Raw genomic sequence first — 288358 nt, 5'->3', positions numbered from 1 at the left:
AGAAAAGGAAAGAAAATGCCTTCTGAGCTTAAATTACAGCCACATCTAATGAACCGAGAGGTGCTTTCATTTTACTTGGACCTTTCTTTTCAGCTCCTGCAGTTTTAAATGGGCTTCATGATCATATTAGTAAATATAAGCTGGAAAGGTATCCCAGGAGGTATCATTAGTTACATATTACATCCTTTCCTAATTTGTACACTTACTCTGTTGTAAGATTTCACAAGACTGCTGAAACCGCCAGAATTTCATATTTCCCTCAGCAATCTGCAACAACCCCATGGTCTGAACGACATGTATTATTTCCTTAGTGAACATATGATGTAGAAAGGTTACTAAAAGATTTATGGTAAGGAAGCCTGGAAGTTTTATTCCCAAACTAATTGAATACATCATTGCTTTGTGTTTTTAAAAGAGTGTATTGATGTATTACATCCACTCCAGGCTTAGACTCTGGCTGTCTGCAGAAAGAAAGCTTACTACATTATAGGACATAATGCAGATTTTTTTTATAGGTATGGATGCTAAAAAGTGTGTGATAGAAGCAGTATGTTAATGTATGAATCCCAATGCAGCAAGGATCTACAGTAACAGGCAGATATTAAATCCCATTGCTATTAAAAACAAGAAGCATACAAAGGAATTGTAGATTCAAGATAGGCAGCATAGTATCAGACCGATCATGACAAGGTTCAAAATATGGCAGTCTAGTTTTAACAGCAAAGGGGCATAGTAATTTCCATTTTGTGTGGCTTATGTCATTGCAACCCTATGCTCAAACTCAGGAGTGAGTAACTAGCTCTCCAGATATTTTTGGAATTCTCCTATCCTTTTACTACTATCTATCTATACCAGGAGCCCCTGGTGGTGCAGTGGGTTAAATCCCTGTGCCAGCAGGACTGAAGACCAACAGGTTGGAGGTTCTGATCCAGGGAGAGCACGGATGAGCTCCCTCTGTCAGCTCCAGCTCCCCATGCAGAGACATGAGAGAAGCCTCCCACGAGGATGGTAAAATGTAAAAAAAAAAAACATCTGGGTGCCCTCTGGACAACTTCCCAACTTCCTTGCAGAGGGACAATTCTCTCACACCAGAAGCAACTTGTAGTTTCGCAAGTCGCTCCTAGCACACACAAAAAACCTACTATCTATGTTCAGTAGGGATGATAGGCATTGTAGGATAGAAATATCAAGAGGTGGGCAAAGTTTCCCTCATCTACTCTTCTTTATTTCTGAACTGGCTTGGAGTATTCAGTTCCCAGGAGTAACAAAGTCAGGACAGCAGCCGCAAATACCCAATAAGTCATTCTTAATCTGTCTAGTGCCTTAAACTGCTCCTCTTTCATTCAGTCTCTTCCCATTGAAATAGGCCAGTTTGAGAACCTGCCTACCAGCCTTTAGAAATAACTAGATGCTGCTAAATAGTTCCTTTGTTCTATGCTTGCATTACGTTTTTGAACCTTCAAGTCATTTCCAAGTTATGGTAATCCTATCACAAGGGTTGTTTTTTGCTAGATTTGGTCAGAAGAGTTTGTTATTGTTTTCCCCTGCAGCTGAGATTGTGTGACTTGCTGAAGGTAACTCAATGCATTTCAATCCAAAGAACCAAAGTCAAGGAGAATCTGTGGACTTTGCTCCAGTTCTATAATTTTTTATTATTATTATTACTGGTTCTAATGAGGAAAAATTACTTTTGCTTTCCTGCATTCTGTTGTTGTTGTTGTTGTTGTTGTTGTATTATTGTCGAAGGCTTACATGCCCAGACTCACTGGATTGTTGTGAATTTTCCAGGCCGTATGGCCATGTCCCAGAAGCATTCTCTCCTGACATTTTGCCTGCATCTGTGGCAGGCATCCTCAGAGGTTGTGGGGTCTATTGGAAACTAGACAAGTGAGGTTTATACATGGCAGGTTGTCACAACCTCTGAGGATGTCTGCCATAGGTGTAGGTGAAATGTCAGGAGAGAATGCTTCTGGAACATGGCCATAAAGTCCAGAAAACTCAAAACTACCTGTTGTTGTTGTTGTTTTAACTTAAGCCTTTTTGTATATGTTATGTATTAGATCATTTTTTAAGCAGGCAAAAGGGTCTCTATGAAAAATGTAGCTATTCAACATTTATATAGCCCAAATGTGTGTGTGTGTGATAGAGAGCATTCCCATTAAATGTTAATGGAGTCTCATATTACATTACAAAAGTGTTGGGAAAAGCTAGAGCACTCTTCCCCAAGCTAGTCCATATAGACGTTTTGGACTCCAGTTGCCATCATCCCCAGGCATGCTGGCTGGGCACATTGGGAGTTTTTGACTAACCCATTCAATAGATATCAGTTGGAAAAGAGTGTGGGAGAGATCCTATTACACACCCAGCGTTGTTTGGATTACATTTCAGCACAGGGAGAAGGGGGGGGCAGGGGAGAGCCTCTTTTGCAAAGACTGATCTTTTTTCCAGATGGCTGTTTTGAAACAGATATTTGGATTAACACAGAGTTTGAACTAGAGTGAAGGTTGGACAAAAAGTGAAGCCTGGGGTGGGGAGGCTTGAGGGACAGCAAAAAAAGAAGTAGGAGGAAGTCTATGGGGATGGCTAAGTCAATCTGCATACCAAGGAAAGAAAATGAACGTCTTTTTGCTGAATTAGAAATTAACATGCCTTGACAAGGAATGACTTTAAATGTACACAAGTGGATAGATATTCCCATTTCCCCTTGGAACCCAGACTGCCTTTTAAATTCTTCTCAGTCAGGTTGGTGTGACAAACTTGTTTGATAGGCATCAGGGACCTGGAGCCAGCTTCCCGGGGTAGGATGGGGGAGTGACCATCACTCATGCTTCATTGGATTTCTATGACAGGATGATCAAATTCTGCAGAACCTGGCATAAGCACATCATTATCAAGCTCCTGCTTGAGCATCTCTTAACCGATCACGGAGCCCGAGGTCCTTGGTGACTCTGGTTTTCTGGCACCGTTTGTAGTTATTTGACCTTTTCTCGGCGGATAATCCACACAAAAAGCCCTAATTACTTCCCCAGCTTTGAGCGGTCCAGCAGTGTGAATAATCAATGATGCTGATTTAGGAATTGCACAATCAGATGCTCTGGTGTTTCAAGCACTTTTCCCCCCATTGACCTGCCACAAACATAGGACAATAATAAGCCTGAAAGCTGCTGCTGTAATCACAACTTGCCCAGGTGACCTTGGGGATGGGATACTGATTATTGGACCCTTGTTTCAGGCCATGTCATTATCTAGAATAGACATTTCCTTTAAAATGGCTCATCAGATGTCATCAGATCAAATTGTTTGCTATGAAAAATAACAATAATAATACGTTCCAAAATTCACACAAAAGCTATATGGCATTTTTAAAGACAATGACAACGTTAAAGCCACAGACATATAATTAGTCTTCTAAGTTAAAATGGGTTTCTTAAACTTTTCCCTTTGGGACCCCTTTCAGCTCAAAACATTTTTATATGTCCCCCAGGTGTATATGTATGTAAAAAGGTATAAAAAATCAATTATTTACTATAACAAATCAGCATTTGCAAGACTTGTCAAACTGGCTGATTTTCCTTTTTATGAAGTACAACTGAAGCACCTTCTGCAGAGTACACTGCAAACCAGTGTTTCTCAACCTGAGGGTCGGGACTCCTGGGAAGGTCGTGAGGCGGTGTCAGAGGGGTCGCCAAAGACAATCAGAACACTCAATATTTTCTGTTGGTCATGGGGGTTCTGTGTGGTAAGTTTGCCCAATTCTGTCATTGGTGGGGTTCAGAATGCTCTTTGATTGTAGGTGAACTATAAATCCCAGCAACTACAACTCCCAAATGTCAAGGTCTATTTTCCCCAAACTCCACCAGTGTCACGTTTGATCCAGATCTATCACTGTTTGAGTCTACAGTGCTCTCTGGATGCAGGTAAACTATAATTCCAAAACCCAAGGTCAATGTCCACCAAACCCTTCCAGGCTTTTCTGTTGGTCATGGGGGTTCTGTGTGCCAAGTTTGGTTCAATTCCTTCTTTGGTGGAGTTCAGAATGCTCTTTGATTGTAGGTTAACTATAACTCCCAGCAACTACAACTCCCAAATGACAAAATCAGGCCTGCAACCTGTGGTCCGCAGGGGAAAGGGAAGAATCTCCATGTGATAGCCTAATCTTGAAAATTATATGTCTGTCTGTCAGTGTCTACAATCTGTCTGTTAACCTATCTCACATAGATAGATAAATAAATATGACCTATTATCTATCTTACTGTGTGTTATGGGACTCCTGTGGCTTCATGCTCTTTTGGAGCAACCACTATAGGCTGCCTTCTGTTCAAAGCAGAGCTTGGGAAATTTTTCCCATGGTTGAATGTGTTCTTTGGTTGGATGTCGTATGTGTCTTTAAAAGCAATGCTTGCAAAAGTCTTCAAAACAGCTGGGATTGTATTTTCAATGCAGAAGTTGAAAAACATAATTTTCAACCAGAGAACTGTGTGCATTTTTGTCCGACTTCATATTTGCTATTTGAATGACATGCTGAGTAGCTTAATGTATCATACTTGACATTAACAGGTGATGGCTTTGCGTCTCATATTTTGGACCCAGGATGCTCCTGACCTGACAGCCCTACATGTAGTTTAGTGGTTTGTGGACAAAGCTGTAAGGAATATAGAAGATTGGCATGATGCTTCCACTGTCCTGCAGGATCTACTGACTGATTCTGTTACCTCACCCTACCTAACAGAAGGGCTGATCTTATATATTGGTGGCATTTTATACTCTTTGCTAATCCTAAATGGAGATTTGATTCCCCTTCTTACTGTCATTTCTTTCAGTAACTATAGAGACCCAAGTTCTTATGTCAGGAAGTCTGTAGTTGAATTTTTAGACTGATATGCACTTGAATTTCATACCATGAGAATGAAGTGTGGCAGGAGCGACTTGAGAAACTGCAAGTCACTACTGTTGTGAGATAATTGGCCATCTGCAAGGACATTGACCAGGAGACGCCCAGATGTTTGATGTTTTATCATCCTTGTAGGAGACTTCTCTCATGTCCCCGCATGAGGAGCTGGTGCTGACAAAGGGAGTTCAACCCGCTCTCCCCAGATTTGAACCGCTGATCTGTCTATCAGAAGTCCTGCCTGTACAAGGGTTTAACCCATTGCACCACCGGGGGCTCCGTTCCCAGAGGGTTAGATTAGGTAGTCATCATACCTCTTCAGCTCTCACTCGCAACACTGAGATGCAAATGTATAATAATAATAATAATAATAATAATAATAATACTTTATTTATATACCACTCTATCTCCCTGGGGGGACTCAGGACGGTTTCCAAAAAACAACATTAAAACATACAGAGTCACAACGTTATCAAAAAAAAAATAACAGTAACAGCAACATAAGCATGGAATTACGCAACAACACATAAATCTTAAAAGAAAAAAAATCCTGCCTGCTCTCCAGATCTATTTGTTAGGGCATGGAAAAGCAATGGGTCAGAACCATTAAAAGGCTGGGTCAAGACTGATACAAATTGAAATAAGATGGGACTAGCATTTGGATACAGTACGGTAATAGGTAAAACGACAAAAGCGGGGACAAAACCTATTTCCAAGGTCTGTTAGGAGAATGACCAGGGTAATATATAAGGGGAAAGGTCATGTCTGGACAGTGTTTGGGCTGAGCTAGCACTAGTCACTCTCGAAGATTTGCTGAAACCACCAAGTCTTCAAACTCTTATGAAAAGAGGGGAGGGATGGAGCTTGTCTTATATATGTATTCAAGATTTAGGTCCCTGCTCCAAGCAGGGAGGGAAGAGCAGGCATGCTCAGCACATGTTAGCATGATGTGCATGTGTGGGCGAGGAAGAGCGTGTGAGGCTGGGGAGAGGCTCACACCAGTGAGTTGCTTAAAGGCATGGGGGTTCTGTGTGGGAAGTTCGGCCCAATTCTATCGCTGGTGGGGCTCAGAATGCTCTTTGATTGTAGGTGAACCATAAATCCCAGCAACTACAACACCCAAATGTCAAGGTCTCTTTTCCCCAAACTCCACCAGTGTTCACATTTGGGCATATTGAGTATTCATATCAAGTTTGGTCCAGATCTATCTTTGTTTGAGTCCACAGTGCTCTCTGGATGTAGGTTAACCACAACTCCAAAACTCAAGGTCAATGCCCCCCAAACCCTTCCAGTATTTTCTGTTGGTCATGAGAGTTCTGTATGCCAAGTTTGGTTCAATTCCATCATTGGTGGAGTTCAGAATGCTCTTTGATTTTAGATAAACTATAAATCCGAGCAACTACAACTCTCAAATGACAAAATCACACACACACCCCAACCCTACCAGTATTCAAATGTGGGTGTATTGGGTATTTGGTCCAAATTTGGTCTAATTAATGAAAATACATCCTGCATATCAGATATTTACATTACAATTCATAACAGAAGCAAAATTACAATAGCAACAGAAATAATTTTATTGTTGGGAGTCAACACAACATGAGGTCATGGCATTAGGAAGGTTGAGAAACACTGCAATAAAGGAACGGTTCACTTTACATTCACACTGTCTTCTTAAGGATTTTCTTTTCTCTTTCTCTCTCGTTCTCTCCCTCCCTCTTTCTCATTTAATCTCAAATTCTGTCTCCTTCTCACACACACATACATACAGGGTAGTTACAAAATGAAGATGCCATGAAGAATGAGAAAAATGACACCAATGAACACAATTCAAGCAAAAAGAGCCCTGTGAGGGAACACTAAATATTTGGGGTGTGGGAGTAAATTTGGTGTGCAAGATTTAAAGGTCTCTAACCAGCTATAGTTTCATATCCCTCTCTGGAGGCAAATAATCTAAGTTTCCACTTATCTTGGCAGTGCCATATAAGCAATATTTCTTAGATAAGAAAATGCTATTTCCCAAAGTATTCTTTCTTTTTATATGATATTTTTCTCTATTTTTGGACAAAGCCTTTTGATTATCAAGAATGTTTAGAGAATAATATTTTGTGCTAAATTTGATAGCTTCTCCATCTACGTCCTCTACAGGGTTTCAAGCAAGTGACACTCCTTTCCATATTTTATCTTCTAGGATCCCCTTGAGGATTCTGTGCCATTCTAAAACTGGTGATGGATCTTCTGCAATTGTAATTGAAAATGAAGTTAACTTTAGCCACCTTATTCAGATAAATTTAAAAGTTATACTTTGTTAAGTTAGTTGAAAGTCTTCTTCTCCAATCCCATCAGTAAAGTCACTGGGAAAATGTCCTAGGTCTAAACCTAATTGGCAATCCAACTAAGAGAACCAGCATAGTATAGCTGTTTGAACATTGAACTACAACTCTGGGGGCCAGTCAGTCTGAATCCACTCAGTCACGGAAACCCACCTTGGGTACGTCATACTCTTTCAGTCTCAGATTAAGGTAAAACCTCTTCTCAACAAACATTGCCAAGAAAACCTCGTGATACCTTAGGGTTATCTTAGGGTTACCATAAATTCATCTTGAAGGCAATAGATGCAACAGCAACAGCAGCAGCAGCAACAGTCCCAAACAGGGTAGGGCTGCTGAGTGAATGGGATTTACAGAACTTTCCATTCAGCCCTTAATTGAATGGGTCTAATCTAGTTGGGACTAGCACTTCAGTTTAGGCCATAAACACTACTAAAGTAGAAGTTGTTGGGAAAGCACATGAAACAATGCACATCCTGCAGCTGCTAAAATCAGTGCCAAAGTGTTGAGGAAACACATTGCCCAGTGTCTGATAGCCAACCTCATCATTTCTGGATGCTGAAAGCCCACTACCATAATGACAATATTGAGGCTAAGGCTCTTTCAACACTGCCATATAATCCAGATTATCAAAACAGATAATACATATTATCTGCTTAGAACTTGATTATATGCATCTACATTGCCATATAATCCAGTTCAAAGCAGATAATTTGGATTTTATATGGTAGTGTAGAAGGGGCCTAAGATAACTATAAGAGCAAAGAAGTCTCTAGATCTTTGCCATATACTTTTAAGTAATTGGTTCTGAACTTCTGATCCATGATAAGAATGATCTGCCTCATCTCACTGGAAAAAGAGAACTTGGACAAAATTGTCTTTTAAAACTACCATTCTATGATAACTGAGGAATTCTAGAAGTTATTGTCCAAAATATATATTTCCCAAGATCTGTGCAGGTAAAAGAAGATCCAGCTGTATAAGAGGGGATGGAGTAGGGAGAGTAGAAAGAGAGAAGGAGGATTAAAAAACCAATGTATCTAAAGATAATTTGACTTTAGCCCCATGTACCGAATGCATGAGATTTTAATTAGTTAGTCTTTAGTGTATTATTTAATTTGCATTTATGGTTTTAGTAGTAGTTGGTAATCTTTGTTTAGTGTTTTAGTATTGTGTTTTATGACTTCATCAGACAGGCAAAATTGCCCATCATACGATGCTCCCCCTTCACTTGCAGCACGGAACCTGCCGGCTCACATCACATGACATAGATCTACTTCTAGCGGGGTTCTGTGCTGCAAGTGAAGTAAAAACATGGTAAGCTGCAGTAGCAGCAACATGGGAGGCTTCCTGTGTTTCATGGGCAACAAAAGAGGCAAACCGAGTGGCGGATGCTTCCCCCCCCCCCCCCCGGATCCCACCGGACTGGATCCCCCACTGGATCCCACCAGGGTGAGGGAGAAGCCGGGTGATGTGGGGTACGGGGCAACGGGTTCCCTATGCCCCCCCACTGGATCCTACCGGACTCGCCATGATGCGTGGCAAATCCTGGTCTTAATGTGATGAGGTCCCTAGTATTGTGTTTATTTGAGTTATATATATTGTATATAATACTCAGAAACTGTCCCCCCATATTTGCAGTTTTGATTTTGTCACATTTGTTTATTTATAGACTAAAGTAAAAATGTTCTTTTTAGAGTACTTGAGTGTCTCCAATGTGACCCTATGGTCAACTTCCTCCATTCATGCTAGAGGATCTAAAGATTTCTGGAGAGAAATCAAAGTAGGGTAATACAGCCTGCAATCCCATTTGGCAACCATGATGTCTCTATTTTAGTGAATGTTTTGACCATTAAACAAAAATTTAATTTCTAAAACTGAAAAATATATATCTATATCTTGTGAAGTTGGCAAGCTTTGCTTCCTTACAGCAGTAATGTAAAAGAAAAAAATTGATAATTCTGCCTATGTATATCTCTGTTTGGAAATTGTCTCTAAACACTTCACTCTCACATACAGTATTGTTATTTCTACTTAAATGATAAGATACAGCTGAAGGGTGTTTACACTGCGGTGTAGATTATGATAAGACTGTTGATTCTGGTATCAACAGCCATGTAAAGTGGTGCATCAAATGAGCAGTATGTGCCAGATCAAACAAGAAGCTAACAGTTTGTAATGTAAATATGTAATATACATATTATTTCAACCAGTTTAGTCTTCCAGCCAAAACTCCGGATGTCCCCATTCAGCTATTTTTGCTGAACACTGACAAGGTGACTTGACTCAGACTGTATAAAGCATGTACACTTTGCTGCCTCTTTATGGACTTAAAAAGGAAAAATCACTGCTAACTTGCCAAAGGTAAAGACAGACTAAACAACATTGTATTTTTTCAAAGAGATCAGACATAATCCTGTTTCATTTTGTTTCTAAATCTCAATAATCATTCTACCTCTGCTCTCAAGAGCAAGCAAAGTGTAGTATGTTGATAGATGGATCAGTAAAGGAATGACTTTAACGGTTGCCTTACATCTAACACATTCATACTCTGGGTTTGTTCAACAAGGTTCCACAGAATGATTGTGGACAATTTATTTATAAATGGAATGCTCTCTACTAATTTTTACAAGCCATAAATTCAAAGCATCGGCACAACTGTCTGAAATGTATGAAAGTGTTCTGTGAAAGGATATAGGAACTTTGCATCCATGCATTTATGTTTGCAGCATATTGTGAACATAACATTGTATGCTTTCATACCGGCATGTAGTTATATTGTAGGCCTCTTCAAAGTCACTTTTTGCAGTTTGTAGTCTTGAAATCACCTATTTCCTGGATGATAACTTCCAGATGTAATGGACTACAACTCCCATCAGTCCCAAAAAGCCAATCCACTGAGGCAGCCTGACAACTATGAAAGGTGTCATCTTAAAGAAAGGTACATGTTTGTGTGTGTGTCCATATGTATGTATATCTGTATGAGAGTGTGTGTATAGAAACAAATTAAATAACTAATAATAATAATAATAATAATAATAATAATAATAACATTTTTTGTGTCAGGAGAAACCGCAAGTTTATTTATTATTTATTTACTTTATTTGTATACCGCTCTTCTCAGCCCTTAAGCAACTCAGAGCGGTTTAAGTTGCTTCTGGTGTGAGAGAATTGGCTGTCTGCAAGGATGTTGCCTAGGGATCCCCAGATGTTTGATACTTTACCATCGTTGTGGGAGGCTTCTCTCATGTCTCTGCATGGGGAGCTGGAGCTTACAGAGGGAGCTCAACATGCTCTTCCTGGATTCAAACCACTGACCTGTTGGTCTTCAGTCCTGCCAGCACAAGGGTTTAACCCATTGCACCACTGGGGGCTCAATAATAATAATAATAATAATCATCATCATCATCATCTATATAAATAAAAATGTAATGTTCGTTTGTGAGATTAACATAACTCCAAAACCACTGTACGAATTGCCGCCAATTTGGCCACAAGACACCTACTAAGCCAAAGAGTGACCATCACTCAAAACCAATTGATTTTGTCATTTGGGAGTTGTAGTTGCTGGGATTTATAGTTTTCTTGAATCAAAGAACATTTTGAACTCCACCAACGATGGAATTGAACCAAACATGGCACACAGGACTTCCATCAGAAAACACTAGAAGGATTTGGTGGGCATTGACCTTGAGTTTGGGAATTGTACTTCACCTACATCCAGACAGCACTGTGGACTCAAACAATGATGGATCCGGACCAAACTTGGCACGAATATTCCATATGCCCAAATATGAACATGGGTGGAGTTTGGGGAAAATAGACCTTGACATTTGGGAGTTGTAGTTACTGAGATTTATAGTTCACCTACAATCAAAGGGCACTCTGAACCCCAGCAGCAACAGAATTGTGGCAAACTTCCCACACAGAACTCCCATGACCAACAAAAAATACTTAAGACCATCCAGTCCAACTCCCTTCACCAGGGCAAGAAAACGTAATCAAAGCCCTCCTGACAAAGAGCCATCCAGCCATAGATATAGATAGATATATATGATTCACAGAGAGAGAGATATATAGTATCATAGATTTGAAAGGGACCCCTAAAAGAGGACAATTATATGTTGCATGTTTCAGAGTAGGCAAACCAGACAATCTCCACATCAACACTGACAAAGAAACAGCAAGAAATACTGTTTACCCAACAAGCATAAAGAAATTACATATATTAGAAATCAACACTTTCTCATTACTTTATTTTCCAGATCACCAGACTGGGCCACAGCAACGTGTGGCAGGGGATGGCTAATTATTATTATTATTATTATTATTATTATTTATTTATTTATTATTATTATTTCCTAACTCACCCTATCTCCTCAAGGGGACTTATGCTACCAGAAAGAGCTGTTTGTGAGATTTTATCTCTTATATTTTATTGTTTTTAGTATCATATTGTTTTTAGTATTGCTTGGTGCTTTGAGTCTCATTTTAGAGAGAAAAAGCAGGATATAAATAATTACCATTTTTATCATTATCTTAAGTGTTAAAATAACTTTGGAGGAATGCACCTTGACTCTATGATATAGACAGGGTGACATTTTCTGTTTTGAAGACTGCAAAATCTCTGAAGTTCACCCCAAGCCTCTGTTAAACACCAGAGGCCTCATCTCATCACATATGTTCTCAAAATCCAGTCGACAACACTGGCTCTCTTTGCCACAAATTCCTACTGCCACAGATGGTGGGGATTGTTCTCCTCCTTGTCAGCTGACACAGGAAAAAGATGAATGTTTATTTCCCATTGTGATGTTTGATGTATATGGTAAGCCTCAAAGAATATTTGACAATTACCCTGACACTGTAAATAACACTTGTATAAGATACAGCTGTCATTGGTTTATTCTTACTGTAAAAACATGTCGCTGTGCACACATTGGCTTATGTCCTGCACCTTGTTACTTATGCATAAGCCCTGGAGAAGTCAACATAACTAACCCACCCAGAACTGATGATAATGTCTGCTGGTCCTGTTCCAGCAGACACATTTAGTTGGCTATGGGAGCTGGTGGAGAAGATGCAGCTTTTAAATTCTCCTTTTAGTACAGCAGTTACATGGCTACATGGAATAAGGAGTTTCTGGGAGCTTTGGAAGTTTTCTAAACAGACTAAAAAAGACATATTGACTTTGCAAGAACTGTGATCCTACCAACCGACATCCATGGCAATCTGTGTGCAATGCGTATCTTTGGCATTTAATCCATTTTTAACAACTTGCAGTTTACAGAAAGGTTTTACAGAAAAAACATGTTTAGGTGTGTGGTCAGCCTTCCAGGTGACATCGATTTAATAATGAGTTTTGGGGAAGAGTTACTGGCTTTTCCTTGGATCCAGTTTTAATTTTTTTTAACAAGGTATGTGTGCGCGGAAAATCGCATATTGGTTTATCAGTATTACTACACCTGTACCTAACAGAACATATGTTCATTTAAGTTTATGATTGGGGTGGGGGTGGGGATGGAGCAGGCCTGTAGCTGGGGGGGGGGTAGAGGTTCAACCCCCCCCCCCCTGAAAATTTTCAGGTTAAAAAAAACCTGGTTTACTCATGAATTTTAACTGGTTAACCAAATCTCCATACTAAGTCTATGAGACGCAAAAAATTAAGAGTCCCTTCAGAACTGCAAGCACTATCTCAAGCAAATAATGACAATTTATTCACACTGTCATTACTTTCAGCAATAGCCAATGTAGCGAAGCAACCAAGTTGGGGGTGGGATGGGTGTTGAATGCTCTCATTAAGGAGGCCAGACTTGGTGGAGGTGGTTGACAGGGGCGGAGCTGCAGGCTATTGAAGGTTGCTCTGCCCCCTGTTGTGCTCACGGCTTCAGCGTGAGCTAGGAGGCAGGTTTCAATGCCCCCCCCCAAATTTTCAACCCCCCCCCAAAAAAAAGATTTCTGGCTATGGCCCTGGAATGGAGCATCCACCATCGTGTGAGTGAAAATGATCAAGTGATTGAAAATCTGAGCCACCCACTAAGATAGAACTAATGTTTGAATGACAGGCATAGAATGCATATGACTGTTTATTCTTACTTTCTCTTTCTTGATCTGGAGCAGTGGCTACCAACCTGTGGTCTGCGGATCACTAGTGGTCTACAAGAACGAAATATGGTTCGTGATCTCACCATTACTACACTGTTGCCTCAAAACCTGCAGCAAGTTAAGTGACTGGTCTCGCTAAATCCTCTTATAGTGCCAAGGCAACAGGGATGTCGGAAGGTGACTACTACCACATCAGCGTTAGATTATTAAATGAGGTTTTTTGTGAGCGAGCAAATTTATTTATTTATTTATTTATTTATTTATTTATTTATGACATTTATGACATTTATATGCCACCCTTCTCAACCCGAATGGGACTCAGAGCGGCTTACAAGTAATATACAATACAATAAATAAAAAAATACAATATCTTCCTGGACCCCCCTCTTTACTCTGGTCCCAGAGCAGCAGTTGGTGCTGGGGGGAGGGGCTCCCAACTGATGGCATGGAAGATAAGATGGCACTGTCTTCTTGTCCTCTCACTTTACTCTCTGGTGACTACTGGATGACATATGTTCTATATCAGAAACTAGAGCTGATTTGGTCTATCCAGTGTAGCTTTTTTCTGAATCAGCACCCCAAATAACCAAACCGAATCTAAAGTTGACCAAAAACTGATTTGGAACCCTTTTGGTACTAATGTTGGAGAGAGGGTCCCTGGTCAAAGTGGTCCCTGTTCAAGTGGTTCCTGATCAAAATGGTCCCTGATCAAAGTGGTCCCTGGTTAAGTGGTCCCTGGTCGAAACAAGATTGGGTTCCACTGGTCTGGAGAATGAGAACCTACATAATGGGAGAGTGAGAAACTGTCTAAGAAGAGTGTAGAATCTCATTTCCCACCCGTTTTCCAGTAATTTTAGCAACAGATGAAGCATCACTGCTACGTGCTCAGCAAGCAGACTGGTATGTTTAGGTTTCCATGGTAATATTTGTCTGAAATAATTGGACTTGGCAAGCTTTTCATGGTACGGAGAAAGAACAGTGACAAAGCACAAGATGAAAAGTTGCCTTCATAAGCCATTATTTCAGCCTCTGCTTTAGATCCTCTTTGTTGTGGTTGCATACTCATGATTATTTTGGTTCTAGTCCTTGGTGCAAAAAGAGTCTATAGTCTGCATGGCTACCAGACTGACCGTAGACTACAGTGTGCAGATTAGTCATGCTAAGCAAGGAAATCTAGGATCAGAAATCCCAAGAAATAACTTTTCTGAGTTCTAATTCTTAAGTAGTACAGATTGGTACAAGTGGGGTTAAAACTAAGCGGAAGTGCTAACAAATTATAGCTGTATCAATGGCAAGAGACAATTTCTCAATCGCTTACCACCTAAAGCTCCATGCTGATGAGTCAGATGGTAGAAGACAGCTTGACAAGCATGAGAACAAAGTATTTATTTCAGTTCTAGCCACACTGCCCTGTTTTAATGCTTCACATCAGTGTTTGGAAATTGTAAATTAATGTCCAACTGGATAATTTCCAAGCTTTTATCTGCAAGTGAAAAATGTGTGTGTATCCGCACATACCTTTCACTGTGTAAAAGTAATTAGGTTCAACAGAAATAAGGGCAGCAATAAAATTCAGAGTGAATTTGCAAATTCCAAATCGCTCTTGGCAGAATTAAGGACATATGCAATGGGGTGCTATTAAACCCATGTATTGTTCTGGCCTTCTGATCTGGCTGGCTGCTGTAGGAACAGAACGCTGAACTTGATTGTATTTGTCTTTATAGTCTCTAGCACATAATCAGCACATCACTTCACCTCTTGCTTATTGGGATCCATCAGACATATTCTCTTTTGGCACTTTTTTGCTTATGACATAGGATGCATTTATTCTGTAGAAGTAATGCAGTACTATGCTTTTAAACACCACTTTAACTCCTATACCCCAATGCTATGGAATCATGGGATTTGTAGTTTGGTGAGGCATTAACATTCTCTGGCAGAGAAATCTAAAGACTTTTACTTTCTAAAATCTGCTAAGTCTCGGTATGATGCAGCTGTGCATGCCTCTTCTTCTCTCCTTCCAATGCCAGGTCATTGGCAGTTGGGATGGAGGGAAGTCCTTCCATCTGCTTCTGGACCTAGACATGATAAGATGTTTTCAGATGTTATGGGGAGACAAAAATTAAACTCAGCTCACTTTCTCTGAAGAGCTCATTGCACTTGAATTGTTATAATGGCAATTCATTTAACCATATCAATTTTCCATCAATAATTAACATAAAAGATGTACTGTGTACAGATCCAGCTATTATTTATTTATTTACTATACCACCTTTCTCACCCCGGGTTGGGGGGGGGGGCGCCATGTTGGTTTACAACATACTAATGGCAAAAATTCAATGCCAACATACATGTAGGCAGAAAAAACCATAATAACAAAACACTAACATATAATTATACATTAAAATCATTAAAACCATTAAACACAAGACATAGCCAACATTTACGCATTAAGACAAAACATTAAAAACATCCTGGTATAAATATTAAAATCACATGATCCAAAAATCATACACCATGACCATTCTGAATTGTCATTGCACATATTTCCTAATTATTCTTTGCACTGCATTATTTTACTGGCCAAAGGCTTGGTCCCGCAACAACATTTTTGTTTAATTTCTAAATGCCAGGAGGGAGGGCCCTGATCTAATCTCACTGGGGAGAGAATTCCAGAGTAGAGGTGCCACCACTGAGAAGGTCCTGTCTCTCATTCCCACCAACCGCATTTCCGATGGAGGCAGGACTGAGAGCAGGGTCTCCCCAGAAGATCTTAACCTCTGTGATGGTTCATAGAGGGAGACATATTTGGATACTTTTGATAACTATAGCAAACACAATTACATAATTTTAAACAATTTGTGAACTTTTTATTTAAATTATATAACCAAAATAATAGTGCATATTGTATATTGAATCCTGCATATGCGTAGTCTACCAAAGATCCATGCATCCCCCAAAAGACACCACCCCTTGAGTTACTTGTTTGCAAGACATCTTGATGTTGAGCAGTTATGGTACGCAAAGATTTAATTGAGTTCCCTTACCCTTGACAAACATACTCCCTCCCCTTCAGTCCTCTCTCCAAACTGAACTGATAAATTCCTTTCTTGGGATTTATAGAATTATCAAATCATAGAATCATAGAGTTGAAAGAGACCTTGTGGGCCATCCAGTCCAACTCCCTGCCAAGAAGGTGGAAAATTTTATTCCACTAGGCTAAACGAATAATTCATAGGGTTAACAAGTGTACTTTCTAAGCAGCAGGTTCTGTTTTAGAAGACAGTGGCTAAACTGTCAGAGCCTTGCTATCTCTTCTGATGAAAGATGGTAGGGCTACAGATAAGCCTGTCTCTTACATGATAGCAAGCAGTATCACAGACTTTTGTAGCTCAGAGGCCCCATTTGATAAACAAAATGTAGCCCTTTCAGAACTTCTTGATGTTCAAGTCTGGTTCATCTCAGTGTTTCCTTGATCTCTCTTCTTGAAAGCGTAGTTTGGTTTTCAAACAAAGAAAAGAAAGAAACAACAGACACTTTCAAAGACATGAAGAAATATGCATATTTACTCAGAAGTACGTTCCTTCTGATTTTGGAAGCTAAGCATCTTGGATGGAAGATCACCAAGGGATAGCAGGTCCTGTCAGCTACATTGCAGAAGAAGGAACTTCCAAAACCTCTGAGAATTTGTTACCTACAGGGTTGCCATAAGTCAACAAACAACTTTAAGGCAAATATACACACACAAGTCCCTTGAGACTAATAGAACTCCCTCTCCAGTAAGTATGGGTAATATTTCAGTGTGCTCAACAGCAGATCTAGAATATCTAAGAACTTCCAAGATTCTCAAGACTGTTGATGAAAGGAAATGCACTTCATTTTAACTAACAATTCCATTAATACCCTTCTCCATTGTTAAGTGTACTGCTATAGTCAATAATATTTTAAAGTTACTTCTCTTTCTTTATATTTTTAATGTTTTGTAAAGATAGCTGGTTTTTCTTGCATACAACCATTCCACTGGAAGTGATAATTGGCAGCACTGTAATGGAAGCACTCTCCAACTCCTTAATTTTGCAGTAGCTTTCATTCATTTAGGTCAGAAATATCCTGAATACCATCTGATCTTGGGAGCTAAGCAGAGTCATCCCTAGTAAGTATTGAGGTGAGTCAATGGACACCAGGTGCTAGGGCCTATATTTTAAAACTCCCAGAAATCTCAGCCAGTTTACCAGCTGTTAGGATTTCTGGAAGTTGAAGGCCAAAATATCTGGGGAGCTGAAGAGTTGAGAACCACTGTTTTAGATGAAGGAACTGGCAAAACCAAATCTGAGAGTTCCTTGCCAAAGAAAATACTATGTCATCCATTGGGTTGTCATAAGCTGACAAGTGACTTAAAGGTGCACACGCAGAGTTCTCAATTACATTAGTTTCTCTCACAGTTTTCCTTCTTGTTGAATCATAGCCAATCTGTTCAATAGTTATGAAATTTGCAAGTTGTTCTACAATGTTGTTGGACTTCTTTTCTGTCCTTAGTGAGTTACTTTCAGGTGAAACCAGAGATGTGCCCAAGCATGTTGGCATTGTTGCCAAGATGAAGGAAAAGATCAAATTGGATAATAAGTCTAAAAGGGTATCTTAACTGAGTAGAATGTCAAGTAGACTTCATGTTTTGCCAAGGACTCTTTGTTGTCTGTCATCATCCAATCAATGACACTTGAACCCAGGTTAACCAGGTCATCACTCTACCGCTGCTTAGAGTACAGAGAAATTCACAGGGCACCTTTTAGAATGACAATTAGTACATGGAAGATATGGTAATCCTGCAGTCACAAGGTGGTTTTGTTTTTTCAAACAGATCTTTTCATGTACTATGCACAAAGCTCCTGTCCTCTCTGCTCTTTACATAAGCAACAACAAAAGATCTTTAGGAACCTAACTCCCTGGTGTCTTTTCTTTGAATAGAACATCCTTGGAGAAATGGCAAGATGAATTCCCCTATGCTGTGTTGTTTTCTCTTTAAGATATCAAAATTAGAAGGATATGCTAAACCAAGATTTAGGATATTGAAGAAAAGAGTAGAGAATATCTGCATATGAAGGACCATATAGAATCAATTGGAATTTATCATTTTATTCTTTGGTCAATTTCAGGTGCCTCAAAATAGTTTCAAACTAAGGCCTGAATCCCTTTGCATTAACAAAACAGTTTTGGTTTAATTGCTGCGGTTATATTTAACAGTGTCCCCATACGCCATTAGGTTTTGTGTGTAATCCTTCAGTTTGCACAAGAGGTTTCAACCCGTCTCCCAACAGATCAAAAGCTTTAGAGGTTTTGCTTACATTTGCATGTAAGTCTTCCTACTTCTTCTCTGCAAGAATGGCCTAGAGAGCATTCCTGGAGTCATGTAAAAATGCCAGCTGGCAGAGCCTGCAGGGAGACCCTTTGAGGAAGGTGTGATCAAACAGACGTAAATCTCAACCTTTTGTTCAGCCAAGTCAGTAAGGGGGTGGGGGCAGATGCAGGATGCAACTTTCTTTCAAAGCTTCTTACTTCTGTCTCCTACTATATATAAATTTTCAGTGGATATATTCCTTTTAATGGTTTCAAGCTAAGTTTCCACAATTATAAAGAAGTTATAATGATGTTTTAGAAGTTCGGTGTGACACATACCAGGGAAAGGGTGCCTACAAAACCACAACCGCCCCCCTTTTAGAAGAGGTTTATATCAAACCTTCTGTCTGTTCTTAACACAGACACAGAAACACAGTTACAGCTGCTCCACTACTTTGATCACCTTTCAAACCCTGACATGACTCCAATGGCAATCTCACAGGGTTCAGCAAAATCCCATTGGGTAGATCAGGGATTTTGCTTAAGTAAAGGACACAACAGCATGATGTAAAAACCACACTGCAGGTACACATGATGTCTTTATTCATAGTTTGCAGCATTTGAATCTGTTGAATTGAAATTGTTGTGGCTGTGTATCCTCGAGCCATTTACAACGTATGCTGACCCCAAGGTGAGTCCATATTATTATTATTATTATTATTATGTTTATTATGTTTATTTATTTCCCCCACTTTTCTCTCCACAAGCAGACTCAAAGCAGCTTACATTAAAAACATTTCAATACAATTTAAAATCTAAAAAATATACAAACATTAAAACAGAATTAAATATAAATGGTTTTTTTTCAATCACAGTTAAATTCTATACAAACATAAGCAGAGCTAAAAACTACAGCACTTGATCTTAAAACCCTTCCTCTCTTAAAAAAAACCTGCCTGAATAAAAAGGTTTTAGCCTGCTGCCGAAAGGATAGCAGTGAGGAGGCCATTCTGGCTTCCCTGGGCAGGAAGTTTCGGAGTTGAGAGGCAGCCACTGAGAAGGCCCAATCTCTTGTTCCCATCAACTGAGCTTGTGATGGAGGTGGGACCAAGAGAAAGCCCTCTCCTGAAGATCTCAGGGCACCGGCAGGTTCATACAAGGAAATATGGTCAGCCAAATAGCCTGGACCTGAGCCATAAATCTCCTGGAACAGACCATCTTAATCGGTCCCACATTCTGTGGAAGTTTGAAGACCCAATGAGTCTAAACCTGACCAGATAATGATCAGTCCATGACAACAGAACTGTGACAAGTTCCTCTACACCACTTCTTCAAAGGGAGTTTACCTTTGCCTTCCTTTGAGACCAATGACTTGCCCAAGGTCATACTGTTGTGTATATTGTATGTTACTCAGGCTGGAAGAAGACAGCTTGTGGACTGTTTCAACCCAAGCTACCCAATAGTTCCTACCTGGGACACATTTTTAAGTAACAATGTTCTCCATAAGGCACCAAGCTGTTATCTACTTATCAGTAACTTGAGAGATAATGTTGTAAGTGGAGGTTATACAGGATTTGCCAGCAAAAACAAATGTTGCAGGCCAAATGGAACACATTTAGCATAAATCAGGTGATGTGTTGTGAATATGAGGCAGAACAAATGAGAAGGAACCATGAGCTGATGATCTGGGAGTAGGAAAATGTACAGGCAAACATTACAAGAGCCATACTGTATTCAACCAAAAGTCCACTTGAGAGTACGAGGCCTTCCACACTGCTGAATTATAGCACTTTGACACCACCTTAATTGCCATAGTGCCATCCTATGGAATTCCAGGATTTGTAATTTGTTGTGGCACCAGAGCTTCATGGCAGAGGAAGGTAAATACATCACAAAACTACTATAATTCTGCGCTGTGAGTATAGTCTATTTCAGGAAGATGCCAGAACAGTGTTCCCCTACTGAAGAACAGCTTTAACTATGGGACAAGAATGTAGATAAAAGCTCCAAGTGCTACCTACAAACACTGTAATTAAGTTCTATATTACGTCTTCTCCCCTCGGCCATTGTTAACTCTTACATAATCATGCTTCTGGTTCTTTTCAATAGTGGTAAAAGATTTGAGGATTGAGTCATGCTTCTTTCCTCATAGATGAGAGAAGTAACCTGAAGTTCTCCAGGATCCTTGTGCATTTTTGTAGTTATGTGAAAACAAGCAAATAAATCCTTCTAGTCATGACATTTTGTGTATCAACTGAAGCTGAAGCTAAGCTTTTTGGGGTTGAAAACTGTGCCATGACAAGCAGTTCTTTGAAAGTATGAGGCTAAAACTCCAACATCATGTTAGACTATTTCAGAGCGAAAACAAATGAGTCCATCTCTACAGAAGAATAGATTTAATCAAGGAACAGTCTAAACAAAAGGGAAGTACAATATGACCCCTATATGAGCAGAGAATATGTTCCAAGACCTCCTGTGGGGACTGCAAACCACGAATACAGTGAACTGTGTATTTTTATTATACTTTGGTCCAGGCATGTAAGGGGGGGGGGGCTTGAGGGGCTTCAGCCCCCCCCCCCAAATTCTCAGGGTGGTCTGCGAGAAGGTACATTATTTAAACTCTTACATTTATTCATATCATGATCTGATCACCATGCTCAATATATCCCATATGTATTGGGATAACGATGCAAAAGGTTTGCTAGGGTAGATCCTCAGCCGTCGCCCCCCCTCCCCCGAATCAAATTCAGCACCCCCCAAATAAAAATCCTGGCTACGGGCCTGTTTGGGTCAGAAGTAAACAAAGAATTTCTGTATTTATAATTGTCACAATAGTAATAAGACTTATTAGTAACAAGTAATCCAGTGAGTTACTTCCTGGGCTACAACAAATAAATGACTTATTAGATAAGGCGATCAGAGTAATGTGTCATAATCATTTCCTTTTCCAGTAGCATTCAAGGCTCAGGGAAATAGAACTAGGGGAGGTTTTCTTTGCTATTACAGTATGTATGTGTGTGTGTGTATACAGATACAATCCCAAAAAATAGTGATGACATTTTTAATGAGAGTTCAAGGATCCCCACTTTAAGTATCAGCATGCTTTTTTCTTGTGTAACTTCTTCTGTGTTGCTGACCTTCCTTGATGTGACAGCCGGCTAGTTTCACTTCAACAGCCTCCTGGAGACATGCGGAGTATCTGATATGTATTGTCATCTTGTGTAGGTGATGGCCCACCTAAGTCTTCAAGTAGCCATGCAAGTTAAGCAGTTTTAGAAATCTTCAAAAATAGATTAATGTTTTAAAATGCCAAGGGATTAGATTTTTATATGCACATTTAAGTAACATTCTTTTGAAAAGACTTCTGCACTTTGTTGTGGTATATAAGAGCTATTGCAGTACTTCTGCACTGAATTCCTTAACTGAGTTAGATTTTCAGCATAAATAGACATCTCCTTTGAGGCTAACTGGGGCAAGAATGACTTACTAACTCAAAATTTCATGGACTTATATTACATGGACTACAGTCCATAGAAGTTTTTGAGAGAAATGTCTTTTTCTCAGCCTGAAAGGTGCCATGGGATTCTTTCATATCTTTTTATTTAATGTAGTAGGAGCTCCCAGTGATGCAATGGGTTAAAGGTTCGAAGTTCGAATCCAGGGAGAGTGTGGATGAGCTCCCTCTGTCAGCTCCAGCTGCCCATGTGGGGACATGAGAGAAGCCTCCCACAAGGATGGTGATCTGGGCATCCCCTGGGCAACATCCTTGCAGACAGCCAATTTTCTCAGACCAAAAGGGACTTGCAGTTTCTCAAGTCGCTCCTGACACAAAAAAACAGACAAAAAATCCCATAAAAACAAGCCTATCTTTTTCGTATTTTGGAGACTGCCTATATACACAAATGTTGCTACAAGGAGGGGAATATGAGAATGTTTTCCCCTTGAAAATGAAACCCTTGCAGTCTGCAAATTTCTAGAATTGCAGTAATGTACAGTTTCAGGTGAACATTTGGTAAAAACATCCAAACTTACAGGCATCCCCGGGCAACATCCTTGCAGAGGGCCAATTCTCTCACACCAGAAGCAATTTGCAGTTTCTCACATCGCTCCTGACAGGAAAAAACAATTAATGTAGTTTGACCAGTCTTATGGTTTTCCTTTTAATATATTCTATCATTTTCTTCAAAATAATTACTCCAGACTTAGCCTTGATAAAACAATATAAAAGGATCTCTACTCAAAATACCCTTCTCCAAAAAGTTTCTGTAAAATTTCATTAAAGTGTTGTTTTTACTGGTGATTACTTTTGTATCTGATTTTAATTAGCAAGTGTTTAGTCATTTCACTATGTTCCTTGCTTAAATGAATAGCAAGCTTTCTTTCCTATTGATTAAACTAGTTGCAGATTCAGGGTGTACAGTAATGCCCTACAGAGAAGCTCGAAAGTATTGGGATTATATTATGCAAATGGTTTAAAAATATTTTGAAACCGGCACCGTTTCAGCATGCAGATATTGGCTAAATAAACTTTAATATGCAAGGCAGGTTGTGGGACACTTAGCTGATCCAAATGCCAGTCTATAGATCTGAAAGACTAAAGATCACATCACAAGGATGTTGACAGAAGTGACACTTTGCAAAGTGCCAATGATTTATGCCAATGTCTCGCTTGATGATACTGTTATAGACAGCACTGTCATTACAAAGTCCCTAACGACTTCAGTCTACATTTATGGTGCACAAATTATAGGTGAGCCCAAAGATCGAAACCTTCCTGACTTTTAGATTTCTGTGACCATAGAATTCTCACTAGGGCTGGTTCCCGGGGACATTAGCATCTCCCTCTTTTCACCTAAGACTAAATACCACCCAGGATGACAATAAACCATAGCACATAGGGGTGGCCAACAGCATCCTTTATAGACTGCAATGGTGGATCTGCTTTGGGTTTTAATCCAAATTGTAAAGGAGTTGGGGATATTTGGGAGATAATGTTTAGCTCCTTTAAAGCCTGTAATAAAATACAGAGTGGTTTCACTCTGACAGGACAATCCCTTCCAGGTCAACCTAAATTGATAGAGACAGAACTTGTGCCTGAATGGTGAATGTATTTGCAGTTCTCGCCACTTTTCCAACTTGGTCCTATTTTTATTAATCATCTTACAAACTGAATAAATTCTGCAGTGCAGCATGAGTCTCTGACAAGGATGAGCTCTTCATCAAATCAATGCTCAGCATCATTTTGGATCAGGCAACTGATTTCTAAAGAGCATCTTTTGATGCCCTGGAATAAGCTGTCAGCGCTGTTACGGATTGACCTTCTGCAAAGTGTATTATATTCCGATGTTGTCCAACATATTTTTAGACTTCTCAGATGATCACCAGCACAAAATAAATAGTGCTTCTTCTCTTTACTAGTGAAGTTATTACACAAATGAAGGGAAAGCCACAAATACGAAACCAAGAAATTCTAGATTTGTGGATCAACTTAAAAAGACAACCACCAGATAAATGAGAAAGCATACTCTTTTAAGGCCTATTTTAAAACAGATCTTAACATTATTTCTCTCAGTGGGATATCAGATTATTTATTTATTTATTTATTTGTCGTATCAGAAGCAAACCAAGGGTACAGGGTAATATATTTTTAAAAACACACAAAATTAAAAACTTGGCATTATATTAAATGTCCCTTGACTAGTGGCTGGCCACTTGGAGCGCCTCTGGTGTTGCCATAAGGATGTCCTCCATTGTGTAAGTGGCAGGGCTCAGACTGCATTGTAATAGGTGGGCTGTGGCTTGTTCTTCTCCACACTAGCATACCGTGGACTCCACTTTGTAGCCCCATTTCTTAAGGTTGGCTCTCTATTTCATGGTGCCAGAGTGCAGTCTGTTCAGCGCCTTCCAAGTCGTCCAGTTTTCTGTGTGCCCAGGAGGAAGTCTGTCATTTGGGTTCATCCATGGCTTAAGGTTCCGGGTTTTTGCCTGCCACTTTTGGACTCTCACTTGCTGAGGTGTTCCTACGAATATCTCTGTAGATCTTAGAAAACTATTTCTTGATTTAAGGCATTGGCGTGCTGGCTGATATCTCAACAGAGGATGTCAATGCCTTGCTCCTTTCATTATTGGCTGCTACTTCCCGGCAGATGTCAGGTGGTGCAATACCGACTAAACAGTATAATTCTCCAGTGGTGTAGGGTGTAGACATCCTGTGATAATGCGGCATGTCTCATTAAGAGCCACATCCACTGTTTTAGCATAGTGAGATGTATTCCACACTGGGCATGCGTACTCAGCAGTAGAGTAACAAAGCACAAGGACAGGTGTCTTCACCGTGTCTGGTTGTGATCCCCAGGTTGTGCCAATCAGCTTTCTTATGATATTGTTTCTAGCACCCACTTTGTGCTTGATATTCAAGCAGTGCTTCTTGTAGGTCAGAGCATGGCCCAGGGTAACTCTCAGGTATTTGAGTGTGCTGCAATGCTTAGTGGGATTCCTTCCCAAGTAATCCTCAGAGCTCGAGTTGCTTCTGGTTGCTTCAGCCATCTACAAAGACGTTGCCCATTGGATGCCCAGATGTATTGCAATCCTGCAGGGAGGCATGATTGCAACACATCAAAAGAAAACATGGCAGAATTGCTCCTAAGTGGTATAGCAGCTGTGATGGAAACTTTCCACGATGCCCCATGTGTACCTGAAATTGTGGATAATAGTAAATCCTATATCTATTTTGTCTATACATACCTGGGCTAGAATCATGCCATAGGATAGCACTGGAAAACTTTGAGAGACTCTCAAATACATCCCATTTGTGGACCTCTATAAAGTCTTCCAGTGCTATTCTATGACATGCTTGGACTGGCAGAACAGCTCACAAAACATTTGAGGTACGGATATTTTTTGGAGCATGGAAAAGTGAAAGTGGGGGTGACAGGTCTGTGGATAAAGACATTATATTGCACTGACATTTTGATTTGCTTTCATGAATTCTTTCCTTCAGGAGAAAAAGCTTCAGAAAAGATAAATATGATAAGCACTAAGAACAAGATATTGCAGGAATCACAAACATGACGCCAGTGCCCAAAAGAAGTAGTTAAACAATTCAGAATGGGCCATGAGATTTAATTCATTGTTTTATTTCACTTATTACATTAAATTTAAAATCAAACTTAAAATGCACACATATTTTTTTAAAAATCAAGGTATATAAATAAACAACACTAAATCAGAAGTTGGGGGTAGGAAACATACTGGTCCACCCTATGTCTGTATTTGCCCACTAAAGAAAAATGATCTTAATTTCAATCATGTTGAACTTCTGAACTTCCCAAAAGCCTAAAAGTATTATAGATCTTTCATGGTTGACATTTAGCACTTGATAAAAAACTGTAAGGCTTTCCATTATAATCAGTAACTTGAAAAATAAAATATAACACATCTAAATAATTTTATTAAAGCTTTCTGTGTTCCCCATCGGAAACATTTCCTTTCATGTAATCTTCTGAAACACAAGCTTAAACGGAAACCCGAAGATTATCAACTGCAAAGGTATGGGGGTTTTAGGCATATTTGAACATACCGCATTAGCAAAATCATTCACTGCCAGATTAGCTTTGGATGGCATTATAATCAAGAATGTGACAAAATAGTATATCTCCAAGGTTGACATGTGAAAAGCCCTAGTGATTGTTACTTTCTCAGAATAATGAAAGAGAGGACTTGATTTGCATTCCCATTTAACCCAGAGCAAAGAATATTCTATGTGTCCTCCTGCTGGGCATATCCACTTTCTGACAGGGTGAACCTATAGCTGTCCCTTAAAAAAATATCTAGTTAATGTTCACTATCCTAAAGTATAGATAATTGATAAACCTTGGATTTTTTTTGTCCCAGTGTTCCCTCAAATGGGTTAGAGAAACCAAGGGTCCTTCCACACAGCCATATAACTCAGCATATCAAGGCAGAATAACCCACAATATCTGCTTTGAACTGGAATGTCTGAGTCCACACTGCCATATATCCCAGTTCAAAACAGATAATGTGGGATTTTATTCAGCTGTGTGGAAGGAGCCTTAAAGAATACTGTCATATTAGAGAGAGACTTGTTCACTAGATTTGTTCCATGATGAATGAGTAAGCTCAAGTCCTGGGGTTGAATTCTGGTGCCAAGGACATCAAGGCAAACAAAGAAAATTTAAACAGACCAAAACACAGGAAATAATCTAGCTAGGTTTAAAAGTGTTAAAACACTTTCAAACCATGCTGACAGGTCTCAGTTTCTGGCTCTGAGTTTCAGGACCTAGGCTCTTTCCTCTGGTTTCTAGGGCAGGAGACAAATCTCAGCACAAAATCATTGCATTAAAAAGGGGGTTTTTGTCATTTGTTAGGCAGGGATTTTTTATTTGCATGGTATACTTTGTGCAAGAAGAGCCATCATGGTACAGCAGTTTGAGCATTGGACTATGGTTCTGGAGTTCTGGTGTTGAATCCCTGCTCAGCCATGGAAGCTCTACTGGGTGATTTTGACCTAGTCGCAGTGGAAAAGAAAAGCAAATTATGAACAAGTCTTGCCAAGAAAACCCTCAAATGGACAATGAGTTGAAGGGACACTGAAGCAGCAATGACAACAACAACTTTGTGGAGCTGTGGTTGATGATGAAGGTCTCATACTTAATGACATGCTCAGAGGTTGCCCCTTGTGACATCACGTCCAGGCTTCCATGATATCAAAAGGGACCATCCCTAGTTCACAGATTTTGGTTCCCAAATCTCAGGATGTAGAATAGTTCTGACCTGGCAACTCTCTGTAGATGTGCTTTCACATTTTATGTTGGCACTGGCCAATCAAGTCTCCAAGGGGAGAGTATTCCATAGTTGGGGTTTTATGTCCACAGTGTATTGCTCTCAGGGGTGGGACATAAAGGTGGTCCTCTTCAGTAGACCTCAGTCCTTGGACATGGATACAAGCAAGAACAGTGTCCCTTCAGGTATCAAGGAGCAAGGCATTCAGGACTTTGAATATCACTGCAAATACCTTAATTTCAGAAATGTGCAATTTTTTGGTGGGTGTTACATGGTTTCTGCAGCTTCTGTGTCACCTTTAAGGGCAACTCCATAAAGAGTAACTTGCAATAGTCGAATCAGTAGGTTAAGACTGTGTTCAAGGTATTTTTTCCTAGGAAAGGCCATTGATTGTGGATGAGTTGACTCCGTGCAATCCAAGCTGTACCGTGACAATTTATGTACACTATGGGACTTAAATTATAACTAGCTCTGCATTTTAAGGAGCAATGGAAAGAGAAGGGATCCACTTCCACAGGTACAAATGATAGGACTAGTTAACACTCAAGTTGGGTGAGACAGCTGTCTCCTTTCAGAAGCTTCAAAGTAAAATTCTTCAGATTTATATTATCACTATATAAACATATACATAAGTCATCACTGGCTCATATTACCTCATCAGATGATGCATGATTCTCATGAAGCCACTCTGTGTGGTGACAACTGCTATTTTCCACCACAGTGTGCATGATAGTACCCAAGCATTCCTTCTGAAGCGATGAAGACCAGCTGTCAGCACAGTGATATCTTCATAAGAAATATTGACCATGCAAAATTGGCAAAGTAAAATAATCTCATCATTGACCTTCATGCAGCAGAATATGGACTCTCAGCAAATAGCAACATCACAAGCAAGAGCATCGGATCACAGTAGATTTCGTCAATTGCAAGACCTGTTAATCTAAAGAGGAAAAACTTTAGGTACATTTTGGGGCCTGCTCAAACATTTGAGAAAGGAGAAGCAATGAAAAATTCCCAAGACTGAGGAAGATGACGCACATGACTAACTCCTTAAATTACTCCATATCAGCATAGTTAAGCTGGCATCTAATAAATAGCTGCTTTAATTCACCTTATCCCATGTCAGAAAGCACTATATGAACTGTCTCTAAAAAGTATAAAAGTTCAGTACTGACCCAAGACATTTTGAAATCTGAGTGAAGATTGCATGTGGATTGAGGATGTGTGATTGTTGTTGTTTAATAGCATGTGATCACATTACTTTTTGCGCAATGGCAGTGCATACCAGTTGCTTTTCAAGTTTCCTGAAACAGAATAACAAACTTACTAATTCTGCACAAGACCATTTAGTTCAGCATTTCTCAACCAGGGGGAGTCACAGGGGGTGTCAGAGGGCTTGCCAAAGACCATCAGTAAACACAATATTTTATGTTGGTCATGGGGGTTCTGTGTAGGATGTTTGGCCCAATTCTATTTTTGATGGGTTTCAGGGGGCTCTTTGATTATAGATGAACTCTAGATTCCAGTAACTACAACTCCCAAATGTCAAGGACTATTTCCCCCAAAGTCTACCAGTGTTCACATTTCGGCATATTGAGTATTTGTGCCAAGTTTGGTCCAGATCCATCATTGTTTGAGTCCACAGTGCTCTCTGGATGTAGGTGAACTACAACTCCGAAACTCAAGGTCAGCGCCCACCAAACCCTTCCAGAATTTTCTATTGGCCATGGGAGTTCTGTGTGCCAAGTTTAGTTCAATTCCATTGTCGGTAGAGTTTAGAATGCTCTGATTGCAGGTGAACTATTTGTTGTTTATTCGTTCAGTCAATTCTGACTCTTCGTGACCTCATGGGTCAGCCCACACCAGAGCTCCCTGTTGGCCGTCACCACTCCCAATTCCTTCAGAGTCAAGCCAGTAACTTCAAGGATACCATCCATCCATCTTGCCCTTAGTCAGCCCCTCTTCCTTTTTCCTTCCATTTTACCAAGCATCATCGTCTTCTCTAAGCTTTCCTGTCTTCTCATGATGTGGCCAAAGTACTTTATCTTTGTCTCTAATGTCCTTCCCTCCAATGAGCAGTATGGACTGGTTGGATCTTCTTGCGGTCCAGGGTACTCTCAGAATTTTCCTCCAACACCACAGTTCAAAAGCATCTATCTTCCTTCACTCAACCTTCCTTATGGTCCAGCTCTCACATCTGTATGTTACTATGGGAAATACCATTGTTTTAACTATGCGGATCTTCATTGCCAGTGTAATGACTGGTCATTTCTCTACTCCCAAGAAGTAAACGTCTATAAATCCCACCAACTACAACTCCCAAATGACAAAATCAAACCACCACCACAACCACCACAACCTCACCATTATTCAAATTTGGGCCTATTGGGTATTTGTGCCAAATTTGGTCCAGTGGATGAAAATACATCCTGAATATCAGATATTTTAATTATGATTCATAACTGTAGTAAAATTGCAGTTATGAAGAAGCAATAAAATAATTTTATGGTTGGGGGTCACCACAACATTAGGAACTGTATTAAGGGGTCGTAGCATTAGGAAGGTTGAGAACCACCGATTTAGCTTCTTTTTGTTCTTGAGACAGAAAATACCACAGACAACTCTCATCCTCCCTCACAGGTAAAATATAGTAATAAAAACCTAGTAATAATTTGCTGTCTTTTAAATCAACTTCCTGGGGGATCTGTCTTACTATGCCTAATAGCAGAGCCAGATCTCTTCTAAAAAGCTGACTAATCCACAGTAAGCAGACCTCCTGAATCTGAGACTTTTAAATGCACATGCTTAAGCTTTAAAAAATCAAGTATCATTGTGACAAACTGCTTCTTAGAAAAGAAGTCTGATATAAGTAGACTTTTCCAATTTGTTTTTATAATTCTTTTCACTGCCTGCAGCCTGAAAGAGCCACAGGAGAACCATAAGGAAATTTTACCCTCGAGGTGAAAGCCTAGGTATCATTTTTTTAAAAGTTGGCTCTATTTCTGTCAGTTTCTTTCTCCTTGTCCTTACTGCTTATGCATCTGAGTGCCTGAAACATGAACAAGAATCCAGATGTTGCCTTCTACAAGACATTCAATCTAAACAACCTTCTGATAGCTCGTTTGATTCACTCCTGTGGTTTACAACATCACCAAGACTGTTAAAGAAAAATACAACCTTGAAGTATACGTTGGGGTATACTTTATTCCAGATATATGATACCTCTGCACTCCTCTTTTGAGCTATTGACAATTCCCTGCTGAAGCTATAGCTATTAACACAACACACAAAACCACCCAAGCAAACACACTGATTCTGTTAAGAAGATGGATGTCGGGGGCGGAAATGCTTTCCTTCCTTGAGCATTACAGTACATCAGATGGCCATGTTTTCTGAAATAGCTTCCTTGAATATTATGTTAAGGATGAATCAGTATGTAGAGTATACAAATGCAAATGTTTCTAAGGTAGATACTTAACATGAATGGGAGAAGATGCAAGCAATCACTCCGTGGTGTCCTTAGGAACGCAAACCACACCAGGTGACACCATCAGAGGAGGTGACACCCAAATGAATGTCTATAAAAATTTATGTAGTTTATAACTATGAAAAACGATTTTGTAGTTGTAATTAAGAAGCAATAAATTTCTGCTAAAACAACTTACATGTATTGTATCAATATAATACAAGGCTAAAACTTTATGCTAATTTACTTATTAACTATTCCAGTATGCATTTTTATCCAATTACAATGGTACTTCGAATTAGGTGATTTCATCTACACACACCATAAGTATACTCTTTTTTTGTTGCTGTTGTTTTTTATTGTCACTGGTTTTGTCACATTTTCTAGTGTTTTAACTAATGTGTTTGATCTGATATAGTCCAAAGGGTGTCACGAACACTAATGATTCCATAGTAAGCTGCCCCAAGTCCTTTTGCAGAGGGGGCGGGATATAAACGAAGCTTATTTATGTATTATTAACATTAATAATCATCATAATCAATAACAGATACTTCAAAGAGCTTATTTCACCTGATGCTAAATTGTCTTGGCCAACTTTAACCAAACATGTAAATTATGAAAGATGGATTAAATGAAATATAAGCTCCAAATATTCAGAAAGCAAATAGCTACCGATATTTTTTTTCATTCCCTGATACTCAGACAATAAGATAAGAATATCAGTAATTCTCAACTAAAGGTAATCTGAAGTATACTGTAGTTTATCCCAGATCGTAATCTTACAGATGAGTCATTGAGAACTGGAAATTTTTATTAGTGATTTTTTTATGTATCTGAATAACAAGATGTAGTACCAATTCTGTTGTATTCAACTGTTCTGCAAAAAAAAGAACAAGAGAGGGTGGATCCAGACAGCCCTTTATCCCAGGATCATTCACGTTTTTAAAACATGGGAGTTCCTGGGAGGCTGTTTATGCCCATCCCAGAAAGTGCACACCCTAACCCTAACCCCAAGCCCCCAGACCCATTTGAAAAGTAATGAAAACTTACCAGCCTCTATTACAGACTTGGAGCACCTCTCCTGGCACGGAGAAATGATGCGCCAGGAGAGCTGGGGGGGGGGGCGATTTTCCTCCAAATCCCCCCCCCCCCCCCCCGGGCTCTCCTGGTGCATCATTTCTCCGTGCCAGGAGAGGTGCTCCAATCTGTAATAGAGGCTGGGAAAGTTTTCATTACTTTTCAAAGGGGTTTGGGCGCTTCAGGGAGGGGGGTGGGTATTCCCACAGTGACTTATTTAGCCCGGTAAACTATGGGAATTGTGTCTGGACTGTAGTCCAGACACCGGGAGTAGTGGGTTTATCCCACGCCTTCCAAGAAGGCGCGGAATAAATCCACTATCTAATTAATTCGCTACAAACCAGGATTTTCCTGGTTTGTGGTAAATTAATTCGGTACTGTCTAAAACGTTGTCTGGACAGCCCCTCCTTTATTGTGGTAGATATCGCAATTAAGGTACTGTCTGGACGGGCCCAGAGTTAATCTTTAAAACAATTAGGGAAAGATATAAGTAGATGTTTCCAGAACATTAGGAAATATGTAATGAATTTTCAAATAGCATTTAAAGGCAGGTGAATATGTGTCACTGTAACAGTAGCGTCTTCGGAAAGGGAATATTCAAGCAACTAAGTTCATCTTTGCAAGTCTAAAGGCTGAAAAGGAAGCTGAAAAGACCACTGAAGGTCAAAATTTACATATTGATCAAAGTATAAGTTTATACTCTTGGAAACCTTAATTAACTTTGAGACTATTGAATTTTGGTTCATGACTAATATTTTTTTAGTCATAGTTTCACCAATAATTCTACTGCACTGAAGCATGAGTGACAGGCACTTCAAACATAACAAAGGACTTCTTTTCAGCACATAGTGTAAATTGGAGATTTCAGTCTTCTCACATTTGCTGAGGTTTGAAGCTCTGCCTTTTACATTTACCACACCACCATACAGTTGTTACTTGTAGCTATTTTTTTTCACTTTCAGGTTTATTGCGGTGGAAAACTTATAGCCAACTGGAACTTGTTACACTAGGTTCCATTATCTGTAACAATTGCCTTGTGGCTGGTAGTGATTGTCACTATATTCCAAAAATAATATTCCATCTGAGTTACTCACCATTTCATGAAAGTTTCCACTCATGCTCACTGAATAAAATAGAGAAGGAAATTCAGAATTTCCACAGAATGAAAGGTGTGGAGAACTACTATAGCTCATGGGGTTTTTGTGTGTGTGTGTGTGTCAGGAGTGACTTGAGAAACTGCAAGTTGCTTCCGGTGTGAGAGAATTAGCCGTCTGCAAGGACATTGCCCAGGGGATGCCAGGATGTTTTACCATCCTATGAGAGGCTTCTGTCATGTCCCTGCATGAGAAGCTTGAGCTGACAGATGGGAGCTCACCCCATTCCCCAGATTTGAACCACCAACCTTTCAGTTTGACCTTTAGCACACCTTATCAGCCTTATTGTTCATCTTTTTGTCCGAGGAGTTTTTTACCCGCTTCAGGCAGTATAATGTCTTGGGTGGACACAGTTCTTAAACACTAGGAGGAATAGCAGCATATATTTGTGCCATGGAAAAGCAGTTGCCACACTGGCCAAATAGACCGGAGACCAGCATTTTATCATATATTCTAATATTTTGATTTCAGTAAGCACAAAAGAGAGCCAGCATGGTGGAAGTGGTTTGAACATTGGTCTACAACTCTGGAGACCAAGGCTCAATTCCCTGCTTTAGTATGGAAACCCACTGGGTGGTCTTGGGCAAGTCACATACTCTCAGCCCCAGAAAACCTTGTGACAGGGTAGGCAATGAAGTCTGTTTTCTGACCCAAGACTGAACTTTTTCCAGCTTACATTACCATCTGCTCAAGGGTTGTATTGCGAGAAATGACAATGAAACCTCAAGGATGGTTATCATCACTTCAGCAGACTGTCTTGTCATCAGCTCTCATTGCCCTCAGCCATCATCTCCAGATCAATATGGCCAGCGGTGACATAGGCTCCCTTTTCACACAGGTCATTCTTAGGTCATTTTGTGGAACCTGGACTCTGAAGAAAGATGCCATTCAACTATCTCTCTCTCCCAATCTTTCCCTCTCTCATATCAGCATCACTGAAACCAGAAGTGGCGTCACAGCTTTCTAACCAGACATTGCTTCATTTGCATGTATTTGAAAAGTATGGTTTAAGGCTACAAATTAATGCACACTTACCTGGGAGTAAGTCCAACTAGTGTTTATGCCTGAGTAGGCATGGATAAGATTGCTCTTTAAGAGCTGTTGATTCTCTGTTCATTGCAGTGATGTTTACATTGGCAGAATGACCTTTGTTGAAAAAGTAAAGGCTTTGTGAAGCCAAGACATTAAGAACAAAAACTATTTGTCAGAAACATCATCAGTTGGCAAAGACAGAAACACTATAAGGCTACAAGATGTACATCTGCTAAAATGGTCTGTATTGGTAGAAAAAGAAATGATGTAGTAATATATTTGATTTTAATGGGAGCTGGGCAATTTGACATCTGTTTTGTCATAAGTAAACAGATTTTCTGTTTACTTGTCACAAACATTTTGAAAAGATGTGATTGAAATGGAAATAAATTCCAATGGGTAACTTGGAGTCTCTTCCCCATCCTTTCCACAGACATCTGGCAAAATAAATCAGATATTCTTGAGTTGCTTGGGTCAACACTGATATCAATGGTACTTGATAATAGCATCAAGCTTCAATCCCATTGACTCACTTTTTGGTGTTCTATTAGTATGTCTAAGTCCACCAATCACCTCTCTGGCTCCATCTACACTGCCATATAGTGCAGATTTGAATTGCATTAAATGGCAGTGCAGATGGGACCTCAGCTTGGTCTTCATGGTTCCATTAGGTAGGGAGGAGACTCCAAGACTGTTTCTCAACCTGGGGGTCAGGACCCCTGGGGGGGGTCATGAGGGGATGTCAGAGGGATCGCCAAAGACCATTAGAAAACACAGTATTTTTTGTTGGTCATGGGGGTTCCGTGTGCCAAGCAGAGGCAGCCCTAGGTAATTTTCAACGGTAACCAAACAGTATTTTGGCACGCCCCCGCCTCCCACCAATCACTGATATATATTTTCTGTTCGTCGTGTGAGTTCTGTGTGCCATATTTGGTTCAATTCCATTATTGGTGGAGTTCAGAATGCTCTTTGATTGTAGGTGAACTATACATCCCAGTAACTACAACTCGCATGTCAAAGTCTGTTTTCCCCCAAGAGCACCTCAAGAGCGCCCCTGGACAAAATCAACTATACTGCAAATGCTTACTTTGCGTAATGGGTTGAGTCACCCCTGGTGCCAAGTTTGACCCAATTTTACCATTGGTGGGGTTCAGAATGCTCTTTGATTGGAGGTGAACTATAAATCCCAGGAACTACAACTCCCAAATGTCATGGTCTCTTTCCCCCAAACTCCACCAGTGTTCACATTATTGAGTATCATGCCAAGTTTGATCCAGATCCATCATTGTTTCAGTCCACAGTGTTCTTTGGATATAGGTGAACTGCAACTCCAAAACTCAAGGTCAATGCCCACCAAACCCTTCCAGTATTTTCTCTAGGTCATAGGAGCTCTGTGTGCCAAGTTTGGTTCAACTCTATCGTTTGTGGAGTTCAGAATACTCTTTGATTTTAGATGAACTATAAATCCCAGCAACTACAACCCCCCCCCCCCCATATTCAAATTTGGGAATATCAGGTATTTGTGCCAAATTTGATCCAGGGAATGAAAATACATCCTGCATATCAGATATAAACATTACGATTCATAACAGTAGCAAAATTACAGTTATGAAGTAGCATCAAAAATAATTTTATGGTTGGGGGTCACCATAACATGAGGAATTGTATTCAGGGGTGGTAGCATTAGTAAGGTTGAGAACCACTGCTCCAAGACTTCCTGCATCTAGTTCTGATTTTATGATGTAGACCGCAATACAGAACCCTGATTGTTACTAGAGATATTTACCTACACAGAATCAGTGTATACACTTTTTCCATTTTATGAAAGAGATGTTGTCTGCACAGATTCATACCTTATTGAATGATTTAATCTTCAAAATGTCATAGGACAGTGTAATTTTACCATTATATCTCAACCCATAGAGAGCCTGTTTTTCTTCTTCAAATCCGGCACTTTTGGAAGGAAGCACAGTATGATGTTTCATAATTCACAACCATTAATGTTTTGCCTGAATTGAAGAAACTTGTAATGCAGCTAGACAATCATTTCGGGCTATCCATTTCCAAGACCAGATGTTTTTCACCTCAGTTCTGTTGCTACGAAGTGTTTATTGATCTAAATACAAATAATTGCCCTCACTATAGCTTCTCTTTTTTATAGGTCTCTCAAAATGCTGGTTTCATCACGTAGGAGTATTGCCCATATGTTGTTTCAGCTCAGGCTTAGGATTTGGTGGGGCTCTTGCAGCTTTAAAATGGCCCAATATAACCAGTTTCAGTGTGTATTTCCCATGACAAAGCAGCAGACCTCTTCTAGGCTGCTAGTTACAGTTTGCTACCTCTTGGAAGGCTTATTTGTCTTTATAATTCCCCAAATCATCAAGCCAGCCAAAGATAACCCAAAATTAACCTTCCAGGCATCTGAGAAATGGTCTTTAATCTACATAATCATATGGTATGGTAAGTTTTGTTTTGGGTTTTGTGTGTGTGTGTGTCAGGAGTGACTTGAGAAATTGCAAGTTGCTTCTGGTGTGAGAGAATTGGCTGTCTGCAAAGACATTGTCCAGGGGATGCCCTGATGTTTTTTTTTTTAAAAAAAAAATTGCCATCCATCTGGGAGGCTTCTCTCATGTCCCCGCATGGGGAGCTGGAGCTGACGGAGGTAGCTCATTCATACTCTCCCCGGATTCGAACCTGCAACACGTATATACTGTTATAAATGTGATTTAAAGGACAAAAATACATTTTGTAGTTTTCCTGGTAGGAGAGATACTTTGAAGACCTGTCTAAGGCCCCATCTACACTGCCATGTAATGCAGTTTCATAATGCTGTTTAATGGCATTGAACTACATTATAGGCATCTAGACTGTCACATAATGCCGTGCGATGCAGTTCAACTGCATTATGAAATGGCATTATATGGCAGTGTAGATGGAACCTTAGTGTGCTGACCTGGGAGATTCAGGTTCTAGTCTACTGAACCATGACATCCAGTGGTCCCATCTGTGATCCAGTCTCTCTCTGGTTGGATCTATACTGCCATATAATCCAGTTTCTGGATCCAGATTATCTGCTTTGAAATTGATTATATGAGTCGACATTCCCATATAATCCAGTTCAAACCAGATAACCTGGATTCAGAAACTGGATTATATGGCAGTGTAGATGGGACATCGCTCATCCTTACCTAACTTGCAAAGTTGGAGGTAAGAAATCTAGAATAGAAATATAAACAATCGAATGAGTAGGTGAATGAAGGAGTGGCAAAAAGGCCTTTTAGGAGAAAAGATCTTGCTATGCATATTAAATATGGGTGTACTGTTATTGAATGCGGGAAGAGCAAAAGGAATGTTGGGATGTCTTTTGAAGGAAAGCCTGCTGTCCTCGTGACTCTCTTTCTCTTCTGTCCTGACTGACTTGCTCTTCTGTTATAAGACAAAAAGTGATATGGAGGCACCATGTTGTAAACTGCAACTATTCCTTGGTTAGTTTTAAGCAAGTCAAAGGGTATAATTGGAAACAATGTATCCTTTAATCATTAAAATATTATTTAAAGGAACATGAATAGGAACAAAAGCATCAAGAGACCCAACTTCCATATCAATGTTCCAGATGCTTTGCATTCTTATAGAGGAGAGTTCACGAACTCTTCCAAACCATGTTAACAATCCACTGGGTTTCTAAAGGAGCAGCAGGGGTTGGCATTACAAGTCTTCCCCAATGGCATCAATAACTCAACTCTTGACACGCTGATGGAACTTGCAGTTTATTCCTTGCTGGGATTTCCTCAGCTCCAGAAGACAACTCTCAGCGGTTGCATCTATTTTTGCTTTGCAGGAAGAAGAAGATCTAATTCTCAAGTCATAGCTGTAAATATGAGTGACTGCATATATACTCGCATTTTAAAATAATTTTGGAAATGTTTACTGCTGATTTGATCATACCAAACAAGAGCCAAAGAAGCTGATTATTGGAGCAATTTATGGTGATTGATGAAGATACCAGCATTTAAGTTAGATATAAATATCCAAGTTACACAAAAGTTACAGTCAATCCTTCAGAGCCACAGATGTTGCATTCATGGATTAAATCATCTACAACTTGAATTTAAAAAACAATTCCAAAAACCAAACCCTGGTTTTCTAAGTTTATATAAGAGACACTATTTTACTATATTACTATATATAATGGGACCTGAGCATCCATGATTTGTGGTATCCATGGGGGTCTTGTAACCAAACCCCAGTAAATATGAAGGTCCCACTATATAACTTCTTATTTGATGGCTTTTTAAAAAATAATGTTAGAAGCGACTTGAGAAACTGCAAGTTGCTTCTGGTGTGAGAGAACTGGCTGTCTGCAGAGACATTGCCCAGGGGACACCCAGAAGGGTTACCATCCTGTGAGAGGTTTCTCTCATGTCCCTGCATAGGAAGCTGGAGCTAACAGATGGGAGTTCACCCCATCTTGCAGATTCGAACTGCTAACCTTCAGGTCAGCAGTTCAGCTGGCAAAGGGTTCAACCCATTGCTCCAACACAGCTCAATGGAAATAAGGTACTTGTCCACTCTGGCTCATGAGGGCAAAACACTCCAAAATGTGCATTATCTTTGCAATTTTCCTGAGGACAATTAAAAAGTGGTACGTGCCATCTTTTAAGCTCCCCAGATCTATTCATTAGGAAATATACTACCAAAGAAAAAAGAGGCCAGGCCAGGATCAGAAAGAAGAAGGAAGGAGAAACCTAGCTTAATATTGTAGATTTCAATACCATCAACCCAATTTCCCACTCTCTTCCCCAACCCTATTTGTTACATTATATCTGATGAAGAAATCTTGAGATACTAAGACCTTACATGTTATTCTGTGATCTTTCAATGGTTCTCATCTTTGAATCTGGTCTGAATATTGACATCCCCCCCCCCCCTTTGCATTTTATTTATCATGAGATTGCCGTGTATAATTGATAAGCAGTTCTTCTGGAACTTCAGGAATGCTGGATTAAACAAGATTCTGTGTTGTCAGCCTAAACACTTCACAACATAATACATATTTCAGTATAAAAGCATCCTTCAATTGTCTCCTCAGTTTCCCAAATGTAATATTAAGTCTTTATTGAAGACCTTGTGTTTGCAAGTAAAGGTATGCAATGGTGGCTGGTAGCTTTTTGAGGAGCTAACCCTATTTTGCAGATCAGGTTCAGCATCTTGCTTAATTCCTTTAAAGCTTAGACAAAACCCTAGGGAGATTCTCGCAGGAACACCTCAACAAACGAGAGTCCAAAAGTGGCAGGTTAAAACCCGGAATCTCAATCAGTGGCTGAGACCAGATGAGAAACTCCCCCCTGGGCACACAGAAGACTGGGAGACTTGGAAGGAGCTGAACAGACTGCGCTCTAGCATCACGAGATGCAGAGCCAACCTTAAGAAATGGGGCTGCAAAGTGGAGTCCATGACATCTGAGTGTGGAGAAGAGCAAACCACAGACCGCTTACTACAATGCAGTCTGAGCCCTGCTACATGCAGAATGAAGGACCTTCTCACAGAGACACCAGAGGCACTCCAAGTGGCCAACTTCTGGTCAAAGGACATTTAGTACAATGCCAAGTTTTTTACTTTGTTTGTGGGAGGGTTTTTTTATAACTGTATTCTCAATTCACTTCTGACACAGTAAATAGCATAACTAGATGAAACCCCAGAGATGATTCCCTGCTTTACTATGGAACTTTTGTTGTTGATGTTGTTGTTGCCTTCCATCAATTCATTTCACATTTAAGGCAACCCTAAGTTGTTTGCCATGCCTTCCAGATGCTTTTAACTAATGGTAACCATATAATGATCATGCAATTTTCATGGCAAGATTTGTTTGCTTTCCTTCCTCTGAAGCTGAGTGTGACATGCCCAAGGTCACATAGCAGGTTTGCTTGGCTGAGTGAGGATTCAAAACCTGGTCTCGAGAGTTGTAGTCCAATGCCCAAACCACTATACCATGCTGGCTTTCTACAGCAACTCTAAGGCAAACCTATTATGGGTTTTTTCTTGGCAAGATTTTTTCAGAAGCCATTGCCTGAATCTTTAAAAAGTATGACTTTTTCAAGATCATTGAATGGGAGTCCTCATGGACAACAAGTTAAACATGAGCCAACAATGTGATGCAGTGGCAAAAAAAGCCAATGGGATTTTGGCCTGCATCAATAGGAGTGTAGTGGCTATATCCAGGGAAGTCATGCTACCCCTCTATTCTGCCTTGGTTAGACCACATCTGGAATACTGTGTCCAATTCTGGGCACCACAATTGAAGGGAGATGTTGACAAGCTGGGATGTGTCCAGAGGAGGGTGACTAAAATGATCAAGGGTCTGGAGAACAAGCCCTATGAGGAGCAGCTTAAAGAGCTGGGCATGTTTAGCCTTCAGAAGAGAAGGCTGAGATTCCGTGGGGATTTGAACCTGGTCAATCACAGTCTTTGTCCAAAAGTCACACCACTGTGCCATAATGGCTCTCTCCATGGAAGCTATTAGCGGCCAGAGGTTTCAGGTAGCTCTTGTGTTTGGATATTTCCCTTAAGGCAAGAACACACTAATGAACACATTACTTTGAAACACAGAATTTCCTACTCCACTGAGGAGAGTTTTGTGGACAAGAGATCCTCGTGGACATTGAGGCCAATTCAGAAGCAGTCGCTAGATTGCTGAGCATACGCCTGCAATCAAAATGGCTGTGGTTGCTGAGATTTTTTTAATAAGGGCTCTCCGTGACATTAAAACAATTTAAACAAGGCAAGACATGGAAAGTACAACAGTAAGCCTTTCTAAACCTGCAGAATGGACAAAAAGTGTCATGGTTTTAGAAAGAAGAGACCCACGGCAATTTTTTGACAGGGAGCCTTGCTACGGCATGTATTACTGACAAGCCAGATATGATGAGGTGCTTCTCAGCCAAGACTAGGAAGTGAATGAGATGCAGTTGAAGATAAGAATTAATCAGCTTTTCTTCAACATTGTGTGTGCAGCACCTCCAATGTTCAATCTTATAGCTAACTTTTAGTAATGTTATCTGAATGACATGCTGAATACTGTTCCAAGCAATAGCACAAAACATCTAGTGGTGCTCCTTTGGCAATGTTCTTGTCTTTATTACAGAAATTGCATTTCTGCTGTTGAACACTCTTTTACTTGTTTCTAATATTTTCTGCTAAATCTTGAGGGCATTGTCCTTATACTGGCCCCACTAACTGAGACAGGCAGCAAATGAAGATCATGAGCACCATCTGCTATGAGCTTGATTTGAACATGGCTCACAGGAAGCTACTTGCCTTGTGGCACATCAGATCATTTTTCCAATTGTTGTACTTAACAGAAAGCAAACCACCTTCCAGTTATAGTGACTTTATGAATGAGTGATGTCTAATCCATCCCATCATCCACATCCCATTCAGATTTTGTAGACGTGTTTGACTTGACTGTGTCTATCAATCTGTGATGCAATCTTACTGTTTTCCTGCTGCCTTCTACTTCACCAAGCATTATTATCTTTTCTAGCAAGTTATGTCTTCTAATTATATGTCCCCCAGCTCCTTCAGGGTCAAGCCAGTCACTTCAAAGATACCATCCATCCATTTTGCCCTTGGTCGGCTCCTCTTCCTTTTTCCTTCCTTTTCCCCCAGCAGTATTGTCTTCTAGTGTTCTCATTATGTGGCCAAAGACTTATGGGTTTTTGCTTCTAGGGAGGGTTCAGATTTGGTTTGCTCAAGGACCCATTCATTTGTCTTTTTAGCAATCCACAATATCCATAGAACTTTAATCTGCCTTGGTCAGATCACACCTGGAATACTGTCTAATTCTGGGCACCGCAACTGAAGGGAGATGTTGACAAGCTGGAATGTGTCTAGAGGAAGGTGACTAAAAATGATCAAGGGTCTGGAGAACAAGCCATATGAGGAGTATCTTAAAGAGCTGGGAATGTTTAGCCTTCAGAAGAGAAGGCTGAGAGGGGACACGATGACCATGTATAAATATGTGAGGAAAAGTCATAGGGTGGAGGGAGCAAGCTTGTTTTCTGCTGCCCTGGAGACTTGGATGTGGAACAGTGCCTTCAAACTACAAGAAAGGAGATTCCACCTGAACATTAGGAAGAACTTCCTGACTGTGAAAGCAGTTCAGGAGTGGAACTCTTTGCCCTGGAGTGTGGCGGAGGCTCCATCTTTGGAAGCTTTTAAGCAGATGCTGGGTGGCCATCTGTCGGGAGTGCTTTGAATGTGATTTTCCTGCTTCTTGGCAGAGGGTTGGACTGGATGACCCTCAAGATCTCTTCCAACACTATGATTCTTCTCCAACACCACATTTTAAGAGTTGATTTCCTTCTTATCGGCTTCCTTTACTGTTCACCTTTTACAACCATATATAGCCATTTGATTATTCAATTTATGTCCATCTGTGTTGACTTCCAGCATGCCTCTAAGATAGGGTTGGGAAACACAAGGGCTGCAGCCAGGCATGTAGCCGGGGGGGGGGGGGGCCTCGGGGGGCTTCAGCCCCCCCCCCCCCCCAAATTCTCATGGTGGTTCGCGAAAAGGCCTTACTGGTGCATTACTTAAACTGTTATGTTTATTCATATCATGATCTGATCACCATACTCAATATATCCCATATGCATGGGGGTATTGGGGTAATGATACAAAAGGTTTGCTAGGCTAGACCCTCTTTCACTCAGACTCAGCCCCCCCCCCCCGAAACTCAGCCCCTCCGAGCCCCCTGAAAAAAATTCAGCCCCCCCCCCCCCCCGAAATGAAATCCTGGCTACGGGCCTGGCTGCAGCCACATCTGCCCATCACCAAAATCTGTTTTTTTTTCCTACTTCCAGGTCTTTCCCCAAAAATAAGCTGCCAAATTTCAGTGGCAAATTAGTAAAAGCCATTAAAACAAGAATGAAAAGCTTGCTTTAAGTGGGTTTTTGCAGTTTGATGGCAAACTGGGGAAAACTAATTAAACCAAGCGTTTTACCTTGTATATAAATAATACATTTTTGTATCATGGCAGCTTTATTGTGTTATTCCAACTTGTAAGACACATGTGAATTTATTCAACTATGAGCTAACAATTACTTAAACAAAAATAACAGATGTCGGTAGGTCACATTTATCTTTCAGACAATTTTTTTAAATGGCAGGTGTCTTCATTTAAGATATTTATGAAGGGTTGGTTTTTTTAATCTGCTCTGTAGTAGTTGCTGTTGTTGTTTATTCGTTCAGTCGCTTCTGATTCTTTATGACTTTATGGACCAGCCCCACGCCAGAGCTCCCTGTCGGCCGTCACCACCCCCAGCTCCTTCAGAGTCAAGCCAGTCACTTCAAGGATAACATTCATCCATTTTGCCCTTGGTCGGCCCCTCTTCCTTTTTCCTTCCTTTCCCCCCAGCATCATTATCTTCTCCAAGCTTTTCTGTCTTCTCATTATGTGGCCAAAGTACTTCATTTTTGCCTCTAATACCCATCCCTCCAATAAACAGTTGGGCTTTATTTCCTGGAGTGTGGACTGGTTGGATCTTCTTGTGATCCAAGGCGCGCTCAGAATTTTCCTCCAGCACCACAGTTCAAAAGCATCTATCTTCCTTGGCTCAGCCTTCTGTCTGTGGATATATCATTACACAGATAGCATTTATTTTTATAAGCCCAATAGATTCAACCACAATCAAATCAAATGTTTAAAATCACAATAAATGCAGTTGTAACAAATGTATTCATGAAGTTGAGAAGAAAGTCCCCTAGTTGTCGTGAGCAAAAGTTAATTACTCTAATGAGTGATTTTTTTTATTCTCCAGGTGTCTGCAATAGATCAAGACATCTGTGAGACCTCTTTACATCATGTGAAATTCCAAACTTCATTCCTCATCTTATTATTCAACAATCAACCTGCTCTCTTGTGAAGTTTGTTCATTATTGGCGTCTTTTTAAAAAAAAAAAAGAGGAAGGAAGCTACATATTACCAAACTTATCAGGTATGCTTTTTTTTTTCTTCTGAGGCTGTAATCTTTCACCCAAGTTTCTGATTTGACATTTACTCAAACTACAAAGTCTAGTCTTTTCTTTTTCTCCTTTTTGATAAAAGGTTTAGAAAGCAAAACATCTCAGCTGAACCCTTTCCCCCCATTGCTTCAGAAAAACATATGGGAGGGAACAGCAGTATGTTGAAATATCTTTACCTTGGGATAATACCCTTCTCCTTATCTCACATCTATCTGTCATACTGTCTAACTTCTGTACTAACAGAGTCTACCTTTGGGCAGCTCATACAGTACCGTAACTGTCAATCTGTCCTCACTCTTGAGTATTTACTGTAAACCAAACTGTGGAATGTTATTAGTGTAGCAAAAAAAGAGCAAGCCAAGCCATTTGCTTTTTCTTTCCAGCTTGATCAGGACAGAGTGGCCTAAAGAGCGATTCCCCCAGCATGCCAGATGTTGATAATTTAGACTATGGTGTGCATGCCTGTTTGTATGTCTTCAAGCTGCCGGCAAATTTATGGTGACCCCTTCCTCTGAAATATCATCTACAACACCTGGCATTCCATCACTGCCCCCACCAAACAAAAACTAACCAGGCCTGATCGTGCTTAGCTTCCGAGATCACACAGTCACTATTGCCTTCAGGATATTTAAGCAGCCTTGCCTCTGCACCTTGAATGGGAATCATAAAGTTTTCCAGATGCTGTTGGACTACAGTTCCCAGCATTCCTCATGAGTGGCTATGCTGGCTAAGACTGCTGGGACTTGCAGTTCCACACTATTTGGAGAGCTGCATAATTTTAATCCTTGCACCAGCATCTATTTAGAGCAGGAATAGCTAAACTGTACCCCCTCCAGTTGTCGCTGAACTTCTCTTGTCTCTGGACACGGGACATAGTGACTGGAGCTAATGAGAGCTATAGTCCAATAACATTTGGAGGTTTGGGTTGTTGTAGATTTTTCGGGCTGTATGGCCATGTTCTAGAAGCATTCTCTCCTGATGTTTCGCTTGCATCTATGGCAGGCATCCTCAGAGGTTGTGAGGTTAGTTGGAAACCTCTCACAACCTCTAAGGATGCCTGCCATAGACGCAGGCGAAACGTCGGGAGAGAATGCTTCTAGAACATGGCCATACAGCTCAAAAAATCTACAACAACCCAGTGATTCCAGCCATGAAAGCCTTCAACGGTACATTTGGAGGCTTGCTCATCCATGATTTAAAGGTGGGTAAAGACCCAGGCTGCTGAAGGAATCTCCCAGGGACACTGTTCTGTTTCTCAAGACCTCATATTATTTATTTATTTATTTATTTATTTATTTATTTATTTAAACATTTCTATTCCACCTTTCTCACCCCGAAGGGGACTCAGGGTGGAGCACAACATACAACGTGGCAAACATTCAATGCCAGGACATAAATAGATTGTACATATACATGAGCATTAAAATCATTTATCTCGATATTAAAATTCACTGTCTAAAACCAATTGGAATGAGCATGCAGGACAAACCCTTGGAGATTTTCAGCTTATGCAGTCTGTTTGTTCTTGAATTGACAGGCACTAATAATAAAAGGCAGGCTTGAACACAAAACAGTAGCAGGAGTGTGAGAAAAGGTGAGAGAGCAGAAAATAGAGGCAAATAGCTAGAGGGGTTTAGGTATGCTTTTTTAAAAAATTAAAAGACCCATTACAGAAAAAGAACAGAAAGAGAAAGAGGAAATGAGAGAGAATCCCAATTCCATTATCACCAGGACTGGACGTCAAAAGGACTTATTTCTCAATAAATATACATAGTTTTGCATTCTTAAGAGTGTTGACCATGGATGAAATGCTTATATGATTACAGTAGTCGCTGGTGACTTCAATGTTAGCAGGAAGGTGAATCCACATTGTGTTGTCATCTGAAATTTGGAAGAGCTATTCAAGGTACTGTCTCCTATTTGTCAAATAGGTTAAGCATCATAAATAGCTCTTTTGAAATTCAGACTAAAAGTCAATGTCACTGCTCTGTTAATACGTTAATACCAGTCATCACTAAATTGTTGTAGGATTTCATTATCAAAAATGTACTTACATTAACAATGCATTCACAAAGCACTTATAAGACACTTGGATGACAGGGACACTAAAATACTTCTGAGTGAATTAAATAGGATTGGTGCTATAGGGCCTAATGCTCTACAGTATACACTATTATAATGGGTGAAAGGGAATTGGATGTGATGGGAATCCTAAATAAACAGACTGAATTTATCTGAGAATGTTTTTCTCAGCTTTTAGTATATTCATTGTCATCATAACACACTGTAGCACTGGCTTGAGGTGGGGGCTAAGAATGCTTGAGTTTGCAAAAAAAAAAAACCCAAAAGAGGGGTATGAATGACACTGCAAACAGCCTGACGGCATTTGCTGCACCATCCTGCCCTTGCTGGGAGGGTCTCCTTAAGACATTGCAAAATGTTCCATTAACATTCCAGGCCTTTTGTGTTTACTTGGTCTTGAGGGAACTGACCCCAGAGGATATCATAAATTATCTGCCTTCAGCAAAATGAACAGCTGAAACGCATAGGATACCTGAGTGTGCCTGTAAGGTTATTCACTCCTTGAAGCACACAAGATAGCAGCAATCCCCTGCCATTCACTTATCTCCAGAAGCTTCAGCATGTCACAAAAACAATGAGACATGACAAGACATGCTATTGGGGAATGGCCATCTGGTGACACCCCATCACACAAAGTGCCTTATTACACCGTCCAGTGATTTATCACATACAATATTGACAGACTCTATCTATCTATCTCTATCTTTCCCCCATACTATTGATGATTACAACCAGAACTGAAATAAGCAATGTAGAATTATAGAACCATATGGTTGAAGGGACCATAGAAGATATCTAGTCCAACCCCTGCCATGCAGGAATGCCCAGCTAAAGCTTTCCTGAAAGATATTCATCCAATCTCTGTTTGAAGGCCTCCAACTATGGAAAGCCCACCAAGCTCCAAAGCAATCTATTACACTGTCATAGACTTATAGTAAAAGAAAAAGGTTCTTCATAATGTAGGTAAAATCTCTTTTCTTCTAATTTGAATCCATTAACTTGTGTAATAGTTCCTAGAGGTGTAGAAAATAAATTGGTTCCATTTTCTGAGCACCTTCCATCCACATACTTGAAGATAGCTACCACGTCACCTCTCAGTCTTCTCTTTTCCATGCTCAGCTTCATTGTGAATGCATAAGGTAACAGTATTAATGCCTTGAGACATGCTTGCTTGTTTATAGGAAATAACAGTTTCACCCTGCATCTTGTTACCAAACATAAAGAAGTAGCCTCCCAACAATAACTAGGAACACTAAGAAAGATAACAACACACACATGCATAAGTTGATATGGCCACAAAGCAGGCTCCAGTTGAGCAATGGCTTGCCCAAATGATAGAGGCAGGTCTAACTTTAGGTAAGTATTCCCTTGCTGCTCCTTCTGATCCCATCCATTTCCAGCCATTCCTCTTCAGTAGAAGACAGAAACATATGTTTCCCACCCAAATGTATGTCAATTGATTTTCTGTTCTCAGCTGTAGTTGGGAAATTTAGTTGGGATAGTATTCAACTATCTATCTAGTCAGCTTCTGGGTATGACTGGGGGAGGGGGAAGGTGCATATTGTGCTTTATTTGAGGCAGAAAAGTGCTTGGGATTGACCTTGCCAACTGAGCACCCTACAGCAGTGAGAGCTGCCAGTTTCCACATCTGTGAGGGCAATGAATCTGCTCTGAGTTTTACTCTGCAGTTTAAAGGAGCTATCCAACATGCTGAAACTATCTTGAAAATGGTCCAATAACTTGGATAGTTTCTTTAGTGCTCAGTGTTGATGTTACCCACACCCAACCCCACTGATGTGGAACCCACCAATTGCCTTCATCACAGAGTAAGTGTAACCTTATTTGCTTTAGTTGAGAAATGCTTCTTTGAATGCTAAAGCCTGTATTGGGGCAGAATCAGAGAATCCTAAAGTTGGAAGACACCTCAAAGTCTATCCAGTCTAACTCCTTGCCACTCAAAATACACAATCAAAACACTCATCTAGCCTGTGCTTAAAAACCTCCAGAGAACTTTAATGTTTAAGTGGAATCCCTTTTCCTGTAGTTTGAATCCATTACTCTATGTCCTTGTCTCTGGAGCATCAGAAGACATGCTGACTCTATCTTTATTCTTTAAACATGGCTATCATGTTTCAAGAGCCCCCAGCGGTGCAGTGGGTTAAACTGCTGAGCTGCTGAACTTGTGGACTGAAAGGTCAGTGGTTTGAATCTGAGGAGCAGGGTAAGCTCCCAGCTTCTGCCAACCTAGCAGTTTAAAAACATGCAAATGTGAGTAGATCAATAGGTACCACTCTGGCGGGAAGGTAACATGCAGCCACATGACCTTGGAGGTGTCTACAGAAAACACTGGTTTTTGACTTAGAAATGAAGATGAGCATCACTCCCCAGAGTAGCACACGGCTAGACTTATATCAAGGAGAAACCTTTACTTTTACCTTTCATCATGTTTCAAATATTTAAACATGGCTATCATGTCACCCCTTAACCTTCTCTTCTCTAGGCTTGTGTGTGTGTGTGTGTGTGCGTGCGTGCTTGTGTGTGTCAGGAGTGACTTGAGAAATTGCAGGCTAAACATTCACAGTTCCCTAAGTCACTTCCAATAGGGCATAGTTCCAGAAACATCTAAAAAAAGAGTTTCTGGAACTATGCCCTGAAGAGAGACTTAGCTGTTGTTTTTATTATTTCTTGTCTTCCTCTTATGGTGACCCTATAAATGAGAGGCTTCCAAGAAAATCATCAACTGGCCTACTCAGGCGTGCTTATTTTCTGTTCAACTTCATAGCAGAAGAAGTCATCAGGTTCATTTCATGTTGTAGTTACAGTTCTATGATACCAGATTCCATCCTATGGTTTTTCAAACATTCAAAGGGTATGAGGGGATCTCAAAAAGCAGCATTCACATAAAATAAACATTTAAAATAAGGTAACATGGACAAACAGCAATGTTAATTTCCTTGGATTAGGCCGAATCCACCATACCAGTTCAGAATGTTTTGCTGCCTGAGAGAAAGGACAAAATGATGCCTTCCTCCATCTAGCAATAGAAATCAGCCAATCATGTTGACTGTAGGATCTTATTTCACCACCAACAAGAGGGTAACAGCCCCTACTGCAGTGTGGCTAGTACACTTCTTTTAGGTAGTGCATGATAGGACAACTGGTGAACACAACTTCGATCTCTTAGACAGGGGTTGAGGGGAGATGCCATTTAAGGGGCTGCTCCTGTACAGCATTTTATGCCCTGGATAAATAGGTTCACTATGTATAATGGTAGGGCTGACCTTGCAGGCACAAGGGAAAAAACACTGTCTTCTCATTTTTCATTTTTTCAAAACATAGATACCACTTGTTCTCTTTTCCTTTCAGCTTATTTGAAGAGGCATCATATCATATCCTCTTAATGGAGCCCCAGTTAGGTCCCGTGTTTAAAATTACATAGCTGAACACTATCCAAGCACCAGGATTATTTGATTATCACTAACTATTAAATCATCTTTTACCCCTATTAGGCTTCCTGTTCCCCAGAGCTTACTACAATCCTCACACTAGTTGGAATGAATTTTCCAAGCAACTCTTTACTTTTGTGAGCTATCCCTATTTTAATGCCAAACTTTCTGAAATTATCTGGTCATCATAAATGATCTGCTGAGTTTGAATAGCTTTACAAAAGTTCTCTTATTGGTCTAGTCTAGAATACTGATTTCCAAACTCTAGGCCTCCAAGCGGTTTAACTTCAAATCCCAGAGGCCTCAACCACTTTGGCCAATAGTCAGAAATTCTGGAAACTGGAGTCCAGAACACCTGGAAGATCAGAGTCTGTGAATCACTTGTCTAGTGGAAAACCTAAATCTTGTTATTAGTCCCAACTAAAGCAGATCCATTGGATCGATAGAATTCACTTACTGTTAACTATCTATTCAGTAGATTATTCAATTGATCTATTCTAGTTGTGACGAATCAAGAGTTTAGATGATAAACTGTCAAAACATAGCTATTCTTGCCAAGGGAATGGCTAAGGAATGTCTCATGATGGGCACCTCTATTTCAAAATATGCTACCACCTTACTGCATACAATACCTGGCAACAGAAATCCCCATTTCTTTTAAGCAGAGGTTAATGGAGTATATTGTTCTCTTCGTTTCTGGAGATAGCACCTGACTCAGAGGTGTCGTGATTGCAGATGATATTTTTAAAGGGCTGCGTGACTGCATTTTTTCGGTCAAAAAGATCATTCAGTTTTATAGTCTCATAGCCTCAGGATGCAACAGAAAAGAGACGTGCAAAAGGACGGTTTGCATTCTCTCGGCATACGCCTTTCTTTCACAACATGTGTTCTGCGTTCATATTATGGTTCATCATTTTGAGAAATTATGACATGATGACAATGTGCCTCATTACTGAGGAACAGCTTGTCTATTTTGTCTATTGTACTATGATGAAAACTATTTAAATAAAAACCTGATTAAGATGTGGAGCTGTAGGCTTGATATGTGGCAGGGGAAGCTGAAATTCTCCTTGCTGCATGCTGGTAAATTGCATATTGACACTGTTTTATTTTTAAAAGGTACATTGGTTTCATTGAGCCAGGAACGCTGTGATGTGTGCATCATTTCATTATAAAATGTTCACCAGATCATTTCCCAATAATTTGATGTAATCTAATCCAGAAAAAAAACATACAATGGAATTCCATTCCTAATTTTTAAATATAATAGGAGCCTTTGGGGACATAAACAAACAGTTACGAACAAACTGTGAGACTGTCTATAACAACTAAAATAAAACAAAAGTATACTGAGCTTTCAAACAAAAACAAATAATAGAAACAGAGGCTTTTTGTTCATGCAGTTCTGTTATATGAAAGGAGAAAAGGAAATAGAAAAAGGAAAAAAACTAAAATGGATACATTGTTACCTTGATATAATCTAATGTTGGACTAATGAGGAAAATATATGTTTGTAAATATTTACTCCATTGTAATAATAGTTCTAACTAATTTGGCTTCTCAGGAATTTGTAAAGCAACTGACTAGATTATGTGAATATAGATTTTTAAAAAATGATTTACACATTATAACATGATGTGGTTTTGATATTTCCCTCATTTACAGTGGCTTTTAGCAGAATTTTCAAGTAAGCATGGTTAGGCTCTAATCTAAGAGTTAGCCTCTATTGAACTCAGTATGATTTAATTTGGAGTGGGATTTAGTTTGGAGTAAACGTATGGCCAACAGGCGAATTGAAGGCACATACACACACAAATATATTTCAGCTAAAGATTTCAGGTGAAAGTATTCAGATTTCTCAAATATTGGATATTTTCCCAATATTTGACAGTAAGTGGGACAGCACTCTTTAGTCGGAGTTAATAATTGATATATAAATCCACCAAAGCTTTAGTTGATTAATTGTTGGGATCAGTTGTAACTAGCGAGGGCAAATTTAAATCAGCATGAGTCTGTTCTCACACTATTATTTTGCTGAACAGATGTTGTTACCACCAGGAGATTCTTTGTGATGATTAGGTGAAATCTGCTTGCTTGTGTCATAGAATCATATAGCTGGAAGAGACCTTGTGGGCCATCCAATCCAACTCCTTGCCAAGAAGCAGGAAAATCACATTCAAAGCACCCCTGACAGATGACCATCCATCCTCTGTTTAAAAGCCTCCAAAGAAGGAGCCTCTACCACACTCCAGGGCAGAGAGTTCCACTGCTGAACAGCTCTCACAATTAGGAAGTTCTTCTTCATGTTTAGGTGGAATCTCCTTTCCTGTAGTTTGAAGCCATTGTTCCTTGTCCTAGTCTCCAGGCAGCAGGAAAAAAGCTTGCTCCCTCCTCCCTATGACTTCCCCTCACATATTTATACATGGCCATCATGTCTCCTCTCAGCCTTCTCTTCTGCATCATAGTCCCTGAAGTAGCATCTCCAGGTTTGTCGTAGGCTGCTTTCAAGCCAGGTGCTCTCACGAATATTCATAAGCCCAAATAATGTTTTGGGCAGCGGATTCATGAGAAAAGTTACACTATAATAAAACTGCCAGATGTTTGATGGCCTATACAGAACTCTGTGCTCATTTGGATTTCATTTCTGGCTATCTGTGGCCAAAATCCAGTTATCTGTCCAAACTAAAGTAGAAACTTTAGTCATGAGTAACATCACCAATTAAATGCGTCTATTCTAAAAAGTGGATTTAGGCCTATAACTTCAATAAATTGTCATGATTCTCATTGGAGCTTATGTTAATTTTTACCACTCAGTTTTAACCCATCTGCTCTAAGTATAACTGACCTTGACTAATAGATTTAGTTTCCAAATTGATTACTTTCTACTTGCATAAAAGTGTGTCAGGTTCCAAACAGAAAAACTAAGCATTGTATTGAAATATAGAAAAGGATCCCACTGTTATGTAGTGCCATTCATGCTCACAAAAATCATTGCACTTTTTCCATTGTTAGCACATGGTAAGTAGCTACGATTAACCTTACTATCACTGCTTCATGTGTAATTTCTATTTTCACAATTTTATTTTCACTTCTGTGTGCCTGGTACACCCATGGAAGACTGACTAGGAAAATGCAGTTGCATATAATGCTCAGTTACTTCACTTCACTTCCTTCACTTGGGCGATCCCTCATTGTTTGAGTATGATGGCCTTCCAAGTGTAATGTCTTGGCAACTGATATGTAGGTGACTGTAGAGTCCTATTCTTGACCCACATGATCTTCCACAGTGAGAGCATTGGTTTCCAGGTGGAAGGCAGTCCCGGTCAGGGTTGGCTTGATGCACCTTCCTCTTGGCACATTTCTCCCTTTCATCCTCTATTTGTACCTCTTCAAATTCCACAGTACAGCTGACCTCCAGCTAGAGTGCTCAAGAGCCAGGGATTCCCAGTTCTTGGTGTCTATGCCACAGTTTTTAAGGTTAGCTTTAAGCCCATCTTTAAATCTCTTTTCCTGTCCATCAACATTGTGTTTTCTATTCTTGAGTTGTGAGTATAGTAACTGCTTTGGGAGATGGTGATTGGGTATTTGGACAACATGGTCAGTCCAGCGGAGTTGATGGTGTAGGAGCAAAACTCATTCACTATACCAGAATTTGTTTTACATATTTTCTTACAATATGTGAGAGATTTATTGTCCCTAAGACATAGTTAAGAAGTTAGTCGGTTTAACAAATGTGGTTAGTAAAAAGATACTTGTCTGACATCTATAATGAAGTTCTGGATTTGCAAGATCACAGTTTGATCAACAGATCTAATATTGTCTTATTAGAAACTTAATTCATTTAAAAGCAAACAGCAACAGCTTTTAGTGTAGGCTTCTTACATAGATGCGTACTGCTACAACGGAGCAGGAAACAGTACATGTGCTGACCTTGCTAACTCGTTGTTTGTGTGTGGTGTCTCTAAAAACAAGTTGAACTGCAACTTTAGAAGGGTTCTGGCATGTTCATTAATATAAGTGATAAATTCCTACATGGGTTCTGCGTTTTATGAGTACATGGCAGTAATGGCGTAATAAAGATTAATTACAGTAAGTTATGGTGCCTAAAATGTGTACCTTCAAGCTGTTAAATGTGTGAATGGAGATCTATTATGACAACAATGAGCATATTACTCTCAATAGGGGTTTATCTTTATTTGCCAGTTAGAAATGTGTGCCCATATTATTACGATAAAGGCACTAAAATAAAATCCATTTTAAGCACTCACTGAAATGAAATCTTTGCTTAAAAGGGCAACCTGTGCTTTGATGCTACAGAAACTAATTCATTCCAAAGGGCTTTATTAAAGAAACTTTGCCATATTTTATCCAGGAACAGATCTTATCTGAGTTTTTACATTAATAGAAGAATGCCGACAGCAGCTTCATCTGTGTAGTTTACCTCTGGAAATGCAGAAGAGATATACAGAAAGCATAAAGCAAAATGATCTCTGAATGACATGACTTCAACCTCAATCACTTATATTTAAGGTGCAATAAAAATAAACACCTAAATTAGCAAAACCATTTTTTAAAATGATGATGCAGTTGTAACAAACTATTCTTTTCAGATTTATAACCAATTGACATGGCAAACTACGCTAATTTGTATTGTTGAAGGCTTTCATGGCTGGAATCACTGGGTTTTTGTAGGTTTTTTGGGCTCTATGGCCATGTTCTAGAAGCATTCTCTCCTGACATTTCACCTGCGCCTGTGGCAAGCATCTTCAGAGGTTGTAACCTAATTTTAACTGTTGGGTGCTATGTCAACTACAACATGCATTATGTAACTTGGTTGGGATATATGTATGCAATATAAAAACCACACAATGTAATATGCAGAATAATTCTGTACAGATTTTTTGGAAGTAGATCTGCCCCTCATCATTGACTATAATCCCTGGGTCTAATGGGAATTGAAGTCTAACAACATTCAGAGAATCAACATTTTTTCAGTCACTCTGTAATAGTATGACATGATACAACTGTCTATGGTGGATTATTTGTGGCATGGATGTGTTTTTGGCAATCTATGAGACCACCATGAAAATAAAAACTAAGTACTCCAGAGCTGGAGGTTCCATTAACATCCCCATAATCTTTCACTGCTTGACATGAATATCTTGTTGAAATCTCTTCAGCGTGTTGATGGCACACACTGCTGTGCTTCATCTGATGTGGGCAGTTATGCGGTAAATATCTCTTATGCATTATTGTCCTTATGTAGATTAGATTTCACGGCAAAGCATTATGTAAAAATAGACCATGGATAGTAATGCATTGACTGATATATATCTCGGTGACACAGAGCCCATATAAAGGACAAGACAGGGACAGCTTGGATCTCAAGGGAAGTTACTTTTCTGTTGCTAATGGAGTTGACATTTTATTACCTGCCTGTTATTGCCAATTGTCCCTGGTTACTGGTTATTGTTTGGTCAATATCCTTCTTTTGTGAATTTTGGATTTTGCTGGATGACCAACACAACTAACCCTGAATTTTCCTGGATTTGGAGATGTAGTACCCACATAAGGTTTGAAGCACACCCAGTGCCTCCCAATACCTCCTTTTTCCTGTCTCACCACACATTTTATCTTTATTTGGAGCACACAGCATAGCCACATCAAAATGCACAACAGCTAATTTCCCATCTGGAACTCTTTCAAATCTCTCTGTTTGGAAAGCATCCTGCATGCCATAAAATAGGAAACTGTTCTGCAAAAACTAAATGAACCATAACTGTGAGCTGACAAAAAAAAATGATGATGACCTCTTACCTAATGGAAGGATCTTGATTTGTTGCCTAATGGCTGGACATGCACAAAGCTTGGAAAAGTTACTTTTGGAAGCAATTACTCCCCAAACCCATATCTGAGATCCTGGAAGCTATAATTCAAAAACAAGATTTTCCCTCTCTTTCAACGCCTATATCAAATTTGAAAATGTTCCATCTATCTGTTATTGCATTCAAAACAACCTGCTTGGTCACAGTGACTCCAATGTGTTATCTGAAAGGATCAAAATAAAGACTATAGCAAGATTTGGGACCTGATCCATCAATTCTATTGAGTACATCTTGAGCAAATACTTCCTATTCTATCCAATTTGTTACTTGTCTTTAGACTGAGCTCCCAAACATTTTCACTGAAATCCAAGACCATTTGGTAAGCTTCAACTTGTGAGGAAAATGTTGTGTTTGGTCCATTTTTATGCCTCCCATAATAAATAAATAAAGGGGTGTGTTTTTTATTTTTTCAATCCTATATGTTAATGAATTAAAACATTAAAGAAACAAGCTAGAATGAAGTGAAGATTTAACACTGTATATTTTTCTTGGATATTACAATTTTTTTCCATCCATTCATCCATGGCCATAAGCACTCCACTGACATGTGACTTTATATCCAAAATGTACAAGATCACATTGCAGAAATAACAAACACCAGAGCTTGGAGAATTCACTTTTCATATTAACAGTACCTAGAATGCTCCCGACTGAGGGATTTGGAGACCTGTAACTCCACCAGTTTTTTTCAAGCTCTGTTAAATATCATAACTAGCTGTGAGTATTCATATTTCTGATAGCTTGAGAAGAATTGATACTTTCTGTTTGTACCTCCATGTGTAAGTGATTGTTTCCTGGTTTCCTTCACTGAGATCATTGGTTAATGGATCGGGCAATGTGTATGAGTGATGTCATCACTACAAAGCCATAGGCTATAGATCAGGCATGGGCAAACTTTGGCTCCCTGAGTGTTTTAGACTTCAACTCTCACAATTCCTAAGAGCCTCATGCGCTTCCCTTTCCCCCCTCATCCGCATAAGCAAAAAGGAAAGAAAAAAGCAAGGGGCCTGAGGCTGTTAGGAATTGTAGGTGCTGAAGTCCAAAACACCTGGAGGGCCAATGTTTGCCCATGTCTGATATAGATGCTTTCAGAAACAGTATTGTTGCAATGGGTAGTGTGGAGTCCTCTGTACAAGCACCAGTGTAAGACATTTGACAAAATAGATCCCACCTTCCACATGTTGACATAAAACTAGGCTTGTAGCTGCATTTTACTTCAATGCTGAAAATGGGACATTTTTCCACCACTTCTGAAACCAAGCAGATTTGTTATAGAGGTGTAGAGCATACAATGTGGTTCACACAGCTCTGTCTCCCTACAAGGGGGAATGGCCGTGGCACTAAGGAATAGTTATGGGGCTGCCATTGGTGCCTCCTTAAATTTGCTATGTGAAGCCGTTGCCTCACTGTCATAGGATCGCACCATCCAACATCTGTTATGTAGGAATACATAAGTACTGGCCAACATATATTTTGATGCCTCAACATTTTTGACCTGTTTTTGGTATATTTCACCTGCTGATTCCAAAAATGGAAGTAGTTTTCCCTTATCAGCTCTCGTTTTTGAGATATAGACCATGTGCCATACACCACTTTCATCTGCTTGCCAATAGAAGATCATGATAACCATGTCTAAGAAACAAGATCTGATGCAGTCTATCCAATGCAATGTTCTGAATCAGCACTCCAAACAACCCCAGGAACATGCCTACAAAGTCAAGAAATATTTTTGTTGTTGAACTGTGAAATCAAAACACTCTTTAATGATAAGTTAGCCATGTTCTGGATCACTCACATTCTGAATTTTAACCCATTCTTGCTCATCATAAGATTAAACAGAAGATTATGAATGTGTTCACATTTCAGTCTCCTAACCTCCCTTGTGATGAGTGCCTCGCCATGTATATAAATCAATCCAAGCTTAAATCTGGCTTTGAACAACACTGCCACTACTGCATATTGGTATCTCTTTTTATAAATCACTGTGTTCAGCTTGGTTGGAATGCCTCCAAGGAAGAAATGCCAAGATGTGAATCAGTGTGACCTTATTAACTGAGCTCACACTGTTAAATGAATGTGTGGAATTAGAGCAGTTCAGCAGAAGTAAGACCTCTGTTTTATAATCTGTCACTAGCTCCATAATCTTGCCACAGCCTGCTTCAAAGAATTGTCCACTCTGCATACGGTAACTACTTTCTGTTTCTCTTACAAATATTGACATGTTCTAAAAAGACAATAGTTCTTACAGTAAGAGAACTTTACCTTCTGCTGAGCCAATATATCTTTTTTGTTGTTATTTTCATGTGTCTCTTTAAGCAAACACAACATTTACAACCATATTGAAGAGTTTGTCTAAGTTTTTTTTCCAGATGAGGTTTAACGTTGGTCTCCTTTGAAGTTGAGAGAATGGAATTGCCCAAGGCCACACCAGGATTTGAATCCTGGTTTCCCAAAGTCCTCTTCCAACTCTCAAACCATTGTCCTCCCTGCAAACTCTCTCTTTACCAGATCCAATTGACATATGAGCTCAATGAAGCAAAACTTTGTGTAACAGCATCCGAAATCCTTGGAATTTCCTTGCACAAAAATATTTATTTATTAGGAGTGATATTAACTTGGAGCAGCAGATTAAATATTAACATCTGCATAAATATGCATCAGATCAGCTATGTAACTAAAAATAATGCTCAATTAATGTGGTAAACCTCCTTCCAAGGCCAAATCATGCAGTTTGAACTGCATTGAACTGCATTATATGGGTCTACACTGACTATATAATGCAGTTCAAACATAGGCCTACAAGATATTATTACTAATAACCCATCTTTCTTTCTTTCTTTCTTTCTTTCTTTCTTTCTTTCTTTTTTTCAAAAGCCATATGTCTTTCCAGGCCATTCACAAAGCTAAATAGTAGTCCAAGTTTTGCTAAAATAATTCTCTTCTAGGTAGACTACTTTTGCCATTGAATATGATGAAAATTACATATGCTATTTTGACCACAACTGCAAAGGGTGTTACCTTTAATAGACACAGATAACTAGCCAAAGCCACATGAGGAGAGGGAAAGATGTATGTCCGTTTTCATTTATCATTAAGCATTAACTTGCTTATATATGGCCTCGGACTAAGACCATTTGTTATTGCTGATGTAGAGCGATGAGAATTTAACAAATATTGATTTTTTTGTACATTTGGAACAGAGAATCCTCCTCCTTTCCAAAAAAATAATCTAAAATTTGTGAACTCTTTGCTTGACCAATAAGGGGAGAGTCTGTCTCTTGGTGTTGCTCAGCTGTGATCCTATAATGTCTTCTCTGCCTCCTGTCAGACATACGATACTTTGCCCCATAATAGACCAAACTATCTCACAACCAGCTGAGCTCAGGGTCATTCCCGGGTCAGGGTGGTTAAAGATGGCTGTCAACTCGTTGCCAGAGTCACAAATGCACTTTAAATCACTTTTATCTCACTTAAAACATTGATGTTTTCCAGTGATGACTGCAGACATATCCATAACATCGGAGCACAAATTAGGGGACCCGTTTTTTTGCAGAACTGCTAAAACCCCATCTCAATGTATGTTTATGCATAGTCCAATATAGGTAATGTTAGGATAAAACTCTGATAATATAAGCTCCTATATCACTTAAAAAAACAACGACAGTATTTCCAGGGCACCAAAAACAATCCATTATGGTTCCTAGGTACTTTATAAATGGTAAAGATGATTTTAAGAGCAAACAGTGAGTGGGATCCATCTTTGTAAAGTGGAAAGCTAATTATTATTCAGACAAATGTATGTGGGTAAAACAGAAATTGCTGGAAAAGACATTATAATTATGGAAGTGTGTCACCTACTGCTTTTATTGTGATAAATACTGTTTAGATCAATATGCCTCTCCAACTTCTCAATGTTTTTCACAAGTCTCTATAGTGTACTAGAAGGCAGACCTTAAACATATGTTTGTATCTGCTTTATTTGTGGGAAAATGTTCCTCTGGTACATTGTTCTTCCTAATAATGTTTATTCTGATATACTAGTTTCAAAAGAGTGTCTGTGGATGGGTGTACACATGTATAACATACATATACACAAAAATCAGCAAAAATATTATTGTAGGTGAATTAACCAGCTAATTCTCTGATTCTAGGTTTCTTGTTTATTTAATAAGGAAATAAATGTGGTTGGGTGTTTGTAATTCCATTTACAAATACACAAGAAAAGTGTACATCCAAAGAACTGACGGCTGAATTCAAAATCAGTAAATGAAACACAGCTTTTGTTCCCCATATCACGTGGAATTCTGGGATCACAGGATTCCTGTGATGATATAAATGTTATCCACATGAAATAATTCTTCTGCCAGAGTTTAGGCCAAGGGTGCATCTACAAAGCAGAATTAATGCAGTTTGTCATGGCTCAATGCTGTGGAATTATGGGAGTTTTAGTTTTATAAGCTCTTTAGCTTTTTCAGCCAAAGAATGCTGGTACCTCACCAAACTGCAAATCCCAGGATTCTATAGCATTGAGTCATGACAGTTCAGCTGGTGTCAAACCACATTACTTCTACGGTGTGGATGCACTACAAGGGTGGCCAGCTGTGCAAACCAAGAGTCAATTTCCTGCCCTTGCAACTCTTCTGGGATCACATAGATGGTCAAAATTCCTGTCAGAATCTTGCCAGAAAAACAATGTTGGCTGCATTCAAAAAGTGCATTATCAAACCAGTTGAAGCAGTTAATCAATGAGGAAGGAAGTCTAGGAAGGCTGGCGAGACCGTGATCTGCAGAAAATGGCCTTGGAAGACTGCATGTGGCCCCAAGGTTGCACCTTGCCCCGATCCAGACTGTAAAGCTAACAATCCATGTCACTTTTGCTTGCTGACCTAGTTCTTTTTTATCTACTCAATTTCAGCATATCAACATTATGCAATGCTGATCTCTTTTCTGTCCAAGAGCTGCTGAAGTAGTGGCTAAAGTTCCCTGAATTCATGTCCCTGCTTATCAATTAGTAAGTTTGGTCAGGCACTACCATTTAACGTTGCCCCGACTTGCAGACATCTCTTTGTTTCTGTTACCACATTCATTTTTGTCTCCATTTTAATTCTTGGACAACATTGTCTTCTTCAACCCAGTGCCTACCATACAATTCAAGTTGAACCCTCTAATATATGGGGGAAATACTACGTTAGGGAAGATGGGGGTGACATATGCAATGATAAAAAAATCTCCCAGTTCTCATGGGTTGCCACTTAATTCATTCCAATTTCTGCCAAAATGACTCTCAGAGGACATAGAGTTTGTAATGGTTGCTACTATTATCCTTCTATTTCTTTCTACTAGTGTAGGTTCTAAGACCTGAGATATTTTAAGAATTATAGCCTAAAACAACTTTTCAACACTCTCTTTCATCACTGCATCCCTTGTGCTCTTCACTGATAACACCTATCCATGATTCCACTGCTTCTTTGCCCAAATCTCATTTTTGATTCTTCTTCCTGGGTATGTGTTTCTTCAGAAGAATTTTTTGTCTCTGACCATCTTCACTGGCCAGAATCCCACTGGCTGACTAGGCTTGTGGTTACATTTTTCCTGCTTTGTGTAGTGGCAGTGAGGGAAGATGAACATCCTATTTCCCCAGCATCTTATTTCCTGCATGACTTCTATACCTGCCACTTTTCTCCTCACTCTACCACTGCTTATGGCAGTGTTGCTATACTATTACATCTGAGATCTCAAGCTGTGCTTATGTAAGGTTTCCCTTTTTAATAACACTTGATCTGCCTAAATTTGTATGTTTTTCTTCAAAAGCTGTGTATTCCATTCTACCACATTTCCCCAGAAATTCAGTGCCAGAACCTTCAAAACCACAAGCACCACTGGCTTTTCATGCTCCTGGACATTGGCTAGTGATAAATGGCTTCTTTCTTTTTTTTTTTTTTGCCTCCCTTCTCTGCTGCAACCTCCTATGCAGCCTGAAAACCTGCTCCAAGAGTTCCTCAGCCCTTCAGAACAGAATAAGAAAGCACCACAAGAAAAGGTAATCCTTCTCATTTCTACTGTCAGAAGCAGTTCCATCAACTAAACAACCTTTTGCATTCCAGAACTATTTAGCAGAGGAGGCGAAAGACCTTATAAAACTATAGCTCCCATGATTCCATATCCCCAAGCCATGGCAGTTAAAATAGTATCGAACTGCATTAATTATACAGGACAGATCTAAACCTAACACATAAGCCACTATGGGCAGTTCCAGGTTTGTGGCAAATTAATTTGGGATTGTCCAGGACTTCATCTGGACATCCCCTTCTTTATTGAGGGAGGTATCAGAATAAAGGGGCTGTCTGGATGGGCCCTATAGCATACTGACTCCCCAAGACTACATTAACCTTTTATTATTTTTATCAATCAAACACCATCAAATGAATATAACATGACTACTTGCATTCCTTTATGTGACTTTGGGATAGAAGAGCAAACACCATTTCCAAATATAGGGTAGGATAGAGTACTACCTCTCATCTCATTATGATGGTCCTCAGGACAAATAAAATCAGTATTACAGAGAATATAATGTGTGGGATAACCCTAACATGTATGGTCTGACTTGATAAATGACCACCTATTTCTCATTATGCTTTGTAGTCATGTACATGCAATGGAACAAATGAGGGCCATACAGAAGTGCCGAAGCTATGAGTTCTTTTCAGGAAGGTTTTCCTGCTAGGCTGATACTACAAGTACAATTGCAAGTTAGCCCAACATCTAGCCCTTAGCAGAGACATTAAATCAAGAACATTATCACACAACAAAGAATTCCCCAGGCAGTAATAAGCCAAACCTTGAAACTTTTAGGCCAATCAAGATGGCCTACTGAAATATTCAACTAGCTCAAACAGACAAGAGTTCTTTGTCCCGCCCTGAATATTCCACAGATATATAAATCCCATTTTCCTAGTTTCCAACAAACCTCACAATCTCCGAGGATGCCTGCCATAGATGCAGGTGAAACATCAGGAGATAATGCTTCTGGAACAAAGCCATACAGCCCGGAAAACTCACAACAACCAAGTGATTCCAGCCATGGAAGCCTTTGACAATACATATCACATCTTAAACAAGGGGGTATTTGGGAAGGGAAATGAAGTATTCGGAAGCACACCTGAGACTTAGCTTTATTGAAGGCAACAAATAAAATGCTTCAATGTATATGTCAAGAAATCTAAGAAATGAAATAGGAAAGCTCCTCTAGTTTTACTATACTGGCTTGGGAGTCCATCTTTCTGATCTTTTTGTACAAGCCTGTCAGCTTTCATTCCAGCATCAGCCTCGGTGTGTCTGTATCTTGACCTCGGCCAGCATGAGCATGTCTCTAGGGTTTGAGCCCCAAGCAGAAATCAAGCCTTGTAATCTGTTAACATGCCCAGGAAGTGTTTCTTTTTTATGCTGAAATCCCTACAGATACTGAGTATGTAGTCTCCTTGGAGACAAATCAAGGTGTCGTGCCCTGGAGTGGGACTGATGTGGCAAAGAATGGTAGATCCATGTCCAAATCTATTAATTGCTTATTAGCTGGCTTTCCCTGAGGTACACATACATTTACACAAAGAGACTTCCTAGTCACAGCTGGTTACAGCTAGATTCATAGTGAGGATGGTGTACACATACCTCCCAAGACAACATCTAATTCCTCCTTAAATTAGGTAAAAGGCTAGGGCATCAGTGAGAATGATTCAAAGCTTCTGCAGACACTGGGCTATGGACCACTCCATAGGTCTTTGTTTGTTTGTTTGTTTGTTCGTTTTAGTACTGAGAAGACCCATGCCTTGGTGATGTGTGATGGTTTTTTGCATTGTTGAAAGAGATGAGACACTGGATTCCTATTTTACCATTTGGGAAACTTCCTTTAAAGCAAATATTACTGATGCTAAGGAAACATACTTAGGAGTAATGAGTTTGCTATGTACATACTGGTGTGTGTTGGTGTGAGCCTTCAAGTCATCTGTCCACTTATGATGACTCCCATGGATTTCTAAGGGTTTTCCTAGACAAACTACAGATGTTTATTTTTGAATACATATATTCAAAATCTGTCATTGAAGACAAGAGGCTATATCAAGTCTATAAAATATGTACTGTACGATTATTATATAGTACTATGTTTATACTTTTTATAATGACTTTTTGTATATTTTATGTCAGTAATTTCAATGTTTTACCATGCTGGAAACTGCCCTGAGTCTCCTTGGGGAGACAGAGCAATATACAAATAAAGGTATTATTATTATTATTATTATTATTATTAAATGAGAGCTGCAAGATGTCAAAATCCAATAAGCAGGATTTCTCCATCTAAGTTCAGCAATGAACTTACTTCTATTTCTCTGCACAATAGAAGCAAGTTCATTACCGAACTAAGATGGAGAAATCCTGCCTATTGGATTGTTGCTTTTAACACAAGATATGAGCTTTAATTACTATAATATGCTTCAGTCTGTGAGATCGGTGATATTTTCTTAGCCACATCAATAATAATAACAATAACAACAACAACAACAACAGCACTATATTTATATTCTGCCCTTCTCCCCAAGGGTACTCAGAGTGCATTACAGCATATAAACAGACACAGACAAACATTGAATGCCTTGTTACAATGACACAAACAAAAGCAAAGGCTTCTCCTTTCATTTCCGGCTCTGGAGGCAGTGCTCATCTCTGGCTCTCAGGGAGGTGCTCATCTTCATTTCCAAGCCGAGGAGCCTGCTTTGTCAGTAGACACCTCCTGGACATGTGGCCGGCATAACTACATGAAGCATTTTTTTGCCTAATTTCTTTCGTGTCAGAAGCAACTTCAGAAACTGCAAGTCACTTCTGGTATGAGAAAATTGGCCATCTGCAAGAACGTTGCCCGGGGAATGCCCAGATGTTTTACCATCCTGTGGGAGGCTTTTCTCATGTCCCAGCATGCAAAGCTGGAGCTGACGGACAGGAGCTCACCCTACTCCCTGGATTCGAACCGCCGATCTTTCAGTCAGCAGTTCTGCCTACACAAGAGATATGTTTAATTTTTATTATATGTTAAGTTTTTAATTGTATTTATGATATTGTAAGCATTGAATATTACCCTGTTAACCGCCTTGAGTCACCTACAGGCTGAGAAAGTCGATATACAAATTCAGTAAATAAAGAAATAAATAAAGGTTTGACCCATTGCATCACTGGGTCATAAAGGTTAATGCAAGATCTTGTTTAACCTGTAGCAAGAGCACTAACAGCACAAAATTTCTGACTACAGTAACCCTTGATAAAATTTCTGACTTGCTTTGAGGACATAAGATTGCACTCCAAGAAAACCTCGGTGAATATAAGCAGTAGGGGCTAGTAGCTTCCATGTACCAGAGCAATATTCTGCTCTGGGTGTTGTTCCAAACCTTATCCAAGGTGGTGGACCAATTGTGACAGTTAAGCACCTTAACTACTTATTTGAAAGTTCAGGTTAAAAATGAAAGTGAAATAATCACTCCAACAGGAGAGCTATTGAACTCCTATATATGTATCAGTGCACAATTTACATTTAGTATGAATTCCTAATTATGTATTTTGCATGCACAATCTATACAGAGGAACAGGTTTCAAAATCTGATTGTTACTCCAGAGTAGAGTAAAGCCATTGAATTCACTGGATTTGCCTACATATCGATTCACCATATAGTCTTTCGTTGGATGACTATTGTAGTTGGGAGTAGCCAAGAGGATACCAGCCAATTTCTGCTTTTAATGGCTTACTCTTCATCTCATTCATAATCAAGGGGTTCTTCTGTGTTCTGTATCTAGAAGTATGGTTCAGAGCCAAAGATTCTTTACGCTTTGCACTAGACTATGAGCACTGGCCATAAATATATTGGCTTCATATGCTTTTTGCTCTTGCCCCAACAGAATGGGTTAAGAACTTGGAATCTTGACTAGATTGAAATCTTATTTGATCTGTCACCAAACCATGAGGGCCAGTTGGAAACATCTCTGCAGTTCAAATATAGTGTCCTCTTCCTGAACCCACAACTTAAGTAACCGGAAGCAAAGGGCAATGACAGTGTCGAGTAATGGCTTAACAATCAGGACTTCTCCCCTGTTTATTGTTGACCTCCTCCCCCCTACCCCAGAAATATGTTCAAGTGAACTTGCTGCATTTCTTCACCTGGCAGGCAAACAGCTGGGGGGGGGGGGAGTAATCTCCCGTGTTTTCTTTGCTCTTAAATTTGTGTCACCACCAGAGCTGGAAGACAGCTGAAGATGCGGGAAGATGAACAGGATGATTGAGGAGAGATACACCTTCCTTTGGTCTTAGCTTGATGGGAAATGATGGAAAACATATGTGGCTATGAAAATGTCCAGTTCAAGTCTCTGTTTACTGAACTCTCCACAAATGCCAGCATCTGTCAGCAAAGGATCCCTGAAGGGGTTACCCAGTCAGGAGAGTCTGATGGCACATCCAATACCATTTCCCTGGGGTGCATTGTTGGCTGAAGCAGTGGTGAAAGAGACAAAGGTGAGCATATCCAGTTTGGTGATGAGTTTATTAACAGAATGAAGAGAAGAGATCAAGAGTGGTTAAGCTTTATTATTGGGTCAGAAGTCTGAAAAAAAAACAAAATTTAGGGACAGGGGAATTACTGAATAATAATGTCAGCAATAGTGCCTTATTTCATTCTCATACTTATTGATTTTTCAGTGTGGGGAAAACTCTTTTATCTACTAGCCTGTGAAGAAATGTGATGGTCCTCCATGATTCTCTTGTGTGGAATAAAGGAGAACAGATGTAGATCATTCTAGAAAGGAAGCCCTGCAAAAAAAAATTTCCTCAGGAAGGAAGATGAAATTACTGCGTACCTGGACTGTTCATGTAGTTCTGAAGGAGCCCTAGGCAAACAATATTTTGGAACAAGACATTATATATGAGCTATACAAACATAAATCCAGATATAGCACACATGCAAACTGTTAAATGTTCTTACCTTTCCCTCTATGTTTCTCCATCACTCCCATGTTGGATTTATCCATCCCTCCATCCATTCCCCTTAGCTCAATATGTATTACATTCATCTTTTTCAATCAAGTTGAAAAATATAGCACTCCAGATGTTGATGGACTCCAATTCCAACCAATTCCAGTTGGTATGCCCAGTTTTTTCACTTCATGTCAGGAGCGAGTTGAAAAAACTGAAAGTTGCTTCTGGTGTGAGAGAATTGGCCATCTGCAAGGATGTTGCCCAAGGGATGCCCGGATGTTTGATGTTTTACCATCTTTGTGGGAGGCTTCTCCCCACATGGGGAGCTAGAGCTGACCAAGGGAGCACAACCTGCTCTCCCTGGATTCGAACTGCTGGCTGTCGGTCAGCAATCCTGCCCACATAAGGATTTAACCCACTGTACCACTGGACCGAGGGTTCAGGTATGTCCAGTGATCTGCAAGATTGCAACCTATGATCTAGTTTAATTTGGTGGGTCATATCTTCTCCACTTCTACCACTATTATCTTTTTATTTGGTCTTTAAACAATTTGGCGCTCATATTTAGCATCTGAACCCTGTCATCTCAATGAATTTTAGCAGGGAAAAGATGATGTTCCTACATCTCTTCTTTGTATTTCTTATAAAATGATTTTTTTAACCAGTGTCATTTCATTGCAGCTTTGAAAATAAGTGCACTTGAATGGAAGCTGTCTGAATTAATTGGTTTGCCAAGAGAAACCATCGTTTTGCTCAGTATTGAACTAGGAGAGACAGAGTGAATCCCTATTGGGATCTACACAACCTTTCTTTACTCCCCACTATTTGCAGAACCAATGACAATCGGTGGATGTAAATCAGTGTCTGGGTTGAGGGATTGGGGTGAACTCATTCTGTGGCCTTAAGCAAAAGAGATCTCTCAGTTCTGTACTTGTAGAATAAGATTCACGGGGCTGAAGGTTAAGCATGGAGAACTCTTCCAACTCTTCGTGTTACTCAAGTTAAAAACACACAAAAACCCTTGTATCTTCTGCCAGAGAAAATGATAAAGAAACAGCTAAATATAGAATAAAGTAATGCAGTAGTGGAGTCACTGCTTTTGAAATCCTGCCATAGACTTTGATCAGATATCAACTCTCAAAACTGAAGCACATATGCAAAATAAAACAGGCATCCTTTTGATCTAGGGATTCGAAAGTGAATAAGCCTGGTAGATGTTTGTGGAAGTTGCTGCACTGGAGGGCTGTTTTTACATTCTGCTGTTTTATGTTCTCTCAAATCAAAGCAACGGTTTTGTTTTATCTTTATTTTATTGGATAACACCCATTCCTTCCAGTATTAAAATTCAAGGATGCTCTTGGTGTGTTGAAAAAAAGATACTATTCCTAAATTAAAATAAGGAAACACAATGCACATGTCATTGTGTTAAAACAATCCCAGCATTAGATCTAGGTTCAAAACCATATTTTTGGGGAGGGCAGCATTGATTCATGCATTGGAAACTCCTTTCTCAGCAGTCGGTCAGTGGTACCATAAGCTGCTTCATTATAAAGGTTTCTGGTGGGATTGGAGTCTCCTGTACTTTCCTTATTGATAAGTTAGAGACCTTACAAAGAGATTGTAGTTGGGATCATTATCTTAAGATGTGATAATGGGGTGTGGGAAAAACTTAGGTGAACACTGCAGTGGACTACGGATTGCATCATTAACTCCACTGAAAGCCACTTTATTCCACTCATGACTGGTTATCTGGAAGATGGGGTTGACCGGGATGGCGTGCTCACTGGTGTAACCTGTGAATATGAGTTACTGGTGTGTTGCATGGTGACATGGTGCTCTAAGACTCCCAAAAGACTGTATCTGACATAACTCTTGGGAATCTTTTGCTTATCCTCAGCTTTAGCCCCAGTGGCTTCTGCTAAAAAAAAAAAAAACCAGCAGTGCCATATTCTTAAAAAAAGCAACTCTGCTTTATGGTGCAATTGTCCTTTTGAAAGGGCAGAGGCCTTGGAATTTCTTAATTTTTGGCAAAGAAGGCTATAGACCAGGCATGGGCAAACTTGGACCCCCCAGGTGTTTTGGACTTCAACTCCCACAATTCCTAACACTCCCAGGACCCTTTCTTTTTCCCCTCAGCCACTTAAGCGGCTGAGGGGGAAAGGAAAGGGCCTGAGGCTGTTAGGAATTGTGGAAGTTGAAGTCCAAAACACCTGGAGGGAGGGACAAAGTTTGACCAGGCCTGATATAATAATTATTTATTTATTTATTTATTTATTTATTATATTCCACTCTATCTCCCCAAAGGGACTCAGGGCAGATTCCAAACATAAAAGGCAAACATTCAATACCCAAATACAACCACAATACATCCATACTAACAAAATTTATACAACCCAACATATAAATACGAATTATAACTTAACAAACTAAAATTAAATAGAAAGCACTGCCTGTTATAACAGACATAAAACAAAACATCAAACGGAAACAATAATTTACCATTTCTTTGGGGCAAATAGATTAATCATTGCTCAAGATATCTATTGAGCTAGTGGGGTGAGCAGGGCATGGATTCGGATGGCAACTATTACCAACTATTATTCCTCCTCCTCATAAGCCTGTGAGCAAAGGTATGTCTTCAGCTGTTTCTTGAAAGCAGAGAGGGAGGGGGCCATCTTTATCTCCTTAGAAAGGGAGTTCCAGAGGTGGGGAGCAGCCACGGAGAAGGCCTTGTAGGCTTGTAAAATCACAACTTGAGAATGCTATAGCATTGAGCCATTGAAATTAAAGTACTGTCAAATTTCATTAATTCTACAATCAAAATGCATCCAAGGTTTGATCCAAGAAATGCACACTTGCTGGCATGAATGGATCTGAATGGAATCCATTGAATCCATCCTAGAATTAATGCAGTTTGACACTAGTTTGTGTTATGACTCAATTCTATAGAATCATGGAAATTGTAGCTTTCTAAGGCATCTAGCCTTACCTGTCAAAGAAAGCTGCTGCCTTCCCAAACTAAAACTCCTATAATTCCACAGCATTGAGCCATAGCAGTTAAAGCAGTGTCAAACTGCATCAATTGAACAGTGTAAATGCACTCTCTCTTAGAGGTCTAACAGAGATCTCAGAAGAAACATGAGAGGCTTGGACAAACTTCATCCTTATTCCTTAAGCCATGGGGGTTGCTTTAGCAGCTTGTTGAATGAATATCCTCAGCTGGCAAAACCAGCAAGGCAAGACTATGAGGACCCTCTTTCAAGAGCTGTGTCCTTCCCTCAACCTTAAATGATTCCAGTTGCAGGCATGACTTGCATAAGACTTGCTGCAATATGAATCTTACCAGGCAAATTGATATTTCAATTTCCTCCTCCCACGCTCCCCGTAAAATTAGTTTATTACAGGAAGGTGAATCACTTACAAAGAGGTTGTTATTGTTAAGCAGTGGTGGATTTGATATAGGAACCTAGGGAATGTGGAAACAGAGACATAAATCAGATACTGCTGTAGGTTGTATATGTGTCTTAAAGTTGTCCGTGGATTTCTAATAACCCCATAGAGTATTTAGAGTTATTTGGGCAATTAATACTCAGAGGTGGTTTTGCCAGTTTCTACCTCTGAAATATAGCCTACAGCAATCATTGGTGCTATTTCATCTGGACCAACCCTGTTTAGCTTCCAAGATCAGACAGGATCTAGTGCCTTTGTGGTATTTAGGCTATAGGTACCATATCTAACTTCGTTATTCTCTAGGTTCCTCTATCAAACCCACCACTCTGTCTAACAGTTTCTGCAGGTATCTATTACCCTGGCATTTAAATCCCTGCTCAGCCCTTGAAAACTTCTGGATGACCTTGGGCAAGCCACACTCTTTCAGCTTCAGAGAAAGGCAAAGACAACATCCAGAACAAACCTTGTCAACCCTTGTCTCCTATGGCAACAGTTGGGACCCCACCCCCCACCCCCCACCAGCACCAACTGCTTCTCTGAGCCAGAGTGAAGGGGGGGGGCAGAAGAGTTCCACCTTGTCTCCTGTGCTATGTCATCAATTGGGCGCCCCTCCCCCCCCCCCCCCCCCCCCCCCAGCACCAACTGCTGCTCTGGGCCAGAGTGAAGAGAGAGGGGGCCAGAAGACAGTTCCACCTTGTCTCCTGTGCTATGTCATCAGTTGGGAGCCCCTCCTCCCCCCCAACACCAACTGTTGCTCTGGGCCAGAGTGAAGAGAGAGGTGTCCAGAAGACAGTTCCACCTTGTCTCCTGTGCTATGTCATCAGTTGGGAGCCCCTCCCCCCCAACACCAACTGCTTCTCTGGGCCAGAGTGAAGAGAAAGGAGTCCAGAAGACAATTCCACCATGTCTCCTGTGCTATGTCATCAGTTGGGAGCCCCCCCCCCCCAAAACCAGCTGCTTCTCTGGGCCAGAGTGAAAAGAGAGGGGTCCAGAAAACAGTTCCACCTTGCCTCCTGTGATACGCTAACAATATAATATAATGTAATATAATATATTGTATATACATATAATGTTTATAATATTATAATGTAATACAATATAATACTAATTATAATAATACGATATTATAATTATAGATTTTATATTACATGTAATATTACTAATAATATTATAATATAATTGGTATAGTTCAATATAGTAATATATAATACTGATATTGTACTATGCTAATAATATAATATAATGTAAGCATGTATCTTGTATGTACATATCTGAGTCCCCTTCGGGGTGAGAAAGGCGGCATATAAATGTCACAAATAAATAAATAAATAAATAAATAAATAACCCCCACCCCCTCCCACCCCCACGCATAGGTTTCCCTTGAGTTTAGCATAAGTGCGTCACCAAACTACAACTCCTAAGGTTCCCTGGCATTGAACCATGGTAGTGAAAGTGGTGTCAAACTGCATTAATTCTACAGTATGGGTGCACCTCAAGTCTCTGCGTTATGTTATCCTGCTTTTGGATGCAGCACAAGCAAAAAACAGCATAGGCTACACCGTGTTTCTTCCTCTCAATCTCTTTTGATTGTTAGGTAGGCATTTCTATTGATTTCCTATCTTCTACCGGATGTTTTCCCGAACTGGATTTGTGATGGGATCTGATTCTACTGATTTGTCTGCGCCTTTATGAGCAAACATTGTCGTCAGGGTTTCCAAACTGATTTCTACATTCCGTCTTCCCATTCCTGATCTAAACGCCATCAAGGCACCAGATCCAAGCTTATTTTGGAAGCTAAGTAGGATCAGCCCTGGTTAGTACTTGGATGGGAGGCCGACAGTGAATATCACGTGCTGTGTAGTCTATATTTGAGAGTAAAGAACTGGGGGGGGGGGGGGTCAAGTTTTATCACATTCTGTTCTAGGAGGTGGAACGAAGTAGAAGTAAAAGTTTTTCCTGTCATTAAGTCCAGTCCTCTAGAACTCTGGGGGGGGGGGGGTGCTCATCTCCATTTCTAAGCAGAAGCTGTGCCTATTGATTTACTCACATTTGCATGTTTTCGAACTGCTAGGTTGGCAGAAGCTGGGGCTAACAGTGGGAGCTCACTTTCATTCATGTGGATCAAAATAAGAGCAGAAACCCTGCTAAATCCCAACTGTACTCCCTTTCAATAGCAGCGGTAGACTGGGCGCGTTAAAGCGAATCGGCCGAGCAACGGAAATGTGTGTCCCCACCCCCAAACCTCCTAATCCTGAGCTTGAGACAAGGAGAAAGGGGATCTGGTGAGAATTTATGATGCACACGCCATAAATAGGAGGTGGGTGAGAAACTTCAATCGGGAAAGACAGCCAAGGAAGGAGACCACAAGTGCGTTTAAGCTATGGACTTAAAGACAGTTTGACACCACTTTTAACCACCAGGGATCAATGCTATGAATCCGTATGAGTTCTAGTTTTACAGGGTCTTTAGTCTTCTTGCCAAAGAGTGCTGCTGCTTCACCAAACTACAATTCGCAGAATTGATTTAGGAGCACCTTAAATTTAATCAGGCGATTTATTCCAATCCCAACGTCTCCCTCTATCACTTGATCTTTCACTCACGATAGGTAGATAGATAGATAGATAGATAGATGGCTTGTCATACCCAGCTCTGCTTTTAATGTGTATTTATTATTTTATGGTGGTGTAAAGGCAGAAACACTCACCTCGTCCTTGACATTCCGCAGATATATAAACCTCACTTGCCTAGTTTTCAACAAACCACACAGCCTCTGAGGATGCCTGCCATAGATGTGGGAGAAACGTCAGGAGAGAATGCTTCTGGAACATGTCATAGAATCATAGAATAATAGAATCAAAGAGTTGGAAAAGACCTCATGGACCATCCAGTCCAACCCCTTGCCAAGAAACAGGAATATTGCATTTAAATTACCCCTGACAGATGGCCATCCCGCCTCTGTTTAAAAGCTTCCAAAGAAAGAGCCTCCACCACACTCCGGGGCAGAGAGTTCCACTGCTGAACGGCTCTCACAGTCAGGAAGTGAGAGCCATTCAGCAGTCCTCATGTTCAGAAGACCTCATGTTCAGATGGAATCTCCTTTCTTGTAGTTTGAAGCCATTGTATCGTGTCCTAGTCTCCAAGGAAGCAGAAAACAAGCTTGCTCCCTCCTCCCTGTGGCTTTCTCTCACATATTTATATATGACTATCATATCTCCTCTCAGCCTTCTCTTCTTCAGGCTAAACATGCCCAGCTCCTTAAGCCGCTCCTCATAGGGCTTGTTCTCCAGACCCTTTATCGTTTTAGTCACCTTCCTCATTGCAGTTCAAACTGCATCATACGGATCTACTCTGCCCACATAGAACTGCATTGAACAGTGGAAATCCAGCCTAAGAATCCACAGATAAGGATATCTTCTGGGACTATCTCCCTTTCTCCCCGTTTCTCTTTGAAATGGGGTACCTTTGTTGGACCCCCTCCGTCCTAGAACTTCGTTAGAACTAAATACACCCCACAACCAGCAGAAAATGCAACACAACTCCGTGGATGGGTGCTTGCAAGCTTTATTCGCCAGTCCGGAAAGGGAAATGAGCTTCTTCTCTCTCAAACGTGATCGGCGACGAGAAAAGGGCTAAAACATTCCAATTAAGAATGCATTTATGCGGTGAACTTTGACCTTTGAGGAGTCAGGGCGATTAGCCACAACGTGCGGACCCTTCCAATGTGAGGTTTTTCGGGACATTTCCACAGACTTTAGGGGAGGAAAAAACCAAAACAAGGGATACAAAACGCACTCCGAAAGATCCGTGTTTACATTTCCCAGTAAACATTTGCAGTGTTTCTCAACCTTCCTAATGCTGCGACCCCTTAATACAGTTCCTCATGTGGTGGTGACCCCCAACCATCAAATTATTTTCGTTGCTACGTCATAACTGTAATTTTGCAACTCTTAAATGTGCATCTGATGTGAAGGATGTATTTTCATTCACTGGACCAAATTTGGTGCAAGTACCCGATACCGAAATTTGAATACGGATGGATTTGGAGAGAAACAGACCTTGACATTTGGAAGTTGTAGTTGCTGGGATTTATAGTTCACCTTCAATCAAAGAGCATTCTGAACCTCAGCAACGGTGAAATTGAACTAAGTTTGGCACAAAGAACTCCCATGATCAAGATAAAATACTGGGTTTTGTGAGTATTGACCTTAGGTTTTGGAGTTGTAGTTCACTACCTCCAGAGAGCACTGGACTCAAACGATGATGGATCTGGACTAAACTTGGCACAAATACTCAAATATGCCCAAATATGTCCAAATTTTCTTTAACCTCTTTGTTGTGGGAGGGGATGAAAGCCATGTGATCAGATCTGGACAGACTCCATTGTAGAGCAGTGTTTGTTTTGGACTTCAGTAGGAACAGTGTACAGTTTAGTCTTCAGTAGAAATATGTTTTATAGACTTCAGTAAGAACAGTATGCTATACGGAAGCCATTAGACTCCATTGGACTTTGAGACTAGACAGAAACTCTTTTAGACTCTAAAAACAGAGAGATACTTTAGATCAGTGGTTCACAACCTATGGATCCCCAGGTGTTTTGGCCTACAATTCCCAGAAATCCCAGCCAGTTTAGCAGCGGTTAGGATTTCTGGGAGTTGAAGGCCAAAACACCTGGGGATCCATAGGATGAGAACCACTGCTTTAGATTATGAACTGTTGATTATGAGAAAGATGCCCTGTATTACCTACACAGAGAGACTACTTCTACTTGTAACTGGATTGATATGCAAAGTACCTGTATGCTGAATACATGAAGTTTGTGAGTAAACCAACTATGTTCTTTAAAAGTAACATAGTTGGTTTACTCACAAACTTCATGTATGAAGTCAACAAGCAATTGCTTCCCAGAGACTCCTGCTCTTTGCAGTCTATAAAGAATTTATATATAATCTATCTATCTATCTATCTATCCCTAATCTATAATCTATAATCTATAATCTATATCTATCTATAGAGAGAGAGAGAGAGAGAGAGAGCAGAGTTTCAGAAGTGTGTATATATGTGTGTGTATATATATCAGAAGTATATATATAATTTTGCCTTGTTAACAGCCTTGAGTCGCCTAGGGGCTAAGAAAGATGGTATACAAATACAGTAAATAAATAAATACTTCTGAAACTCTGCTCTCTCTAGATATATATATATATATATAGAGAGAGAGAGAGAGAGAGCAGAGTTTCAGAAGTATTTATTTATTTACTGTATTTGTATACCATCTTTCTACTCAAGGCTGTTAACAGGGCAAAATTATGTATATACTTCTGATATAAATATATGTGTGTGTGTGTGTGTACACACATACATAAACACTTCTGAAACTCTGCTCTCTCTCTTTTTAAATATCTATATATATATACACAGAGAACACACACACACACACACACACACACACACATATATATATATATATATATATATATTCTCTCTCTCTCTCTCTCTCTCTCTCTCTCTCTCATAGTTGCCCCAAATATGCTGGTGAATGCCATTATCCCAAAAGGTTATAACTCTTACACAGGTCATGCTTTTACCAAGAGGTTAGCCATGATTTTTCCAATTCTTGTGAGGTTGTGACTTCTAACACGGCCATGCCTTTCCAAAGATCATAAAATCTCCAAAAAGTTTTGGAGATTTCCATTTTCCAAAAAGCAACACATTCAAAGCCTTCTAATATAGAAGTTCTCTTCATGTCTTGAGGGGCTGAGTTTAAGGAAAATCTGAAGAAGAGGAAACACAAACTTCCTTTTAACTATGCAACCAGTTCCTAATGCAGTTAAACTAGACCAACAGGATCTTAGAAAGTCTTGAAAGTCTTCTTAATTCATTGATTAGGCTAAAATAATTGATTGAGAGGCAGCTATCTCCTTGGAAGGAATGCTCTGTTGAAGTCAACAAGGAATTGCTTCCCAGGGACTCCTGCTCTTTGCTCTATTTACATGAAGGAGGCTTCTGTCCTGAATAATTTATGTGTTTTTCTCTTAGTCTGCATTATGATCTGAAAGTCCATACTGTTTTAACTAACCTGGATTAAAGGAAAACATTGAGGTTAGGAGGAAGAGGAAAAGAATAGAAAGGAAGGCACTAGCCGCTAAAGAGAATTGCTTTTTAAGCTTCTAAGGAAGGGAACACATTTAGCATTAGAATAATAGGCTTCACTGGGAGAAGTGTGTGTGTGTGTGAGTGTGTAAATAATTGTTGCCTTTAGCGGAGAGCCGAGATAAACCACTGGGACTCATTCTAAAGTGACCCATCGCTGAATTCATTTCGGCGTGAACTTTCGGTGAACCTGAGATTAAACAGGGGTGAGCAGCTAAGCAGTTTGTTGTTCGCTTGCCTTTTCAACAACCCTTTTCAGACTGAGTCAATATTGATCGCTTTCAATCTGATTGCCCCAGAGGAAAACACCCAGCATCTCAATGCAGCCTCAAAAAGTAAACTTTAAAAGGGGAAGCTTTTTTAAAAAGGGAGGCTTGAAAGAAGACAGTAAACTTCGGATGTTGTCTTGAAAGGGATCAATGCATAGCGGTAGGTAAGGGATAGAATAAAAATTCAGACAACCTACCCAATCGCCTGTTATTCTTTTGGATTTGAGTAGATTTTAGAGCGAGAGAGGGAGTTGTTTTAAGCAGTCTTGATATATTTATTTCATCCCTCAGCACACTTGGAGAAGAAGAAGGGGAGGTTTGTCACCAGTCCCCTTGTCTTGGAGGACAGGACTGCAAAGCTTTAATTGATTGATGGCTATGATTAATCCATTCATGGTTGTGATTAATCGATTAATTCGTTAGGTGGTGGATATTCAGTGAATTTTTGGAAGCGACAATAGGCGGAAAAGCAATAATCAAATACATTACTGCAGATTCTATCTCGTTATTAAACTGCATGTTGTAATTGAACCAAAAGGATTTTCACATTCTTAACTTATCCTCAAAACGATTTTTTAAGTCAATGGATAACCCCCGATTTCGAAGATGTAATTTTTTTTATTTCATTTTTAAATTTAACCTATACACGTTAGGATTTACCCACTGAATTGATAAGATTTATGAAAATAATTTTTGGAAAAGCAAAATCAAGCTGATTTGTGTCACTTGCGACTTGAGAAACTGCAAGTCGCTTCTGGAGTGAGAGAATTGGACGTCTGCAAGGAAGTTGCCCAGGAGACTCCCGGATGTTTTATCATCCTTTGGGAGGCTTCTCTCATGTTCCCATATGGGAAGCTGGAGCTGACAGACGGGGGCTCACCCTGCTCTCCGGGAACCTCCAACCTTTTGGTCAGCAATCCTGCCCGCATTGCACCACCGGGAACTTAATTAATCAATTTATTTAGATTTTTATATACCAGGAAGACCACCGAGAGCAGGGTCACTTGTTTCCGAGGAGACGTGGAAGGTTTCCTATTCACGTGGACCTTAAAATGACCCCTTCATAGAGTTTTCTTGGCAAGAATTGGGCAGAAAAGGGTTGCCATTGCCTTCCTCTGAGAAATAGTGACAAGGCTCAGCCATCACTGAGTGAGGATTCGAACCCTGGTCTCCAGAATCACAGTCCAGCACTCAAACCACTATGCCATATTGAGTCCTCAATGACCCCTCCAGAAATGTGATCTGGAAGCAGGTTGACGCTAGGAAGAAAAGAAAAAAAACAGGGATGCCAATCGGTAACACACACAGACCCACACCCAAATGGTGGTCTGCAAACGCGTGCAATCTTTTGAAATATAAAAAGTTCACATTAGAACAGCATCTTTACCACCTCGAAATTTACCCCCCCTTTTTTTTCAAAAGTTCTTAGTAGTCCTATTTATTTATTTATTTATTTTGCGTGTTTACTTTGCTACCATTGAACCAAATAGCTATATAAGAATAATTTATTGACTACCCTATCTCTCCAAGGGACTCAGGGGGGTTTTCCAACCGTTTTCATGTGCATAATATTTGTGTGTTTGCCTGACTTCAAAGGAAACAGACGAGTTAATTCTGGAGATATATATATTTTATACCACTTTAGAGACTAAGAATGAATGCAGTTTGACACCACTTTCACTGTCATGACTCAATCCTATGGAATGCTGCGATTTGTAGTTTGGTGAGACACCAGCCCTCTTTGGCAGAAAAGGCTCAGGAGTTGGAAAAACTACCCTCTAAAAACTAGACCTCACTACCTCTGAGGATGCTTGCCATATATGAAGGCGAAACGTCAGGAGAGAATGCCTATAGAACATGGCCATATAGCCCAAAAAAACCTACAAAAACCCAAACAACCTTCTTATTGCTCCTTAGCATTGAGTCATTGCAGTTAAAGTGGTGTCAAATGTCATTAATTCTACAATTCTCTTGTAGATAAAAAGAAATTCCGTAGTAAAAGCTTTGATAGACTTGAGTCTTCTTCCTCATGACTGAAGAAGTCTGCGAAAGCTGATGCCAGGGATTTCTTTCTCTCAGGCCCCTTCCACACAGCTGTATAATATCCCACATTATCTGCTCTGAACTGGGTTATATGGCAGTGTGAACTCAGAGTCTTTCCACACAGCCCTATATCCCAGAATATCAAGGCAGAAAATCCCACATTATCTGAATGTGGACTCAGATAACCCAGTTCAAAGCAGATATTGTGGGATTTTCTGCCTTGATATTCTGGGATATAGGGCTGTGTGGAAGGGCCCCCAGAATATCAAGGCAGAAAATCCCACAATATCTGCTTTGAACTGGGGGCCCTTCCACACAACCCTATATCCCAGAATATCAAGACAGAAAATCCCACATTAACCGAGTGTGGACTCAGATAACCCAGCTCAAAGTAGATATTGTGGGATTTTCTGCCTTGATATTCTGGGATATTACTTAGGCGATCCCTCGCCTTGTTGTCCGAGTAGGATAGTCTTCCAGGAGGATAAGTGTACTGGCGATGGGCAGATAACTGTGGAGCCCTATTCTTGACCTGCATTTTCTCCCGCAGTGAGAGCATTGGTTTCCACGTGGAAGGCCTCCCTGTTGAAGTTGGCTTGACTCGCCTTCCTCTTGGCACTTTCTTTCACCCTCCATTCCTGCCTCTTCAAATTCTACAGCACTGCTGGTCACAGCTGACCTCCAGCGGGAGTGCTCAAGGGTCAGGGCTTCCCAGTTCTGGGATATAGGGCTGTGTGGAAGGGCCCTCAGATAACCGAGGGCCCTTTCACACAGCCATATAACCCATAATATCAAGGCAGAAAATCCCACAATATCTGCTTTGAACTGGGTTATCTGAATCCACACTGCCATATATTCTAGTTTAAAGCAGAAAATGTGGGATTTTATTCAGCTTTGAACTGTGAGTCCACACTCAGATAATGTCGGATTTCCTGCCTTGGTATTCTGGGATATAGGGCTGTGTGGAAGGGCGCTTAGTTCAAAGCAGATATTGTGGATTATCTGCCTCGATATTCTGGGTTATATAGCTGTGTGGAAGGGCGCTTTGTAAGTCTCAAAAGTGCTGCAGAGGCGCATGTTTTGCCTCTTTGCCCAGCCCAAGCTCTCCTTCCCTCTCGGCCCCATTGGCATGCAGATGCCCACTGAGTTCCCACGAAACAGCCTCTCCTTGGCCGAGGGCCATCTGTTCGCCTTTGAGGTCTTGCCCGGAGCAACAAAAGGTAAAAAGGGGGGTCTAAGGCAAGCGGAGGGCAGTGAAAGGAGAGCTGGCTCCCTTGCTTTGAAGTGGTAAGGAGAGTCGTCGGGGGAGCCCGCTTTGGGATGGCCTCGCCCCCTTGATATGCCCGATGCGCCTCCGGATCAAGGCTGGGCTGCTTTGACACTTCGCAGAGAAAACCCAGCCCGGCCTCCTTCCCTCCCTCCCTCTCTCCCTGCCAAGTTTCTTTGCAGCTTCCACTGCAAAGGCAGAGGTTGTAAATGTCCCTTGCAGATGTTCCAGAGAAACTATGCAGGCACAAATATATCTATCTATCTATCTATCCATGGGGAAGGTGGAAGTGTAAGCCTCACTGCTTGGATTGCAGCTCGTGCCAAGATAGGTAGAGGCTATAAATGTCACTTGAAGATGTTACAGGGAAAATACAAAGCCACGCATTTATCTCTCTCTCTCAATCTGCCTATCCGTTCATCTATCTATCCACGTGGGAGGTGAGGATCGGCCCCAATGCTTGGATTGCAGGTAGAAGTTGTAAACGTCGCTTGCAGAGCTGCCAGGGAAAATACACAGGCAAACACATATCTTGATCTCTTTATCTATCTACCTACCTATGGAGGAGGTGAAATGCAGAGGATCTGCCTCAATGCTTGAATCGTAATTCATACCAAAAGCGGAGGAAGCCACTTGCAAATGTTTCAGGAAAATACACAAGAAAACACCTATATATCTATCCGTGTATCTATCCATAGGGGGAAGCCTCAATGCCTGAATTGTATCTCATTCCAAGAGTGTGTCTATATACCAATAGGGTTGCTGTGAATTTTCCAGGCTGTATGGTCATTTTCCAGAAGCATTCTCTCCTGACATTTCGCCTGCATCTATGGTAGGCATCCTCAGAGGTTGTGACGTCTGTTGGAAACTAGACAAGTGGGGTTTATATATCTGTGGAATGTCCAGGGTGGGAGAATGAACTCTTGTCTGTTTGAGGCAAGTGTTATAATGTTGCAATTGGCCATCTTGATTGGCATTGAATGGCCTCGTAGCTTCAAAGCCTGGCTGGTTGCTACCGGGGTCCTTTGTTAGAAGGTGTTAGCTGGCCCTGATTGTTTCCAATCTGAAATTCCCCTGTTTTTTTAGTGTTGCTCTTTATTTACGGTCCTGATTTTTGAAGGTTTTTTTTTAAAAAAAATGGTAGCCAGATTTTGTTCATTTTCATGGTTTCCTCCTTTCTGTTGAAATTGTCCTCTTGCTTGTGGATTTCAATGGCTTCTCTGTATAGTGTGATATGGTGGTTGTTAGAGTGGTCCAGCATTTTTGTGTTCTCAAATAATATGCTTTGTTCAGGTGGGTTCATCAGGTCATCTGCTATGGCTTGTGTGTGTGTGTCAGGCTCAGCTTCTGGTGTGAGAGAGTTGGCTGTCCTTGTTGCCCAGGAGACTTCCGGATGTTTTGATGTTTTACTATCCTTGTGGGAGGCTTCTCTGCATGGAGAGCTGGAGCTGACAGGAGAAGCTCAGCCAGCTCTCCTGGATTCTAACCGCTGACCCATTGCAGCACTGGGACCACAGCTATGACTGACTTCTCGGGTTGAATTAGTTTGCTAAGCCTTTCATGTTCCTTGATTCCTGTTTGGGCAATGCTGAGTTTGGTGGTCCCTATGTAGACATGTCCATAGCTGCATGGTATATGGTAGACTCCTGCAAAGGTGAGAGGATCCCTCTTGTCCTTTGCTGAAGGTAGCATTTGTTGGATTTTCTTAGTGGGTTAGTAGAGTTCGTCACTTTCAGATGTTTCAGGGAAAATACACAAAGATGCACATATCTGTCTATCTACCTATCTATCTAACTTTCTATCTATCCTCTCTGCCTGCCTGTAAAGGACTGACCTCAATGCTTGGATTGCAGCTCATGCTGATAGCGTGTCTATACACAAACTTACCACTTCAGATGAAAACCAACAAGTTTTTTTTCCTAAAAGGAAAAGGTGTGGGAGAGTAAGTTGTTTTGGCCAGGTTTCTTGTTTTAATTCCAAGTGCGAACTGGTATGCAAGGCTCCTTTGGCAGGAAGGACCTACCTAACAAACAGCCTACCTGCCTAAACTTGTTGTTTTCCAAAGCTGTGTTGCGGTTTGCAGGAACACGTTGAGTTGCACACCTGGGATAGGAACTCTTCTTTAGTTGGGACCCCTTCTTCTCTCTCTCGCTCGCTCCCCCCCCCCCCCAACTTTTCTGGTGCTTTGTATCTTGAAGATGTCACAGGCGATTTAAGGGAGAGGGAGGAAACCGAGTGACTTGGACAGCTTTGTACGGAGGATAATGAAATGTGACTCTCTTAACTGGTGGCTGGTGAAGTGAGGAAAGACCGGCTGAAGACCTCTTCTGCTTTTGAAGAGGCTTCTGTTTACAGGCAGGTCAATATGCAGGACAGGGTGAAAAGGTTAGCCCTTGACCCAGGAAGTTCCCGCAAAGGTGGGTTCAAAAATAGATCTGATTCCGCCTTCTCTAACCCCGAAAGATAAACACAAAAATCTCTTCTGCTTGTGGGGGAAGGGGGGTCTTTCAGAAGACACAAAGGAAAAACCCATCTCTAGGAAGAGAAGTCTTTAGGGAGTCATTCCTGGAGGGAAATCAAACAAGGTTGTGCCTTTTCAATGTATTGTCGAAGGTTTTCATGGCTGGAATCACTATTTTGTTTTGAGTTTACCGGGTTGTATGGCCATATTGCAGAAGCATTCTCTCCTGACGTTTCGCCTACATCTATGGCAGAGGTTGCGAGGATCCCTGCCATAGATCCAGGAGAAACGTCAGGAGAGAATGCTTCCAGAACATGGCCATACAGCCCGGAATACTCACAACAACCCACAACCTCTGGGGATGCCTGCCATAAATGCAGGCGAAACGTCAGAAGAGAATGCTTCTAGAATTTGGCCATACAGCCCAGAAAGCTCACAACAACCCACAACCTCTGAGGATGCCTGCGATAAATGCAGGCTAAACGTCAGGAGAGAATGCTTATAGTCATGCAGCCTGAAATACAACAACCCACAACCTTTGAGGATGTCTGACATAAATGCAGGCGAAACGTCAGGAGAGAATGCTTCTGGAACATGGTCATACATGTTCTGCCTTTTCCTTTCCGAAATGCATTCAAGTCAAAGAATCACCTCAGATATGAGTATTTTTTTTATTACAGAGATTTATAGGACCCGTAAAATTCTGCTCTGGATTCCATCCTTTCCCACCCCGAATCCCACAGGAATCCCAGAACCTCGAATGATTGTACAGAAAACATCAGAAAGTACTAGATCACAAATGACAACTGATAGAACTCAGTGTTAGCTCAGCTTAGTACATGAAAGCTTTGTGCACCATGCAAAGTTCCAGACACATAAAATCACAGAAAATATACATTCATTTGGCCATCCATCACATTCCGGAATTCGGCTAAAAACACTTCAAGTCTAAGGCCGGGTACAAGTCGAAAAAAGGGAAGAAGGGGACTTGGTTTATCTTTTTTTCTTAATGATAATCTTAAATCGGGAATGAAAGGGTTTAGAGGGGGAAACAGATACCCATAAGCCAGGTTTATTATAAAACAAAACCTAGTGCAATTTCGGCTTGTGTTTTTTTTTCCTAACTCACTTAAAGACATATTACGAGTACATTATAATTTTTTGAGGTATCTGATTGAGTTGAACACGTTTTGCATTCGGGACATCCTCACCTTTCGTTATAAAAACCTAAAAACCGAAGCAAGTTCTGAGAATGTGACCACCCTGTTTCATCTCCTTATCTAAACATCTCTAGAAAAAATCCGTAAAAAGATAAAATCTCTTGGACAAAATATTTACAACCCACAAACTCGTACACACACGTACACAAATAAAACAACAGAGACATTAAATTAAAAGACCGAAAGTCTTAGAACTCCTGTAAACGCTTCCCAATATAGTGCATCTATCGCTTCGCAAGATTTTTTTGGTATCTTCTGTGTCTTCTGCAGTAATGAATGTCCTTAGAAATTTCTTTCTAGTCTAATAATTCTTATGATTGCTCCCACACAGTATCTAGAGTAATTTTTTTTCTTGTCTGGAGCGACTTGAGAAACTGCAAGTCGCTTCTGGTGTGAGAGAATTGGCCGTCTGCAAGGATGTTGCCCAGGGGACGCCCTGATGTTTTACCATCCTGTGAGAGGCTTCTCTCGTGTCCCCGCATGGGGAGCTGGAGCTGACAGAGGGAGCTCATCCACGTTCTCCCCAGATTCGAAACTCATACCTGTCACCCATTGCGCCAGGGGGAGATGAAACCGAATTTAAAAATTGAGGAAGGAAATTTAGTCTAATAATAATAATAATAAAGGGGATTGTGGATACCCATTACCGAACTTATTCAAAGGTAGTAAACCAATCCTAACGAAATCCTACTGAAATCAATGAGGTTCCAGTTAGTCTCTAACTAAGCCTCACCACATTACTTTCCTTGGCTGTTGCAGTTGTTAGTTGTCCTTGTTATGTGCCTTTTTTTCTAGGGCTGAGAGAGTGTGACTCGCCCAAGGTCACCCTGTGGGTTTCCTTGATCCAGCCTTGGTCTCTAAAATCGTGGTGAAAGGCTCACTGCACAACTCTGGCTCTCTTCCTTGGTTTTGGGAAGAGATTAAACGTTGTACCGATTTGTAGGGGGAGGGGGAAGAAAGTCCTCTGAAATCAAGGGGATTGGCTTCCAGAGTGAAGAAGTTCAGGATCTCGCGGGGTTGGTTCCCCCCTCTGACATCTTAGTGCCAGTGGAGACATAAAACTACCCGGAGGGAGGAAATGTATAGTTTTTTTGTTTAAAGCCTTTCTGAACCCAATCTAGAAAAAAAACGACGCAAGGATTGTGCCTTCGAGGATTGGGGAGTGGGTCCCGTTTAGTTCAATGGGAGGTAGCCAGAGTGTCTGAGGTAGAGGAGGCCGGGGAGGGGGTGCACGGGGATGGGCTGGACTTCTCCGAAGACTCCTCCGCTTTGTCCTCACTTCCGGTCGGGGTGGCCGGCGAAATGGGCAGCAAGCCCTCTTTCTCCCGCTTCTTCTGCTTCATCCTGCGGTTCTGGAACCAGATCTTGACCTGGGTCTCGTTGAGTTGCAAAGAGGCCGCGATCTCCACCCTCCGGGCCCGGGTCAGGTATTTGTTGAAGTGGAACTCTTTCTCCAGTTCCGTCAACTGCTTGGTGGTGAAGTTGGTTCGGACCGTGTTGGGCTGACCCACGTAGCCGTACTCGCCCGCTTTCCCTGGAGAAAAAGAAAAAAAGACAACAAGAACAATAAGGCAACCGCAATCCGCAAAGGGGAGGGTGAACACCACAAGGCGCAAGGTTTCTTTTTCTTTTCTGTGTCAGGGGCGACTTGAGAAACTGCAAGTCGCTACTGGTGTGAGAGAACTGGCCGTCTGCGAGGACGTTGCCCAGGGGATGCCCGGATGTTTTGATGTTTTACCATCCTTCTGGGAGGCTTCTCTTTTGTCCTCACATGGGGAGCTGGAGCTGACAGAGGGAGCTCATCCGCGCTTTCCCCAGATTCGAATTTGAGACCTGTCAGTCTTCAGTCCTGCCAGCAAAGGGGAGGGTGGACACCACAAGATGCAAGGTTTCTTTTTCTTTTTTGTGTCAGGAGCGACTTGAGAAACTGCAAGTCGCTTCTGGTGTGAGAGAATTGGCTGTCTACAAGGACGTTGCCTAGGGGACACCAGGATGTTTGATGTTTTACCATCCTCATGGGAGGCTTCTCTCATGTCCCCGCATGAAGAGCTGGAGCTGACAGAGGGAGCTCAGCCCTCTCCCCAGATTCGAACCCATTGTGCCACCCATTGCACTACCCCGGGCTCCTCAAAGCTCTAGGTGACAGGTATTAAGAGACAAGGCCTTTATACCTGTCACCTTGAAAGAAACTTTCTGGGCCAGTTCTGACTTTGTTTGCTCAAAGACTCCCCACTTATACTGAGACTAACTTCTTGAGATGATAGGACACCAGAGAATTGGTTGCTGTTAGGACCCCAAAGGGAATGACTTGAGAAACAGCACGTTGCTTCTGGTGTGAAAAAAAATTGGCCGTCTGCAAGGACGTTAGCCAGGAAACTCCCGGATGTTTAATGTTTTACCACCCTCGTGGAAGGAATAAATAAACACCTATGGACCTCAAAGTTGAGTATTTCAATTCGAAGCCCCAAGAGCAGTTGATGGGAGGATAAATCCCCTTTCCAAAATAGTTGTCTTTCAATTAGAACCCCAAATCAGAACATGTCCCCCTTGCAAGCTAATCGCCCAGCTTCAGGAACCCAACTCTAATTCTTCTTCAGTCTATTTGGGTCTGGTCTGGTGGCTAGTGGTCTATTTCGAAATAATGAAAGAAAGAGCAGAAGAAAGTTTGGCACTTCCAACTTTTCCAGCCCGACTTTTTAAATCGTGTGAGAGAATGGGCCGTCTGCAGAGGATATTTTACCATCCTATGGGATCCTTCTCTCATGTCTTTCCAGCCCGACTAATGGGGACGGTGACTCACCTGTTTTGGGTGGGTTCCTCTTCACTTTCATCCAGTCGAAAGTCTGGGCCGGAGGAGAGGTCTCGGAAGCTGAGGGGGAGCCGCAGGGTTCCTGGTGGCTGGACTGGAGAGGGGACAAGGGGTGTCCATAGCTGGTCAAGGGCAGTCCCTGCTGCTCTTCTCCATAGGGGGGCTGGAGGTAGGGGGCCGAGCCCACCGCGGCCCCCGCGTAGCCCTGCGCCGGGTGGGGCACCACCGAGGGCGAGGAGGAGACGTTCCCGGAGTAGAGGCCGGGCGCGCACTGGGGGTACCCGGCGTTCACCTCTGCCTCGGGGCTCAGCGGGTAGTGGGGCCCGTAGCCCCCGGCGCCGAAGCCCTGTGCCCCGTAGCCCGGGTGCGGGTAGGACATGCCCAGGCCGGGGTGAGGCTGGTAGGCGGGGCCCGGCTGGTGGTGGGCATGGGGGCTGAGCGGCACCCCTCGGGACACCAGGAAGCGCTCGTCCCCGTTGCAGCCGTTGGCACTGACCGCGCAGGACGGGAAGGTGGTGCTAGCGGTGGCCCCATGCTCGGGGTGGTGGTGGCGGTGGTGGTGGTGGGGATGATGGTGGTGGTGGTAGGCGCGGGGGGAGCAAGTGGCGGGCTCTCCTCCGTTGAGGATGGGCGGGTAATCGAGGAAGGAACTCATCCTCGCCGCGTCCATCTAGTCCATCTATCACCGGCTGCTGGGAGTCCCGGGTGCCCGTGCCAACTTCCCCACTTCCTCCATGGGGGCCCCGGAGAAAAATGATATGAATGTACAGTCGGGAGGCGGCCACGTGAGGGCGGCAGCCAATAGCGGCGCCTCCTGCCAGCGTGGCCCGGTCCCTTCCTGTTTGATGGATCGCCCTGGCGGTGGCATTTAAATTCCGAGCGCTGCTCCGTCAAGGTGACGCGCAGCCAACACCTCCCTCGCTCCCCCCTCCTCCTCTTCCTCCTCCTCCTCCTCCTCCTCGCCCATCCTCAGTCAATGCCTTGGGCTGCTTGGAGAGCCAGCCCAGGCGCCCTGCCTGAGAGACCATCCTCGCCCGCCCGCCGCGGGAGGGACAGAGCGGGGAGAGCCCGGCCAAGCAGGTAAGCCCAGGAAGCCAGGCGTGGGGGCGGTAGAGGGCCAGCCTCGCCTCCTTCTCTCTCTTCCCAGACAGCACCAGATCTGGTTCTAGCACCAAGACCTAAGGAAGGAGATGGAGGAGAAGGACCCAGCAGTGGGTGCGTGAATGGGTCAATAGGAGAAAGAAAGGGGTCCGTGGGGGATGGATGTGATCTCCGGCGGGGCACCAACCAAACCCCGGGCGCCTCCGCAGAGCAAGAGTTAAAACGGGGCTGGTAGGTCCAGCCTCCTCGAGGGAAGGATGATTTGCATGGGAATGAAGCAAGCAACGCCATTGTGCCTTTGCGGGCGGAGGGCTGGATGTTTGGGGGGGGGGGCTCTGCGAGACAGTGGGGTGGGTTTGGAGTCAAGGTTTCTCCATTCCCCCCATCTCTCCGCCTTTGAAGCGATCCGTCTCCGCTTGGCTGCTGGAGGAAGTGCTTACAAAGGGTTGCCAAGGCAGCTGGTTCCCCGGCCCGCGTTTGCAGAGCCCTCAGTGCGCCTGTGCAAACTCTGCCTTTCTCTGCTCCTCCCTGCCTTTTTCTCCTTCTCTCTTCCTTCCTCTCCTCCCTCTTCCCTCCTTCCTTCTGCCTCTCTCAGGAACTGCCTCTGCCTGGCTCTACGTCCTTTCCTGCCCTCTCATATGCACTGTTTGGAAACTAAAAGGGTATTGTATTGTCTAAGGCTTTCATGGCCAGAATCACTGGGTTGTTGTGTGTTTCCCGGGCTGTGTAGCCACGTTCCAGAAGCATTCTCTCCTGACGTTTCGCCTGCATCTGTGGCAGGCATCCTAAAAGGTTGTGAGGACTGTTTAAAGCACATGTATTTTCCTCTCGTTGGGATAGGGGACATAGCAAATTGCAGCCTTGCAGTCTACCCATTGCAAACCAATGGCTAATGATACAGAGAACGAGAAGCTGTGTTGTTGTGTGTTTTCAGGGCTGTATGGCCGCGTTCCGGAAGCATTCTCTCCTGACGTTTTGCCTGCATCTATAGCAGGCATCCTCAGGCCTCACAACCTCTGAGGATGCCTGCCATAGATGGAGGCAAAACGTCAGAAGAGAATGCTTCTAGAACGTGGCTATGCAGTCCGGAAAACACACAACAACCCATTAAAAGGGTATTTGTGACTGAAAACACCAACACTGGATGACAGACTTAGAAATTAGGGGGAGGAGACTTAACAATGGAAGGGGGGGGGGCTTCCTTTGGTCACTTGAGAACTGTTTCCCTTCGGTGGGGCTTCGTGGACGCCAGGCACTGAAATCAAAGGTTCCCTAGATTTGGGGATTGTGTTATTCAATGCTGGGACGTTGGAAGCAGCCTCAGTAGTTCCCCTGGTAATTGTTTCCCAGCTCTGTCTTTTCCCAGTGTGAAAGTCCCCCATTTCACTCACTGAAATCAAAGGAGGAAGCATGTAAGGGGGGAGGGGGCTTTAGGGGCTTCAGCCCCCCCCCCCCCCCGAAATTCTCAGGGTGGTCTGCGAGAAGGCCTTACTGGTACATTATTTAAACTGTTATGTTTATTCATATCTGATCACCATGCTCAATATATCCCATATGCATGGGGGTATTGGGATAATGATACAAAAGGTTTGCTAGGGTAGATCCTCAACTCCCCCAGCCCCCATCAAACTCAGCCCCCCCCCCCAATCAAACTGAGCCCCACTCCACCCACCCCCGCATCAAAATCCTGGCTACGGACCTGAAAGGAGTCTAAAGAAAGGTGGCTTTCTATGGGTTAGGAACTTGCTGAAAGGGAAAACAGGGTCCTATTGGGTTGCTGTGAGTTTCCCCGGCTCATTGACATGTTCCAGAAACATGAGAGATAGCCATACAGCCCGGAAAACTCACAGCAACCCAGAGATTCTGGCAACAAAAGCCTTCAACAACACAGGGACCTACTGTTTACACATAAAAAGATGGAAAAAAGATATGGCCTATCGAAGCATGCGGAGGGGGAGCTTAGCATTCAAGTTAAATCTGAAATCTGAAAAGCAAGGTGAGCCTAAAGGACATAACATGGGGGCGAGGGATAAGGTTCCTGGTGGTTTGACTGGAGAGGAGACAAGGGATACAGTGAGGAGTAAGCTCTGCTTCTTGGAGAACTTTGCCTGGAGAGAGAGGCGAAAATTGCAAGGTTTAGTTTAGCAAAGGCTCTTATTTTGCATAGTGTATTCCTAGGGCAAAGTTGAAATGAACCCGAAGAGCAAGTTGACATTGTTGTATGGAGGGTTGTTTGCTGGGATGTTCCATCCATTGGAGCATGCGTGTACGTGCCGGTCTGCGCGTAAAGGCATCTGCGCATGCGCATTCGGCCACTCAGTAGTTCTCCAAGCTACCAATCCAGATTGGGGCTGTTTCCTGAAGTGGTTTCAGGTTTGGATCCCTATCAATCAAAATCAAGATTCAGTCAAGTATATATAATTCAGACCAGGGCCAACTTGGGCCCTCCAGGTGTTTTGGACTTCAACTCCCACCATTCCTAACAGCCTCAGGCCCCTTCCTTTCCCCCCTCAGCCGCTTAAGCGAAGGGGCCTGAGGCTATTAGGAATGGTTAGGAATGGTGGGAATGGTGGGAGTTGAAGTCCAAAACACCTGGAGGGCCCAAGTTGGTCTAGGCCTGATATATAGGATCTGGGCACAAGCATTCTCCTGGATGTTTACAGGAAGTAAGTCTCCCTTATTTATTTGGTAGAGCTAAACTCCAGTTTGTAGCAGATGGGATTTTAAGGGGGAAAATACTCAATTTTGGCTGAAAGCCCCTGCCTGCACCCAGTGCTCAGATTTTGCTCTCAGACAGAAAAAAAACAGCAAGAAAGCACGGATTCTCCATGGCTCTGTTGACTGAAGGAGGAGCTTGACAGAGTGCCCCATTTCTCAATGGTCTCCTTGGTTCCCCTGGTCCCTGCCTCCTCGCCATGTCATTGGTAGAAACATCCAGAGCACTGGGAAAGAATAAGCACAACTTTTCATGCAGTTCAGAAGCTGGATTTGGAGTGAAATGTTGTTTCATGCTAGGCCAGGAAGAGAAAATTAACACATGGGCTAAAATCAATCGCGTTTGATGTTTTGTTTGGAGATTTTGGGCCAAAGGGGACGTTAAGAAAAAAAGGGGAAAGGCTAGACATCGCATTTCACCCACCTTAACACTCTGGAATCTGAATTTTTGTTATTAGTTCTGGCTAAAGCAATAGAAAATGAGCTCCCACTGTCAGCCCCAGCTTCTGCCAACCTAGCAGTTCGAAAACATGCAAATGTGAGTAGATCAATAGGTACAGCTCTGGCAGGAAGGTAAGGGCGCTCCATGCAGTCATGCAGGCCACATGACCTTGGAGGTGTCTACGGACAACGCCGGCTCTTCGGCTTAGAAATGGAGATGAGCACCAACCCCCAGAGTCGGACACGACTGGACTTAATGTCAGGGGAAAACCTTTACCTTTCTCTTAAAGCAGATTTACCAGTGTGTTGCCTCACATTCATGAATGGGCCTGCTCTTACTGCAGCTTCTTTCCATCTTCCTCTATAATTATATATCATCTCCTTCTTTGCCTCCCGACCTAGTTTCTTTCGTTATCTATCTATTCAGGCCATCTTTTCCCCTCCAAACCTTCTCTTCCCCCCTCTCCAGGCCTGCCATCGCCAGCCCCTCCACCACTTTCCCTCGTTTCTCCGCCATTGTTCCGAAGACATCTTTCCCTTTTGTTAGACTGTCTGTGGCCCAGCGCTTTGCATTCCGAGGCCTACACAATCCTCTCCGCTCACCACAATGCAAGGAGGGGGGACACATCGAGATGTAGAGGCGGGGGGGGGGGGGTAGATAGAGCAGGAGAGAAGAGAAAGGGTTGGGGGGGGGAGCTGAGGCTGGTGCCTCTGGAGATGGCGGAGCAAGCAAAGTTTTGCTCCCAACTGGAAGCTCCAGATAGACCTGCAACACGTCCCCACATCCTCCTTTGTTGCCTTGTTGTTCTGGACGCATTTTCATGCACCTAACAATAGACTTTGCCTTCCTATCTCCGAATTGAGGAGGGGGTGTATTGGGATTTTTTTTAATTGGGAGGGGGGAGAGATCAATATAAGTTGAGGTACTTGGAATAGCGAGAGGAAATCTATTTCAAGCATAAGCCATGTCTCGAGTAATTCTTTTGTTCTTTCAACCCTCCCAAACGAAGAGAAAGACTGCCTTGTCTGTGTAAAATAAAACACACAGCCCCCATCTGTGCTGCGAAGGGAATCCCATAAAGCTGTGTCTATACTGTCAAATAATGCAGTTTGAGCTGCATTATATGCTCAGTGTAGACTCCAATAATGTAATTTGAATTGCATTATATGGGTCTATACTAAACTGGCCATATAATGCAGTTTGAACTGTGTTATATGTTCAGTGTATAATGTAGTTTGAGCTGCATTATATTTGTCTACACTATACTGGCCATAAAATGCAGTTTGAACCGCATTATATGGTCAGTGTACACTCGAATAATATAGTTTGAACCGCATTATATGGTCAGTGTACACTCGAATAATATAGTTTGAACTGCATTATATGGGTCTATACAATACTGGCCATATCATGCCGTTTGAGCTGTATTATATGGTCAGTGTAGACTCGTATAATGTAGTTTGAGCTGCATTATATGGGTCTATACTATATTTTCCATATAATGCAGTTTTAACTACATGATACGAGTCTACACTGACCATATAATGCGGTTTGAACGTTGTATGGTCAGTGTACACTCGAAAAATAGCTTCAGCTGCATCATATGGATCTAAACATTACTGATCATATAATGCAGTTTGAACTGTATTATATGGTCAGTGTAGACTCGGATAATGTAGTTTGAGCTGCATCATATGGATCTATAGTATACTGGCCATATAATGCTTAGGAGAGCGCGGATGAGTTCCCTCTGTCAGCTGCAGCTCCCCATGTGGGGACATAAGACAAGCCTCCCAAAAGGATGGTAAGTCATCAAAACATCCGGGCATCCCCTGGGCAACATCCTTGCAGACGGCCAATTTTGCATTTTATGGTCAGTGTAGATTCGCATAATGTAGTTGGGACTGCATTATATGGGTCTATACTATACTGGCCATAAAATGCAGCTTCAACAGCATTATATGGTCAGTGTAGACTCGTATAATGTAGTTTGAACTACATTATATGGGTCTACACTATACTGGTCATATAATGCGGTTTGAACTGCATTATATGGTCAGTGTGGACTCGTATAACGTAATTGGAACTACATCATATAGGTCTATACTATATTGGCTATATAATGCAATTTGAACTGCATTATATGGTCAGTGTAGACTTGTATAATGTAGTTTGATCTACATTATAGGGGTCTACACTATACTGGACAAATAATGCAGTTTGAACTGCATTATATGGTCAGTGGGGACTCGTATAATGTAGTTTGAAGTGCATTGTATGGGTCTGTACTACACTGGCCATATAACGCGGTTCCAGTGGCATTGTTTGGCAGTGTAGATCCAGCGTAAGCCAAGTGGGCTCCGGTTTAGAAAAGGGAAAGCAAAAGAGAGAGGGAGTGGAGAGGGAGAAAGCGAGGGCTTCCCTGCCTGCCGCACCTGAAGCCTAGCCAAGCTGTTGTTTTAACAGCGCAATAAAAATGAATTATGACTAACCGCCTCCTCGCTTAATGGTTTTAGACGGGGATCCCCAGGCCGAGCAAATACGTAAGGAGATTTTTATTTGTGCGTGTGTTCCTGCCATTGATTTCTTCGATGACATTCTCATTCACAGAAAGCGCGTGATTTATGGGTTTAGGAAGAATTGCCTCCAACCCTTCCAGTTATTACCCAGGGAGCTCTGCAACACCCTCTTTTATGGGGATTGCGAAAGAGAGAGAGAGAGAGGAGCCAACATCGCACCGAAATCGTAAACAGACTGGGTTTGGAAATCTGGTGCCTAAATCTGCAAAGACCGCGGGGAAAACCTGAAATGCCAGGCGGTTTGGAGAGCTCTGTGGATACATTTCTAGGCACATCCAGGCAGAGAAGCCCACAAGCATAGATTCACCCCGAAACAGACCTACCTACAACCACATCTCTGCTATCATCTACTGACAGGCTGCAGGCCATGACAACAAGGCTGCTAACAATCTGGGTTTCAAAGAGAATGAATCCACTTTAAATCCGGTTTCTGCCTCCTGCAGACTTCTGGAGTTTGTAGTTTAGTGAGGCTGTTAAAGGTTCCTCCCTAAACTACAAACCCTAGAATTCTGCAGGAGGCAGAAACCGGATTTAAAGTGGATTCATTCTCTAGTGTGATGAAACCGTATTAATATGGTGATTTTAAAACCCAATTTCGACTGTGTTAGAATTTGGTTGCTGTGAGTTTTCCCCCAGCTGTATGTTCCAGAAGCATTCTCTCCTGATGTTTCGCCCACATCTATACCTCTAAGGATGCCTGCCATAGATGTTGTTGAAACGTCAGGAGGGACTGCTTCTGGAACATACAGCCCAGAAAACTCATAGCAATCAGGCCATGAAAGCCTTCGACAACACACTGAATTAGAATTGTTTGCCTTGGCGCTACCACTGCTTTTGTTCCCTAAACCCCTCCGAAATTTCAGAATTTAAGCCCACGTTTCATACAAATTCCACAAATTTAAATGAAAGCCTTGTCTTTTTAAAAAGTTTGCCTGATTTTCTCTTTCTTTTTTCTTTTTTTCTAGGTGTCTTTTCTTGGGATCTTTGGACTTGCTGGAAAAGGCATCCAAGGAAAGAAAAGCTTTGCTGGCATTCAAGGAATGGTTTCCCCGCAGCAGGAACAACTAAACGCTTTCAGTAACAGGAAAAAAATGTCCCTCTTTCCACTTGGACTTTGGTATATTCTACAGTTAGACAAACTGTACCCAAAAATCCTAATTATATATGCACACACCCTATGGAAACGTCTGAACGTGCCCCCACCTTCTTGAATCTAATGTATTATATGCATTAATGGGGGAAATATTTTTATATATGGTTCAGAGGTATTTTAATTCCCCCCTACTATTTTTTTCCTTTGGAAACTTTGGAAATAAATTATTTTAAAGATGTCGTCCCTCCAATAAATATTCCTAACGAAAAAGGCAGAGGATTGTGACCAAATGGCTTGGTTTTATTTCAGACTAAAGGGGGAGGGGGGGAATTCCTGCCTGTGTTATGCATGTTGGAGGGGAATTGGGGGGAGGGGGGGAGGGCAAAGAGAAAGCGAAAAGAAAGGTGCTTGTAGCAAACAAGAAATTTATTCTACCAAAAATACTTATGACAACGCATCCTAATGCAATACAAAAATAAAAAGAAAGTGACGATACAATTCGATATGATCACTTTCTCACAGGCCTCATAGATTGCTTTCAGAGCAAGGACCTCCTAGGATGTGGCTAGGTTCAACCGAAGACAACTAAGGGTGGCATAGGAGGGGAAGGGAAATGGTGACACACCAAGAGAGGGAGAAGAAGCAAGAAAATAGCGGCCAGGAAAGGAAAGAACTCAAATAATCAAGATCTGCTAATGTGGGGGAGGGTGGAGATGGCTGTTTGTGTTTTGGGGTGGCTAGAGATCCATTGAGATTGAAAGAAGGAGAGAAAGAAAGAAAGAGAGAGGGGTTGTGAATTTTCCGGGCTGTATGGAGATGCTCTAGAAGCATTCTCTCCTGACGTTTCGCCTGCATCTATGGCAGGAGAGAATGCTTCTTGAACATCGCCCGAAAAACTCACAACAACCCAATTATTCCGGCCATGAAAGCCTTCGACAATGGACTACAGAGAGAAAGGTGGGGGGGAAAGCTGGAGAAGGGCAGAGACCTGAAAGCATAACCCTAGTTGGCGCATATGAAGGTCTGTGATTGTTTTCAATAATTCAGATGCTGCAAGTCAATGGTGGTGAGTGTGTCCGTAAAAAAGTCAAAGCTGTCGGCGGAGAGATCGACGGGGCTGTCGAGGGAGCCTGGCAAACTGGGGGAGACGGCATCGGAGAGCTGGAGGCAGGAGTCTGCGGAGAAAACGCTGAAGTCCTGCAAGGAAGGCACCTCCAGGGCCTCCGGGCTGTCATTGTTGAGGCCAGCGGCACAGTTCTGGGCCATTGTTGACAGGCAGTTGGGAACAGTGGGCGACTGGTGCTGGAAATGTTTCGGATTTTTCTCATTGCTGGCCAAAGGCGAGATGGGGAAGCGGGGCGACTCCCCGTTGTGGTGGGGCTGGGGCGGCTGGGGCTGCGGGAAAGGGAAGCCCTCCCTCTCCAAAAGCGGGCCGGGGAGGCTGTGGAGGGCTTGCTCGAAGAGGGACTTCTCTTCCTCCTCGTCGTCCTCCTCGTCATCCTCCTCGTCCTCTTCCTCTGCTTTCTCGGGGTCCTCCAAGCCTTTGAATTTCCCCTCGCTGTTCTGGTTCTCCTTGCACTGGGTCTGCCTCTTGTGCTTCATCCGCCGGTTCTGAAACCAGACTTTGACTTGCCTCTCCGTCAGGTCCAACAGAGCCGCGATCTCCACCCGCCGGGGTCTGCAGAGGTACTTGTTGAAATGGAACTCCTTCTCCAGCTCCAAAAGCTGCGTGTTGGTATAAGCCGTCCTCAGCCTCCTCGACCCCCCGGTCCCATTTTCCGAGATCTCCAGAGATTCTGTTGGCAGAGAAAAGAGCGAGAAGAATGGGATCATAGAGGTCACCAAAGAGAGAGGAGGAGGAGGAAGAGAGAGAATGCCTCTATACTATCTTGGATTTTGAACATCCAAAAGCCTGGGTGAGAAAGCAGTGGTGATTGGGATTCCTGGTGGGAAATCTCTTTCCTTTTCTGTAAAAAAATATATCACAATAACACCCCACAACCGCAACAAAATGGCCGCCCCTTGAATGCAGTAAATCCATTGTGTCGTACACTCCTGGTCCTCCTTCCTCCTCGATCTCTCTCCCCCCCCCCCCCTCACGTTTTCCCCCCAATTCTTCTCCCCTGTGAGCTCCAGGCACTGATTCGCTTCCATCTCCCCCCAGAACTCTGCCCATCTCCGGCACAAAACTTTGATATTAGCCATACCGCAATTTATAATTAATGCATCAGCTGCTTAGCTGAGCAAGAGCAATCTATCACTCTTCATTACTGTCAAAGAGCCCCCAACTCTAGGACAGCCAGACAAGAGGAGGTCACCTCCAACTCAAATAAATCATCCCACGCTAAACAAGTTAGGAAAACGGGGGGGGGGGGGGGGGGGTGAGAGAGAAGGAAGGAAGGAGAGAAAGAAAGAAGGAAAGAAGGGAGGGAAGAAGGAAGGAGAGAAAGATAGAAGGAAAGAAGGGAGGGAAGGAGGAGGGAGGGAAGAAAGGCAGGAAGGAGAGAAAGAAAGAAGGGAAAAGGAAAGAAGGAGGGAAGGAAGGAGAGAAGGAAAGAAGGGAGGGAAGAAGGAAGGAAGAAGAGAAAGAAAGAAGGAAAGAAGGGAGGGAAGAAGAAGGAAGGAAGGAATGAAGGAGAGAAATAAAGAAGGAAAGAGGGAAGGAAGGAAGGAAGGAAGGAAGGAAGGAAGGAAGGAAGGAAGGAAGGAGAGATATAAAGGAAAGAAGGGAAGAAGGATGGAAGGAGGAAAACTTTGCTTGGGGTGATAGTGAGAAGGGGGTCCAAGAATGGTAGTTGTGGTTTGCTTTTTGAAGAATGGTGGTGGCTTGGCTTCTGAAGAATCTGCCTGTGGCTCCCACCAGCGTTCTTCTTCCCCACTCTTTAGTTCCTCCAACAAACATCAAGTCAGCGAGGACCCAAGTGTGGTGGATGTAGGAGAAGGAGGGCATGATCTATCTCTCTCTATCTATCCATCTCTCCTCTCTGCTCCCTTTCCTGGCCACCGCCCGCTCCCCGAAGGCTGAAGGGCGCAGCCAAGTCTTTCAACTGACCTTTGTGGCTCAGGCAAGCTGGTCCCGGGGCCGAGGCCGAGGCGGCGGGCGGCAGGGCGCCTTTCTTGGAGGCTTTTTTCTCCTTCATCCAGGGGTACTCCGCGGGCTGGAGGGCTCCGGCTGGCAGGGGGCTGCCTCCGTGGCCATTGGGGCTGAGCTTGGGCCGGCTGCCGGTGCCGTGGTTGCCTCCGTGGTGGCGAGGAGGGTGGCTGCCTGGGTTGAGGCTGGGGATGGTCTGCTCAAAAGGAGGAGGAATCAGTGTCGAGTGTGAAAGCGTCGAGTTCTTGATTGATGAACTTTGAAATGTATCACCGACAGGGGGAAAAGATGTCAGGCACTCAGCGAGCGATGGCTGACTATTGATAAAACCAATCTCTCGCTCAAATTCGAAATTCATGGCCTTCAACTCGCAGCCCCCTTGGAGAAAAAGTTCCCTCTTATTTAGCGCTTCGGGGAGGGGGGGAGGGGGAAGCAAGGCCCAGGGAAAAAAGGGGGGAGGGCGAAAAGCGAGAGGGAGAGAGAGAGAGAAAGAGAGAGAGGGAGGAAGAGGGAGAGAGAGAGAGAGGAAGAAAAAGGAAGGGGGAAAATATCATAGGAGATCGCTGGTGGGGTGTTTTTTTTCTAATTCACTGATTACAGCCGTATGGGGACCGTGCTACTATTAAACTATTGAATTCATGGAGACAAGGTTGAAATTGGACCGAATTGGCTGTCACATGATTGCCTCTGCCCAATGACAATTTGGGCTTTAATCAAAAGAAGCCACTGTCTGTTTGATTGATCCAAAAAAGTCGGGAAGGAACGCCTCATTGGGGGCCAGAAAGGCAGTATTTACACTTTTTTAAAAGGGGGGGATGGCTATCTCTGCCCACCCGCCCTGGCTGGGTCCCCTTTCGCCTCCTAATCTGTACTGATATGAGAAGGGAGAGAGAGAAAGAGAGAGAGAGAGATGTTTGTGTATGTTGTAGTTTTGTGCCTGCCTGCTTCTTGGCGGAAGATAGGGAGCTGCTCCCGCGAAGCTGGCTCGCTTCCTCCCTCCAGCTGGTCCTGAGGGCTTCCTTCTGCCCCGGGTTGGCTTCCTTCTCCCGGATTTATCTTCCCGAAGGGTCAGGAGCTGCTCCTCTGCACCTCACAAATCACAGCCGAGCCTTGAGTCCTTCACAAAGTCAACCGCAAAGTTTTGACACCCACCTCAAGAAGTTTGGAGGTGCCCAACAAGGAGGAGGGGAGAGAGACAGACAGACACACTAACATCTCATGCGATTTTTAAAAACATTTATTAAAAATTAAAATGTTTCTTCCCCTTTCCCAGCACTCCTGTGCATTCACCAGCCTGTAAAATAAAAACAATACATAAAACACTTTCCCAAAATGAAAACCATCCCAGCAAAGCAGGGCTCCCTTCTCTCCTTCTTTCCCTCTCCTCTGGAACCCCGTTCTTTTCCCCACTTGGCAACTTCCAGCGTTTGTTTCTTTCCAACAGAATCCCTCTCCCTCCTCCCTCCCATCCCCGCCTTTCGCCTTTCGGTGGAGGGTACAGTAGGGGAGGACAATTGGCCCTCGGTCCCTCCATTGTGTGGAAGGAATTCCTCCAGCCGAGGCCAAGAGGAGAAAGAAGAGGCAAGGGCTCCTGCCATTGAGTCGCCTTGGCAGGAAGAAGCGCGCCCTTCCAACAGGGAAAGGGAATGTTGGGGTTTGGGTGAATCCTTTGGCCAAACTTATGATTTATGTGTTGTCCAAGGCTTTCATTGCCGGAATCACTGGGTTGCTGTGACTTTTCTGGGCTGTATTATTATTATTATTATTATTATTATTATTATTGGTCTGATTGCCGTCCTGCTCAATTTCAGGGCTCCTCCCAACCCCCGTTGTCCCACCTGGGGGAGACAGGAGGGCTGATATTTCAGTCCTATCCAACACACAATCTATGTTTACAGCCCCCACGTCTAAGGGGGAAATAAAGGGAAATAGGGAAATAATGGGAAATAGATGCGTATCTATTTCCCTTTATTTCCCTTAGACATTGGGGCTGTAAACAAAAACCCTTTCAATAAGGAGAAGGAGAGACACAAATTCAAAGCATTCACATCAATTTGTTGACATAATTAGATTCCTAATTTCATCCCCCTCATTTTAAAATAAAATATATTTCCTCTCCATCCAAAATTCCAATTGAATGTTCGCAGAAATAAATCCAAACCAATGAATATGAGCAAAACTTATCAATTGTACTGTTTGAGATAAAGGAATGTCTTTCTCTCCTCCCTTTTTTTCCAACAATGGCAATATTTTGGGGGCGTCCAGGTCTGGTCTCAAACGGAAAGGTAACGGGGAGGGGGGGAAGATGGAGGCGGAAGAGGCTGAGGAAACCAGACAAAGATTTCTTCTCCCCAAGGCAGAGCAAGGGAGAGGGTTTGGACACGAAGGAAGGGGGGCATCAGAAGAAGAAGGGCTTCTATTTTTATATTTATCTATTCTAGTGATGGCGCAGTATGTGCATCCGCTACTGAGAGGCTTTTCAAAAATCTCATAGGCTGAGTCACTAGAAAAACTGGCCAGCCGTTAAAATAATAAACTGGCCATTACATCTTCAGATTGAGCGAATCTGACCACACAAAAAAAGCAAATCCATATATATATATATATATATATATATATTCCGAGGTATACAACTCCTCCACAGTATGGATGGATCAAGGGTTAGGGGAGGGTGGGTGGTGGGTGGCGTACCATAAAATGCTGATGGGGATGGTTATTTAATCCAACTCGGGAGAGGAAAGAAGGAGGGCAGGGGGGAAAGAAGAAGGAGAAGGAGAAGCAGAAGAAAGAAAAAGAAGGGAGTGGATGCCTTACAAATATACATGCTGTTGGAGATGGAGAGGGGTTTTAATTTTCTTGCTTTTACTTCAAACAAAGCTCGCCTAAAGCCTGCGCCCGATCAATCTTCCCAGCCAAACGCTTTGACAGCCTCTGGCCCTTAAGAACACATTTAAAGCTTCTTCCTCTTCCCAGTATCAAATGTGGCGGGGAGAGAGAGAAAAAAGAAGGGGGGTTGGAAAGAAAGAGAGAGAAAGAAAGAAAAAAACCGCAAGTAAACATAGAAAGAGGATGGGAGTGCCTTTCTTTCCAAAAAGGATTTGATTTCATTATTATTAGTATTATTAATATTATTATTAATATTATTAGTATTATTAGTATTAATATTATTAAATTCTTCTCGTGGTGAGCATTTTTGGTTCCTTAGGATTCCTAGAGGTCTTCCCTTCCTGTTTCCCTCTAATATTGGGGGGGGGGGGTAGTCAAAGGGGAGGGGGAAAGGGCAACGAAGGAGGAGGTGAGGGATTTGGCTAGAGCAGGCTTTGTGAGGGAAATCGGCGTAGGAGGGTTATTGAGGAGCTTTTCTTGCTGGACAGGCTAATGGAAAACCCACCTGGAACAAAGGAGGCCTCCCCACTCACTCTCGCCTTTGGAGAAAAATGCCTGCCTTTCCCACCTTCCCACTCATCCCAATTCTGTCCTTTTAAAAAAAAAACTACCCCATTTCCCTCCTTCTCTAAATGAGATCTAAACTATGATATCGTTGGGGTGAGAAGGAGGGATTCAGATGGGGAGAATACATATAAACGGCAATATTAGAGGAAAAGGGTCAATGTATGCCTTGGAAATCAGAGGGAAACTCTTTTCTTTTCCATGCCAGTTAAAGTGGGTTTCTTAGACCCAAAAACCAGACCGTTATCCGCCCCAGACGGACAGGAGGCGTCTTTCTACAAATTCATTCTCAATGGGGAAATATCCGCCATTTGATCCATTCTCCTTCCCTCTTTTTCGGAGCTGAGGCTTTTTAGAAATAATTCCTCACATTATAAGCGTCTTTTTTTCCTCCCCTAATCGATATGATGGGGTTTCCAAAAGCTTTGTCCATTTCCTCTTCACGTTGGAGAGCCCAGCTGTAAGTATAAAAGGAACGGCTTAAAGCGAAGCTGGAATAAGGTATGTATAGATTGTAACATGATGATGCGGGAATAATGCATTTTTACGCAGTGGCTGGCTGTAGGGAGCTCACCAAAGGCTCCAAAAGAGGGGGACAAAGGGGGATTATTAGAACATAAAACCGGAAATATTTATAAATGGGGAGGGCAGAGAAAAGAGGGAGTATTTCTAGCAGAGAAACCTACATGGCGATAAAAAAACAATAGAAACAAAAATATGTGGAATATTCTGCAAGATAGAATTTTGCCCATCCATACGACTTATAATTGCAAAACCCAATGGAGAGAAACCCTGCATCTTGAAATTATAAAGGCAAACGAGTCTCTTTTCTGCTTTCTTTAAAAAAAATGCAAGGATTTTGGGTTGTTGTGAGTTTTCCGGGCTGTATGGCTGTGTTCCTGAAGCATTCCCTCCTGACGTTTCGCCTGCATCTATGGCAGGCATCCTCAGAGTTGTGAGACCTCAAAATCTCTAAGGATGCCTGCCATAGATGCAGGCGAAAGGTCAGGAGAGAATGCTGGCAATACAGCCAAGAAAACTTACAGCAAGCCAGGGATTCCGGCCATGAAAACCTTTGACAATACATTGCAAGGATTTTGTTTTCGTGGGGAAGCTCAGTCCATGCCTGGGGATGGGAGCATATTTTCCTAGAGATAGATCAGAAGCTAATAAGAAAGAAGCTATTTAGAGAGAGAGAGAGAGAGAGAGAGAGAGAATATATATATATATATATATATACACACACACACACACACACACACACACACACAATATATATATATATACTATATATATATATATATATATATATATAGAAACTATTTAGAGAGGGAGAAAATATATATATGCAGACATACAGACATAAATGCACACACTATATATATCTAGCTAATAAGAAAGAAACTATTTAAAGAGAGAGAAATATATATATCCACACACACACACACACTATATATATATATATATATCCACACACAAACTATTTAGAGAGAGAATATATATACACACATACATACATACACTATATATATTGTGTGTGTGTATGCATGTCTGTGTATATATATATATCCACACACATATATAAACTATTTAGAGAGAGAATATATACACACATACATACATACATACATACATACATACACACTATATATCTCTCTCAATAGTTTCTTTCTTATTAGCTTCTGATCTATCCCTAGGAAAATATACTCACATCCCCAGGCATAGAAATATCCCTAGGGCGGAAATAGTTCTCTCATTTCCCAACCCCCACCAGCATCTAGAAAAAAAGGGGATGAGATAGATGGGAAAGGAAGTTGGATTAACAAGACTTTCAAAAATCATAACACAAGATACTCCTGAGTTTCAGAACCTGCAGATGAGAGGAAGGAGAAGGAGAAAAAAACCTCGCTTGATGGAGAAGACTCCAAAGGAATCAACTCTCCTTCTCTTTCTTTCAGATGATCGTCTGGCACTCGGGGCCTGATTTATGATCGCCGCGTCTGGCTCCTTCATTATGGAGATGATGAATTGTATTTTGCCTGTAAACAAATGTGTTTTGAATCCGTGCCATATCAAATACGAGCCTTACACTGCGCGCCTGCTCATCTTTTGCCTGACTTCTGCTGGGTTCGCTTGCCATTGCCTCGTGGTTTCTCCCTCTTCCTTCCCTTTTTTCTTTCCTTTCTAGCCCTGCTGAAACCCTGCTTCAACCCTTTCCCATCACTCAACGTAAACAGGGGCTGAATTGTCCATTTGGTTCCCGGGAGGAAAAGGGTGGGAGGCAAGCCGTGCTCGATCTTTGCCCCCCTTCCTGGCAGCAGAGCCTTCGCCATAGGAACGGCTGGCCTCTTCCAGGGGAAAGAGCCCAACATGGCGAAGGAAGGACAAGAGGGGTGGGATGCGGGGAAAGAACAGCCTGCAAGCGAGAACCAGCCTCCGATTGAGGCCTCCAGAGGAGAAGGGAGCAGCCACAGCACCTGAGCTTTGGGACAGAATGGAGCTACAGAGGACAAGAAACACAATTTCCTTCCCAATCCGATACAAGCAAGAAGGAGAAGAAGAAGAAGCAGCACAAGCAACGCCAAAAGCACTGACTTCTTATAGTATTGAATCAAAACCTTTGGACATCTGGATTCCTGAATTACTACTATTCTTTTCCATCATCATTTTGGCCCACAAGACAATGGAGTTGCCTCATGGATATTTATTTTCCAATGTTTCCCAACCTCCCGCTTGTTATTTGAGGTGGAATCTGCTTCAGCTTTGTTGGCTGTGAGAAACCAACAGAGAACAACCTCAAGATTGGAGATTGGAGATTTATTGTATTTAATCCTCAAGGTTCAGGGGCCCTTTCTTCTTCTTTTTCTTCTTCTTCTGGTTTATTAAATTATTATTTATCAAATAACCGTGCTTTAAATCTCTATTATTCAGAATAAAAACTTTATTTGTAATTTTTTTTCAGAATGTGAGCAGCAAGGAATGTATAACTTCCAAAACAAATCGAGTCTCTTTGTCTTGTCCTTATTCAGGTTCTCGCGTTGTAATGTGTCCTGTTTGATTCCATGTTGACAAGACATCCAATTCTAGAGTGGCCTATTGTTTTGATTTCCAGATTTTATTGCATTTTTCTTTCTTTCTTTTTAAATAAAAGAGTTCTAGTTTCCCTTTTTCAAACGATATTCCCTACGTATGCCATTTCACATACAGCCAGGTAAATATCTCCTGAATTTTCAGGGTACAGAAGGGGTATTTTTTTAATATCTTTATATATATATATATGTATATAAATATGAACAGGTGGGGATAAATAAAAAAAATTAAACATTTAGATTATTCAAAGTTTGCAAAAAAATATAAATAAATCTGAAAGGTCACCAGCATACACACGTTGACGTACACGTTTTTATAATTTCCTTCAGGGAAGCCCTCGGCAAGCGCCTTTTGTTTATTTCTTTCTCGCTATTTAAAAGAAGTGCAATTAAAATAATACCAAAAAAAGCCTCCCGGGTTGGGATCAATCCGTAGGAACAAATTCACATTTGAGAACCGCCTGTATAGAAAATTTGTTCATAATACCCTGTTTTGATAAAAGAGTCGACATTAAGAATGTAGAAAGCCTTTGCGTTCCTCTCAAAGCGAGAACACAAGGCAAAGAGTTCGAGGAGATCAATATCCACTATGGAAACTAGAGGGCAATTCAAGCAACAAATATTGCTACGTCACATAAACTAGAAAATGCTTTCCTTTTTTGGAACCAAAAGAAAAATAGTAGAACAGAAGGAGAGGGGGAGGGGACTCCAAAAGTTTCCTTTTTTCTTTCCTTTTCTTAAAAAAAGGGCAGGGGGTTATTTATTTTTTAAGGATTCACTAAGCAACTGATGATATAATTACAGATGGGTCAATTTGGGGGCTTCCTGAATTCTTCCCTGAGAAGCATGGTGAGAAGTAAGGTCTGTGTAGGTTGGGTGTGGGTCACAAGGTCCATGGTGGTGATTGTTGCCCATTGGCCCACTGTAGTCCATGTTGGCAGCGGAAGGGTGCGGGAGGTGAGTCAGACCAAAGATGGAGGGCCCAGAATTCGTCATGGCGTCCACATAATTGCTCCCAACGTAGACGGGGCTTCCCTGTATATGTGGATTACCATAACCATTGCCTTGCAGAGAATGAGGGTCATATTCAGGAGTCACTGCGGCAGTTCCGGTGTATCTCTTTTGGGGAGGTGGGCAGTTAGTGAGAGGAGCCGGATATGACGTGGGGATGCCATAGGCGTTCTGGTGAGGCTTGTTGAAGGATGGAGGGGACTGGGGCTCGTAGGGCACGCTGTTGACTAGGGAGTGCATAGAGTTCAGGTAGCCTCCCGGAGCTGAGGGGACAGGACTTCTGCTGGGGGACTGTCCTCCTGAAGAGGTCATCATGCCTTTCCCTTTCTGATCCTTTTTGTATTTCATCCTGCGGTTTTGGAACCATATTTTGATCTGTCTTTCTGTGAGATTGAGCAAGTTAGCCATCTCTACCCTTCTTGGCCTGCAAAGGTATCTGTTGAAGTGGAACTCCTTCTCCAGTTCTACCAGCTGGGCACTGGTGTAAGCTGTGCGGGCTCTTTTAGAGGAGGGCTGCCCAGGGGGGCTTTTGTCACCAGCACAACTCTCACCTAGGCAAGCATACAAAAGGACAAGAGTGAATATGAGGCCATCTGACAACACAATCACCAGAAACAGTCACACAAACACCCTTAGCAATTCTGTGCTAAGATTGCCTCCTTCAGGCTAGTGACCTCCAGATGTTGTGGAGCCTAGTTTCCATCAAACCCAGCCATTATGAGAAGTGGTCAGGAGTGATGGGAGTTTTTCTTCCCTGAGATCTCCAGCCTGGAAGGGATTCCAATTCTACAATAAGTACAGCTGATTTTTCTAATCCGCAGTATCCACTGTGATTGCAGGCAGTTGCAATTCACCCAACAAATACAACAGTGGTTCTCAACCTGTGGGTCCTCAGATGTTTTGGCCTACAACTCTCAGAAATCCCAGCCAGTTTACCAGCCGTTAGGATTTCTAGGAGTTGAAGGCCAAAACATCTGGGGACCCACAGGTTGAGAACCACTGAAATACAAGGACACTGAACTAGTTATCCCTGTAGAACAGTATTTCTCAACCTATGGCAGTGGTTCTCAACCTGTGGGTCCCCAGGTATTTTGGCCTACCATTCCCAGAACTCCCTGCCAGTTTACCAGCTGTTGAAGGCCAAAATATCTGGGGACCTACAGGTTGAGAACCACTGATCTATGGGTTCCCAGATATTTTGGCCTTCAACTCTCAGAAGTCCTAACATCTGACAAACTGGCTGGGGTTTCTGGGAGTTGTAGGCCAAAACATCTGGGGACCCACAGGTTGAACCTAAGGTGCAGCCTTTGAAAACCACTGGAAATACAGCTGACCAAAACCAACAAAAAGTGCTTAAGCAAGGAAGATAAACACAATGGCAGATGAGGGCAGAGAGATAGAACTGAATAAAAGTTACATGATGTCAGCCCCCAAACCATCAAACCAAAGTTTCTTGTTACTTGAATTGGATTATTACCAAGTAATTGAAAGAAAGTCTGATAGGAATTGTGGGCTGAATGTTGCTTCACTATGAGCTTAAGGGTAAGGAGAAGCTGATTCCTTTAGAATGAACTGCAAAAGTCTCATTATCTTTGATGGGCCCAGGATGATAGCACTGACATTCAAAGTAGTCCTGAGGACTTCAAAATATATGTTTCATTAAATATAGCAGCTATTAGGAACACAAGACAATGAAAATCAGAACACAACCACCACCACCATGCAACCACAGTCTCTCCACTTCCTTCTCCAAATAGATACCATCTTGCCTGCCAACACAAACTGGTGAAGACTTACTTGGCTTAAAGCCATTTGGGGCCATGGATGAAGGAAATAAGCAGGCACACATGACCTCTTCTTGCATAAGGCAATGTCCTGTCTCAATTGGTGCTTTTGGGTACAAATGGCCATTTATTCAATTTATTATAATTGCGCCCACAACATGGGCTTGGATAATTACCAGATATTACTCTGACCTTTTGGTACGGGTTTATAGTTCTTAAACATTGCTGCAGAGACACAAAAGTCAGTAATATATAGCCAAAGGCCGTCAAAATTATATGTACATTCTTTTGAGATCTTGGAATGTGCTTCCAGGTTTAACATCAAGCTATGCACTCCAATTCTGTTCAGTTCTGTGGGGCTCGACTTCCAACCAGATAAGATTGAAGCACTAAGCATATTTACCTTCACACTAAGAAAGGTTTACTTACAGGTAGACCTGTTTCTGATTAGGTTGCCATCTTATTTGAATTGCTCTAAACACATATAATATACACCTAGATAAGCACACAGGCCAAATTCATTTTATCCAATTGGAACAGATCCATCAAATTTCTCAGTGGGAGTTTATGTAAATGTTCACCTGCCAAGTTCCCATTGATTCAGTGGGTCTACTCTAGCTGGCAGTAACAACTGGATGTAGGCCACAGTTTTAGGTGTCTCCCTCCCTGTGTATAACAAAGCCTGTCAGTGTTGGTTTTCTACTGTAACAGTTTTATAAAATGCATTGAAGAAAACATTTGCAAAAATTTTAGAATCCATTTTCAGAGCACAAGATAAATTGAAGAAGCAAGTGGGACATTAGATGCCAAATGCCTGGGGAGAGTGGAGCTAATACTTTTCTCATTGATTTGGGTTTACTTATATAATAGCACTGTTGATAAACACGATAATCCACCCATAATGTATTTATAGACCTGCCTGCACAGTGCTACAAGAAACCTAAGCTTTGTTTACCATACCACTCTGGTAAGGCTGCCAGTCTTGTGCGCTAAAATCAAAAGAGGTTATGAATATCAAGCAAAGCATTGATCCTGACTGCAGGTGATGATGAGCTATTTTATTCTCGTTACACTTTCGGCAGAGATAGGTCACTGCCTTATGACTAGAATAGTAGTAAGGGGGAAGGGAAGATCACAGGCCTAGCCAGGGGTTGAAACCAAGGCCTAGGGGCCCTTGTAACTGGGCCTGGTTTAACAGAAGTGGTACTGGGTGGGAGAGCCTGTAGGTTGCCTATGTTATGTCAAAGATGATTGAAACAGGCATCTCTGAGTCTGCAAAGGAAGGGTCTGGAAACTGGACAATTTCACATTCTTGTATAGGAGGCCTCAAAAGAGGCCACCTAAAGCAAACTGGGGCTTGTCTCATCATTCCACTCCATGCAGGAGGGGGTGTAAGGGTGTGGGAAGGTAGCCCTTAGGATCTCAAGAGATGGTGTCTGGATTCAATTTAGAACTGGAATAGATGGGGTGGGATGTTCCACCTCTTCCTCCAGACTCAATCAAAGTGAGTTAGAAGTCTCCAGAACTTCCCAACGACCAAGGATGGCGAAGGGAGGTAAGTACAGTGCCTGTTAACCTTCTCTCCACACGTGTTCCATACCTGAGCTGGACCCGCTGTGTTTCTGCTTGGTGTTTTGCCGAGACTCTTTCATCCAGGGGAATATCTGTTTGGACATGGTGGGCGAGTTCAAGATGGCGCCCTTGGTGGCGTTGGCCGGGGCGGAGGTGGCGTTGGGGGCGTTGGGAGGTGGCGACACCGAGGAGGGCGGTGGAGGGGGTGCTGGTTGTTGGGGGCCTTGTTGGCTTGGAGGCGGGGGCTGCTGCTGCTGCGGTTGCTCTGGAAGGACCTGGGGCGGGAGGGTCTGGCTGGTGAGGGTCCTCATGCAACTCTCATTGATGTCAGTGGCCTTGTGGTGGGGCAGGGCGCCCCCGCCGACCCCCCCTCCGCCGCTGCCGCCGGGGGACTGCAAAGAGCAGGCCGGTCGATGGTATTCCGTTTCCACCAGCGAGGAAGAAGGAGGCAGCGGAGGATATTGCTGCTGACTCGCATTGTAAGCGAAACCATTTGTTCCTTGGTAGGGATAGCCGCCATAGATCGCAGAACTGTCGTAATAGGTCGCTTTTTGCATTTCTGTTGTTTCCCAATATTTATTTCACAAACTGACAGGGTCTTGACACCCTTAAAGAATAACATTGGCACCCCTCTGTCACGTGACGTTCCTTCGCCAATGGCCCCTCCTGGTAGACCTAGGGTGCAGGGAAAGCAGGGGAGAGTGAAGAAATGGTACAAATCCATCTTACTTCCAATAGCTAAGTGACATGAAAGCCATAACAGAAAAAGTGGTCAGCAATATTTAGCAGCATGACTTGGCCCGGAGGCGAAGAGCATTTCGATTGGGGAGCCAAGGGGAAATCTGCTCGGAATTACTGGCAGCCAGAATCGTGGAGATTTCTGCTGGGGGAGAATGTGGGTTTCTGGGATTGAGACAGAGATTTAGGAGTGAGGAAAGGGGTTCAGAGTTTCGAACAAAGGGGACCTCTGTGGGTGAATTACACGGAGGGCCACGAGATAAGAGCAATTCAACAATCCTTGTGTATGTGTGTGTCTGTATGTGTGTGTGTATATATGTGTGTGTGTGTGTGTGTGTGTGTATATATATATAGTATTTATATACCGCCTTTCTCACCCCTAGGAGGACTCAAAGTGTGTGCATATATATGTGTGTGTGTGTGTGTATGTGTGTGTGTGTATCCTCCAGCAGAAAAGGGTTGTTTTTTTCTCCCCAGACTCCCAAGCCTCAAAGAAATTTCTGGGTTGCTGTGAGTTTTCTGGGCTGTTTTTTCCCCCATGTCAGGAGGGACTTGAGAAACTGCAAGTCGCATCTGGTGTGACCTCACAACCTCTGAGGATACCTGCCATAGATGCAGACGAAACGTCAGGAGAAAATGCTTCTGGAACATGGTCATACAGCCCCGAAAACTCACAGCAACCCAGTGATACCGGCCGTGAAAGTCTTCAACAATACACTGAACTTTCCCCTTGCATTTTAGAATTCATTTTATTCATTTACTTAAAAAAATACGGGCATCATGCCAAAGCTGAATAATATATTACTATTTTTCAAGATAGTATATACATTCAAACACCTCTATAATATTAACTGAAGGACTCCAGCTTTCTTACAATGCAAGAATTCGAACTCACGAAAAGTTTTGAGAAATGCCTAGACTGGGGATAGCCGGATCCTTTGGTGTTTAATAGCCTGCCAAGTTCCTGTGCATAAATTAGATTTAACTACTGTGACTTTAGACCGAGACACAAATCTGGCCTCTGGGTTCAAGCAAGATCTCCATGTAGCCAAACATAACAATCTGAAGCGGATCTCCCAACTAATCCTCCTTTGGAGAAAGTTTCTTTTCGCCTGATTGTCATCTGTGGGAAATCTTCATAACTAATCCAAAGTATCAAACATGGATGAGTTTTTTTTAAAAATAGAGGACTTTCCAAAGTTCTGCTCTTCCCACCCCTCCCCCGCTCTGCCTCCTGCTTCATGTAATATACCCAAATTCTACCTGTTCAAACATGATGGATTGGGGGAAAGATACACACACCAGGAACCTGAGGGGGAAAAGTCAGCGTTCATCTCCATGACCACGGCTTGAACTTTCCTACCAACTTAAGGATAATAGGTTCTGTCTTTGGAACTGCTATGTAATTTGATGTATGGGGGTCATTTGGCTGCAGAGAGGGGAATGGACACACAAAACCGCAGAGAGCTCCAGCAACCCAGGCGACTCTTTCCCTGCTCCCTCGGCAGTGTGTTTACCTGTCTGACCAGAGACGAGGCTTCCATTCACAATCACTGCCATCTTATCTCCAATCTAAGAACTTTTTACAAGGCCCGCAAAACCACCCAAATTAAAACCTCTCTCTTTCCACACCTTCACTTCCAGAGCCCCATCTTTCCCACAATTCAGGGCCAAAACAGTTGTCTGTCAGTGTTCATTGCTGGAGGGGAGCATTGCACAGTATCATAGGCACTCTCAAATTAATTGCATGTGTTTGCATTTCAATTCACACCGCTTTCCTGGAAAACAAGGCGCGTTATAGAGACACATTAATTTCATAACTTGCTTACAGATGGCAGCTGCCTTTTGATTTTTTTTCAAGATTTTTTTTCATGGCAATCAAGCCTTTGGTATTTATTACGTCAAGGTTGGAAAAGAAAGGCGATCTTGCGAGTTAGAGGAAGCCTAGATTGAAGGCCGCTTGGTTTGGGAGCAAATCGACTTCAACACAGATCCTTTACTTTGCACTGGATTGTGTCCCTCACTTTTGGAATCCGTTTCCTGGCTGATCTATTATTATTTTTTTGGCTTCTTTGGAGATGGGTGGGAGGGAAATTGTTAGGATTCCTCAAGTAGAAAGCAGGAAGTATAAAAAGGAAAGAATAGAGTTTTATAAGAGGCTTGGGAAGAGTCTAGTAACACCTTCCAGACTAAAATAGCATGTTAAAATCAGAAAACATTTATAAGCTGCAATAAATCAATTGGGTTGTTGTGTGTTTTCCAGGCTGTATGACCATGTTCCAGAAGCATTCTCTCCTGACATTTCGCCTGCATCTATGGCAGACAGCCTTAGAGTTTGTGAGGTCCGTTGGAAACTAGGAAAATTAGGTTTATATATGTGGAATGTCCACCCCATTTCCCTAGTTTCCAACAGACCTCCAACCTCTGAGGATGCTTGCCATAGATGCAGGCGAAACGTCAGGAGAGAATGCTTCTGGAACATGGCCATACAGCCCGGAAAACACACAACCACCAGTGATTCTGGCCTTTATTGTACTTCAACAGTACAATAAATCAATTGCTTCCAAAGGTTTTCTTCTATTCTGCCTCTACCTCCCTTTTCTTTTGTTTACCTTTCCTTTTAGGATAAAACAGACCAATATAACTATATCTCCAAAAATCAACAACTACAAATCCTCAACTATTAACACAGGGGTTTTTGCGGGGAGGGGGGGACTATACATACAAAAACACAAAGACCAGTATGTACCCCCTGCTGTTATAGATTTTCCTCCCTTTTGCTTGGAAGAAAGGAGAACTCATTCAAATAGAGGAAGAATGCCAAAGAGAGTTTGGGATGAGGGGAAGTAACTCAGTTTCCACTCCTAACAACAGGGAAGTCAAAGCAAGAGTAAAGCCATTAGCAAACAATACATGTAAGTATGCACAGCAGCTCCTATGGAAGCCAGGGGCAAAACCCGAATTGGAACAAACGTTTTAAGGAACTACAAATCCAGAGGTTAAAATCCTTGCTGCTAGCAGTTTGCCCATTAGAGGTAAAACAACTGATAAGATAACAAAAAGCAAGTGTAAGGAGGCAAAAACATAATTAGGCCCCAGCACACCATTATGTCTGGACGCTGTATTTGTTTCAAGAAGGTGACATCAACAAAAGCTCGAGCTACAAAAGGTTTCACAAGACACCCCCCCCCCCCCTTTAAACTGAAACTGACTAATGGGTTGATCCCTTCAGAAACTACCCCAGCAAAGTTCGTCTGCCAACCTGATCTCTTGGTAACTGTGGATCTTTATTATGGGATAGGTGAGCTTTAATCCTAGGCTCGATCATGTCCATGTTTATGCCCAAATCAGTCCCACTGAGTGTGGGGCCACTTGCTGTTCAGGAAGACTGTAGCCTCCTTCCAGCACAACCCTATGCCTCTTGAATTGGGAAGCAGGCTACAATATCTTGGGGAATGGGGTGAAGGGGAAAACATGCACAAGGAGCCCTTAACCTGAGTTCGGGAAAGTCTGATGTGAACAACACTAGACTGGCCTTTGTAAACAAAAATGTTGGGGCTTCAATAATACCCAAGTACTTGAGTATCTTACCTCTAAGATAACTTTCCTAAGTTATAAGCAGTACTGGGAAGTTTTCCCTTGGCTAGAGAATGATCCCAATTTTTCTTTCAAGCTTCACCCCAAAATAAACAAAGCCCGCTTCCCTTCCACTGGTGGACCCGTCATCCTCAGAAGGCAGCATATTTGGAGGTGAACCACTTTATCCTCATGAATAGGCCTAAAAGTGCCCCCAAACTGAAAATTTGGACCCTTAAGGTTCTTTCTCTCTTTCTTGGCTTTTGATTAACCCCACCCTTTGCTTGATGGGTCCCCCACACTCCCTGCATCCCTCCCGCCTTCTCGATCAGCTCTAGAATTGCCCCCCCCCCCCAAATGTCCTTCTGCCAGTTTTCAAAATAAGTTGAAGGGGGAGAGAGAGGGGCCATCGGCCTGAACTCCAAAGTGCGCCAGGGTCTATCCGTCACTGCCTGGAAGGAAGCTCCAAGCCTGGTGAACTCTTCCTGAACCGAGAGCGAAGTCTCTGGTCATAAATCACCAGGACATAAACTCCGCCATTCACCCCTGATAGCAGCGTTTTTGTGGCCTGCTTACCTTTAACTTCTGACGACTTCGGGCGGAAGCCGGCCCTGGTCCTCTCTTTGGAGGCTCGGCGACAGCCCTGGGAGCAGCAGAGCTCTTCCTCTCCCCACCCAGGACCGAATCCACTCCCCCCCCCCCGCTTCCCCACTCCACAGCCGCCCGCCCCGGCAACCAAGCGCCTCAAACTCCTCCGGGACAGGGGTAGGGGTCCCCCTAACTCATCTCCCCCGGAAGGGAGTCCACGAGCCGAGACGGGAGGAGCCCTAGTTTGGAGAGGACGAGAGGAGGACACGCGCGCGAAGGGCGGGGGGGGGGTTGCTCCAGCTCCGGCAAAAACCCTGCCCCCCTCCCCTTGCCTTTACCTCGCTCAGGCCCCTACTTCCACCTCCCCACTGCCTCAGGCGGCAAAAGAAGAACAGGGTGCACTTCCAGGACTTTCTTCGACCTCCCTCACCCTTTATGGAGCAAGCGTCTCCTCACATCCCTAGCCTAGCCTCCCTCCTAACATCCCATCCAGCAAGGACTGAACAAACAAAAAAAAACAACCCGGAATTTCCACGCGCGCACCAACTCACTGGGCCGTTTGGACGACTGGCTCTCCCAACCTTGGGGGCCTTGGTTGGGGCAGAGGCGCTCGCCTGGAGAAGTCCGGGGCGAGGCAGTGGGCGAGCAGGGCCGGGCAGGAGGCGAGCAAAGCAGGCAGCGGAGTGGGGTGGGGGAGGGGAGGGGGCGAGGGAATGGAGGGAGGGAGAAGAAAGAGGGAGTGAAAGAGGGAAGCGCCGGGGCGGCACTAAAGGCCAGGAAAATTATGTTAATGAAGACAAAAGATGCTCACAAAAGGGGTCACTCGCCCCACACCATCCTATATTTCTCCATCTATAGGGGCAGAGATAGATACACACACACACGTGTGTGCATATATATGTATACGCATATATGTATATGTATATACATACCTAAGTCGAACAAAATCATAATCTAGTCTGTCTATCTATCTATCTATTTTGTGTTTTGTGTGTGAGAGAGAAAGATTATGGCTTTGGTGTGCTGAATGCATAGCATTCTTTCTGAGGAGGGGTTGTTGTTGTGTGCCGTCAAGTCCTTTCCGCCTTATCGGGATCCTAACCTGGGGTTATCTTGGCAAGATTGGTTCAAAGGGGTTTGGCTTCCCTCTGAAGCCGAGAGAGTGTGGTCTACCAAACCTTCACCCAGTAGGTTTCCATGTTACAGAGGGAATTTGAACCCTGGTCTCCAGAGTTGTGGTTGTCACGACTTGGGGGTTTCCCTTGTTTAATAAATGAGAAGACATCCTCTGATCCGTCTACCACCCAGGCCAGCCTTGAGAGCGATTGCAAAGGAACGATGAAAACAATGACATTTGGAGATAGTGAACAGCCAGCTCTGGGTGCCCATGTCAAGATGGGACTATATCCGTAACCCTAACCCTTCCTTCCCCCAAGCCAGACACACATATACCCAGACCTGTTCCTGTGCAAGTCAACTTCTAAGAATTGAGGACCAAGGGAGGATTGATGAGAGTTCTGTGAAAACTGAATGTCCTTCCTAGAAAGACCCATCTGGTTCCAAACCTCAGACTGAGTGGCTTGCCTTTTGTCTTTGTTTAAATCAGTGGGGATTAAGTGGGCCGTTCTAATAGTCGTTTAGCCCTTCGTAAATCCAACAGAAACAAACGGGATTTGCTTGTGAGTAAACATGATGGGGGTGAAGCGAAGACAAGTCCAAGTTACATAAATGGGATTTAATTTCCTGGTCATTCTGAAGTGTGGTTAGACTTTCCTAAGCATACCTGGGTCAGACTGGGGGCCCGTCTTGTCTTCACAGCCCTATATCCCAGAATACCAAGGCAGAAAATATGTGTGTTATGGGTTATAGGGCTTTCTAGGAGTGTACTTGCAGGTCCCTGAGATCCCAAGCCCCCTACACACAGCTGAATAAGGTCCCCTATTATCTGCTTTGAACTGAGTCTACACTGCCATATATTCCAGTTCAAAGCAGATAATAGGGATTTTTATTTATTCAGCTGTGTGGAGGGGGCCTGGGATCTCAGAGACCTGCAAGTACACCCCTAGACAGCCCAATAACCCATTTTATACACACACACACACATATATATCCATATATATATCCATATATATATACACACACATGCATATACACACACATTTCGATGTGCATGATTCAAAATATAATACTGTATATAGATAGATAGATAGATATACATATACATATATGTATATGTGGATGGGCGAATATATTTTCCCTTCTATGAACTTTTTTTCCTGCTTCTTCCTTCCTCTCTTTTTCCCCCCTTTCTTTCTCTCTCTTTCTTCCTCTCCCCCTCCTTCTATTTTTCGTCCTTCTCCTCTCCCCTCTTCTTTTCTCCTCCTTCCCTTTCTCTTTCCATCCATTCTCCAGCCACCCTAACCCTAGTCAGATTAATACCGGTATTTTTCCAAGGAAGGAGGGAAGGATGCGCAGTGCACTCTTGTGTGTATTTGCATGAAAAGAAAACTGAAGGAAATGAACCAGGCAAAGGGAGGTGAGGTTTGCGAGGAACACAAAGAAGTCCGACATTCAAAGGGACCTTCCAATGCTGCCTAGGTGCGATTTTGACAAGCCCGCGTTAGGCAAGGTGCGAAAAATACAAAGAGACCTCTTCAAACCGCAATGTCACCTTACAGCCAAAACAAAGCCAAAGGGGTGAAAAGGGGGGATTTAACACACATGCAAACACACACACATAAGGAGTCCTAGGCCAGGGTGGCCTCTCACGCATACCAATGGTTTGTGTCATTTATGGCGAGGCAAGATTTATGACTTCATGCGCCCCAGCTGTAAACAGAGCTCCACAACAGAACAACACTTGCTCCGCGTCGCATCTTGCGGTGGCTCCACATGAAAGGAGAAACTGAACCGGCGTAGGAGGGGGGCACGGGGCGAAAGACCCCGAAAATGGCAGGGTAGGCATTTTTGGCCCCTGGAAGGCGGGGGAAAGAGGCCGCCTCATTGGTCAATAATCAACCCCACACTTTCTTCTCAAAACTGCTGACCTGACTTTCTCCCTTTTGGTCACTGAGGAAAAAATAAACCCGAAAGAAAGAAGGGAGAAAGAGAGAGGGGGCGATTCAGAACTTGTGGTTTCTGAGGGGAAGGAAAGAATAAATAAGGCTTTGTCTTAGAGAAAATTTCGAAATGAAACAGGGCAAAGCCACCGGATTGGGGCATCTCAGCCTGCCAAGGTTGTAAAGGACTTTCAAGATGGGTTGCTGTGAGTTTTCCGGGCTGTATGGCCATGTTCCAGAAGCATTCTCTCCTGACTTTCAAGATACTTCCTTTAGGACTCTGGCTAAAGTTCTAATGCATTTGATATGTGGTCTTTTTTTATTCCCACCCCTCTTCCATGAAGATAGTTCGGCTTTAGGATCTTGACAGTTCAAGACCTGAATATTAGAATATAAGCGATTATTTATGGGGTGAGATTCCACCGCACTCGGTGCTTCATCCAAGTGTATGCTTTCTAGACCCCCCCCCCCCCCAGCTTCCCTTTCTTTGTCTTTACTTCTCCTTTGAAATATATAATAATGGATTGCTTTTGTTTGACTACAACCAGCTTGTTTTCTCGATTTTGGGTTTACGCTAATCCAAGGGGTTCCAGTTAACTAGGTTTTAGTAGACATGACTTATAGGTGACAAAAATCCTCTCTTTTAGGTGGAGAAAAAAGTACAACATCTAGGGAGGCAAATAAGCAACAAACCAAGGAAACGTCTCTGTATACTTTGGAAACTAACACTTCCTTGAAGCTGCAAGGCCATTCAATGCTAATCAAGGTGGCCAATTGCTACAGTAACACTTGCCTCAAACAGACAAGAGTTCTTTCTCCCATCCTGGACTTTCCAGGGATATAGAAATCCCGCTTGCCTAGTTTTCAACAGACCTCACAACCACTGAGGATGTCTGCCATAGATGCAGGCGAAATGTCAGGAGAGAATGCTTCTGGAACATGGCCACGCAGCCCGGAAAACTCACAGAAACCCAGTGATTCCCCGCCATCAAAGCTTTCTTTTCTGGGAGGGAAAAACCCTCGACAGTAATGCGGTCAAACAGTAAATGGATATAGGATGCATTGTGATAAATAAGTCTAGCTATATCTGCTCATTTTCTCGCTGGCTGGCTCTGTATATATATGAGAAAATTAGAATAACTATGGGACAAGAGACAAGAAAGGAGCGGAGAGACGTTTCCGCTGAATTCATTACAGGGAGAGCTTGGGATAGACTCTTGATAAAAATCCAATTTCAAGACGCCTAATATCTCCAGCTCGGGTTTGGTTACCTGGAAGCGAGGGCTGGGCTGGCTTTGGTGGCACTTGCCTCCCCTTTAAGAGCCCTTAAAGCCGCCGTCCCACAACTGGACACTCTCTCCTAGGCTTCGCAAGTCTCTCTTATCGCTGTTTATTTTCCCCAGCTTAACCCCCCACCCCACCCGCTCCTTATAACTGCTATTGACACTTCATTTTGTATTTACTCAGCATTTATTGCGGGTTTGCCCTAATCTCCCCACCCACAAGAAACACACCCCTCTCCCAGCTCCGACCCACAAAGCCTCTTGACTCTCGCGATGGGGGCTGTGTTATTTATGGCTGTTTTAACTGGGTCAACACGCGCCAGAACGGGATCATAAATCATAGGAGTCCGTGGCAAAGCAACCCAGCCGCTATTAAGGCTTACGCTGTGTTTTTATTTTGATTGGCCTATTTGGAACCGACTCTTCTCTGTCCTCCTCTCCTGCCTTTCCGAAATCAAAGCTGCTTTCAAACCAGGAGGAACAAAACAGGCTCGGTTATAATATTTTGTCTATAGCTAGACCCTGATAGGTTGCTTTGCATGCATTTCTTGGGCACCAGGTCGGTTGTCAGACCAGGAAGGAGAGGGGAAAGGAAGTGTAGGGTCAGAAAGAAACCTTACGCCACGCTATTGAGGGGATTCTTCATCTTTCCAGTCTTTTCCCCTGTCCTTAAAGATTGCAACCCCAAATTGAATAATACCAACCGGCCAGTATGGGAAAAAGGGGGAGAAAGGGAGGGAGGGAAGGAAGGAGGCACAACTCGGTGTAGGCGAGCGCATTGCCCCGGCCCACTGGCAACATAAATCAAAAGTCAGCACTCTGACCTTTCGCAATGCTGGGACTCAGTGGTGGATGTAATTTTATATAACATTTGTCCCCTTGTATAACACAAGCAGGGCTTTCATTTCCCGCCGTTATTGAGGGTGCATTTCCGTCCATAAAACGGAATGAATCGCTTGTTTTAAGACTTGGTGAGAAGTCTCGGAAAACTGAGAATATAAACCTGGGATTGGGGGAGAAAGGACAAGAGATGGGGGGTGGGGAGTTAATATCTATCTCTTTTCCTTTCTCCATCTCCCTCCGTTTAGGGAGAATCTAATTATGGTAGGGCATGGAGGGATGTTTTTATTCCTTTCTTCCATTGAAGGTGGAAGAAGATGGAAACCTCTCGACCTGAGGGTTTCATCACAGGTTCACAAAACCGGCCCAGCAGTCTTAGCAAGCCCCACGAATATCAACAAAAGGTATCAAAAACGGTGCTTCCAAGGGTCCAGAATCAGACAGAGGCAACCAATCTGACTTCTATATTCCTTTCTCCTAAACACAACAAAACAGGGCTTCCAAGGATCCAGAATCAGACAAAGGCAACCAATCTGCCTCCTATATTCCTTTCTCCTAAATACAACAAAACAGGGCTTCCAAGGTCCAGAATCAGACAGAAGTAACCAATCTGCCTCCTATGTCCCTTTCTCCTAAACACAACAAATCTGGCTCCTATATCCCTTTCTCCTATACACAACAAAATAGTGCTTCCAAGGGTCCAGAATCAGACAGAAGTAACCATTCTGCCTCCTATGTCCCTTTCTTCTAAACACAACAAATCTGACTCCTATATCCCTTTCTCCTGAACACTCCCGGACGCCAGTATATTAGGATAGCAAAGCAAAAACACCCCAGCTTTTTGTGAGTTTGCTCAACAACAAAGATCACACAACATGGAGACGACTCAAGGCATAAAGAAATAATAATAAGCATAAAGGCTAGAATAGAAGAGGAGACAGAAGGAAAGAGATTCTCCCTTCTATTTGTGGCAAGGCTCCTTCTCTCTTCCCAACACCCACCACCACAAATCCAGGGAAACAAAGGGGGAAACCAGGCTTGACTGGTGTCCATCTCCACCCCGAAGCCTTTTTCTCCTGACCTTTAACTCGCCCAGCGATAAGTCGCGCCCGCAAAATCGAAACAATCGGCGGAAATACCTTAAAATAAAATCCATCCTTTCTTTCTTTCTTTTTTTCCTGCCTTCCTCTTTAACGCCGCATTCTGTCCTTAAGAGCCGGGCAAGAACCCCTTTTCCATCAGGAGCCGAGGGTCGCCAAGCCAAAGGGGAAGCTCTCGCCGAGGAAGAAGAGGAGGAGGAGGATTAGGAGGAGGGCTGCCTGCCTCGCTCGGTGGAAAAGTGGGGAGGGGGGTCGGCGGCGGCGGCGAGGATGGCCAGCCAGTGGATAATAGAAAGCAGTTCTGGCTCTGCACCGAAACGGAGAAAGCGTAATCGCAGGCGAAGCCAGTCCGGGTCTCCACTCCAAATGCCACAATAATGCGCTGTATTATGTGCTCACGTGGTCATACGTCAACTTAAATCCTTTTATTTGAAATAGGGAATCGCTGAAGGAACAAGGCTTGGAAGCAGCGCCAGCCTGGCGTGTGTGTGTGTGTGTGTGTGTGTGAGTGTGTGAGTGTGTCCCTTTACCCTTAAGCTTTAACCAAGTCCATTAAAGAAGAGAAAAGGAGAAAGAGAGGAGGGAGACGGAAGAAGATGGTGTGCGTTTGTTTTGGGGGGAGTGTGTAAAACTAAGTTGGTTTTTTTATGCCTCCCACCCCTCACATTAATATTTCTGCATATAATCTCCAGACAGGAAAGAAAGCGGCATTGTTTCCCTCTGATGTCACTACCCAGAACTTTTGAGGCCAACCAAGCTGCCTCTGGAAAAGTTGGGTTAAGGAAGGAGGGAGGGATAGATGTGTCCGGTGACCCTTCCAAGGGTCGCAGTCGAGGTGAACTCCTGCCTACCATTTCCTCAGGGAAGCCCCCTTCCCAGCCGCCATCCCACGGGCTCCTCTCTTGAATGGGACTTTGCTGAACACCCACACGGTACAGCAAAGCCCTTGTAGGGACCCCAAAGACCAGACATTACCTGACAAAGGCGAAAGGGTCCTTTGGAAGAGGGTCAGGGGCTTACGTCCTTGTTAACACCCCACGAAGAGGAACAAGAAGAGAAGTAGGAAGGCGCCCGACTGGCCTGTGGTGGATCTGGATTTGGCCAACTCTTTGGGGACCTTCTTATTCAACCTGCACTTACGCATTTCCTATCCAAGGACTTGAGTGATGTTAAAATTATAGGGTTCTCAAACGATGAGATATTTAGGGGGGGAATAATTATCTCACTGGCCAGAGTGGGAGGAATTTTTTTAAGATTGGAGGGGGAAAAAACCTCAAGAGGTTCAGGCAAGTCAATGGAAGAAAGAAATTATGTTGTCTGTGTCTAGACCTTGGAAAAGAATCCTCTTCCCTCTCCTTGTAGTTGATTTTGTACTATGTTTCCTAAACAGAGGGGATGCTCTGTCTCAAAAAAAGATTTTAAAATTTTTCACCACTTCATTGCAGGCCCACTTGGATAAGATGGGTCCCCAATTCTTTATCTGGTTTCCTCTTTCCGCACAATGACCTCCCCATTGGCTAGTCCTTAACCTACTCTGCCATTCTGCTTCTTTCAACACTGCCCATAGATAGGGAGATAAATCTATTTTTAATGTGTGAGAAGATATGAAATGCATCCTTCACCAGCTGTCCCTTCGAGTTTTATGTAAAAGGGCTGCTGGAATATTGTAACACTCCTAACAATCACTCCTGTCCTCCAGGCTTCTTAGTTGGAAGTGCATGGATGGAAGTCTAACTTGATCCCAGCTTTAGTGGGACTCCCTTCCCTAATCCTGGAGGACTTCAGCTTCTCTGAGAGACAAGACAGGGGGGCAATAGTAGACACTTAATTAAGCCCCCGCCCCCTGTCCCTTGTTACCTAATAAAATATTAATAAAAAAAGATAAGCTGGGATGACTTAAAAAGACCACTTCCTCTTCATTTGAGGTATGGTTGCATTCCCTTTCACACTCAACTGGCAGTCTCCCAGAACAAAGTGGATCAGCCTTTTAGAACCAGCAGGCCTAGGATTGCCTTGGAGGAGTTTGTAGTTCCAACCCCAATAAACACCCAAAGGATATTGCAAGTAACTTTCCCTAGGTCTCCTCACAAGTAAGTGCACACATGAATACCAAAATACTGTGGAAACAATTTATCTTAGGCTGCTTCCCAAGAAAATATACAAAGATTTTTCAAAAGACACTGGAAGTAACTTGTGTTAAGCTTTCTTTCGAAATAACTGCACATAAACTCAAACAGAGAAGAGTTCTTTCTCCCACCCTGGACATTCCACATATATATAAACCCCACTTGCTTAGTTTCCAACAGACCTTATAACTTTATGTACACAGGGTTGCTGTGAGTTTTCCAGGCTGTATGGCCATGTTCCAGAAGCATTCTCTCCTGACGTTTCGCCTGCATCTATGGCAGGCATCCTCAGAGTCTGTGAGGTCTGTTGGAAACTAGGAAAATGGGGTTTATATATGTGGAATGTCCACCTCATTTTCCTCTTCTGATGTTTTGCCTACATCTAAGGCAGGCATTCTCATAGCCATGCAGGCGAAAGGCCAGGAGAGCATGCTTCTGGAACATGGCCATACAGTCTGGAAAACTCAGCAACCCTGTGCACATAAAGCTGATCACTCAAAATACATTGGAAATAACTTGCATTACTTCCTACATGAAATTGAACACCCAAAGGACATGGGAAGTAACTTATCTTAGACTTTCTTCCCAAATAATAAGAAGTTGAACTCTCCCCCTCGGTAGTAAGAGAACACAAAGATGTTGGCTTCCTATCAAGCAAATACCCAAAAGAAAAGGGGGTTTCCTTAGAAGCTAGTATGATAATCAAACCTAGGGCCATCCTTATTCCCCATGAGCAGCTCCTCTGACAAATGCCAAACTTCAGCCGGCAGCCTCTTTATACAAGGGGTGGATTCATGGGTATTTAAACCAAAGTGTCTCCAGGCCAGTCAAAAGAGGCGCTCAGAAGTTTCTGCAAACAACAATGCCGCTGAAATTAATGGATAATGGAAGCGATGCAGGGGGAAAGGCGCAGCAAATCTCCCTGAGTCTCCAGGAAGACGCCATCGACTGCCCGAGTCAAAAGCAGAAAGATGGCTCGAGCGAACACAAACTACAAACGTGATACATCATAATCATAACTCTGGGGTGTAACTTCAACTTCTGCGCTCTGCAGGGCGGTTGGGGTTTGTCCTTTCTTCAAGGAAAGCTCCCCTTTCTGTGAAGATCTTCTCGATTAGTTTGAAGTTAATGTGAAAACTGGCGTTGAACTATTAACTCCGAGTGTGTAGTGGGGAGTGGAGTGAATCTCTGCGGGTGTTTTGCAGAAGAGAAAAGTAACTTCTTAGCAGTCAAGAGGGAGGTGTTTTCTTCAGGTTCTGTTTTGGAAGACGGGGAAAAGTCCATCTCGCATCTCTAGACGTTCTGGACTATATTTCTTTCTTCAAAGGGGAAAAATCGGTTCTGGAATTGATTTGGAAGTAGTTGAATTTCAAGGATTCTGGACTTTGGAAAAACAAATACCAGCGGACATGACAGCATCTGCCCTTTGATTTGTCTCGCCCACCTTGCCTCCTTCATTGAGACTCACCAGTTACTTTTTGGTTACCTTCAAGAACCTGGAGATCTGGACCTTTTCGGAGAAATCAAAACCTGAACGTTTTATTTAGAGATTAAGGCCACGTGGGCCACCTCTTTGTGAAACGTCTACTGAAGAAACCCAAGGCAAATCTGCTACTAAGAGTCAGACTGCCATCCTGAAGGAAGAAGGAGCTGAAACCAACCTTTCCCATATTTTTGGGCCTGTTGGGTTTTAGAATCCAGATGTCACTAAGTTGAAACGGGTCCAATTTCCAAGCTCGAAGTTGCCATCTTAGCCATATTTACTCACAGGTAAGTCCTATTGCTTTCAGTGGGACTTTCTGCCAAGTAAATAAACAGCACACCGAAGGCTGGAAGACCAGACAGAAAGGACTCCACTCTTGCCAACTTTAGAGTGCAAGTTGTATTGAAATCAGAACATTCCCATTTTGAAAGTTGTTGTGAGTTGTCCGGGCTGTACGGCCCTGTTCCAGAAGCATTCTCTCCTGAAGTTTCGCCTGCATCTGTGGCAAGCATCCTCAGAGGTTGTGAGGTTTGTTGGAAACTAGGAAAATTGGGTTTATATATCTGTGGAATGTCCAGGATGGGAAAAAGAACTCTTGTCTGTTCAAAGTAGGTATGAATGTTTTCGAGGTAGGTGTGAATGTTTTAGATGCAGGCGAAACGTCAGGAGAGGATGCTTCTGGAAAATGGCCATACAGCTGGGAAAACTCAGAATAACCCAGTGATCCCGGCCATGAAATCCTTCGACAATTCCTGTTCTGAGTTTGAGCTATTACAATGTTGAGACTAAAGCCTCCTTCTACCAGATGCCTGTATAAAATGAATGCCAGCCCTTAGAATATGACATATTGAGATACATTTGATATCAAAGCGCTTTCTCTAGATACTTAATTTTTTTACTTTGGGTCTGAAATCCAAGTCAAAGGTAATCAGGAACAGGAAATGACATCACTATAAATATTTTATGTGTTATATTCAGGATTGGCGTGCATGTATTATTAAGAAAAATAAAATACAATATAATAAATATAATGTAATATAATTAAAATTATAATATATAATATAATATAATATAATATACAGGATTGGCATTTCTATTCCTCTGTAAAAGTTGGATCCTTCTCATTTAAGGAGCTACTAAACAGAACAACAAGCTGACAACAGTGTTGTCTTGACACCCGTTATTCATTAATTTGGATCACATAGAACACATTCCTATTCGAGAACTAAAAACAGGGGCTCCATCCTGTACAAAACAACACTTCAACATTCAATATTATCCTTAAGTGTTACGCTAGAGAAAACAAACTATGCCGGGGATGAGATGGTGTGGCCAAAGTTCAGACACTTAGGGGAATATAAATTCTCTTCCCTGCTCCTTCGGCCCCCAAATGCTTGAAGATGGAAATCGCCCTCTTCTCTTCTCTTCTCTTCTCTCCCTCTCCAAATGGCCAAGGAAACTTGTTCCTAGGCGCCTTTTCAACCGGGAGGATTTCAGCAAGCTACTAAATCAACACTTCCCAGCCCTTATAGCCTTGTAATTTATGCCTGCCTTTTAAAAGGTAGTAAACTAAACTAATTGTCCTCCGGCCTCATAAAAGCAGGAAATTCTAGCAGGAAATTCAAATAACCCTTTCGTATCTCTCGTAGCCCTGCTTAAAATAAAATCAAATCTCCCCACGTTGGAAAAGGAAAGCTTTTCATTGATTTTAACGACTGTACAGAGAGAGGGCGAAAGAGGAGCTCCTCTCTGGGCAGATCTGAATGAGATTTCTATGGTCGAGAAGCTACCCAAACACATAGTTAAGAGAATAGTCGATGTTATTTCCAGAAGCCATTTGATTAATACTCAAATGGTCTGAATTCTGAAGACGTTTTTTGTCCTCTCGAAAATGAAAACAGGAGCAATGTTAGGAAGGGCTTTGGAAAGCTGCCGAAGAAAACATACCACCCAGAGAAGGGAAAGCTCCTTGACCCCAAAGCCTTTTAAATCACGAACTTAGCCTGATATCTTGATTTAACAGACCAGGAAAAATGCTTTTCAGTAACTTCCTTGCTTTCCCAGCTCTTTCCACTCCCTGCACCACCCTGACCATTTGCAATGGCTCTCCAAGACGAGGCTCGCATTTCTGTGCATTTCTTTGTTTCACAAGACGTGCATTCATGGACCCAGAAAGATGAATCGACGCCAAGCAGAAAATCCCAACCGGTTGAGCTATTTATCAAACCCGAAATTCCGAGCAACTTGTATAATAAACACCACAATTCCGAGTCCCAGCTATCCTGCAACATAGAACTATTTAAAACTATTGGGCAACGGATTTCGTTTCGCCCACCAAGACTCTTACCTTCTTGCGTTTCCAACCACAGGCAGAATTATTTCCAAACTGAGCGATTCTTTAAACCTTATTTTCCAATGGAGAGGAGAGCTGTAAACAAAGAGCAGGCAATGACTAAATAAGAAGAGGAGAAGGGAATAAAGGTTCATTTTGATTCAAGACTAGTGTCAGAATAGAATTGGCCTATTTTAACAGAAGCTAGATGAGAATATAATAAATAGAAAGAAACTCTTGATTCAGATAATAATAATAATAATAATAATAATAATAATAATCCAATCCAAAAGCCAGCATAGTGATCTTGTTTGCTGTGTACTAAATAATAATAATAATAATATTCCAATCCAAAAGCCAGCATAGTGATCTTGTTTGCTGTGTACTAATTTTGTTGTGTATCAAATACTACTACTACTAATAATAATAATAATAATAATAATAATAATCTAATACAAAAGCCATCATAGAGATCTTATTTGCTGTGTACTATTTTTGTTGTGTATCAAATAATAATAATAATAACAATAATCCAAAAGCCAGCATAGTGATCCTGTTTGCTGTGTACTAATTTTGTTATGTATATAATAATAATAATAATAATAATAATAATAATAATAATGTAATCAAATACAAAAGTCAGCACAATGATCTTGTCTGCTGTGTACTAATTTTGTTGTGTATCTAATAATTAATAATAATAATAATAATAATAATGCAATACAAAAGCCATCATCGTGCTCTTGTTTGCTGCATACTAATTTTGTTGTGTTTCTAATAATAATAATAATAATAATAATAATAATAATGTAATCAAATACAAAAGCCAGCATAGTGATCTTGTTTGCTGCATACTAATTTTGTTGTGTTTCTAATAATAATACTCATCATCATTATCATCATCTAATACAAAAGCCAGCATCATGATCTTGTTTGCTATGTACTAATTTTGCTGTGTAAATAATAATAATAATAATAATAATAATAATAATAATCCTAGGGAGGGTGAAAGATCAGTATCCCAAGCAATTCCACTTCTCCATACAAGGTAATTATTCAAGAATGTAGGCTTAGTGTCTCACCGGAAGAGCTTTGTTTAGCACCCCTGAATCAAGTAAAGAAGTTAAACAGACCTCGCCATACTAATTTCTCTTTAACACTGTAAGAATGAGATTTCCTTATTTGAAATACAGGGCTCAGAATCACAAGCATGGGAATCTGTCCTGATCTATCCACCATTGACAAAAAATCAGGGAATTCCTTGTAAATGCACAATGGGAGGCAAAGGGAAAAACTGGGATTATCATTGTTTTTTTCCCTGAGTGAAAAAGGAGTCAGAAGATTCAGTTAGTGACATTCACAAAGCAATAATTTTTAAAGCATATCTATAATGTATAATAACAAGGTTCTGCTTTGCCTTCCTCTCTTTTCCTCACCCCATGTATTCTCTCCAGATGTTTTACATTTTATGTTAAGTTTTATTTTGAAACCTCACCCCATTCTCCTTTATGGGCTTGTAAAAGTGTCTGCTAATAATAGCTAAACAATGGGAACAACGTCAAAGCCTGGGCTGAAGGGTTTAAATTCTACGTTGAGAAAGGTTGGTGGGACAGAGTGTGGTTCTGATAAATGTAAATCACAATAATATGTTTTCAAGGTAGTGTTAAACAGTCATTAACAGGGGGGGAAACCCCATAAACAACAGTTTATAAGAATGTTCAATGTTTCCTCAAATTATAAGAAAAACTTTTGTTTCTGGGGCTTCTTGGCAGGCTCCGCTTCAGGCAATAAATAAAAACTTATTTCATATTTCTGCCATTTTTTTAAATCCAGATTTGCGGTTTTACATTGAGAAATCTTTCACAACCAATCTGTAAGGCAACCGATTACAAATGTCTGAATTTAGGTTGCCACCCCAACGCCACTATTTATTATATTATTAAAATATTATGCATAATTTTTCACTTTGTGTTTCAGAGCGTTTAAACTACACACCCTAATATTTTATATTGCCAGAAATGGGGGTTGGGGAAAACAAAGGAGAGACTTTCCTCCATCTCCAATGATCCTAAATAGTCTTGGAATGATTAACAAACTGACACTCCCTTCCATATATATATATATATATATATATATTATTTAATTTTGTTCAAAACTGCTCAGCCTAATGAGGAGTCAGAGAGAAATTCGTCCATGACAGTTTGGGCTTTCTTTGGATCCTCCAACCTCTCCTTTCCCACAACGCTGCCTCTCCATTTTCTTTCTTGCTTTGGCCCTTTTTTCCTAGAAGCTGGTGATTTATGAACGCCTGGCAAAGCGGAAGGGAGAAAACAATCCAAACATCCAAGGCTTCACTGTGGTGGTCAACCTCTCCGCCTTGTGAATGGTTGACTCTGAGAAGAGTTACCGAACAGCCTCGCCTGGATTTAAGGCATCCTTTCAACAAAGAGGAGACCTTTCCTAAATCTTCAACTCCACTAAATCACCCCCCCCCCCCATAAAACAAGTGAAAACAATGCAAGGCAATCAAGGCACACGACTGGACTTTGCATACTTACCGACCTCATTCCCCCAATTGCTTGCTTTTAGATGGTTAAGGACCCTTGCAAAGATAAATCAGGTAGGTTGGATTGGGAAAGGGAAAGGGGGAAAAGGGGGGAGGCTGGAAGGAAAGGAAGCGAGGGTGGGGTGTTTTTTTTGGAAAGTCAAAGAGGAAGTTCCCTTTCACTTCGGAAAGAATCACTCCTCCTAGTGAGAAGTGACGGCCGGAGATCCATTCCTGGAGATCGACATTAATTATTTAATGAGACACGTGACACTTATCCTCAATAACCCCCCGCCACCCCACCCCAACACAACGGATTAAAATTTCAATAACCCAGAACAGACGCCAACACCTTTATCTCCCCTGGCAGCTCTTCTCTCTAGCTTGTTTAGGCCTCATAACCTCTCCGGGTTTTGACAGCTTTTCAGTTTCTGGGGAGATTGTTGGGGCATTAATAAGGAGGTCCTGTCAGGGCCTCCTAGAATAAAAGAGCTCTCTGGTTCAGTCATTTGAATTCGGATTTTTATTGTCAGTGGCTGCAGCAGGTAGGGTGTCTGTGTGCACGAACTGCCTTTTATCACAACCAACACCTGCATCTGGTGATAGGAATATCGAAGTGGGATGCTGTTCAAGAATGGCCAGGAAGGGTTGTCTAATTCCTCTGTATCCCTTTATCTCGGAAGGTGGTGAAAGAGGGATTCTCTTGCCCTGTTGGGAACATAGGAAATAGCATTATATTGATCCATCTAGTACTGTCAGACCTGACTGGCAGTAATTTCCAAGAATCCAGGCTTAATTCTCCTCTAACATTAGATGGCGATTTCTTGGTGGTCTACCATCCAAGGACTATTCAGTACAGACCCTAATTAACTTCAGAGGTGACATGAGATCTGGTGCTTTCAGGGTGGTGGATTCTGTTGTGGTCTCCCGTCCAAGGACTATTTTATCCAGACCCTACTTAACTTCAGAGGTGACATGAGATCTGCTGCCTTCAGAGTTGTGTGATGGATTCTGTGATGGTCCACCATCCTAGGACTATTCAGTACAGACCCCACTTCAGAGGTTACATGAAATCTGGTGCTTTCAGGGTTGTGTGGTGGATTCTGCTGTGGTCTCCCATCCAAGGACTATTTTGTCCAGACCCTACTTAACTTCAGAGGTGGCATGAGATCTGCTGCCTTCAGAGTTGTGTGATGGATTCTGTGGTGGTCCACCATCCAAGGACTATTCAGTACAGACCCTACTTCAGAGTTTACATTAAATCTGGTGCCTTCGGGGGTGGTGTGGTGGATTCTGTGGTGGTCCACCATCCAAGGACTATTCAGTTCAAACCCTACTTAACTTCAGAGGTTACATGGAATCTGGCGCCTTCAGGGTGGTATGGTGGATCATGTGGTCAAGGGAGATGTGATCAGAGAGGCACAAGGAGGCTGCATTGAGCATATTATTATTATTTGCACCCTAAGTTTGATGGGTTTTTTTTTTTTTTACCAAACTTAGGGTGCAAATTAATGCAGTTTGACACAACTTTAACTGTCATGGCTCAATGCTATGGAATGATGGGACTTGTAGTTTAGTGAGGCACCACCATTCTTTTCAAAGAAGGTTTAAGACCTTGTAAAATGACAACTGCCCTGATTCGACAGCATTGAACCATGGTAGTTAAAGTAGTGCCAGACTTCATTAATTCTTACAGTGCAGATGCACCCTAAGAGTGGGCCAGATCCTTCTGATAGTCCCCAGCTAAAATACATGCACTGAATTCATTGATCTTACCTAAGACCCCTTGTACACTGACATATAAAATCCATATTATCTGCTTTGAACTGATTATATGGCAATAATCCAGTTCAAATCAGGTACTGTGATTTGATAATCTGGATTATATGGATTGATTTACCTATCTTCCCATTGATTCACTGAGGCCCCTTCTACACTGTCATATAATGCAGATTATCAAGGCAAATCATCCACATTATCTGCTTTGAACTGGATTATATCAGTCTACACTGCCATATAATCCAGGTGTGCTCTAAATCTGGACAACGAGTACTATGTTAACACCTTCTCCTATTATTAAAGGAGCTGAGTCTCTCCTTCAAAATTGTGTCTCCAGAAGGATTTGAATTTTCCCATATCCCTTTCCCTTCCTCCCTTGCAACGGAAATATAGGGGAATGAAGGTTTCGAGTACTCATTTTGACAATTCCAAAACATTATTTTTTAAAACACACACACACCAAAATAGATAGCTCTTCTCTGTAGGTCATAAATCACAAGGGAAACCTCACTATTCTTGTTTATTGGTCTTCAAGTCGGTTCACGCTAAGGTTGCCCCATGGAATGGTGTCAGTGAGATATCGATCTCTTTTGTATATTTCTGCAGTGAACAAACCAAGCAAATGGAGAGGGCCCTGCTTTAAAGGAAAGGGGGCACCAGAGCATGGGCTGGGGCCAGTTCTCTAGTCTCTATTGAGCCAAGCAAAAGGAGACAAGGAGCAGAAACCTGGACTGAAGTTTGGGGTACTCTCAACCTTTTTGCAGTGGTGCTTGTTTGTAGACTTTGTTTTATGTCCATTTTTTCAATAAAAGTTTTTTTAAAGACTGGGAAAATGTAGGCCTCATAAGCCAAATCCACACAGCATGAAATAATGGGTTGTGGGGAGTGGGGGAGGGAAGACAGTACATTTTGAGCCTCTTTCCCCTCATTCTTTTTTTAATGCTGGAGTGCAAATGGGTGAGCTCAGGGCCCTTCCACACAACCACATAACCCAGAATATCAAGGCAGAAAATCTCACAGTATCTGCTTTGAACTGGGTTATCTGATACCACGCTGCCATATATTCTAGTTCAAAGCAGATAATGTGAGGTTTTATTCAACTGTGCGGAAGGGGACTCAGTTCTCTTGTTCAGCAATTCAAAGGCAACCAAACAAACCTAGGCATGTGTATGACAGATTGGAGCAGAAAGAATAAAAATTTACAATCTCCTTCCAACCCTTGCTTGCTGCAGATGGGACCTCCAGGAATGACATGGAGCTCTGCCTCTCTGAAAGGTTTAATCTCTACAGAAGTCTCCCCTGCAATGGGGAAGGAGAGCAGTGTTTTGGGAGAAGAGGAAAAGAGAAAAGTGTGTGAGGGAGGAAGGAGGGATCTCCTCCTTCTCTCCCTCTTTCCCTATCTTTCTTTCAGCCTTCTGTCTTTGACACACATAAATAACTGTGATGCACAGAAGACAGAAAGCTGAAAGAAAGGTAGAGAAAGGGGGAAGAGAAGGGAGAGATCATGTGTGAGAGAGAAAGGAAGGGAGGGAAAGTATTAGATGTGTGCATCACAGGATATTCATGTGTGTCCAAAAGAGAATGCTGAGAGAGAAGTAGGACCTCCAGGAATGACATGGAGCTTCTGCATCTCTGAAAGGTTTATAGAAGTCTCCTCTGCAATGGGGAAGAAAAGCAGTGTTTTGGGTGAGGAAGAAAAGAGAGGAGAAGTGCACGAGGGAGGAACGAAGGACCTCTCCCTTCTCTTCCCCACCCTTTCCTTTGCTACAGATGGTCCTCCAGAAATGACATGGATCTTCTCTCTGAAAGGTTTAATCTCTACAGAAGCCTCATCTGCAATGGGGAAGGAAAGCAGTGATTTGAGTGAGGAAGAAAAGAGAGAAGTGTGTGAGGCAGGAAAGATATCTCCCTTCTCTTCCCCACCATTTCCTTTGCTGCAGATGGGATCTCCAGGAATGACATGGAGCTTCTGCCTCTCTGAAAGGTTGAATCTCTACAGAAACCTCCTCTGCAATGGGGAAGGAAAGCAGTGATTTGAGTGAGGAAGAAAAGAGAGAAGTGTGTGAGGGAAGAAGGAAGAATCTCTCCCTTCTCCCTCTCTCTCTCCCCCCTCCCTTTCTCTATCTTTCTTTCAGCCTTCTGTCTTTGACACACATAAATAACTGTGATGCACACAAGACAGAAGGCTGAAAGAAAGGTAGAGAAGGGGGGGGGAGAAGGGAGAGATCATGTGTGCGTGTGGGAGAAGAGGAAGGAAGGTAAAGTGCAGTATGTGTGCATCACAGGATATTCATGTATGTCCAAGACAGAAGGTTGAGAAAGAAGTAGGAAAATAAGGGGGGGGGGAGGGAGATTGTGTGAGCGGGAGGGAGGCTGAGAGAAAGGTAGGGAGGAAGGGGGGAAATGGGAGAGATTCTATGTGTGAGAGAAGGGGGTTAGATAAGAGAAAGAGAGCAGGGTTAAGTGCTGTATGTATCATAGATATTCATGTGTGTACAAGACAGAAGGCTGAGAGATAAGTAGGGAAATAAAGGGGGGGGGACAAAGGAGGGATTGTATGTGAGAGAGGGAGGAAGGCTGAAAGAAATATAGGAAGGAAAGAAGGGAATGGGAGAGATCCTGTGTGTGAGAGAGGGGGGTTAGATGAGAGAAAGGGAGGGAGGTAGATAAAGTACTATATGTGTGCATCAGTGATATTCATGTGTGTCCAAGACAGAAGGCTGAGAGAGAAATAGGGAAATAAAGGTGAGACAAAGGAGAGATTGTCTGTGGAAGAGGGAGGGAGGTGGAAAGAAAGGTAGGGAGGAAAGGAGGGAATGGGAAAGATCCTATATGTGAGAGAGGGGGTTAGATGCGAGAAAGAGAGGGAGGGAGATAAAGTACTGTATGTGTGCACCAGTGATATTCATGTGTGTCCAAGACAGAAGGCTGAGAGAGAAGTGGGAAAATAAAGGTGAGCCAAAGGAGAGATTGTCTGTGAGAGAGAGAGGGAGACTGAAAGAAAGGTAGGGAGGAAAGGAAGGAATGGGAGAGATTCTATATGTGAGAAAGGGGGTTAGATGAGAGAAAGAGAGGGAGGTAAAGCTCGTGTACAACACAAATATGTATGTGTGTCAAAGACAGAAGGTTGAGGAAAGAGGGGAGAGAAGGGAGAGTGTGTGTGTGTGGTTGTGTGTGAAAGAGGGGAGGGGGTTTGTAAGTGGGAAGGGGGGAACTGTGTGGGTGTAAGGAGGATGTAAGTCAGAGAGAGGGGAACATGTTTGGGTCCAAGTGGCAGATTAGAAAGAACACTGTCTTTAAAGGTCAAGGGTTTGATGGGTCAGTCTGCTCCTCTTAAAAAAACAATTAATGGGATAGAAAATGTGTCCTTTCGGTGAACTCTCCCCATTGCCCGGGCCCAGCCAGGACAATGGTGGGGTTTAAGCTCCACTCCAGTTTTCGAGCTTGCTGTACCATTGATTGTGTCAACCAAGTCAAGATGCCCGAAACCCTAGCCAACACATCAAAGCAAATCCATATTGCACTGGAAAGAGGGGGAAAGGGTGGGGAATCGAAATCAAATAAAAGCATTACCTTGGATGATGACAGCCTGCCATATGTATTTTTTCCCTCCGTGCTGGATTCTCCTCCCAGAAAGTATACATTTTCATCAGGGCACAGCCAAGCGACTGTGTCTTTATACATGAACACATTTTCCTCAGGAAAATCCTTCGTGTCTTCTCAGACCTTTTCCAAGAGAATGCCTTTCAGAACTGCTGTTGAATTACAAAGAAGTATTTATTGTAGGAGGTGATTAATGATTCCCAGTAAAATTGCTATTTTCAGCCTGATTTCATTTCGAGGGTTTAAAAAAAAACAATGGGAAAAGAAAGGGGAGGGGAGGGAGGGCTTCCAGCCTCAAAACTACGGAAGTTAGAGCAGATCTGCATTCTGCTGGTGAATAGTTGATTAAACATCTTGACCATTCCTCTTAATTTTAGAGTTTCAGCAACTGAACACAGAAACATTATCCATGCCAACTCAAACAAAGGCTTTTAGACAAAGAGATCTGCTCTGGAGGAGGAAGAAAAACAGCCCCGAGTTTGCCAGCCTCTTCTCTTCTATTTCTAAGTAAAGAATCCAGAGGGGATGGGCATTTCAGAGATTTAGTAAATAAGATAGAAGCACCACCACCACCACCTTTGGGCTTTCACTTTGGTAGCTCTTTCAGATGGTTCCTAGCAATGTTTTGCTCTCCTTTGGACCTTCTTTGATATGTCAGCCCAACAGCACCGTGATATATGAACTCAATTTTCCTGGTTTCCAACAGACCTCACAACCTCTGAGAATGCAGGTGAAACGTCAGGAGAGAATGCTTCTGGAACATGGCCATACATCCCGGAAAACTCGCAACAACCCAGTACCATGATATATTGGAACCATCTGCCTGTGCTTCCTTGAGCACCCCCATATGGCTTTATTGCTTGGCTAAAAACTCAACAAAAAAACTGATTAAAGTTTCCAGGACAAGAGGAGATAGAGGAGCGGGATAAAAATAAATATAATAATATAGTAAATAAATAACTAAAATACTGCTCTAGGTATCTATAAGGAACAAGATTGTTTTCCTTAATAGTAGTAATATATTACTACCACCTGATTGCAAGTTTATGCATTCTGACATGCAACTCAAGCCCCAAATTCAATGCAAAGGTAGGACTGCATTATTCACCTAGCTAGGGGGTTTTAATGTGTGTTCATTGCAGGGGGTGGTTGAATTATTCAGAAGACAGCAAATGAAGCCACATGTTCAGAAATTGCTTGTTTTGCCTTCAAGGCTTCGGGTTGAATCCCACCCCAAAGTTGGTGTGTGTGCCCTTCCAAGTCATCACAATGAATAAAGGAAAAGATACCCATACAATATTTCTTTATAATTCTATTTGATTAAACTGCAGTTAGTCGTGGTGGCAGAATAACAATAGCAACGATCGCCATTATTAAGTTCTGGGCATTGAATCCATTGGAAGGTCTCTAGTCATGTTCACACAGGCCAGAGAAATAGCAGTACATTAGGAAAGGTGTTGACAGAGTGCAGAATTCATGTAGGTGAATGCAGAAAGATGCCTTGCGGGGGCTGCAACCAGAGGACAACAGTACAGATAAGCCTGGTGGTTGAAAAACCCTGGAAGGCCAGACAGGCCAGTCCACAAGCCATGGAAAATTAGTACTCCACTCATTTCAATTCTGGTTTGTTCGGGTGTTGAAATACAATCCTCTATGTAAATCATTGTTATGGAATGTATTACGGGTTTTTTCCCCAAAATCTTAATGTGGTTAGTCTTGGGGTAGAATCGCTAATAAGACCTCTGGACCCAACCTTTACTGAGGAATAGGTACCTGTGTGACTGTACATGACACAATACGCATTTAGGCAGCAATCCGGTACCAACAAAGCCAAGAGGGTTCTGGCTTTTCCTGGTGTGTCTAGTGCTTTTAATCTGACTTGTTTTTGGTACAGGATATTATTTTATTAACAGCACTGGACATTATAGATATATATAAATATATACACACACATCACACGTACACAGATGTATACACATAATTTGCACATTGTACACGGGACTTCGACTGTGGCGTGACATGAAGACAGAAACAGCCTTTATAGCAGTGTTGGTGTATTTTCAATGGGTTAAAAAACGTTTTCAGAAACCACCCAACATTGGGGAGATTAACATATCAGGACTAAAGCAAGAACTATACTTTTTCAGAGCTTGAATGATGCATGGTACACAGAAGACATCTTTTCGTAGTCAGAGCGGACTGTGTGATCCATCCTTGGGCCGCCCTTTCCATGATGCCCCAACAAGACCTCAATGAAAGGAGATGGGTTGACTTCTGCCTCTGCAACGGAGAGTCCACACACATACCACGAAACAGCACGAGCCTAGGTTTTAACCCACGCCTCACAAAGTCACTCAGAAACACTTTGAAAACATTATCTACAAATGGTCCTTTCCTTAAGGTACAGGAATCATCCTCAACGCTTTAATGCTGCAGGTAGATGGTATTTCCATAAATAATAATAATAATAATAATAATAATAATACTCAATTAGAAACCATGGCAATGAAGAGACATTTACAGAAGGGAAACATTGGATCCAGTTTTGGTTTGGTTCGGTTTTGGTTTCAACACAGGCGCCCTATGCTGGGCATTTCTGCTTGTCCTGGTGTCCTTTCCCCCTTGCTTGAGGAGTATAGTTCTTTGGTCCTCGGGACAAACGCGAAGCAAGCGAGGCAGGGAGTCCCCCTGAGTCTATGTGGCCATCATAGGGCTGCTGCGCTTGGGGTCGCCCTGCCCCTCGGTTGGGGCACCGGGGATTGGTGGTGGTGCGGTGCTTTGGCTTGCTGGTTGAGACTGGGAGGGTTGGAGGAGCGCATCTTGGTGTTGGGCAGCTTGTGGTCCTTCTTCCACTTCATCCTCCGGTTCTGGAACCAGATCTTCACCTGGCGCTCGGAGAGGCAAAGGCTGTGGGCGATCTCGATGCGGCGCCTCCGGGTCAAGTAGCGGTTGAAGTGGAACTCCTTCTCCAGCTCCAGCACTTGCTGCCTGGTGTAGGCGGTTCGGGACCTTTTGGGCTCCCCTCCGTTGTAATTGGGGTTGACTGAGCCCAAAAGGGGAGGAAGGGGGGAGAAGGAAGAGGAAGAAGAAAGCAACGGAAGGTTATCACTCTGATAGAAGACCCTGGGTTCACTGGGGGCTAAGGGAGGAGATGGATCAAGGCAAGAAGAAGAGGGGAAGAACATGGTTCAAAGGCTTTGGACAATGGGAGCCAACTGAAAGGAGAGGGTGCCATAAAAAATGGTGACGGGCATTTGGGTCCCAGAAAAAGCTTCAAAGCCTCCTGGCCCAGGGCTATTAAATTTATGGGGGCTATAATGGCTGCCCTAACAGTTTGGAGTCTCGTAAATCTCCTGATAAAGGGCCCCTGCGTACACCAAAGGTTTTCTCAGGACTTTCATTTACATTGGGGCTCTCGCTCCCTCTCACACACATACACAGACCCTTTCTCGCAGTCTAAGAGGGTGGGCCGGCCTCTTGCCCCTGGCCCACTTCGCCCACCCCCCTACCCCCCACTCAGGCGCTCTCCCAGGGCTCCACTCACCCGTGCTCACGTGGATCTTCTTCATCCAAGGGTAGACCACAGGCTCTTTCCCTCCTCCTTTGAGGCCCGGCTGGAGGCTCTTCTCGGGAGCCAAGAGCGGGCAGGACGCGGGGCTGGCTCCGGGGGCGGCCTCGCAATGGCGCTGGGGAGGAAGCGGAGGCGGAGGAGGGGGGACGTGGCCTTGGAGTAAGGTCTGGCCCGGGACCGGGTGGCCCTTCCGCGGAGGAGGGGCGGAAGAAGGAGGCGGCGGAGGGGAGACTCCTGGAGCCGGCGGGTCCTGTCCTGGGGTAGCAGAGCCCAGGCCGGTGTAGCTGTAAGGAGACTCGGGGTAGTGGCTCGGCGGAGCAGGGTAGAGCGACTCCGGAGGAGGAGGCTGCGGAGGAGGAGGAGCAGGAGGAGGCTGGTACCCCGGCCCTCTGCTGGGACGCTGGTAGTAATCGGGCACAGGGTGGTGAGCCTGGCGCAGGTGCTGCTGCTGCTGGGGATGATGGTGGTGCTGGTGGTGGTGCTGCTGCTGGTGGTAGTTGCTCCCGCCTCCGCCGCTCCCTCCGCTGCCGAGCTGCGCATATTCTTCGCAAGGAGGGAATTTGGGCTCGATGTAGTTGGAGTTTATCAAAAACGAACTCATGGTCATTAATTTGTGAAGTGCAAAAATACTAATTTTTCTCGCGTTGTCGTTTTTCTGGGCTCGGCGAGGCCCCTCCCCTCCTCCTCCTCCTCCTCTCCCCCCTTCCTTTTTCCTCCCCTCCCTCCCTCCCTCCTTCCTTCCTTCCTGAACCCTGCCTCTCCTCACATCTCCCCCCCCCCCTTTTTCCTCTTTTTTTGCTGTTTGTCAAAGCGGCCGCTGCCAAAGTTTGGGCCTACACTCCCCCTCAAGACCCCCCCCCTTCCCTTCAGCTGGAACCATACAGATCCACATACTCACCCATGCCACCCCCACCACCTGACCGGCAGGGCCAATTGCTAAGCGGTTGGCAGAGCCCGGATCAGGAAATGGAACAAGAAGAAAGGAGAGGGAGGGGGGAAGCCTGGAGGACAAGCCCAGGACGGTTCCTGGCCACCCGCTTTCCCCTAGTGGGCGAGGAGATGGTGATGATCATGATGATGATGAGGTTGATGATCATGATGATGGTGTCGGCCAGAGGCAACGAAGGACTAGGGAGGGAGAAAGGGACAGAAAGGGCGGCAATGCTTTCCCGCGGATTCCAAACCGAACTTGGAAGGGACGGCGGAAGAGATAGACGAAGCCAAGGACGAGTGAGTGGGGGGGTGAGAAGGGCAGCGTGGACCCCCACCGGGGCTCCTCCCGTTTATGGGGCGCCAACTCGGTTTTTCCTCCTCTCGCCCTCCCCAGTTTCAGGGGAAGCAGCGGGGGAGGCATATTCGACTGTTAAGAGTGTATAAACAGGGATGTCCACCTCTGAGTACACGCATCTGGGTTAGTGACTGCCTTCTGTTCTTATTCTGATCAGAACTGGTTGAAAACCTTCAGGGAATGAGGTGTGAAACACATCTCCTTCAGAGCAGCAATGATTGGTTTGGGTGGTTGATTCTACAGAAGGAAAATCAGTTTAGACGCTAGTCCTTATCCCGGATTAGAATATCCTGACCTTATAGGGGGCTGGGATGTCTCGAGGTGCCCGGTTTTGAACCTTAAGCCCCTGACCACTTCGTCAAGAAGCACACCAAGGAGAGTATTTGGAGGGTGAAGCAGACTGGCCTGAAATGAAACCAAGAGACTGTTTTATTTACTGGGTTGTTGTGAGTTTTCCGGGCTGTATGGCCATGTTCCAGAAGCAATCTCTTCTGAAATTTCACCTGCATCTCTGTCAGGCACCCTCAGAGGTTGTGAGATCTGTTGGAAACTAGGAAATCGGAGTTTCCACTGATATATAAACCCCATTTTCCTAGTTCCCAACAGACCTCACAATCTCTGAGGATGGCTGCCATAGATGCAGGCGAAACGTCAGGAGAGGATGCTTCTGGAACATCGCCATAGGGCCCGGAAAACTCACAGCACCTTGTGATTCTGGTCATGAAAGCCTTCGACAATACATTGTTTTTATTTATTTTTAAAGCCTTCCAGCCCCCTTCCATAGGACCCTAAGAGGGATTCAAATGTATTTCTGAAATGTATTTCAGACTCCCCTGATTTTCAGGGCATTAATGAATGAAAGGACAGTCGCAATGCCATCAAGAGAGCAATCGGTCCCACGAAGGCCACCTTAATGGCAACACGCGATTTGCTTCTCTGATACACCCCTGGGATTTGAAATGGGGCTGACTGGTTGGCTTGCTTCCCCCCCCCTCTTTTTTTTTAAAGCATCATTTAATTATTTTTAAATGTCCTCATCCCTTGGCAGCTCTAGAGAGGCGGGTGCCATCCTCTGAGCCGAGAATGCTGATGAGAAAAGGGAAATAATAATAATAATAATAATAATAATAATAATAATAATGGAACAGGCAACAGAACACACTAGGAAACTAAGAGTGAGGTCATCCGCATGCCTGGCTGAACAAATACACAAATAAATAAAGTCCTCTGTTTCCCAGGATGCTTATTTTCCGTTCAAGGAAAGATAATTTTCCTTACTTTGAAAGTTAGTTATTTTAAAGACCATCGGAACACAAGGGCCTCTTTCACCAGTACTGTAAATATGACGTGAGTAATCTGACTGAAAATTGATCGTTAACAGGGAGGGAAGGAAAAAGGAGGCGATTGTGTGACCTGGGGTAATTGAAATCTGGAGCAGCTTCCCTTACAATATCTTAATTTTATCGTTTGATGTACTCAGGGCATTTTGGTCTCTCTGGGTTGTAATATTTCAGGCTTTAAGGCTCCAACATTACATATACGGTACTTACTTACCTGGGAAGCAATCCCATGGAAGGCAAATGGGTTAGCATTGTGTTGTCAAAGGGTTTGGAAGGGATTCAGAATGGTGACCTCAAAGCTAATGTTCAAATATAATAAAGCAGCTGTCTCCTCAACATCTACGTGAGTGTGTATGCTTTAATTCACATAATCCGAATTAATTGTATTGTCGAAGGTTTTCATGGCTGGAATCACTGGGTTGTTGTGTGTATGGACATGTTCCAGAAGCATTCTCTCCTGACGTTTCGCCTGCATCTATGGCAGGACCTCACAACCTCTGAGGATGCCTGCTATAGATGCAGGCGAAACGTCAGGAGAGAATGCTTCTGGAACATGGTCATACAGCCTGGAAAACACACAACAACCCAATCCGAATGAACATTCTCACCATGGCCTTTTCATCCAAGTGTGGTTTGTTGACTTTTATGATCATAATAGTTTATTATTTATCTGGTGGATTGTTCCTGTACTTAAATAAAATACCACTGAACTGACTGCTTTAGAGTGTGTGTGAGTCCTTGCTTCTCTCTATATTTATATTTTAATAAAAATATTTCTCTGGTTCCCCTTCCATGCTTTGTATTTCTCTCACAACTTTGATTCTGGCCTGAAAATTCAAACAAGGGTTACTTTGCAGCTAATATCAGAAATATGCCTCAAAATGACACACAAATATATATAGCATGAACATCTGCGAAAATTACAACTGATTTCGGCTTCAATTGGTAGTGGAAGGAAATGTGAACTGGCATATTTTCCATCCATTTTGGCCAGCTTTGTGACTGCAAATAATAACCATAGCCCAGGATGGGTTTTAACGGTGTAAGAAAGGCATATAGATGTGGACGGCTATGGAGAATACATACTACTAGCACAGGGACAGGCGGCCAAATATAATTTACGCATAAATGCCATCAATTTGAGTGTCAAGAGCACAACCCTTGGATTAGGAGGCGGCCATAGAAAGAAATAAAGCCGCAAAACCACAACAACAACACCCTCTTTGCAATAGATATATAGATATACATAGAAACAAAGACAGTACCTTCTTTTTGTCTGCTTCGGAGAACCGAGGAGCTATCCTGGTTCAGCCTTAGAGCCCTGCCTGTTTGTTTCCCTGCACTGACTCTCTTTCCACTGGATGCCTCCTTCGCTTGGTTGAACGGGGATGAATGGGATCCTAGTGTTGTAAATCTTCAAGGTGACCTGAGCTTCAGCCTTGTTTTTCAAGGGATTCTTGCTTAAACCAGGCTGCAGAGATGGGCCTGTGCCACATCTTGGCCGTTTGCATACCCTAAACAGGAGTCCAGCCCAGACCACCAGGTCTTATCGCTCCAGTTGGCCTTTTCCACTCTCCCTCTCTCTCTCTCTGTCCACCCCCTCTCCTTTCCACCAGAGATTTATGGCCCCATGGAGCAACCTCAGATACCGGACATTGGAGCCTGGCCTTGTGTTCCTTTAAAGTTTGGGATAGCAACCTTTGTGAAGCCAGCAAACACACCAACACGGCCTTAATGCACACTGTGGCGAAGGAGGAGGAGGAGGAGGAGGAGGGCGAATGGTTATAGCAATAAGACACTCAACCGGATGAGCAAAGACTTAGGAAAATATCCAACCGGATCCGGTCCCCCTAGGAGCCATGAGACAATATTATGATCCTCCTCCTTCGCTGATCACTTCCTCGTGAGCAAATATATTTTCTATGTGAAGGTTATAAAATCTGGGCAAATGTTAAACATATTTATGTGTAAACACATATGTATATGTATACTGCACTGAGACCCTTTGGGGAGGTAGGACGGTATACTATTATTATTATTAATAAATATTATTATATTATATTATAAAATTATTATTATTATTATTATTATTATTATTATTAGCACCGTGTGTATATGTGTGCGTATTTCAATATCCTAAGTAAGTAAATCTATACATTGTCGAAGGCTTTCATGGCTGGAATCACTGGGTTGTTGTGAGTTTTCCGAGCTGTATGGCCATATTCCGGAAGCATTCTCTCTTGACGTTTCGCCTGAAGAACTCACAACCTCAGAGGATGTCTGCCATAGATGCAGACGAAATGTCAGGAGAGAATGCTTCTGGAAAATGCCCATGCAGCCTGGAAAGCTCACACCAACCCAGTAAATCTATACATATCTGTTCAGATGCAGAAATAGCTATGGGGAAGGGGACAAAATGAAGTCATTACTCCTCCCCATGAGAATCCTATCTCTCTCCAAATAAAATTATTCTTCAGTCCCCAAATGTCTAAGATTCTATGAAAATAGCTCTTGGGTGCCTAGAAATACAGTGTAGACATTCAAAGAAAAGGAGTAGGCAAAGTTATTAAGGGAATGCAAGCACAGAAAAAATAAAAGAGTTCTAGGTGGGAACGATTTTCAATGGCTCTATGGCTCTCTCTGCATTTTTTTTAAAATTGGGGTTGTAGGGAAATTTGATGAGAGGAGAACACAGAATTCTTCTTTTGAGGGGACATTGCCATCGTTTGGCCCTCCCCCCGTGATATCTATGCCTGTATCTCACCGTCTTGGGCTGGGAATTGATATGCAGTCGATGTCATTAAACTTTTCAACTTGCCCACGCGCCCGGGAGACAGAGAAGGAGAGAGAGAGAGAGAAGGGAAGAAAGATGCGGGAGGAAGGAGACACCCGGCAACTCGGGCTGAATGCGATGCGAAGCATTTTGAATATATTTAACCCAGCTTTTCCCCTCTTGAATGCAACCCTGCCCCGAGTTTCAAAGTGACCGAAAAGTGACACCGGCCGCATTTTGTTTCTTATTAATCTTACACATTGACAGTCTTTGTTAAATAACAAGGCGTGCCCTTCACCGAGCGACATTTTCATATTTGTTAGACGCGTTGACCTGAAGTTCACCTCGCCCTTGGACTTAGTTTTTTCGAGGTCTTTAGCCGTGTCTTTAAAATGTACGTGTGTATATATATATATATATATATATGCAAAGAGACAACATGGAGCTCGAAGTGCGGGGAGAAGAAGGGTTTGGTCATGTTATTTAATAGTAAGCAAGGGAAAAATCTGTAAAAGAGTTGCAGAAGAGAGAGGGAAATGTAAAGGTTATGAAATCCGCAGTAAGAAGGAACTAAAGAAAATTCCTAAGGAGGCCAGGACTACATAGTTGATTCTTGCCACAAAGAGGGTTGGTTTTTGGCATACTCTGTGTGTGTGTGTGTAGTCAATTTACACCATAAGGCTCCTGCTTTAGATTTTATTTTCTGATCTTTGGGAATAGGAATAAACAACCTTCTAAAGAATGGGGAAAGAAGGGGAAAATAAAGGGGTTTTTTTCCCTGAGAAGAATCTGAGTTAAAGGATGAGATAAATAATATAAACTGGTGTTGTCAAAGGCTTTCATGGCCGGAATCACTGGGTTGTTGTGAGTTTTCCGGGCTGTGTGGCCATGTTCCAGAAGCATTCCCTCCTGACGTTTCGCCCACATAGCAGGCATTCTCCGAGGTTGTGAGGTCATCACAACCTCTGAGGACCTCACAACCTCTGAGGATGCCTGCCATAGATCTGGGCGAACCGTCAGGAGAGAATGCTTCTGGAATATGGCCATACAGCTCGGAAAACTCACAGCAATATGAACTGGGTTACCTTCCTCCAAGCAAGAGTATGTACTGGATTTAGATACAGAGGTAGAAATACCTATCTAATTTTTGCACAAACGCATTCATATAACCAGAGGGAGGAATGTCTAGGCTACAGATAGCAAAAGCCCACTGTATTTAAATCCACTCCCCTTGAAAATTTCCCTTCTGAAAGAAGATAAGTGGACTATTGGACTAAGAGGCAACAAACCTCATTTTTTTAAAAAAATCAAAATTTATGTTAGGTGCCTTTAATAGAGACCCAATTCCTTAAAATATCAAAGAAAAATAAAATCATCCCAAAAAATCAAATGTTAAGGCAAAGAGGAATTAAACATGGCAATACAGCTTGTAAAACTCATAGCAACCCAGGAATTAAAATTACTTTAAAAAAAACAACAGTTTTCTTGCTTTCCTGCATACAAAACAATGTTTTCATCTCAAATATCTTGCTCTACGGATACTTCCTATAATTTCGGCTGCAATCCCTTACACTCTCACATGGAAACAACTCACGTTGAATTCTATAGGTTTTATATCAGGGCAGACTAGTAAAGGATTGCACTATACCTTTCTAGAAAAGAGATGCAAAATTTGAAGGGATGCACCGTGGATTTTATAGTGGTATAGGTGACATGTGCTGTCTATCTTATATATTGTTTTTCTTCTAACCCCCGCCGCCGCCCCAATTTGTGGGAGGATGTTTCCAAAGAGCAAAAAATGCACATTTGGAAGAGATTTATGATTTCAAAATTAAACTGGTTTGAAATCAAAAGAGACTATTTTGTTGTCAGCAACACAGTTAATGGGGGTATCTTATCCTATGGCTAAAACATTTCTATATAAATAGGATGTAATTTTTGACTTATTTGTGTATTTATAGGCACTAATAAAGTTGTTTTAAAACACTACCTTTTCCTTGTCCCAGCATTTTATTTACTCTCTTCTCAGTCGAACTATCTCTTTTGGGTATTTTTAGGGGTCTGTCGCTCATGTGATCGAGGAATGACTATATATCTCCTCAAGAGTAAGCCTCACTGAGTTCCATCATTCTTACTCCCGGTCATAGTGTACAGCAATGCACATTATGACAAAGGGCCCTTCCACACAGCGCTATATCCTATAATATCAAGGCAGAAAATCCCACAATATTTGCTTTGAACTGGGTTATCTGAGTCCAGATGCCATATATCCCAGTTCATAGCAGATAATGTGGGGTCTTATTCAACTGTGTGAAAGGGGTCATATACTGCATTTCCTGGGACTAAAACAGGCACCTGCAATTCTGTGTCTATTTTAGTGGCAACAAAGTCAATATGGAAGCCCATCTCTAGAATTTGGAATTGACAAGATAAGGGGAGTAACTCCAATCAAAATAACCATGCTGGTCCGTGTTTATTCATAAATACATCTCTAATTCCTAGAAAGATTTTTTTGTGTGTTTTCCAGGCAGTGTGGCCATGTTCCAGAAGCATTCTCTCCTGACCTTTCGCCTGCATCCTCAGAGGTTGCCTGCCATAGATGCAGGTAAAACACCAGGAGAGAATGCTTCTGAAACATGGCCATACAGCCCGGAAAACACACAACAACCCAGTGGTTCAGGCCATGAAAGCCTTCGAAAACTACCATGAGTAACGAAGCAAGCAAAGAAGGAAGCCAACTACCTTGATGATAAGATATCGAAAACGTGGGAAATATCATTCTCCTCCTTAAATCTACAAGGTTATATTATTGTCACTAGGATAATGTACACAGAGCACTGATTTCCGCAGATCCACGCCTGTCTAAACCAAATATATTCCAAAAGTGAACCGGGGATGACAGTTTAAAGACAAACAATTCTTTTAAATATATATTATTTTCACAAATAAGTGGATATCCTTCTGTTAACCAATGGAGTGGATTAAAAGTATTGGACAGGACAGCCACTGAGGTTTTCAAGAATAGTAGAAGGACGAAATGACTTCAGTCCAGTTGGAGAATGAAAGAGTGTTCTGAAAGCCCTCCAAGAACCTTAAAGACGGGTCACACTTGTATATTTATTTATTTACTGACAGCCATGGCTTTCTGGACTACAGTCTACTTTACTAGGCTGAGATCCAGAATAATAACAATCAAGGGAACATTTGAGAATGACCATTGTAGGATTCCCGCTTTAAATCTGTGTTTGGCTACCTGTGTGCCAGTTTTTGTACAGGGAGGCTCAACAACATCCTCCCAATTCACCTGATCCATCTGCCAGCCAACGATATTCAGGGGAGTAAATGTGGTTGATAATTCATGATGAAATACAACATGTATTACTCCTTGAAAAGAGGAATTTTCTCTCCTTCCCTGGGTAATTGAGGTCATTCAACCAGTAGGGTTCACCTGGAGTCCATACTGTGATACACGCCTCGCTCCAAGCTATTTTATCTTTTGTGCTGATAGTCTAGATCTTGGCTATAACATTGACATCAAACTCTGTCTGGCCGCATGACTAAGAGTGGTGCGAAACGTAAACTTTTGACCCTCAACTTTTTGACCTGGAGTTGTTACGCCCTAACCACAAAGATACACAAAAGCGAGGCAGCCCTCTCTATCTCTTTCCAGGACGCTGCCTCTCTCGTTTGTTTCCATAGCTTTTTTTTCACCCCTCCCTGAGCTTTGAAAGGAGTGTGGATTTTTGAAGGGGGGAAGAAAGAATCGAGCCACTCAACCCAAACAACAACAACAACAAAAGATCAGAGAAACCTAAAAATCAGTTTGCAAACAAATCCAAAATAAGCGTTGGAGAAATTGGATTAAACTGATGGGAGTCCATTTGGTGTCCATGGCAGGTGGGTAAGTTCTGAGTATGGAGTGGGCGCAGAGGCTGAGCTATATATATCCATCTTAAGATACTGCTAAGAATAATGGGTCGTTTTAACGTTGTTGTTATTATTATTATTATCATTATTTTCACAAAGCCACAGCTTCCAAGGGGCTTCTAAACCTTGCTCAGGGAAAAGCGAGCTGGCTGTGAACTTGGTCTAAAGCGAGCTCTGCTGGCGAGTTCTGGGGTCTGCAGATTTATCTTAGTTTCTGCATTTACTTAACCTGGCAATGAACTGCACGGGCTCCCATTTATTATCCCGAGACAGACTTCACCTCCAGCAAGGACTGTTTCACAAAACTGCAATAATTACCGAATAACCTTCATAACAAATATTATTATTGAAAAACCATTTCGGATTAGTTGGGTGGGGGTAGAGGAGGAGAAGGGACAGATTCCATATGCTCTTCCTGGGAAAGGAACCCCTTTCTTAAAATATTGTGGCCTTTCTCTGTATTGTTTGCATCTCCTTAAGGGACAAAGCCATAACCCTGTGGTCGTAGAGAGGGTCTGTATAGGGAGGGGGAGAAATCCCAGACAAGTGAGTTTTTGTGTATAAAAATGGGTGTTTGGTGATCAGAGTTACTAGAAATGCAAAACCTGGATTATATAGATTGGGGGAGAAAGCAAGGGCCCTTCCACACAGATTTATATCCCAGAAAATCCCACATTATCTGTATGTGGACTCAGATCATCCAGTTCAAAGCAGATATTGTGGAATTTTCTACCTTGCTATTCTGGGATATAGCACTATGTGGAAGGACCCTCAGATATCCCAATATAAAGCAGATATTGTGGGATTTTCTGCCTTGATATTCTGGGATATTGGGCTGTGTGGAAGGGCCCCAGGTCTATTCTTTCTTTCAACCCTCTTAAAGAAAGACAGAAAAAGCTCTAATCCAGAAACTCAATTCAGGCATCTCCATGTAAATATTGTGATGCTTAATATTCTATAGATAAGGGTTGAAATTACAGCAATGTCACACTTGTGGAGGAAAAATACTTATTTTGTACAATGAGATTAATAATTTTCCCATCATGCTTTGTGATGAAGGCACCCGCAAACCTACCTATCATGTGACTCTTTCAAAGCCATTTTAGGCTTTAAAGAAAGTGAAGAGCTTCCTTGCTATATACACAAACACTTCCCTGTGTTATAAGCTTCCTTCTGCTTACAAGATGGGCCAGTGAAGAATTCTTAGTCCTCAAAAGATCACTGGTGATTACTTAAGGAAAGTAAAGCACAGGCCCCTCCAGGAAAGTAAATACAGCCCTAAGGACAGCCATTCCAACCATCTTGTCTTAAAATAATCATGACGTCATTTTTATTTACTGTATGAAACAATCTGTGGTTTCTCTATTGCTATTTGCCTGGGTGTGTTCGGAAGTGAGGAATATTTAAAATAGCAAGAGTTTGGTGTTGGGAGGAGGACTTTATCCTGACATCTCATAAATTTCCCTTTGGGCTTGAGTGGATTTGTTTTTGGTATGTGAAAAACTGAAACAGAGTTTGCAAGAATATATATATGTGTGTGTGTGTGTGTGTACATACACACACACACACATACATATATATAAAATCTTAATACATACATATATCTATATATATATATAAACAGAGTTTGCAAGAATATTTTATATTTAATATATTATATTCAATATATATATACTATATTAATACAGATATATCTATATCTATATATATAAAAACAGAGTTTGCAAGAATATTTTATATTATCTATATCTATATCTATATCTATCTATCTATCTATCTATATATATATGGTTCCTTAGAAGTTTTGTGGAACGTCTTGGGTTTTCTTCTGAGTAGACCTGGCTAGGCTAGAGCAGAGGTATTGGTGACGATATTCTTTATGTACTTCTCTATCCCTTCTCTTAACAGCTCTGCTGTCCAGTCAGTAATTTAGTCATTAAACGGCTGGTTAATTAGTTGGAGGGATAGGTAGATAGCCAGGGCGAGATCAATTTAAAACTGAGGTTAAGGCACTATTAGAAAATGGAGCCAGGATCACCATTATTTTGCTCCTTGGAAATATTTTATTTAGAACTTGATCCAACTGCTTCGGTAGAATATCCTTCAATAGGCGCCTTTCCGCACTCAAGACAAGGACATTTTAACATCTTTAGTCCAACCCCAATAAAATGCACACTTCGAAGTCCATTCCATTTAAGAGGAAACAGTTTTACACCTCAACATTTATGAAATTTTCTTTGGAAAAATTCCCCTTGGATTTACTTGCGTTGGAACTCAACAGAGTTCATCTGGTACATACAACTGGGATGTGCCTTTGACAGACTTCACCTTTAACTAAACTCTGAATTACTTTTTCAATCAGTTATTTTGTTGTCATAAGCCTACAGAATATTAACACTTTCCTTTAGTATGAGAAACTAGGGCCACAGTTGAATAAAATCCCACCTTATCTGCTTTGAACTGGAATATATGACAGTGTGGACTCAGATAACACAGTTCAAAGCAGATTTGTGGGATTTTCTGCCTGGATATTCTGGGTTATATGACTGTATGGAAGGGCCCTAAAGGGACAAACATGGACAAAGAGTCTGCGAGTTTTTGTTCCTATTGTGGTTTTCCTTCTATAAATATAATCCTTACCCTTAGTTTCAAACACAAATAGTACATAAATGTATATTAACAACGGAAATGTAGCCATTGTGAAAATGACCCATCCCCTCAGTTTCCATAGGGTTCATTGTAATGCGTTTAGAACTTGTTTACTAATACATACATGCAGCTACAATGAGCCACTCCAGAAATCCTTTAAGTTACTACATCCTCGAAAGACTTCTACATGTAAGAAAACATTTCTTTTATCATCTAATCTCTTTCTATCTACAAGGAGAATAAACACAAGCTCCCAATATATAACTTCAACTTAATTCAATAGGACTTATTATTACAGAACTGGATATACTATTGCACCTTAAGCGAGAAAAATGTAAGAAGACAATAAAATTCAACATCCAACTCTTTTCAAGTGAAAGAAAACTTTTTTTTCTTTTGGAAACCAAAGCTCTAATATGAAGGCCAGAAGGAATCTTATAGAATCTGCAAACCAACAGCTGAACTCTTATTTTTAAAATAGAGCCTCTTCTAAACCTGGTGCATTTTATTGGACCATTCCAATCTATTTGAAGAAAAAAAAAACACAACTCACTAGACAGGCATCCTCTCTTTAAAAAGAGTTGGATTTGATCACACCAACTTTCATTCACTCCATGGATTCTCTTATGGTTACTATAGGCTCCAAAACACATTACTGTCCCGAGTAAAGCTGGTGTGAGTAAATATTTCCAAGATCAGACACTACAAAGAAAGAAAGGAAGAAAGAAAGAGGAAAGAAGCCCAGCAGAAAAAAGAGATGCTCTTTCATGCTTTCTTTCAACCCTGGAAATTCAAAGACTTAAAGTTAAATCCGGCCATAAACTTTATTGCTGAGTAATCACACTCTAGTGAGAAGAGTCTACTTAAATAAAAAGGAATGCTGGAAATAAACAGGCAGCTGGGGCCTACCCTGCAATTCCAAGACAGTAAAAAGGGGGGAAAAAAGAAAGAAAAGATATCTGTATAAGGAGGGCTATTTACTATGGCCTATAAACCTCAACTGCCTTTCCTACTTTCAAGCAATGAGTAAGATCGCCTGATAAAAGTTTGCACCCAATTACTTTGAGAGAAGGTGGTGGGAGAGAAGAAACAATGAGAGGAAATACAGGTTTGAGATAGTGGGGAATCCACAGGAACATCCTTGTGTGTGTTGCACATATTATAAACTACATACACGCCCAAAGATAGACATATGGCTACTTTTTTTCTGGATAGAGAAATTTGAAGAACCCTGAAATGTACACATGGAGTAAACTCCTTCTTATCAACTTATCTTAGGAAATTATTGCTAAATCCAATGCCCCCAAAAAGATCAAGTTGTCCACTCTTGAAATAACATATAGCTGGACTTATAGTTTGTTGTTACTGTTAATATATATTTCACTTCGAGAAACACAAGGAGGAAAGGAAGTCATTATCATTTTTGCTGTAGTCAACCTAATTAAAGTTAGGCCTCAAAATCCATCTCTGCCAAAGCCGCTTATTGTGCCTAGCTTGTATATCTCTACATTTATTTACATACCACTTTAAATGCTGGACGTTTAGAAGTTAAAAAGTGGGAGGAAACACTTCCCTCCTTTCTAAATCTAGTCTCTGAGAAAGGCTCAGATTCTGGTGGTTCAATCAACCTGGACCAAGCCATTCACAGCCGCCTTTTCCATCGTACAAAGAAACTGTAAACAACTTGTGCACAAAAAGAAACTTACCTTAACTTGCTCACGCCATATTTTTCACAAAGCATTTGTGAGAATTGGGGGGAAACAGAGAACTTCTGTACCTAAACCTGATAATTTGAATGACCAGGAGGCACACGTAGCCTGCAAAAGAGTCAAATGAAGTCCAGCGTCAGTGCGATTATATGTTATGTGGTATATAATGTTGGATGACAACTCCCCAAAACCATAAAACTTACTTTAATGGCATCACGTGACATTTTATAGCCAGTGAGCCTATCTGTCTGAGCTATGGATGATTTTACGATCTAATTCATAGACAAAACCCTATTCATTTGGCACCCAAATGTCATATAGCCGGAACTGAGGCTTATAAAGTTTACTGTTTTATAACTTTTAAAGGAAGACATCAGTGTTACTGGTCTCTAAATGTGCAGATCTTTAGTTGCTCTTAGAAGCTCAGCAGCCTTAGCCATTCAAGCCCAAGGGAGGTAAGTAACAGCTACGTTTCTAGCAAGACTTGCTGCGGCAAAAATACACAAGTCCTTGTTTTGATTTTTATGTCTAAAAGGAAAGCTTCCTCAATAGTTTTTTAAAGAGTGTATGAGGAGAAAGTAGGTGTTTGCTCTCACGTTGGATGTTGTCTACAGACTTCAGAGTCTCTCCAGACCTTGTCCCAGCACCGCTATGCTAAGTTAGTGAGAAGGATCAACCTAGAGAAAGTTAAAGCAGGTTCTAGAGGTGTTGTTGTTGTTGTTGTTGTTGAAGGAAAGTTTTCCACGTGGGAGAGAGATGTTTCCCCAAGAAAGGGAACTGGACACGGGTCTTAGCAACCTTCTGCATTAAGAGGAACCAACGAATCTTAACAAGCTTCTATATTAAGGAAAAACTCAGCAATCCGAGGAATGCAGGGCAATTCCCACCCTGGGTTGTTGTGTGTTTTCCGGGCTGAATGGCCATGTTCCAGAAGCATTATCTCCTGAGTTTCGCCTGCATCTATGGCAGGCATCCTCAGAGGTTATGAGGTCTGTTGGAAACTAGGAAAGTTTCCAACAGACCTCACAACCTACCATAGATGCAGGTGAAACGTCAGGAGAGAATGCTTCTGGAACGTGGCCATACAGCCCGGAAAACTCACAACAATCCAGTGATTCCGACCATGAAAGCCTTCGAGAATAAATTCCCATCCTATTAGTTGGGTAAAGCTTAGTTTCTTTTCAACTTTGATCTAATGAGAAAACTAAAGGAGGCAATCTTGAGGCACCTTAGAGTGCCAACCAGGAAAAGGGGGTGAGGGCACAAAGAAATGGGGGAAACCCTTACAATAGAAAGTTTATTTTTCCAGTCAGTTCTTTTTTTAAAAAAAACAAAACATTTTTGAAAAGGCCATCACATTATTTTTTTTGCTCAGACAGCCAGCCAGACTTTGACTCAATGTGTAACTTTATCCACGAGAAAGAGAGAGTGAGAAAGAAAGAAAGAAAGAAAGCACCCTATACATTACTGAAGCTGCGCTTAAGAAAAGCCACTTTTCCAAGAGTTCGTGCAAAAGAGTCATCATATACAAAGGCACAGCAAGGACATACTGTCTGGAATCACAGTTTTCGTCACAGATTCACTATATTCACTACAAGTTAGGACACGTTCCGGGTTTTTTTTTGTTTTTCATCATTTCACCTCTACAACAGCCATTAATGACAACAGGAATTAAAATAGGTAGTTTTGGATTGGAAATCTTGGCCACAGCTTGGAGCTATACAGACACCGACACTTTATTATTATTATTATTTTGAACACACATGCACAGTTAAGCACAGCGAGTGCAACACACAGAAAAACATGGGGGTGGAAACAGGGGTGGGGGAGAAAGAGAGGGAGGGAGGGAAGGAGGGAAGGGAGGAAGGAGGGAAGGAAGAAGGGAGTAGATGGCTCTCCCTTGCTAGGGTTTTTTGTGAGTGTGTACTCTCCCCCCTCCCTCCTTTTTACAGTTACTTCAAGTAACACCACTCGCTTTATATAAATAAGTTAAAACATCTACATATTATTATTTTTTCTTCTTCTTCTTCAAGACAAAGCCATTCAAGACAAAGAAGCAGATCTACTGGTAACCCGCGCTGGGAAAGCTCAATTAAAACAGGCTCATGATTAAAAGATGGACTAGGGAGTGTTTTCCCCACTCCCAGGGAAGTTGGAGCAAGTCAACGCGAGAGAAAGGCAGAAAGAGAGAGAGAGGCAGAGAGAGACAGACAGACAGACAGACAACTGACATTCCACGCAGAGTCAGCTCATATAATACTGCTCAGTACTTGGGTTTGTTTTTTTGGGTTTAGTTGGGGTTTCCGGGGAGGCAGGAACAAATCCGGGGTCCCTCTTTTAGGGGCGAAAGGCTCCTCCAGCCGCTGCCATGCTCATGCTCTTCAACTTGTTATCCTTTTTCCATTTCATGCGCCGGTTTTGGAACCAGATCTTGATCTGTCTCTCTGAGAGGCAAAGAGCGTGTGCGATTTCAATTCTCCTCCTGCGGGTCAGGTATCTATTGAAGTGAAACTCTTTCTCCAGCTCCAGCGTCTGGTAGCGGGTGTAAGCAGTCCGAGCCCGTTTCCCTTCGGGCCCCCCTATGTTGTCTGCAACCAGAGGTTGATAAAAGAAGAAGGGGAAGCGGGTTAGGAAGGTGGCAAACCGGGGGCAACATGACCCACCACTATCCTTCTCCCTCTCCCTCCCTCTCTATCCTGTTTCCTGTTCCTCCAAGCCCAGTTAAGTTGGGAAAGAGACTCAACAAGTACCTCCTCACTTACTTCCCTTCCATAGCCCTTCTTCCTTTTCCTTAAATAATTTTGAGCACTTTGGATTTTCCAATAGCCTTCCTCCAGTCCTCCCCTTGCTCTTTTTTTTTTTTTACTGTTAGCCAAGTGCTGGTGAATTTCAATGGAAGCATTTCTTCTACGCCCCCACACTTCATTTACTATCTTCTTTTAGGTCGAGAACAACCTAAACTTCCCCTTTTAGGCTTTCAGACTCCTTTAATAAAGTTTTGGAGTCCAGAAGCTCAGGGGAGGGCAATCTACAGCCTCGGTACATTATTTAGGACTTGGTTTGCAATGGGAATAGTTTCCAGGACCGCCAGACTGACTATTATGTGTATCCTCTCCCCCCCCCCCCCGCCAGTCCCTCTCTCTCCCCCGCAAGATTTTCCCCTCGACTTCCTTCCCTCCAAGATAATTTCTTCTCCCCCCACTTCACACACACACACAGATTGCTCAACTCCTTTTTTGATATAATTAGTAACGGTGTTTTTCACTGGACGGTCCTCGTCATAAATTACAGAGGCTGACACTCACTATTCAAGACCTTTCCCTCTGTGTATGCTGCCTCGCCTCTCTCTCCCCTTCGTACCCAGTTCTGGAGACTTGGGGAAGAGTTCCTCGAAGCAGCTCCCTCACTCTCTGGCCTGACTTCTTCTAGTTCTCTGCACTGAATCCTCACTCTCTTTTCCTCAAGATAGACCCCATGTACAAACAACAACACACACACATTCCAATTCAGAGAGAAGGCTTTCTGGAGAAGAGTTTGAAGAGCAGCCTTCTCTCTGCATGCCAAATGTGTGCGTCTAGACAACCCTGTGCTTCACCCTCCCATCCCACCCTCCATAATCTATTTTGCGAGCAAAGTGTGTGCCTCTAGGCAATCCCCACACCCTTCCCTCTCCTCTCTTTTCCCATTCTCTCTCTCCTGTCTGCCTCCAAGATTTCTATAATCAAGACAGGCGGCTTTCTCGAGTATCTCTGAGCATGCTTTATTATTATTATTATCAGTAGTAGTATTAGTAGTAGTATTATTATTACCATGGCTTATGTGGAGCTTTCTCATCCAGGGGTAGATCTGGGGTTGTGGCGGCTGTGGGGCCGGGCTTTGGTCGCTCTGTTGGGAGTTGGCTTGCTCGCTGCCGGCTGGAGGTGCCTCTTCTGTGCCCGGCGAGGCGCTGAGCCCTTCTCTGCCTAGGTGGCTGCTTCCTCCGCTGCCAAGGCTGTTGTTGGCGCTGGTGCTGCTGCTGGTGCTGCTGCTGGAAGTGGAGGAAGCGCCGGTCGAGTTGGCGGTGGAGTTTTTCACGCTGCTGCTGTTGACTGGCGAGGAGGCTGCAGCGGCAGCAGCGCAGGGCAGCGGGTCAGGCGAGTGTGGCGAGTGGGTGCCCGCTGCTGCTGCCGCCGCCCGGTTGGCATACCTGGCCTCGGGGGTGTTGGCCGCGGAGGAGGAGGAGGAGGCGGTGGCGTTGGCGGGGTAGCTGCCCCTCGTCCTCTCCGAGGGCCCCGCTGCTCCAAAGTGGCTGGAAGCCGAGCGGCCGACGCTGAGGTCCATGCCATTGTAGCCGTAGCCTCCGCCGCCGCTGCTGCCATACCTGCCGGAATGCATGGCAGCGGATTCCCTGAATTGCTCGCTCACGGCACTAGGATCTCCATAATTATGTAACGGGTAGTCCGGGCCATTGGGGTAGCGACCGCAAAAGGAGTTTACAAAATAAGAGCTCATTTGTTGTCGTTGTTGTTGGGTTGGTTGGTTGGTTGGTTAGGGTGATGGTGGTGGAATAATATAATTTTTTTTTTGAGATCAGAAATTGGGGGGCTTGATTTGTGGCTCTTTGCTTCGTTTTTTGGTGCGTCTATAGCACCCTTGCACAATTTATGATGAATTATGGAAATGACTGGGACATGTACTCGGTTCCCTCCTACGTAGGCACCCAAATATGGGGTACGGCTCCACATCACGTGCTTTTGTTGTCCAGTCGTAAATCCTGCCTGATGACCTCTAGAGGTAAACTCGTGCACTAAAGGGAAAAGGGGGGCGAGGAAGGAGGGGGAATGCGCGTGCACGGCGCTCGCGCCCGCCTCCGGCTCCCCAGCGTCAGTCGGCCTCGCGCGCCACCTGCTGGAGGACAGGCCCAACTGCAGGCTTCCCGATAGAACGAACTGGGGCTGCTGTGGCTGCTGCTGCTGCTGCTGTTGCCGCAAGAGCCGGCGGGGTCGAATCGAGGTTACAGCCCATTATAGCAAAATTATGGCATCGCCCTCGCAGTGCCATTACTGTGTACCAATTGTGAAGGGCTATCGGCTCCCGATCGGAAAACCAGCAAGGAGGCAGAAGCCCAGGAAAAGAAAATAGACTCAACCTTTTTTTTTTAAACCCTAAATATATATATTAAAAATGTTTGAGGGTCTTCCTAAAATATATATATTTAAAAGCAATATAAAAACATAAAATATATAACAAAAGCAATGTTTTCACCGTCTCCTCCAGGCCAAAGACATATATAAGGGTTGGAGGAGACAGCCAATGATTTAAATCAAGGGAGAGAATGAAACCCTTCCCGCCTAGCAACAATTGCTGTGCTATTGAGAAACTGGAAACACCCGCCATCTGTGTCCTAAAACCAGTACCAATTTTAAATTCCCCTTCCATTGAGCTCTCCTGTGGTAGAATTTGAAATATACCTATATATATATATATATATAAATCCAGTTATTTTATGCACGAGCACCAGTATGTCTTTCTTCGCATAAATATAAGTTGAGGATGGTCTTTTGAAGAGAAGAGAAGTCATTCTGTCGCTTTTATTTATCTCCAGAGCCGTGGCCCCAGCGGTCAAGATTTCATAGCATCAATAAAGATTTTTCAGGTTTCCATATATACATAGACATAGACATAATGGACGCCAAAACACTCATACGAACAGACATTTGCACTGTACTGGGGATGGGTTAAACCACGCCGTGTGCTGCCTTCCACCCTTGTTTCTATATCGTGACTGTATTTCTGAGATTTTGAGAAACATTGAGACTGGAATTTAACAGTGTCCAAAGGGGGAGGGGATGTATAAACCTTTATGATTCATAATTATTTTATTCACTGCTGACCTGCAGAGACTAGAATTTAACAGAGTCCAAACCTCTATGATTCATAATTATTTTATTCACTGCTGGCCTGCAGATTGAAATTTAGCAATGTCCAAAGGCAGGTGGGGGTGGGGGAATAAAACTTTATTATTCATAATTATTTTACTCACTGCTGGCCTGCAGATAGATATACTCCCTCCAATTTTAAAATATTTTTTCCACCCTGTAGTTTGACTCTAGGGAAGAAAGGCAAGACTTTTGAGTATTTTTAAAATTTTGAATTTCTATTTTGCATTGATTTTTAGCAACATCTCCATCCAACAAAAAGGTTGCTGAAACGTCCCCTTCCTTTTGTATTGAGAGAGAGGGGAGAGTTGTCTCTAATTCTATATTTACATTATACCTGCGAGGAAATACATCTTCCCCGCTTCCCAATCCATAACCTAATTCCTCAAAGTTGCCATGGCGGCAACTTATTTAAATAAGTCCCCTTGAAATCAGCTGAAATTTCGGGAATAAATGGGTTTTGGTCTGAGATGAAAAGGGGGAGAACAATAAGCAACAATAAGTCTAGTTAGCAGCAGAGTCATAAATAAGAGACTGGCGAACTCTAGAAATTGGAGCTTTCCCTTTGAACCTACTGGCCTTTTATGTGTTTCTAGAAGCCAAGCCGGCTTTCAAAGAGACATAGATGTGGAACACTGAACGCATTTTGTACAAAAAACTAGACTCCAAACACCCTATACGTTGTAGACCCGACTATGTACATCACGCACTTTTACAGTCAATAATGCTATAGACAGAAGATTTCACAGTTAATTGCAAATATAGAGAGAGCTATAAATAGGCATATATTTTAATCAAGCCTTTGAGAGAGTCCTCAGGCTAATAATAATAATAATAATAATAATAATAATAATTGCAGAGGATTGTACTGGAAGGAGGAACACAACCGAGAGGCATGGGGACTCCTAAGGAAAGAGGTGGTAACTTTTCTGAAAAGCATCATTTTTACTCCCCTGGCTTCTCCTCTGATTCTTCGCCGGGCTGCGTGGAATTGATCAATTTGCTTTCTTTTTTCCACTTCATCCTCCTGTTTTGGAACCAGATTTTAATCTGTCGTTCAGTCAGGCAGAGGGCGTTTGCAATCTCAATCCGTCGCCTTCTGGTTAAATAGCGGTTATAATGGAATTCCTTCTCTAATTCTAAGGTTTGGTACCGGGTGTAGGTCTGTCTGCCCCGTCTCCCGTGCGTCCCATACACTGTACCTAGGGAAGCAAAGACAACATGATCTCAATAGGAGAAAGGCCTTCGAGCTCGGTCAAGAAACAAGAGAGCAGTTTGGAGACCCGTTTGCTTTGTTCAGTCGCCTCCTTGCATAGGGCACATAGAGCCTCATCCCTGAGTCTAATCCCCAGAATTAAATATTCCCCAATCATTATAATCTAGTAGCAGAATCTTGAGGACCAAATATTGAGAAATACAAGATCTTCTGTCTTGTGCAACTCTTGAATTCCTTCCCAAACGACACAAGCAAGGCACATGTATGCATGGAGTACAACCATATGGGTACTTTCTACCTCTCTTTGTGTGGCAACCACAAACACACCTATTCGGGCATGATCCAGCCAAAGCTAAACACTGAAGCTCCATTGCTCTTCAAAAGAAAACTCAGGCAGGCACATTGCTTAGCTCTCCTCTAAAATAAGTGTGGGTTGAAAGGGCTTAGCTTTGACTGGGATCCAAGTCCTGATATAGTGAGGCATCTAACTTGGGAAATTTGATATTAGATTAAAATGCATATTTATATGGTGGTAGCATGGGTTTTAGTAAAATCTGCTTCCATGCAAGTGGATTTTTGCTGCAAGCTTTTCCCTTCTTTCCTGTTTTACGATTGCAATCTAGAAATTAAGGTATATTCAGTTATTATTATTATTATTATTATTATTGTATTGTCGAAGGCTTTCATGGCCGGAATCAATGGGTTGTTGTGAGTTTTTCGGGCTGTATGGCCATGTTCCAGAAACATTCTCTTCTGACATTTAGCCTGCATCTATGGCAGGCATCCTCGGAAGTTGTGAGTCGTTGTGAGTTTTCTGGGCTGTATGGCCATGTTCCAGAAGTATTCTCTCCTGACATTTAGTCTGCATCTATGGCAGGCATCCTCGGAGGTTGTGAGTTGTTGTGAGTTTTCAGGGCTGTATGGCCATGTTCCAGAAGCATTCTCTCCTGACGTTACCGCTTACATCTATGGCAGGCATCCTCAGATTGTGGGCTGTTTTGAGTTTTTCGGGCTGTATAGCCATGTTCCAGAAACATTCTCTCCTGACGTTTAGCCTGCATCTGTGGTAGGCATCCTCAGAGGTTGTGAGGTGCTATAGATGCAGGCTACCATCAGGAGAGAATGCTTCTGGAACATAGTTGTTATTATTATTATTATTATTATTATTATTATTATTATTATTGCAATGAACCCTTAAAACATGGTAGTTCATTCCAAAAGCTTGCAATGACTACAAAGTGGCTCCCCCTTCTTTTTTTCTTTCAAAAACAAATAAGATGTATTTTTAATGATGTGTGTGAATGTTGCTGGGGTTTAAAACTGGACCTTTGTATTTTACTTTTCTGCTGTAAACTTCTACTTTAAGAAAGACAAAGGGTAACATTTTGGCGCAATGAAATCAATGGGAGTTTGGCCATTGATCAAGTCTTCTCTTTTCCCGTCCCCTCTGTCCCTGGGAGATGATTTGTGTCTGCGCACATATTACTGGAAAACGTGCATTCAATAGCTAATACTTATACACTAATGAGTGAGTGAAGGGAGGGGGGGAGAGAGAATGTCTCACAAACATATTGAGCAGTCGATACAGAGGACATATTCCTGCACATCAGTCTTTGAGACCCACTGAAGGAGCCACGTCTTTGATTATTATTATTATTATTATTATTATTTTAAATCGACTGCTTTTGAAATAACCCTTATTTTAAAATGTCCCTGGAACTTGCTTCCAAGTTAGACTGGATCTACACTGCCACTGAACTTCATTATATAGTCAGTGTAGATAGACCCATATAATGCAGCTTGGGCTACATTAAACTGCTCTAAATGTGCCTATACTGACCATATCATGCAATTTAAGCTGCATTATATGACAGTATAAATCCAGCCTATGCTTCCTAGCGATTGTAACCTTTATGTGTATTATTATTACTATTATTACTTCTATTATTATTATTATTATTATTATTAATCATCCACAGTTTTAAAAATAAATTAATTTCCTAGAACTTGCTTCCAAGCAGATCTCTTAGTAATTGCAACCTTGATTGGTTTGTAAAGACTTGAGGCAATTCTTATAAAGTCATTTTTCTTGGCCACTGAAGTGTCAGGTTGAGGCAGAACGTGAGAGACTAGCTCAGGTTACCCCTTGCTTGCAGGTGCCATTGCTTACCACTGACCAAAATAACCTCATCTTTACACCCCCAGAACACCACAACCCCCTACCCCACCCATACCCTACCCCACCCCCTCACTACACTCCATCCCCCATTGGGAGCGTCCCATTGACTGACTTACCCGCGCAGGAGTTCATCCTTTGCATCCAGGGATAAACAGGGTTGGAGTACTTCCGGTCGCTGCTTTCCTCGTTGAGGGTTTTGTGGGGGCCACCCTCGGGCTTGTAGGGCTGCTCGGGGTTGGCGAAGCAGGGCAGGTAGTCCCCTGGGTGGTGGGCCCGTGGCTTGGCCCCTCCGGGGGGCGAGGAGGAGGAGGCACCCCCGCCCAGCTCCTTCTCCGAGTAGAAGCACGAGGCGCCATAGTCGTAGGACGCCCGGTTGCAGGAGATGACCGTGGTGTTGCTGGACTGCTGGTAGAAGCAAGGGGAGGGGTAGGTCTTGTCCGGCAAGCTGCCGGCCCCATAGGAAGTGGGGAAGTGCCTCAGCGCCTCGTAGCCAGCCGGGTAGAGGGGCAGCTGCCCCAGGAAGGAAGACTCTGGCCCATTGGGCAAGCTCCCCGGGAAAGGGGGATTCACGAAATAGGAACTCATGGAAGCTCCCCAGGTCCCCGGAATATACCCGTGATTTGTTGTGTATTAGTACATCTGGCTATAACTATTAGTAGTCATGCGAGGGGTTTGTTTCTGGATGGCCGAGCGCCAAAAGCGACAGCAGCAAATAGCACCAGCTGACGGCCGGGCGTCCAATGAGAGAGCGGCGGAGGGCCTTCTCCCCTGGGATCCGCCGCCACCGAGGCAGCAAAGTTACAAACAACACCCCCCCCCACGCCTTCCGCGCCCTCCCCACCTCCGGAGCCCGGCAGATGGATGGGGCACCGCGGTGCCAATGGTCGCCCAAAGGAGGAGTTTAGAGAGCGATGGGGCGGCGAAGATGCCCAAGGAATAAGGAGGGGAGAGGGAGAGGAGCAGGGTCGCTCCTGGAGAAGAACTGGGGAGGGGGGGGCACATGTCTGTGTGTGTCTGGGAAGGAGACGAGGCTGGAAATAAGTCAACAAACCCAGGCCTGCCCAACCAAAGGCACCTGGAGAGCAGGGCGCACCTCGTATCCGGAAGGAAATCCTTTGCACAGTGAGGCACGATCCACAGTCCCTATGGAAATCTCCCCCCTTTCCCCAGCCCTTCAGCAATTAAAATCCCCACACAGGAAAAGCACGAGAGCCCGCCAATGTCCTTGTTTGGCCCCTTAAATTATGGAGCTTTCTGTTCTTTCATTTCCAGCTGGTAGAATCTGGGTATGGGATTTTGAAAAAACCAAACACATCCAGTGCCTCCCTTCCTTAACCAGGCCTCATTCGAGTGGGTGGGGAGAATCCAGAGCCCTTCAAATAATCTGAAATCATTTCCCACCGGAATATAAGGGGTTTCCTTATAGTTTCCTGGATCAACAAGGAAGGGGAACCGAACTCTCGACATTCTTGTTTCCTCGAAGGCTTTCATGGCCGGAATCACTAGGTTGCTGTGAGTTTTCCGGGCTGTATGGCCATGCTCCAGAAGCATTCTATCCTGAGGTTTCGCCCGCATCTATGGCAGGCATCCTCAGAGGTTGTGAGGTTTCCAATATACCTCTCAACTTCTGAGGATGCCAGCCATAGATGCAGGCGAAACGTCAGGAACAAGGCCATACAGCCTGAAAAACTCACAGCAACCCATTCTTGTTTCCTTTTGCAACCCTTCCCAGGCTAAGCTTATCTCTTAGGGCTGAACTAGATCGTTTGATCAGTAGATCACGAACCAGACAGGAAGTGGTGTCCCTCCACACTGTTGTTGCCTCTGTTCATTTGTTGGCGAAGCTTGTGCTTCAAAGGAATCTGAATAAGATCAAGGCGCTTATCAGCTGCTTCGAAGAGCCCAGATTGCCTCCGGTTTTTTTTTAAAAAAACCTCCATGTTTCTGTTAATGGGTATTTTTATCTCAATAGTAAGATAGGCACATTTCTGGGCCCATTTGTATCTGGATTTGGTTGCAAGATAAAAAGCAACAGTGCCAAGCATCTCAAAGCAATTTTTACCAACAATTACTTATTTAATCGACAACTTCCCATGGTTATTGTTACCTTCATGGTTACAGAAAGTTAATTTCATATTTAGACAGGCAAAAGGTCTTTATTTGTTTTCTAACCCTGGTAATAATTTCACAATATAATACTAGATCTAGAGTTGAGGCGAGGAAAGTACTACAGGCCAAGTCAGAAAAATCCCATGTACTTCAGCAATACAAGGCTGTGTTTCGTATGTATACATCCAGAGTTAATTGGGCCTTGCTTAGAAATAAATGTGCACAGGGGGTTGAATCTCACTTTTCTTTTTGGCCAATTGTTCAGGGACTTTTCACACTGGCCTCTTCTTCGAAGCCTGAGCTTTTCATGTGTTCCAAAGGACTGTTTCTTTCCAGGCCTGAAAAGCCATCGGTTTTGTGCCTCTTGTAAACGAGTATGTTTCATTTCCGGAGTGTGATTGCGGTATCCATAAAACAGCAGTAAGTTAAAACATCCCTGCTCTTTCTTCTCCCCTAACCCTCCCTAAATTTCTAATTGTGGGCATTGTTTGTGTCCCTTAACTGGAGCTTCACACCAGCTCTCGATTGCCTCCAACAATTATCTTGTTCCTCATTCTAAAGAAATTCGCCAACCTCCCCTCAAAGGGTCACCTATAAATGCAATTGAGAGTATGGGGCGGGGGGGGGGGGGGATATAGAAGCAAAAAACACACAGGAACCATTCCTGAGAACCCATATAAAGAACTTTCACTAAAAGAAAACGGAGGAGACCCAAGTGGAAGGGAAAGTTTCACAAACTAGCTTAAATAAGCAGTAACCTATATTTAATCCTTCAAGGTGGGGAATAGTCCTTGGGTTTGACGTTATAGGTAACTTTTTTCCCCTACCTCATGGCCAGTACTTTCATGGCCTGGCTAGCTTCCAGTTCATTTTAATCAGCCAAATGCCACGTCCAAATCATTATTATAAATAGGAGCAGCTAGTAAACTCTGACGCGGGAGGAAAGCTCTTGCAAATACAAACCAAGTAGGAAACAATTTTTAATTTTGTTGTTACTCAGAAATAGAAAAGTATATCAGAATGCATAGTAGGAAAAAACTGAAGCTTTCGACTTCTCCAGAACCTCAGTTGCTATCCAATAAATGAATAATATTTATCAAGGTCTGTTAACAGTTATATAAATTTGCTAGTGTTGGCCAGCACTTTCTCCCAAGACTTCAGATATATCCAGACTGCTCAGAAACACACATATGTCTTACCCTGAAGGGGGAAGAGCCAGAAAAGTCCTGTTCAAACAAAACCAGGCACAGCTCCCGAATTCTTTCCCAATATTAGCCCGCCTGGTTTCCAAATGTAGGGCTACTACCACTTTAACAGGCGGAGGGCTCTCCCTCCCTCTCGCACCCTCCCTCCCCCTAAAAACCCCGGTTTCAATTCATCCGACCCCACAAGTCAAACAAAGTTAGAATACAGGTGCGGAGGGCAGCTCCCCTCTTAAGCTGCAAAGCTCCCTTCCCCGAAGGTATAAATCCACTTGCAAATCCCACTCTTGTGGAGAGAGCGAACAGAGAACAACCTTTCGCGTGCCGAGGATAATCCAAACAGAGCTTCGCAATCCTAGCCCTTGTTTAGAGGGAACGTCTATTAGCAACCAGCGTCGCTGCGGCTCTTCCAGCTGCCCGGGTCCAAACATCCCCACATCCCATTCCATATAAAATATTGGTTCGAAGGAAAATAGCTTCCCACCTCCCCCAACGTCTCCCCCACACATCGTTTCAATCTTGACATAACCAGACAGGGTGTAATTTCCGGAAGGCCAATTAAAACCGGTTTTGTTTTGTTCTGCTGTTAGTAATTTTAAATAGAGGCTTCTTTAAAGGGATAAATCCCCCCGCAGGGTTTGGTATTTATTTATCCCTCTCTGCGCCCAGTTCCACCGTCGGCCACACTGTGGCAGCACTGAGCCGGCTCCTCTTCCCGGCCATAAATAATCCGACATTCTCTGCAGTTGCAGTCGAGCACATACTGCAATGCAAGGCACCGCGATTCTTTATCCGCTCGCTCGGAGGAAACCCCAACCTCGTTTCTGGACAACCAAAGCAACTCCATCTCATCTTAACAAACAGAATGAGTCATGTAAACATGGGAACGGGATAAGGTTTTGCCATGTTTTTGTCCTGGGAAACCATTTGCTTAAAAAGCAACACAAAATGGATGGTTCACATGCAAAAAAACGACCCGCTTTCACGTCATCTATATACATATACATATATATAGCACGCCCTCTCTCTCTATATATATATTCATTAATTAGATATTCAGTAATCTATTTCTTCCCTTTCGAAAAGGAAAAAAAGCCATATTTTGTAATGCAGTTAAGCCTTTTCACATCATGAATGAATAAGGCGCCTTTCCAGACTGCTAAAAGACCATAATATTATTGCCCAGTCGCTAGGCAGCATAAATGACACCAGTATACCTCTGACGATTGAGCCACCGAACTCACAAACTGCGATTAGAATAATCAATCACCGCCTGAAAACTCAAAACAAGGTGAGGCGCCGTCTAGTTCTTTGCAACCATCCCTTCAGTGGAAATCTCTTAGCAATAAAAATCCATGGGAAATGAATACCGAAAAAGCAAATCAATAATGCACACCAATATATAAACATTTCAATTTAGTGATTCTTAAAAAAAGTAACATTAAATGTGATAGTTTCTTTAAAAAATAATAAACAACCCAGTAATAAATATGCATCCTACTGTCGAACAAATGCAGTTAAAATGGAATAACTATAGGTTATTTTTTTTCCAAAGTCAGGCAAATTAAAGGAGCATAGAAAATGGGGGTGGATCGATATATTCTAAGTCCAATCTACACATATAAAGACACACATCTGTAGGTATGTGTGTTAGGTATAAAGAAGGAAGGCTGTTGTGCTCCAGGGTCCCATCCCTGCCTGATAATCTCCCAAGGTTCGCCTGTGTTCATTCATGCTGGTGTTGTCTGCCTTTCTCACCTTCAGGGTCTGCTTTGGAGGGGATCCCTTCGCTCCCTTTGACAGCTGTCGCTTCCGCCGCCTCCAGACGGATCGCCCTCCTTTTTGGTGCCAGAAAGAAGCAGGAAATTCGCCAGGAAAACGTGCCCACTCCAAGGCTTTGAATCCAAGATGCCACACCTTCCCACGGAGGGGCTGGAAAAGGCCATCCAAGACCTGGCGAGGCTGGAGACTGGACCTCCATCCCGTCTGCGGCTCCCTATTGACTTACAAAGGACGAATGAAAACCGGGGAGGGGAGGGGGGCTGTATGGAGGGGCGCAGAGGAAAAAAAAGGGGGGGGGGGTTGGAAGGAGAGGACTGAAAAGGCAGAGAGATCCGAAGCAGGACCGAGCCGAGCAAAAGAATGCCGCTCTATTCTCGCCAGGGAAATTATAAAAAAGTTCATGTTCACGGTTCCCATCCACATGACCACCGGCAACCAATGGAGAACAGGAAGCCCTCGTAAAGTTGTATTGCAAAGTTGTAAATTTTCATAAACAACAACGGATTTATGACCCTTTCCTCATCACTAAGAAAGAGGCAGGACTTCCAGAGGCGCCATTTTACCAGCCCTGGGTTGTGTGTGTGTGTTTTAAAAAGAGACACACTTTGGACTGGGCTTTCTCTGTCTCCTTTCTCTTTCCTTTCTCCTTTCAATGGTCTTAGCCCTCGTTTTCCCTTTTAGACAGGTTATTACCCTTTCATTCCGAAACCAGCCCAGTGTTGGTGCGTTTCCCCCTCCTCCCTTCTTCCTGTCTTTTTGGAAAAATAAGAAAGTGTTTCACGGGAGAACATTTGGGAAGTATTCCAGTGTAACATCTTTAAAATCACATTCCTGAAGGCTCCAAAACGCCCAGTATAGTGTCTAAAACCTCCCCTATGCATGGATTTTAATGCGGGGATTTTCGTATTGGCCCTCTCTCGCTTTTCTCCCTCCCTAAATGCGGAATTTCCTCCAAAGCCTCGGAAAAGGCAACTCAAACCAATATATATCAGTTTGTCCCTTTGGAAGACCAGTCTGTGGCCGCATCCTATTCTCGCTTAAGTGAATCCCTTAGAACAAATCCCTTTACTATTCAGGTCTCCTTTCCAGCCAAGTAAGCGGGAAAACCTTATATCCTTAGCTATCTGTCTAGGGATTTCTTGTCCACACAGAAAATGGCGTATTTCATAGATTTCTCGAGCTGGTTCTACATTGTGTTGCCGAAGGCGTCCATGGTTGGAATCACTGGGTTGCTGTGAGTTTTCTGGGCTGTATGGCCATGTTCAAGAAGCATCATCTCTTTGGCCCCTTCCACACAGCTAAATAAAACTCCATATTATCTGCTTTGAACTGGGATATATGGCAGTGTGGATTCAGATATTCCAGTTCAAAGCGGATATTGTGAGTTATTCTGCCTCGATATTCTGGGTTATATGGTTGTGTGAAAGGGGCCTTGAACTGCATTATATATGGTTCTTTACTGGCATTATATGGCAGCGTGAAACCAGACTCAAAGCCTCACACTGAGGTTTAACTCCTAGGCGAATTATCCTAGAAAACAGCATTGTGTTGGCTTTTTTGCCAATTATCAGCAAAAACCATGAATATCTTTGGTAGCTAGCTGTGGATTCTCATTTTGTGTAGTCCATTCCAATTTGGGATTTTCTGATTTGCTGGGAACTTATTATTTGGGTTGCTGTGAGTTTTCTGGGCTGTATGGCCACGCTCCAGAAACATTCTCTCCTGACGTTTCACCCACATCTGTGGCAGGCATCGTCAGAGTTTGTGTAGCATTTGGTTGTTTATGTATATTTGTTGAGTCCAAAAACACACACAAGAGGATCCATTGTCAACAAGTATTTTTTTTATTTCTGTATAACATAGAACACATTGAACGCGCCCTCCCCCCCCCCCTCATTTTCACACAAAACACCCCAATGTTCACAGTGAACACAACGGAAAATCAGAACCCATGTTGTGAATTACAATTCATGAATAAAGTGTAGCTCAAACGGTCGAGGTGGGAGTTGATTTCTACAGAAGGGTATCTTTACTTTTGTAAAAACAAAAACAAAAAACAGACCTCCTCCCTAAAAAATATTGCCTCATGCTGCAACTTGAAGCACAAACAGCAAGAGAGTCTTGTGGCCCCTTGAAAGCCTAACATTTGTTTATTTAGAGCGTGAACTTTCCTGGTAGACTATTTCTTCTATGAGGAATATTATAGTGTGTTATAGAATGCGTTGCAAGACAACAAGAGGCAAAAGTTTCATTCTGGGTAGCAAGATGTAGTAATTCACCTTAACAGTAACGGGTAACGGCGTTTTCCTATCTAATGTATTCTGAGAACAGTAGGAGCAAGGAAAGGAGGAGGGTACACAGAAATTCTCCCTTTTCTTGTTCCTCCTGATACTAGTTACATGGAATTAAAGATTTAAGAATGAAATATCCATCTGGCCATCAAGGACGTAAATACAAAAGGAAAAGATGGGGCCGCTTTGTACAATCACTGAGGTGCGGAAAATGAAAATGCGGACTTGCGAAAATGCGGACTAGCGAAGATTTGTGAGGACCGCTTCTATTGCAGCATACGGTTTTCGCTTAGCCTGGAATAAATATATTATTTTCCTTTATTTTATTTTATTAAAAAAAAGAAACCTTTAAATTAGACCTAGCAATAATACACGAGAAATACTATATCCGAACTAGGGAGGCCTGGCCACTTCCTTGGGTGCCTCCTTCTCTAAGCTTCAGTTCTACAAACAAGTCACTTCCCTCTGATTTTCCCTTCCCAACCCCCCCCCTTAACCCCCCCCCCCCCCGCATTAATAAAATACAGTATCGTATGGGAGATAGGTAGGCGGAGCTCGAGAATAGGTAGTCTTCAACATAGGTAGTAGGAAACATTGTAGTCTAGTGGTTTATTCACTTTGCTTTATCTTAAGTATTTCTCTCGCTTCCCTTTTCCAGGTTATTTGAGGAAACATACACAGAGGGGGGGAAACATCATAGGAGCTGGAAATGCAGCCTCAAATTAGGTAGTTTTGAGTATGAACCTAATGCACTTCTCCCTTCGGGATTGATTGGGACCAATATATAGTCAGGTAGTTTCTATCTGGAAGGATACATTACAAGGGACTTCTCTCCCCCCACCCCTTTCTGTGCAATTTATATATATACATATATTTATATATATATTTCCTGTCACAAATATCAGTAAAAATCTTATCTAGCGATCCAGTCACAAGACGAAGAAGAAGAAAAAAACAATGACAAGAGGCTTGGGGCAGCATAGTAGTCCATGGAGAACCTACTTCAGCCTAGGATGGTGTCTTTCGGGGGGGGGGGGAAGAGAAAGGGGGATTAAAGGGGCTCTCCAGCCACCCCCCACTCCCGCCTCCTTATATGGCCATTAGAAGGGTCTCTTGTATTTTTCATGGTTCATTTCAGGGGGATTTTACAAGTCACGTGCATACAGGAGAGAGGAGAACCGACTGCTCCTGGGAGAAGGAGACCCCAAAGGGTTATGCCTCCTCCTCTTCCTCCTCCTCCTCTTCTTCCTCTTCCTCCTCCTCTACTTTCTCCACGGAGGCTGCGGCGGGTGTGCTGTCTTTGGGGGCAGCCGGGGCCCCTCCACCTTCTCCTCCCTCTCCGGGGGCTTCCTCTTTATGCTCCTTCTTCCACTTCATGCGCCGGTTTTGGAACCAGATCTTGATCTGCCTCTCCGTCAAGCAAAGAGCGTGGGCGATCTCTATCCGGCGCCGGCGGGTCAGGTAGCGGTTGAAGTGGAACTCCTTCTCCAGCTCCAGGGTTTGGTAGCGGGTGTAAGTCTGGCGGCCTCGCTTCCGATCCGGACCTACATGGAGAGGGCAGGAAGAAGAGAGAAAAGGAGAAAGAGGGCCCACGCCAGTTAAAGGAGCCGGAAATAAGGCGATCTGGCTGAAGCTATGCTTGGAATTTGCAAACCAAGTCCTGACAATGTGTTGTGGAAAGCTTTCATGGCCGGAATCACTGCATTGCTGTGAGTTTTCCAGGCTGTATGGCCATGTTCCAGAAGCATTCTCTCCTGACGTTCATCCACATCTATGGCAGGCATCCTCACAACCTCTGTGGATGCCTATCGTAGATGTGGGTGAAACGTTAGGAGAGAATGCTTCTGGAATATGGCCATACAGCCTGGAAAACTACAGCAACCCATGCCCTGACAATCCCTCCTTGGGCACCACTTCCTTGCCCCTTCCAAGGACAAAGACATTTGTAGAGAAACAGCACCCAGATCTCCTCCCAGAGCTATAGGTCTACAGGAGAGTAGGTTCTCCTCAGTTAAATGACAACTAGGATATCAGGAGATCTATTTCAACTCCCATTTCCTCCAATGCAATGTACTGCTTCTCGACTCCCAAACTGGTAGTATTGGGATTCAATGGGATTTAGTCCCAGGTTGAAGTCACCTCGAAATCCCTCAGTGCGTTTACCTTCACAGTCTTAACTTGTCTGAAGCTCTCCAGAAGAAGATTTGGGGTAGATCTTCGAGTTTCAAGGCATGATTTTCACACTAATACTACTTATTTATCGTGTAATAAATACTAATACTAGGGAAATGACTGGGAAGACTTATAGGGTCATACTTCACATTCCAGACTTCCATTGAAGATGAAAGTTGGACACTACCCAGAACTCAGAATTGTGTCTGATAGCAGCTAAAATACCATGTTTACTCCTCCTTTTGACAACATTGGCATGAATATAATTCGAGCTGCATTATGTGGCTCTACATTGACCATATAATGCAGTATTTGGCAGTGCAGATCCAGTGACAGAGGGTGCAATCGGATTTCCCTTGCCCAAAGAAACCCTTTCTTTTCCTACCGCACTCCATCCTTTTGGACAAAGAGAAAGAGATATTTTCAATGGCATAAAAAGACAAGGTCACACATATTTTTGCTCCAGGAATGCATGAGTCATGAGTCCAGGAATAGAAGGAGCTGGGGGTCGACTCAAATATGCCTAACCTTCAGAAACAAAACAACCCTCTTGGGCTCCTCCCAGTGCCTCTCTTTACTAACCCTTCTGTGCCAGGAGGGCACCTTCACCCACCTTACTTTGAGAAGGGAGTGTGTTTTTAAAAAATCAGGGGCAGAAAGGAGGATTTGAAAAAACTCCAACCTCAGGGCTCCTATTCCATAACAAAGTGAGTGAACCCACCTTTTGGGGCACCTTTGAGAAGGGAGTGGATTCAAAAATAAAATCAGGGAGAGGAAGGAGGATTGAATAAAACCTCCAACCTCAGGGCTCTCATTCCATAACAAAGTGAGTAAAATAAATTTACGAGGCTAGAACCCATTAATTGGGCCATAAAAAGTTTTATGGGGCTCATTTACATACAATGCCACGGGCTTTGGAGGCAATGGCGCCTCGGTTCTAATTAAAAGAGAGGAGGCGGGCGCGCCCTCTCTCTCTCTTTCTCTCTCTCTTTCTCTGTGTCTCCTTCTTTCCTTCCCTCCTTTCCTTCCTTGGGAGAACTTGGCTCCCCCCCCCCGCCCCTCCTTCCCTCCCTCCTTCCTTCCTTCCCTGGGCAGGTTTCCTCCTACCTGAAGACCTCATCCAGGGGTAGATGCGGAAATTGCTCTCGGCCTGGCTGTGCAGGTGGCTCCCCTCGGCTTTCTCGCAGCCCTTGGGGGCGAGGTCGCCGCAGAGGACGGGGATGTTCTGGTCGAAGGCGGCGGCGGCGGCGGCGCAGCTGGGCAGGTTGTAGGCGTCCGAGCCCAGGCTGTACCCGGCGGAGGAGGCGGAGGCGGAGGAGAAGGGGTTGGCGTAGAGGCTGCTGTTGACGTTGTACAAGGCCGGCATGGAGGAGGCGAAGGCGCCCGGCCCGGCCCCATAGCCGCTGCGGGGCGAGCCGGTGGCGAAGGAGCAAGCCGTGGGCTCCGCCGCATTGGGGAACAGCGAAGCCGCCCCCGCCGCCGTGTATTTGCTAAAAAGCGCGTTCACATAATACGAAGAGCTCATAATTTTCGGCCGGTGGTGATTTGTGGTCCGGTAGGCTTCGGTGTCGGTTTTACGAGGTAGCGTGATATATGATAACATTACACCCCCAGATTTACACCAAACCCCATTTTCTTCTGGGGGAGGGTTGGGGGTGGAAGGAGCCGCCGCCACCACGTGACGCGTCATATGACCCCGTCCTCCAATCCCCGCCCGCATCACAGGTGGGAGAGAGGGAGAGGGAGAAGGACGCGCAGCAATGGTCCCGGCGTGGACCTCGAAGGGGAGTCGCAAATTCAAAGGCAAGGAAGGGGTCTCAAGCCGCTTCAAGCGCCCACCCGCGCGGAGGAGGGAAGGAGGAAGGAAGGCTCTCCGGGAAAAATGCTTGGCCTCCCCTAGGAAACTGAAACCAAGGGCTTAGAAACTTGGATTGCTGTCCTTTCACCCTTCATTTTTATTTTTACCATTGCTTTTCTCGATTTCCCTTCCCCAGTTCTACTTCCAAGTTGCTTGGGTTCCCCTAAGAAACTTAAAAACCCAGGACTTGGAAACTGAAACCTTGATTTTTGTCCTCTTCTTTAACCTCTCCTTTTGATACTATTTAATGTTTTCTATTTTCTTAGTGGGTACTAGGGGATTTCTCCCCACTCAGAACTGTACAGAAAGTAGAATTGGGTATTTTCTGTATAGTTCTGGGCAGAGAGAAGTCCCTTACCCAGTCTACTCTGACTTTCCATGCCTTGAGACCTTGCTCGTTATTATTATTATTATTATTATTATTATTATTATTATTATTATTATTATTATTAGGTTGCTGTGCCTTTTCCGGACAGTATGGTCATGTTCCATGCATCTAGAACATGGCCAAATAGCTGGAAAACTCACAGCAACCTAGTGACTCAGGCCATGAAAGCCTTCGACAACATATTACTACTACTACTACTACTACTGGGTTGCTGTGAGTTTTCCGGCTGTTTGGCCATGTTCCATGGTCATGTTCCGGCCATACAGCTCGGAAAACTCACAGCAACCCAGTGATTCCGGCCATGAAAGCCTTCAACAACACATTATTATTATTATTATTATTATTATTATTATTATTATTGGGTTGCTGTGAGTTTTCCGGGCTATATGGCCATGTTCCCTGCATCTGGAACATGGCCATACTACCAGGAAAACTCACAGCAACCCAGTGATTCTGGCCATGAAAGCCTTCGACAACACATTATTATTATTATTATTATTATTATCATCATCATCATCATCATTATTACTATTATCTCTTCTATAATCTGGGGATGGGAATGGGAGGGGGAGGGAATGGCCAGGCTAAGCTACAACAGACATTGAGCCATAAAACCCTTCCATAAAAATAACCCAGCAATAAACACATAATTTTAACAACAGCAGCAGCAACAATAAGACCAGTAATGTTGGCACTTCACATTCCAGACCCCTATGATAAGGCCCCTTCCACACAGCTGGATATAATCCCACATTTTCTGCTTTGAACTGGGATATATGCAGTGTAGACTCAGATAACCCAGCTCAAAGCAGATATTGTGGGATTTTCTGCCTTGATATTCTGGGTTTTATGGCAGTGTGGAAAAGCCCGAAGATGAGGGCTGCAGTTCCGCTTTATTGTGTCTCCTCCCTTGATGCATGTGTGAGTGTAAACACACGCGTCCACACAAGCACCCATACCACCAGAACACACTTGCCTTTTCTCTCTCTCGAAATATTGGTGTCGGTCAACTTCTAGGCTGCGATAAAGTGGGATCGACTCTGCAAATCCTGCGTGGGTTGGCTTTTCCTGGAGAAAGCGCTCCAACAACATACATGCCTATTAAAAAGTCGTTCCATGTAGATCTCTGCATATATATGGATGGAGGGACTGCTTATATAAGCGGCTGGCAAATTTGCTCTTAGATTTATTGGGAGATTGGCATGCCAGGCGGGATGAGTGAAAGCTTATGAAAGAAATGCTCTTTCATCAGTCTCCTTGTGTTGATAATTGCTTTGCTGTTTTTATTAAACAAGAAATAAGAAAGGAAAGAAAGAGGCAACCCGGGAAGATTACAAGTTTTCAAGAGGAGTGTTAAGACAGACATCTTTCAGCGCCTCTCCTCACAAAAGGGCGAGGACGCGCGTCTCCTTCTGCCAGATCCTCTCCTTCCAAGAAGGATTAGATCAAGAGATCCAATGGTTGTTATCATGCCTCTTATTCTGCAGCTGGTTTGCCTTGACTTGCAAGATCTTTCCACATGGTTTGACCACTCAGAACACGACCCTTGATGTCAAGCAGATGTACAGAGACACACACGCACATACACATGTACAGTGGGGGAGGGATTACACAGCACAACAAAAATGTTCAAGGTTAGGTTTGAATTTTTTCCCCTATTTCTGGGGTTATTTGAGGCACTGATTCAGAAAATCGCACCAGATAGACAGCATCAGTCTAGTTTCTTTGATATAGTTTTCATGATTGGTGAGCAAATTAAGACTAGTATGTGACATATGTTCTGTATCTCAAAAACTAAAGCTGATGGGGGAAACCAGTGCCATTTTTGGAATGAGCAGGTCAAATCTACCTAGAAACAGGGCTAACATTTGAGACACCAAAATGTGTGTGGGCCAGTGTTATTATCCCTTTAGTTTCTCAACTGGTTTTCCTTGAGCACGATTTTTTCATCCCTCAGAACATGAGCCTGGATTTCATTTCTCATCCCTCAGAACATACACACCCAAACACACACACACAGTGGGAGATTATTATTCCTCTTATTTGGCAAGTGGTTTGCTTTGTACATTAATTTTCCATCACTCGGAATACTACCCTTGATTTCATGTGAATGTACATAGACGTGGAGAGGCATACATATACACACCATATACACACCCAAACACACACACAATGGGGATTATTATTCCTGCTATTTGGCAACTGGTTTGCTTGGTACATGAATTTCCATCCCTCAGAGCACTAACCTTGATTTCATGTAAATGCCCATAGGTATGGGGAGGCATATATATATATATATATATACACACCCAAACACAAACACACAATGGGAGATTATTATTCCTTTATTTGGCAACTGGTTTGCTTTGTACATTAATTTTCCAACCCTCAAAATACTACCCTTGATTTCATGTGAATGTACATAGACATGGAGAGGCACACACACACAATGGGAGATTATTATTCCTCTTATTTGGCAACTGGTTTGCTTGGTACATGGATTTTCCGTCCCTCAGAGCGCTACCCTGGATTTCATGTGAATGTACATAAACATGGAGAAGCATACATATACATACCATATGCACACCCAAACACACACACACACAATGGGAGATTATTATTCCTCCTATTTGACAACTGGCTTACTTGATACATGGATTTTCCATCCCTCAGAGCACTACCCTTGATTTCATGTGAATGCACATAAACATGGAGAAGCATACATATACACACCATATGCACACCCAACACACACACAATGTGAGATTATTATTCCTCCTATTTGGCAATTGGTTTGCTTTGTACAGGAATTTTCCATCCCTTAGAACACTACCCTTGATTTCATGTACATAGCCGCATACATATACATAGCCATGGAGGAACACATATATAATATATTATTATTTTATTTTTATTATTCCTCTTATTTTGCAACTGCATGTGCATTGTGCATCATTTTTTCTCTCATCAGAACATTACCCTTGATTTAATGTACATAGACACACGGGTATTAATAGATAATGAGGTATACACATACAATGAGGTGGAAAGTAACAATAAAACCAAGGGACTTTCAGCACCTGTTTTCATAAAAACTGGAATTCTTTCAGTGGGGAAGAAAAGGGCCTTGGGATACATTTTGGACCCGTTTCTCTCCCTCCATTTCTTTTTCTAATACCGGCATTCAACACCTTTTGGGGGATTGTTTTGGCCAGGATATGGGGTGCCCCCCCCCCCACATCCCGGCTCCTGCCTTTGTAAAGACTCTCAGCCCCGCAATAAGGAGTCCAGCTCCCATTGAGGATGTTACGGCCGGATCCTGCCTTGAAACGGATCGTAAAACGAGTTTCCGTCCTTCAGACGAGGAGGGAGTTTTCGGGAAAAGACAGCTTTTACTGCCCTGCTTATATTGCACATCATAAACGGGAAGAGGGACAATGGAATTGCCCCCGGAAATTCTCCCTTTAAATGATAGAGTTTGGTATCCTGTGTGTACAAAGAGGTTCTTCTCACCCGTTCAAAGTTGTGCCTTGGAGATATTTCGCACCGACCCTTGGCGAGGGTGCAGATCTGGGAAAGGCATGAGAAAGAGGTTCAGAGGGGAGGCTGGAGGCAGAAGGAAGGGGGAGAGCATAAAATGGGTCCCTTCATGAGACTTCCCCTCAGATCCCAAATGTCTATCATTGCAAGACACTAAAAAAAAAGCCAGTCAGGCATTTAGAAATAGACTTTGAGCATCCCCAGAAAAGGGGAAAGCAAGATTAACAAGGGAATGGGAACACAATAAATGTCCAGGTGTGGACTATTTTCATCCACCCTTTGCAATAGCAGAAATTGGAGACCTTGATTCTTATTTGGAGGACAAGATCTGAATTTTGCCCTCTACCCAATAACTATACTTGGGGAAAGACCAAGAGAAGGCCTTAATGGAGCTGTCCAAAGGCATATTATAACAACAACAAGATTTTATAACCCATCCTCTCTACCCAGAAGGACAATAACAATAACAACAATAATAGTTTTCTTGGCTAGAGGCGGAAGTGTTTTCATCTCTGGGCGTCAACAGAAGCATCTCTCCTTTGTTGCTTTTCCTTTGTTTATAAGGCCAATAGACACTCTTATCCAAGGGGACAAAAAAAAAATAGAGAAATCAGGATATCAATCCCACATATCACATTTTTTCCCTTTGAGAGAGTCCTAAGAAGTTAAGCGAAATGGAGATGCGATGGCAGAAGCTGACTTCATCCCCATTGAAACAATAAAATTGCTTCACTGGTGGCGCCACAGTAAAGATGCAAGAAGAAAGTAGCAGTAAACACAACCAACTGTCTAGACTTGGGTCCTGATTAGGAGTTTTAAGTCTTTCAGAGGCAACTGTATTTTAGGCTGAGATCTAAACTCTCTTCTTTTAAAAATCAAGTAAACTACGAGTATTTATATGTGTTTGCCCCTCGGTTCTGTTTGGATCACGCTTTGAAGCATAAAAACTCACTTTTCACCAACATTATCTCTCGCAAGCACTAGTGATATACAATACAGGATTTTATAATTAAAACTGCAACGCTGTATCGCTCAATCGCTTCCCAGTAAGATCCTATTCATAAAATAAAGATTCTCAGTTCCAGGAAAATCATAGTAGGGGCCCTTCCACACAGCCCTATATCCCAGAATATCAAGGCAGAAAATCCCACATTATCTGAGTGTGGATTCAACCCAGTTCAAAGCAGATATTGTGAGATTTTCTGCCTGTATATTCTGGGATATAGGGTTGTGAGGAAGGACTCTGTTTTGACCATCTCAACGTCAATGGTATAGGAATAATGATGAATCTCCCATACTCCTTGGTTTTAATGGAAAATTAATGTTCTCTCTCCACCTTCCACTCATATTTATTTCAAATTATTGTGTTGTTTATGCGTCATTTCTTGGTGTGGTTATTTTAAAAAACAAAAACAAAGGTTCTATAACCGCTAGGTTAGCTTTCCCACTAATATTGTGCTCTCAATTCCTTCAGTAATGCTCTTTGTCTTTAAATAAAAGGTTTTCGGGGAGTTTTTGGTTCTATGCTTTCTAGTGTTTCTCAATAAAAAATATTATGGTATTTGATCAGTTTGTTGTCTGACTCAAACCTTCGACTCAAACAGCGATATGAATGACTTAACTGGGGTTAAATGGCTAAAATGGCTGAGGGTGATATCAGTGAGTGGTATTAAAAGCTCAAGCACAAAGACCTAAAATAACATCACTCTTCCACACAGCTGAATAAAATCCCACATTTTCTGCTTCAAACGGGAATATATGGCAGTGTGGACTCAGAGCCCATCCATAGAGCCTTATATCCCAGAATATCAAGGCAGAAAATCTCAGAATATCTGCTTTGAACTGGGTTATCTGAATCCACACTCAGATAATGTTGGATTTTCTGCCTTGATATTCTGGAATATAGGGCTGTGTGGAAGGGCCCTTAGATAACCCAGTTCAAAGCAGATAATTTGGGATTTTCCACCTTGATATTCTGGATTATATGGCTGTGTGGAAGGGCCCTGGGTAACATTAAAAGTACAAGCACACCCTCAAAGCAAGAATTATATTAAAAGCCTATTATAGAGCCTAATTCGTTCATATAAATTCCGTGGCCCAATAGGGTTATATATTGAATACTTGTCCGTTCCATCCTATAAGTACTTTTCAACCATTTTTATTTTTAAATTGGATGTGATTGGTATCCTCCCCTCTCTCCCACTCTCCTTAGTTAACAAAACCAAATTCCTTGTCCAATTCAATGCCAGTAGGTCGGCTGGATCCCTATGTCTCCTTTCTTTGCCAAAGGAGATGCAGTCTGTCGGTGCGTCTCCAGTAATAATATTATTTCCTTGACTTTAATGTTGATGCATCACATTCACTCCTGCAGTCGTTTAGAAGGCCAATTACTGAAAAAAATAAAAATATTAAATAAATAAATAAACCATCTCATTCCATTCATCTGCCTTCGGGATGAATGTTTGTGTATCTTGGGTCACGTGAGGATGGATGGAGCCAGCCAAAGAGATATTAATTTTTGATCAGAGAAACCGTAAATAAAGATCAGGGAAGAGTTCCAGAATGGTATTTGCAGAGGCATTTCAGTCCCGCGGTGCATCAGACTCCGAAGCATCTGCACAATATAATTAAACCGAGTCCCACAGAGCCAAAACGGCTCAGGAAGCGAGCGGAGCCTTTTATTGCCGCGCCAACATCTGCTGGAGAATCTCGGCCGCCGGTAAATAAAGCTCAGATTAAAAAATCGCAGCCTTTGCCGCTTCGTCGGGAAGCCTCCCTTTGGGCTGAGTGGAAATAGAGTCACTTGAGAATGGTCTAACTCAAGAGCAGGAGGAAATCGCATGTGGACGGTCAGTCATCAAAAAAGGATAATATAATATTTAAGCTGGACTAGGCAATGTCCCCCTTAAAAGGACAAAGCTGGCCTGCTGCATTGTAAAGGCGGAAGGTGTTGTTATTATATGTCTTCAAGTCCTTTCTGACTTATATTATTATATTTTTTTAATGCTGTAACTGAGCCCAAAGGAGAGGCGGGTAAAACATTAAATAATAATAATAATAATAATAATAATAATAATAATATATTATTATTATTATTTAATATATTATTATTATTATTATTATTATTATTATTATTATTTAGTGGATTGTTGTAGGTATTTCGGGCTATATAAATGCATTCTCTCCTGACGTTTTGCCTGCAGCTATCTTTCTTTAACAAACAGACCTCACAACCTCTGAGGACAGACCTGACAGACCTCACAACCTCTGAAGATGCTTGCCATAGATGCAGGTGAAACGTCAGGAGAGAATGCTTCTAGAACATGGCCATATAGCCCGAAAAACCTACAACAACCCAGTGATTCCAGCCATGAAAGCTTCGACAATACAATAATTATTTAATTAATAATTACTATTTAATAATTAAATAATTTATTATTAATTATATTATTATTGTTGGGGTTGCATCTACCTTATAGATTAAATGTGTTTGACATCACCAACGCCCATAACTCAATGCTGGGATTTGTAGTTGAGTGAAACACCAGCATTCTTTGGCAAAAAAGGCGGAAATAACTTGTTAAACCACAAATCCCATATAATCCAGCCAGGACAGTTAGAGGGGTGTCAAATTGTATCGATTCTACAGTGTAGAGAGGAACCTGGGGTTTTGTTCAGAGGGGGTTTGCCCTTGTTTTCCTCTGAAGCCGAGAGAGTGTGACTTGCCTAAAGCCACCCAATGGGTTTCCATGGCCGACCTCTAACACTCAAACCACTGCACCACACTGGCTTTGAAGGGAGATATCTGTTTCTAATCAAGGAATCAACTTTACTGGGTTTTATTACAATGGAGAACACTTGCATGTAAAATTATCAGTCTTCAGTAATAATATCAGGGGCCTCAGCAGTAAAATCGCTCATATGTCTTCAGTAAGGTTTAGAGTGCTTGTTTTATTCTCTGCACACAGTTCTTGGGAAGTAAGTAAACATATTAGGTTTGCACGTTCCTAATACAATGTTGTGCGCTATGCTTGGAATTCCAATGTGTTCAATGCCAGACATCTGTGACTCACACTGCAGGCTCAGCCATCATATCCTTTGTAAATATAAGTGTCTGTTTTTATATACTCACATGGGGATATAGATTAGCCATACCAATTAGCAAATGAACCACAGGTTACTTAATCTGATATTAATGTTTCATTTTGGCTTAAATTGTTAAAATATAACTTTAGTGGATATGTCATAGGCAGCCAGCATGTTGGAAAAGGACTCTAGGAGTTATGATCCACACTCAGCTATGGTGACCTTGGGCAAGTCACACTTTCTCAGCCTCAGTGGAAGGCAAAAGCAAGCAACCCTCTCTCAAAAAACTCCTGTGATAGTATTGCCTTAAGGCAGACATGGACAAACTTGGTCCCTCCAGGTGTTTTGGCCTTCAGCTCCCACAATTCCTAACAGCCTTGGGCCTTAAGCAGCTGAGGGGAAAAAGGAAAGGGGCCAAGGCTGTTAGGAATTGTGGGAGTTGAAGTCCAAAACACCTGGAGGGCCCAAGTTTGCCCAGGCTTGCCTTAGGGTCACCATGAATTGGAAACACGTTAAAGGCACACAACAGCAAGGTATGTTTGCTGATACATACACACACATACGGCTTGAGCCATTACTATGCCAATAATATATTTTATACATTGTTTACATAATATAAAGATTGCGTTTCTGTCAAGGTATCATCACATATGCCCCTATGCACACAAGCTTGAATTTCCTGGCTGAGGGTAGGGTTAATTAGTTTTCACCTAAATAAAGGCAAATAATCGAGAAATGTATTCCTGTAACCACTGAGATTTCATAAATCAGCATGCTCAATATGCAAAATTGAACACAATGGGTTACAACTTAAGCTCCATTAGTTTCAAGGGAAAACTTGGGACAACCACAGATAAATTGAACCCTATATAATTAAGTATGAACGGCGCCATTTAGGTACCAGAGCACATATTTACAGGCATTCCTTTGAGTTGCTCTGAGTTTTCCAGGCTGTATTGCCATGTAACATGTCATACAGCCCGGAAAATTAACAGCAACCTAGTCATTCCGGCCATGAAAGCCTTCAACAACACATAACCATTCCTTTCCTCCTTTGTTAAAATCGAGCCACTGGTTTCTAAACCGCATGTACTGGCCTTTGAAAGTCGACATTTTAGAATCCTTCCCTTTGGTTTCATGGCGGAATCCGCCTTGTTTCCATGGACCAACAGTGCCATCTGCTGTCGCATTGTGGTCATTACAAGCCATGAAACCGAGCCAAGGAGCCCATACTTCTAATACCAACCACGCTGCAAATGCTTGGCATAATCTGCCTTGCCTTGCAGTAGCCATTATTATTATTATTTTGCTAAAGGTTCCAGAGGCAATTTCATTAAAGATAAACGTCCTACATTTCAGAGGAAAGAGAGCGGGGATAATAAAAGCGAGCTATTTCCGCAGACCTGCTTTATCTGAAGCAGCCAGACAAAACAAATGAAAGGGGGCTTTTGTCGAAAAATCTTAATTGTGGCTGGACAGTTGTAAACTCATTAAGGGCCGAATTCCAGACAGTTTGCAGACCCGGCATTTATTACACGCTTCTGAGGTCGGTTCTTTGAAGTCTCCACCGTCTGCAACAACAGAGGGCGTCCCAACACCCCAAACAGTGGGGGCAGGCATAAATTAGGGGTCCCTGCTCCCCCTTAACAACCAGCCCCTTCCTCTTTCTTCCTCTGAAAAAAAAATTAGCTAGACGAAAACGGTTCCTTTTTGAACTAATTGAACACCTCTGACCAGATTCCTTTAAGAAAAAGAAGGGGAGAAACAACAACCCCTCCCCTTTAAGAAAACCCACCACACTCCTTCCTGGATATTCCAACCAGAGTCCTTGTCTTTAAACCCTCCAGTATTTTACACCCCATAAACGGTTACAGCCGTCATTTTCTTTTATGGCACTCTATGGCTCTGAATTTTTCCTAATAGCATCTTCAGCCAAGGCTTGTTAGCTGGAAGTGGGTTGGCTTGTGGTGTGATATTTTTCTCTCTCTCTCTCCACGCTTTTAAAATAAACCAAGGCTTTCATTCTGCGGAAGCTGCAGAAGAAACACACTGTTGTGCAGAAATAGCCAGCTAACCCCTTTATCCTCCCTCAGCCCACCCCAAAAGACACCCAAACCCGACTCAAAGATGTTTTTCCCGACGCCAGACTCTTCTATGGCTGAGCCGGTGAGACCCACCGACTTCCATTCCTTTTGTTCTTCACCAACCCTTTCACTCCAAAAACATTTCCTTATATTTGCTGGATAAATGGGCGATTTATTCCCAGTCCTTATGCAAACAACCCCGTTTCAGAAACAGGACTGAAAGCAACCACAGAAACAAAACAAAATGATTATATTATAAAAATCAAAACACTAAAACAAATATGGCGACTGTTATTGTCAGATATGTGCCTGGACTTTGCCTTCCTCGACAACACACACATACAACCCCAATAACCATGGCAGCTGGTTTATTAGTTAGTCTAGAAACAACTGAGCTTTCTTTCACAATGAGGATACTTTCTATATAAAGCTAAAGACTGGCATCTCATATCTCTAAGGTTGATACCTCTCTGGAAGGCAAAAGAATTAAATAAATAAATCAGATCTGGACTAGGGAAGCTAACTGGATGACATTGCTTTCCTCGAGAAAGGTAATCAATATTTTTGCCCCGGTGTTTGTTTTTGATAGGCTTCTTTTACTTCCAGAATTGAATAAATCATTTGCAATGTTTTATTCTAAGTATCTACTACAGTTTTCTTTCATCATCTGATTCTATACTGTGAGTGAATGGGCTTCATGGGTTGGGAAAATTCTTCATGGGAATATACTTCATAGCAAGCCAGCCTCACAATCTCCTTGCTCAATAACCCACTCCAATACACATCTGGACAATGAGTCTCCAAAGCATAATGGCTTTGAAGGAACTAAACTCATATGGGCCACGAGATGTCTTCACTGCTTCATCACACTAGAGAATGAATCCACTTTAAATCCGGTTTTTGCCTCCTGCAGAATTCTGGGGTTTGTAGTTAAGTGAGGCTGTTAAAGGCTCCTCCCTAAACTACAAACCCCATAACTCTGCAGGAGGCAGAAACCGGATTTAAGGTGGATTCATTCTCTAGTGTGGTGAGGTTTCAACTCTATGATTCTATTATTCCTTTGCTTTGAAATCAAGGTGAGGTTTCTGATTGTTCTCCAAGAGGGACGCCATATCTCAGGGTGGGTTTGGTGGCGCAGTGTCCCCTTATAATAATCTTCAACAGCACAAATATGTATACAAAAGAATCAATATATCTTTTATTAAGCAAAAAAAAAAGTTAAATATCATTCGGACACAACTATTTGGTCAGTAGGCCATGAGGTAACTATTGCAATGATACAGTGTAGCTTCAGCATCAACATAAACTTCCAGGATATATATATTTTGGGCTATTCTTTATTTTTATTTTAATCATTGATACAAATCTACAATAACCAAAGGTAGTTTTTTTAGAGCGTATAATTTATTATCAATAAAATTAAAACTTTCATTACAATAAGAATCAAATGACTTGATTAAACTTAAAACGTAAACCATAGGTAGTTGCCTTTCTTTCTTTCTTTTCTTTCTTTCCCTCCCACATAACAGGCATAGCTCCGGTCTCTGAAAACTGCTCACGGGTGCAAAACAAGATTCAAGCTAGTCCGATAATTAAGGGTTTCTTTCTTTAATATATAGATTATATTTATGTATATATAGATATATACACAACTGACGAAGACTGTACTATATATATAGATCAAGTGATTGGTTCGAAAGCAAATGGGTCAAAGCATCCATGAGCCCTTTCCTAATTCCATATATATTCATATATACATATGTATATGGATATATTTATATATACACATATATTTTTCTCTCGTTGAGATAGGGGACAGCAAATTGCAGCCCTGCAGCCTACCCATTGCAATTCAAGATTAACTGGCTAACGATGCAGAGAAGGAGAAGCTGAGTTGTTGTGAGTTTTCTGGGCTGTATGGCCATGTTCCAGAAGCATTCTCTCCTGACGTTTCGCCTGCATCTATGATAGGAATTTTCAGAGGTTGTGAGTTCATCAACCTCTGAAGATGCCTGCCATAGATGCAGGTGAGATGTCAGGAGAGAGTGCTTCTGGAGCATGGCCATATAGCCTGAAAAACTCACCACAACCCAGTGATTCCGGCCATGAAAGCCTTCGACAATACAGGGAAAGAGAAGGTTTGTACACTACAGAGCTATCCTTTATGCATCCTTTATCATTAAACAACCTGAGTTCAAATTGAATTCTAGCTTACAGGACCACAATCGGATACAGCACCCAAGCACAAAAAACCGAGTCACAAACATAATTAATTACCACAATAAAAACACAGTGTTCAAGTATTAAAAGCAGAGCTCTCTCTGCTGCGCAAAAAGCAAATAAAATTAACTATTTCGACTAACCTATACAGTCCGTAAAGAATTGTGCATTTTAAAAAGGTAGTTTTCTTTCATTCTCTTTCTTTCAAGAAGGACAGGTAGATTTAGACAAGCCAACAACACCAGCCTCCCCTGTTTGCCTTGCCTATGATTAGGGAGCAGATCTCTTTCTTTCCCTGTCTGTAGGTAATAGATTGAAAGTCGTGGTACCTCTTCAATAGCACCAGGTCCCAGCCATTTATCTCCCTGCACGCTGGCGAGGTACATTCAAGAGCCGATTGGGCCAAAGACGAGAACAAACCATCAAAGGATTTTGTTGTAGTCGTGTTTTTTTTTCAAAAAATGAAAAATTAAATAAAAAATAAACAATAAAGGCGAGTCACGCGAGGCCTACACACAGTCTCATTGGAAGATGAAGGGATTCGGTTGTGTCGCCTTGGGAGGTGAAAAAATGGGAGAGAAGGGGTGTTTTTCTCCGCTGTTTCTGAGCCACGAGGAACCTGCCACGCGAGACCCACTCAGTCCTCTTTCACTCGGTCCTTGTTGATTTTCTTCATTTTCATCCTCCGGTTCTGGAACCAGATTTTGACCTGTCTCTCGGTTAAATTCAGCAGCCGGGCCACCTCATACCGTCGGTCCCTGGTCAGATACATATTGAACAAAAACTCCTTCTCCAACTCCAGCGTTTGGTGCTTTGTGTAAGGGCAGCGCTTTTTCCGCGTGGAGCGCGCGTGGAGCCAGTTGGCTGCCGGGTTGTCTGCAAGGCAAGGAAGCCAGAGGTTGGAGCAGTGGGGAGAGATAACAACCACGACAACAACAACAAGACAGTGTTACTCTGGCATCCCCAACCCTCCTGGGACAAGATGCTTCCCCTTCTACTGATACACCCAGAGGTGCCCTGATGTGGGTGTTTTACGACATGCCTTTCATTGGGACAGACAGACAGGATGGGCAGCCAACAATGGGCCGGGACAAGGACGTTTGAAGAGGTCACGCAGAATGACTTGCCGTAAAAAAAAAACCCATGGGGGTTGACTACTACCTCCCCACTTCCCTTTCTCTTTCTCTTTTCTCTTGCATACTATTTACATGCAACATGTCCACCTCTCGCTGCCTCCCTCTCCCTCTCCTTCGTGTAATTTTGGAGCTAGCATCTTCTCTCAACCCACAAGGACCCTGTGGGCTTGCCTCCTTCCCTACTCCTCACTTTACACTCCTAGTTTTTTAAAAAGGTAGGTGGGAAACCCTCGAGTGTTCGTGTCCCCCCTTTTTTCCAGTCTGTGATGTCACCAGCTTTCTCAACAAGACAGGCGACAAAGGGGGCACATACTCCAGCCCACCCATTCACACTCAGCCTGGCCTGGCTGAGGAACCTGCTGAGCCTGACTTTGGTTGCCTGCCTCACTGTTAAATCCAGCTATTCATCCATCAATGCTGGTGAGGAGAGATTATTTATATATGTAACATTGAGGGGGGAAATCCCAACCAACCAAGAAGGGAGTAAATGAAAGGACGGATGTCCCTCCTACTCTCCCCCCCCCCCCCCACCCGCAATTATGTCTCTTGGCTTTCCTAACTTCGTCACAAAGGAATCAGATTCACCTCCAATGTTTTGTTCCTCCTGCTCTCTGTTTCTGGGCTCTTCAGGACCGCCATCATCTCCTCCCTCCCCTCCTCTTCCTTCTCTCTCTCTCTCTCCCTCCACCAACTAACCCTACCTCCCACTAACTCTTTTCCCATTTCACTGGAGTACTGAAGGCTGTCGCCATGAATGTACACTGTACTGCCCACTGTCACCACCGAGGGCGAGCTGGAGAGGAGAACTACACATCCCATCACGCTCCATTGTGCCTGACCCAGTCTTGGGAGGTTCAGGCCTCTAAACATGAGGAGGGAGAGTACACAGAGAAATGTCCTGTTCGCCCTTCACCACAGCTGCTGCATTTTGTGGACAGCATGCCTACCGCCTCCTTCTGAAATACCCTGATTGGGGTGTGTGTGTGTGGCGAAATGCCTTTTCTTTCAGTGGTCTTATGCCTTTTCTGTGTGTGTATTTAACTATGTTGAATCACTCCTCGAACCATGAGAGGAGGCAAAAACAAATGATATTATTATTATTATTATTATTATTATTATTATTATTATTAGGGCAGGAGGGAAGCCAGCCAATGCCGCATAGCTCAAGATGGATCCCACTTACTTAAGCCAAGGGGTGTGTGTGTGTGGCAGCCCCTTTCCCTGCACCAGCCCCCTGCCAGCCCAAACATTCTGTACTTATTTATGTTTATAGCGCCTTTCTCCTGGCATAGAGACTCAATAAGGGACTTATTGATTCTACAGTACTCTATAATGCAGTTTGAAGTGCATTAGATGTTCAGTCTAGACCTATATAATGCAGTTTGAAGTGCATTATATGCTCAGTGCAGAAAGTATACAAAGCAGGTTAAACTGCATTATATGGTCAATGTGGAAACTATACAGTGAAGCTTGAACTGCATTATATGGTTAGTGTAGAAACTATATAAAGCAGCTTAAACTGCATTATATGGTCAGTGCAGAACTGTACAATACAGCTTGAACTGCATTATATGATCAGTGTGGAAACTATACAAAGCAGTTTGAACTGCATTACATGATCAGTGTAGAACTATACTATGCAGCTTGGATTGAATTATATGGTCAGTGCAGAAACTGTACAATGCAACTTGAGTCGTGTAGAAACTATACTATACAGTTTGAACTGCATTATAAGCTCAATGTTAAACTATGCAATGCAGCTTGATCTGATCATTATATGATCAGTGTAGAACTATACTATGCAGCTTGAACTGAATTATATGGTCAGTGCAAAAACTATACATTGCAACTTGAACTGCATTATATTCTTAGTGTAGAAACTATACTATGCAGCTTTAATTGCATTACATAGTCAGTACAGAAAGTAAACAATGCAGCTTGAACTGCATTATAAGCTCAATGTAGAACTATACAATGCAACTTTAATTGCATTAAATGCTCAGTGTTGAGACTATACAATGCAGTTTGAACTGCATTATATAGTCAGTGTAGAAAGTATATAATGCAGCTTGAACTGCATTATATAGTCAGTGCAGAAAGTAAATGCAGCTTCAACTGCATTATATAGTCAGTGTAGAAAGTATACAATGCAGCTTGAGCTGCATGGCTCTACACTGATTGTCGGGCAGTGTAGCACCAGCCAAACATGACACAACTAAAAACAGAGCAAATGCATTGATATGAATATATAAAAATACAAAACCAAGTGCAAATGGTATGAAAATGCACTTCAAACTACCTTGAACACCCTTCTTTCTCTCCCTGCCTGCCAGCCATCCAGCCCAAGAGGGATCTTCCCTGCCTCCGTGCCCTCTCCCTTCCCAGTGGGTCCCACTTACTGGGGTCGATCTGGTTCTTGTCCCCTCCTGCTCCTCCTGCTCCGGCCTCGCTCTCGGCGTGGCTCTCGGCGAAGGGCGGCCCGTCTCCGGGGGTCTTCTCCCGTTCAGCTGAGGGGGAACCACAGGCATAGTCAGTGAGGGGGAGGGCGTTGCTGTGCGGCTCGAAGGCAGTGCGGCAGTCCCCCCGCCGGGCCGGGAGCGGCTCGGGCTTGATGCCGTAGGGCCGGCCGGGCGGCGGCAAGGCGGGGAAGGCCAAGGAGCCGCCGGGCAGAGGCTCCAGCCAGGAGCGCAGGTACCTGCTGCCGTCGGGGGCGGCGGGCAGCGGGGGCGGATGGTGCACGTAGGGGTGGTAGACGTGGCCGGAGCCCGGGGGCGGCGGAGGAGGCGGAGGCGGGTGCGGAGGCGGCGGGGCGGCGCTCCAGGAGGCCGAGAAGACCGAGGAGGCCTTGGCCTGGAAGCTGCAGGCCGAGAAGTCGGCGTGCTCGGGGGCCGCCCCTCGGGAGCCCACTTGGCCCAGGGGCAGCGAGCCGTAGCGCGCCGCGGAGGGGCCCAGCTCCTCGCCGCCTTCGTGGAGCAGGAAGGAGTCCACGTAGTAGTTGCTCAGCGTCCCCGAGGAAGTCATGGCCCGGGCGGAGGAGGGAAGGGAAGGGAGGAAAAAGAAGAGAAGGGGGAGAGAGAGAGAGAGAAAGGAAGGAAGGAGGAGAGAGAGGCAAGACCCGGCGAAATTATGAAACGGCAGATTTCATGTCACAACTTGGTCCTGGCGAAGAAGTACAGTCACCTAATAAGTTGAAGGCGGCCGGGGCCTCTGATTGGCTGCCGCGCCTCACGTGGCCGGGCGGCAGAACAATAAAGTATAAATCAGTCCGCAGGCTATTAATGGGTCAGTGTTTTCGAGTCATCATTTTTTATAGCTCAGCCTTAGGAATTTTTTTAATGTAAAGGGGGCGAGTTGGACGAGCAAACTTTGGGTTTTTGTGGCATGCAAATAAGATTAAAAGATTAGGGATTTTTTTTCAGGAGGGGGAGGGGGAAAGGGGAGGGTGGGTCTTGCCCTCCTTTAAAAGAGGGGACTATTTTATATCATAATTAATCATCCCATCAAAGGTTGGCGTTTGGAGAATCCAAGAAAGGAGAGGAGAAAAAAAAAACTAAGACAGGCTTCCCTTATTTTATTTTTATTATTATTATTAAGTGATGGGAGACCTTCACATAAAATTATACAATAATGGAAGCCATAAAAATAAAGAAAAGGAAAATAACATTGGGCGGGCGCACTGTATTTAAATCTATATTTATTCTATTTCATACATAAGGAGTTATTGTCTCGGGAGCCACCAGGTTGTTATTAAGTCAGTAACGACGAGCATATTCATTTGCATCGCTGTGTTTCGCGGCAGTAAAAATTTACGAGTGCACTGGAAAGGTTAAATTATACTATTGTGTTGTACTTTGGGAAGCTGTACTGTAAATAATACTGTGCGGCTGAGTTCAGAGCGAACGGGAGGCTGGCAAGGCGAAAAGTCAAATCCAAGAGAAGAAGCCTGTCTCCCTCGGATCTGCCTCTTTTCCTCTCACGCGCCCGAACAGACGAGGAGAGAGGAAAGCGGGGGGGGGGGCACAAGAGGGGGGTTTGGGGCTCTTTATGGGGCACCTTGAGAGCCAAGGGTCGTCGGAGACACAACGGGGAGCCCTTCCCACGAACCCACATTTCCAGATCCACTCCAACGCCGTGTTTCTTGCCCCCCTCCTTCAGGGAAACTCCAGCAGCGGGTTGCACGCTGATCCATTGACATTCTGACACAAACACTCAGCTTTGGAAGCCAGATATACACATATATATGTGTGTAGTATTTCCAAATGCTATAATATATATATTTGGGGGAAGTAGGCTTCTTCATGCACGTGGACAAAGAAAAAAAAAGACTGGAAAGGGGGAAAGCAGAGCAACATGGACGTTTGGAGGGCAAACCAAAGAGACCCACCCACCCGCCTCGATCAAGTTGACTGCAGAGGGGCTTCTTGGTATGTGAGCCCTCCTGCCTCTTTCCTCTTCTGTCTGGAGAGGAGGAACCAGAGCCATGCTACCGCTGGGGAAGACTATATATGTATGGATTGGGTCGGGGAGGGGGTTAGTAATGCTTCCCCATCCCGTCCTCTCCTGGAGAACCTTCCTGAACCATGTCTGGATTGGAGAGCCCCCCCCCCTTGGCATCCGCCCCCCTTTCTCTGGCATTGCTTTCTCCAAGCAAACAGATCTTAGAAGGTCTGAATACTTATTGTTTCCCTGGCACTTTCTATGGGGCTTCTGGGAGCAATATGGGGACGAGGCGGAGGGTTATAGTCTCTCTACCCCCAGAATCACAACAACAACAACAATAAAAGGATATGGCCCTCCGATCAAGGCCAGTGTTGTGAATTAAAGTAATGGGGGAAATACTCAGTGGCTGTGACATTTGAAGGCTTTGTCTTCTCGGTGGATTCCTGTGGTTTTATTTTTGTCCTTTCTATTATTATTATTTTCTCTTTTCTTCTTTAGCTGTTGCTTTTGGGAATCACAAACGGAGCTCAAGAGTGGGGTGAGGAAGAAAAGGGTTCTTTTGTTTTTAGTCTCAAACAGCGGCGTTATTCAGTCTAGAGGCTGTCTAATAGTAAGAGAATCGTGTGTTAATTAGATTCGTGTGTGAATATTCCTGGTGCAAAGCGCATGTTTTTCATTAGTCTACATTAATGTCTTTCCTCCTTGTGCTCCAAGAGGCCAATCTCGAATGAGAGAAACGGAATAGACACTTCTCCATTCTTAAAAATACCAGAATATTGAAGATTACACAAAGTAATTATCTGATCAGAAATAAAAGGGCTCAGGAGTTGCTGATAATAATCTCCCCTACCTACACACGCAAAATAACGTTTCCCAGAAGACTTGAGTAGCTACTATAGTTACTTTCGTGAGATAATTGGAACTATTTGTGTCTGCATAGAGATAGCGGCAACAAAAATACAACAAGCACATGTATCGTGTTATGGGTTTGTGTCTTTCCTGGAAAGAGGGGAAGCCTTGCGTCATTTTTTGTTTAAAATCGAGAGTCAGCTGTTGTGAAATATGTTCACAGAACTTCCTTCCTCCTTGAAGGAGAGAAAATAATCTTAACAGCAGGATTCCTCCCATGTTTTCTTTATTGCATTTCGTGTTTCGGAAATGGCAGCAGATTTTCATTTCTGATTAGGGAGAATCAGGCTCGATTGACTACATCAGAATAACACAATAATCTCTCTGTACTCCTGAACAAAGACAGTTCAAGTATCTAGAGGGGAGAAAAGTTGGGTTGGAATTATAGAGATAATAAATAATCTGCGTGTTTCTTTCTCCTATGCAGAAATGTTATTTCCAAAGGGACTTGTATATTTCCAACTTGATTAATTTTCATGTAAGGACAGACACAGCATGGAAACAGAAGAAACGCGGGTCTACAGTTAAGCTTCATTTTCACTTAAATAAATATATTTTCACCTCAAGTGAATACATTTCTGGTCTTATCTTAAGGCAGCGGCTACCAGATATCGCCCCTTGCCCATAAATACAAATATTAGGGACTCCCAAGTAATAAGTAAGCGTATTTCCGGTTGTTGGTGACTTTTAAACAGCCTTATTTCCTTCCGGTTTGTATAATATTATATCAATTTCAACAGACTCCAATAGTCCTTCACAGCTCTCATATGTGTGTGTGTGTGTAAAAATATACTATTGAGTAAGTGTGCATGAAGGACAATACATATACACATATAAACATACATATACACATCTACATATACACACACTCAATACTATGTGTGTATATATGTATATATGTATATATATGTACACTATTGAGTGTGTGTATTATATATATATATATATATATATATATATATATATATGTTGAGAGATAGAGAGAAAGTGTGTGTGTGTGTGTATATATATATATATTTATATATCAGACCCACCAACTTTAGTGGGCCTTCTTGCTAAGTATGCAAAATTAGCAGCCTTACGGGTTTTATACTGTCACACCCAAGAGTTTTACATTTCTTAGCCTTAACTATTTTCTTTGAATTTTCTGCTAGAGCTATCACTGGAAAATTTTCATTCACGTTTAAATTACAGTAATAATTTTCGAGCTATATTCTTCTCTGAATTCGGCCTCACCGGTAAGCCAATGCCTATGAAATGTTTCCTTAACACACATAGATACAGGCGTTCTTGTTATTATATATATATATATATATATAGCCACTGAAATGTGTGTGTGTGTGTTTATATATATAGAGAGAGAGCCACTGAAATTTATTTATATATATATATATATAATTCACACACACACACACATATAGCCACTGAAATCTGGAGAAACCCTGAGCCAAAGGATATGCTATGCAAATTATGAAGGACTTCAATGGTATTTTTCCAAACAAAGAAATACATATTTGTTTCAGCTCCACAATGGAGTAAACACCCAATACTAGGAGCCTGTATACCTAAACTTGAGTTTTATTGGCGAGCCTATATATTTATGTATTTAAGAAAGCCCTTTACATTTAAAATCGAGCTTTTGACGCCTGAGTTTACAAACACTGGCTGGGGTTATATTAGAAGTGCATACTTATGGGCAGTGTAGACGCACATAACGTAGTTCAATGCATATTTTTGTGTTTTCCGGGCTGTATGGCAATGTTGCAGAAGCATTCTCTCCTGACGTTTCACCTGCATCTATGGCAGGCACCCTCAGAGGTTGTGAGATTGTGGGCCATACAGCCCAGAAAACACACAACAATCCAGTGATTCCGGCCATGAAAACCCTCGACAATACATTAGTTCAATGCACTTCAGACTGCCTGATGAGGGTCTACATTGGCCATATAACGCCACTCAAACTGCTTTGTCTGGAAAGTGTAGTTCCAGCCACAGGCATCCGCATTCCAACCGAAAAGCTCGACATTTCTGGGTGTCCCGGGCTTGGTTCCCAGTATACAACTGCACATATACACAACCCACTCGTTGCATTTACAATCCTAACAAAGCCTCCAAGTTTCCAAACAGACTGGCGAAAAGGCGTGCGAATCTGCTGCTCCCTCCTTTCCCCTCTTCCCAGAAAAGGCCGAAAGCAGACCCCACGGCGGATATCCCCACATCCTCCCCGCCCTAGATCCCCGGAGAGGTCTTGTTCATTTGCACGAACGGTAAACAACGCACGTCTCCGGCGTAAACAAGGCTCTGCAGCGCCTTCGCTTCTCTCTCTCTCTCCCTCTCCGCCTCGCAGCTGCGGTTCCTGCCTTTGCTGCCGCCGTGGACAATAATGATCGTAACCGAGGCCTTGTGGGCGAGCGACGGGGAAATCCTGGCCTTGTTTTCCCGCCTTCTTTTCCCCTCCTTTCTCGCAAGGGCCCCGTCTTAATCCCTTCCTACAGAGGCCTCGGAGTTGCGTTGGAGGATATGTGTGCCTTGGAGAGGTAGAGGAGGGAAGAAGCAAGAAAAAGGGCTGCCTTGCCACCGCTGGAAACCAGGCGACCGAGGCGGGTGGGTGTGTTTGGCTGGCTTACCCTCCTCTCCCCTCCCTCCCTCCTTCTCCTCAGACACAATATAGCCCAATAAAATATAATGAGAACGAAGCAGCGGCTCGCAATCCGAGCTGGAGATGGCTCCCAGATTCCTTTGCTTTCTCTCCCGGCTGAGGGTTAGAAAGCAGGAAGGAAAGGAAGGAAAATGGCAGGGCAAGACAAAGGTAAAGATTGCTATGACAATCCAGACAAGCAGCAGGAAAGAAAAAGACCCTGCAAGAAGAAAAGGAGATGGGTTGTTGTGATTTTTCTGGACTGTATGACCATGCTCCAGAAGCATTCTCTCCTGACGTTTCGCCTACATCTATGGCAGGCATCCTCAGAGGCTGTGAGGCCTGTTGGAAACTAGGCAAATTGGGTTTATATATCTGTGGAATGTCCAGGGTAGGAGAAAGAGCTCTTGTCTGTTTGAGGTAGGTGTGAATATTTCAGTTGGCCACCCTGATTAGCATTTAATGGTTTATCAGTTTCAAGGTTTGGCTTCTTCCTGCCTGGGGGAATCCTTTGTTTCCATACAGGCCGGAAAACTCACAACATCCCTGTGATTCCTGCGTCCATGAAAGTCATCGACTAAACAAGGAAAGGAAAGATCATTCCCCTGCTACTGAAAAGCGCTCCTGACCTTGAAGGAAATCTGTATAAAAACTGTCTAAACCTAGAAGTCTCTTCCATTTTTTTTTCTTGAAAACTCTCCACTTTTGTCTCTTATTCAAAGCTGGAAAATATGAAATGTGGCGACTCTAACAAAGCCAGTCTAGAAAGGAGGGAATTTGAAACCCAGTGCCTACAGAAGTCAAAACAATGGCTTTGGAACTTGACGCCCCTCCAGAGGAGCAATTGTGGGGTTCCCTTATCCCACCCCCCTCCCGCCCCCATTTCTTCAGTGTTGCCAGGCGGGGTTATGGTCCTGATTTAGACCCGATGATTAGAAACTGAAGTAATGAAGGCAGTTTCGTGCTGTCGAGAAAGAGAGAGCCATAGCCCCAACAACATGAAACTACCTAAATCACCGACCAGTTCTTAGACTCCTCATTAAAACGACTCCCCATAGTCGCTTTCCTTAAGCCAAAGGGGTCCCACTAAGAGGGGGGGGGAGAAAGGGGGGAAGGAGGAAAGGGGAGAGGGGAACAAACCCAACCCAAAAGGAGAGAATTAGAAATAAAAAAAACACAACACCGTGATCATAATTCTCCTTGTTCTCCCTCCTCCTCGCCCATTGCAAGTCGCCATCTCTCTCCATTCCTTTGTTTCTAAACGCGCCTTTATATAAAAAAGGAGAAATTTCTAAACAGATCAGAAGGGGAGAGGAAAAAAAGAAACGTCTTGGAAGGGTTGAAAGCAAAAGGACAGAAAGAGTGAGGCAAATAGGCCTTTTGAAGGGCAAAGTGGTAAAATAACAGAAAGACTATCAAGGAGCTGGGGTTCAAAGTCTATTTCTGGTCTGAGGGGGAGAAAGAAGATGAAAAGAAAACAGGAGTGGCCATTTGGGCCCTCGAGACTGTTCCCTACCCCCCATCTCCTCCCTAACCCACTTGCCTTTGTCTGGATTCCCCCCTCCCCTTGATAAACACATTTCTGCTTGCCACCAAATAGAAGAGAAATACATAAACATGGCGGAGAGGGAGCTTCAGATTCAAGTCTGCTCACCTTTTCAGATTGCTTTTGAGCCATCGTGGTCTCCTTTTGTCTTGGAGGGGGGAAATTGCTCACCACTTCAGACCAGGATATTGTATACTGATCTTCTGAATTCAAGCAGCAGGTTAGAAGAAGTTATATTTTGTTACAAACTCAACATACACAAGCAGATCTTCTGTTACATTGGGGAAAAAATAGCTCCAGGCTTGCTCTGCCCAGGGAGTTCCTCACTGAGCTGAACCCCCTCGTCTAAGGCAGCAACAATCCAGATATACTAGCAAGTCATAAAACGGAACAAAAGCCGACAAACCTTAGAGCACCATTGCTAGAGGACCCAGACACATTACGACCGTCTAGGTAATATTTAAATAGATTCCTCAAGTAATTGCAGGGGGGCGTCGGGCAAACTATGCCCCTGTTGTAAAAGTTCTTGGAGATCTAAAAGTAGGACCCTGAGAAATAAACAAGCCACAAAACGAGGTTTGGGGATTTTTTTCCCCTCCAAGATGGTGGTGAAAATTCATTCAATTTTTTTTTAAAAAATCTCCTTCCAAGAAAACATAAGAAGCGCCTCTGTTGTGTTTTCTTTTCCACTCCATGACCATTTCAATTTATTCGTTTAGAAAATAAGGACAAGAACTTAACATTTTGGATCATGACAAGAAGACTTTGTTTCCATCCGTGTTGGCATTTTAATAATATTATTATTAATAATATTAATAGAAATTTATACACATCTGTATTCATAGATTATTATTATTATTATTATTATTATTATTATTATTTCTTCCTTTTGCACTATACGCTTGACCTTCGCAATGCATGTAACTTCACAGTATCAAAGAAATACGACATCACCTTCTCTCTTTCATACAATCAGGAAACCATTCCAAGGAGTACTATACATAGAAGGATAGGCTTTATCCTTTGGATGAACTGAGCAACGGAACTATTATTTTTCCTCCAAAAGTGGGGAGGGTTATTTTGTTGTTCCTTTCTTTCTTTTGCTAATAATGTGCTTGGGTTGCTGTAAGTTTGCTAATAATGTGCTTGGGTTGCTGCAAGTTTTTTGGGCTGGAACATGGCCATACAGCCCGAAAAACTTACAGCAACCCAGTGATTCCAGCCATGAAAGCCTTCGACAACACAATAATATGCTTTTCAATGATACCTAGAGAATACCCAAGGTATCCAAAACAAAATGAACCATCAAGTCATTCCTTACAGCCAGGTTCTGTAGTGATTTATCCAGCAGTGGACACAAAACCTTTCCTATCTTTCAAACAGGGTGAGGAAAACAGAAATCTTAATCCTACACTGCCTCCCCCTCCTCTACTCTGAAAACTGGATTGTTGTGTGTTTTCCGGGCTGTATGGCCATGTTCCAGAAGCATTATCTCCTGACGTTTCGCCTGCATCTATAGATCTATAGATGCAGGCGAAAAGTCAGGAGAGAATGCTTCTGGAACATGGCCTCCATACAGCCCTGCATCTATAGACACACAACAACCCAGTGATTCCGGCCATAAAAGCCTTCGACAACACTCTGAAAACTGTTATATTCATTTTAAGAGAGGTGAGACAAACACATAGACAAAGGACACACACAGTCTTGACCCCAAGTGACAACCAGGCTGTTTGTTTGTTTGCTTTGCGCGGCTTCTGGATATTTTTGCACCAAAGAGGAGACGAAGGGAAGCAAAAACTCAAACCAGAAGCATCCCTATTAGGCATGGACTGTGGCCACATCGAAATGGCGGAAGAAAAGACGCAGTCTGTTGTGATACCGCCCCGACCAGTATGTATGTGAGACACAACACAGAAGGCGGTGGACTATGCCACCATATAAGCTTGGCTCACTTTTCTGAACGACCAATGGACATCTGAAAAAAATCCGAGCGAAGGAGGAGGGCAGGAGGCGCGGGGAAATGGCCTGGTGGGTGTGTGCGCGCACCGTTTTATGGCTTTATCCCGACCAAATAAGAATGATCATCATAATCTGTCACGAGCAGGCAATGGAGAGGCTGGGAATGTGATCGCGACGTTCAAATCCATGGGGTGCTAGCAGCTTTCGAGCCTGCCCGGGGAAGGTTTGGGGCGGGACATGGTCCTGGGGCTCAGGCCATCCAGGCGCGCCTGCCTGCCTGCCTCGGAAGGTCCATCAGGAGAAATTGAAGTTGGCTGTGAGCTCCCGAATCCGGTTCTCTCGGTTCATTTTCTTGAGTTTCATCCGGCGATTCTGAAACCAGATTTTGACCTGTCTGTCCGTGAGGTGGACGGAGCGGCTGATCTCTAGGCGACGCTCGCGAGTCAGGTACATGTTGAAGAGGAACTCCTTCTCCAGCTCCAGCGTCTGGTGCTTGGTATAAGGGCAGCGCTTCTTGCGGCCACTCTTCGCCGTCAGCCAGTTGGCTGCCTGCTCCCCTTTGGAGCTGCCTAGTTTTGAGAAAGGAAGGAAAGGGTCGTTACCAGCGGAACAGAAGGGCACGCAGGACCCCCGAATGGGCGACTATTGTGAGGAGTATCCGATAAGGGCGTCTCTGGGCGCCAGAAATCCTCCTGTGAAGATTGCTCTCTTCAGCTGTGCCCTCCAAAGGCAAGGAAAGGTTATGAACATACTACTGACTTTGGTTTCCTCCTGCTCGTCTGAAAAGGCGGCCTGCTTTTGCAGTTGACACCAATACACATCCGTGCCTTTGACAGTGGCGGCCCCAAATGCTTCCAACCTGGCCTTGTGGTCTCGAAACGCTTGTTTCAAGTCAAAAAGCTGGGTGGCTTGTGAATAATAAATAATAATAATAAATAATAATAAATAATAAACAAACACGGTGTTATTAATACTAAATTATTAATAATAAATAATAAAAATAAAAAATAAAAAATTGCATTAATACTAAATAAATAATTATTAATAAAAATAATAGTAATAAATAATAAACAAACAGTTTATTATTAACTAGCCGTCCCCTGCCACACGTTGTGGCCCAGTTTGTGTATATGTGTTTTTGTGTGTATATGTGTGCATATATATTTGTGTATATGTGTATAAATGTTGTTTTGCACATGTGTTGTAATGAATTTTTTGGGTTTTGGCTTTTTAAATCCCCTCTCCTGTGTTTTTCAGTGTTTTTATGAGTGATAGTCTGATAGGTATATTGTGTCCAAATTTGGTGTCAATTAGTCCAGTGGTTTCTGAGTTATGTTAATCCCACAAACGAAAAATTTATTTTTATTTATATAGAAGATACCAAATAAATTATTAATACTAAATAAATTAATAATAATAAATTATTATTATTATTATTATTATTATTATTATTGGTAATAATAAGTGAAATACCATATCTAGACTTGGTCTCTCCCTTTAGTAAGTGTTTCTGCCCAGATGTTATCTACAGCTGGGACTGCAGTTCCGTAAACACGACTTAACTTGGAAGGCAAACCCCTTTCAAGCAAAGGGTCAAATTAACATCTATAGAATTAAGCTCAGTTTGTCTGTTTTTCCCCTCTGCATATTGGTAACATTAAGGAATGTGGCAATTTATTGAGGCACACACAGAGGCAAAGGAAAAATAAAGCCATACAGAGACCTATTTTTAAAAGCCCAAATTGAAATGTATATCTACAGTTTTTGTCGTGTACTATACATAGGCAAGGCAGGCAGAGGGATAGCTATGGTATGAGCCATAGCTGCAGATGAAGAATTAATAATGGAAGTAAGATTAGAGAAAGGAGAAATAAAAGAGACTTTGTTCGAGGTTATAGGGAAACCCTTTATCAGCTATATGTGCGAAAGTAAACAAATAAAAACCACCCTCAGATCGACTGAGATTTTAAATAAATTACTATATTACTATTATTAATTAAATTAAGACAATAGGTGATGATTTATTAGTAAGAGGGTGTCAATTAAGTAGTTTGTAAAGTCTATGACTGGTGAGGGGAGGGAGGAAGATGGGATAAGGCAAGATTTGCTGCACTATAAAATAAAAATATTGTGTAAGGCAGGAAAAATTTCCTTATGTGCGTGAACACACACAATCTTCCACTAGATCCCTCTTGGAACTGCGAGGAGGCAATAGCTCTTGGGCGGCTCATGGAAAGAATGGGTTCCTGAACGGGGACCCTGTCGTTCCTTTAGCACCTGGTTCTTTCCTTCCTTCCCATGGCCCTTAAGTTACACCCGCCTGGTTAAGCTGCGAGGAACGTCAATTTGATCAGTCATTCACAGAAGGAGAATTTCAACCCAGCTCCCTCCCTCCTCTGCCTTTTTAAGCCATCCAGGATCGTAAACTAGAACTTAGCCTGTTAATGGGTTTATTTATTGGCGCTGGCCTCATGCTTACTTTGGACGCTCTACAAACATCTCTGTTATCTCTTCGGGCACTTCTCCATCACTGTCCTCTCACCCTCTTTCCTTCTCCATCTTTTTACAACTCTGCCTTTGTGCTTCCAGCCTTTGACTGGGTTAGAAACTCCAGAGCGTGCCCTTCAAGATCAACCACAGCAACTGAAAAATAATACCTTTTCCGGGCCATACAGCCCAGAAAACTCACAGCAACCCAGTGATTCCGGCCATGAAAGCCTTCGACAACTCAATTTCTTTTACATCTTAGTGCCCAAATATAAATAGGGGCTTGAGTGGGTCAACTGAAACCATCTACTCTGCAAACTGGATGCTTTAGTTGTGGGGTCTCTGCTATCTTCACTTTCCTATCTCTTGGGAGGGGTGGCGTTTCGGGCATTGGTTCTCTCTCGCTCACCTAAGACCCCTTTCTCTGGGGAGGGCTTGTTGCTCTCGGAGGGCGCCGGGGAGAGTTCTTCTGCAGCCGAGGAGCCTTCTTCCTCCCCACTTTGGGAAACGCAAGCCAAAGTGCTGGGCGGGGAGGGCTCTTCGCCTTCTTTTCTGCCTTGATCCGGGACTGACAGCGAAGGAGGCAATACCGGAGGGCTCTCAAAGCGCCCTGGGGGCTGCGAGGCGAACGGGGACTCGGCAACCATTTGGCGATGGTGCTGGTGTGGGTGGTGGTGGTGGTTGCTGTTGTAGCCGCTGCTGCAGGTGGATGAGGAAGAGGAGGAGGAGGAAGTGCTGTTGGTGCTCTTGGCGGCGCCATAGGCTTGGGACAGGCGGAAGTAGCCTGGCACGGGCACCCCAGCGGCGCCCACGTTGTTCATGGCGCAGACCTCGGAGTTGAGCCTCGGGAAGGTGGTCAGGTCGGTGGCCGCCGCCTCCTTGGGGCCCTTGTCCGAGTCGTAGAGGCAGTAGGAGCTCTCCTCCTTGATGCTGGGTGCGAAGGCGCAAGAGGTGGCCTGCGGACTTTGGGGCTCTTCCAGGCGGCAGGACCTGGGGCCATCATGCCAGGCGTCCATGCCCGGCATATATTGGTGGGATGCTGGGGCCATGCTGGGGGGAGGGCCTTCTTGGCGCTTGTTCAGGATCGGGAAAAGACCGTAGCTCTGCAAGCCGTAGGGCAGCTCGGAGCCCTGAGGCAGGTAGACGCCGCTGTTGTTGGGATAGTAGCCGCCGTTGCCCCCGCCGCCGCCTCCGCCTCCTCCATCACCGCCTCCTCCTCCTCCTTCTTCTCCACCTCCTCCTCCTCCTCCGCCGTCCCTTCTGCCCGAAGCCGAGCTGATCAAGGAGTCCACCAGGAAGGAGCTGGCAACGGGGCTCTCCGAGGAGCACGCCATGGCCGCGGGATAATTGGGCGAGGAGAGCAGATAGCCCTTTCTGGCTGACATTTCTTGTGCAAAACATGCTGGATAGGATTCGAGATACCCCCGCGCCTCGGCAAGGGCCCGCAGCCAATGGAAACCCGGCCCTGGCTCACAACCCCTCCCCGTTTGGTTTCGTAGGCACTCAGCGGCTCCTCCGGTCCACTTCTGAATTTCCTTGAGAGATATATATAGATAGATAGGTAGATTTATATATTTATATGCGTGAGAGAGAGTAAAATCAATGTTGCAAACGAGGGTGGGGGGTTATGCATATGGGGTGGGGAGCCTGGGAGGGAGAAAAACAATAGAAAACCATTTGCCTGGTTGTAGAAGACTTCTATGGCCGGAATCACTGGGTTGCTGTGAGTTTTCCGGGCTGTCTGGCCATGTTCCAGAAGCATTGTCTCCTGACGTTTCGCCTACATCTATGGCAGACATCCTCAGATGTTGGGACCTCACAAGCCATACAACTCGGAAAATTCATAGCAACCCACTTGCCTGGTTTCCCCCCCCCCCTTAATATTAAATATAATGTAGCATATATGCTAATATGATAATAATAGCCATCCCTGCCACGCGTTGCTTTGGCCCAGTCTGTGTATATGTGTTTTGTGTGTGTATAAATGTGTATATATATGTGTGTATATATGTGGTTTTGCACATGCATTGTAATTTATTATTTATTTTTTTGGCTTTTAAGTCTCTTCCACTGTGTTTTTCAGTGTTTTTAGGAGTGATGGTCATTTGTTGGCCTGAGAGGTGTATTGTGTCCAAATTTGGTGTCAATTCATCCAGTGGTTTTTGAGTTATATCAATCCCACAAACGAACATTACATTTTTATTTATATAGATGTCCTAATAGAAAAACGGTAAAGGAACAGTAGGGTTATTATGATGTGTTGGGACTTATCAAGGGATCTGTAAGCGACCCTTTTAACATCTCCGTTCCTCCTTCGGCCCCTCCCAGCCGCAACATATCCCAGAAGCCCCAACAGCAGCTCTTTCGCCATCTCTTTGCAGAGAGATGAGATTAATAATGCAACCAAGCCCCAGTATTGACGGGCGAGGCGGCAGGAGATTTCCATGCCTCCCTGCTTTCCTGTTAGAAGGATGATGGAGTGGTGATTATGCCTGATGGGGTACTGGGAAGTTCCAAACCAAACCTGACCTTCTCCCCAGCAGCCAAGGTTTACGGACATCATAAAGTCCACCACAGGCTCCTCAAGATGTCAGCTACTGTAATGAAGATCATCCTCAATCCTGGGGCTGGTTTAGCATACCAGTTCCATCAGAGTAGGGCCAAGGCTTCCCCTGCAAGGCGGGAAAGGGGATTTCTTCCAGGGAAATCGCTGGGATTCCAGTTTTAGGAGGGACGGCTGCCCTCATAACCCCCCCCCCCCCCAGATAAACCGTCTATGTGCTCCCGAATCAATCAGGAAGTGAGCTAAATCTGCAATATCTATTTAGCTCAAAGCAAGAATTGGAATCTATTACACAATAATAGACATACGAGTGTGGAGAAGAGCAAACCACAGACGAGCTATTGCAATGCAGTCTGAACCTTGCCACATGCACAATGGAGGACCTTCTTATAGCAACACCAGAGTCAGTCTAAGTGGCCAAAAGTCAAAGGACTTTTGGTCTAAAAACTTTGTGTTTTTGAAATACATTACAGTGGTACCCTTGGTTCGCTTCTGATACGACCAATAAAATAAATATAAATAAATAACATAATAATGGAGGATAGAAAAAGGAGAATCTAACTAGGGTGACCTTGTTTTCTCTCCCCAGCTATTGGATTGGAAGGGATGTGGGAATCTGCAGATTTTAAAATATTTTTATTTGACCCCTTCCAATTTATTGGCAAGCTCTTCCCATCTATTAAATATTTTTAATTTTAAAAAAACTGCTAGACGATATGCAATTTCGGCAGAAGTGATAGCAATGAAACAAAGAGGAGAGATGCAGAGAGATCGAAGGAATCAAAGCTCCCGTTTCCCTCCCTTTTTGAACTGCATAGTTTGATTGCATGGGTCTACACTAGGAATGGGCAAACTTGGGCCTTCCAGGAGCTTTGGACTTCAACTCCCACCATTCCCACCAACTCCAACCATTGGACCTCCCACCCCCTCGCTTAAGCGGCTGAGGGGGAAAAGGAAGGGGCCTGAGGCTGTTAGGAATGGTGGGAGTTGAAGTCCAAAGCTCCTGGAAGGCCCAAGCTTGCCCATTCCTGGTGTAGCTCCTTGTTTTTTTTATTTTTGCTTTTGTTTGCTTTTGAAGAGAAAATTCCCCTCCTGCTTTAAATACACCCTGGTCTTTTGAGGTGTGCAGAAGACATCAAGGAGGAAAATTTGGGGGGTTTTCCCAACAGACACACACCTCCATCCCAGGGATATTAAAACAGAGCAGCTCTCCGGCTGTCGGAAGTTGAGAAGACTGGCAGGAGTTGCTGCAACTTGGCATGGCCTCCATAAAATCTTTACGGAAAGGCCCACCCCACCCTAGACATAAACAGGCCCACAAACTCCCCGCCTATTGCCTCCTCACTCCCTCCACTGCCAGCCAAGATTCCTATCCCAAGATTGGTTCAACCTTTGGGCGTCTAACTGAATTTAACATTAGATCCAACCAGATGGAAATCAAGTTTCAGCAGCCTGTGGAAATCTTTCTCTTTTCCTCTCTCCCCACTCTGGTAACACTGTGTGTACTTCCTCAGCTCGACTTACCTTACAATGTGTTAATGTGTGGAGAACAAGCTCTTATCAGATTCCTTCGAGGCCCATATCGCTTCCACGAAAATGAATACCATATAAGGAGCCCTTCTATGGGCGAGGACATAGAAAACCCTATTATCAGTAGGCTTAGCGTGATAAATACAGATTTAAATATAAGGAAATTGGGGTTACCGCCCACAAAAGGGGCCCCTCGCCCCAGCGGCCTGCCTGAACAAGAATCAGATAGAGCCCAAAGTCTCTTCGGTGGGATATTTTTATATTTAGCAAGTCAACTCGAAATGAGAGACATTTTTTTTAAAAACATGATTGAAAAGCATTAGCAGCAGTTACAAGAACAACCGTCTGGACGATATTCTTGGGGGAAGCCGATACTAATTGAAGAGCCTATGATGCCTTTGTATCTACTATTCAAATTGAAGACTGTGATATTATCTGGGAAATTATTAAGGAAAAGGAATAGCTGGAAAATATTGCACTGTATGCAACAAACACTTACAAATGTATGTCCGTTTAAATAAATAAATATTCTTGGGCTGAGGCGAAAAAACGGAGGCAAGAAGGTCGCTCTAAAAGTCTACGAAATCGCCCCCAGGCTAAATAAAATGCGAATTTATAGATCCTTCTGGAAAGGCCTTTAAAACAAAGCAGAGGGAGAACTGGAAAGCGAGGCATACAGAGGCTAGAATGAATGCAATAAATGAGATATATAGATAACCTAGAAATATATATACACGAATGCACATGCACAGAGGTCTGCCATCCCTTGCTATGGCCCTATATTCCCCATATTAACATGCACACAAACATGAATTGATATTGTGGACCGTCACTCAATGCTTAAATATCCTAAAGGCGTCAGATGTTGTGTGATTTTGGACGCTAAGAATGGCCAGTTGTGGTTACTACTTGAAACGGAGGCTGTCAGTTAAGAACAAAGGCTGTATTGCAGAGGAAAGAACTAGCAAAACCACCTCAGAGGCCCTTTCCACACAGCTGAATAAAACCCCACATTATCTGCTTTGAACTGGAATATATGGCAGTGTGGACTTGGATAACCCAATTCAAAGCAGATATTGTGCCTTGATATTCTGGGTTATGTGGCTGTGTGAAAGGGCCCTGATTCTTTCTTGCCCTTTAAAAAATCTTAGAAATTAATGTGACCAACCATAAAAGCCACATAAGCATATAGAGTCGACCCCTACTTGTCCACTTTCTAACCACATTGTGCTGAGATGCAGGAAAATTGCTCAGTTGGACCTTTGCTCCGACCCAAGAGTCTTAAGGTTCAGGAGAAAACTTGAGGAGAGAAAGAGGTGGATCCAGGGAGCTGGGCTCAAAAAACAGGTTTAAAACCCTTCTTTCCTCGGAGTCGTTTGCGACTCAAAATAAATACCTCTGCTGTGGGGGGGGGGGGTGGTTTTTATGAGCCCCCTCGGTGCCTTGGAGCCAATGCGCAAGGCAAGCAGAGAGCGGCCATTCCTCCCTGAATGAGGCTCCCTTTTATTGTTGCGTTTATAGAGGCAACGCGCCTGGCTTTGATGGTCAAGGCACTCCGGGTCTGATCCAAAGCCTGGTGAGGTCAATGGTAAGAAGATGAAGAAGGAGGAGAGGGAGAGGGAGAAGCCTGGAGTTGGCTTGGGATCGGTTTAGGAGGAGCTCCGAGGCTCTTGCTTGAATCGCTAACGAGGCCAAGCCCAGCCAACTTCAACTCGCCTCGTCAAAGCCACTGAAGTAAAACTAATAATGTGCACTTGATTCTTAACTATAAAAGATAATGGTCAATTCTGGAGCAACTAAACTACTTTGGCGTGCATTGTGTGCAGCGGCCACATTTTAAACACTTAACAATGTGTCTCGGACATTAACCAGGGCTTTATAGCGTTGCTTAAGACTATTAATGCAGGGGCACAGGATGAGAAATCACTGCTCTTTCATTCGGCCCCTGCCAACACAACAAGCCCTGCTTGGAGAGGGAAGAAGGGGGGGGGGGGAGGGGGGTGTATGCTCAATAAGGGCAAAGGACCAGCCCAAACCACAACTGTGCCAAAGATTTGGACCCGATGGAAATCTTTCCCCCTTAACTGGGCCTAGAGTTTAAAACTTCCCAGTAAGTTGCCTTAGTGGAAAATGTTGATTTAAAAAAAATCCCTTTATTGGTCCAAGACAAATATCATAACTACATTAATAGAGTCGTTTGCGCTGTTTTATGAACCTGGACTTTTTAAAAAAGTTAAAATTATAAATAAAAACTGGACGGGGATAAATAAACCATAAGAGTATTGTAGAAAGCTTGGAATCACTGGGTTGTTGTGAGTTTTCCGAGCTGTATGGCCATGTTCCGGAAGCATTCTCTCCTGATGTTTCGCCTGCATCTATGGCAGGCCTCCTCAGAGGTTGAGAGGTCTCAGACTTCACAATCTCTGAGGATGCCTGCCATAGATGCAGGCGAAACTTCAGGAGAGAATGCTTCTGGAACATGGTCATACAGCCCGGAAAACTCACAACAACCCAAATCACAAGACCTCAGCAGCCTGCATCTAGATAGAAGGATGGATTCTTTCTTTCTTTCTTTCTCCTCCAGCTGAAGAAGCATGATTTATTCCCTATTTCCAGGAAGAACCCAAAGGTATCGCATTGTTAATCAAGGGGATGTTACTTTGTATGCTAATTAAACCAGCCTTTATATGTCTGACATGGGCAAATTGAGGGGAAACAGAGAGAGAGAGAAAGAGAGGTGGAGGAATTGTTTGGAGGGGAGGTGAAGTGGAGGCAGGAAGGAAAAAATATATAAAAGCTGTGATGGGACTCCAAAAGCAGGCTGAGTGTAAAGATGCTACCACCGTAGACCTCGGTTTGAACATCTTCAACCACATTAATTTAATGCAGCCTTATTTAATGTTCAAGAGGTCAGTTGACAAGAATGTGACTGCGTGCCGTGCCAAGCCCGTTTCCCCGCTAGATAAATTATTAAATTCCCAAAGAAGCGGCTTTCCATGAAGCATTTTCTGAGAAAGCCTCTCTTTGCCAAGAGAGGTGACAAATGGCTACCAAAGTCATTTTTATCTCCCCTTCCAGATTCTTTCTTGCCAAGAGAGAGAGGGAGCATCGGGTTTGGGATATTTGCTCCCATTAAAATTCGAATTGCCTTTACATCTGAAACCCAGTTCCCCTGGCAGCTTGAATTCTGGTCTGGCTGAACCCATCCTAGGAGTATCTGGCGACTGATTTCCTTCCAGTGGCTGGAGACGGGGTTTATGTGTGGGGAAACGAGGATAGGATCGCAGCCTAAGGTTGAAACGCTTCAGACTGAAAGAAAGTCTGGCTTTCAAGGGGTCGCAGAGGTATTGGCTACAAAGGGGCACATTTACTGGGGGGTAAAGTCAAGGGCATCTCATTAAGTCAATGCATTTTGCAAAAGAGAGCAAACCAAATTTGAGTAAAAGCTTTCCACAAGTGTAATAGTCAATGAAGACATATAATCCAAATATTCAGGGCTGCAATTATGTGCATATGTTGCAGAGAAAGAAATGTGGTTCAATTCAACAGCATTGCCTAACACGCTTGCAAAAATCGGAGTATTAGAAACCAGCATTTACATTTCTACATTTATCTGACTCTTTCTGCAGTGGGAATAAATCCATTTGCTTCCACACTGGGAAATAAAAAATGTAGGCTGCATTGATATGTATATATTAATTCAACACATGTAGGTTTATGCCTTGAAAGATACTTTGATAGGTAATACAAGGTTGGAAGAAAAGTTGAAAGGCCTAGTTATTGTTTTTTAAAATTATTTATATGAGATTTATAAGATGCTCTCCTTTATTTCAGGTGTGGAGGCAACATTTGTTTATGAAAGAAAGATATATGTATTTACAAACTCGGTTGGATCTCACTAGTGATTCCATCTCTGGGTAAAATAAAATAGTAACTGTGTTGGAAGAAAGGCAGGAAGAGACCTGGACATTATATACAGTACAGAAATGTGTATGATGTTTTAAGCAAAAGAGCATATTCAACATTGGGTTATATCACGAATTAGGCATGGTTGTGTAAAATCAATAGGCCTCAAGGAAGGATTAAATTAAGCCCTATGGATTTCAGCGCTGTAAAGATCACAAAATCTCAACCCAATCCGCTATTAACTTTAAAACAATATTTTCTCCCTCCTAACACAACTTCACAACTCTCGAGAACATTTAGACAAAGAAAATATGGTAAGACATAAGCAATTTATATATTAGAAACACCCATGCTGAACCAGGACTGCAGGAAACCTCAGTTTAGAATTAGAAGGCAGTTCAACACCCATCAAGCCTTTTGTTGGTTTAGAATAAAATGAAAGCAAGAAACAACCAAATAGTGTGCTGGATGTATATTTTGGAGCAGGGACAGACTTTGGTTGGTTGGTTCAAGTGCTGTAGGTGATAACTAATTTAAGATATGTCTATATGTATGAAAATATAGGCCCTTGGTTTAGAGAGAGAGAGAGAGAGAACAGACACAGACACACAAAGCACAAAGATAGGCCTATATATATTATAGAGAAAGAGCGGGAGGATACACACACATATAAAGATAGGCCTTTGGTTTAAATAGCTCCTTTAAATATATATATATATAAGGAGCAAAGGCCTATCTTTATATATATATAAAAGAGAGAGAGAACACATGCACACATATATCAATATAGGCCTTTAGTTTAAATAGCTCCTTTATATATATATATATATATATATATATATATATGAGAGAGAGAGAGAGAGAAAAAACACACACACACACATATATATATGAATGAAAATATAGGCCCTTGGTTTAGACAGCTCCAGATATATATATATATATATATATATATATATATATATATGAGAGAGAGAGAGAACAGACACACACATAAAGATAGGCCTTTGGTTTAGAGAGCGCCTATATATATATACACACACACACACACACACACACATACATACATACTAGAGAGAGAGAGCTCGAACATACACATAAAGATAGGCCTTTGGTTTAGAGAGCCCCTATATATATTATAGAGAGAGCGAGAATACACACATATACTGTATAAAGATAGGCCTTTGGTTTAAATAGCTCCTTTATATATACACGCACACATATGAGAGAGAACGAACACGCACACATAAAGATAGGCCTTTGATTTAGAGAGCTCCTTTAAACATATATATTTAGAGAACTCATACATCTATATATAGAGAGAGGGGGGAGATGTATGAAACCTATCTTTTCATATATTTAGAGAACTCTTTGGTTCAGGGGACATGTTATTTCACATTTTGTAGAACCAGTATCTCTCCCCAGGAGAAGGAGGTCCTATTCTAACCGACTCAGGGAAGGAGAGAATGGGTCAGGTGATTAGGAGATGGGTTACAGAATCCCTGGAAAATTGACCTGCCATCCATTTCCTTTCCAGGGAGATATGAATCGGGTCGTTTTGACCATGAAAAATTCCGGTGGAGTGTTTAATCGCCCCGCCGACTGCACTCCAGACCCATTTTTAACCGAGGAAAACTTCGACACTGGACTTCAAAACTCACTTATCAATAGATCGCTCTCAAGAAAGAAAGAAGAGGAAGAAAGAGGAATTACAAACCCAGAGGCTTTTAAGTGAAGGCACGCTTTGGGCCGAGCGAAGCGAGTTAATTCCACGGCCAGGCGCTTCAAAGGCAGGGCCCGAGGAAACACTACCAGGATCTGTTCTCCTCCTCTGTTTACACAGAGGGGCGATATCACAAGGCCAGCCCGTCGCCTGCCTTAAGAAATCAGGAATGCTCCTTCTCGACTCGCCTAGGTGCTTCGCCCTTTGCATTTGATACCCCAGATCAGGTTCACGACGGGAAAGAAAGCTCAAAAATAAACAAATCGAAGCTGGTGCCGGGACTGGGAAGCGGACACGATCCACGGACATTTGAACACGCCTCACTTCAACCAAAGTGAAACATAAAATCTCAGATCCTTGTAGAGTTCAAGGAGGCTTTGGCCTGAGCTTCCAAGGTTATGCTTCTACACTGGTCTATATCCCAGGATCTGATCCCAGATGAGTTGGCATTGTAGGCTCATTTAATCCAGTTCAAAGCAGATAATCTGGGAACAGATCCTGGGACATAGGGCAGTGTAGATCCAGCCTCAGATCACATCTCCACAACCATGAAGTTATGATACTGTGAAATAGATGTTTCAAGCTGCAAATATACAACAAGGGCTTCAAACAAGGATATTAAGCAAAATCGGGACGATAATCAGAAATAGAAGTCGTAATGTGCATCAGCAGGCCTAACTTTGTATGGCGCTCCCGAGATCCACATACTTGCATTGCCGTGGCCTTGAAAGGTGACTTCACATGGATTCATGCCCTAACCGCTTTCTTCTCTGCCGGTTTGACACTGTGTAGACAAGTCAGTGTCTCAGGGCAGGAGACTTGGGCCATCCCAGTGTGGTTAGGATCAGGAATACATTACTAAGCTACAGCTTTTCAAACTAGATTTCACTCTCAAAATGACTCCCTCCCGGTCGATAGGCCTAGATCAATACAGATGTTCTAAATGCAGCCTCCACCCAAGACCTGGTTCAACATGAAACTGAGGAGAGGTATTAAGTAAAACAGCCTTTCGTACCATATTCAGTCCTATCGATTTCTACCTCCTCTTTAGAGAGGGAAGAATTGACCTCTCCAGGGGAAAAAAGGCATTTAACAAACACTGTGAATCAACCTTCGTAGGCCCCTGAGCCATGCCAAAGAGAAAAAGAGTAGCCTCACATTCAATAAGGCCATCAAGAATCCCTGCCATCCCCAGCCTCTGCCAAGATAGATCTAGTTGATAGAAGACACCAAGCTGTCTCCACATAAACGTCAAGGTTCATAATATTCTCAGAGATGGATGAGTGTTCTTAACACACACGCATACTGTCACACAGAGAGCCTCCGGCCTGGCTCGAGATTGTTTAACCATCACCTAGTTAGACTCTTTGCCAAACTTCTTAATGAAAAGTTTTTTTTCTTCTTTTCCCGTTAACAGAAAAGCCTTTCAACAATTCATGCAATGGCACGCGATTGAACCCCTGGACTCCTCAAAGAGGATTGCTCCCAGACTAAATGATTCATGCAAAGGAGAGGAATGGAAGTAAACAATCAAAAAGCCGGGACCAAGAATCCATCCAAGTCACTCTAAGTCAGACATGGGGAAACTTCAGCCCTCCAGGTGTTTTGGACTTCAACTCCCATAATTCCTAACAGCCTACCGGCTGTTAGGAATTGTGGGAGTTGAAGTCCAAAACACCTGGAGGGCTGAAGTTTCCCCATGCCTGGCCTAGGTGGACTTGGGTAACGCAGTTTTCCTTTTTCACCCCCAAAAGGGAATACTCACCCATTGTCGAGGTCTCAACCCAAACTAGCCAAGTTTCTGGGTAACTTCCACTGCAAGAAGGGAGCCGCAGGGTTTCACCTTACCTTTTTGCAAAACTGACTGTGGAAAATGAAATAATATAATGTGCAGCTCATACAACGTGAAAGGAACAAAGGCCAAGATTTCACTCGTCGCCCCCCCCCCCTTAATTCTCCCCCTTTTCTCCCACTGCGGCTTTGACATTGATCTGAAGGGCGCCATCTCGTGGCCACCGGGTGCCTTAGCAAGGCAGCCAAGCTTTCTCCAGTCCTGCTTTCCAAGGCAGAGGAGAGGAAGGCTCCTAACCCGGGCTATTTGGCACCCTCCTCAGCTAAAACCAAGGCTGAAACCTTCCGCCTCGTTTATAGCTCAGCTTTCCCTCCTGTATGCAAATGCACCAAGTCGTGGGGACTTTTATGACTCCATTGTCCCAGCAACACACGGGATGTACTTCCCTTTAAAAAAAAAAAAACGCAGGCCAGCAAATCACCAGCAGCAGCCCCTCCACAAAGTAGAGAAACCCCATGACTCAGGCTAGCCCTGAATAACCAGTTAATTTTTAACTAGCAGAGGAAGTGGCCAGCTGAACGTTTATGGCCACCCGTCTTTTCTCTGTCTGCCCCTCTCCATCTATCTTTCTATCTCTCCCTTTTAAGAGCCTCGCATTCCTTTGTAGCATGCCAGCAAAATAAACAAACAAGCCAGCCAGCTCTTCTCTCTCTCTTTCTTTCTCCCTCTCAATCTCTCTCTTTCCCCCCTCCATCTCCCTCCATTTCCTTTGGCCAGACACTGTCTGGGTAGGTGGGGGTGGCCAGCAAGAGGCCAGAGCCAGTTAGCCCTTCACCTCAAGGTTATGGGTGATGTCCAAAGCAATACGGAAGTTCAAAGCCAATAAACAATAGGGCAAAAATGGTGCCTACTTTCTTTTCTAATTAAAAAAAAATGCAAAGGGGTTACAAAACAAAGATAAGGAAACTCAGCCTAATGCCTCTTGCTTGCAAAGGCCTTGGGATCATTCTCTTTCTTTCAAAAAGTAACCATCTGCCACCTTCAGCTTTCCAAAGATGAAGGCCAATATCTCACTACTCAGTCCTGCCAGGTTCCCATGGTCTTGGTAGAAAGCTCTTTCCCTAAGAGTTACTCATAGGCCCAAACATGTCTCAACCAATATGCTTCAGCTTGGCCACAATTGCTGTGTTGACGATGAAATTCTGCCACAAAAACCCTCTTTAGGTTTGGAGCTGTATGGGTTCAGGCATATGGAGTTGGAAGGAAACAATGGCACCTGAGATCCAGACAACATGTGAGCTTCCCTAATGCATTTTGTGCCTGTGGATAAAAGCATAAAGTCTATAACCTCCCTTCACTTTGATTTTTCTTCTCAGTTTAGACAAACCTGGTCTCCTCCTTCTAACCAAACCCCCGCCTACGCATTCATACATTCCAGACATGTTGCACTGGCTTATCAAGACCTGAAGAGGAACAATAGGCACATGGGATTTCCACTAAAGCATCACATTCAGAAGTCAGGATTCAAATCCCCAGCCCAGATCAGATACCCAGCCCAGATCAGATAATACCCATGACTATAACAGAAGGATGATGTAAAAAGTAAATTAAATTTCCCACATGTTTATTTTCGGTGTGTGCCATTCCACTGTACACATGCAACAAAAGACACCCGCATATTAAAAAGAAAGCCATATATACATATATGACGGTACATATTTCAAACAGTGATGGAATACAAAGGTATTGCAAATTTTTGGAGTGAACTGTGTAAAGAAATTTGTGTCCATTTCACAAGCTGGTGATTTTAAAAAAACAACATTCATGCCCTGCACATTATTATTATTTTCTTTAAAAAACAACAACAACAATGAAAAAAAATCCTGACACCTCCCATGAAAAAAATTGTTTCTTTTAAAAAGTATAACAACAAAAAAATCATTTAAAAATGTACAAGTCTTGTAAAACACTATTATTGTATGAAATATACATTCAGATATCCTCAACAGCAAGTGACCTTTGCAATAAAACACATCTCCTTTGTAAACTGATCATAGAATTTTAAATAGTTCTTTTTTTATTCGTTTTTTTTTACTTTTTCTCTCCCCCTCTCATTCACTTTGGTTCCTGCAGGGAAATATACTTCTTTATATATATATTTAAAATAACTCCAAGGAACTCTCCATTCTTTGATTCTGCCGCCTGGGCGGCTAAGTAGGATTGACGACACTCAGAGTGGACAACAAGATAGGAAAAACACAAACGCAGCCTATTTACATTGTTGGCCTCCTGGTTGGCCTTCTAAGGAAATGCTAGTGATTTTAATGACCTGATCTCAGTGCATTGCACACATCCGAAGGTCCAATTAAGTGTTGTGTGGTATTTGCCAAAAACTGTCCTTCTCCACAGGTATTTCCTGAAGAAAGTTGGTGAGACAGAAGCCAGAACCTTTCCTTTGCTGGTTTAGAAAAAAACTGAAACTATTAAATTAGTCTTTCTTCCTTCCTTTCCTCTCCCCCACGTTTGCAAAGGCTCTGTTGTGTGTGTATGTGTATAATATACATATCTGCATGTTAAGCCTTTAGGTTTGAGCATCATGATTTGTCTCCGCTCTTTTTCTACCAAGATCACTCACTACAAAACCAAACCTAGTTCACATGGATAATTGAGTTGCTGTGAGTTTTCCGGCCTGTATGGCCATATTCCAGAAGCAATCTCTCCTGACATTTCGCCCACATCTATAGCAGGCATCCTCAGAGGTTGTGAGGTCTGTTGGAAACTGGGCAAGTGGGGTTGATAAATCTGTGCAATGTCCAGGGTAATTGTTGTTTCTTCCGTGATTGTTCCTTTACCATATATGGCAAATTAATACCTGAAAATCCTTTCAAAAGGAAAGAGTCAGATCTCTCACGCCCTAACACAACGTGGTGAGACACCATACTACGGCTTTACTCACATTTATGATTGGCCTTGCAAAGAAAGAAGTAACCCCCCTTCCCCTATAAAGTGTTTTTAAGTTTACAAAATGGAATGGTTAGGATAGGTAAACCCTTTTGTGGAAGAAGATATGCCATCTGGAAAGGATGATAGGCCACCAGTTGGGGTGCGGAAAGAAAGATGGCGGAATGTCTGATGGTATCCTTAGTAGTAGTCCTCAGGTCTGTAGGTTGCCATGAGTAGCCTTCCAACCAGTGATCCACAGTAAAAAAAAATACAAAATTTAAACCACAAAGGTAATGTAGTGGTGTGGAATCACCATTCCTCCATGTGATAAACCGCTGTTAGAACGGGTTGCAACAAAAGATTCAAATGGCTTATTTGGAAAAATGTGGCTCCAAGGCATTAACCGATTCCAGATAATGTGTGTCAAGGTTTTTAAGAGGAGGAAATGTTCCAAAGGAGAAGAAAGTAGGGGAAGTAGGGGAAGAAATCACTCAGTTGGTTTAGTTTTTCGGGAGGACCGGGTGGGAATGAAATTTCAGTTTTCCAGTGTCCTCCTCCTCCGTGGCTTTACACACCTCCTTATTTTAGGTAACCCTGTGGCTTGACCTTGTCAAGGGCGAGATCAGAATTTAATCTCATCTTGGGGGGAAAAAACTCAATGCAAGTTTAGGTTTGTGTTGTTTTCTTTCTCTCTTTCTTTCTCTCTTAGAGTAGTGGATTAGCTGAGTAATATTGCAATCGGTCCCTGTTAATTTTTTTCTCTTTCATTCTTCGGTTTTGGAACCATATTTTGACTTGACGGTCGGTCAAGTTGAGCATTCGGGAAAGCTGGAGGCGTTTCTCTTTGTTTATATAGACGCTGAAGAAGAATTCCCTCTCTAATTCCCTAATCTGATATTTGGTGTAAGGGCATCTCTTTTTACGGGTGCGTTGTCCACCTGTGGAAGGAAATAATAATAATAATAATAATAATAATAATAATAATGTCACACAGTCCTAGACACTTGAGAAGTGTTCGATGAAATCCAGCATATAGATCTCGTTTGCTCTGGCATACTATGGTTTTGTGTCAGTAAAATAATAATAATAATAATAATAATAATAATAGCAAAAATAAAAGAAGAGTAGAAGTAATTCAGTCTGGAATCAGATATGGTTGGAAGAGGGCTGAGGTTAATATTTAATCAAAAAGCTACTGATGTGGGGGTTTTTTCTTTATTTTTTCTTTAAAGAAATACTTGCTTTAGTCATAGGTACACAATGGTGAGGTTCTCTCCTAGGAAGCAACTGTGCAAACTGAATATAAGCTTTGGTTGTGATTTGCCAGACCTGTGCCTCATGCTGAAGCATCACTTCAAACAATAAGGCAACAGAGGCAATTTCATGTGCAAGTTCACTCAGAAAGAGATATCACGGAGTCAATGGGGCTCAATCCCTCGCAAGTGGGTTTAAGATGGGACTTTCCAGTGCAATCTTAGGGGTATAGAGGGCCTTTTCAGCCACCAAATGAATTTTGTAGCCCTTGGAAGCCCTCATGAATGGAGCAAAATGGACCATGTCTAGACTGCAAAGAAGCCTCCTCCTAGGGAAGGGGTGTGTGCAGGAAGGTTGGAGAGGCCCTGCTACAATCAACTTGGAGCCTAGCATGGGTCCTTTTCAACCGAGTTTTGCAGCCCACCCTCCACAAAAGCCATGGCAATCCCAATGGCTTTGTGACCCACATTCCCCCTCCCACCACAAAGGGCATTATTTTAGGGAAAGCGCTTTCCTGTACATTGAACCTGTGGTTAATCTTAAACTTGGTTTTGCTTTTGGAGGGCATTTCGCTCTCTTTGCAAACAGGAGGACCAGCGCCTATGATAACCATTAGATCAGGATCATTTATGGAATTTGCCATTTTATGTTAACAAGTATCATCCCCTTTCTTTACATATCCCCAAACCACTTCCTTTCTGTCCCAGTTAAAAGCAGAACTAGGGTTTTTTTCCCCCCCAAGGGAGTGTTTTATTTTATCCCCCATTTACATTTTGCAGGAGTGTAAAACATGCACTATTGGCATCCTTTAAAAAACAGTATTATTAATTAATAACCAGTCTTTACTTTTACACTTCACAATCAGATTTGTTTTCATAGCCTTTTTCTAGAGGGAGAAAATGGGATTTTTAAAATAAATTATTTAAAAAGAGCTCTCTAAATCAAAGGCATATATATATATATATATATATATATATATATATATGAGTTCTCTCTCTCTCTCTCTCTCTCTCTCTATATATATATATATATAAACCTGTGACAGATCCCTTAAGTAACAAACTGTTGGGGGAAAAGACAACATGTAATGATCCCAGTGTTTTAGGAAAATGGCTTCCTTGAGACAAAAAAAAAGAAGACCAGCTTTAGGTTAATTTGTTGCTTTTCACATATTGCTAACAGTGCAGGCGGCTACTTTATCTGTTGAACACTCTTTTAAAAAATCCTGGGATGGCTTTGAATCCAAGCCTTTAACTAGACTTCTGGGGCAACACATGGCTTTTATAAAAATACAGAAAAAAATTAAAAAGGCACGGGATTACATGGATATCAAAGAGCTCTGTTATCCCCTTTTGGGCACATTTACAGGCTCCAAACCCGCATTATTATATTTTCGAGGCTTTCGCCATAGACATCCCCCCTTCCCCCCTTTCCTTTATTCTCCTCCTTTTATGATTTTTAAGGGGGGGGGCTTTTTTGGTGTTTTTGTGTTTTAAAAGGCCCTCCATTGGCCGGTGGGCCTTTCACGGCCAATTTCAGCCCTCGCCACGTGATCTCTCGCCTCTTTTTGTTGGGGGAAACCTAAAGGGCCCTTCATAAACCTTATATGCTTATAAAACAGCATATAAAAATTTAACAGCGGTGGTGCGCAAAGATTTCCAAGTTTCCTTTAAAAAAAAAGCACAACACAAACCCGGGGAGAGAGGGAGAGAGAGAGGGCGCTGCCTTGCGTTAGTTATAATACGTACTGGAGCTGCTGGATTTCTCCTCATTGTTGCCGGAAGACGAGGCCGGGCTGCTGCTGTTGCTGCTGCCGCCTTTGCTCTCCGCTCTCTGGCGCCGCTCCTTGTCCTCCGGGGTCCCCATTGAGGACGAGGAGGAGGCGGCGTTGGCGTTGTTGGGTCCTCCTTCTCGGGCTTCTCGGGCGCAAGCCACTTCCGAACTTGAGGGGACTTTCTCGGCGCTCTTTTCATTGTTGCTACTGCCGCCTCCTCCTCCCGCTGCAAAGTCCGAAGGGTTCTCCGCCGTGCCATACGCCGTCTCGAAGAACTGGTCGAAAGCCTGCGGGAGGACCCCGTTCCTGCCCACCGCGCTGTAGAAATTGGAGGAGGTGTTGCTCGAGGTGGCGGGATGATGGTGGTGGTGGTAGGCTGCCGCTGCATTCTTCCCGAACATCTCCGCCGCTGCCGAGGAGGAGTTAGCAGCCGGCAGGCAATCCCTATGCATGATCTCCTCCGCCGAGTAGCAGTGGGCGAGGTTGCTCCGTGGGTGCCACTTGCTGGCAGTGGGGTCAATGGCATACTCGCGGAAGGTGACCTCGCGCACCGGCTGGACCGGGGGCAGGTTGGAGGAGTAGGAGTAGGTGACCGGGCGTGAGGATGGGGTCTGGGGCAGGAAGGAGGGCAGGCCGGAGAAATCGGGGCCCGACACGTAGTAGGTGCAACTGGGAAGGTACATATTGGAGGAGCACGGGACGCGCTCGTCAAAATCCATGCTGAGACTGCCGAGGAGGAGGAGGAAGAGGAGGAGGGCTTGGGGGGCTACCTGGAGCTGGCCGCCTCATGAGCCCCGCTTCACATGGTGAGGAGGAGGAGGATGCTCCTCTCTCTCTCTCTCTCAAGCTCCCTCTCTCTCCCTCTCTCCCTCCCTCCTCGCCTTCGCAGGCTGCCCTCTTTGAAGCCGATCCGCGGAGGAAGAAATTGGGAGACGTAAAGCTGACGTGGAAATCTATCCCCGTCCTTAGAACAGGGGAGGCAGGCAGGCAGCGGGGGTCACGTGACCAAATGTTGAAATTGACAAGCCGAGAGTATGGGCCCTCTTTTTTTCCCCCTTTCCTCCCTCTCTCCCCACCCCAACCCCACTCCTTTCTCCTTCCCCTCCTTTGTAAAACCCCTCTCAAGGGAAGCAACAGATCGACACTTTGGTCCTTTGGCTACAACCCCACGGCATCTAACATGGAAGTCGTGCCTCGTGGAGAAAAGGGGGTGGGGGAGGAAAAGGGGGAGGAAAAGAGGAAGAGAAGAAGACGAGTGAGTGAGTGAGTGGGCGCTCTCCCTCCTTGCCTCTGTCTTCTGTCCTCTTCTTTCCGCATCTCTCTCCACACACCCCTTTCTTCTCTCTGCCTCTGAAGCTATATCTCCAGCCCATCAGCCCAGGAATGGAAGCGGGGGAGCCAGCCTATGGGTTCCTCCCTGCTCTCTTGCTCGCTTTCTTTCTCTCTCTCCCTCTTTTCCCGCTTGGCGGAGAATATAGCCTGCCGTTTTCTCTCATTTCTGCCCAGACCTGGCTCCCAGGCAGAGCTGCTCCTCCAGCAGCCCATGGAGGTCTTGGGGAAGGGCTCTTCCGGAAGAGCCTGCAGGCTTTGGGCTGGAGAGGAGGTCGGGAAGAAGCCGCCAGGGTCAAGTCTGCCTGGCTTCTCCGGCTGGATGGAGGACACGCTCGCCTTCAGGTTCACTTCCGAAGGCGGTCAGTGCCTTTCTTTCCTTCCTCTCAATCTACACAATCGCCTCAGGTAGCCCCAGGGCTCTTGCCCAGCCTCGCTTCCAGGCATTTTACGATATTACAGTTTTTTCCCCTCTTTGCGCCACCATCCCTCTCAACGCCCTTCCCACAGCCTCTCCAGTTGCTTTAATTTATTATTCTTTCCAATGCCAGAACATAGTTGGGATTGCAAGACATCAGGGTTAGGAAGGGATAGAGTAACCGAGCAAACGCTACTGGAACAGCAAAGCAACCCTTGCCAGGTTGGATGGGTCCGAAGCCCCTCTCAAGCAATTCCGAAAGGTGCTACTCGGAAGTAAGTGCCATTGCTTGCAAAGAACTCCTGGGAAGCATTAGTGCTTTGAACTAGAGGTAGCGAATGCAGGCAGAAACATATAAATCTTCACAAAATGACCAACCCTTACCAGACAACCTGCAGGAAGACCTACTTTAGGACACTGCTTCTTAAACTGTGGGTCTGAACCCCAAATGGGATCCCCTTGGCTCAATGTTGGGGGTTCACTAAACATTTGGCAACAACAAAAGATTTCCTAATGTCACTCATTTACATACATCTATTAGCAGTACAGTAGACTCTGCAGAAAATGCTTCAGTTGTACTCTACTAAAAGGAAAATCCGCCTGTTTAGTAAGCTTTGCAAATGCTGTTTTTTAAAAATATATATATATCAGTAAATGTTTGAGTCTATGCCTGATTTATATACCTATGTACTTGGTATAAATTTCTCAGTGAATGGAAAAGGGGTAAGAAGCCCCGCATTAGGAAATGATAACGTTTTCAAATGCAATGCATTCACATGAGAGTGAGACCCAGAAAAATAAATAAATAATAATACAGACGATACTTATATCAGGGCCCTTCCACACTTCCATATATCCCAGAATATCAAGGCAGAAAATTATCTGCTTTGAATTGGAATGTATGGCAGTGTGGAATGTATGGCAGTGTGATAACCAAGTTCAAAGCAGATATTGTGAGCTTTTCTGCCTTGACATTCTGGGATATATGGCTGTGTGGAAGGGCCCTCAGAGGAAGCCTGCCTAGGCAGCGCTGTACAAATAGCAGCAGCAGCAGCAGTATGATCAGTAATAATAGCAACAATTATGCAGACCTCACAACCTCTGAGGATGCTTGCCGTAGATGCAGGCGAAACGTCAGGAGAGAATGCTTCTAGAACATGGCCATATAGCCCGAAAAACCTACAACAACCCAACAATTTTACACTTCATGACAAAATTAAAAAAACCAAGACAAAACTAAAAAAAAAAACTGCCAAGAGCAAATCGTAGAATCAAACGTTTTGTCCCTTTACCTAAAAGGATCCAGGACTCTTCCACACAGCCATGTAATCCAGAATATCAAGGCAGAAAATCCCACAATATCTGCATTGAACAGGGGGCCCTTCCACCCAGCTGAATAAAATCCCACATTATCTGCTTTGGTCTGGAATATATGGTAGTGTGGACTCAAATAACCCAGATCAAAGCAGCTATTGTGGGATGTCCTGCCTTGATATTCTGGGTTATGTGGCTGTGTGGAAGGGCCTTGGGTCATCTGAGTTCACACTACCATATATTCCAATTCAAAGCAGATAGTGTGGGATTTTATTCAGCTGTGTGGAAGGAGCCCCAAATACATGCTTTTGGGTGAGTGTATTTATAAGGGGACCTTCGAAAGCAGAAAAGGGAAAGTTAAGGGAAAGAAAAGGCAACTTTCTCTGAAAGCCTTACTGAAAATCTCACAGATTTCAACCCAAGGCTTGGCGTGGAGGTGGCCACTTTGAACAGAGAGAAAACTTGGCCTTCTCCGAGGGCGGGGCGGGGAGGGAGGCCTTTCACAAATGGCATTGTTGTTGCTTTGCTTTCTTTCTCGAAATGGAAATCTGCTTTTACATTCCAGGGGCTCAAAGTCCTACTGTATATTTTATTCTGGAGATCCTCGGGATTTAAATGTCAGGATCGATTTGTTTATTTATTGCTGAACTCACCGTGACTGACTCAATAACAAATCTAATCATGTTGGCTCCTGGAGGAGGGGGAGAAATGTGCTCATTATGTATTTTCTCTGCGTTCGATTTAACTAGACCCTGTTGTAAATATCAGTATTATCTCGTAATTACTGTGTAGTGGAGTAAACTAATTTATTAGCATTAATGTTTATACGCCTTTTTTGTAACGTTCCCTCTACCCGGCCTTTCTTTTTTCTTTTTTTTCTCCTATTTTTCTTTTCTTTTACAAGGGTTACCAATCACAAATCAAACGCTTTGGACACATCCCTTTAATGAACTCTTTATTTTGGATCGCTGGAAGAACTTTTATGGGCCTTCAACGTTTGTGAGCTGAACTTGAAATTATTAATTATTCTCTTTCCCTGTCGTATTTGCCAAGAGAGTCGATGAAAATAAGAGATAAGCATGTCATCAAACGACTACTTACAGATTGCCCGGGTCTGTGTGGGACTATAAAATGGTTTTATTTCTTTTTCCCTCTTTTCCAGACCCCCGCCTTCCAATTCAGCCCCAGTGTAAGGGTCGGTGGTGTTGGTGGGAGGGTGCAGAAATATGCCACAGTGGCCCGTTGCCAAATTGGCGCTAACGGACGCCGTTTGCGTTTTATTTCCCCTCTGTCCCGTATAAAACAAGATTATACCTGAGCATCATTTCCCCCACTTGGCTGCCCCTGCCTCTCCTCCGCCTGGCTCTTCCTACGAAGAGAATGTGTGGGGTCCCTTTCCCTTCCTTCTCCTCACCCCACCACATTAGGGAGACATTTCTCAAGGATATCTCTCCCTCCCCCCCCCCACAAGACCCCCCCCCCCCAATCTCCCCGTGATAACAAAGGCGCCACCATTCCCCAGCCTCGCTCCGCCTCTTCTGGCCTAGCAAACAACTTTCTTGCACTTGCATGAGGGAAAAGGGTGGAGGGGGAGACGGAGAGAGACTTCTCCATCCCTCATTAAACCTGGCGGTGTCTAGGAGCACCAAAAACACTTCTAGACCGACCGGGGTAGGGGGCGGGAGGGGAGGTTTATGGCACTTTTGGCAGTCAACTTCAGCTTGTCTCCGAGAGACAGACACGGTGGAGAGCGAGCTGACCAAGACTTTCAAGAGAGGCACCAGCCTGGCCGGATCCCTCACCCGTGGTGGCCCAGAACGGCATCCTTGTGCTTTGGGGTAAAGCAGGGCAGGTCTGAGAACATCAGGGGTACGTGTGTGTGTGTGTGTGTGTGTATAAATAGGATAGATGGGGATCTTACACTCCTTTGGAGCAGCTGAGGAAAAAGTCATATCTGGTTGATCCCTCCAGGCAGAAGGAAATTAAGATGCGGGTGAGGGTGGTGGAGGAGGAAGACGTGGAGGTCAAGACGGTTCTACTATCATTAAGAAGGTCGGTCCAGTTGCTTCAGGTTCTGCAACCTTCTCCTGTCTGGCTTGGATCACACCGCATAACACACACATATCTTGGTGTCTTGGTGTTTAGGCCTGTTCCTCGGCTTATTTGGGACTCTGATTCAGGAACTGGGACATGAGAGAAGCCTCCTACAGGGTGATAAAACATCTTGGTACCCCCTGGTCAACTTCCTTGCAGACAGCCAATTCTCTCACACCAGAAGCGACTTGCAGGTATCTCAAGCTGCTCATTTCTCCACTCATTTGGAGCTCTGACTCAGAAAATTGGACTCGAGAAAAGCCTCCCACAGGATGGTAAATCATCCAGCCTTCTCCTGGGCAACGTCCTTGCAGACGGCCAATTTTCTTACTCCAGAAGCAACTTTCAGTTATGTCAAGTCGCTGATGTAGGCTTATTTGGAATTCTGATTCAGAAAATGGGACATGAGAGAAGCCTCCCACAGGGTGGTAAAATATCCGAGTGTCCTCTGGGCAACGTCTGAAGGCCAATTCTCTCACAGCAGAAGCGACTTGAAGTTCTCCCAAGTCACTCCTGACATGAAAAAAAAATTAGAAAATTGCATTGGACAGACCACATCAGCTCTAGTTTCTTAGCTATGGTTATCAGAAGTCAACTGGTACATGAGATATATTCTTTATCTCAAAAACTAGACTCCACAGGGGGAGACTGGTGCCATTTTTGGAACCAGCAGGTCAAATACACCCAGAGACAGGTCTAACATTTGAGGCACCAACATGTGTATTGGCCAGGGTTATTATACGTAGTGGGTTGGCTGCAATGTTTGTTAAACGATGGTGATGCTTGGAGAGCTTGTTTTTCCAGAAGTTGCTCCAGCGCTGCAGTGTTGCTTTGTGTCTGTGTTTGCGTGTAAAAGCGACTGTGCTGTGAAGCGCCTCCTGCCAAACGCTTCCATCTCATTAAAGCCTTATTGAGGAGACTTCAGGGTGCCGCTAGTCTAGGAATTAGGAGGCACCTAAGGCGCACTTGGCTGCTTTATTTGCAGTTAAGTGAAAGGCAGCTAATGTACGCCTGGCCTGCGTTCCTCCAAATGGGCCCGCCATGACTGCGACCCTGCTGCTAAGGTGGCTTGTGTCTGAAAGCTCCACAATATCCTTGGCTTGTTGTTTGGCTCCCTTAACTAAAACGCCCCATTTATGCATTCCTGGCGACTGGATGGAGGGATGGGGAGGGGGAAAGGGAAGGGGAAGAAGAAAGGATCGGCCCCATTGCTGCCGTTTTCGCCCTTCAATACTCCCTAAAGGATGGGATTATAGACCCAGTCATTTAAACTTGGAAAGAAAAGGACTAGACGGGGATTGCATGTAGCCAAGAGGAAAGTGGTCCAAAGACTCACAATGGCAGTATAAGGGTCCCGTGAATCTAAAGGGAGGGCACACAGAAGCCCAGATAGATGATATTAGCAGGGTTTTATATTGCGAGGAAGCACATATTGCCTCTGCCACCACTGCAAAGAACACAAAGGAAATAATTCCACGCTTTCTCTTTGGGTGGAAATAACTAAACGCCCCTCCGTTTTCCTGCCTCAGCGTTTATTGCCATTTCTCCGACGCTTCACAGTCAAAATTATATTGTCCTTCGGGGGATCTTTGGTTTTTAGTACAGACGTGTTTGGCAATATTTTGCGAGAACGACATCACGCCACTGCCTGTATGCAAATTGGTTTGCCATTAGGCCCACTACAACATTTAAAAACTGGTTTTTAGTCTTACCCTCACCACCCGAAGGTGAAAATACTGCTTTTACTTCTAAGGTTGAGAGTGAGCATAACTTTGTCTCAGAATAACAAGAGCAACAATAACCATGTTATTCCTCGAACATAGTTCATATTTTCAAATGTATTCTTTGTCAACATGCAACCATTTCCCCATTGTAGTAGTTTTATTCTGCTTTTTTGGCACTGCATTTAGATTCTTCTGTTGTATTTTGCGACTTTGTGTGCATATACATGTATATATGAGGCTCTCATGCACATACATAGGCGATAAAACAAAAAGCACCCAAAATTCAGAATTTAAAGTGCTCACTCATTTCCAATAGAAATAATATTTTCGAATGGTCTAGCTGAAATCAATAGGATTCCACACCTTTCTGTTTTGAGGAGGAAACAAACTGGAGAATTGCTTAAAAGTGTTCTCTATTGCAATGCAGTATTGCTGAAGGCTTTCATGGCCGGAATCACTGGGTTGTTGTGAGTTTTTCAGGCTGTATGGCCATGTTCCAGAAGCATTCTCTCCTGACGTTTCACCTGCATCTATGGCAGACATCCTCAGAGGTCACAACCATAGATGCAGGCGAAACGTCAGGAGAGAATGTTTCTGGAACATGGCCATACAGCCCGAAAAACTTAAAGCAACCCATTGCAATGCATATTTTTAAAAAGATTTCCTTTGTATTGCCCTAAAATAGACATGTTCTAAATACATGCTATGGAATAAAATGCTCACTCTCTATACAATAGTTCAATATTAATACTGAAATGAAAATACAAACATATACAGATGAAATTATATTACATATATAAGTATATGTATTGCAACATTTACACATATTCCAATATTCATACTGAAATGAAAATATAAACATATACAGATGAAATTATACTACATATGTAAGTATATATATTGCAACATTTACACTGGCCTCAAACAGACAAGAGTTGTTCTTTCTCCCACCCTGGATATTCCACAGATATATAAACCTCACTTGCCTAGTTTCCAACAGTTCTGAGGATACCTGCCATAGATGTGTGTGAAACAGTCAGGAGAAAATGCTTCTGGAACATGGCCATACAGCCCGGAAAACTCACAGCAACCTAGAAATTGTTTTAATTTAACATCTCTAATTTTTCCCATCCACATTTCAGAAGAAATAAAAAGTATACTCCCCGTTCTAACAAAAATGGAAATAACTACTTTTAGCTTCAGTGACTATGGTTGAAATAACCTTAAGAATTTTGGACTGGGGGGTTCTAAAATAGATATTCCACTTATTGACTTCTTCTCCCAGATTTAACAGTTTTCATTTGGAAGTAAACCCCATTGGAAGCTCACCTTCTTTCGCAGCTTTTCATTTGTATCATCCCTACACTCTTCAACAGATTTTCTATTAGCATGGGCGAGTAGTAATGCATTTTCGAATTTGTGTGCACATAAAACAAAAGTAAGCTCCTTGTTTGGGGTGTGTGTGCAATAGTTTGTATAGTATCTTAAGAAAGGAAGGTGCCATATATTTCTATCGTAGTGTACTCCTGTACAATTTACACACCAATTCTACAATACACAGAAAATATGGATAACACACTGGACATGTCTTTGAACCAAAAACAAGTGTTGAAATTTTAATATGTAAATCAGGAGAGTGTTTGGAGAAGGCGCTGCAATGCAGACAGATTTCAACCTGGATATTTCAATCTATCAAGCGGACCTTAATACAATAAATGTAGCCTTGGAATTAAAATTATTCCGAATCTAAGACATTATTTTCGGGAGCAAAACAGAACCAAGCTCAACGCCTATACAGACAATCTCTCTGTCGTTTTGAGGTGAATGGTCGCATTTGTAAATAGTTCGGAGTCAGAAATATTTGCTGATCCATTTCAAATAACCCCACAAACCAGGTATTAGATCCCAATTATCTTCTGCCTACCTTTGGTTTAGGTCACCTAGTTTGGTTTGGGACAAAAACCTCAGAAGGAGAGAAAAGATCCGGCATGTTTCATTGGTGGACAAAACCAATCTTATTCATAGTCACAGAACCACAGTCATATTCATTGCTGCATCCCGTAATAATTACAACCATTCTCGTAATGTCAAACAATGCAGAATACGGAAATGTTACTCCAATTACCCACATCAAAAATAAAAGGGAGACTCCGAAACTACTCTTGTATTATTATTATTATTATTATTATTATTATTTTGTATACTTCTACCCCGCCCTTCTCAACCCCCGAGGGGGGGGGGTCAGGGGGGTTGAGAAAGAAATAATTTTCTATGAAATAATAATAATAATAATAATAATAATAATAATACACTTTATATTCCGCTTTATCTTCCCTGAGGGACTCAGAGTACATATAAGGCAAAAATTCAACGCCTTTGAACATTAACAACGACATACAATTCACAGACAAGGTAAATGTCTCATATTCTGATGAGAAAACCAGCCCTGTGGCCTGGAGGTTGTTCTGAACACCGAGAGGTCTCTGTTTGGTCTCCCAAAACCCATGTCTGGTATCTAAACAATGCACACAGCCTCGGGACAACATTCCAGATTCGACTTATTTACACGCATTGTCGTAGGTGATGTCTTGAACTTGACCTTAAGTTTGTTAATCAACGAAATGGATGAAAATTAAACCCGTTAGTGCAACTACTGTGTCTCGGTTTGCTTCCATTCATGGTGGGAGGCCATATTTTCCCCCTTCCATTCATCACCTCTAGCCCTGCTTAATTTACAAAAATGATTCTCCTGTTGTATTTCTAAGGGATTTCAGGGAACATTCGCTTAAATTCACACCAAAGTACAATATGATAACCAACATGAAATAACAATTGGGATCACATGTAGGAAAAACGGGCACAGAAATGCTTTTCACATAATATATTTTCCGAAATCTAAAAGTGACTCCACAAAAGTTCTCATTCTTCCACATATATTGCAACTTAGCACCTTCAGAATATGATCATCACAATTTCAAAGGTCCCAGGGTAATGAAACGGAAGAAAATTGTCTTAACAATGCCATTTGTTGTGTGCTTTCAAGTCTTTTCTGACCAACAGAGACACTAAGGTAACCCTATCACAGGGTTTCCTTGGAAAGATTTGTTCAGAAGGGGTATGTCCTTGTCTTTCTCCGAGAGATGGTGACTTGCCCAAAGTCACCCAGTAGATTTTCTTGGCCAATAAAGCTTTTGAACCCCATTCTCCAGAGTCCAAGGCCTTCAAACCCTACTAGATCAAAATGGAAACTCGCAACTCCCCTTCAATTGGCACAAGGATTTTAATTGGGTCTCCTTGAATTAAAGTTTCAACTCTAAGATTACCCCCCTGATATTAATAACATTGGCTTCTATGTGTCTCCTCGGTAAGTCCAACTGAGTTCCATAGGGCTTATTCCCAGGGCTTAAAGAAAATGAGCTACTGTTGGGCCGCAATGGAGTAATAGCCTCATTGCTTGCTCCAGACAGAATTATGTCTATTGAAGAGCAGCTTCTGCATTGCGGATTAGAGTAGGGGCAAGGACATGACAAAAGGCTTTTTCTGTAAGTAACCATGGGGTCCAATGTGGGGGGCTGTGGACTGAGGACGGGAAAGCATTGGGGGAAATTTGCCTCATCCCTCACTGGCTCTGTCTATGCTTCTCGCATTATTTATCTCAAGGTCGCAACAATAAAGAGGAATGGAGAGAGATACAGTATGCCCTCCTTAGAATAAAGGGAGTGGCATAAAAAAGGCTGGGTGGCTGAATAATAAGACCCCTGTACACACTCATAATGCTGGCCAACACGCATTTTGGTGCCTCAAATTTTAGCCCTGGCACTAGTTTTCGCTATTAGCACTAGTTTTTGAGAGACATAACATATGCCACCTACCAGTTGCCATCTGCTTATCCACAGAAAACCTTAATAACCATATCTAAGAAACTAGAGCTGATGCAATACAGTTGTTGAATTAGTACCCCAAATAGCCCCAAGAACAAGATTCAGTCAAGACACTAATATTTTTTTTGTTGGGTTGGGCTGTGTAATTGATTCCAATGAAGTGATAGAATCCAAAGAACAAGTCGCATTAGTCCTGAGTATTAGGATGCTTGGGTTGGAGCTAGACTCCTGAGATTAGGGTCCAAAGGTGATGGGAAACTATTGGGTGACCTTGGGCGAGTCACACACTCTCAGCCCTAGGAAAAAAAAACCCTATTGAGTCGAAAACACTTGAAGGTACACAATAACGCTAACCCTGAGATTGCAAACAGAAGACCAACACATCTGATAGCCACCAGTAATTCCAGATTATTTATGGAATCCACTATTTCATAAATAATTGGAGTAATACAAACCGGACTATTTATATTTCCATTCTGATGCATCTGTTCATGCATTATATGTCAAGAACGGCCGGGGAATAAACAAATGGAGGATTAAAAACAAGGGAGGAGGGTGCTGTACTGATATCAGAAACAATAGGCATAATCTTATTGTTAGTCCCAGCTAGAGACAGACACATGGAATCAATGGGCTGCATTCAAAGTCCTTAAACATTAAAAGATACAAAGGAACTCTGTGGCACCTCTTGGGAGATTTCATCTAGTCCTAAAGAAACTACTGGATTCTTAGATGTCTTTTAATGAATCAATAGGATTCACTTATGGAAGTTTACTATTCAGCTAAGGGTCCTTCCACACATATGAATAAAATCCCACATTATCTGCTTTGAACTGAAATATATGGCAGTGTGGACTCAGGGCCCTTACACACAGCACTATATCCCAGAATATCAAGGTAGTGTGGTCTCAGATAAACCAGTTCAAAGCAGATATTGTGGGATTTTCTGCCTTGATATTCTGGGGTATAGGGCTGTGTGGAAGCGTCCTGAGTCAATGGGTCTGCTTTATTTGAAACTAAACAATAGAATCAAAGTGATTCCCTCCTTCTTTGTCCTCCTGCTTACCTCCAGATAGAGGTCCAATACAAAGGATATCACCTTTTAAATCTATTATGCAGGAAAAAGAAACCCAATGTGATTTGACAGCAACCGAGATCTGCTCCTCTCGACTCAAGGCGGGGGGGGGGGGGGGAGACAAGGATTTGGCATTTAATCATTCTTCTCACATGCTGAAACATTTCTAATAATCAAAATAAAGAAAATAGAGGGAGGTTGGGTGGGATCAGAGAACTGGCGTGGTTATTTCCAGCTCCGCACTAAATACAATAAATAACGGCACTAAAAGGTTGCCTTCGTGAATTAGTTCACACATTTCGAAAACGCCTCACGTCTCTCGCCTTCCAGTTTGACGGGAAAATGGATTGGTGATGTGTGTGTGTGTGCATAGGAAATCAATCCCGTGGCCCAACAGAATTCTAGAAACACACCTCGAATTATGGCACCAATTCACCTCTCCGTGAGATTATCCCCTCCTCCCTTTTTCATATTTCAAAGATACTCTCACACGGGCCTCGAAGAAGAAGGCATGCATTCGCTATGACAGAACGAAAGGAAGGATCTAACGGGAGGAAAAGAAACCCTACTATCTGGTCTCTCAGCAGTGTACTATTAATATCCCTGGATATTTTCGATAAATAGTATAATACACACGCAGGTATATATTTGGAGGGGGTTTGTGACAAGCATTGGGGTGGGAGGAGAGACAACAGAAGATACAACCACAATTTCAAAGATACCACTGGTAGGAGAGAGAGAGAGGCATCTTATCGTGGCCCTGAAAACGTTCCCATCCTTCAAGGACACCACACATTATAATTATAGGCATATTTGTCTCAATATTGACAGAATATGTTCACAGGCGCGAAGGTTATGCGTATATTCTTACCCCAAGCTCCAAGCTCTTCGTACCAAAACACCAAAGGGCAACAACGGGCTTCCTTTCCTGGACGACAAAGCTCCAAATCATCTGGGATTATTTGGAGGGGAGGGGGAAGAGACACCCCTCCATGAATCAAGCTGGATCGAGGTGGGCTCATCTCCGACCCTGAGGGCTGGGGAATCACCCGACGACCAAGCAGCGCAGCCTATCAGGTGGAGAAGGAGAAGGAAAAGTCTTTTTTTTTTCCTGGGGACGAACTTGAGCCAAGAAGAGCCGCCCCCATCCAAGACCCCCCTCCTCCCCCCCCCCCAATCCCAAACAGGACATCTTCCTCCCAGATCTTTCTGATTAAAGTTCCGAAGGAGAGATCGTCAGGCAAAAAATTAAAATAAAATCACCGGAAAGTCAGGGAGGGAGGGGGAAAATAAGAGAGATCCGAGCAGTGTCTCATATCATCCCCTGGCTTGGCTCTGCCCCCTCCTGCCCGCTCCACACACCCGTCTCACTGGAGGGAAAGTCCAAATGTTTTGGATTACGGGACACCCTGACGCTCCCTCCCCGATTCACCATGGGTCACAGTGCAGTAATGACCGTGGGTTGTGCGTTGTAGGACTTGACCTTTACTACGTAGGAGAGGGCTCTTTCTTTCACGCTGCAGGAGGAGGAGGGAGGGAGAGAGAGAAAGAGGGAGGGAGGAAGACAGGGAAGGGGTGGGCGGAGGGAAAGATGCTCTCCTTGAGGATCTTTCATCGGAAATCGGAGGGAAGAGCAGCAAAGGCCACTGGGGTTTTTTTCCCCCCACCTCCCCATGCAGCCATATTTGCTCTATTTCACCAACGCTGCTTTCCCCAAAGCTTGGAGGGTGTGATTCGGATTTGGTCAAACAGAGAGGAGAAACAGCGGGGGAAAGGGCTATTTAGCCACAGTAATAGTAGAACTAATAATAGTTACTTGCTTTAAGAATAAATAAATAAAATATGAACAACGGATAAGGAGCACAGCTCTACTCTCTCTGCAGCTATGTTTCCCTCCTTGTTTATATTCCTGAAAGGACCTTTTCGCCCTCACTCCTTTTCCAAAGCTTTGAGGTTATTGATCATATCGAGTCTTTTTTTATTTTTATCTTATTTTATCTTTTTTAAAATTTTTATTATTTTATTTATTTTTATTTCTATTATTTTATTATTTTAGTATTTAATATTTCTCCATCATAATCATCATCATCTCTTTTTTAAAAAAGAAACAAAGGAAAGATTGACCATGGATAAGAAACACACTCTCACTGGAGAAACATCTCCCTCCTCCCCTGCCCCGCCTTCCAGAAACAGCCCACGGAATGGGGAGAGTGGGGGGGGGAGTGTGTGGGGAAAAGGATCCCAAAACAATATCACACAAGAGAGAGATACCATGTGTATTAGCCGCTATTGTGAACCCGCTTTTCGGTGGTAGCCAGGCCCGTAGCCAGGATTTCGATTGGGGGGGGGGTGTGAATTTGTTTGGGGGGGGGTGAGTCTGAGTGAAAGAGGGTCTACCCTAGCAAACCTTTTGTATCCTTACCCCAATACCCTCATGCATATGAGATATATTGAGTATGGGGATCAGATCATGATATGAATAAACATAATAGTTTAAATAATGCACCAGTAAGGCCTTTTCGTGAACCACCATGACAATTTCGGGGAGGGGGGGGGCTGAAGCCCCTCAAGCCCCCCCCCCCCCCCGCTACATGCCTGGTGGTAGCCAAAGAAATGGGCCCCACACGACCTTCGATCCCCGCTTCAGTGTCAGCTGAAGGATTTTCCCCAATATCGAACAGCAAAAGGAGCAGTTGCCCCATTAATCCCTTTTCCAATGTCTCTTCCCCACTGCTTCCAACGCCCTTGTTTCTAAAACGTGTTCCTGTCCATCATCTTTAGACCTCTTCTATTTATCTCCCTTTTCGGATTTTTTTAAGGTGCCACAATTTCTGGAAAAAGGCCGAACACTTGAATATAAAAGTACCATAATAATGATGATGATGATGTTAATAATAATAATAGGTAACTCTGAGCTTTTACACTCAAAATAACCCTCAGTTGAGGTGATTCCTCCATAAATACAGCAAAGCAGCGCAGGTGAAGCCTGCCGGGCCCATAACCCTATAATAATAATAATAATAATAATAACTACTACTACTACTACTTCTACAATAATCCATAGCGTCTGGAAACTCGGGCCCCACTAATGTCAACATGCCCTCCTTTCATTTACAGTTCAGCCCTGAAATAGTTGCACTAAATATAGAGATATATTCCTCGACACCTGTAAATAAAGCCATTTCCTGAAAAGCATCGCTTCTTGTTGATCTCCCCTCCGCGCCAATCCTGGCTGTTTGGAAACGGAAGTCGTTTTCAAACCAGAAACATTGTGTAGCCTAACCTTGCCGTTACTCTTGGGCTCTTTCTAGGAAATGCGTCCCTGTCACCTTTTATTTCCGGTTGCACAAAACACATTTATTGTTGCCAGGGATTTTTCGAAGGGGATTATTCTTGATCACAGCGACGTGGGAAGGAGAGAAGGACTCCTCTGCAGCCGTTTTATGATCCTGCCTCCCTTTGTGCCGTTGCTTTTAAGAAGGACACGAATTTGGATTTATACAAAACTCACGGGAGTCTTGGCTCTGGTTGGCAGAGCTGAAGGAAAGGCCGGATCTTGGCCCCTTCCATACAATCCCATATTATCTGCTTTGAACTGGGTTATATGGCAGTGTGGACTTAGATAACTCAGATTTATCTGCCTTGATATTCCGGGTTATATGGGTGTATGGAAGGGCCCTTAGACTGACGAATAAAGCAGTTTGAACTCAGTGTAGATCCATAGTAAACTGCTTTATATGAGTTCACATTTATTATATAATGCAGTTCAAACACATTTACTATATAATGCAGCCAGCCTTTTTAATGTAACTGTATTTTAAACAGTTCTGAGGGTATTTGTTGTAATGTTTATTTATTTTTTAGTCAATTATGTCTTGTTGACTATTCTGTTATATTTTTGTCTCAATACTTAATCCTTGCTGGTAAACTCACTGTTATTATTGTGCTCTATTGTGTGTTTTGATATGGTTTTACTATGTTTTGTACTCACTTAGGCATTGAATGTCTGCCTTCTTATGTGTTAACTGCCCTGAGTCCCCTGGGGGGAGAGAGCGGTATAGAAATATATTATTATTATTATTATTACATTATTATTATTATTATTATTATTATTATTGTTATTATTATTACTTTCTTATTGGAGGACCTTCTTATCGTAATACCAGAGTCATTCCAAGTGGCCAGCTACTGGTCAAAGGACATTTAATCAACTACCAAGCTTGCAAACTTTGTGTTTTGTTTGTTTGTTTGTTTAAAAAATGCAGTACAACTGTTTGGTCTGCTCCTGACACGATAAATTATTATTATTATTATTATTATTATTATTATTATTATTACTGTTGTTGTTATTATTATTATTATTATTTTGCAATGTAGATCCAGCGTGGATTGGATAAAATTACTAAACTTGTCTTAGTTGTTATTAAAATAATAATAAATTATTAGATAATAAAAATAATAAATAACAGAGGAGAATCTCAAAAGCCCTGGTATTTCTGTAGGATAATTTATATTGTTCTTGGCACGCGCACACATACACCCCCCCCCCAAAACCCCCACTCAGTGGAAAGTTCACGTGGACATCCACGCTGTTTTATGAACTTCCTTCGTGATATATGTCTTTATAAAGTAGATATTCCAGCATGTATTTTAGGTTGGGTGCGGCAGAAAAAGAGGGGAAATGTGATTCAACAGCAATTTGTCCTCGAAAATAAATGTACCAACGGTTTAAGGGTAAATGAAGGCAATAAACAATAATAGGCATCCACCCAACGTGGGACATCTGTGTACTGCGATTAAGACAGCAAAAGGAAAGCATGAATGCAAAACCAAGAATAAAACTCAGCCAAACACCATCTCAAAGGAAAAAAAACCCTGTGTGTGTATATCCCCATTATTAATGTTACTTATTTAGATGCTGGAAGTACCACTGAAAATCCTTTGGAAGCTGCTTGGCAGTAAGTCCTATTGACTATAATGGGATTGGGTTGTTGTGAGTTTTCCGGGCTGTATGGCCATGTTTCAGCAGCATTCTCACCTGACATTTCGCCTGCATCTATGGCAGGCATCCTCAGAAAAACTCAGCCCGGAAAACTCACAACAACCCAGTGATTCCAGCAATTTAAGCCTTCGATAATATAATGGGATTCACTTTTGGATAGACATGGCCCTTTGTTATTTGTTATTTATAACCGAAATGCATTGTATTAGAGGTGAGAGGGTTGTTATTTCGGTTGCAGTGGATAGTGGGGACTTGGTCCACACAACTTACAGTAGCAGGTCTTAACCCGCCGTTTCCACCTGAGAAGGAAAACTGATCCCCGGTGGGCGACTTGGGAGTCATTCCTCTTGCAACCATTTGGACTTACTCCCAAGTAAACGTGTTGAGAGCCATGCTGTAAATCTGCCTGAGTCTAACCAGCTTGTTTAAATCAGTGGATTTGTGTTAAAGGAGCCATTTCCCTTTTCCTGAATTTCATGGCATGCTGGAGAAATCGCTGGAGATTATGCACACCAGAATATTCCCTACTTTAAAAAAAAAAGTGCTCATGAAATGTTAAATTGAAGCACTAATAAAATCTGTCCCTGAAATCGGAAGCCTCCTGAGCTATTTTAATCAAGTGAGAAACCCGTGTAAACTCATAGGAATACTCAGCCCTAAAATACAGTTATGTTGAAGCTAAATCCTAGTGGAAGAACAGAATTTGCTTCCAAACAAATCAGTTGAGGACTGGAGTGTAAATCTATGGAGGAGAAGTGTGAGAAAGAATCAGCATAGAATCAGTATTTACTATCCTGAAGACACATAGGAAAAGTTTTATTTTATTTCAAAGACATCAATTAATACATACTGTCTATATCAGGCATGGAGAAGCTTTGGCTCTCCAGGTGTTTTGGACTTCAACTCCCACAATTCCTGGCCTCAGGCCCTTTCCTTTTGTCCCTCAGCCGCTTAAGCGGCTGAGGGACAAAAGGAAAGGGCCTGAGGCCAGGAATTGTGGGAGTTGAAGTCCAAAACATCTGGAGGGCTAAAGTTTGCCCATTCCTGGTCTATATTCTATTCTTCCAGACTTGTGAATTAAATGACCATTAGATAACATTGGTAATATAGGATAAATTTCCTAGAAATTATCCCTAAAAAAACCCCCAGATAGGTATTTTCTTTGCTCAAAACCATAAATTGAGTTTCTAAGGCCTTAATCGACTATTAGATTCAGCTAGAGTAGTTTAACTATTTAATGATTGATTTACAAAGTTCCCATTTCTTCGATTTGTGCTCTAGATGGGATTATCAAAACTTCTGTAGAGTCCCCTGAGGAGAACGAAGAGAGTCCTATTTTAAGTCAATTTGTAACTGTATCACTTTTTAATAGTGTCTGAATAATAATAATAATAATAATAATAGAACTTTATTTATAACCCACTCTCTCTTCACCATGGGAAGTATTTCCCTCTTTTCTACATGTATTAATTGTATGCTGTAAACAATTTCAGAATGCTTTTTCATTCTGTTATTGCCTTCATTTTAATCATTTTGCTGTAGTTGATTAATGATGATGGTGGTGAATCGCTGCATTCTGTGTTCTTGCTGTTTTATGAAAGCATGCATGAAAATATGAAAAAAAATTAATAGGAAGCTGCCTGCAATATTAGAGCATGGGTTTCATTTTGGGCAGTGGTTCTCAACCTATGGGTCCCCAGATTTTTGGCCTTCAACTCCAAGAAAGTAAACCTGCTGGGATTTTTGGGAGTTGTAGTCCAAAACATCTGCAAACTCACAGGTTGAGAACCACTGATTTGGGGGGAAAGACTAGATACAAATTAAATATATAAATAAAATTTTGATGGATCTTTCCTGAGTCCATGGCCACATCTCCATTGTCATATCATTCAATTTCAGAATGCAGTTTAACTGCATTGAACTGTATTATACGGAATATAATGCAGTTCAATTCTGGTAGGGTGGAGGGGGCCCATGTCAGGAGGAGCTCAATTTGCATTGACTTCATTGAGTGTACTCTAAGGAAGTCTACATCTAGGCTTAACCTTGCATTTTGACAATCAAACTTAGGCTGGATATACCCTATCTAATAGTGCAGTTCAAAGTGCATCATTTGGAGATCCAGCCTTAGAGCCCTTCCACAGAGCCATATAACCCAGAATATCAAGGCAGAAAATCCCACAATATCTGCTTTGAACTGGATTATATGAGTCCACACTGCCATATATTCCAGTTCAAAGCAGATAATGTGGGATTTTATTCAACTCTGTGGAAGGGGGCTTAGTTTAGATCCGGCCTAGGCCTATGTTTTCCTGAACAGCTCATGGACAATTGGTAAGTTTATTCTCTCCTGTGAGCAGGCCTGTAGCGAGGGGGTGGTTTTAGGGGTTCAAACTCCCCCTCCCCCGAAATGTTTCAGATTTTTTTTAAAAAACCTGGTTTACTCATGAATTTTAACTGGTTAACCAAATCCTCATGCTAAGTCTATGAGAAGCAAAAAATTAAGAGTCCCTCCAGAACTGCAAGCACTATCTCAGGCAAATATTGACAATTTATTCACACTGTCATTACTTGCAGCAATAGCGAAGCAACCAAGTTGGGGGTGGGGGGTGGGGTGTTGTATGCTCTCATTAAGGAGGCCAGACTTGGTGGAGGTGGTTGACAGGGGCGGAGCTGCAGGCTATTGAAGGCTGCTCTGCCTGCTGTGCTCTTTGCTTCAATGTGAGCTAGGAGGCAGGTTTCAACCCCTTCCCCCCCCCCCCCCCCCCCGTGAAAATTTCAACCCCCCCCAAATTTCAACCCCTCCCGAAATTTTTTTCTGGCTACGGCCCTGCCTGTGAGCCATAGAGGCATTTTGTGATGGTTTTAGTAATGGTAGGTATTTGTGGTCAGATAATGAAAGGTTATTATCTGCCTTGGACAAAGGGAAAGAAAGGGATAATACTTAAAATACTCACTGGATTCATAGGGATGGGCTTCAATGAGTGAAATACAAAAGTTATTATATTTTCACCACAATTTGTGTTAACCTTAAGGCTGTTAGACTGGTACTGGTTGCTCTTCTGGCCTGGTACAAAATCCTCACTTTCCCTCCTTCACAATCATATTTGCATAGAATTAATATTAAAGGACTTCAAAAAATGGCACAGACGCCAGTGAGAAATTAAAGAGCATTGTGTGTGAAATCCTCCTTTCATTTCAGTCTGTATAGGATTCACCAGGCATAATTACAAAAATTGCCAGAAAATGAAATAAAATAAAGACATCTATTGTTCATACATTCCATTGCCTTTGTTCACTTCTCTCCCACCAAGAAAACTTCATGTAAGTACGTATGTGTCATTTGCCAACCTGCCTGGGGCAATAGAGTAAATTACATCTATTTCTATTTCATATTACTTGTGGGGAGGGAGGATCTGTTCTTCCTGCTTGTCTCTTATATATAAAGGTTTTCCAGTTTAAATATCAGTCAGAAGAAGTTATATAAATGTCTGTGAAAGTCGTTTTGTGGTTAAACTTCAAAGTCAACATCTCATGGGAGGAAGAGGAGATATTTCTCAATCCTATTACTCACAATTGATTTAACTAATGTTCTCAGGTAAAACTATGGACAGTTCTGTGGGACTACATCCAATGAGTGTATTTACAGGTACAGACTTATAATAATGTCTTGTTGTACCACATTATTATTCCCAGCGTTGAATTAGGAAAAACTGGGTACAAATCTCCAAAAGTCCATGAAACTCACCGAGTAACTTTAAGTCACTCTCATTAACTCTAGAGTTTACTTTGAAGGTAGGTTGGGATGGTAAATGTAAGGAGGAGGGCTCTGCACCCCACCTTTCTCTCTTAAGGAAGGGAGGAATATACATGAATGGATAAATGAGCACTTGTTTCCATATATGATATGTATGTAGAAAACAGGATTTCTTTAATGTTCACATTGGCTTATTTACTATAAAATGAGCACAACCCACCTGTGATCCACCGATATTGCTTTATAGCCATGAAATGTTACATCCCCACAAACCAAAATACAAGTAGGAAACCTGAGAATATGGGCTACCTTACTGTTTTGCTACATCTCCTTGGACGCATCTACACTGTACAATTAATGCAGTTCGACACCACTTTAACTGATATGGCTTAATACTGTGGAATCTTGAGATTTGTAATTTAGGGAGGTCTCAAGACTCTTCTGCAGAGAAGATGTTGTAAAACTACACCTCCCATGGCAGCTAAAGTGGGGTCCAATTGCATTAATGCTACTGGAAAGATGCAACCCTTGAAGTACATTTAGTTTAATCGTAGACAATTTTTGGACAATTTCGTCCCATCCTTAGAAATTCAATAAAAAACTTTAAAATTGCAGTCAAGGCCACAGGACACAATAATACCTTGGGACGCTACGTTTCAGTCAGCAGAGAAAACAAATTACCCCTTTATGACTCAGACAATAAAGAGTTGGACTCTAATGTCGGATACTCCAATAGAGACTTGGAAAGAGCCCTGGTCTGGAATTCAAGGACTGCAACCGAGCGGAATTAATCTTACACATGGGATACTACCCACTTAGATGGTCTCTTGCGTAGAGTAGGAGCTGAGAGAAGACCGTCCTACTTACCGAATATCACTTGGTGTGTCCTGACAACAGCTACAAGGTGTTCTTAGTAGACCTCGACGGTGAAGGAAGAAACAAAACAAAAAAGCAAACCAGGGTTGTATTCTCCTGGTGAAAAGGAGTTTAATCACAGTGAAGGAACCTAACCCCCTTGTTCCTGAAAGAGGGATTCAGAAGTGCAACAGGCAAATTCATATGTACTTTGCAATGTGTACTTGAAAATTAACTCATGAATTAATGTTAACATCAATACAAGACTTTCCCATTAAAGGTTTCAGGAACTGAAGACTCCCAAGAATGCCTTTAAAACCCAAAGCCATTCAAGCCTCAATAATGCCATTAACAAAACCAAAAACCACAGCTTCCCCAATGGTCTTCATTATTTGTAACGCCTTCAATTTCCAAATATTAGTCACTAAATACACTTTTCAATTATTATGCATAATTACGAAAATACATTATTATGCCTAATTAATTTTTGAAAAAATCCTATGACATTTTTAAAAAGTTGAAACTAAGTCAAATGCTGTCTTCATTGGCTGTGATCCAGTGATGTTTAGAATGATCCCACATCAAAGTAAATCAACATACAGGGATACCAGTGGATTTTAGTTCTAATATTTCATCTCCATTGTCTTGTGACTGGAGAAGACAGGCAACCTTAAGAAAGTGTATGGGTTTGTTTTTAATTGCTGGGTATTTTTGTCAGATAAATTGAAATAGGCTTTTACTCCTTTCAGTCATTAAAATTGTAGAAAAAACGTGCACAAAATACCACATTGAACTAGTTAACTTTTCCTAGGATATTATTCATCATTCTGATATATTGTTCTTTGGTTCTGTACTGACAGTATCAGTTTTTTTGCTCATTTTCCTCTTGTCTCAGGTGATTTCCAATCTATCTAACTTTATAAACAATGAAAAGTAAAAAAAAAAAAAAGAGCAAATGTGTGATGCCATAAACAATGAGGGCTGAACCCTGTTTGTCCCATGGGGGAATAAACACATTGGATGAAGTACTGAATATTTAATGAATATATAGGTGAAGTCCATTGATTCAGCAGGGCTACCTACTTGGGCCTCATAATAGGATTTAAGCCTAATCGATTTATTATGGAGCAAGCTTTTGAGCCATGAATCCTTGGATACATTTGTGTTATATATGCTACATGTAAAGTTCTGCAATTTTTCTCTCTCTGCCTGTATACATGCACACACACATGAATGACAGATACAGAAATGTAGGCATGTATATCTATGTGATTGTGGTGGAGTGGTTTGAGTATTGGACCTACAACTCTAGAAACCAGGATTTGAATCCCTGCTGGCCATTGACTTTGGGCAAGTCATCCAGTCGCAGAGGAAGACAAAGGAAAACCCCTCTGAACAAATCTTGCCAAGAAAACCCCATGACAGGGTCACCTTAGGGTTGTCATAAGTGAGATACCTTGAAAGCACACAGCAAATAACTGTATTATAGATACCTAGGTAAATTGACACTGACTCTGAAGCAATGGCAATGCAAGAGACCACTATCTTTAGGCACCTTTCTCTTTACCCAGGGCCCTTCCAAACAGGCCCTATATCCCAGGATCTCATCTAAGACTTTCTGTTTTAAATTGGATTATATGAGTCCGCACTGCCAGATAATCTGGGATAAAAAGAAAACCTGGGATTAGATCATGTGATATAGGGCATGTCTGGAAGGGCCCCTTGTGTTAATAGTACTAATTGCTGTCTGTATTTATTTTAACTTAACTCCTACAAGAGGTTTTGAGAAGTCAATGCCCAGTTAGGACAGAAATAATAGCACATATTCAGTAGGCTCTGATCACCATTCAGCCCAGAGAAAAGCCCAAGAGATATGGATATGAAATAAGATGAAGACTAAAGTTGCAGGCCAGGATATGTCCCAGCATCTCGACTGGCTCTTCTTACACTGAAACAGGACTAGTGACCAACCTTGCTTGATTTCTTGCCTGAGCTGCAGTGTCGACAAAGCTGAAGTGAAAACACGAGGTGGCGCCCTTGATCCACTAATCCAGAAGAAGACCATTCATGAGCTGTCAAAAGTCAAGGTCACAAATTGTCTTTCCCCCCCACCCTCAACAAGGTCAAGGTTTAAGGCCTTCCTAGCCCTGCCATTTCAACAAATACCACACTCCCCCCCCCCAACCCCTTTTAACCAGCTCTACTAATAAACCTTAAATACTACACACTCTTTGCATTTGTGGTCTCGCAACTGTTTTTCATTTTGGAAGAGGTGCGCATGCCCTACTTTTATATCTCTTTTTTCCCCTTCTAAAAGTTGACTCTTTAACCCTACTGAAACATTTATAGTTTAGTAAAGCTAGTTATCATGCATTTATTCTCTGTGTTATGCAATTTACAGGGAAAATATGAACCATAGCAGCAATTCAATAGAAAATCTACCAGGCCTACAAGCAAAGGAGATGCTTATATAAGTGGGAGGGGGTCAATAAAGGAGGGTTTAATCACATTTTTATCACAGTGACTGTTTTATTAACAATTTTAACTCTAGCATCTATCTACAGCACTTAAATTTTCATTTTCAGTAAAAATATATATAAAAAGGAGGGTGCACAAATACATTTTCACAGTGCGCTGATTTTTTATTATTATTACTGTATTATATTTACAAGATAGCATCTTATGGTGTATAGGAAAAAGTACTGTGCTGGTTGAAGTAACTGATCTGGTTTTGGGGGGAAAGTGCTGCAAAATGGATTCCTACAGTGGGCTGTTGTGAGTTTTCCAGACTGTATGGCCATGTTCCAGAAGCATTATCTCCTGAAGTTTCACCTGCATCTATGGCAGGAATCTTCAGAGGTTGTGATGAGCTCACAACCTCTGAGGATGCCTGCCATAGATGCAGGTGAAAGGTCAGGAGAGGATGCTTCTGGAACATGGCCATACAGCTCAAAAAACATACAACAACGCACTGATTCTGGCCATGAAAGCCTTCGGGAATACATTGGATTCCTACACTTTCTACAGCATAACTGTAAAATAAAGAAGGAAAAAAATGACTAATTACTCATAGATCAAAATATAGGATATAGAAATCAAAATATCTCTGGGAAGCAAAATACATTTTCAGGATGGATATTCTTTGAGAGTGTTTCTCACAGAAAAGAGAGCACTCTTCCCAAGATTCATGCACTTCTCTCTATTGGAGGTGCACATGGATTAAAATAAGAATTTGTGGGATTTACACCATGTTATAATTGCTTAACATCACGAATATTGAAAAGCTGGAGCAAAACTCTCCCCAAATTTCTGAAATACACATTGCCCCACTAAGTTTTTGTATCAAAAATATGAAATACTGGAAAAAAATAAAGATATTTTCAAGAAAGCCCCCCCCCCTCTTTTTTGGTATATGTCCCCATTAGTTTATGTTGCTTTATGTTTTATCCAAGATTAGTTCTCCTCAGAGTAATATTTTCACTGCTATGTTTGCAATGCTTATGCAGTACCTTCCTGGGGGGGGGGGGGGGGGAAGACAGAAAGAAAACATAGAATACATTGCTTGAACATACAGTAATTGTACTTTTTCTTCACTTATGTTCACCTGAGCAACCATTCCGCATGCTTTTGGGGACAGCAATGTAAGGAATTGAATTGTGCACATATATACATATGCGTTTTTGAAGAAAAAAATCAAATTATAGTCCTAAATAGTGTCCTAGAAAAGTCAGTCATACTTACACGCCTTTCAACAAAAAAGTATATTTTTCTTTCAATTCTGAAACTGAAATATCTCTGCTTTGGGCATTTGGACTCTGTTTCAGTCATGACAATTGTCTCTTGTGGGCATCTTGTGGGCGAACTGTCAAGTCTCTCTACAGCAATTTAATACCCATTCTGATTCAAAAGCCATTTCCCCAAAGACACAGAGTTCTTGCAAAAGAAGAAGTTCATCCTCTTGTCTTTTTAATTATTATTATTATAATTACTATTATTATTATCATTTGAATCTGGACCAAAGAAAAAAAAGTTTTCAGGCCTCCGGGCAGCTGCATTTTCTACTTAATCCATTAACTGGTCGTCTTCAATTTGTTGATGACTTTTTTTTCTTTCACCCTCCTGTTTTGGAACCAGATTGTGACTTGCCTCTCTGAGAGGTTTGTAGTGGCTGATATCCTTCTCCGCTTGTCCTTGGTAATGAATTTATTTGTAGCGTATTCCCTTTCGAGTTCTTTTAACTGGACCTTGGTGTAAGGCACGCGTTTCTTTCTCCCACGTCTGTAGGAGTTGGCATCGGAAGGATGGGAAACCACGTCTGGAACAGAAAATCAACACAGGAAGGCAGGCATTATTGACTACTATATGTTTAAGCCACCAGGCTGATGATTGATCCCTAGTATTTTCTTTCAAGCGAAAGAATTGGGGCTAAACTTACTCTGTACAGAGTTACAATGGTCTCGAAATTACCCTTCCAAAAGGTGGGCTTTCCTCTCCCTCGCCGTTTCACATTAAAGGCTTTCGGGAAATTATACGCAGCTTTAGTAACCTATGAAGTGTGGGAGCTGAGACCTTGGTGGAAAAGAGAGTATGATCTGGAAATTCTTTACACTCCTTTCCCAAACTAATCCACAGAAAATGATTATAACCCCCCCCCCCCCAACTATGGCTCTATTCTCTATTGTTCTGGCCAATAGAAAGAAAGAAAATAATCCATAAGTAGTTTGGATACAGTTCGAAAGAGAAGAGCCAGAAAGAAACTAAACGCATGGAGAGGAGTCTCCTGAACTTGAAAGAGTAGCATTTGTTGCACTGAGACTGTAAAGGAGTTGATAGTTACTACAGTAACGCGGGTAGACTTGTGTTAAGGGCAAGAAAAGGGAGCTTCAGTTTTGTTCTATGGACAGGACCGGGTGCTCCAACCAAAATGGCTGATGGTAACGTCAGGGAATGCGGTACTAAGACTAGTAAAGTGGGGGCTCGCTTGAATACAATCAGATTATTGCCGAGAAGGCCGTTTGGAAGCAAATCCCAACGTTTACAAAGGAGCTCGGCTTCAACGCAGAAGCGGAAAAAGGAAAGGGCTGAAATGGGCAGCAGGGCTGGAGTATTAAAAAGAGCCAGCTATTCTAGGGAGAGGGGAGGACATCGGAGCAGCAGCTCCGGGTCTTAACTGGAAGAGCTGCGCCTTGGGTAAAGGGAAGCAGCTCTGCCTTTGTCGAAGGTTTTCATGGCCAGAATCACTGGGTTGTTGTAGGTTTTTTCGGGCTATACGGCCATGTCCTAGAGGCATTCTCTCCTGACATTTCGTCTGCATCTATGGCAAGCATCCTCAGAGGTAGTGAGGTCTGCCTTTCTTAGCTAGGGAGGAGAAGTCGCCATCCTCCAATGCTATTCCTCACTTTGCCCTAAGAGAAGGGAGCAAGCAATGCCATGAGAAAAGGGTGGCTGGACTAGGGATGTCCTTTAGTAGCTATAGCAGTAGTAATAATAATGGCTATCAAAGGGTCGTCTTCAGATATGATATTATTATTACCATGTTACTATTATTACTATTATTATGACTATTATGACTGTTATTATTATTATTATTATTATTATTATTATTGAGGAAAAACTCAGCCTACATCCTCAACCTAGCTAGGAAGGAGTGAGCATATTACTATTACTATGATGATGATTATTATTATTGAGGAAACTCTCAGCCTACATCCTCAACCTAGCTAGGAAGGAGTGAGCATATTACTATTATTACTACTACTACTATTATTATTATTGAGGAAACTCTCAGCCTACATCCTCAACCTAGCTAGGAAGGAGTGAGCATATTACTATTATTATTATTATTATTATTATTATTATTACTATTATTATTGAGGAAACTCTCAGCCTACATCCTCAACCTAGCTAGGAAGAAGTGAGCATACACTCCTTGCAAGGCTGTGAATACAAAAGAAGTCGCCATCCTCCAATGCTTTCCCTAACTTTACTCTAAGGACGCATAGGATCGTCAATGGGGAAGGACAATTGGAGAAGGGGCACCATTGAGATTATATTATTATTACTATTATTATTGGGGAAAAGAGATCCTGTAGCACAAGGCATGCAACCTAGCCCTTCCTAGCTAAGTAGAGGATGAGCAAGGAGAGAGCCCCCAGCACCCTCTCTAAGTTTGTCCTAAGAGAAAAGCGCATAGGATCCCAAATGGAAAAGAATGTGGAAATATCACAATCCTCCTCATCATCATTAGGGAAAGAGATCCTGCGGTGGAAGGCATACAGTCCAGCCCTTCCTAGATAGGTTGAGGATGTAGGCGAAGAAGAAGTCTCCATCCTCCAACTTTACTCTTAGTGCATAGGATCGCCAAGAGAGAAGGATAACTGGAGAGGGACTGCCCTTGAGATATTATTATTATTATTATTATTATTATTATTATTATTATTATTATTATTATTATTATTATTATTATTAAGGAAAGCTATCCTGAGGTACAAAGCATACAACCTATCCCATTCCCTAGCTAGGTTGAGGATATAGGAGAAGAAGTCGCCTCCCTAATTTGGGGTCGCCAATGTGGAAGGAAGCTTGGAGAAGGGATGTCCGTGTATATTAATATTATTATAATAAAAATAATATTAATTGGGGAAAGCGATCCTATGGCACAAGGAAAGGTTTAAGAAGGGGTGTTCTTGATTTATTATAATTATGATATTAAAAATTAATTGGGGAAAGCGTTCCTGTGGCACAAGGCAAGTTTGGAGAAGGAGCGTCCTTGATTATTATTATTATTATTATTAGATTAATTGGAGAAAGCGATCCTGTGGCCCAAAACATGGTTGGAGAAGAACCTCCTTGATATATTATTGTGATTATTATTATGATAAAAATAATATTAACTGGGGAAAGGGATCCTGTGGCACAAGGCAGATTGGAGAAGGGGCGTCCTTGATTTATTTCTCTTATATTAAAATATTAATTGGAGAAAGCGATCTTGTGGCACAAGACAAAGTTGGAGAAGGAGCGTCGTTGATTCATTATTATAATTATTTAAAAATACTAATAGGGGAAAGCGATCCTGTAGCACAAGGCATGGCTGGAGAAGGAGCTTCTTGATATACTATTGTAATATCATTATTAAATATATATATTAATTGAGGAAAGAGATCCTGTGGCGCAAGGCATGGTTGGAGAAGGAACTCCTTGATATATCATTGTGATTGTTATTATAATAAAATATTTTGAAATGAGGAAAACGATCCTATGACAAAAGGCATGGTTGGAGAAGGAGCTCCTTCATATATTATTATTATTATTATTATTATTATTATTATTATATTAATTGGGGAAAGGGATCCTGTGGCACGAGGCACGTTTGGAGAAGGAGCTCTTTGATATATTGTTGTAAATATATATTAAGGAAAGAGATCCTGTGGCACAAGGCATGGTTGGAGAAGGAGCTCTTTGATGTATTACTGTGATTAGTATTATAAAAATAATTTGAATTGGGGAAAACGATCCTGTGGCACAAGGCAAGGTTGGAGAAGGAGCTCCTTGGTATATTATTGTGATGATTATGATTATTAAATATATATATATATATATATATATATATATATAAATTGGGGAAAGAGATCCTGTGGCACAAGGCAAGGTTGGAGAAGGAGCTCCTTGATATATTATTGTGATGATTATGATTATTAAATATATTTTTAATTGGGGAAAGAGATCCTGTGGCACAAGGCATAGTTGGAGAAGGAGCTCCTTGACATATTATTATTATTATTATTATTATTATTATTATATTAATTGGGGGAAGCGATCCTATGGTACAAGGCAAGGTTGGAGAAGGGGCACCCCTGAGTTATTCTTCCTATTCTTGTTCTTCTTATGAGCTCCTCGGGCAGGCAGGAGGCCGGCTCTGCCGCCAAGGGAAGGGCCCGCAGGTGCATTGATTTACCGGGGAGAGTCGACTTCCAGAGGTGGGGCGGCTGGTTCTGCTCCTTGGGGCAGTAGACCTGCCCGTTCCAGCCGTTGGCGATGGCCCAGGGCTGGTGGTAGCCCTCCATGAGCATGGAGTCGTGGCGGGGCTCCCCGCGCCCGCCCAGGCCGGGCACGACGGGCATATCCAGGTAGCCGGGCACGGGTTGGTGGTAGGGCCCGGCCGGGTAGCCCTGGTAGAAGGCGAACTCCTTGGCGCGGGAGCTGAAGTCTTCCCCGGCGGCGGCAGCGGCGGCAGCGGCGGCGGCGACGGAGGAGGTGTCCATGTACTTGTCGGCGAAGGCGGCGGAGGGCTGGGCGCAGGACTTGAGCGGAGGCGGCGGGGGAGGCGGGGGCGCGTTGTGCGGGTGGTGGTTCATGCCGCAGGGGAAGTATCCGCTGCCGAAGTAGCCGTAAGGCAGGGCGGCGGGGCCCGGGGGGCTCTGCACGGCGGCGGAGCAGGGGCTGCACTGCTTGACAGCCGGGCCGGGCTCGGCCATGACCGCCGGAGGCCCCACGGCCACCGCGGAAGGCGCCTCGCTGGGGGAGGAGTACGCCGCCGGGCCGGGGCCCGCTCCTCCTGCGGCGGCGGCGGCCAGGGAGGCCGGGTGTCCCATCAGGTTGCGGCACTGGTTGGCGGCCACGAAGTTGGATCCCCCGCCGCCCCCGGCCGCCGCCGCCGCCGCCGCCACCGCCGCGTGGAAGCCGGCTTCCATGTTCTTGTTGATCTCCTCCAGGCTGCTGTTGTCGTAGAGGAACATGACGGGCTCGATCCAGCGGGGATGGAGGAGCACGGAGGCTGTCATAGCCCGATCCGCATCGAGAAAACAACGCGTGGCTCTTTTTTAAAAGCCCCACAGACTGAAAAAAGAGATGAGACTAAATCTCCCCGAGTTGACCAAAGGGGCTGACGCGCCAGGGTCGCGCCAGGAGGCGGCCCATTGGCCCGGCCCGGCCCACGTGATATGCAAAACGGCCGATAAACATCTCGCAGGCAGGCAGGCAGGCAGGCAGAGAGAAAGAAAGGGGAGATAATTAAATCGCGTCCTAATCGCGGCGGGGCTGGGGTTTCGGACGCGGACGGGGCTTGGCGAGAGGAGGACCCCCCTCCCCAATTTGGGACTTGGGGGAGACCGGGGAGGCAGGAGTTGGGGTGCCAGAGAAGAGCAGGTATTTCCCCCTCCCTCCCTCTTTCCTTCCCTCCTCCTTTCCCTCCTTCCTCCTTTCCCTCCCAAGTGTGGATGTTCCCCACCCCTCCCTCCCTCCCTCCTCCCTCCCCCACCCCCCTCTCCAGTCCACTGCCTACAGGAAATTCTTTTCAACAGGATATCCACGGGGTTTGTGCCAGAAAAGCCTTCTTACTTTCTGAACATTTTCTTGGTGATCAACTGGTGGTTATTCGGCTTTCTCTTTTCTCCCTGAAGCCGTCCCGCCCCACTCCCCCCCCCCCGCCCCCACTTTTCCTCCCTTGGTTGCTGAGGCTGGAAGGCAAGAAGCATTCAGCTTTGTCACGATACAAACCATAACAGTGTGCGTGTTGGGTTTCATTCCTGGACTGCACAAGTCTCTTGTGTCATCAAGTTTCGAGATCTCAGTGAGTAGCTAGACTAGAGATAGGATTAGGCTGGGGGATTCCTCCCCCCACCCCCACATTCCTATTCATGTTTCCCAAAAGGGTTTTGTGGAAGGGCCCTCAGCTGTTAGGTAAAGCCCTTTGTCTTTATCTAACAGCCCAGGGACCTTCCATATAGCCGTATATCCCAGAATATCAATTGGTCCAAAAGTTCAGTGCAATACCTTGCATTGATGGTGGAACCATTTTGAAGGTAGTCCACTAGCCTTATCTGAGTCCACACTCAGATAATGTGGGATTTTTCTCCCTTGATATTCTGGAATATAGGGCTGTGTGGAAGGGCCCTCAGATTCCCCAACAGTGCTGGATTTACACTGCCGAAGAATGGAGTTTGAACTGCATCATATGCTCAGTGTAGACCCATACAACGTAGTTTGAAGTGCATTATATGGGTGTACACCAGGCGTGGGCAAACTTGGGCCCTTCAGGTGTTTTGGACTGCAACTCCCACCATTTCTAAGAGCCTCTGGCCCATAAGCGGCTGAGAGAGAAAAGGGAAAGAGCCTGAGGCTGTTCGAAATTGGGAGAGTTGGTGTCCAAAACACCTGGAGGCCCAAGTGTGCCCATGCCTGGTGTACACTGACCAAATTGTACTATCTGGTAGTGTAGATCCAGCCTGTGTGTATAACCCATCTCCTTTCCAAACCATGCTTATTAACGCCTGCTGAATCCAGTTTGGATTCACATTTTTTGAGAAATAAGTATCTGCAATAGTCCCTCTTTTGTATTAAAGGGTGGAAAGAGACCGATTAGATAACGCAGACACCGGGAAAGAAGGGGTTAAGCCGACCACAGATATGAATCAACCTCACTCCGTTATTATTGCAACCATAAAACGGGGCAGCCGACAATTTGCGCTTCTTGAATCATCCCCGAGTATGAAACAATGTTGCGTGAGATTATGAACTGTCTTTGCGGGACCGCAGGGATTCCCTCTAGTTGTTCTTGGTGCTGCTGTTGCTCAATTCCCCTTTGCACTCATCTCCCCATTGGTGTTGGGGAAACAAAGCTGTTAGGCTCAAAAAATAATCCTCAGTTGGGACCATTCCACCATAAATATTGCAGAGTACTAGAAGTAAACTTCCTAACCAGCAGAAATTTACCTGTGGTGAGCTAGGATTAACTTCTATTCCTCAGAATGGTTTAGGATTGCAGGAGCAGAAACTATTTGCTAGAGATAGTATCAATTGAGTTCAATGGGACTTACTCCCAGGTTGTGGAGTGTAGCATACAAGTCACAATTCTTATATTAATAAAGCTAGCCCCCCAAATATAGAGACATCAATCAGGGTAGCATATCAGGGGATGGAAGATATACAGCGACTAGAGTTGATGGTTTAGTTATTCCAAGGATTGCTCACGATTCTCCACCTCCCAAGGCAGGCCAAGTTTTGGTGGACATCGGTCATATATATAGCCATGTATAGGAATTGCCATATAGATAGCCATGTATAATGTGAGAGGAAATCATAGGGAGGAGGGAGCAAGCTTGTTTTCTGCTGCCCTGGAGACTAGGAGGCGGAACAATGGCTTCAAACTACAAGAAAGGAGATTCCATCTGAATATTAGGAAGAACTTCCTGACTGTGAGAGCAGTTCAGCAGTGGAACTCTCTGGCCCAGAGTGTGGTGAAGGCTCCTTCTTTGGAAGCTTTTAAACAGAAGCTGGATGGCCATCTGTGGGGGGGGGGGGGTGCTTTGAATGCAATTTTCCTACTTCTTGGCAGGGGGTTGGACTGGATGGCCCATGAGATCTCTTCTAACTCTATGATTCTAGTAAAGGGATACTAGATCTGCAATGTAGTTGTGAAGGAGGGAAACCAGAGGTTTATAGGTCCCTGTCTCCAAAGAAAGCAAGAAACTCCCTTCCCCTCCTGCAAAATGCGTGTTTCTTTTCTGACAGGTCTGGGTGAACTATTGTGCTCGCCCTGGGCAAGGCAACCTTGCTGTCTCCGCAGTGCTACAAGGGTGGAATGCGAAATCGTGCCTCGCTGGAGACTCTCCTTTTTCCCTTGTATGTCAAGGAAGGAACAGATCTGTCAGCTCGCCTGTCCACCAACCGGGCAGGTCTTGGCTCTCGGTGGAGGGTGGTATGCGATGCCGGGCAATCTTGTTGTCACCGGGACCATATTTCAGCGAATTCTCTCCAGGGCAGCCCATAAAGGCTTCCCTTCCTGTCCAGCCCCAGCCTCCTCTTGGATGGGCTTTTCCGCATTCCTTCTCATGACCAAAGGCAAATATTTATTCCTGGGATATTTTCAATCCATCTCCCCTCCTCTTCTCTCTTTCTCTCAATCTCTCTCTGGGCTTTTCAGGAAGAGTAAAACTTGGCCTCCCAAACCCTGCCATTCTTTTAGTGGCTGGGAAGGCAAGTTGTGGGATCCCCTTTTTACAGCTCATCGCCAAAGCCCAGCACACACACCCCCTCCTCATTTAGGTGGGCAGTGCTGTTTTACATACGGGTTAGACACCATTAGAGGCCAAGGTCAAGTTGAAAGTTGCAGTCTCGCCAGTGCCAGGAGTGTCCTTCAAAGCCCCAGGAGCCTGTCTGGTTCGTTAAAGAGGAGCAGCAGTGAGGAAGCCAATGGCTCCTTCCTTTCCTTCCCCCTCCCCGTTTCCCCCACATCACCCTCCCTGGCGTCTGCTTTTTCTCGCCTTTTCTCTGGCTTTCCCCCCACCCACCCACACCCCCGCTCTTTTCTCTTTCCGAGCAGTTTTCCACGTTTTTCAAGTTCTGAAGAAGATGGGGCCCAATGTGGCTCTTCAGTATCCAAACATACTGTGGCTGCGTGAGGGCATCACCCGAGAGAGTGTGTTTGTGCAGGCTTGCTTGGCTTTGTTCCAAGGCAGAGGTTGGGGAGGGGGAACGGATGGGGTGGAAAGAGATGTGTGTGAGAGAGAGAGAGAGAAAGAGAGGGAAAAAGGAGAATCTCTTCCAAGGATTGCTCACGATTCTCCACCTCCCTAGGCAGGCCAAGTTTTGGTGGACATTGGTCAAAACAGAAGCCTTGAATCTCACCGCCAATATGCGGACCAAGAATGGCCAGGACTTACAATGTGCTCCATTTCTCTCCAGTTGGAAATGATTTCAGGATGGATAGATAAATAAATAAATAAATAGATAGATAACAGTGTTATTGGGGAAAAAAATCTGTTCCTGGTTTGAAAGTATTACTTCCTGTTTAATTGTGCGGTACTTACTTTGAAAGTAGTTGTTACACTCCAGAAACTTCATTTTTGTGGCTGCCACAAACTATATTGAATTGGTTGAGATAGTTATTGAAAAACTATAGCCTGCAGGATTTGCAGTTTAACAAACTTTTTCCCATGTTTTGATGATATAACCAATTAAAAATGATATTTCTAACCCAGAAACAAAAATAGTGTCATATAGTGTAATTGCAAGCCGCCTTGGGTCCCCTGTGGGGTGAGAAAGGCGGGGTATAAATGAAGAAAGTAAATAAATAATAATGAATAAATAAATTATAGGACATGGCATAGTTGCTGCTTTAGAATTTCCATATGTCACTCTGTTTCACCAGTTTTTGGGGCAACCAAATAATCAAAGAGGTGCCCAAAATGCTCAGATAAAACTCCTTGCAGAAAACCAGGAGATAGGCAGATGGAGCAAAGGCACAGGACGCATCAGAGGCTGGATTTACATTGCCAAATAATGCAGTTTGAACTAGATTGAACTGGGTTGTTGTGAGTTTTCGGGACTGTATGGTCGTGTTCCAGAAGCATTCTCTTCTGACGTTTCGCCTGTATCTATGGCAGGTATCCTCAGAGATTGTGAGGTCTGTGAGGTGACTTCACAACCTCTGAGGATGCCTGCCATAGATGCAGGCGAAACGTCAGGAGATAATGCTTCTGGAACATGACCATACAGCCTCCGGCCATGAAAGCTTTAGACAATATATTAAATTGAACTGCTTAATATGAGACAACACTGATCAATTTAATGCAGTTCAAACTGCATTATATGGCAGTATAGATCCAGCTTTAAAGTCCAGTAGTATTGTATCATCTAAACATAGGCAATGAGCACAGCTTTCAGAATCTACATGCCTTCTAGGCGAGAGTACAATATACAATCGGTGTTGTTTTCCCCCTCTGGCTGTGTCCTGAATACACTAAATACAAAACGGTTGGACAACAAAGGGCAGACCTTCCAGTATGGCGACCTTTATAGATAAATAAGATATTCCTGGAAGTGTGCTTTAAACTGCTTTGTTCACTTGCATTGAAATGTGTGTGAAAATACTGTAAACATACTCTTGTTTTTGCATTGGGCAGTGCTCAGAGAAGAGGAGAAAGGTTTTATTTACAGTTTCTTCCACCACTTCCTTTTCTGGATTTTATATTTTGGAGGCAAAATATCAGACAAAACACCTATGGATATATTTATATACACACATAGACACAGATACACACACACATCGACCTACACTCAAACACGTATGGGTATACACACCAGAGAGTGTAGTTTCCCTTGTGTTACTTTCTAATGCCGAGTATTTATTTCACAAGACATATAAAGTGTTCAAACGTTCTCCCGCTTTTGAAAAGAATTCAGAATCCAAGCTTCCAGGACGTCAAGACATCTTCCCTCCCAATTGAGGTCTAATTTTTTTTTCATGTGACAGATAACTGCTAATGATGACTCTTCCGGAGCAACAGCATAAATCCGGATTAACCTTGTCCAGTAACTGTTTGAACTGAAGCCCTTGTTCCTAAATGTTGACTAATTCTGCACTGGAAAAATGGACAGTGGAATTGGCAGCTGAAGAAAAACTAAATGCACTGATTTCAATTGGGTGACCGCAATATTTGAGGGAGTGAAGTGACCAGTTGATAAAATCAAACAAAACAATGCATCAGTTTTTTAAGGAGTCATAAATGCGAATCCAGAGCGCCTTAAAGGAGTACAGAAAGAACAAGAAACTACACTTTTACAAATATATGAAAACGTGTCCAGTTGTGGATTGAGGCCACAGCACAAGTTGTAAAGATGTTTTGGGCAATTAGATTGTGTGAAACCAACCTTCTCTGGAAATGAAAAATAGGACTTGCTTAACAGATCCGCCCCCTATTCACTCATCCAGAGGTATGTCCACGTTGCAAATATTTCCAAACACTACATGAAACAAGGAAGACTGACTCCAGGACTGCATAATGAGGAAGACAACACAAAAGGAAACTTCTCACACCTACAACTGAATTGATTCAGGAGGAATCAATGAGCAAGGCCTCTTCTCAGGGAAGAGCGAGGAAGAAGCGAGTTTTGAATATCCCACTAAAGAAACCTAGGAATACCTAAACCCCAATGAGGCCAACAAAATAACATCTGCAGCCTTAGGTCAGTTTTAGCTCTACTCACTTCAATGGATCAGTGGTTTTAAAAAGAAAAAGACAACCTTAAGGCAAGTGTGGGAGATTGATTTCAATGGGAGAAGGCCCACTAATGGTGCCCTGCCATTTAGCTCCATTGCAATATTCCAGCAGAAAGTGGCTGTCATCATATTTTCCCCTGGATTGAGGGACCAAATCTTAAAGCCCTAGCCTGATTATAATTTACTGCACTCTAAAACTATATATATATATAAAATTAGCCTTGACCTCATAATTTCCACATAATGAATTTGTGTGTGTGTGTGTGTGTGTGTGTGTGTGTATGTACATTTTGCATTGAATGTTTTCCTTTTATGTTTTGAATCCACCCTGAGTCCCTTCGGGGAGATAGAGCGGAATAATAATAATAATAATAATAATAATAATAATAATAGTTTCAAACACAACAAGATGGATCCACAGAAAATAAGATCACTCTGCTGGCTGTTGTATTGGATCACACTTCGGACACTTCCCAATTGTCTAGGACCATGTTTATTATTTTTATTATTATTATTATTTACAACGTGTATATACACATTATTGTGTGTGTGTTTGTATATATATATGCACAAGCATATTCATACACAAATATATCCATATACTATGTAAGCATTAGTGTGTTTGTATAACATACAGCATGGGAGGGTGAGTGTAACATATACTTCTATGTGTAATATATAAGATCAATAAGACTCCGAGTTACAGTCAATCTATTTGTATTGTGTTTAGTCTATAGAATAGCTGGACAAACCAGGGGAAAACGATCACAGATTGCTCATACCGAGGTATAAATACTCTATAGTATTCCTGAACCTTTGTATTATGCAAAGAGAAACCAAGGGTTGGGGTTCAAGGGTGGGAATGGGAAGGTGGTGGGACTGGGGAAATAATACTTTTATTTTGATTGGTAAATTTCAAAGATTGTATGTTTCTATGTGTTTGTGTGTGTGTGTATATATATATTACAATAACATGTATTTATTTATTTACTGTATTCTATACCGCCTTTCTCACCCCTGGGTGGATTCAAGGCGGTTTACAACATACTAATAGCGAGAATTCAGTGCCAACATACAGTACACAAAAAATCATAATAACTAATTACTACATATAACTATGAACTTAAAACCAATTGGAAACCATTAAACATGACATACATAAAATGTAAACATTCAGACAAGCATAAAATCATCTTAGTATAAACATTATATGTGTAACATACTTTGTGTATATGAGTGGTGTGTGTATATAGTGTTTGTGTGCATGTAATATAACTATGCTATTTTTTTAAAAAAATAGTTAAATAGCTAATTAAACATTAGCCTTGATTTAATTCAGGAAAGGATGTATTATTTTAGTTTCCTCAGCCACTCTCCATGGGAGAAAAATCTCTTTTAGGACGATTAGGAGGAAGACGGTGATAGGAAGCAACTCTGAACCGGATTTTATTTTCAGGAGTAAAATTCAATTTACCTGCCATCATCACATTATTCCGAGGCCTGTTCCTTCTATCATTTTCTCCTCATCCACATTCCTGAGCCTGGTTTAAGGACACATTGAACTGAAGGATATTCATGTGTTTCTAATGGAACCAAACAGCTTTACGAGCCACATTTGCTGGACATCCTAACTCCTTCCCTCCCACTGAGTGCTGGGTTTTGTTGTCGTCGAGATAATTGGAAAATAGGAAGGATTTTCAAAAGCAAATGTTTAAAGGCGTGGGGCGGGCAGAAGAGGGGGGCTCGGCTTCAGGAAGACTTCTGTAGAGATTAAACGACCCCAAAGTGCATTCCTTTTTAATACGAGAGCAGATACTGCAGTGCGAGCACACACACCACCAGAAAACCTGGCGTCAAAACCCAGGGACTCCAATCCAGCCCTTTTCTGAATCCTCTGTTCAAAACACAGAGGAGTGAAAACGTTCAGGAAACATAAAAATGATTCCAAGACAGGCTGGAGATGATTCAGTGCCTGTTGTGTAAGAGCACAGCATACATTTACAGTATAGTCTTCTGTCGAAACTTCTCTCACATTTTCACCATTTCTCAGTAATGGGAGATGTGTGTCCAGTTTGAACCCAAAGAGATGACGTTGGTGTAGGTCACTCTTTCTCTCTTCTTCCAAAAATATATGAGGGAGTGTTCCATTTTGTGAGGGCAAGAGTAGCTTTGTACAAGACCCTGATCATCAAAACATAGATATTTTGAACTGTTTCTCTGATGATGAGTGTCTTTTAACTTAGCTCATTTCATTGTAGGTCTATCAATCAAAGTGAAATCTTCTGACCAACATCTCAGGGGGAAAAATCAGCAAAAAAAGAGAAAAAAATTAAAAATAAAGCAGTTACTTGGAGTATTTTTTAAAGAAGCAGCTTTATTATAGAAGATATACTTTAATCAGCACTGGTCAGGAAAATGTAAAATAAAATAATAATCCCCCCTTGGGTGGAACCACTGTTTTGGAAAAGCAAAATTCCCTCTGTATACTCTGATCTCTGGCTGTTGGTAATTCCTCCTCCCACATCTTTGCCGGGAGGTTGTATTAATTGCTACCACATGATTATGACCTCCATTACAGACATATAAAATCGAGAATCTCTCCGAAGCTCTTTGTGAAGAGCTCTCTTTCAGCTACTAGCCCATTGTAATAGTTATCTACAGGGGGAAATAATAGAGTAGAAGAACCATCTGTGTGAAGAGGGGGCAGAGGAGGCAAGGTCCACCCACAAAATATCCACAAAATATGACAAGAGCTTCCTGGACCCTCTTTAAAAAGTTAGCACAATCCCCCCCCCCCCCAATAAGTTTAAAATTACAGGAAATCCTATCATAATTGCTCAATAACAAAAGGCAGAGTTTGGCAGCAATATAGATCTCCTTACCTGAGAGTAAAATCAATAGAATTCAATGGAACATACTTTTGCATAGAGACTATGGGATTTGCTGCTAAACATCTGCTAGGAAAGTTCCTTCATGTTTTAAGGGATGGAAATAGCAAGTCTGAAACCAAACTTTCTCTCCTGTGCGGTTGTTGATAATACGGATTTTTAACAGAAGGAGAATGATAACTTTTTTGAAAGGCAAACTCAGGGTTCCTTTGCTTCCAGAGTAAAACTCTCATAATTCGCTTTGAGTCTCAATCAAGAGAAAAAAATCGGTTAAATTGGGTTAAATGGTACAATTATTATTATTATTATTATTATTATTATTATTATTATTATTATTATTATATTCTTGAGTCAATGGGATTGAAGGCTTTGGTTTCTCTGTTTATTAGTATGATTAAACTTGAAAATGTGCCCTGGTCCAGCTGCGATGGATATTTCCCTGTACTGTTTGTTCCTACTTTCATTTTCCTCCTTTACAATGGATCTCCCTTCCCTATGTAGTCAATATTTCCAAAGAGGAAGACCACAGAGCTTCCACAATGTTCAACCACAGAAGCCTCCCAGGGCTGAAGAAGGGCTGATTAGGTGAACGTCGTCTCCTTCCCCCACAAAACGATGCATACGAGTGGAAGGAGGAGAGTATTCGTCTCTGCAGAATCCCCTAAATCTACTGCTTTTACTACAGGCTTATGGAAAGCGGGGGCAACAGCCACAATTCCTCCGTCTAAAAGCCAGAGAGAGACATATAAATTATTGAGTAATAATCCCATCCCATAACCCCGGGCTCAAACAATTTGCTCAGAGACCAATCTTTGGAGATGTTGAACGTAGGTGGTTATGGAGAAATCACCCCCCTCCCCCAGCTTTTCCCCGTCCAAGCAACGCAGGCTGGTGTTCAATGTACTGTATAGTTCTCTCCAAACACACCAGGAGGAATGCATGTGGTCCGGAATTATCTGTCCAGTTAATGCGCCTGGAATAAATCTGAAGCAATACCAGGTTTTCTCCTACTACTATCAGGGGGCCTTTGTTTTGCAAGATCTGGCCGCTCCCTCTCCTCCGAGGTGGAGTGAAATAAGTGACCACTGCATCGGACGCTTGACATCACGTCAAGGAAAGCCAGTCAGAGGTTGGCTGGAGGCCCTTGAGTGGTTTCTTCTTTTTATTCTAATACGCACAAGAGTTGTCCCTGGTCAATTGATTTCCTTCCCAGGCCTTTCCCCAAATCTTTAATACTTTTCATAGTTCTAATGCAACATATACCGCATTGGCATGAACTGAGATGGCCAAAGAAAAGTTCTGGAGGCCTTAGACCAGGCGTAGACAAACTTCGGTCCTCCAGGTGTTAGTTCCTACCGGCTGTTAGGAATTGTGGGAGTTGAAGTCCAAAACACATGGAGGACCGAAGTTTGCCCATGCCTGCCTTAGATGATCCTTCAACACTTTTTATGTGGCCTCCAGATTTCCCAGAGTGATCTTTCCATGGGAGGAGGAGGAGTTGGAGAAGAAGAAGAAGAAGAAGAAGAAGAAGAAGAGATCAGTTGTCTTTCCCAGTGCAGCTTTTAAACAGGCTACAGTCCCACTTATGACTGCATCTTTTTATTGGGGTGGATGGCATTTGTGGAAGTCCAGATCCCTAGGAGAAGAAGATGGGAGTACAGGACTCATAACAGTTTCCAGCTGGTTTCTATGATTCTGGTAGGCCCAAACAACTGAACACATTTTGTAACAGCTTTTCTCTCCACCTTCATGCTCTGTCAGTGTCTTCTGCTCAGTGATCAATTTCTTTGGAGAGAAATGTCTTTATAAAGTGCTACCCCTGTAGAAGGACAATTTTGCTTGAGGAGGAAACACTTTTTCAAAAACAAAGCAAGTGACTCTACTTGGAGCTTTGTCTCCTAATTTGCCTTGGATTTTCATATCTGCGCTTCAGTTCTCTCCTTTGTACTACACCCTACACTTCATAGACCTGTCAGCAGCTTATGATACAGTAACTCATGGCCTCCTCCTGAAAAAAAATGTATAATATCACAAAGCATTGCCACCTCACCTGCTTCATAGGAAATCTGCTACAAAACAGGAGCTTTTTTGTTGAGTTCCAGGGCCAGAGAAACAGATTTTAACATTGACACAAATGGTCAGCCACTGCCAGAAGGGATAGAGAGCTTCATCTATGCTGATAATCATAGATATCACTGCTCTAGCAGGGAGCTTTGAAATAGTTGAACAGAAGCTCTCTGAAGCTTTAGGTGCTCTTATTGCCTATTGCAAGGAAAACCAGTTGATTCCTACTCCAGCTTCCTAAGCTCTACAGATCTACAGGAACAGAACAGACTTTGATCGAGATGCAGAGCCAAACTTAAGAAATAGGACTACAAAGTGGTGTCCAGGACATGGACCTCAGACCACCTATTACAATGCAGCCTAGGCTCTGCCACATGCACAATGGGGGACCTTCTCACAGACTCCAGGGGCACACTAAGTGGTCAGCTTCTGGTCAAAGGAAATTTAGTATAATGCCAACTTTTGAATTTTGTGGGGGTTTTTTTATACATCATAACTGTATTTTCAATCTACGTTTAACACGATAAATAAATACATTCCCAAAGAAAATAGTAGAAATTGTAGTATAACATACCCGGAGTGTAAGGTGGGGGAAGGTTACTGTGGTGAAACAACTTCTACAGACTTTTATTTGAGAATGCAACACAGTAACAAAGGTCTTAAGAAGATGTACACCAGAAATTCAGCTTTTAAAAAACCTTGGAAACAGCCTAACAAACCCTCATGCCCTGAGTCTCCACAGTACCAAAATCCAACCTGATTTTATTAATTCCCTAAAAGCTAAGGCACAGCATCTGGATTCTATGAATCTCCATAGTTCATCCACACACCTGAAATAGCAGGTATCTATGAATTATGCCCACCTCTTAGAACTGTTGTGATGCTCATTACTGTAAAAGTTTTGTATGCTTAATTTTTTTTGAATTACTGAGTGGCAAATTTCCAGTATTTCAGTTCAACAAATTCTTCCTTCTGTTCTGCATCATGCTGATCTCATCCTAGAACAAAGTCTTGTCCGGGTAGAGGAGGAAGCAAGGTTACGCATCTAATACAGCCATACCTTCATGCTAACGTGTTCTCTGACCTCATAACATATTTAGCTTCCAGTCTTATAACCCTTCATTGGAAGGAAGCATCAATGGCCCTGTAGAAGGAAGCATCTATGGGCTTTACTTCTGAGTAGACATGTATTGTCTTGCGAACTTAATGGGAGCTATATCCAATTGATTTCAGTGACACTTGCTTCACAGAATCATCGAGTTGGAAGAGACTTCGTGGGACATCAATCCAACTCCCTGACAGGAAAATCGAATTCAGATAATGTATAGTTTCCGTGTCGTACCTGAGCTTCAACCTACTTTCTCCCCAAAGGCTAAGGATGGGAAGAGATTTAAAAACCACTTCTTCGGATACTATTTCACTCTGGATTTATTGATTTTTCTGCCTAGCCCTGTCTAAATATCGAAACCCAAACAAATACAACAGAGCAGGGTTCCAACCCCACACGCATAAACCACAAAAGGCCATCATAAAACCATAGGCAAAGACTATTAAAAATATAACAACAAAATAAATGAAGATAATATTTATTGTCAATGTAGGTAATGTCGAAAGTGCCACAGTCACTTAGCTGGGTTTTAATAGAACGTGCTCCACATAAATCTCGGCTTCCAAATCAAATACAACTTTCACCATATTATTCAGTTAACGATACTGTAAATCTTTAGATAGTGACATCCCCAATTGCTAAACTATGCCATCATAAATCGGGCGGGGGGGGGGGGGAGTACTTTTCAAGAGTAATCCTACTGAAATACATATTGTTCTTTTGCATTGCTTTAGGCAAAAGGGAATGCGCGACTAAAGAAACTCAATGGGATTCTGGGTTGCCGTGTATTTTCCGGGCTATATGGACACGTTCTAGAAGCATTCTCTCCTGACGTTCCTCCTGCATCTATGGCAGGCATCCTCAGAGGTTGTGAGGTCTGTTGGAAACTAGGAAAATGGGGTTTATATATGTGGAATGTCCACTCCATTTTCCAACAGACTTCACAACCTCTGAGGATGCCTGCCATAGATGCAGGCGAAACATCAGGAGAAAATGCTTCTGGAATATGGCCATACAGCCCGGAAAACACACAACAACCCAGTGATTCGCCTTCGACAATTCAATGGGATTCATTCCCAGTTATAAGATTGGGGGGAAACACTATCTCAAACTCATTACGACATTGAATGTGGGTCCATAATTGTCCATAGATCTTACCTGCATGTAAATAAGCCGGCAATCCTCTATACTTTACGGCAGATAGATCACATTTAATCTAGAAGGGTTACTTCTCGAAAAGGCATGCCTGCCATTGTTGTCACTGTGCAACTGCTTTGTCCATTCTCCCAATAATCCCTTCAAAGGGTTACTGATTTCATAAACAGGAATTTAAACATCTGTGATGTAACCATCTCCTGGAGGTGACCATATTTCTATAAAAAATAATGAGCCGGGGAGTGTTGGGAAGTGTTGTTACTTAATCTTCACGCTCCGTTCTTATAATGACCCAGGGCGACTCACAGGGCACAGGAAAGATTGTGGGATCTCCCTCGGACATGAGAAAAATCACAACCAGCAAGAAGAAACCATATCCTCCCTTGGAATGCTTGGAGCCACTATAAACACAGAAACCCACGCTGCAAACATCAGATCAACTCTGGAGGAGATGTTCATTCTCAGATGACTCACGAGCATTTGTGGTGCACGACCCACCGTAGATCATAGTTTCTTTGCTTTGAAAGGGACGATAAACGGGAACGGGAGGATCCGTTTAAAAAGTTTGTTATGGAACAGTCTGAAGCCCTGCGAAAGCACAACACATACTTGTCAAAAGGCAGGCAGAGTTTGTGTTGGAAGAGACCGTTCTTGGCTTCATCTTGGACAGCAACTGCAGAACTGAGCAGGATTAAACCCCGTGCACTTCTCTGACATTGAACTTCGCTTATTGCCTACTAGCTTGGGTACTTAGTTATTTGAAAAACTATGTTGGGCAAGTTTGCTCTATATCAGTGTTTCTCAACCTGGGGCATGGGACCTCTGGGGTGGGTTGCGAGGGGGGTTTCAGAGGGATCACCAAAGACCATCAGAAAACACATATTTATTATGGTCTTAGGAACCTCTTTGGCAGAGAAGGCTGAAGATCTCTCCGTCTGGCCTCCTCTTCCTTTTTGAAAACAGAAGGCAAATCCTCCCAGCAAAAGCTCGCCTCCTGGTCTCTGGATGTAGGTGAACGAACACTCCAAAACTCAAGGTCAATGCCCATTAAACCCTTCCAGTATTTTCTGTTGGTCATGGGAGTTCTGTGTGCCAAGATTGGTTCAATTCTATCCTTGGTGGAGTTCAGAATGCACTTTGATTTTAGGTGAAGTATAAATCCCAGCAACTACAGCTCCCAAATGTCAAGGTCTATTTTCCCCAAACTCCACCAGTGTACACATTTGGGCATTTTCAGTATTCATGCCAAATTTGGTCCAGATCCATAATTGTTTGAGTCCACAGTGTTCTCTGGAGTTAGGTGAACTACTACAAAATTCAAGGTCAATGTCTACCAAACCCTTCCAGTATTTTCTATTGGTCATGGGAGTTCTGTGTGCCAAATTTGGTTCAATTCCATCTTTGGTGGAGTTCAACATGCTCCTTGATTGTAGGTGAACTATCAATTCTAGCAACTACAACTCCCAAATAACAATCTCCCCCCAACCCCACCAGTATTCAAGCTTGGGCATCTCAGGTATTTGTGCCAAATTTGGTCCAGTGAATGAAAATACATCTTGCCTATCAGATATTTACATTACAATTTATAACAGTAGCTTATTGGTCGTGGGGGTTCTGTGTGACAAGTTAATTCCAAGTCCATCGTTGGTGGAGTTCAGCATGCTCTTAAATTGCAGGTGAACTATCCTTCCCAATACCTACAACTCATATAAATCATGGCGAATTCCTTACAAACCCCTCCAGTATGTTCAGTTGCTGATCAATTCCTCTCTTTTCTGTGTGCCATAGAAAAGAATTGGAAAGGGTTAAAGGAGAGGCAGTGGGCAGGGTCATGCGAATTCCACACCAATGGAAACAGTCAGAAACACTGGGGTGGCTGTGGTGGAGGAAAAATAGAAAATCTAGGACAGTGGTTCTCAACCTGTGGGTCCCCAGGTGTTTTGACCTACCAGAAATCCCAGCCAGTTTACCAGCTGTTATGATTTCTGGGAATTGAAGGTCAAAATATCTGGGGACCTACAGGTTGAGAATCACTGATCTAGGATGATATTGTCGCTGTATGAAAGCCTTCACTTGGGTCGAGGGCAGTATGATGTTTGTGGAGGATATTGGCAGGGCTCTTTTACATGTTCATGGTGCTGCTCACTATAACCTGCAATGTCATTGGAGGAGGGGCTTTGGTGGCTCCTGAGTGGTGGGGGTTATAACTATCTATGGAAGTGGGAACCTGTCTGTTGAAGTGGGAGTCCCAGCTATGTACTCTCATATATTTTTACTTTTATTGTGTGTAGAAGTGGGAGTCCCAGCCACATGTTTTCACTTTTATTGTGTGTATAGATATCTAGTGTATTGTAGTGTAGTGTGTGTGTATGTGTTTGTGTGTGTATATAATCTGTGTAAATATGTATACTTTGTGGCTAGATGTTTATACTTATGAGAAACAGACTTTTTCAATTAATGTATTTAGATATCTACATCTACCTATTGTGTTTGTATCTATAACACAGCCCAATTGAAAAACGTCTTGGTGTCTTGGTTTTAGGCCTGTTCCTGGGGTTATTTGATGCACGGATTCAGAAAATTGCATTGGATAGACCACATCAGCTCTAGTTTCTTAGATATGGTTATCATTGCAAGCAGATGGTAACTGGTGGATGGAATATGTTTTGTATCACAAAAATTAAAGCTGATGGGGGAAACTGGTGCCATTTTAGGGTCAGTAAGTCAAAGATACCCAGAAATAGGCCTAACATTTGAGACACTAAAATGTATGTTGGCCAGTGCAATCTGAAGATAGATATCTGTATGCATGACAAGCATGTTGTTGATGAATATGTGTATGTATGTGCACAAATCTTACAAAAGAAAGCCCAATGAAAAGTTTGCTTCAGGGTAGCCATAAGTCTGAAAGGACTTCAAGGGTCCTAACAACAAATGTAATCATACACAAGGACATGTGTAGTCAGACCTCCACATTCCCTGAGATCAGGGGCACAGGGCATCCTTGAAAGTTAAAACCTATTAACAAAAATGCTGTTTTTGATCTGAGAGATCATCTCTCTAGCAATTTCTTAGTCTTCCAGCATGACTCTTCTACTGGAAGTCTACAATAGAAACACATTGGAGCATCTAGGAATTCCTAGAGATCTGTTCTCTAGAGAAATCTGCAAATCCTTCAGCATTAACAGAGGAAATGACCATAGAGTCACACTGGAGGACTTAGAGATCCCTAGAGAGAACAAATTTTGAGAAATCAAATCCTTAAAAATAAAATGTGAAGAGATGACTGTGTACATACTGTAAATCTGTATGTTATATACCATATGTTATATTGCATCTGTATGCTGAAATGTTGCAGTTTTCCCTTATTCCCATGTAAGGGAAAAGGAGGGATGATAGTATTAGTGGTGGTCATGATATGTGTGTATGTGCTCATGTGTATATTAAACATGAAAATAGATATTTATACTTGTGATATGTATTGGTATCTTTATGAGAAATGGACACTTTTAAGATAAAAGCGAGCTATAACCTATAACTCTACAGGCTCTATATCAGTAGTTCCCAACCTTTTTTTGACCAGGAATCACTTTGACCAGAGACTACTTGGACAGGGACCACTTTGAACAGGGACCACTCTCCAACATTAGTACCAAAAGGGTTATGAATCGGTTTTTGGTCAACTTTAGGTTTATTTTGGTTATTTGGGATGCTGATTCAGAAAAATGCATTGGATAGACCACAGCAGCTCTAGTTTCTGATACGGAACATATGCCATCCACTAGTCACCATCTGCTCACCCATAGAAAACCATATTTAATAAGCCTGGGCACTATAAGAGGGTTTTGCGAGACTAGCCACTCTCATTGCCATACTGCAGTAACAGTGAGGTCGCAGACCATATTTTAGTTCTTGCTGACCACTGGTGGTCCACTGACCACAGGCTGAGAACCACTGCTCTATACACACATATATTCTATATTTACAACCAATCATTTTACGTATACCTCTGTGTGAAAGAGAGACAGAGACAGACAGGGAAGGAAAGAAACTCTTCAATATTTTTATCAATGACTTCAATGACAGAGTGGAGGGAATCCTGATCAAATCTGGAGATTTTAACAACCTGGAAGGGCTAACACATTGGAAAATAGGAAAATAATTCCAAAGCACTTTGAAAAGCTAGAAAATTCAATAGTGACAAATGCAGAAAATTCTACATTTAGGCCACAAAAACTAAATGCACAGATATATGCTGGGGGATACATTGCTCTATAGTACCACATGTGAAAAGGACCTTGGTATTATTGTTTATCATAAATTATGAGCCAGCAGTGTAATGTCAAAGCAAAGAAGGTGAGTACTATCTTAGCCTGCATTAATAAAAACATAGTGTCCAATACAAGGAAAATAATAGTCCCACTATATGCAGCACTGCTTCAGCCTCAACTGCAGTGTTCAGTTGTGGGTACCTTGTTTCATGAAGGATATAGACAAATTAGGGCAGGTTCAAAGAAGGATTACAAGGATAGTAAGAGATACAAATCCCCCCCCCCCCCCCAAAGTTATGAGTAGAGTGAAGAGTTGCACTGTTTCAGACTGAGGGGTGACATGATAACACTTTTTTAATTTCTCAAGAGCTGTCGAAAAGAGAAGGGTGCTGGCCTAGAGAGTAGGACCAATCCTAGTGGTTTTAAATTATAGGAGGGTAGAATTTGATTAAACATTAGAAGGAACTTCTTGACAGTTTGGCAATGGAACCAATTGCCTAGAGTGATGATGAGGTGTCTTTGCTGCTGATGCTTTAGTTAGAAATACTGCAGTCAGCAGGGGGTTGGGCTCAATGGAATCCCTCTCATAGAATCATTTCTATGAGAGGGATTCCATTAGAATCATTTCTATGAGAGGTAGAGGTAGAGATAAATACCTTATTTTTAAATTAAAAATAGATTCCCTCATATAGAAACAATTGGTTGCAGTTGTGCATGTCAAAGATTCCTCTTTATTCATATAAACAATGCAGCAGATGTCGAACTGCTAATCAATGTTATTTTAACAATGCAACTCTCTCATTTAGACAACGTTTCTCCCAATTCTTGCATACTCTGGAAAGAAGAAAGATGTGTTGTGCCAGCTTGGTACATGAGGCCCTCTCATCCCGGGATCCCCAGGGCTTTTCATACTGGAGTGTTAATGTAACTTCCCTGCTGAAACATTGCTTTAGAATCTGGACACAATGTGCTAGGCTCTAGGATCCAGGCAATCTGAAATAACCATTGATATGACCCTACCACCATCAGAAGTATGCTGAAGAGACAGGTAACAACAACAACAACAACAACAACAACAACTTTATTTTTATACCCCGCCACCATCTCCTCAAGGGGACTCGGGGTGGCTTACAAGGGGACAAGATCGGTGATCACAGATTAAAAACAGCACCATAAAATCAATCAATAAAAACATGGACAAACACAACAGCAACATCACAAAAACCATATCTTGGCTGAAAATAGAATTGGGTGTGGGCTTAAGTAAGCACAATGAGTTCCTAAGTAGAACCAACGGAAAGTGCAATAGTGTCAAACTAGAGGGGGTATCTCTGGCCATAAAGTGTCAGTATTAGTGGGGGTGGGCAGAACAAGGGCAGGAACTTAGGTAAGGTCGGGCCAGTTCTATAGGGAACTGCTAATCAAAGGTACAACAGAACATCCGGGTTTTAAAATCCCTACGAAAGGTGGACAAAGTGGGCGAAAGAACCCTCTCAGTGGCTGCTCTTGGACTGTGCAGGTTCACGGAAGATTAGGAGATTCTTCTCTGCTGTCTTTCAGCACATAGCAAAGACTTTCTTTACCTCAGCCTTTGTTAACAAGGTATTGCAGGCATGAGCAAACTTTGTCCCCCCAGGAGTTTTGAACTTCCACAATTCCCAACAGCTGGTAGCCTGTTAGGAACTGTGGGTGTTGAAGTCCAAAACATCTGGGGAGTAGAAGTTTGCCCATGCCTGAGCAATTGCAAAAGGCCTTTTAAGCGGAGTATGCTGTGTTTTTGTCTATCATTACCTTTAAACTGTGTGTTAACTGTTTAAATTAATGTTTCCATCATGAGTGTTTATATTTCACTTTTGTATTAGCCATTGTTTTACTGCATTTTGTTTTTTAACATGTATTGCAAGTTGTCTTGGGTTCCATATAGAGAGAAAGCCAGCGTTGAAATAAAATAAATACATACATTTCCCTTTAATGTAAGACATTTTTATTTGTTTTTTTTTCACAGAATGGTGGATTATAAATTTACACATAATTAAAGACATACAGTAGGTCCTCTACATTTGCAGGTTGACTGTTGTGGATTTGATTATTCATGGTTTTGATATAAAATCTTCTCTCTAGGAACCTCTAGATCCTCCAGTGATGAATTTATGGTCAATTTCTATTAGAAATATATCATAGACTCACACTGGAGAACCTAGAAATCCCTAGAGAGGTTTTCTCTCATGTAAAAAAAAAAAACATTTTTAAAGTTTGCATTTTTTTCACTTTTATGAGGTTCCTGTAGCCCTATCTTCAGCAAATGCAGAGTGCTGACTTAGTTGTGGTATATAAGTATCTGTATCTGAAGAAGTAGACAGAGTCTATAAAAACTTCTATATCAACTTCATTATTTCAGTCTCTAAGGTGCTACAAGATCCCTTTGCATACAGGTACCACAATTGTCATCGTTTTATTCAACATGGGTTTCTCAAACAAGTCAACACAGATTTCTGAGAAACAAGTCATGCCAGACTAACCTTATCTCTTTTTTAAAAATAGAGTCTCAAGCTTGTAAACAGTAAAGTTTTCTGAATGTCACCCAATGGCTGTTGTAGACAGTGTTTGTTGTGCAGTTTTCCGTGGACTCCTCAGAAGATGCTTTAACTATACCTCACAAAAAGGAAAATCAGCCTGTTTAGCAGCCTTGCAAGTACTGGTTTGTTATCAGTAAATGTTTGATTTTTATACTTATTTTATATGCCTATATACCCACAATCGCTTGAACATTTATCAGCTGAAAGAGGTTATAAGTGGAAATGTTTAAGAAGCCATGAGCTAGACAGTGCTACTGTTAGGTGAACTGGAAATTGGTTAACTGCTGAACCCAAAGGATGCCTACAAATGACTCCTCTCCATCCTGGAGAGAAATAACCAGAGGAATGCTACAGGGTTCTGTCCTGAGCCCAGTGCTATTTAACATCTTTGTCAGTGACTTGGACTATGGAATCAAGGGTATGCTTATCAAATTTTCAGATAACACCAAATTAGGAGGGATAGCAGAGCCCCCATGGCGTAATGGGTTAAACCCTTGTGCCAGCAGGACTGAAGACTGACAGGTCAGAGGTTCGAATCTGGGGAGAGCATGGATGAGCTTCACCTGTCAGCTCCAGCTCCCCATATGGGGACATGAGAGAAGCCTCCCAAACAGAAAATAAAAACAACAAAACACCCGGGCGTCCCCTGGGCAACGTCCTTGCAGAAGGCCAATACTCTCAAACCAGAACTTGCAGTTTCTCCAAAAAAAAGAAGAGGGATAGCAAACACTCCAGAGGACAAGATTAGAATCCAAAATGATCTTAATTTATTAGAGAGCTGGACCAAAACTAACAAAATGAACTTCATCAGTGAAAAATATATGGTACTACACTTAGGTGGAAAAATGAAATGCACAGATATAGGATGGGTGGCACCTGGCTTGAAAACAGTACATATGGAAGTGATCTAAGAGACTTCATAGACCACAAACTGAACACAAGTCAATAGTATGATGTGGCAGCTAAAAAAGCCAATGCAATTCTACGGTGCCTCAATAGGAGTATAGTGTTGAGATCGAGGAAAGTCATAGTCCCAATCACCTGGAACATTGTGTCCATTTCTAGGCACCACAATTTTAGAAGTCTATTGACAAGCCAGAATGTGTCCAGAGAAGGGTGACCAAAATGATATATGTTTAGCTGAAAGGAAAGAAGACTGAGAGGGGATATGGTAGCCATGTTTAAATATTTGAAAGGATGTCACAGTGAGAACAGGGCAAGCTTGTTTGCTACTACTCTGGAGACTAGGACACAGAGCAATGGGTTCAAACTGAAGGAAAAGAGATTACACATAAACATTAGGAAGAATTTCTTACTAAATGTTGTTTGACAGTGGAATCTGCTGCCTCAGAGTGTGATGGGGTCTCCTTCTCTGAAGATTTTAAAGCAGAGGATGGATAGCTATATGTTGAGAGTGCTTTTGTTTGTGTTTTTCTGCATGGCAGGGTGTTGAATTAGATGGCCCTTGTGGTCTCCTCCAGCAATATGATTCTACCTCATCTTTATTCTAATTATGAGGTATGAGGTAGCCTCCATCATTTTAAAAAAAACAATCCAAACTGAAAATCATACAAAAGGTTTAACATAGAAGTTATTTAAAATACAACTAAACCATTTATGGATTTGTTCTGAAATAAGACAATATACTGTCACCAAAACAAATTTATCACATTGTGGGTGAACAAGAAAACGGAGAGTAAAACTAAATCCTTTGGAAGAGAAAGTTTCCTGAAACTTTGTGATTCAACTGGAAATACAAGGCCAGAAAACCCAGCTGCCATTTTTTAAAACAACAAAGGCAGTTAAACATCGATTCCCCAGAGTGGAACCAGCTTGCTTGGAGCTACTGAGGACTGCACTTCATGGCAATAATGCCACTCTGCAGTGCTGAGGGAGCCAAGAGGTTATTTCATTATTAGCCATTTTCAGCTTAATGATTTGAGTTATAATATGTCCATACCTCCTATTAACAACAACATGGCACCGGGTGCTGTGTCAAAACATTCCCACTGCTTGGCTAATGTGTCCCATTCCTTTGGAGCTCAAGGCTTGTATAGTCTTAATGAAGGATTTGAGCAAGTCCACCAGATATGGTGGCGTCGGATGAAAGTCAAAAGTTACAGGCACCTCTTATTTAGATAGCAGGGGGAAGAGCATTTAAACAACAGGGCTCTTGTTTGCTACCTTGCCAACAGCTTTATTCAATGTAATAGTCTAAAGGAGTTGACTTCATGCCAACATCTCATGCCGTTCTCCCCCAAACGATTTTCTAATAACCACTCATATTTAATTAATTAATAATTTTTAAAACCCAAGCTGATAGCCTCGAGTTAAAATGCAACCAGTAATTTCATAATTCAGAACTCAGATGCATGACCAATTTTATTTTGCACTGCTTTGGTGTGCGTGCATATGGGTGTATTTAAAAAAAAAACAAAAAACAAATATAGCCTCTATGTACCCAGCTTGAAAGCCTTTTGTCCTGCAGATTTCACAGCAGTTGTACTCATAGTTGAATGTCTTCCTTTTTATTTCTTACTGTGGGCAAACCTACTTGGAGTCTGTTAGTGATTACTTGCTTTCTTATCTTTCTCAAAAGTTGTATTTTTCAGATTCTCTGCCCCATTAGAGACCACAAGGGTTGTGTCACATCATCTCCTATAGTCCAGTGATGGTATAAATTGATGACATTGAAAACAATGACTTATTGGTCACACAGCATCAGATATTTGGAAAATTTATAGTATAAAATTAGGCTGATGTGGTTTGAGATGGCTATCTGCAGCTCAGAAAGTAATGTACCCAATTAATTCCATCCAGCTAATATAAAAAAGTCTCATGAAGGGAGGACTGCTGATTCCTTTCAGAACCTGTGTGGTTTCATAATTCAATAAGTAAGAGATAGACCTGTGCCTATGGCATAATGTCTCAGGGAAGAAAAGAAAGGTCACTTGGAAGGCAAGAAGGCAAGAAGAAGGGAAGGAAGGAAGGAAGGAAGGAAGGAAGGAAGGAAGGAAGGAAGGAAGGGTGAACAATATATCCCAATGTCCCTAAAGGCATGGCAGCATCTCTTTGAGTGAAGTTGATTGCAAGCATATATTTGGGAATGAATGAAATGCCAACAGTATGTGAAGAAAGCAAAAGTCTAGAGCATTTTTTAAAAACTCAGATGTTCTGATGTCTTGCCAATTTTTAAAATCAAAATATTCTTTAAGTTAACCTTTTGTCTGGTATGAGTATTTTCTGCAAAGGCACACATACTCTGGGTAGAATGACATTTTGATTTTCAGCTGACAAAGACAGAACTGAGTACAAATCACTGGGTTGCTTTGAGTTTTCCGGGCTGTATGGCCATGTTACAGAAGCATTCTCTCTTGACTCACAGCCACCCAGTGATTCTGGCCATGAAATCTTTTGACAACCCATTGAGTACACATCAGTGCATAAATGGGGATGGAGAAGACATTCCTTCCAAAGAATTGTTGATGTTGTGTGCTTTGAAGTTGTTTTTGATTTATGGCCATTCTAAGGTGATCCTATCACAGGGTTTGGGGGGGGGGGGATTGAGGAAGTGTGACTCTATGGCTCAGTGGCGATTGGAACCGTGGCTTCAGAGCTACAGTACATGCTCAAATTATCTCGCTGTGTTGGCTCTTGTGGTGACCCAAATGTTTTCTCAAGTAGCTTGAGAGGACTATTTGATTCATCACTGTCACTGGAGGTCCAAATGAACTCTGTAATTCAGAGATATTGACACCATCTTTGATTGCTGTATCTTCTATGGACTTTCATGAATACAGGTAACCTATACACAGTACTCCATGCACTGATAATCAATACTGCAATGTATTCTGTCTGGAGTTATCCTTGAAGAACTCAGAAAGTAGATCTAGTACAAAATGTATTATATTTATCTTAAAAGAACTTATGACATGAATTCAAGGCATTGGTGACAACATTTTAATCCCCAAACTGTTTGGGAGTATGATACCGGAGAGAGCACTTCTCATCATATATGCCTGCCTAAGAACTGCAGGCTCCTATTTGCCCCACCAGTGAGGTCAATATAATGTGATTGGATATTACAGAGGACCTTCTCTGCTATGATACTGCAATTGAGGATGCCCTCCCCTTCCAGGTCTGATTGGTGCCAACACTCGTTTCAGTTAGATAGCCTAGCAGTTAATCAAAAACGTATGTCCTTGTTTATTTATCCCAGATACTGTGGTCTACAGTCGTTAAAACATTTAAATCTGTATACCTATTTTAACTCTTTGTAATAAAGTCTTTAACTTGTTTAATATTATTTGGAAGGTACTCTCAGTTCTTTTCATATAAGGCAGGCTATAAATGTTTTAATAAATAAAATACAAATAAATAAAATATTAGGAAAAGATTGGATTTCAGAAAACAGAGACAATTGTGGAAATAAATGTACGTCTTTGATATTATGACCATCCAGATATGTGTGGCTTCTGTGTTAAATTTTCAGGTGGTTCTGAAATATTTATAATATAGTGGAATGGGCTTGATTACTCAGAACAACAAAAACTGATGATTTCAGTTGATCCTATTTCTTCTTGCTCTCTTTGATATATCCAAATTACAACTTCTGTCTTTTTATTTATCATTTGTCTTCAAAACAGACTTCTTTTTTACTGCACAACTAGAGAAACAACTCAAAATAAGTCTCATTAAATTATATGAGGCTTATTCCCATGTAAGTGGGTACAGAATTTCCAGATAAGGGTCCAAACCACCCCAGCTGAAGCCACAGATAACATTTCCATTAGATTAATCCTATCTTTCTTAAGCTTAGAGAAGACAATTATGCTGGGGAAAATGGAAGGAAAAAGGAAGAGGGGCCGACCAAGGGCAAGATGGATGGATGGCATCCTTGAAGTGACTGGCTTGACTCTGAAGGAGCTGGGGGAGGTGGCGGCTCACAGGGAGCTCTGGCGTGGGCTGGTCCATGTGATCACGAAGAGTCGGAAATGACTGAATGAATGAACAACAACAAATCTTTCTTAAATGTTCAAAATTCATGGGGTTGTATATTTTTGTTGTTGCTGTCCATTCAAAACCACTGAGCTTATGTGGTATCTTTATGCCTTAATGGTGGGATCAAGCATTTCAGTTGGTTAAAGCTATAAACCCAGTTACTTGAGAGTAAGCTCAATTGAATTACCATAGTTCTATAGTAATGTGGATTAAACTGGTTTTGAACTAAAGGTAATGTTTATATTAAAATTTATTATATGAAACACCCTTACACACATGTAAAACTAACACAGATTCCATATTTCAGCAATTACGGGTACATGTCTATATGCACATATATGTTACGAGGACATTTGAATTTTTTAAAAAGGGGATTTTGAATGGAGAAGTAAAAAGATATCTTTAGCCTTGTGAGAAAGTATATAGCCAATATATAAATACACTAACATCAAAAAGCTACAAAACCTTTATTGGGCCAACCAAAAATGCACAAATATTTTAGTTTTCAGTGGATTCTTCATCCGGCAAAGGTGTTAAAATCAGATAGGGGAAGGGAAAATCATAATGTTAGAGCCACAGATGTATATTTTATCAAGCTGTATTTTGCTGTATGTCTAATGTAGCTTCCCTGGGTATGTTTCCAATATACAAATAAAGGGCAGATGGAACATCTAAAACATGTTCTCGGAAATCAAGTGCGATGAGCAGTAGAAACGTGTTTCTCTGTTTGTAAAACCTACCATTTTGAACATTGTTCACATGTATTTCTTTCTTTCTGGATTCATATTGGAAAATACGACTGTTAATCATCCAACTCAATTCAACAAACCAAACACTGTGAGAGATCTCACAGGAAGAGAAAGATGTTTTATATAGTGGCAGAAGAGATAAATTTAAGGTGAAAAATCTGCTCCTTTGATGAAATGTTAGAAGAAGTAATATTGTACTTCATATGTCTTCCAAATGCCTCAGCTCACAACTCTTATCAGTTTGGACCAACATAGCCAAAGCTAAGACCTTATGTAAGCTGTTCTCCCAATCATGGGAATGGAGAAAAGTTCTAATCCTTTTTTGTTTTATTGTTTATCTGTGTGTCATTGAATTTTTGCCAGATTTATAAGCCACCTTGAGCCCCCTCTTGGGTTGAGAAAGACAGGGTAGAAATGATATATATATATATAAAAATAATAAATAAATTGCTGTAGATACTTTTTAAAGCGTATTCTCCCCAGCTCTTTTCCTCCAGGAAAACTTCTGCCTTCTTCCATTTGTATTACAACCCACAAAAGAAGCCTCTCCTTCTGGAGCTCTGTTAGAACCATACACATTTTAATTCAGGGGGAATTGCTGTTGATGGATTAGTGAGAATACAATCCTGTACATGCTGACTGATAAGTAAATCCTGTTAAACTCAGTGGGGCTTAGCCACTAGTAAATATGCTTAGGACTGCAACCTGACATTTCTGTCCAAAACAGTGCTCTAGCAGACGACTGGAATGGAATGCAAGACTTAAATGAAACATCCTGCTTATATTCATAGCACTTGCAGATTATAACAATGAAGAATACAATGTTATTTTAGAAAGCTATGTGAGACATAAAAAAACCCCAAAAAGATAGTCAAAAGAGAGAGAGAAATGTTTCTGTTGATTTCTGAAATAATAATTAAGGGAAATAGCAACAGGACAGCCTGTGGTGTAATAATTTGAGTGTAGGATTAAAAATGTGTGAGACCAAGGTTCAAATCCTTGCTTGGCCATGAAAACTCACTGGGTGTCCTTGGTTAAATCTTTGCAGCCTCAGACAAAGCAATGACAAACCTCCATTGAACATATCTTGCCAAGAAAACCTCATAGCACATTCAGGGTAGGGTTACCATGAACCAGAAACAACCTGAAGGTACACAACAACTATCAAGGAATCCACCAATTTACACATAGTCTCTTTGTATTTAGATTAGTGGTTCCCAATCTTTTTTGACATGGCACAACTTTGACCAGGGACCACTTTGACCAGGGACCACTCTCCAATATTAGTACCAAAAGGGTTACAAATCAAATTTGGTCAACTTTAGATTCGGTTTGGTTATTTGGGGGTGCTGATTCAGAAAATTGCATTGGATAGGCTACATCAGCTCTAGTTTCTGATACAGAACATATACCATCTGGTAGTTGCCATCTACTCACCCAGCTTTTAAAAAAAATGTTTTGGGGACCATTTTTTTTTTGGTCTTGGGGACCACTGGTGGTCTACGGACCACTGGTTGGAAACCACTGATGTAGATGATGTACACTTGTGTCCCCCATAGAAAGGACATTTCCTCCCACATGATGGGAAAAAACACCAAAATTCCTCTTTTAAGATTGTGCCTTTCTCTTCTGCAGTTTTTGTAAGTACTTGCATAAAAATTAAATTATATATTCTTAAAGTCTGTTAAATGGTGAAAAGAAAAAACTTCTTTTTCTTAAATTTTGAAGATCTTTTCAGTCAAGTTAGAGTTCCACCAACCTGGCACCTTCTAGGGGTGTCAGACTACTGCTGCCATTAGAGATGCTGGTTGTGTCCACTGGGAGTTGGATAATGTAGCCTGGCACACATCTGGACACTAACTACTTGGCCAAGATTCCCTCTGACAATTAAATGTGGCCACCAGCATACTTTGACAGTTGCTTCTTCAGTAATTCTCACCCAAATGAGGCCATTTCCATGACTCTCCTCTTCCAAGAAGGGGAGGATGAGAAATAAGCAGTTCACCTCACATGACCTTTGAGTGAAAGCATATTTCTAGCCCCATCCAACCTAAATCTATTGCTAAGATTGGTTTGAAATGTCCTCCTTCTCATCAGTGGTGGGCTGGATCTAAAAACATTGGTTTCCATTAGACAAAGGGGCTCACCCACAACTTTAAGGGTATTATTTAATTCCTTTATTATTTTTGTTATTACAATAGTAATACAATGTATATTTTAGCTGCATACAGTAATAATTTTGGAACATCTATTAAATATAAAACGACACTGTTATATGTATTGTACTATACCTTGTGTATTCTGTTACACTACTGTCCTTCTGTAAGCTGCCCCAATTCCCTTTTGGGATATGGTAGTGGGATATAAATACATAAAATAATAATAATAATAATAATAATAATGAAAAGTTGACAACAGATCCCAAATGTAGACTCTGCAAGGAAGCAGATGAAACAATAGATCACATCCTCAGCTGCTGAAAGAAGATCCTGCAGACAGACTACAAGCAGAGGCATGACACCATTGCTCAGATGATTCATTGGAACTTCTACCACAAATACCATCTGCCTGCAACAAAGAATTGGTGGGATCAGAAGCTGGGAAGACTTACAGAGAATGAACATGCCAAACTCCTCTGGGACTTCTGGATTCAAACAGACAGAGTTTTGGAGCATAATACTCCTGAATTCACAATTGTGTTAAAAAACAAAGTATGGATAATCAATGTCACAATCCCAGGTGACAGAAGGATTGCAGATAAACAACTGGAAAAACTGACATGATATGAGGATTTAAGGATCGAACTGCAAAGACTCTGGCACAAGCCAGTCAAGGTTGTCCCAGTGGTGATCGGCATACTAGGTGCAGAGCCTAAAGAGCTTGGCCTGCACTTAAACACAATCTGCGCTGACAAAATTACCATCTGCAGAAGGCCACCTTACTGGGATCTGCACACATTATTCACCGATATATCACACAATCCTAGACACTTGGGAAGTGTCCAACATGTGATCCAATTCTACAGCAAGCAGAGTATCTGCTGTGGACTCATCTTGTTGTGTTTATAATAATAATAATAATAATAATAATAATAATAATAATAATAATAATATATTGGGCTGTTGCATCTTCTGAAGATGCCATCCACAGATGCAGATGAAACTTCACCAGAAAATGCTGTTGGAACATAGCCTTACAGCCTGGAAACCACACAACACCCCAATGATTCCAGCCCTGAAAGTCTTCCACAATACATTATGTTGAAGCATATAAAAATCAGTTGGTGTTAACTGAAAGTGCAAAGCACAAAGCTGATTGGCTGGGCTATGCCTGAAAGGCTAGCTCAGCCTGGGAGTTTTGACAACAGTTGCATTCTTAGGCTGTTAGCTGTGCAGGAGCTTACAGAGATAGTTTTTGCTTCTGGGCTAGTGGAAGAAGGTCTTCTATATGAACACCTAAGGACCATTTGAATCTCTCTCAAAAGGACATTGTGTGAGTCAATGTAACTTTTCACATGACTGTACATATGTTGCTCTGCATTTTAAAGAGTAAACTTTTGTTCTTTACCGATAATCTGTGTGGCATATTTTTCTCTCTCTGGCAAGACTGGTAAAAAGTGAACGATTCTAAAACACATTCTAGTATATTTTCATTAATGTTTGAACATATTGCCTAATGTTTAAGGGTAAGCTGACACCCTGGCCAGTCTGCCACTGCTTCTCATCTATGAATAGACTACCTGCCTAAGGTTCTCCTTTGGGGGTGGGAAGCACAGAAGGCTTCAAATGTTATGTTAGCCCTACAGCTGTCCTATCATTCTTCTTTGCTTGATTATTAGCACCAGGATAAACAATTTGGAATTTTGTCCCCAGGGGAGAAGAAGGATATTTTCCCTTCCCCAAACACAGAAAGTACAGTAGTAAGATGTTAGATAAATTCCTAAAGCCAGAGTTCATCTGCTAAATGAGACCTAGATAGGAGGAGTCCTGAAATTCAAGTAAGGCTGAATTCCACTCTTGCCTTTTGGACCCTCTCCACTTCTCCTTTTTCCGCCTTGCTGCAAGGGGGGTGGGGAAGGTCGAGGCAAACTCTTGCTGAAACTATTTGATTCCTGAATTGAGAGCTCCCTCTGGGAAGGCCGGTGGCACAACAGCCACAGAGGTCTCGTGGAAGTGGGTCGGGGAACTGGGAGGGTGTTGGCACTTTCTGCGTGGGTGGGAGAGAGTGCCAGCCAGGCATTTGACGTGGGGAATCTGAGAAGGGAGGGGTATCAAGCTCCTCGAAGTCTTCACTCCTGGCAGGAGAAACGTCTCCAGATCTTCCAAAAGACTTCATGGCATGCATGGTGGGATGGAGTCGTACCCAAGGCAATGCCCCAACAATCGACTGGAGGTGGAGAAAAGAAGGTAGGAGCCCTCCCAAGCCCTGGATCATGACCTTCTGGTGGAGCTGCAGTTGCAAGATGTTCCCACTAGATGTCTTCCCAGTTAATGATAGTGATGTGATAGTGACCTCCTCGTCGCCTGCTTCGTGTTGCCTGAGTCCTGTGTCCCAAACATGTCTCTGTCGCTTTCTCACACACAAAAAAGCTTATGTACGTTCCCCCCTCTTTTTTTACCCATCCCAAGAGGAACTCTGCGTGGATTTCTTCCCAGGCTTTCTCTTACTCCCTTCTTACCCGCCCTTTCTTTCCCCCTGTGGGTGTCCTGTTCCTCACGCAACCGGAATACCTTTTTTATGGCTTGGGATTGTGTTTAAATAACACGAGGGGGAAGCTGAGCACACACGTCGGATCACACTTTAATCAGCTGAAGTCAAGGACGCCCAGGTGGTAAATGAGTTTACTTTGCAGTGTCTCCTCTCAGTACAATATATGGTCCAAGGTTCAGCTTGCTCCCGGGTCCCCAAAACCGCAAACACGGACTCACCTATCGAGCTTCTTCTTGCAGCCTGCCTGTCCTTATCTTCGCTTCCTTAAAAGGAAAATAATCCGAAGGAGGAAGCGGATTTATAATTTTTAAAAAATCAATATAGCCAATGTACAAATTGACACCTTGGCTGGACCTGAAAGGTTTACTGGCTCCTCAGACACCCCCTCCCTTCTGAATAAAGAAAGTTAAGCACACAGAAGCTAGCAATTAACGGAGCTTGGCCAAAAGAGACATATATTTTTAATATATTGTCATGTAGGAGAGAGGCGAAGATTGGAAAATAAATCCTGATTGTGCTGTACCTCCCAGTTGAATTAGAAACAGGGGAACCCTTACCTTCAGCGATACAGCACAGATCAATATATTTTGAAATTGTTTGATTAGAAAGATATTAGGAGACTTTCCATATCTGCACACATTATCTTTCTGTATATTAATGCATGCTTTTGTATAATACTTACATTGTGAGATGCTAATAATATAATCTATTATAGATACATATAATAGTAATAATATTATAATGGAATACAATACAATATAATACTAATACTATACTATATAATAATAGAAATCAATATATAATATTGATAATAATATTATAATGTAATACAATATAATACTAATAATATACAATATAATAATAGAAAATAATAATTAGTATTATTACTAATAAAATTGCAGCATAGTGGTATAGTACAATATAATAATCTATAATACTAATATTGTGCTATACTAATATTATATATATATATATTATATTGATAATAATATTATAATGTAATACAATATAATACTAATAATATACAATATAATAATAAAAATAATAATTAGTATTATTACTAATAAAATTGCAGCATAGTAGTATAGTACAATATAATGATCTATAATACTAATAGTGTGCTATACTAATATATATATATATATAATATTGATAATAATATTATAATAAAATGCAATATAATGCTAAGAATAACACTATATAATAATAATACAATATAATAATTAGTATTATTACTAATAATATTGCAGCATAGTGGTATAGTACAATATAATAATCTAAATACTAATACTGTGCTATACTAATAATATAATATTATATATATACAGATAATATTGATAATAATATTATAATGTAATACAATATAATGCTAAGAATAACACTATATAATAATAATACAATATAATAATTAGTATTATTACTAATAATATTGTAGCATAGTGGTATAGTACAATAGAACAATCTATAATACTAATATTGTGCTATACTAATGATATAATATTATATATATATATATATACACAAACACATAAAATATTGATAATATCATAATGTATTACAATAGACTACTAATAATGCAATAATATTATTGATAATATTGCAGCATAGTGGTATAGTACTGAGATGGTTTTTAAGCAACTGATTTTAAAGAGGATATAAGTGATTTTAATGTTTGTGTATATTTATAGTTTTATGTCCCAGCACTGAATGTTTGCATTATATATGTTGTGCTCTGACCTGAGTCCACTGCAGGGTGAGAACAGAATATAAATGTTTCAAATAATAAATAAATAAATAGCACAATATAATAATCTATAACACTAATATTGTGCTATACTAATAATATAATACAATATATACATATAATATTGATCATATTATAATGTAATACAATATAATAATAGAATATAATAATTAGTATTATTACTAATAATATTGCAGCACAGTGGTATAGTACAATAAAATAATCTATAATAGTTATATTGTGCTATAATAATATAATATTTTCCACATACATATAATATTGATAATAATATCATAATGCCATACAATAGAATAATAATATATAATAATATTGTAATATAATGATACTAATATATCAAATAAAATACTACTGATAATATACAGTATAATGATATACTGTTTTATGATTGTATATTTGTATATTTTAAGTTGTAATGTTTTTGATTGTGAACCGTTTTGAGTCTCGGTATGGAGCGATAAAGCGGGATATAAATAAATAAATAAATATTCTTCAGTCTAGTGTATATTCGGTTATATTTGAATTTTGGGGCACTTTCGTACTTGCTTATCCATTTTTATGCTGAATTTTGGCATATTATGGCTATTAGTTAACCCCATGGCTTTTTATTTATTTCTTTATTTTTATATTTCGTTTTTTCCCTGATATAGGAATTCAAGGTGCCTAACTATAACTAGGATGCAAAGCAAATTAAAGCAATGTAAATGAATTAAAATGTGTGTATATATATAACAGTGGACGTAAATCCTATTGAATCTGATGAGGAATTTCTTCCAGGTAAAGGAGGTAGAGATTTGCAGTCTCAGGATCCTTCCAGACAAGCCCTATATCCCAGGATCTGATCCCAGGTTTTCTGCTTGAAACTGGATTATATGAGTACGCACTGCCAGATAATCTGGGATAAACAGACAACCTGGGATCAGATCCTAGGATATAAGACCTGTCTGGAAGAGCCTTCAGAGTGCAAAGGTATACACGCCTTTGTAGGCAGCCTGGGTACATTTATGAGTGAGCCTGGCCATAAAGACTTCCCCAGCCGAGGTAGTACTTTCTCTTTGAAATCAGAAATCATTTTTCGCTGCTTACTTTTCACACTACAATATGGGGCACACCTGATTTATAAAATGCACTTTAAAGAGAGGCAAACGCAATGATTCAAAAGGAACTTCATAAAAAGTGTATTCACAATTGGAAGGAAACGGCATTCGATCTTTGAAAATGGTATAAATAATATACAGAAAAGAATATAATTTATCGTTGCAGTATGGACGGGGAAGAAGAGGCAAAGAGACAAAGAGAAATTTCGGTTACAGTTTGGCTTTTATTTTTCATTCATTTTTGGAAGACCCAGGAGGAACAAACCCACTCTAAGATTTAGCAATACACATGTAAATAAAGGATCATACTCATGTACATACATATGCAAGAGGCCTAAGTCTTGCAGGACTTCTCACTGTGGAACACAACTTTTGTTCCTGGGCTATAAATGTCATTTCCTGATTGGTTGAATCTTAAAAAACACGAGAAAGGTTTATTAAACCGTATTGTTGAAGGCTCTCGTGGCCAGAACACTGGGTTGTTGTGTGTTTACCGGGCTGTATGGCCATGTTTCAGAAGCATTCTCTCCTGACGTTTCGCCTGCATCTATGGCAAGCACTGTCAGAGTTTCCTAGTTTCCAACAGACCTCATGACCTGCCATACATGCAGGCGAAACGTCAGGAGGGAATGCTTCTGGAACATGAAAACACACAACAACCCTGCAAAAACATTGTTTTCGAGGGACACCCTGCAGCACATTTTGCTATAGTTTTTCAATGAATGTCTCAATGAGTCTCAACCAGCTCAACAACGTTTGTAACAGTGACAAAAACGAAGTTTCTGGAGTATAACAACTGCTTTGAAAGTAAGTACCATACAATGAAACTGGAAACAACTATTTCGAACCAGGAACATAATATTTTTCTAATTTTGTTACATAATGTTTTTGTAGTTCAGGTAATAAGGCTCTAATCAGAATGTTTAGGACATTATTCTACTTAGTGTAATGAGACTCTTAACGAGAAGGTTTAGTATATTTAGTGGCATAAGACTCTAGTCCACCCAAAATAGAAGTGATAGAAGCACCTTCCTCGGAGAAGAAACTCACAGAGTAATTGGGTTGTTGTGAGTTTTCCGGGCTGTATGGCCATGTTCCAGAAGCATTATCTCCTGACGTTTCACCCACATCTATGGCAAGTATTTGTATTGTCGAAGGCTTTCATGGCCGGAATCACTGGGTTGTTGTGTGTTTTCAGGGCTGTATGACCATGTTCCAGAAGCATTCTCTCCTGACGTTTCGCCTGCATCTATGGCGAGGTTGTGAGGTCTGTTGGAAACTAGGAAAATGGGGTTTTATATATCTTTGGAATGTCCAGGGTGGGAGAAAGAACTCACAGAGTAATTCTCCCCAAGGCAGCCTTGTAAGTTTTGGCACAACAACAACCAACAAACAACAGCAATACTTTATTTATAACCCGCCCTATCTCCTCTCTAGTAAACTAGTAAACCTTCGAGATTAACACACTTCTTATAATATGAATGTCCGTAGAGCAAAACTGATATAAATTCTAATGCTTTCACAGTTGGGAATGAAGTACAAGATATTATTTGTTTTTCTAAGAGGTCTGGGGGGGGGGGGGGGGGAAACCAACAGGGACCCCTGTCCAGAAGCAGCCCAAGGTCTAGGGAAGTCTGGAGACGTCTCCCAAGTTCATCAGCTCCTTTCACGTCCAGAGGGTCAGTTTTGCTTCCGTCAGAGGCAAGGCCGGTTGTAAAAGCAAAGGGACCGTCGAGATTTTTTTCCCCCTCTTTGGAAATGAGGTCCTTCGGCTGCCTTAATTGCAATTTACCGAGAAAAGCGCCTTGTGCGTCAGAAAGTATGAATATAAACCGGCCTAGGAAATTGGAAAGTGAAAATAAACACGGTCCTCTATCTCCTGCTGTAGACTTTTCACTTCACGAGGCCATTTTTTAATTTATTTAAATGGAGATACATTATCAATTCACGTTGTTTCATAATGTTCAGCTTCTGGTCGGATCTATAAAGGCCAAAGTGATGAGTTACACATGTATTTCTTTCATATCCTTAGGGGCATCTACTTGGAAACATTTTATTGAGCGCATTTAGGTCCCAGCGATTTGCATAAAGCGACTTCAGATGTCCTGTTGAAATCCATGGAGTATAAGTTTGTATTATGGAATAAAGAAGATAAAACGACCATTAAGGGCCAGGCTAGCAGTAAAAACTTCACAACTTCATCTAAACATTATTTCTGTTGTTGACAGTTCTGCCTCTTCCACTATGGCTGAAAATACTGACCTTATTGCATCCTTTGTGGATCTCTTTCTGTTTTGAGTTCTGCCTTAGTTGGTTGCAAAAGGGATTTCCTAATAATAATAATAATAATAATAATACTTGACACAAAAGCACAGTATGTCACAGCAAACGAGATCTATATGAAATCCAGCATATAGATCTCGTTTGCTGTGACATACTGTGCTTTTGTGTCAATAAAAATAAAAATAATACAGATAATAATACAAATGAAGGGTATTCGTTTGTTGCAAAAGGGATTCCCCAATAATAATAATAATAATAATAATAACAATGAAGTGTATTATTATTATTATTATTATTATTATTACTGTTAGGGAATCCCTTTTGCAACAAACTAAGGCAGAGTTTATTGCAAGAGGGATTCCCTATTATTATTATTATTACTAATATTATTATCTGTATAGGTAAAGGTAAAGGTTTTCTCAACATTAAGTCCAGTCGTGTCAGACTGTGGGGTGTGGTGCTCATCTCCATTTCTAAGCCGAGCTTGTAGACACCTCCAAGGTCACGTGGCCAGCATGACTGCATGGAACGCCGTTACCTGTATACATATTATCTTTATGCTTATTTATTTATTTATTTATTTATTTATTATTAATTAGGGAATCTCTTTTGCAACAAACTAGGGCAGAATTCAAAACAGAAAGAAATCCACAAATGATGCAAAAATTATATTATTTCCTAAGGGACCTTCTAGGCAGGACATCTATCCCAGGATCTGATCCCAGGTTTTCTGTTTATCCCAGATTATCTGGCAGTGTGGAGTCATATAATCCGGTTTAAAGCAGAAAACCTGGAATCAGATCCTGGGATATAGGGCCTGCCTGGAAGGTCTCTTAGTCTCACATTTAAAACCCAACAGACATTTAGAGAAAGTGTTTTACACTTTGTGTTTTACACAATAGAATTTATTCTCAGGGGAAGGGGAGATAGGATTGTAACTTGGACTGAGACTGGATCTACGCTGCAAAATAATGTAGTTTGAACTGCATTGTATGGTCAGTGTAGAGCAGAAATGGGCAAACTTGGGCCCTCCAGGTGTTTTGGACTTCGGCTCCCACAATTCCTAACAGGCTGTTTCCTTTCCCCCCTTAGCCGCTTAAGCTGGGCACAAGTTTGCCCATGCCATAGAATGGAGCCTGAGCGGATTATATAGGTCTTCACTGACCATATGGTGCCGTTCAAACGGCATTATTTGGCAGTGTAGATGCAGCGTGGGTGGTAGATCGAACTGCGAAGACAACCAACGCCAAAAGAAAACAGGGCTTGAAGCCACAAAAGACAACAAAATAATCCAACGCCAACCAGAAGGAGCTGAATTCCTAACTAGGCCAGTGGATAGTTTGCTTCCTTGCTTTTTACCAGAGCCATTTTCTGCCTATGTGTAAAAGCAGGCAAGCTCGTCGTGGTCGCCTCTTTCTGCTTTGGGGAAATTGTCCTTTTAGTCCCGATTGCTTGCGTCGGGAGTCCCGTTTTAATTAAGCCTCGAGGCTGGAGGTGGCCCAGAGGGGGTTGGGTTTCCAAATAAGGTTTCTTTCTCCTGCTCCTTTACAAGGGAACTCTTCTTTAAAAAACCCCCCGAAAGTCTTGACGCGAGGTGAGTGTCAGCCCAGCCTGTCTGCCGTTTGTAATTAGGGAGAGTTGGAAACCCAGAGGCAGCCTCTGCTTTGAGAAACGGACTTTGAATGAGGAAAGGGGGGGGGGGGTAGGAGAGAGAGATCGAGAGAGAGAGAGCAAAATCTGGAAATAATTAAGTCGCAGAGTCGAGAACATTACGTTGCTTGTGTTGCGAAGGTGTCCTTACACCTTTACAAGGCGTGATAGAGAGCGAGTTAAACAAACTTGAGCCTGTTGTACAGCATGGTTATGAATTCAACACACTCGTTCCATTTCATCTTTATGGAGCTGTAGCGTTTCTTGACATTCCTCCAGCGGGGTCCTGATCACTCCACACAGCCCCCACCCCCACCCTCACCTCAAAGCCAACCCTACTCACCCCACTCCTCCGCCTCCTTTCAACTCCTGCAAGTCAAGAAGATCCAAGACCCCAACAAGGATTCACTGCAGTTGCACTGCAGAATGGAAGCTGCTTGACATCACGTTGACTACCAAGGCTCAATGCTATGGAATCCTGGGAGTTGTAGTTTCACAAGCCTTCTCTGCTCAGGACAAGCCCTATGAGGAGCGGCTTAAAGAGCTGAGCATGGTTAGCCTGCAGAAGAGAAGACTGAGAAGAGACATGATAGCCATGTCATAGGGAGAAGGGAGCAAGCTTGTTCTCTGCTGCCCTGGAGACTAGGACGAGGAGCAATGGCTTTACACTACAGGAAAGGAGATTCCACCTGAACATTAGGAAGAACTTTCTGACTGTGAGACCTGTTCAGCAGTGGAACTCTCTACCCCAAAGTATAGTGGAGGCTCCTTCTTTGGAGTCTTTTAAACAGCGGCTGGATGGCCATCTGTTGGGGGTGCTTTGAAGGCGATTTTCCTGCTTCTTGGCAGGGGCTTGGACTGGATGGCCCACGACAGGCATGTAGCGGGGGGGGGGGGGGGCTTGAGGGGCTTCAGCCCCCGCCCCCCGAAATTCTCATGGTGGTTCGCGAAAAGGCCTTACTGGTGCCTTATTTAAACTGTTATGTTTATTCATATCATGATCTGATCACCATACTCAATATATCCTATATGCATGGGGGTATTGGGGTAATGATACAAAAGGTTTGCTAGGCTAGACCCTCTTTGATTCAGACTCAGCCCCCCCCCCCAACCCCCCTGAAAAAAATTCAGCCCCCCCCCCCCAACGAAATCCTGGCTACGGGCCTGGCCCAGGAGGTCTCTTCCAACCCTACGATTCTATGATTCTAGGAGTCTATGATTCTAGGAGTGCTGGTGCTAACCAAACTACAACTCCCAGGATCTTATAGCATTGAGCCATGGCAATCAAAGGCTGGATCTACACTGCCCTATATCCCAGGATCTGATCTCAGATTATCTGCTTTGAATTGGATTATTTGCACCAACAAGGTAGAATTAATAGTTTGACACTTGGCTCAAGGCTATGGAATGCTGGGATTTGTTGTTGCACTCTTTGACAGAAAAGCTAAAGAGACTGGTAAACTGCATTAATTCTACAATATAGATGCACCCTAACATTGCAGGAAGTGAACAAAAATAATTCCCTTCTGGGAAATGGAAATCTCTATAACCTTTTGGAAAATGGCTATTCATAACCTTTTGGGAAAACTTTCCAAAACTTTCCAAAAGGAATCTTTTGGAAAGGCATGATTCTGTTAGAGATCATAACCTTTTGTAAGTATGATCTTCCCGAGAAGAGTTAAAAATTGGCTTGAGTCAACCTTCTCCTTAGTGGCAAATATCCACTTGTATTCACGCAAGGCAGTTAGATTTCTCAGCTGTTAGACTGATATACCTAGATATCTCTTTGAACGGTTAGGAACAAAGATATGCCAATGCACAAAAAACAGCAGAGCTTCAGAAGTGTTATTTCAGCTGCCCAAAAACATCTACTCTCCCTTAAAACATCTTGGTTTAAATAATGCTCTCAAGAAACCAAAAATAAAGTAGTCTTTGTTAAAATAACATAGACGATTTACTCACAAACTCCATGTATTCAGCATACAGGTACATTGCATATCAATCCAATGACAAAAATACTGAAAGGTGTATATTACTATCTTACAAATATCTTAACAATATTAATGAAGCATGTCTAAAAAGATGCCCACCAAAATGATATGTTTTGAAAGCTCTGCTCTAAAAAAATCATCTACATTGTAAAACGAATGTGGGTTAACATCACTTAGCTGACATGGAATAATAGCACTGATATTTTGATGAGGGACCAGCACTATTTGACAGAGAAGGCTAAAGATCATGTAAAACTATAACTTCCCATGATTCCACAGTACTGAGCCATGATACTTAAAGCTGTGCCAAACTGCATTATTTCTACAATGTAGAGGCACTCAAGATGCTCAGCTTAAACTTTTAATTACTGCAATATGAATAGATACTGAAGGAAAATGTCAAAGATGGGGGAAAATCAAGTTCCCACTTTGCTCTAGTACAGCGTTTCTCAGTCTGGGGGTCGGGACCCGGGGGGGGGGGGTTGCGAGGGGGTGTCAGAGGGGTCACCAAACCACCAGAAAACATAGTATTTTCTGTTGGTCATGGGGGTTCTGTGGGGGAAGTTCAGCCCAATTCTATCGTTGGAGGGGTTCAGAATGCTCTTTGATTGTAGGTGAACTATAAATCTCAGCAAGCACAACTCCCAACTGGCAATGTCTATTTTCCACAAATCCACCAGTGTTCACATTTGGGTATATTGAGTATTCATACCAAGTTTGGTCCAGAGTCATCATTGTTTGAGTCCATAGTGTTCTCTGGGTGTAGGTGAACTACAACTCCAAAACTCAAGGTCAATGCCCACCAAACCCTTCCAGTATTATCTGTTGGTCATGGGAGTTCTGTGTGTTGAGTTGGGTTCAATTCCATCATTGGTAGAGTTCAGAATGCTCTTTGATTGTAGGTCAACTGTAATTCACAGAAACTACATCTCCCAAATGACAAAATCAATCCCCCCAAGCCCACCATTATTCAAATTTGGGCGTATAGGGTATTTGTGCCAAATTTGGTCCAGTGAATGAAAACATTTACGATTCATAACAGTAGCAAAATGACAGTTATGAAGGAGCAACGAAAATAATTTTATGGTTGAGGGTCACCACAACATGAGGAACTGTATTAAGGGGTAGGGGCATTAGGAAGGTTGAAGACCACTGTTCTTGTAACTATATCCATACTAATAGTATGGTTATTCCCTACCACCATTACTATGCTGTTATATAATATACCCCAGTATTGTAACTTACACTGTTCCAAGCGTGCCAGTTGTTTTGAATTATTAGCAATAATGGGCATAATTTTGCCAAAGCTGAGCCTTTTAATAGGTCTCATTCTTTTCCACTGGAGAGAACTCATGGGAATTCAACATTTTTCATCGCTGGATCAGGTCTGCAGCACGTAGGCCGCTGAGAGAGGCGTCAGAAGAAATTCGCCTGGAGTAAACACGAATGGAGATGATCCTGCAAACCTATCCGTGTCATACTCTGGTGCCTGCTGCTTAAAACCCCAGCCACAATCTATTATTATATTTCTATCCCATCAATACATGTCAAAAGGTCATGCTAATGAGATCAGGGAAAGAGGCAGGCTTCATTCCATAATTGCCATGGTTTAATCGAGCGAAAGGCATAATCTTTTTAAACTGGAACGACTCCTCCAGCCTGTAATTCTGTCTACATTTGCCTGAAGAGAAGTCCCGCAGAGCTCAGATTTGCTTTTGCCTGAGCATTGGATCCTGGCTGTGGAGAACAGGCTTCGAATATCAGCTCAGGGTCCTTCCCTTGGGTTATCTGAGTCCACACTCAGATAATGTGGCCTTGATATTCTAGGGTATAAGGCTGTGTGGAAGGACCCTCAGTCTTAGGAAACCAGTAGGAGACCTTGAGAAGCCACACTCTCTCAGCCTGAGGGAGGCTATGAAAGCACACAATAGCCACCACAAACATGAATAGGATTGCTCAACAAACCGACACATGATTGGACTGCAGGCTGTCTCAATGTAATCCCCCAAAGAAAGGGATTCCTGGAAAGGGGAATCCTGGAAGTTGTAGTTTTACAAGGTCTTTCGCCTTCTCTGGTGTTTCACCAAACTACAAATTCCAGGATTTGCACGTCATCTCACTCTGTATTCATTTTACAGTGTGGATGTAATAATAATAATAATAATAATAATAATAATAATAATAATACACTTTATTTATATTCCTCTTTATCTCCCTGGAGGGACTCAGATCGGATTGCAATATACATATGAGGCAAACATTCAATGCCTTTTACACAGGACACTTCCACACAGCCCTATATCCCAGAATATCAAGGCAGAAAATCCCACATTATCTCAGTATGGACTCAGATAACCCAGTTAGCAGATATTGTGGGATTTTCTGCCTTGATATTCTGGGATACAGGGCTGTGTGGAAGGGCCC

General features: G+C 42.4%; 11 protein-coding genes and 1 long non-coding RNA gene across 15 annotated transcripts; 1 reads left to right on the top strand and 11 right to left on the bottom strand.

Moving 5' to 3' along the window:
- Nucleotides 1-84085: 84085 nt before the first annotated feature.
- HOXA1 (homeobox A1) lies at nt 84086-87075 on the bottom strand. The gene is made up of 2 exons (XM_060782051.2): nt 86290-87075; nt 84086-85023 (listed from the first exon to the last, which is right to left on the bottom strand). Exons 1-2 carry the CDS (start codon nt 86966-86968, stop codon nt 84668-84670), a joined length of 1035 nt encoding a protein of 344 aa, XP_060638034.2. The 5' UTR covers nt 86969-87075; the 3' UTR covers nt 84086-84667.
- A 77-nt stretch (nt 87076-87152) lies between these two features.
- Nucleotides 87153-94502, top strand: LOC132778748 (uncharacterized). Its single transcript, XR_009631767.2, has 2 exons — nt 87153-87378; nt 94101-94502. It is a non-coding gene; the product is annotated as an uncharacterized lncRNA (long non-coding RNA).
- Nucleotides 94503-94636: 134 nt separating this feature from the next.
- HOXA2 (homeobox A2) lies at nt 94637-99319 on the bottom strand. The gene is made up of 2 exons (XM_060782050.2): nt 97281-99319; nt 94637-96024 (listed from the first exon to the last, which is right to left on the bottom strand). The coding sequence occupies exons 1-2, from the start codon at nt 97675-97677 to the stop codon at nt 95264-95266; spliced, it is 1158 nt and encodes a 385-aa protein (XP_060638033.2). The 5' UTR covers nt 97678-99319; the 3' UTR covers nt 94637-95263.
- A 4373-nt stretch (nt 99320-103692) lies between these two features.
- On the bottom strand, nt 103693-228907 carry HOXA3 (homeobox A3). Of its 3 annotated transcripts, XM_060782035.2 has the most exons (5): nt 228889-228907; nt 133248-133429; nt 125366-125446; nt 108254-108900; nt 103693-105420 (listed from the first exon to the last, which is right to left on the bottom strand). In XM_060782035.2, exons 4-5 carry the CDS (start codon nt 108780-108782, stop codon nt 104657-104659), a joined length of 1293 nt encoding a protein of 430 aa, XP_060638018.2. In that variant the 5' UTR covers nt 108783-108900; nt 125366-125446; nt 133248-133429; nt 228889-228907; the 3' UTR covers nt 103693-104656. The 3 variants fall into 3 exon arrangements, with proteins under 3 accessions (XP_060638018.2, XP_060638020.2, XP_060638024.2); XM_060782037.2 differs by lacking the exons at nt 125366-125446; nt 133248-133429; nt 228889-228907 and adding an exon at nt 119449-119893; XM_060782041.2 differs by lacking the exons at nt 125366-125446; nt 133248-133429; nt 228889-228907 and adding an exon at nt 113116-113188.
- On the bottom strand, nt 135124-137538 carry HOXA4 (homeobox A4). The gene is made up of 2 exons (XM_060782049.2): nt 136822-137538; nt 135124-136320 (listed from the first exon to the last, which is right to left on the bottom strand). The coding sequence occupies exons 1-2, from the start codon at nt 137453-137455 to the stop codon at nt 135983-135985; spliced, it is 972 nt and encodes a 323-aa protein (XP_060638032.2). The 5' UTR covers nt 137456-137538; the 3' UTR covers nt 135124-135982.
- HOXA5 (homeobox A5) lies at nt 150580-156013 on the bottom strand. 2 transcript variants are annotated; one of them, XR_010910195.1, is made up of 3 exons: nt 154344-156013; nt 152805-153122; nt 150580-150642 (listed from the first exon to the last, which is right to left on the bottom strand). XR_010910195.1 is itself a non-coding variant. In XM_060782045.2 (2 exons), the coding sequence occupies exons 1-2, from the start codon at nt 155023-155025 to the stop codon at nt 152872-152874; spliced, it is 933 nt and encodes a 310-aa protein (XP_060638028.2). In that variant the 5' UTR covers nt 155026-156013; the 3' UTR covers nt 151818-152871. The 2 variants fall into 2 exon arrangements, 1 of the variants encoding a protein (XP_060638028.2); XM_060782045.2 differs by lacking the exon at nt 150580-150642 and having other exon boundaries at nt 151818-153122.
- HOXA6 (homeobox A6) lies at nt 156091-161403 on the bottom strand. Its single transcript, XM_060782026.2, has 2 exons — nt 159964-161403; nt 156091-157654 (listed from the first exon to the last, which is right to left on the bottom strand). The coding sequence occupies exons 1-2, from the start codon at nt 160430-160432 to the stop codon at nt 157398-157400; spliced, it is 726 nt and encodes a 241-aa protein (XP_060638009.2). The 5' UTR covers nt 160433-161403; the 3' UTR covers nt 156091-157397.
- Nucleotides 167826-171986, bottom strand: HOXA7 (homeobox A7). Its single transcript, XM_060782047.2, has 2 exons — nt 170511-171986; nt 167826-168775 (listed from the first exon to the last, which is right to left on the bottom strand). Exons 1-2 carry the CDS (start codon nt 171121-171123, stop codon nt 168444-168446), a joined length of 945 nt encoding a protein of 314 aa, XP_060638030.2. The 5' UTR covers nt 171124-171986; the 3' UTR covers nt 167826-168443.
- On the bottom strand, nt 182534-189316 carry HOXA9 (homeobox A9). The gene is made up of 2 exons (XM_060782046.2): nt 187115-189316; nt 182534-184455 (listed from the first exon to the last, which is right to left on the bottom strand). The coding sequence occupies exons 1-2, from the start codon at nt 187734-187736 to the stop codon at nt 184217-184219; spliced, it is 861 nt and encodes a 286-aa protein (XP_060638029.1). The 5' UTR covers nt 187737-189316; the 3' UTR covers nt 182534-184216.
- On the bottom strand, nt 194921-200564 carry HOXA10 (homeobox A10). The gene is made up of 2 exons (XM_060782027.2): nt 199107-200564; nt 194921-196779 (listed from the first exon to the last, which is right to left on the bottom strand). Exons 1-2 carry the CDS (start codon nt 200080-200082, stop codon nt 196505-196507), a joined length of 1251 nt encoding a protein of 416 aa, XP_060638010.2. The 5' UTR covers nt 200083-200564; the 3' UTR covers nt 194921-196504.
- HOXA11 (homeobox A11) lies at nt 211819-217244 on the bottom strand. The gene is made up of 2 exons (XM_060782044.2): nt 216157-217244; nt 211819-214092 (listed from the first exon to the last, which is right to left on the bottom strand). Exons 1-2 carry the CDS (start codon nt 216899-216901, stop codon nt 213860-213862), a joined length of 978 nt encoding a protein of 325 aa, XP_060638027.1. The 5' UTR covers nt 216902-217244; the 3' UTR covers nt 211819-213859.
- Nucleotides 228908-241600: 12693 nt separating the features above from the next.
- On the bottom strand, nt 241601-246772 carry HOXA13 (homeobox A13). Its single transcript, XM_060782025.2, has 2 exons — nt 245586-246772; nt 241601-241946 (listed from the first exon to the last, which is right to left on the bottom strand). The coding sequence occupies exons 1-2, from the start codon at nt 246409-246411 to the stop codon at nt 241702-241704; spliced, it is 1071 nt and encodes a 356-aa protein (XP_060638008.1). The 5' UTR covers nt 246412-246772; the 3' UTR covers nt 241601-241701.
- Nucleotides 246773-288358: the final 41586 nt, after the last annotated feature.

Source organism: Anolis sagrei, chromosome 6 (genome assembly GCF_037176765.1).
Source record: "Anolis sagrei isolate rAnoSag1 chromosome 6, rAnoSag1.mat, whole genome shotgun sequence".
Taxonomy (NCBI): domain Eukaryota; kingdom Metazoa; phylum Chordata; class Lepidosauria; order Squamata; family Dactyloidae; genus Anolis; species Anolis sagrei.
Note: the sequence above shows the minus strand (reverse complement) of the source record. Positions and strands in the feature narration are given on the sequence as shown.

Bases quoted from the DNA above. Each gene is read 5' to 3' on its own strand.
- HOXA3 (XM_060782035.2), bottom strand. From the start codon at position 108,782: ATGCAAAAAGCGACCTATTACGACAGTTCTGCGATCTATGGCGGCTAT. The intron at 105,421-108,253 runs GTATGGAACACG...ATGCTTGCCTAG, and splicing joins ACACAGCGGGTCCAGCTCAG to GTGAGAGTTGTGCTGGTGAC.
- HOXA6 (XM_060782026.2), bottom strand. From the start codon at position 160,432: ATGAGTTCCTATTTCGTGAATCCCCCTTTCCCGGGGAGCTTGCCCAAT. The intron at 157,655-159,963 runs GTAAGTCAGTCA...TTGCTTCCCTAG, and splicing joins AAGGATGAACTCCTGCGCGG to GTACAGTGTATGGGACGCAC.
- HOXA5 (XM_060782045.2), bottom strand. From the start codon at position 155,025: ATGAGCTCTTATTTTGTAAACTCCTTTTGCGGTCGCTACCCCAATGGC. The intron at 153,123-154,343 runs GTAATAATAATA...CTCTGGTTGCAG, and splicing joins AAAGCTCCACATAAGCCATG to ACAACATAGGGGGGCCCGAA.
- HOXA7 (XM_060782047.2), bottom strand. From the start codon at position 171,123: ATGCGGGCGGGGATTGGAGGACGGGGTCATATGACGCGTCACGTGGTG. The intron at 168,776-170,510 runs GTAGGAGGAAAC...CTCTCCATGTAG, and splicing joins CCCCTGGATGAGGTCTTCAG to GTCCGGATCGGAAGCGAGGC.
- HOXA1 (XM_060782051.2), bottom strand. From the start codon at position 86,968: ATGGACGCGGCGAGGATGAGTTCCTTCCTCGATTACCCGCCCATCCTC. The intron at 85,024-86,289 runs GTGAGTCACCGT...CTTTTTCTCCAG, and splicing joins GAGGAACCCACCCAAAACAG to GGAAAGCGGGCGAGTACGGC.
- HOXA2 (XM_060782050.2), bottom strand. From the start codon at position 97,677: ATGAATTTCGAATTTGAGCGAGAGATTGGTTTTATCAATAGTCAGCCA. The intron at 96,025-97,280 runs GTCAGTTGAAAG...CTCTGCCAACAG, and splicing joins AGCTTGCCTGAGCCACAAAG to AATCTCTGGAGATCTCGGAA.
- HOXA11 (XM_060782044.2), bottom strand. From the start codon at position 216,901: ATGGATTTTGACGAGCGCGTCCCGTGCTCCTCCAATATGTACCTTCCC. The intron at 214,093-216,156 runs GTACGTATTATA...TTCCTTCCACAG, and splicing joins GGAGAAATCCAGCAGCTCCA to GTGGACAACGCACCCGTAAA.
- HOXA4 (XM_060782049.2), bottom strand. From the start codon at position 137,455: ATGACCATGAGTTCGTTTTTGATAAACTCCAACTACATCGAGCCCAAA. The intron at 136,321-136,821 runs GTGAGTGGAGCC...TTTTGGGCTCAG, and splicing joins GAAGATCCACGTGAGCACGG to TCAACCCCAATTACAACGGA.
- HOXA13 (XM_060782025.2), bottom strand. From the start codon at position 246,411: ATGACAGCCTCCGTGCTCCTCCATCCCCGCTGGATCGAGCCCGTCATG. The intron at 241,947-245,585 runs GTAAATCAATGC...TTTCTGTTCCAG, and splicing joins CTGGAAGTCGACTCTCCCCG to ACGTGGTTTCCCATCCTTCC.
- HOXA10 (XM_060782027.2), bottom strand. From the start codon at position 200,082: ATGTCAGCCAGAAAGGGCTATCTGCTCTCCTCGCCCAATTATCCCGCG. The intron at 196,780-199,106 runs GTGAGCGAGAGA...TCTCAAAACTAG, and splicing joins CCCAGAGAAAGGGGTCTTAG to GCAGCTCCAAAGGGGAGCAG.
- HOXA9 (XM_060782046.2), bottom strand. From the start codon at position 187,736: ATGACTTCCTCGGGGACGCTGAGCAACTACTACGTGGACTCCTTCCTG. The intron at 184,456-187,114 runs GTAAGTGGGACC...CTTGCCTTGCAG, and splicing joins CAAGAACCAGATCGACCCCA to ACAACCCGGCAGCCAACTGG.